At 41.3% G+C, this 288358-nt stretch overlaps 1 long non-coding RNA gene across 1 annotated transcript; it reads left to right on the top strand.

The window, feature by feature from the left end:
• Nucleotides 1–61784: 61784 nt before the first annotated feature.
• LOC134737414 (uncharacterized) lies at nucleotides 61785–64950 on the top strand. Its single transcript, XR_010122304.1, has 2 exons — nucleotides 61785–62230; nucleotides 64834–64950. It is a non-coding gene; the product is annotated as an uncharacterized lncRNA (long non-coding RNA).
• Nucleotides 64951–288358: the final 223408 nt, after the last annotated feature.

The raw sequence follows: 288358 nt of genomic DNA, 5'->3' as shown, positions 1-288358 counted from the left end.
AATTATATTAGATACGTAAATATATGTGCATATACACATTATATACTTATGCATATGTGTTAATATAACTAATATTGTTGTTTACAGTTTCACTGACTTTATTTTTGATCTATATTATCGTTTTTTCTTTTACATTTTATTTTAATTTTTAGGTTCAGGGGCACATGTACAAGTTTGTTATATAGGTAAACTTGTGTCATGGGGGCTTGTTGTACAGACTATTTTGTCACCCAGGTACTAAACCTGGTGCCCATTTATTATTTTTTCTGCTCCTCTCCCTCCTTCCACCCTTTGTCCTCAAGGACATGTCTTGTGGGAACATGGATGAAGCTGGAGGCCATTATCCTTAGCAAACTAACACAGGAACAGAAAACCAAATACTGCATGTTCTCACTTATAAATGGTACATATACACCTTAATCAATGTAAATGATCTATATTATCTATCAAAAACTGATATTTGTGTTAAAGTGTCTCACAATACCTTTGTGTTCACTTTTTCTTACATTTTTTCTCATATTGTATTTCTAATCATTTTAGCGATTTTGATCTTTTTTTTTTTTTTTTGAGACAGAGTTTCACTGTTGTTGCCCAGGCTGGAGTGCAATGGTGCGATCTCGGCTCACTGCAACCTCTGCCTCCCAGGTTCAGGCAATTCTCCTGCCTCAGCCTCCTGAGTAGCGGGATTATAGGCATGTGCCACCAAGCCCGACTAATTTTGTATTTTTAGTAGAGACAGGGTTTCTCCATGTTGGTCAGATTGGTCTCAAACTCCCGATTTTGATTTTTATAGTTTGTCGTGAAATTTTCAGTGTGTAAAGGTAATTTCCTCATGGATGATATCGTTGATCAATATGAAATTTTTCCAATCATGTTAATGTCATTTAATCCTACATCTTGTTTGAAATTCATATTGACACCGTTGCTTCTGTTCTTTTATATTTACCCAATACACACACACACACACACACACACAAACACACACACAGAGATGGTGTGTATGTATTTTTTATGCCATCTTTAAGGCATTTATTTTATAAGCAACATGTTATATTTTGTACTATTATACAATTTAGGTCTTTGACTTTAAATTGGGGAGTACACAATGGATAGATTTGGTATCTTGCCTCTCACCGTGTTGTGTGCAGGTGGGACAGTGCAGTAACCAAGAATAAGTTTGTGAGTCAGAGAGGTCAGGGTTTAGATCTTGAATCTTCCTTTTACATCTATGTGACGTCAGGAAAGTGCTTTATTCACTGTTGATTCATTTGTATAATTGAAACAATAATATAGTATTACTATGGTTGCCATAAAGAGTCAGTAAAAAAAGTAATGGGTGCAAAGCATCTAACAGTAGCTTGACCCATAGTAGCCATGCAGTTAAGGTTGGCCAGAACTTTATATATAATGATTAGTATAAATACATAATTCTATACATATATCCCAGTTTTTAGGCTTTCTGTTTGTCATTTCTTATACTGCGTTTTTAGTTTCTCTTTTGATATATGGATTAGGTTGTGTTTGATTTTCTCTGCACTAATGATTTGAAAGGCAAAACATTTGTTTTTAGTTTGTTGGTGGTAAGCTTTATGTTTTCCAAAGATGTTACTTTAATTATTTTTCTGTGATTATCAAAGTCAGAAACCACTTTTCCGATGCAATATATAATTTAGAATATCTTTACTTGCTACCCTCTTTTTCTCTTTCAATTTTGATTCATATAATCTGGGATTTTCAGTGACAATTCTTTATAATAAACTAGTATTTGTATAAAGTTTATTTTCTACATAAAAAGTAACATTTGCTTGTTTTGTAACCACATTTGTTACCTGGAGATAATTCTGTGTTTAACAGACTTCATACCAACCACCAGTACTAATATACCATTTTTTCCTAAGTTTTAAGTTTTCCTTTTCCATGCATATCTCAGTTTTCTAGAGTGTGCCATGAAGAAAATTTCTCAAGATGAAAATGTAAATGATGTATATTTTTAAATCCCTGATGTATCTGAAAAAAACAATGGATTGTGTATGACATCCTCACACTTCAACCGTTTCGTCCAAACTATGGACTTAGCCCTAGTGTGATTTAGCTTTATAGCATTAAAGATAATTTTGCTGTGGACATCAATAAAGCCTTGTGTTTTGTTTTGTTCATTAATACGGATAAGATGCCTCCCCTGCCTCCCCCACCCCATCACACCAACACAGGAGTGAGGGGTAAGAACCCACAAGAGGGACTGAAGTGGAGTTTTTCCTTCTATTATTTCAGCAGAAAGGGGCCTTGCTATAGAAATTCAGCTAAACCTTTACTTTTTATATCAATTGTATTTCACCTGAGTGGAATGTATGTAATGATATACACAGTGTCTACCATAAACCTAAAAGTATCTGAGACAGGCCTCAATCAATTTAGAGGTTTATTTTGCCAAGATTAAGGACCATGGCCCATGACACAGTCTCAGGAGGTCCTGAGAACATGTGCCCAAGGTGGTTGGGTTACAGCTTGGGTTTATACATTTTAGGGAGATGGAAGTTGCAGATAAAAACAGAAATCAATACATGGAAACTATTCATTTGTTTGGCTCAGAAAGGTGAGATATCTCAAAGATGGGGAGTGGGGAGGCCTCCCAGGTCATAGGGAGATTCAAAGATTTCCTAATTGGCAACTGGTTGAAAGAGTTAAGCTTTGCCTGAAGAGTTTGAAGTTAGAATAAAGAAATGAGATACCATCTCATGCCAGTCAGAACGGTGCTTATTAAAATGGCAAGAAACTATAGGTGCGGGCAAGGTTCCAGAGAAATAAGAATGCTTTTACACTGTTGGTGGGAATGTAAATTAGTTCAACAATTGTGGAAGATAATGTGGCAATTCCTCAAAGATCTAGAACCAGAAATACCATCTGACCCAGCAATCCCATTATTGGGTATATATCTAAAGGAATACAAATAATTCTACTATAAAGATACATGCACATGTATGTTCATTGCAGCACTATTCACAATAGCAAAGACATGGAATCAATCCAAATGCCCATCAATGATAGACTAGATAAAGAAAATGTGGTATTTATACATCATGGAATACTATGCAGCCATAAAAAGGAATGAAGCCATTATCTTTGGCAAACTAATGCAGGAAAAGAAAACCAAACAATGAATGTTCTCACTTACAAGTGGAAGCTGAACAATGAGAACACATGAACACAGGGAGGGGAACAACACACACTGGGGCCTGTCAGGGGGTGGGGTTGGGAGAGGGAGAGTATTAGGAAAAAGAGCTAATGCATGCTGGGCTTAATACCTAGGTGATGGGCTGATAGGTGCAGCAAACTACCATGGCACATGTTTACCTATATGACAAACCTGCACATCCTGCACATGTATCCCAGAACTTAAAATGAAAATGAAAATTAAAAAAAAGAAATGCATTAGTTAAGATAAAGATTGTGCAAGCCAAGTTTCTTTTTTTTTTCTTTTCTTTTTTCTTTTTTTTTTTTTTTTTGAGACAGAGTCTCACTTTGTCACTCAGTCTGGAGTGCAGTAGTGTGATCTCGGCTCATTGCAACCTCTGCCTCCCAGGTTTAAGCGATTCTCCTGTCTCAGCCTCCCGAGTAGCTGGAATTACAGGCATGTGCCACCACCCGTGACTAATTTTTGTATTTTTAGTAGAGATGGGGTTTCACCATGTTGGCCAAGCTGGTCTTGAACCCCTGACCTCAAGTGATCCGCCTCCCAAAGTGGTAGGATTACAGGAGTGAGTCACTGCGCCTGGCCACCAAGGTTTGTTGTTGTTGTTTGTTTGTTTTTGAGACACAGTCTCACTCTGTCCAGGCTGGAGTGCAGTGGCGTGATCTCGGCTCGCTGCAACCTCCGCCTCTCGGGTTCAAGCAATTCTCTGCCTCAGCCTCCTGAATAGCTGGGATTGCAGGCGCCCGCCACCACACCCAGCTAATTTTTTTGTATTTTTAGTAGAGACGGGGTTTCACCATCTTGCCCAGGTTGGTATTGAAGTCGTGATCTCATGATCCACCCGCCTCAGCCTCCCAAAGTGCTGGGATTACAGGTTTGAGCAACCATGCCCGGCCCACCAAGATTCTTATTATACACATGAAGCCTCCAGGTAGCAGGCTTCAGAGAGAATAGATGGTAAATGTCTCTTATCAGTACTTAAAAGTTGTCAGACTCTCCAGAAATGACCTAGTAAAGGGGATTCTCAACAGAATGCAAATTTCCTCCACAAAAGACAGCTTTGCAGGGCCTCTTCCAAATATGCCAAATAAATATATTTTGGGGTAATACAAATACTTCATGTCCCGCTATCTGTCATGTGATGCTATACCACAGTTAGATTGGAATTTGTCATATTATTGTTACAAAGAGTCTGTTTTGTCAGTCTTATGAGTTCTATTTTAATGTTAATGCTGGTTAGTTGTGCCTGAGGGAGAAGAGTATAACTAGGCATGTCCAAGCCCCTCTTTCTACCATGGCCTGAACTAGTTTTTCAGGTTTGTTTGGTATCCCCTGAGCCAACACAGGGTCCATTCAGTCAGTTGTGGCGCTTAGAATTTTATTTTTGGCTTACACTGCATAGATCCTTAGATATAACCAAAGGGGAGAATGGAGAATCTCTTCCTCGACTGGAAGGATCTCAGGAAAAATGTGGGAATCAGCACGTCCAGAGGAAACTGTGCAGTCCAGGAAGAAGTTCAGGTTTTAATCCTTTCCCATGGCTGACTCCATGTATTCAAATATGAGGGCCTAGGATATGCTGGTTTTTCTTTTCTTGAATAATTAAGTAATTCATTCTGTCACTCAGTCAACAAAAACAAACAAAACACATCCCCTGCCCTCAGGTTGCTTAAACTATACAGAAGAGGAAGAGAACAAATGCATAAAAAATTTGTAACATATAAGCATAAAATATAAAGAGTATTTGAAAGAGTCCGGTGTGCCCGTTGATAGGGAGTAGGGAGAGCAGTGGCTGTTCATGAGCGAGTTCTGAGCAAAGTCTCTGGCCCTGGAGGCAATCACAGGAAGTCTGGAGAGCCATTAGGGTGAATGCATCTCTAAAGGTCTGGACCACTGGTCTCTAAGGACCTTTCTGTTCTGAGCTTCTGTGAGAAAGAAGGAATTTAAATAACAGCATCTTGGTAACCTGCCTTGCACCTCTTCTCAAAACTTTCATATCTTATTCAGTCTTTCTCAGTTCTCCCCAGATCTCCAGCTTTTTCACAGCCTCACTCCACAGAGGCCCTGCCATCTCAGTCACTTATAAAGCCCTTATAAGTATAAAACGTTTATGCTGTAATTCTTTACATGCATGTTCTTGCCTCTAAGATGAGTCGACTCCTAAAAAATAGGGTTAAGTCTTAACATTCTAGATAACAGAAAGATACTGAAGGGTGCCTGTCCTTCGGTTAACTTCAGTTTCCTCAGAAGGATAGAATGGTGGGGGTGGGGGTATCATTTTTTCTTTATATACCTGCATATAATCTGACTTGTTTCAGGTACATAATGTTCTACTTTTATTATTAGGAAAGTCAGTAAAGGAAAAGAAAGGACAGGAAAAATAAGGAGAAGAAAAGAATACAAAGGAAAAGAAAGTTCTATGTATCTTGCCATAGTAACCTGCCCAGAGAGACACCATAACTATTTGTTAAACAAATTGGTTCTCTAATCGGCCATCTTGGCTTCCACCCTCCGGGCTCACCTCTCTCCTCTCCTTTCTGGTCATTTTGCTCAAACAAAGTGGAACCATTAGCATCACTGCAACTTAATTTTATTCTGCTTACTCTGGCCCCACAAGACCATGTATACGTCCAAACCCACAGATTTTTGGTAATTTTTTTTCCCCTTCACTTCCAAAGGGGGGAAGAACTAAAACCCACAGATAACAGGAAATGTTCCTTTCTGGCTGAGAATCCCCGAATACAAGGCATAGGAGGGCCTCAACCCCTTCACAACAGCTCCTGGACTGCTGCAGAACAGACTTCCCTGGTGGTTTGAGGCTGGGGGCTGAGCTTTTCCTTCAACATGGGATCTTGAAGAACTTCCCAGCTACCCAAAGCCGCAATTTCCTCCACCGCACACAGAAGCAGCTGAGTCAGTACTAGCCCAGGCACAATGATGAAGGGGTTGTTTGTCTTTGCTTCCAGGCCTGTGTCTCCCTCTCAAGCCCTGTGGCCCTTCCTGGACTATCCTGAGCACTTCATCTGCCTAAGCCTGTTTCTTCTTCTCTGCCCAGCAACCCGGGGATAGCTCTTTTTCCGTTCCACTGAAGCTTGCAGAGAAAAGCGGGCTATGAGAAGCAAGGCCCCGGAGGCAGACAGACCCCTGAGCCGTGAAAATTTGTGCAAATGCCTGGATTTGCCCCGAAGGCAGACAGGGTGGGGAGCTTCAGAGACCAACAGGGTAAGTTGCCAGAGCATGCTGGACACACCATGGCCTCTTGCCCATATGCAAAATGAGCACGAGGATGACGGCTCACAGGGAAGCGTGGAGAGCCGATGAACTGGCGCGTGGTGCACTGGCTGCCCGACATCAGCCCTTCACAGTATTTCATTTCCACCAGGCCTTGCTCCCTAATCATTCCTCCACCTCCCTTTGCTTATGCCTCAAGCTAAACCTGAGGTCTGGCTTAACAGGAGAGTCGGGTAACAGCTGTGCTTTCTTGCCATGATCCCCTTCTGCGACATGACTCTTGCCTTTGTTATTATCTAACCTTTTAAAGGCTGCGATAGAGAGAGAGAAGCAAATACTTGTGGATTTGTGGAGACTGCCAGGCACAAGATACCTGATACACAGGAGTCTCCAGCTCTGCTTATAGAGGAATCTCTCATCACCTCCCCACAATCTGATCTTTGTCTCCTCTACGAAAAATGAATGATATCTTACCCAGTCTTTTCACCAAGTCCATTAACAGGCAGCTGCATCTTAAAATCTATCCCCCTGAGCATGGGCCTTCTCCAGTCACACGTCACTTAAGCCGTGTCTGGCAAGTTAGATTCTTCTTGTAAAAAAAGGAACTAAGATGAGAGAAAAAGAAACGGAGAACAGAATGTCTGTCCCCTGGGAAACTCAAATCTAGCAAAATACAAGATAGGGAGTATGTCAGGGTGCTCCCCAGGTGCTTAATAGACAAAGTGATTCGTTACTCTTTCTGTCGGGTTTGAGGTTCCCAGGCTGAAAGCTCAAGTTCATTCTTCCTCCTTAGGGGAGTCTCTGCTGTCTCAGCCACCTATGAATGGGGCACGTGGGAGGATGAGAATAGAGGGGAAGAAGAGTAGGGCAAGGTCAGCATCATGCTTTCCACGGCTTCCTTCTGAGTTGGGGCTTCCTTCAAGCTGAATCTACTGAGCATGTATTATTTGCCAGGTGCTCGGCTCTTTAAAGGTATTAACTCATCTAATCTTCATAGCAAGCGAATGAGAAAGGCATTGTGGCTATCTCCATTGTAGAGGTGAGGAATGTAGGGCTCGGCCAGGTTATGAGACTAATCCACAGTCACACAGCCAGGCAGTGACAGGCTGGAACCTGGAGTCAGGCTCCCACTCTCACCACTCACACGATGCCTCTTCTGCTGTCAGCCACTGTGTGACCCTGGAGGACTCACTTCCTGGCTCTGGGTCTCACTTTCCTTCTCCACAGCATGAAAGGGTGAATGAAATATTCTCTACATTTCCTTCTTCCTTCGCTTCTTTATAGTTCCTTCAGCTCTTTTCTTTTCTACTGCAAAGGGAGAAGATTAAATAAAGCCCTATTTTCAATTCCCAGGAGAGTTAGTGAAATTCCACTCTCAAAATTAAATATATAAACATTCATTGGCATTCTCAGACTACCACAAAATCAGAACTTTTCCTACAAGTTGTCAACCCACTCCACCCATCCATTTCCCCCTGTCCCTGGTGTTTGGTGTAGACCAAGGCTGTATAATGTTACAGACAGAAAAAGCCTCTTCCTTTCTTTTGTAACTCCCAGCAGGCTATAGACAAATCCGTGATCTCTGAAATACTTTCCCTGGACACTCCTTTTCCATATTTTTTTACCCCCAACATCCCACTTTCCTGATGGCCACAGGCAGACTTGGGCAGAACACCGAGTCATATTTATAAAAATAATATTCATTTCCCCTCTTACATCCCAAATGAAAGAGGAAGGAACTAACTTCATTTAAGCATGGAAAATAAAATTGAACATAACATATACCGGTTCCAAAGCCCCAAACCAGTACCTCACATTCTGTTGTGGTTGCATGGAGTTGGAGGGAAAGGAGGGGGAATGCTATTTTAAGATTCTGTCAAGCATTGAAGAAAAGTGCAGAAATACATCCAGACCCTCAAGTTTATATAAAAGACACCCAATTCCTTTATTCAGTGGGATAGTAGGTTAATATTAGAATCTCTGCCTTAATAAGCAGCTATTTTTTTTAAAGCTACTTTATTATAGAGAGGGACTCTCATCTCATTGGTGGATAACTCCCAGGAAGAATATGGGGAGGAATCTGCAGCCAATATACACAGCCTCAAATGTTACTTTAAATTCAATTTTAAAAGAGGGATTTAGCAGCCATGATTAAAGTCTCTTGTCTCTGAATCTGCAAACACAAAAATATGCTGAAGAGAAATTTAGACATTTATTACAGGCTTTAGATCTTTTAAAGATGTACGTGTCTGGTTTTCCACTCCCAAAATATATAGCACTGGATTTAACAAGCAGAGGATGAAGATATTCTGATAGCAGAAATTTCCTCCTCTATTGGGAGGGTGGGAAATGAGTCAAAAAATAAAATTCTTAGGGCTTCTTGTTTTTTCTTTCTTTGACACAATTATAAGTATAACCCTAATTCTAAATTGCTTAAATAAGAAGAACAGTTTATCAAGTTCCCTTCTTATTGAACAAGAAGCTCAAAGTTAACATAGCTTCAAAATTGGTTCCTTCAGTGACTCAGATATATCATCAAGGATCCAAGTTTTTTTTTCCCTCTTTCTGCTTTACTATCCTCAATCTATCAACATTATCCTTAGGCTCATTCCTCTCATGGTCACAAGATGGCTGCTGAAGTTCCAGGCATCACATGCAGATGTCACAAGTTCCAGAAAAAGAAAAGGCTTTCTCTTTCTATGTATCTTTTTTAAAAGCAAGAAAACTGGCTGGGCACAGTGGCTCACGCCTGTAAATCCTAGCACTTTGGGAGGCCAAGGTGGGTGGATCACCTGAGGTCAGGAGTTCAAGACCAGCCTGGCCAACATGGCAAAACCCTGTCTCTACTAAAAATACAAAAATTAGCTGGACAAGGTGGTGGGCGCCTGTAATCCCAGCTACTCAGGAGGCTGAGGCAGGAGAATCACTTGAACCCAGGAGGCAGAGGTTGCAGTGAGCCGAGATCGTGCCATTGCACTCTAGCCTGGGCCATAGAGTGAGACTTCCTCTCAAAAATAAAAATAAAATAAAAAAAAAGAAGAAGAAGCAAGAAAACCTTGTTTTCCAGCAGTCTTTAACATACTTTCTTTCTGACTCATAGGCCAGAGTTTGATCACATTTCTATTACATGAAACCATCATGACCAACTTAGACCAATTAAGAGCCTCCTCTTAAAGCACATGATCTTGTAGTGGGGCTGGATACCCCAAATCACTCATTTATCTAGGCATTTGGGGGTTAGAAAGGAAATAATGCATATTATCAAGAAAATTATAGAGTCTGCCACACTCCATAATGGAAGACTTTCCTCTACATTATTCCACACATTCAGAGACTTCCAGGGGGAAAGTTTAATCTCTAGGTCCAATGTGTGTTCAAGAATATGTGCTGAACAAAAGAAGGAATCAAAAAATTACTCCTTTTCAATTTTTTCCTGCACTGTATTTTTTGGCCAAAGATACATTAAAATCTCTATACTGATTAGTTTTTTAAAGCCACAATTCAAAGAAAAATTAAGCAACTAGATGGACTCCGAGTTTCTACTAGACAGAAGTCTCCATGTAGGCGGGAGCCATATTCATCTCCAGCTACTAGGCACATATCTGGCACAGGCAAGTGCTCAATATATGTTTTGTTTTGTTTTTTTTTAATGAATGAGTGAACATAAAAGCTCCTATTTCCCTCTTAAGACAACAGCAATAGGTATGAACCACAGCACAGGCCAAAGAGAAAATTAGGAAAGTGGAAACATTTTATTCTGGAGAATCTCAATTTTCTTTACTAAAAAGTGCTTTCATTAGTCCTAATGTTTCCAGCAACCGTCTCCATCCTCCATCTTTCCTCAATCCACCTAACTCCCCCAATGAACGTGATGAGCAGATTTACAGAAAAGTGACACAGACAAAAGAAAGAAACCTGAATGTCATCTGCTTCTAGCTATAATGGAGTATATCCCACTAGAACTACCCTCTGTTATAAGTTGAATTGTGTCCCCTAAAAAGATGCTGAAGTCCTCACCCCCAGGCCCTGTGACTGTGACCTTATTGGAAATGGAGTCTTTACAGATGGTCAAGTTAAGATAAGGTGATCAGGGCAGGTCCTAATCTAATATGGTTTTATTTTCTTACAAAAAGGGGAAATTTGTACATAGAGACATGCAGAGAGAGGAGATGATGTGAAGGCATGGAGAGATTTTCATCTATAAGCCAAGGAATGCCTGAGATACCAGAAGCCGAGAGGGAGGCAAGGAACAGAGTCTGCCTCACAGCCCTTAAAAGCAAAAAACCCTGCTGACATCTTACGTTTGAACTTCCAGCCTCCAGAACTGTGAGACAATAAACTTCTGTTGTTTAAGCAACTCAGTTTGTGGTACCTTGTTATGGCAGGCCTAGCAAATTAATACACCTTCCTACTGAAAACAATCATAAAACTGCCAAAATATATGAGGAAACTGTCTTTAGGTATTTGGACAACATGCGGTACGGGGCTGTGATTCTTGAGAGGAAAGGAAACGTATGAGCTAAATGAAAGTTAAAAGAATCCATCTGTAATACAAGAATATGAAAAGAGGTTCTTCTTGTGAAATATATGTCAAAGGTGGCAAAAATAGGAACAAAATACATGTAATTTTGCAATTGTGAGACTTTAATATTTTATGGGTGGTGGTACAATGTCAACTCTAGTCACTGTGAGAAGTTAAAATGTCATATTTTAATCTTTATGGGAACCATTTAAAAAATACAATTAAGCATAGCTAAAAAGCCAACAGAGGACAGAAGAGGAATACTAAAAATTATTTAGTGAACTCAAAAGAAGGAATGAAAGGAAGAATGGAGGGACAAAAAGATGACAGGAGAAATAGTAAATAAATACCAGGATGGTAACATTAAATCCCAGTATATCAATAATTACATTAAATGTTAAATTCAATTTATAAGGATAAATAATTGAATTATGTTTAATTACATTATAATTTACTTCAATTAAAAGGAAAGATTGCCAGACTGGTTAGAAAAGCAAAACACGCACTTTATTACTTTTTTAATTTTTAATTTTAAGTTTTAATTTTTGTGTGTACACAGTAGGCATATATATTTATGGGCTACATGAGATATTTTGGTACAGGCATGTAATGCGTAATAATCACAGTATGGAAAATTGGGTGTCCATCTTCTCAAGCATTTTTCCTTTCTGTTACAAAATCCAGTTACAGTCTTTTAGTTATTTTTAATTGTACAATTAAATTATTACTGACTATAGTCTACCTGTTGCGCTATCAAATACTAGGTCTTATTCATTCTTTATTTTTTCTTGTACCCTAACCATGCCCCTACTTTCCCCTCCCCACTCACTACCCTTCCCAGCCTCTGGTAACCATCCCTCTATTCTCTAAAGAGATGCATTTTAAATATAAGGACAAAGAAAGGTTGAAAGTAAAATGATGGAGGAAATATTTATCATGCAAAGAATAAGCACACAGAAATAATATGGCTATATTAATATGACAGAACATACACTTTAACACGGGAGAGTTGCCAAAGATAAAGAGGCAATTTATCAATTTAAAAATGATAAAAGAGTCAGTTCTCTAGAAAGGTAAAACAATCCTAAATGTATGTGCACCCAATAACGGAGCTTTAAAATACAAGGACCAAAAGTGACAGAATTAAAGGGAGAAACAGAGAAATTAATTGTTCAAATTCAAGATTTTTAACAGTTCTCTCATTAATTGATTGATCAATGTATAAAATCAGCATGGATATAGGAGAAATAAACCATACTATCAACCAACATGACCTTAATTGAAGCGTATAAACATGCCACCAAAGAACAATAGAACACATTATTTTCTAGTGCAAATGAAACATTAACCAAGGTAGACTAAATACTGGACAGTAAGTATCAATTAATTTTAAAGGATTTAAATTTTATAGCATATATTCTCTGGGCACAGTATAATTAAATTAGAAATCATATTATATCTGTAAATTCCCAAGTATCATGGAAATTAAGCAACATATTTCTGAATAATCCAGGAATAAAAGAGAAATAATAAGGATAATTAAAATACTTCAAGTTGTTCAATATTAAAAATATAATATACAAAAATTTATTAAATGCTAAAGCAGTGCTTAGCAGAAAGTTTTTAACATTAAATGCTTACATTAGAAAAGAAAAGAGGTTTAAAATCAATGATTTAACTTTTTACCTTTAAGAAGCTGGAAAAAGTCAACCTCAGTTAAATAAAGGAAATGAAATTTCTTTGAAAAGATCAATTAAACTGGTTTACCTTTAGCAAAACTGATCAAGAGAGAGAAATAACAAGTTACTAATATCAGGAATGCAAGAAAAGAGATCACTAAAAATCCTATAGACATTAAAAGGATAATAAGGGAATATTATGAAAAATATTAGGCCAATATATTCAAAAATCTAGAAAAAAATGAATTCATCAAAAAACACAATTTACCAAAAAATAAAATGAATTAGAAAAATCTAAATGACCCTAGATCTATATAAAAATTTAATTCATTGTCACAATCTTTTCCAAAAAAGACAACTAAGAGCTGGATTATCGTGCTGGTGAATTCTATCAAATGCTCCACACAAAATTCTATCAGACACAACTGGAAAGAAGATATAGGAATAACTAAAAAGCCCTTGAAAAGATAGTTAACATAATTAGTCTTCAGGGAAATGCAAATCAAAATCCCACAATGTGTAGTACATCATAAATATGTGCAAGGTTAAAATTCAAAAGACCCAGTGACAACACCAAATGCTGTAAACACTGGAACGTTCATATGTTGCTTGTGTCCTACCTTTTTGGAAAACTTTCTGGTGTTTTCTTATGAAGTTAAACATAAACTTACTCTATGACCCGTCAATATCACTCTTAGGTATTTATCCAAGTGAAAAGAAAACATATGATCATGAAAATACTGGTACAAAAAGGTACATAGAAGTTTTATAAAATATTAATAGGCCCAAACTGGGGAAAAATACAAATGTCTTTTAGTAGGAAATTAGATAAAATATGGTATTGTATATTAATACAATGGAATATTACTCAGCAATAAAAAGGAACAAACTACTGATAAATGAATTGATCTCACAGACATCATGTTGATGAAAAGAAGCAAAATACAATATGCAATTCCATTTTCATGAAGTTCAAGGACAGGTAAAACTAAATCTGTGATGATTTCCCTCTGTAGGGGTGGGGGACTGGCTAAAAAGAGGTATGAGCAGGTGTGTGCTGGTCAACTGGCTCGCTGAAAAAAAAAATGTCCCTGATTTGTTGTAGTGTTTGCTGATTTCCTAGCATGACAGTTTTTAAGCACCAATATGACATCAATGAATGCAAATTTGGGAAGAGATTAGCAGAATTGCCTTGGTAGAAATTGGTTCTAGCACATCATTGGCCCCAAGGGACTTTTCTGGGGTGATGGGAATATTCTGTACCTTGGCTGGGGTGGTAGTCTCATTGATACACATATTTGTCAAAATTCATTGCACTGAATAATTATGGGTTGCGTATTTCACTGTATATAAATTTTGTCTCAGTAAGAAAGAAAAGACAAGGCACTATCCCCAGAATACGGGTATTTAAGAGAGTAAAATATCCTCAAACCAATGAAATAGCCCTCTCTGTAAAATGACATGCATAAGAGTGGTGATAGAGGGAGGTGATGAAATTAGAATGTATGAGTTGGGTTGGCATCAGAGGTGGCAGCTTCCACTTGGTGGCTGTCCTGTTTATAACTCCCTGCTGCTCTCCCTATAGTTGGCCTGATTATGTACATAAAACAACCCATCCTAAAAATGAAGTCTGCCCCATCTTCCTGCTGGATAAAGAGTCTGAGTTGAAGCCTGAGCTTTTCCAGGCAGGCCCATAATTAGGGGCCATTATCCTGGGACCAATTTCTCCAATTCTTCCTTCTGGTATTATTACATCTTCTTTCTGTTCTCTGGGGTTTTTAAAATTACTTTTTCTATCTAGGTATTTTTGTCTTAGTCTCTGACTTTCAGGAGCATCAAGTTATGTGTAGCCAAATTAATTTATTAATTCTTAAAACTTTTGCTAAATGTCAGCTTTGTTTTTGAACTGCTGTATGAGGCCATGTGCAGTTAGTTAATGCAAACCCTTTGATGATGGCGTTAGTGACTCCAAGAAACTAAGAGCTTACAGCAAACAATGAAATGCTCATCCTTCACCAGATGATTCAGGAACAGACCCTAAATCCTGCTTCCATATTGTGAGAGTCTGACTCCTCCCAAACAAATCTCCCCTGTAGACTCCACTAGCTGTGAGACAGAGATCAGCTTCCCCCTCCTTATTAAGGGATTTGTTGCTGAGCATTATTTGGTATTTTATTTTATTTTGGGTCAGAGACTTCAAAGCCTTGCCTCTTTTTTTTTTTTTTTTTTTGGGTCTGTAAAACCCCCATTATCTTTCCATATAGATCTGTCATTGATATGGGTCTATAAATACACATGGCTTTGTTTATATAGACATACAATATGTGCACCCGATTGCTATCTGTGTGTGTGAACGTCAAGTTTATATTTGCTACAGTGCAGAGGCAGCTGGTGGTGAGGAGAAAGAGTAATGAGTTACCATTATACCAAAGCCTGGGTGAGCCATGGATACTTTGAATGGCAAGTGTTCCCTCTGGGCAAAAAGCTGAAGATGCAGGAAAGAAAAGGGGGAGGGGTGTGTGTGTGTGTGTGTGTGAGAGAGAGAGAGAGAGAGAGAGACAAGTGAGGGCCTGGGGGTGGAGAGAGGGGCAGGGGGCACACACCCATTCAGTCCCTCTTTTGTTTAGCTTTTTCTACCAGTAGGGACATGTTCAAAATCAGAAGTCTCAGTGGAGGGACCTCACAGCATAGCTCTGCCAGACAGTTGTCTGCTGGCGCCTTCAAACTTAGCTGCCTGAGTGAGCCACTTGCACCTAAATGAAGCCTGAGGACTAAGGGGGAAAAAAGAGAATAATTAAAATAAATTAGAAGGTGAATGTGGGGGGTGGGAGATCATGTCTAGTCCTGCTGCTCAGCCTGAGGCTCCGAGGCTTGATAGGAACGGGATAGACAGAATTATTCCAAGCAGGCTGCCATCTCCAAACCATGTCCCCCACCAACAGCGACGCTGTCACATCCCCCCAGAGCCACATTAGTGCCCATATGGCCTGTGGCCCTTGAACCTGATACCTTAGTGGGTTAGTAGCAACAACTGCCAACCTGCATATATTTTAAACAATTCTACATATTTTTCTCAGTCTTTTCTATTTTCCAAGGGTTTCTATTTATTTTTTTTTTAGGTAGATACATGGTTCTCAACTGGGGGTAATTTTGCCTCCCACGGAACATTTGGCAAAGTCTGAAGATGTTTTGGTTTGTTGCAATCAGGGGTGAGGGTAGGTGTGTGCTACTGGCATATTGGCATCTGGTGTAAGATTGACACACAAAACACAGGACACTCAGTTTTATTTAAATTCAGGTAAACAAAGAATACTTTTTTTTAGCATTAGAAGGTCCCAAATATTATAGAGATCATACTTATGCTAAAAAAGTATCCATTGTTTTACTGAAATTCAATTACGACTGGGTTTCCTATGTTTGTTTCTTTCCCTTGTTGAGACAGACTCTCGCTCTGTTGCCCAGGCTGGCGTGCAGTGGCACAATCTTGGCTCACTGCAACCTCCACCTTCTGGGTTCAAGCGATTCTCCTGCCTCAGCCCTTCGAGTAGCTCAGACTACAGGCATGTGCCACCACACCTGGCTACATTTTGTACTTTTAGTAGAGGTGGGGATTCACCATGTTGGCCAGGCTGGTCTTGAACTCCTGACCTCAAATGATTCACCCACCTTAGCCTCCCAAAGTGCTGGGATTACAGGTGTGAGCCATGTGCCTGGTCTGGGCTTCCTAGGTTTCTACTTGCTGGATGACACTAAACATCCTACAATGCACAGAATAGCTCCCCACTCAACCCCAACAAAGAAATATTCAGCCAAAAATATCAAGAATACAGGGGCCGATGATCTACTTCAGTAGATGATAGTAATAGCATAGTTCAGATGCTAGAGAGTAGATGATTTTAAATTCTGAACATATAAACTGAATATGACATGTGCCAAATGAATATACATCTCTTATTAATACATAGAGTCATTAATATATATTTGTGTGTATAAATGTTTTCAACCCTAACTTGAGATCTTTCGGGAGGAGTGTAGTGAGCCTATTCTCACTCATCTCTCTACAGAATGAGCTGGGAGGCTTTTGTAGTAGGCTGAAAAATGGTTCTCAGAAATATTACGTCCTTATTCCTGGATCCTGTAAATGTCATCTTATGTGGTGAAGAAGCTTTTGCCGAAGTGATTAAGGACCTTGAACTGGAGAGATTAGTTTGGATTATCTGGTGGGTCCTAAATGCTATCACTAGTGTCCTTACAAGATGAGGCACAGAGATTTGACACACACAGAGGAGAAGAAGATGTGATGGTAGCAGAAAGAGATACAGGGATGCTGGCCTTAGTGTTGGAGTGATGCAGCCACAAGCCAAGGAATGCCAGCAGCCACCAAACACCACAATTGGCAAGGAATGCAGCCTCCCATAGAGCCCCTGGAGGGAGTGCCACACTGATGACACCTTGATTTTAGCTCAGTGAAGCTGACTGTGGACTTCTGGCTTCCAGAATTGTGACAGAATTAATTACTGTTGTTTTAAGCCACCAAGTTCATGGTAATTTATTACAGCACCCACAGGAAACCAAAGCAGTGTTCTTCGGAGAAGCAAATTCAGGCAACAGACTTTGCAGGAGAGTGTGTACCAGAGATGGAACAAACGCAACCTCCTGAGGCTCCAAGAGTGGGAATCTCAGAAGCAGCATGGCTTTTGTTGGCAATTCACCTTCATGTCTTGATGCTGGATATTTCTAGTGATGGGTTTTGAGCTTGCTCATGGCCTGTAGTTGAAAAATAAGCAACCCCCTTGAGCTATGATTTTAATAGGAAACACGTGTGTGTTTCCAACACTGTGAAGCCCACGTCTAGAACTTTGGAAGAAAGTTGCCTAAATGGAGGGTTAGGTGTGCCTGCCTCTCAGTAGCTGAGAGTCAACTCAGCTGGAGCTGGTTCTTGGGGGACAGAAGAGTACCATGTGGTCCCATCAGGGCTTAGGCCACGGGATTGGGAAAAATGAATTTTGGGTTCAGAGTGGAAAATATCTTATTACTTGTGTTGTTTGTGTTTTCTGGAAGGCCAGTCATTTTGAGTCCTTTGAAAATATCTTGTGAAGATATTGAGTCCCAGGGGATTGTTGCACATTTCTTTGAAAGCCCCTGGACATGTGGCTGTGCTCTCAGGATGGGTGGCCAACAGCAGGAAAAGTACAAACTTCCAAATAAAAAAGAGGAAAGCATGTGAAAACGCCAAGAGTGATAAGGAGTTCTTATCTGTTGAGTAACTAGAAAACATCCCGTGATTATTACAGGAGAACAAATAAACAGAGACTTCATGATTTGTTCTAGGTCTGCACCTCTGGACATCATCCCAACTCTTCTCTTGCCTGTCTCAGTCAAATCTGAGACTTGGATGTTTTTCAAAACAACCCATGGAAATGTGATTGATGGGCACTACCAACTTGGTACTGGGAGATCTGCAGTCATCTCTGTTACTCTGTAATTTCCAGAGAGAGATGCCAAGCTGCTCACTTTACTAGAATGCCATAGAGAGGACAGTAGTTGTGGTGCTGTGGGGCGGTAGTGTGTGCAGATATGAGGTGGCCAAGGCTCAGACAGCTGGACCCTGCTGGGCCGGAATATTCCTCGAACAACATAAGAACAGCCAGAGTTCAGTGGGTGCTTAGCTTTACCTCCAAGGGGCAGGACGCTCAGAGAGAAAGTGTACTCCAGGTGGCCTCTTGAAATTACTCATTGCTGTTGACCAGAAAAGCCACGCTCTTGGGGTCAAGTTCAAGAGTCTTGGGAGAGGCTTTCATTCCTAGGTTGAAATCTAGATTCTGCCTTCTACAAGCTTTGCAATGTTGGGACTCCCTCACTAACTTCCTAAATCTCAGTTTTCTTAAATGTAAAATTGGAAGAAAAATACTTTACAGCATTGTGAAGATTGTGTGAGAAAAACATATTTAACGTGCTTAGCACAGGGCCTGGTGTATGGCAACTGCTCAAGAAATAGTAGCTATTGTTGGATGCTTCATTCAGGGCACTGGGAAGTGATCATGGAGGAGGTGGGTGGGGATCACCATGTTTTCCTGTGCACTAAAGTCCGATATAAAGAGACTTTCCATATATATAATACTATTCTTAATAATAGATACTACTAGTTTTTCCAAATTGGTCTGACAATATGGAACACATTATCATGCTAAGCAGCTGTCCCTTGCTTCATTTATAGGGCCCCACCTGTCACAAAAAATGCAAAACATGCTCCACAAATACATGGGATCATGTCCCCTGTGTGTGTGTAGGGGGTGGGGGGGTATGTGTTTAAAATATCCAGACCCTACCATCTTATGCTAAAGTTAAGTAACACTTTAATCTCGAATCTTTTACTTAATATGCCTTCAGCTTGAGTATAACAGAACAGTGAGCCAGACACAAGGTGCAGATGAAAACAGTGATTGTATTTCATTTTCTTTTCAGCTTTCCATCGCTCACTGTGGTGGTGGCCTTTTTATTCTGACTTCCTAAATCAGGATGTGTTTCTGTGGCAGGGCCACTGGCTGAGGAGGTTTTTGGGGTTTATATCTCATCTCTTACCTGTATGGCTGCAATCAATTATTTCACTTAGCTTGGGCTCCTTCTAATTCACTCGGCCCCACCTCTTTGTGTCCAGAGGGAGAGTTATAAATAAATCCGATCTTGCCAGCTCTCCTTTGGTGATTCCCACTGTGCTAGAGCAGGGTTTCTCGACCTCTGAATTATTTACATTCTGGGCCAAAGGAGTCTGTGTTGTGGGGATGCTGTCTCGTGCATTGCAGGATGTTAAGGAGTGTCCCTGGCCTCCACCCATTTGATGCCTGTAGCAACTCTAATTTATGACAACCAAAAATGTCCCTAGACACTGCTGAATGTCCCCTGGAGGGCAAAATCACCCGTGGTTAAGATTTCATCTTCTTAACTGGTTTATAGGGCTCCACCTGCTTCAATCCACACTCACAGATTTCTCTCTTAACACCACCTCTCTGCTGTGTGAGGCAGGAAAGTAAAAATTATTTCAGGTTGCTACACATGGCTCTTTTACTCTCTGTTCTATCTGGCTGGAGTATCATATCCCTTCTTCCAACACTGCTGTCCTCTTAGCCTCCTCCTCAATTCTGAGTTAGGGCCTCCATATGCTTCCTGCCGTAGCACACACTTACTTTACTATAATTACGTGTTTATTTTTGTGTAGCATTCTCCCTTTTCAATGCACCCTCACCAGTCCATAAGCACTAGGAGGGCAGGGACCCGATCTCTCATGCTCATTTCTATATCCGAGTAGCTAGCATAATGCCTGACATAGCACAGATGGTCAATAAATATTTAATGCACTACATGAAAAATGACCCTTTAAAGGAAAGGAATTTTTCCTTTGGAGGCTTTTAATTTGTGGAGACCAGAAGTAGTCCTCACCAATCTGTTTTGTCCATACATTAGAGGGGCTTAATTATAGGATGGATAGACTGGATTTTGAGGTTTATTTCAGCAATCCCCCTGACTCATACAAGTTGATGCTTGAGCATTCTGGGCGGACAATTGTCATTCGTTCTTAACACATGATCATCAAAATGTTTTTAAAGAGGGCCTGGAGCCAGCAAGTCCCAGGTTTGGCCTCTAAGCTCCTAGAAGGAGCAAAACCACACTATGGAGTAGGTTGACAATGCACCTCAGTGCAAAAATAGTTAATAAAAGAGCCCAGAGTATGAAAAGCTGCTGACAAAAATCAGGACTATTTAGTCTGGAGGAGAAGATTGAGAAGCAATCTGATAGTGGCGCTTTAAACTACCTGTAGCCTGGGGCCTTGCAAACAATTCAGATGGATGGCCTGTTTGAGGAGAGTGGACAGGCCCAAACTCGTGTCTACTGAGAGGAGATTGCTTGTTAAAGGAATTTAAGTAGGCACTTTCCAGGGTGAAATTTTAACTGAGCTTTTGGAACAAGTCTGAGAGTAAAAAGTAAAACAAACTTTGCTTAGGGACTATCCCTAAATTTTCTGACAATAGGCTATTTACCATGGATTTAAGTTTAGGACATAAATGAGACATTTCGGGCACTCTGGTTTCTCCTCTTGGACCCAGAGAAGACAGTATTCAAACTAATGCAGATGTTTACTGCTTTTTAAAACACACACACATACACACACACACACACACACACACACACCCCTGCCTTTGCACACAGCTTTCCACACTAGTTCATGCTATTCTCCAACATACACAACGCTAGATGCCCCTTTTCTTTTTAGGTTCATTTCACAATTGGATCTTTTACTGTTATTTGTATATCTGATTGCCTTTATCTTTGTTTAGATGAATTACAGAATGTTGGAAGAGAATTCAGAAATCCTAGCTAAATCTCATTCTTGTGTAGAAGATGAAGCTGAGGCACAGAGAGAATAAAGAACTTTTCTGATTCCCAGAGAGATTTAGAATACCTGGGTCCTAGAATCAGTTCTTCAGTCAACTTCCAACAACATTCCCTACATAAGTTTAACCAAGAGCCAGCATAGAGAATCAGAGGTTTGTAGAAACTTAGAAAACAATTGGTGGAACATTTAGGATTTCTCAGGTACAAGCATTCTTTCTCAAGCAATGTTTCATGCAAAAATTTACAGAAAATGATTTAATGATGCTCTCAATTCTCCCAAGGGTAGTATATATCTGGTGCCATTCCAGATGCATAGAAGAGAAGTTAATTGATTACTTACAATGAATGTCTTAGGGATTGGGGGTTCACTCTCTAGTGCAGGGGTTGGGAAACTTTCTCTGTAAATCTTTTCAGCTTTGCAGACCATATGGACTCTGTTGCAACTACTCAACTTTGTCTTTGTAGCACAAAAGCAGCAGTAGACATTATGTAAATGAATAAGCATGGCTTTGCTTCAGTAAAACTTTACATACTAAAATAGGTGGTGACTAAATTTGGACTGCAGGCAGTAGTCCTCTTCCAGTGGAATCCTGATTGAAGAGGGCTGGGTGCAAGCAACAGAAATATACTTATATTGACTGAAGAAGAGAAGTGATTCAAGGGCTCATAGAACGACTCAGAAAGGAAAGGCCCTTGGATCCACTTACAGTTTTCCCATGGCACCCCAACTAGGAAAAATCAGTAAGTGCTATTAATAAGAGGGAGGCCCATTTGCCTAACTGGGCCACATGCCCACCCTTTGACAGACAGTCCCATCATGAGAACACAGCATATAGGAGAGATGACACCCCGTGTGAAAATTGAGGAACTCTGGCAAGAAGGGAAAATGGATGTGGAGTTACTGGAAAGCATACATGTTCATTACAGAATTTTTCTGCACATAAAGAGATATGTTCTTTCTGAAGCCTGCCAACAGAGCATTGTAGAAAGTGTTGGAAAACAAACACAATTGTAATTTCAGCTACCCCAAATCCTGAAATCTCCAGCACAAGATGAATGAAAGGGGGTCAGGGAAGAGTTGTGGAGAACCTGTCCAACTTGCAAATAGCCACACCCTGACTTTTCAATCTCCATGAACCAGCAGTAGAGTAGAAGCTCCACAAAAGTAGGAACTGGGTCTCCTTTGCTCACCCTTATAATGCCAGGACCCAGACTGTGTCAGACATGTATCAGTCCATTAATTCAGTCATTGGTTCATGCATTCATTCACTTAACAAGTATGTGAGAGCCTTCTCTCTACCAGGCATTTTGCTGAACTCTGGGAAGTCCACTGGTGAGCAAAAACAGATAAAATCCTTGCCTTTGTATAACTTAATAAATGAGGGGGTAAGATGAACTTTAATTTAAGCAATTAAATTAATGTGAAACTGTAATATCATAAATGCTGTACAGTAGCAGGAGTGGGATTCATTATATGTGCAAGTAACAGAAGTTGTAGATCTGGTAAGAGAAGCTCAGGGAAGGATTTCCTAAGGAAATGATGCCTTTGCTGAGTCCAGAAGGAAGAGTAAGAGTTAAGGAGAAAAGGGAGGGGAATCATGGGAAAGCGCATCCTCAGCAGAGGGGGCAGCATGTGCAAAGGCTGTGTCACAGGAGGGAATATAGAAGAAAGCAAAGATGACATGAAACCAAGGGCTAGGTGAGGCTGGAAAATGAGAAGGGCCAAAATGTCTAAGACCACGTAGGGCTGGGCTAAAATTCTGCTTTTTATCCTAAGAGTCTTGGGAACCAGAGTGGGGAGATGTAATTCAGATTTACAAGTCAAAGTTAGATCTACAATTGTAAAGAAGAAAATGGATTAGAGGGTTGCAGGCACGGATACTGCATGAAGAGAATGGTGAGCAAGCTATCACCAAAGTCTTGATGAGAAGAGGTGGTAATGGGACTGAAGAGAAGTAGATGAATTTGAAAGACATGCAAAGGGTAAAAGAGGTTTGATTGGCTGATGGATTGAATATAGAGAGCAAGAAAGAGAGAGGCATAAATAATAAGCCATAGGATTATTGGTGCCCAAAACTATGTGTTGAATCAATCAATGAATCTCTGCTCCTAAGTCTGAATACACAAACATCTCTTAAAATGTCTCCCTTTTTTGAATATGAACCTAGTGCTCACTGATCATCTTACCAACTTCCTGTCAAGACTTTGCTTGAGTAACTTATCTTCTGAACAACTCTCCTAATTTCACCCACTCCCTCCTCTGTATTCATGTAACCCTTTGTTCACAAAACCAAACCAGTATCTATAAAATGGGTGACTGGTTGTAGAAAGGGAGAGAGATTATGAGTACTTTGAGGGTAATGGCTCAATCTTATTCCTCCATGTGTTGCTAGCACTGTAGTTAGCCTTCCATACCTGCAGGTCATGCATCTGCAGATTCAAGCAACCACGGATCAAAAATATTTGGAAAAATAAAACAATAAAAAATAGCAATATAAATTCAATACAAACTTTAAAATACAGTATAACAACTATTGACATAGTATTTACATTGTGTTAGGTATTATAAGTAATTGAGATGATTGAACGTATACAACAGGACGTATGTAAATTATATGCAAATACTACATCATTTTATATAAGGGATTTTAGCATCCATGGATTTCGGTATTCAGTGGGGTCATGGAATCAAAGACCCATGGATACCAAGAGACGACTGTACTTGGTACATAAAAGGGGCCAGAAAAATTTGTTAAATTGTGTTGTTGGCCTATGCCTTTCCTCTCAGAGCTTCCAGCCGGGTTAGGTAAATAAAAGGCACAAAAAAAGAATAAAAGAAAAAATTAAACTAAGAAAATAAGCCTGATCATGGACTGAGGGGGCTGGCAGAGGATGCATGTGAACCAGTTTTCCCTAGGGTTCAGAGTTAGCTGAGAATACTGTGTGAGCACCTGGTCGAGCATCACTTGAATAGGACCACTTTGGAAGTGCCTTATGGAACATTTTGAATGGCTTTATAAATACCTTGGATTTGTTCTGAAGATTTCTCAGGGTTTGTATTGTGGAGCAGAGCAGGGTAGCCTGAGGGACAGCTTCAGCAAAGGCAGACAGCAATGCGTAAGCACGTGCAAGGTTGAGAACCCTGGCCTCCTGAGAGCTGCAAGGTGCTGTATGGTGTAGTGGGAAGAACATCAAGAGGCCTCTAGTGTCTTTAATCTTGACTTTGTCTCTCTTTTATCTGGGTGCCCTACAGCAAGCTGATAAACTTTCATCAGCCCCCCAGTTTTCTCATTTGTTAAATGGCAATAATAATGATAATAACTACTTCTTGATAGTGTGTGTGTGACTATGTGTGTATGTGAATCAAATGAGAAAATGCACCTGAAAGTGTGTATTTTAGAAACGAAAGCAGTGGTGTATATTTCATTTTTCTGGAGCCCTTCCACAGACAACTACTGAATCACAATTTCTGGGAGTAGAGTCACAGAGCTACATTTTTTGAAAGTCCTGGGATTGTTCTGATATGCTTCCAGTTTTGAAAACTGTACCTCCAAGTCTTTAGCAAAAAAAAAGGAATTTGGCCGGGCGCGGTGGCTCACGCTTGTAATCCCAGCACTTTGGGAGGCCGAGGTGGGCGGATCACGAGGTCAGGAGATCGAGACCACGGTGAAACCCCGTCTCTACTAAAAATACAAAAAAAAAATTAGCCGGGCGTGGTGGCGGGCGCCTGTGGTCCCAGCTACTCGGAGAGGCTGAGGCAGGAGAATGGCGTGAACCCAGGAGGCGGAGCTTGCAGTGAGCCGAGATTGCGCCACTGCACTCCAGCCTGGGCGACAGAGCGAGACTCCGTCTCAAAAAAAAAAAAAAAAAGGAATTTGTAACATTGTTGTCAAGAAGTTAAAAAAAAAAGTGGTAGAAGTTCATTTCTAGAAGGTTTAGAGATGAAAGTGATGAGATGAAGATTCCCATTACCCCTTTCCTTTCCTTCTCTTTAGATACTCAGTAGAAGCTCCAGGGTAAAGGCCTCATCGTTTCATGCTTATCGGTTGGAATCCTGGCTCATGGTCTCTCTCTGCCCACCCGTTTATCACTCTGTTGCAGATTTGGATTCCCAGGAAACAGACGAAGGCGGTGAGGAAGGAGTTTATTGTGGAGCATGCTTACGATCGACACGCATGGGGAGTGAAGGATTCAGCATGCAGCAGAGGAGGAATTTCAGCCATGATGCAGTCGCAGCATAGGACCCCACGTGGAGCTCTGACCTAGATGTGCCCCACATTGAGGCAAGGGTATCAGGCCCTGGGAAGGGTATCTGGCCTCAGGCAATGAATTATCAGAGGTCAGCTTGTTGCTCTCAGGGACCAACAACTCCTTTTTGTCAGAAACCTCTGTAGCTCCTCCATTGTCCACCAAATACGTTGACATTTAACATTCAGGACGATGTCCATCTGGACTATTCTACTAGGCTGATTTTCCACTGCTTCCTTATATATTCCTTTTGTTCCAGCCAAACTGAGCTGCTGCCCTTTTCCTATGACTGACCTACACTTTCCCCTGCAACTTAGATCAGTTAAGCCCTCTCTCTCTTTCTCATTAATTTCTCACCATCCTATAAGGTACATGCAGTGGGTAATTTAAACATTTTTGACTGTTTACATCTTGATCTTCTCTTCTGATAAAAAAAGTGTATATTTATGGCCGGGCGCGGTGGCTCACGCTTGTAATCCCAGCACTTTGGGAGGCCGAGGCGGGCGGATCATGAGGTCAGGAGATCGAGACCATGGTGAAACCCCGTCTCTACTAAAAATACAAAAAAATTAGCTGGGCGTGGTGGCGGGCGCCTGTAGTCCCAGCTACTCAGAGAGGCTGAGGCAGGAGAATGGCGTGAACCCGGGAGGCGGAGCTTGCAGTGAGCCGAGATCGCGCCACTGCACTCCAGCCTGGGCGACAGAGCGAGACTCCGTCTCAAAAAAAAAAAAAAAAAAAAGTGTATATTTATATATGTGTGTGCATATACGTGTGTATATACACACGTGTGTGTGCATATACGTGTGTATATACACGTGTGTGTGCATATACGTGTGTATATACACGTGTGTGCATATACGTGTGTATGTGTGTGTATATATACGTGTGTGTGTATATATGTGTATATATACGTGTGTGTGCATATGTGTATATATACGTGTGTGTGCATATGTGTATATATACGTGTGTGTGCATATGTGTATATATACGTGTGTGTGTATATATGTGTATATATACGTGTGTGTGTATATATGTGTATATATACGTGTGTGTGTATATATGTGTATATATACGTGTGTGTGTATATATATATATATATGCTTAATTCTCAACTTCTCTCTCTCTCACACACACACACATTTTCCTCTATTTTGTGAATGAAGTATCTTGGCCAGAGGTGCTAGCATATGACAAAGCTCTAACAAATTGCTAAAACAGCAAAAGATGCATTTACTTAAAGGATAAACACTTCCAAATTACTTGCTAAGTCAAAATCCTGTGAAAACAATCAAAAGGTTGCAGATACAAAACTTTAGGTCTTTCAGCTTGATTTACAGTAAGCTCACACCCCACCATTTTAAACAGATCTCTAGTCTAAGAATGCTAAGTCACACTTTCTATGGCTTCGATGATTCTTTTTTTTTTTTTTAAGGGAAAATTACAAATGACCAGATCACGACAAGAAAATCAGACTTGGAGCAGGTAATTGAATCCGTGTTTATGTAGCATCCCAATTTGAAAATGTACGACTTTGAACAAGTCAACTTCACCCTCTGGTCTTGGTCATGGATTTCCTAATTTCTTTTCTTCTTCTTCTTCCTTTTTTTTTTTTTAATTGTGATGGAGTCTCACTCTATTGCCCAGGCTGGAGTGAAATGGTGCAATCTCAGCTCACTGCAACCTCTGCCTTTCGGGTTCAAGCAATTCTCATGCCTCAGCCTCCCGAATAGCTGGGACTACAGGCATGCACCACCATGCCAGACTAATTTTTGTATTTTTAGTAGAGACAGGGTTTCACTATGTTGGCCAGGCTGGTCTTGAACTCCTGACCTCAAGTGATCTTCCTGCCTCAACTTCCCAAAGTGCTGGGATTACAGATGTGAGCCACTGCGCCCAGCCTGATTTCTCAGTTTCTAAGAGGAGGGGTTGATGACCACAAATCCCTTTCAGTCCTAACAGTCTATGATTATAAGAAAAGGAAAGAGGAAATAAAGCTTATCCATCTCTGTCTTTTCCTATTCTCCTGCCCTCTTGTCTTACAGTGTTACTGACCATCTTATAGTTCCCCGGATGACCGGATGAGCCATGTCCTCTTGCACCCAGACCTTGAGCACTTTTTCTAAGTTCATTTTCTCTCAGACTGACTGATTTCTATGAGATTCTATGGGTGTCAGTTTGTGTGTCACTTTCTCTGAGAAACTTCTTCCCTTGACCCCTTGGCTTAGGTTGGAAGTCCACGTTAGGTACTCTCATACGATTTTGTACTTCTATCAAAGCCTATGGATCATTGTATGCATTTGTCCATTTAATTGTCTGTGTCTTCCACTCACCGCCCCCCACCCCAGCACCAGGCTATAAACTTGGAAAAAGCAGGAACACATAACAGAGAATAAAAAATTGACACTTGAACTAATGAATTAATGGATGAACAAATGTAATATAAACCAATGAAGAAACAGTAAATGACTGATGATCGTTGCTTCTGGTCCTAATTTAATTCAGATATTTATTCATTTTTTTCCCACTGTGGGACAGATGTTCACATCTAACCCATGAATCGTCAGTGAAAAAGGTCATTAACTACACGAGGGAGAAAATGATGCTGACTACAGTTTTAACCTCCTTTGACTTTCCAAGAACTGCTTTTGGTACATTCTGTTTTCAAAGATCAGCCCCTCTGCTGCTTCCAAAAACCTGTCCCAGTCTGTCCAGCTCATCCCTGGCCCTGATTGCAGGGGGGATATTGAGTCCTGCAGCTTCTGAGCCAGTTCTAGTGGAAAAGCAGAGACTGGGGAAGCTGGAGGAAGCAAGATTTGATATTCTTGGCCTCTGGATGCTCCCTGATTATTATTTTTTAATATCCTGAGAACAGATTAGGATGAAGCAGATTAGGGAAAAGTCATGAGACATAAGCCATAACTGAGCTTCTCTCTGCTGGAAGCATTCCCTGGGGAAAGGAAGCTGGATGCATCCTTTAGTAAAACAGGGTAGGTCTTGGGCCTGCTGTGTGGGAGGCACCCAACCAAATGCAGTCCACAGATCAAATTTTCCTGTTTCTCACTCTGTCGCCACTTACTAATAAAAACTGGGCCAAGTGACACATGTAAGAAAAACCCAAACTCAGATGGTAATGTGACCTTGCCGTCTCCCCTTCCAACGCATACATTAGTTCTCTTTACATACGTACTTCATATTCTGTTCCAGAATCAGGAAGGAGTCTGCCTCTACCCCTAGTTGGTCTACTAATAACTGTTGAAATCTCAAAACCAAACTTTGAGCTTTTGGTAGTAGAGCTTGAAGTCCCAACTGTGTCAATTTCTTATATTGGAACATGAGGGATGTCCCTGTCTTGGACTCACATGTCCTGGGTGAGTTCCGAACGTGAACACAGCTGGACACTGCCACTGACACAGAATGGGTTCTCGGGTAAAGTTCATCCACTCGGTCACTGATATGGGTGACCAGGGATGGGGTGAGCAGGCACAGTCTCAGTTTATGCCTATTGCCTAGCATAACTACTAGTAGTGTCCACTTTCCTTTAAAAGTGTCCTATTTGGATTATCCATTTTATGGTCACCCTAGTTTCAGTAGAATGTAACTTGGAATTGTTCCTCGGAAGGTTCCTCTGAGGCAATGGCATCTATGGCAGACATACATCCCCAAGGGCATGCAGTTATCCCTTACGTTTCTGTCTTCCTTCCCTCCTCCTTTTCTTAAGCCCAGGGAGTCTTAAATTTCTTCTCTTCATTTGTTCTGGGAGGAACACTTTTGAGATCAGAAAGAAGTGATAGAGAAACTGCCCTGCCCTGCCGCTATTAGTGGAGGCCGATTAACTTTTATTGTTCCCCACATTTCTTTCTAGAGGAGTCATTTAGATCCCTTAATTTAGAGCCCAGAACATTCCAGAGGTCTTTGAGATAACAAATGAATGCATGGCCCAATAAGGAAAAGCAAGACAAATGGCAGGTTCTTGGAGAATCCAACGTGGCATTTTACACATCGTAATTCAGGCACGAATCGTTCATCAGAAACTGCTAAAGGCAGAAATCCCAAAGTTAGAGAAATCTATCCCAGTCCAAAATGGCCAGCAAAACATAGAAAATGCCCCGAAAAAAGCAAAGAGAAGACTCGGTTCACAACACATAATAATGTTTCAGTCCATGATGGACTGCATATATGATGGTGGTCTCATAAGATTATAATGGAGCTGAAAAGTTCCTATTGCCTAGTGACATCGTAGCCATGGTAATATTGTACCCATCATGATGTCACCATCATAGTGTCATAGTGCAATACATTACATGTTTGTGGTGATGCTGGTATAAACAAATCCACTATGCTGTCAATTGTATAAAAGTCTGGCACACACAATTACATACAGTACATAATAATTGATAATAATAATAAACAATGATGTCACTGGTTTTGTATTTACTATATGTTACTTTTTATCATTATTTTAGAGTACGATCTTTCTACTTATTAAAAAGAATGTTGGCCAGGCGTGGTGGCTCACACCTGGCCCACGAGGCCAAGGTGGGCGGATCACCTGAGGTCAGGAGTTCAAGACCAGCCTGGCCAACATGGTGAAACCCCGTCTCTACTAAAAATGCTAGTCAGGCATGGAGGCAGGCACCTGTAATCCCATCTACTCAGGAGGCTGAGACAGGAGAATTGCTTGAACCCAAAAGGCAGAGGTTGCAGTGAGCTGAGATTGCACCACTGTGCTCCAGCCTGGGCAATAAAGAGCAAAACTCCAACACACACACACACACAAAAAAAAAAAAAAAAAAAAAAAAAAAGTTAATTGTAAAACAAGTTCAGATGGGTCCTTCAGGAAGACATGAAGAAGGCATTGTTATCATAGGAAATGACAGCTCCATGCATGTTATTGCCCTTGAAGACCTTCCTGTGGGAGAAGATGTGGAGGTGGAAGACAGTGATTTTGACAATCCTGATCTTAGATAGGCCTCAGCTAATGTGTGTATTTGTGTCTCCATTTTTAACAAAGAAGCTTAAAAAGTAAAAAATAAAAAAAATAAAAAAATAAAAAATTAACATGGTAAAAAAGCTTATAGAATAAGGATATAAAGAAAATATTTTTATTCTGTCGTACAATGTGCTTGTGTTTTAATCTAAATGTTATTACAAGAGTTAAAAAGTTTAAAAAAGTTATAAAGTAAAAAATTTAGAACAAGCTAATTTATTATTGAAGAAAAAAATAGTTTTTATAAGTGTAGTGTAGCCTAAGTGTCCAGTGTTTATAAAATCTACGGTAGTGTATAGTCATGTCCCAGGCCTTCACATTCACTCGCTACTCACTCACTGCCTCACCCAGAGCAACTTCCAGTCCTGGAAGCTCCATTCATGGTGTGTAGGTGTACCAGTTTTTATCTCTTATGCTGTATTTTTACTGTATCTTTTCTATATTTAGATCTGCTTAGAGACACAAATACCATTGTGTTACAATTCCCCAGTTTTCAGTACAGTAACATGCTGTACAGGTTTGTAGTCTAGGAGCAATAGGCTATACCATATAGTCTAGCTGTGTCGTAGGCTACACCACCTAGGTTTGTGTTTGTGTGCTCTGTGAAGTTTGCACAATCACAAAACCTCTAACAACACATTTCTCAAACCAGGTCCCTGTCTTTAAGCAATGCTCGACTGTGTATCTATCTGCTAGATGACTCCAGCCTGCTCCAGAAGAACTTGGGTATGCTTTTATTATTTGGTTAAAGCTAAGGAACAGTTTGGTTGAACACGAGAGCCAAATAATATGTTTTGGTGAGCAAGATGGAGGTTATAATCACTATTGTGTCATTTAAAAATATATAGCTAAATACATGAAACAGTGATATTTTAATATTCAATGTTAGTTCTTTACATGGTGCCTTATATACAAACTCTGATGCCCCTATACCACATGCATACATGCTTCCATCAGAACTTGGCATCTTATCTTCTTGTCATTTTTTATTTGAGCTCAGTTCCATGTGCTCTTGATCTGGCACATTGACTGCAGCCTTTAGTCTCTTTTTCAATGAGCTGCTCTGCACAAAATCAGGTCAGCATGTCTTGAGCACTTGGCCCTGGGCCATCTCCAGATCAGAGCACAGCAGGTGAAATTCAGAGTGTCCTGTGCCCCCTGAGTCCTTCTTCCCCTGACACCTCCATGAGGTGGGGCCAATCTGCCTGCCTCTCTATACACTTCTCCAAATGCACAAAAGGCACCAGAGCCAACTGCTTCCAGAGATTTAAAATATTAATATTATTATTAATAATAATAACCCCAAAGGAAAGTCTGCAAAGAGCAGGCACTGCTCATATGTCTTCTAAGCAAACGTAGATGGGAAGAGAGGGGAGGGGAAATAGATCAGAAACCAAGAATAACCTCGGCTTTGGTGCTGCCAGCACATTCCATGTCTTGAAAAACAGAAGGCTGTATTCAGGCTGGTTTCTGGGGAAGAAAATGGATCCGTGTATTTGCTTGTAGGTGCAGTAGGAAGCTCATGTCTGCTGTGCAGCAGTAAGCCATGTGTTGATGTTGGATCAACTGGACTTAATGTGCAGCTGTGCTCTCCCCAAGTGGGGAGCTAATTACTGCAGAAAGACACTCATTGCAAATCAGGTGACTTCATGTGGAAACTATAACTTAGAGTGAATGAATAAGGACTCTTGGAGATGAGGGCACAAGCTGCTAAAACAGCAAAGGAGAATCAACGCCCCTTTCCAAAGATCTGCAGGTTGAACTTCTGCAGTGTGAAAGTGGCTCCAGAATTGCACACATAGCCAGGAAATGATTAGATGGAAGGAAGAAAGAAAGGAAACGCCCACCTTAGTGTGCACAAGTCAAAGATCCAACACATATAGTCTCATAGGAAGTGAGACTGCAGACTTTAACCTATAATATGCATTCATCTCATTCAAAGACTCAACATGCAAAACTTAGATTCAAACGGGACCCTTAAAATTATCCTTTCCCTCTAAACAAGAGTGAAATGACTCTCTATTTTTCAAGTGATTATTTTCTTTATTTTATTTTTGAGACAGAGTTTCACTCTTTTTGCCCAGGCTGGAGTGCAATGGCAACCTCAGCTCACTGCAACCTCCGCCTCTTGGGTTCCAGTGATTCTCCTGTCTCAGCCTCCCGAGTAGCTAGGATTATAGGCATGTGCAACCGTGCCCGGCTAATTTTTGTATTTTTAGTAGACACAGGGTTTCACCATGTTGGCCAGGCTGCTCTCGAACTCCAAACCTCAGGTGATCTACCCGCCTTGGCCTCCCAAAGTGCTGGGATTACAGGTGTGAGGAACCGCACCTGGCCTCAAGTGACTATTTTCAATACTCAAACCTACCAATAGGAAAGGTAGTTACTATAACTTTGATAATCCTCTGTGGAATTTCCTAATTCCCACAAGTTGGAGGTTCTTTTTGATATTTGATCTGTTCACTCAAATGATTGGAAAAAAAAAAAAAAAGGAGAACACATTATCATATGACTACTTGTGATTAGGGAAATGTAGTTTAAGAATTATAATAGCTCACCACCAGGCCATGCTTTGCCACTACCAAGTCAGTTAACATCTCTGAAACTCACTTTTCCCATTTACAATGATAACAAGACTGGTTCCACCTACCTTATATGGCTATTTTGAGAACCAAATATCAAATAATATAAAAGCGATTTAAAAAGTGTACAATGTGTTTGCAAATGCAAGCTAGTGCTGTGATTTAAAGATGGTAAAGATTGGCTTATTGATTTAATCGTTAAAAGAAAAGAGATACTTTTTTAGAAATTTAAAAATAGTAAAGGAATCTCCTGCATTTCTTTCTTTGCCAAAAAAAAAAAAAAAAAAAAATGCTTCAAGGGCATTTCCTTAAACTTACATTCCATTTTGCAGACTCTGAAAATTACGAAAAGAAGTTAAATTTCAGTTGTGGGCTAAACATTTTGACTCTATCTGGAAGGGTAAATGTCTGTTTCCATTAAGTGATCCCAATTTCAAGGGCTTCATCTGAGCCATAAGCCATCACTCTCTACTTGGAAGCCAGAGGAATAAATTCCGACACAGGATGGAAACTCAAGAGGTTGGCAACTGACAAAGATTTTTTCATTTTCAAAAACTATGGCAAGAATGAGATTGGCAAACAACAATTGTGTATGTCTGTGTGTACTTGTGTGTTTTTCCACTTTAGGATACAAGTAATTAATATTGATATGATACCAGTAAGTTTTAACTTCTCAACATAGTTTAACAAAAGCATGGCTGACTCAGAGAAGGGGACAGCAAGAAAAATAGAAATTATAAAAAAAAGGAATATATATAGTTTGGGTTCAGTTACTGGCATTAGTGACTGTAGATTTTGTTGGTTGCCTTTTCAGCATTTCACCCCCCTATTTCTAACAGAACCCGTGGTGGATTGGGAATTATACCCTTCTCCACGAAACCATATGTTTCACATCACAAGCATGGTGATTCCTTTGCCTGGCCAGCGATTGGTTTTGAGTGGGGATGTGCCCCCACTTTTGGTTAGCACTAATAGACGGAAGGAAGTCTTCTGGGAGGTTTGTGGAAAAGATCCCTCCATTTACTTCATGATGCAGCCTCTTGTTCTGCCAAAAGGTGCCGTGGCTGAAATGAAGCAGCCTTCTTGGGACCTTGAGAGGAGTTAGCTGGAGCACAGCAGGTCAGAAAATACAAAGACTCTTATGATAGAAGTAAAGAGGTCTTTATGATATTATTTAGTGATTGAAGAGCCAACCCTAAAATTGGCCTCCTTCTGGATTTCGTTTTGTATTATCTGCAAACATCCTTTGACTTCGGTCAATTTGAGTTGGGGGTTTCTATAGTTGACAGATGATGTTATCCTAACTGGTTCATTATCTATCTATGCTTAAAGCTTGGTGCTGACATTGCCAATGGCATTGAAATGATGCTGAATGAATGTGAGACAAATGGCCGAGTTGGTCCTTTAACAAATCACAGTTAAACAAATTGCCAAATGGATTAAATGTGTTCTCCGTCTTAGGTATCATGCTAGGTGCTTGAGTTAAAGCCCAATTTAGACAGCCCAAGATATAGTAGCCTTATAATTTCAGGCATATGACATTGTATTCTCACAAGCAATGAAGTACACACATACTGCTCTAAGTCTTAATTTTTCCCAAAAAGAACCTCTGCTTGTGCATCAAATTCCTTATTTGCAATGATGTACTTGCTTGCATATGTATTTTTCTCAACCCATTTAAAGTAAACATGAATGCTTTAGAGTACTACATCTTGGCTCAATTAGGACTTGCTAAATGGATTATTGTTTTCCATAAAGCACCTGTTATGTACTAGGCACGATGCCAGTGGCTTTAGGGGATATAAAAATTGAAAAAGACAAACCTTGTCTTCAAAAGGCCTACAACTGAAGAGAAAAGATATGTAAACATAGTTATCATATAAGTCAATTTTTACCATACCAACGGTGCAAATGAGAAACTCATATGGAGTAGAAGTGAGGACAAAGCACTTCTCGTTGGTGTTATCAGGCAAGGTTCTATGAAAGACATGGAATTTGAGCCGCACTTTGAAAATACACAAGCTTTCCATAAGAAGAGGGAGTTCAAAACATGAGCACCAGAGTGGAGGGAACAGCGTCACCCCAGGATGTCAGAAGGAACCTGCAGGTCATGTTCAGTGATGGGGCAGGTCAGATGTTGAAATGACCCAGAACTGGGAGGGGATGGCGGAAATATTTGGATGACAGAAACCAGATTCCAAAATATCTTGACAGGCTAGAATGATAGACTGAATCTAACATGATGAAAATGAACTGAGCTAAATGTACCATTTTGCATTTGATTATTAAAGGGTAAAATATTCCCAATCACAGCTGCTTATGTGAAAAAGACTTTGTATTTTTGTTGAATGTAAGCTCCGCATGAATCAACAATGTTGTTGCCAGCAAAGCAGAGGTACGCCTAGGTCAGATTCCTCTCCAAAATACAGGATGCCTTAATTATCTTCCTGCTCAAAAGAGATCATGGAGTACGGTATTAGTTTTCTGTTGCTGCCTTAACAAAAGACCACAAATTTAGTGGTTTAAAACAACACAAAATTAATATTTTTTTTATAGTTCTGAAGGTCAGAAGTCCAGTACAGGTCTCACTGAACTAAAATCCAGGTGTTGGCAGACTGCATTATTTTCCAGAGGCTCTATGGGAGAATTCATTTCCTGCTAGTTCTGGTTGTTGGTGGAATTCCATTCCTTGGGTTTAAAGCACCAAAGTCCCCATTTTCTTGCTGGCTATATGATAAGGACCATCCATTTCAGGCTTCTAAAGGAAGCCTCATTCCTTGGCTCAAGGCCATCTTCTTCCATCTTCAAAGCCACCAATGGAAGGTTGAGTCTTTCTCACACCGTATCTCTCTGACCCTTCTTCCATGACCACATCTCTCTTTTTGTCACTAGGAAAGATTTTCTGCTTTTAAGAACTCATGTGATTAGATTGTGTCTGCCTAGATTATCCAAGATAACCTGCCTCCTCTCGTGGTCTATAACCTTAATGGCATATGCAAAGTTCTGTTGCTGTATAAGGCCAAATAGTTATAGGTTCCAGAGATTAGGACTTGGACATCTTGGGTGGGGGGCATTATTCTGTCTAGTACATACTGTCCTTTCATCTTAAACAGTTCTGCTCAGTGCCCAGCGCCACTCTTTTATTTGGACATTGATAAACTGGGGCAGACTCCATATGAGAATGACCATAGTGATTAGAAAATTTAAAACTGTGTCATGTAAGGTGTGTTGGATAAAACTGGGAACATTTAACATAGATATTTGGTGGTAAGGGAAACATCAGAGCTATTTCAAATCATCTGAAAGCCTGTCACATAAAATGGATCTATTCCACATTACACAGAATGTAGAGAGAATCAAGAGAAAACAAAGACAAATTTTAGCTCAATATAGAGAAGTGATTTTTAGTTTCCAAAAATGGCCCCAGTGAACCATGCCTTTTGGTATTCATGCTCTTATGTGTTCCACTTCCACATTGAACCTGGGCTGGTCTACGACTTGCTTTCGCCAGTGAAATATAGCAAAAATGACAATGTAGGACTTCTGAATCTAGCCATTAAGAAGCCCTGGCAGCTTCTATTCTCACACTTTTGCAAACCATGAGCCATCATGTCAGAAGTCCAACTACCCTGTTGGGGAGACCATGTGGAAAGACCATGTGGAGAGGCCAGATGGAGAGGAGAGGACTTAAGAATATATGGAAAGGAGAAAATTCTCAATGTCCCAGTTGGGCCTCCATTTGACTGCAACATTGTGAGAGATCCCAAGCAAGACCAGCAGTACTATTCAACTAAGCCCAACACAAATTACCAATCCACAGAATAAAGAGCTAAATAATGGTTGTTGTTTTAAGCCATTAGGTTTTGGGGTGATTTGTTATGTACCAATAGCTAACTGATACACCTGACCAGCTAATTGTATGGGTGTGTTTGTAACATGTCTAAACACATTTTGAGTTTCTCATTGTGCAAACCAGCATTTGTTTTTCTTTACACTTGACTGAAAAACAAATAAAAACAAAAATACCACCGGCTTTCATGAATCCTTTTAGCTTCCTGCCAGGATTGTACTTGATTTAACGTGTTGCTTATAGATGTATGCATATGTATATATTTTTTCTTAGCCTAGCAATTTCCTTGATAACTCAAATGTGTGGAAAACTGTTAGTTATGTTACTGTCATGATTTATCTACCTTTAAAAATGAAAAAAAATTAAAGTAGATTTGAACTGGAATATAGATCAGTAATTAAAAACAGATGGCTTAAAGGATATGCTTGAAACAAGCGAAAATACACAAGACAGTGAAAGAGAAGCATGGGAATAAGAAACCTCTTGCCTTAGTCAGTTTTATGCTGCTATAACAGACTACCTGAGACTGGGTAATTTATAAAGAACAGAAATCTATTTCTCACAGTTCTGAAGGCTGAGAAGTCCAAGATTGAGGAGCACCAGCATCTGGTAAGGGCCTTCTTGCTGCATCATGCCATGGCCGAAGGTGGAAAGGAGAGAAAGAGATAGAGATAGAGATGGTTGCAGGGGTGGGCCAAATGCACAGCCTTGGATCCTTTTATAATCCACATTAATTTATTAATGAAGGCAGAACCCTCATGACCCAAACTACCTCCTATTAGGCCTCATTTCTCAACACTGTTTCACTGGGGACTAAGGTGTCAACACACGCTTTTGGGAGGACATATTCAAACCATAGCACCCCCCAAAGGTTTTGATAGACACAGTATTGTTGCTGAGAACATAATGTTGAACTTGATAGCAAAGTTGACAGCACTTCCCCTATGAGAACAGTAAACTGGGAATAACCATTGATCATCAGTCTAAGCAAACACAGACATAATTGTGTTTTGGGTTTTACTGTTGTGGCAATTCAAATAAGCCTAAACCTGGCACTTCTTTCTCAAAAATAACAAAAGGCCATTAGGTCATTGTTATGGTGCTTCACTTTATTACACTTGACAGATCTTGAATATTTTACAAATTGAAGGTTTGTGGCAACCCCACAACCAGCAAATCTATAAACCCTGTTTTTTTCCAGGACTATGAACTTGCTTCATATCTTTGTGTCACATTTTGGTAATTGTCATAATATCTCAAACTTTTTCATTATTACTATATCTATTATGGGTGATCTATGGTCAGTGATCTTTGGCACTACCACTGGAATTGTTTTGGGGTACCATGAACCATACCCATATAGGACAGTGAATTTAATAAATGTTATGTGTGTTCCAACTGCTTCACCTAAATGCCATTCCCTCATCTCTCTCCCTCTCCTTGGACTTCCTATTCCCTGAGACCCAGCAATATTGAAATTAGACCAACTAATAACCCTACAATGACCTCTAAGGGTTCCAGTTAAAGGAAGAGTTGCACATCTCTCAGTTCAAATCAAAAGTTAGAAATGATTAAGCTTAATGAGAAGTCATGTCAAAAGCTGACATAAGGTGAAAATTAGGCCTCTTGTACCAAACAATTAGCCAAGTTGTGAATGCAAAGACAAAATTCTTGAAGAAAACTGAAAGTGCTACTCCAGTGAACACAAAATCATAACAGTGAAACACCCTTATTGCTGATATGGAGAAAGTTTCAGTGGTCTGAATAGAAGATCAAACCAGCCACAACACCCCCTTAAGCCAAAGCCTAATCCAGAGCAAGGCCTAACTCTCTTCAATCTATGAAGGCTAAGAGAGTTGAGGAAGCTGTAGATGGAAATTGGAAGTAATCAGAGGTTGGTTCATAAAGTTTATGAGGACAGAAGCCATCTCCATGATATAAAAGAGCAAGGTGAAGCTACAGCAAGTTATCCAGACATGATTGTATATCTAGAAAACCCCATCATCTCAGCCCAAAATCTCCTTAAGCTGATTAGCAACTTCAGCAAAGTCTCAGAATACAAAATCAATGTACAAAAATTACAAGCATTCTTGTACACCAATCACAGACAAACAGAGAGCCAAATCATGAGTGAACTCCCATTCACAATTGCTTCAAAGAGAATAAGATACCTAGGAATCCAACTTACAAGGGATGTGAAGGACCTCTTCAAGGAGAACTACCAACCACTGCCCAGTGAAATAAAAGAGGATACAAACAAATGGAAGAACATTCCATGCTCATGGGTTGGAAGAATCAATGTCGTGAACATGGCCATACTGCCCAAGGTAATTTATAGATTCAATGCCATCCCCATCAAGCTACCAATGACTTTCTTCACAGAATTGGAAAAAACTACTTTAAAGTTCATATGCAACCAAAAAAGAGCCCGCATCACCAAGTCAATCCTAAGCCAAAAGAACAAAGCTGGAGCCATCATGCTACCTGACTTCAAACTATACTACAAGGCTACAGTAACCAAAACAGCATGGTACTGGTACCACAACAGAGACATAGATCAATGGAACAGAACAGAGCCCTCAGAAATGATGCCACATATCTACAACTATCTGATCTTTGACAAACCTGACAAAAACAAGAAATGGGGAAAGGATTCCCTATTTAATAAATGATGCTGGGAAAACTGGCTAGCCATATGTAGAAAGCTGAAACTGGATCCCTTCCTTACACCTTATACAAAAATTAATTCAAGATGGATTAAAGACTTAAATGTTAGACCTAAAACCATTAAAATCCTACAAGAAAACCTAGGCAATACCATTCAGGACATAGGCGTGGGCAAGGACTTCATGTCTCAAACACCAAAAGCAATGGCAACGAAAGCCAAAATTGACAAATGGGATCTAATTAAACTAAAGAGCTTCTGCACAGCAAAAGAAACTACCATCAGAGTGAACAGGCAACCTACAGAATGGGAGTAAATTTTCACAACCTACTCATCTGACAAAGGGCTAATATCCAGAATCCACAATGAACTCAAACAAATTTACAAGAAAAAAACAAACAACCCCATCAACAAATGGGCAAAGGACATGAACAGATACTTCTCAAACGAAGACATTTATGCAGCCAAAAAACACATGAAAAAATGCTCATCATCACTGGCCATCAGAGAAATGCAAATCAAAACCACAATGAGATACCATCTCACACCAGTTAGAATGGCCATCATTAAAAGTCAGGAAACAACAGGTGCTGGAGAGGATGTGGAGAAATAGGAACACTTTTACACTGTTGGTGGGACTGTAAACTAGTTCAACCATTGTGGAAGTCAGTGTGGCGATTCCTCAGGGATCTAGAACTAGAAATACCATTTGATCCAGCCATCCCATTACTGGGTATATATCCAAAGGACTATAAATCATGCTGCTATAAAGACACATGCACACATATGTTTATTGCGGCACTATTCACGATAGCAAAGACTTGGAACCAACCCAAATGTCCAACAACGATAGACTGGATTAAGAAAATGTGGCACATATACACCATGGAATACTATGCAGCCATAAAAAATGATGAGTTCACGTCCTTTGTAGGGATATGGATGAAACTGGAAACCATCATTCTCAGTAAACTATCGCAAGGACAAAAAACCAAACACCCCATGTTCTCACTCATAGGTGGGAATTGAACAATGAGAACTCATGGACACAGGAAGGGGAACATCACACTCCGGGGACTGTTGTGGGGTGGGGGGAGGGGGGAGGGACAGCATTAGGAGATATACCTAATGCTAAATGAGGAGTTAATGGGTGCAGCAAAACAACATGGCACATGGATACATATGTAACAAACCTGCACATTGTGCACATGTACCCTAAAACCTAAAGTATAATAATAATAATAAAAAGATAATTGAAGGTAGCAAAACTAAACAAGACATTTTCAATACAGACAAAACAGCCTTATATTGGAAGAAGATCCCATCTAAGACTTCCTTAACTACAGAAGAGTAGTCAATGCCTGGCTTCAAAACTTCAAAGGACTCTAGCCTATTAGGGACTAATGCAGCTGGTGACTTAAAGTTGAAGCCAGTCCTCATTGACCTTTCTGAAAAGCCTAGAGTCCTTAAAATCTACTGTGTCTATGCTCTATAAATGAAACAACAAAGCCTGGATGATAGCATGGTTTACTGCATATTTTAAGCCCACTGTTGAGACCTACTGCTCAGAAAAAAACAAACAACCTTTCAAATTATTCATGCTCATTGCCACGCACCTGGTCATTCGAGAGCTCTGACAGAGACTGCTAACACAAGATTCATTCTGCAGCCATGGTCTAAGGAGTCATTTTGATTTTAAAGTCTTATTATTTAAGAAATACATTTTATAAGGCTATAGCTGCCATAGATAGTGATTCCTGTGATGAATCTGGGAAAAGGAAATTGAAAACTCCCTGGCAAAAATTCACCATTCTAGATGGTGAATTGTTAATAAATGTGAACTTAATAAATTCGTGATTCATGGGAAAATGTCAAAATAGAAACCTTAACAGGAGTTCAAAAGAAGCTGATTCCAACCTTCATAGACAACCTTGAGTGGTTCAAGACTTCAGTGGAGGAAGTAACTGAAGGTGTGGTGGAAATAGCAAGAGAATTAGAATTAGAGATAGAACCTGAAGATGTGGCAGATTTGTTGCAATCTCACAATCAAATTTGAATGAATGAGGAGTTGCTTTTTATGGATGACCAAAGAAAGTTGTTTCTTGAGATGGAATCTACTCCTGGTGGAAACACTATGAATGTTGCTGAAATGACATCAAAGGATTTAGAATATTACATAACATTAGTTTGTAAAGCAGTAGCAGGGTTTAAGAGAATTGACTCTTTGAAACTTTCTTTTCTTTTTTTTTTTTTTCAACACTCAACCAGTGGATTTGAAACTTTGAAAGAAGTCCTACAGAAGACAAAATGCTATCAAACAGCATTACATATCACAGAGAAATCTTTCATAAAAGCATGAGTCAATTAATGTGGCAAACATCATTGTTGCCTCTTTTTAGGAAATTACCATAGCCACCTCAACCTTTAGCAACCACCACCCTTAGCAGCCAGCAGCCTCAACATTGAAGCAAGACCCTTCACCAGCAAAAAGTTTAAGATTATGACTTGCTGAAGGTCATAATAGATAATCAGATGATCATAAGCATTTTTAGCCATAAAATATGTTATAATAAAATTATGCAGCATATAATAGCAATAAAGTATGTTTAATGAAGTTATGTACATTGTCTCTTAGACATAATGCTATTCACACCTAATAGACTATAGTACGTTGTCAACATAACTTTTATATGCACTAGGAAACCAAAAAATTATGTGACTCACTTTATTGTGATATTCACTTTATTGTGGTAGTCTGGAACTCAGCCCACAATATCTCTGAGGTATGCCTGACAGTACATGAACCTATAAGCTTTATAGTGACACTTTTTAAAAAAGCATGCAATAGCGAATTAAAATCTCTAAAGTTTTTGATATCTGAAAGAGGAGAAGACATAGGGACAAAACAGTATTAATAATGAGTATTTTTGATAGTACTTTTTACGCATTAAGCCCTGTGTGGAGTACTTTACACATATTACATCTTTTAAAGCTAAAAAACAATCTTAGAAGTTACATACTATTATTTTCTTTATTTTACAGAAAAAGAAATCACCTTGATATTCTATCCAGGGGCTGCAAAAAAAAAAAAAGAAAAGAAAAGAAAAGAAAATCACTTGAAGTGATTATTATTACTTTTATTATTTTTGGGGTTTTTAAACTGACAAATAAAAGCTGTATATATTTATGGTGTACAACATGATGTTTTAAAATATGCATATATTGTGGGAAGGTAAAACAAGCAAATTAACCTCTCTATTATTTTATACACTTACCATTTTTTTTTTTTTTGGTGAGATTGTTTAATTGCACTGTTGGAAAGCTGTTTAAAGATCTGTTGCAGAATCACCTTGCTTAGAAAACCCCAAATAATAAGAAAAATGTAGTGACATTCTATACTGTGGTAGGTCAGAATCTATATGGAATGGAGAAAGAAGTATCTAAGTTGAAAAGACTGTTGTTATCCAATAACACTATTAAATATTGTAAAAAGAGATGTTGAATAACCTCTTGAGAGAACAAGTCAGTCTGTGTCCTACAATGTTTAATGAAACATGGATTTTAGTGATTTTGCTGTTTCATTCAGCTACTCTGTGTTGGTTTGTTTATAATGAAGATGTGTGTGAACAAATGAGAAGAAATCTGCAGCGTAAGAAAGTGGAAGAAAGGGATAAGGGTCCGCTCTTTAAGCGCACTGCCCTTTAATCTTCAAAAACATCCTCTAAGATCTAAGACAGATGCTATGTTAGGTGCACTTTATGCAGTTGGGAACCATTCCAGATGCAGCCAAATTCTCTTTCATTTATTCTTCACAAGTATCCTGCAAGATGAGTAAGATAATTTTTTAATGAATAAATAAAATGAGCTCTGAGAGTTTATGTTTCATGTTCAAGTTCTTTCAGGTAGAATGAGGTGGAGCTGGCATGATAGTTAACATGTTCCTGAATTTTACATTTCACCGCATCCTTTTACCTGCATGCTAGCTAATAAGAGGCACTAGAGGTGATGAAAAGGAAAAAAAGGTGAGCATTGTATTACTGTTAGGATTCCAGAACCTGGAGGACCTTCAACCAAGGATAGCTAATGATCTGTATCTTCCAAGAACAGGGGCATAGGCTCACGCAGGCTCAAATTGCAGCTCTGCCACCATTTTCATGAGGAGTACAGTAAGGCATTGAACAAGACAACCTCTTAGAACTTTAGTAAACACTAGGCTCATTTTCTTAAACTCCATCAGTTCCCTCTGCGGAACTTCCAAAGTGTCTTACACAAAGATGTTCATTAGAATGTCAATTTAAAGAGCAAAAAATTGGAGACAAATAATCGTTTAATACATTTCCCTTTGCCAGACATCTTGGCTATATTCATTCAATAAAATAGTATGCACCATTTAGAACTATGCTTACAGGAATTCCCAAATTACATTTCTAAGTGGGAAAAAAGTATAATCATTATATATGAGGAATGATGACAACTAAATAAAAGCTCATGTCAAAAAATAAAGACATGCAAAGTGCATCCACTCAAAGACAATCATAATTAGCCTTTTGATGTGTTTCACCAATCTTTTTTCTTTCTACTTTTCAGTATGCCACCTGAAATACATTGGATTCTATTAGCCCATGAGCCACAGCTCCCACTTCTTGACTCAAGTCTTAAGATAAGCGTTGCAAAATTTCAGGTGTGCTCACAGTCCTGTGAACAAAGCCCTTTGTTGATGTCTGATTTCATGAAGCCAATGAGCCATGTCTAATCACGGTTGCTGCTGTTTCTCACCATTGAAAAACAGATGATCAAGCCAAGTGTATTTTCACTTACTTTTCCCAAATCCTTTTTTCCCATCACCTTTAGAAATGCCTGATCAAAGCTGAGTTTCCTGAAGTAGAATATGCCCCTTTTTCAGCTTCGATTGACTGATCCTTTCTATATACCAGGCACAGGGCCTTGGAGCTTAGGCAAAGAAAGCAGTAGCTGAGAGAGACAATATGGCACCCTCTCCATGGGCCTATGTAGTCACAACCAGCTGAATGTGTTGAGGTTGTTGCCAACAATCTAGGAAGGATTTGCTCTCCAGTGACTATGTGCTGTCTCTTTTATGGTCTCTTAGCTGTATCTTAAGACCTTGCTACCCAAAGTGTACAGTGTAGACTAGTAGATTCATCATAACTTGGAAGCTTGTTGGAAAGGCAAAAGTTTAGGCCTCACCTTAGACCTACTAAATTAGAATCTACAGGTGATTCCTATGCACCTTAATGTTTGATAAATACAATCTTAGACCAGGTTTCTTCAAATCCATGAATTTTTGCAGAGTAAAGAATGTTTCAAAATTAAATTTTAGACCAACTCTCTTTCCATTCTACTTCACCTCTAAATGACATATCATCTTGATTCAATTAGTGTCTCTATTTTTACACTGATTGCCAACTCATCTTCTTTCTAAGTAGCAGGGACAGAGAGCCCTGGATGCATATTGCAGCTCTGAACTAAGTGTGTGGCCTTGGTACAAGTTACTTACTTAACCTTCTCAAGCTACATTTTTAGAAGTGAGAGAAGCAGAGGGAACTTGAAAAAATGAGGTGCTATAATTTTATCATTCTTTTGCTCCCAAGACAAAATTCCAATAAGAAGCTGTCATTATTTCACATATTAAAGCATCACTTGAGTGAGGGTTCAATTATCAGCACAGCTACATCCTTCTAATAAGGCTGCCATAGATGGACACCAGCTCCTTGGTACACTAGCTGTTTACCTTCATCTTCCAATTGTATCAATAGGTGAGTGAGTTCATACAACATCAACTATACCTCAGCAATTAATGAGCTCCCGAGGAAGACACCAAATAAAGGCAAAAAAACTAGAAGTGCCACCTCAGAGGATGGACTTAATTCCTCTCTTACCTACTCTCTACTTTGACTCTGTCTTCCCTATCATGGGGACAGGTAGCATAAAGTGCTGTCTCCTTCAGGATAGATCGATTTTATGTAACTAGAGATTCTATACCCTCAAAGCTTGATCCAGGAACCCATTTTTCTCTCCCAGTGACCACACACATCTGGTGGAAGGAGGAGTGGGGAGGAGCCCAGGTGGTGGGATTCTATGAGATCACAAGCCTAAGCAACTCTGAATAAGGTACAGAGGTGATGACATCCACTCCTGCATCTCAAGGGTTCAACTTTGGTTTTGTGTTCTGTTCTGTATCCTTTGCCTTTATAGGCTTTTAATTGGCTGAGCATCTAAGACTTCAAATTTATGTTTAATCATCTAACCCAACCTACTCTCTTGAGGAGCTGAATGTGGCCACTAAACCTGATTTAGTGAAAGCCAGACTAACAAAGAAGAAAACAGAGAAGAATCAAATAGATGTAATAAAAAATGATAAAGGGGTATCACCACCGATCCCACAGAAAACAGGAAGTCAAATTGTCTCTGTTTGCAGATGACATGATTGTATATTTAGAAAATCCCATCATCGCAGCCCCAAATCTCCTTAAACTGATAAGCAACTTCAGCAAAGTCTCAGGATACAAAATCAATGTGCAAAAATCACAACCATTCCTATACACCAATAACAGACAAATAGAGCCAAATCATGAGTGAACTCTCATTCACAATTGCTACAAAGAGAATAAAATACCTAGGAATACAACTTACAAGGGATGTGAAGGACCTCTTCAAGGAGAACTACAAACCACTGCTCAAGGAAAAAGAGAGGACACAAACAAATTGAAAAGAGTTCCATGCTCATAGATAGGAAGAATCAATATTGTGAAACTGGCCATACTGCCCAAGGTAATTTACAGATTCAATGCTATTCCCATCAAGCTACCATTGACTTTCTCACAGAATTGGAGAAAACTACTTTAAATTTCATATGGAACCAAAAAAGAACCTGTATAGCCAAGACAATCCTAAGCAAAAAGAACAAAGCTGGAGGCATCATGCTACCTGACTTCAAACTATACTACAAGGGTACAGTAACCAAAACAGCATGGTACTGGTACCAAAACAGATATATAGACCAATGGAACAGAATAGAGGCCTCAAAAATAACACCACACATCTACAACCATCTGATCTTTGACAAACCTGACAAAAACAAACAATGGGTAAAGGATTCCCTATTTAATAAATGGTGTTGGGAAAACTGGCTAGCCACATGCAGAAAGCTGAAACTGGATCCTTTCCTTACACCTTATACAGAAATTAACTCAAGATGGATTAAAGACTTAAACATAAGACCTAAAACCATAAAAACCCTAGAAGAAAACCTAGGCAATACCAATCAGGACATAGGCATTGGCAAAGACTTCATGACTAAAACATCAAAAGCAATGGCAACAAAAGCCAAAATTGACAAATGGGATCTAATTAAACTAAGGAGCTTCTGCACAGCAAAAGAAACTATCATCAGAGTGAACAGGTAACCTACAGAATGGGAAAAAAATTTTGCAATTTATCCATCCGACAAAGGGATAATATCCAGAATCTATAAAGAACTCAAACAAATTTACAAGAAAAAAACAACCCATCAAAAAGTGGTCGAAGGTATGAACAGACACTTCTCAAAAGAAGACATTTATGTAGCCAACAAACATATGAAAAAAAGCTCATCATCACTGGTCATTAGAGAAATGTGAATCACAACCACAATGAGATACCATCTCACACCAGTTAGAATGGCAATCATCAAAATGTCAGGAAACAACAGATGCTGGAGAAGATGTGGAGAAATAGGAACACTTTTACACTGTTGGTGGGAGTGTAAACTAGTTCAATAATTGTGGAAGACAGTGTGGTGATTCCTCAAGGATCTAGAACCAGAAATACCATTTGACCCAGCAATCCCATTACTGGGTATATACCCAAAGGATTATAAATCATTCTACTATAAAGACACATGCACATGTATGTTTATTGCAGCACTATTCACAATAGCAAAGACTTGGAACCAACCCAAATGCCCATCAATGATAGACTGGATAAAGAAAATGTGGCACATATACACCATGGAATACTATGCAGCCATAAAAAAGGATGAGTTCATGTCTTTTGCAGGGACATGGATGAAGCTGGAAACCATCATTCTCAGCAAACTAACACAAGAACAGAAAGCCAAATCTGCGTGTTCTCACTTATAAGTGGGAGATGAACAATGAGAACACATGGACACAGGGAGGAGAACATCACACACCAGGGCCTGTTGGGGGCTGGGGAGCTGGGGGAGGGATAGCATTAGGAGAAATACCTAATATAGGTGACAGGTTGATGGGTGCAGCAAACCACCATAGCACATGTATACCTATGTAACAAACCTGCACATTCTGCACATGTACCTCAGAAGTATATATATGTAATGAAAACCCTTAAAAAAAAGAAAGGAAAGAAAAGAGGGTTAAGAGTGAAAAGACCTGGGTAAGAGTCCTGTAGGCCACAACACTGACGAGTGCTCTTGAACAAGTCACTTTCCTCATGAGGCCTCAGTTTTTACATGGTAAATGAGGTGGAGAGGGAGAGGGGGGCAATTCATGATCTCCAAGGTCCTTTTCTGCTCTAAAATTTTGTGTTCCAGAGCTGTGCAGCAAGAAGCAGTTAAACGCTGGACTCTTTCCCCAGAAGAGCCTTTGGGTATTTTGCTCATTAAAGAGATTAGCTGTCCATTTGCAGGGATGTCTCTCCAATGGGGTAGGGACATAATAGCCCAACACAGTTTTAGTTTAGATTCACTTTATGAAGTACATATCTAATTCCCTGGCAAGCTAAGTCAAGCACGTCTTCTCATGTGTTTTAAGAACCAAGGCATTTGGCTGAGACTGAGAGCAAATGCCTCTTATTAATGTGTGACAAATCCATATGGGGAAAAACACTGTTTCTTCTTTCCCATATGGCACAGCTGAGTAAGTCTGGCTTTTCTGGCCTTGAAATGGTTCCATGGACCAGGTGGGTGGTTTATTTCACAGGCTGGTGACAATCCAGTGTGTCTCTCCCACAGAGATGGGAAGGAGCAAGAATTCTTCTGTTGTAGCCCAGGGCTGTCAGCAAGGCTATGACATTGGCCATTGGCCCTTCTGCCAAGATGAGGGGTAGTGGAACTACTGTGATGAAGAACAGCAGGAAATCTCAAACCACTTTGGATCCTGGACCTGAACTTTTCTTGAAACCCAAGACCTTTAAAGTTTTAGCCTCATAAGGACAAATCAGCTTTCTCTCTGGAAAACTCTCAAACCACTCCTCGCCCCAGTCTCAATGTAATACGAGTGATGAAGCCACTGGAAGAAAGGGAGAACATGGGGGAAGCAGTTCTCTAACCCACCTTCCACCTTCAGGTCCAAAGGCTGAAGACCCAATGGCTTCTGGTTTTAACTTGGTTTTGGACCTCTGCAAGACATAGTGGATTCGCCTTTTCCCCTCTAAGGTTTATGGTACAGATTTTTCAAAAAGCATAGAGAAGACTGTATTGACTAAATATGAAAAATAACCAAAACGATAGCAGCAATTGAAATCCAATCAATCCATACCTGTAACATCATTCTACCTCTTTAAAAGAGCAAGAAATTATCCTGGAAAGAAGCATAAGTCATCTCCTCTGTCCTGCAGCTTAGGCTAATGTGAACTAAGAGACAGTGGCTTTCATTGTCCCTGCAACTTGGGGTGAGAAAACTAAGTTCTTATGTTTCATTAACAACCTCCTGAAATTAAGTCTTTGACTCTTTTTTTCTGTGCTATGAATGAATAGCTGCTTTAATAAATATGTATGAACATACTCATGTCATATAACCAGAATCAAGCAAATATGCATATTTTTTCCAGTGTGTAATTGGCCATTATACACAATTAGACATCAATGTAAAAGGCTTGCTGAAAATGAAAAGCAGTTAAGTGACAAAATGTCAGGTTTTGAAGAAAATGTCAAAAGTCCTATTATAATCTAGAAAATCAAAACCAGATAGGTTATAAAAATGGGTTTGGGTAAACATACACCTGTACACACACACACACACACACACACACACACACACACACACACACTCTTCGATTTCCTAGAAATGGAGATGGTAGTTATGAACTTGCAATGTTCATATGGGAAAGTTTCATATTAAACATTAGAGAAGACTTTTTAAACTTTTAGGTTTGGGGGTACATGTGCAGGTTTGTTATATAGGTAAACTCATGTCATGGGGATTTGTTGTACAGATTATTTTGTTACCTAGGTACTATGCCTAGTACCCAATAGTTATTTTTTTCTGCTCCTTAGGACTGCTTAGCTGTGGGACTTAATTGACTAGTCAAAGGAAGCTGTGTTTTTTCTTAAATACATTTGTAGACTAAAAATCTAAATCATCTTTATTAAAATCTTAGATTTTTAATAAAAACCAAAATCTTAGATTCTAAAAATCTAAGATTTTTATCAAAGATCAATTAGTCCATGGGGGAAACTTCTCTTTAAAATGTCTACTTCAAAAATTAATCCATCCCTGCTAAACTGTTTCAGTGCAATGAGAAGCTTATTCCCAGACATGTTTCAGGGTTCTACAATTGCAGTCATTAAAAAGTTCTTCCTTATATCTAACCAACATCTACAACCTTAATGTGTGTCTCTCTGGAGCCATGTAGGATATTTGATTTGGTTACATTACAGATCTTCAAACTTTTGAGATCACTTGTTATATTCCTCATAATTCTCTTGCCTTCAGATTAAACATATCATTATTTGAAATCATGCCACTGGAGAAATGGTTGAATGAGTAAGTTTAAGAGTGAATGGAAAAACTGGGAGGCATCGCCAATTTGGCAAAGGAATTTCAATTAACATTTATTTGTCATATGCTATGTATCCACAGTATAGAAAGTTCTAAAGCTCTCTATTAAACTCCAGTACCCTGATCTCCACATTCCAAAGTATTTTTCTTAGCTCAGAGTAGAACATGTCTCCCATCACTGACTGTGCTTTGCAGTAATGTTACTAAGGGAGAGAAGGCAGGACGTAACTTCACAGTGGTCTTCTCAAACTTGTGATTCTACGAATAGCTCTAATTCTACAAAGTAGCTCAAGACTTAGTTTGAAAGCCACAAGAGGGCACTAGACTACTACATGGACCTAGCTCTACTTAGGGCCCAAAGCACAGAGCAAGGGTCAGTATTCGCATTAGTGATGGCCACATCAGTTGTATGTCCTACATCTGTGTCTGAAACACAGTATGCAATCACGGAGGATATGCAAATCTATTGGCTATGAAACACATGTTCAAATGCTAAGCTTGAATTATGCTAAATACAGTAGAATCCACATGCAATTTGAAAAAAAAAAAAGTAAAAAGGAGTAAGGTCCACCCCCAAAGTTCTAAGAAAAGCAAGCTGGTTCTTTAAGCTTTGAGTTCTGAAAACAATATGAACAACATAGTGATAGTCAGGGGAACAGCAGGAGTTAGACAAACAGGAGCCTTCTACTTCTACTTTTGGAAAGCCTGACATCTGACGAGGCTCATATTGGCCACAAGATTCCCTCCAGACTGTGAGATTTACACTGGGCATCGCCCAAGGTATTCGTTCTCTCTGCTCCTGAAGTGCTCCATACTTTACAGGGTTTCAGGAAAACTAGTCTCAGGCTAATGAAAGCACACTCAAAAACTTCTCACAAACACAGACTGAGTCTATGTAATCACCACACCATTTGAGAAAGGCAAAAATATAGTCAATTAAGTTATATGTTAGTCTGAATAAAATCAACAAACAGATTATTAGGGTCAATGAAGAAGTGTCTTATGCGATTCCAAAACAGCCAATCAAATTAATTCAGACAAATATGAATCAACACAAGGAAAAACAATCAGTCGAGAATGCTGCTTTGGATCATGAAAATCAAACCCTAGACTGAAGGCTTGAGTTTTTAACTTTTCAATAGTTATGTTTAATATTGTATAGAAGATGACTCCTTTGTTATCATAACTGTGCATGGGATATACTTTTTCCCTAAAGATGATAGATAGATAGATAGATAAATTGATAGACAGACAGAATAATTCAGATTGAGTGTCATATAAATGACTTACCTAATTGGTTAAACCAGAGGTTCTTGCTGCAGCAGGAAAGATAGGAGAAGGTCATTTTTCTGAGGCAAGGTTTAGCTCTTTGGAGACAATGAACACCTGGGTGGTTTCCTACGGAGCCAGTTGAAATCATTAAGAAAGATGCTCTTTTCTTTCTAGTTTCTTATTAATTTACCTACATTCTGAGTTCTGGATCCATGACCTGCATTTTTTTAAATTTTCTTTTTAAAAATAAAATATATATTATATATTCATGAGGTATAAAGTGATTCTCTCTCCCTCTCTCGATGGGATCTCACTATGTTGCCCAGGCTGAACTTTCATTTCTGGGCTCAAGCAATCCTCCTGCTTCAGCTTCCTGAGTAATTGGGAATACAGGAGTGCACCCCTACACCCAGCTTGAAATGTGGCGTTTTGATATATGTTTACATTGCATGGCCTCTGTTATTGTACTATGTCAGAACCTTTCTAACTTTGATCATTTTACTTCCATTATCCTTGTCACGTTTGACCCAGCCATTGCTCTGAGACTCTGTCCTTCCCTCGTGGAACAATGACAGCTCTCACCTTTTGGTTCTGGTTCCATCCCAACCCTTCTCCCCAGGAGTCTTGTTTTTTCTGGAATTGATCTATTTATTACATTGCCTCAGTTTTTAGGTTCTTCTCAGTGTCAGCTATGTTGAGTCTGTTAAAGATATCTTGGCTATTTGACTTGACTTTCATCAAGTTCCTTGGCTTCTACTTTTAAATGACAACTTTTTTTCTCATAATTGTTATTTTTCTGGGCTCTGGCCACCAATTTCTCCATATTCTCTACTTCTTGACTCTTTCATTAGCTTAACAGCATACTTTAACTTCCATCTTGACTCCCCCAATTCTGCTTTCAGAGCTCTACTTTTAATGGCTAAACTCAGCCCAAATTGACAGTGTCCATCCTCTTTGCAAGCCTTGGGCCCTCCCTCACTACCCCCAGCACAGACTTCATCTTCTAGGACAGTCCCCAGTGCTGCAGGGGAGGTGAGTTCAAGATAAAGTGCCCCAGGATCTTCTTAGCATTATTTTCCCCACAGTGGGACTTTGAAGCTGCCTTTCTACCCTGCCTTCCAGCTGTTACCAAACATACACTTTTTAAAATTAGGAAATGAACATGATAGTTCTACTCCCAGCCAAGAGCTCATCTAGTATGCTCCAGGAAAAGGATGATTAATGGAGCTAAGGCTTTATGTCTAAGCCAGGGGATGGCAGCTCGTGGGGAATAACTGAGCCACACCAGCCCGCCATAGCCTCAGATCAGGTGAACTGCACATGGCGTTAGGCCCACTGGAGGCCCTTAAAGTTAACCAGTGGCCTGGCAGAAAGTGCACACCCAATAAGTGCCTGGTAGACACACATGGCCCAAAGGAACAGGGCAGTTTTTCAATTCTTTGGTTTATATAGAGAACCAACCTATACAACCTTGGCCTTCAGAATCTTTTTTTTTTTTTTGAGACGGAGTCTCGCTCCGCCACCCAGGTTGGAGTGCAGTGGCGCGATCTCGGCTCACTGCAAGCTCCGCCTCCCGGGTTCACGCCATTCTCCTGCCTCAGCCTCTCTGAGTAGCTGGGACTACAGGCGCCCGCCACCACGCCCGGCTAATTTTTTGTATTTTTTTTAGTAGAGACAGGGTTTCACTGTGGTCTCGATCTACTGACCTCGTGATCCGCCTGCCTCGGCCTCCCAAAGTGCTGGGATTACAAGCGTGAGCCACCGTGCCCGGCCGGCCTTCAGAATCTTGCCAGCAGTTAGAGTATCCAGACTGGCTGTCCAGACCACCTAAATTATATGGATAAAAGCAAAAGTTTTCCTTCACTGAATACCACGTGGACTTGTTCCCAAGTCCTTTTTGGGTTTGAGGCCTTACTTGTAATCGTCCCTCACAAGAGGGGGGAAAATTAAAAGAAAGAAAAATGTAGGGAATTTGAGTTCTACTTCGCCAAGGGCTCAGGATGGAGAATAGGAAAGTTCTGTAGGATCTTGGCTGAACAGTGGTTTTCTGCTTCGTTCAACGTCAAAATTAACCTGATTGAGTGAACTATTCAAAAAGCACATCCATCAATTTTTGTTTCATCTGAGGTTTGGAGTGCCAAGGACTTACAACATAAGGGCCTCAGACCACTCTGGTTTAATGCCAGGGGACACTTAGGAGTTCCTGGGGATGGTCATTATGATCATAACTCTCTGCCTGCCAAACTCCTATGCACTACACCCAACCCAGATGCTACTCTTCCTGTGAGATGTTACCCGGATCCTCTCCGGTTCCTCTGTGGTCCTCGAACACTTGGTGTGGCTTCTTTGGCTCAACTGGACAAGTCAGCACTTTAATTCATTTATTTTCCTTCATTAAAAAAATTGTACACCCATGACCTCTCCAAAAATAAATAAATAAAATAGAAAGAAATGCGTAAAAACAAAACCTACCCTTTACTCTCTCCTCTCAGGAGAACCACCGTTCCTAATCAGCACAAGGAAAGTGGGAACACTAAAGAAATCACTGTCAGATAGCAGCTGCCCTCAAAACTAAAACCAGTCACTTTAAAATACATGCTCTCATGTGATCCCTGGATGAGGTTCTTTTCTCTTTAGTAAAACAGAGATTTTCAGGATTCAACCTGGAGAGGTAAAATCACTGAGCTGATAAATGGGGAGACTGGAATCAAAGACCTGAATTTTTGTCTTTTCCTTTTTCCCCACCATGTTGCGTCCCAGTGTGCCCCAGCATCCTTAGAGACAAAGGCCTGGAGGAAGCACAAAGAGACTTCTATTTTCATCTTTTGGTTCTAGCAAGATGAGGATCAGCAGGCAGGCAGACACACTTGGGAATAATGGCTCTGCTCTCTCAACCGAGCCCCCGCCCCAGTGCCTTCATCCCCACTTGGGGTGACCTCGGCAGAACAAGCTCTCTCTGTAATGATCACTTCGTCAGCAGGGGCTGTGTATTTAGTAGCAGGAAATATAAGCTTTTGTGGTCAGTGTGACGTCACCCCACCCACTAAACAGGCCTTTATAATTTGACCACAAAAAGGCTTGAAAGGGATAGACACATACACGCAGGGAAGGAGGCGATAGGACTGTCAACAGTTGTCTGTGTAGTGAAAGAAGCATTGTGTCTTCCAAATGTTTCCCGAAAGCCTGATGTTTGGTCTGCTGTAGACAAAACATCTGGATGATATATGGCGATTTCTCTTTGTACTTGAGTGCCCCAACTCATCTCGTTCCTTTCTCCTCTCTCTTCTCTACCTCTCGTTTTCTTTTCCTCATTCCCTTCATCCTCCTGCTTCCCTTTTTTCTTCTTCTCTTTTTACTCTGACTTAATCTAAAATAGACAAGTACATATTTTTAAATCATTGAGTTGTTTTCAAATATTTTCACATGATGTGCATGTGAGCACACACATACAAACACATACATACACACACCAATTTTACTATTCTTTTCCTGGATACTTTACTGTTAGAGGGAGAGAAAAAGGAGAAGGGGTGACAGAGAGAGAGAGAGAGAGAGAGAGAGTAATTTTAAAAGACTTAGCTAACATATCAATGTATCATTAAAAATTGCTTTCCATAAATGTCTTGGTTTTATAACTAATTCTGTAGAGGAGCAGAGCTAAATGACCCAGTACCTTTTAGTGTCACATTGTGCAAGTTCAAGATAATATACTGCTGGATATTTCACTTTATCTTTTGTTTTCCTTTTTATTTTAAATGAAGAAAGGCATATGCTAGGCATTAATACCAACACTCCCATTAAGTACAAAGAGAAAAATAAAATACAGATTGATTGACATGGACAAGTAAACAAAACAGATAACCTAAAAAAGGAGGGTAGAGAGAAACTGAAAGAAACTGTCTATATGCTACCTCTGTATAAACTTTTTACTAGTTTTTCAGATCTCTGAGCCTAGGAGGAGACAGAGAGATAGAGAGAGAGAAAAAGAGAGAAGAGAAAGAGAGAGAAAAGAGAGAGAGAGAAAGAGAGAGAGAGCAAGGGAAAGAGAGATGAACATGAGAGGTGATGGCTGACGTGTCTGACCTCTGAATTAGGCTGCTGGAAAAATATGGCTTCCCCTGATTTGTGCCGCTGTGGAAAACCCCCTCCCAGGGCTTCAAGCTTTCCTCTGAGGCACAGGCAGCAGGAAACACCTGCTTCACTTCTCCCCTGATGTTTTTTCCCCTTTTAGGGAGTCTGGGTCTCCTCCCCCTCCCTTTCTGCAGTGCACAAATGGACAAGCAGTTTTCCACATGCCCCAATCTTTCCTAAGAAAGGAAGTACAGAATCATCTATTAGCGACTGATGCATTTTGATGGCTTCCTTACCCCCACTTCCTTATTTTCCCTTCCACTTGACCTTTATTATAGCTTCCTCAACCCAGTTCCGCTTCCCAGCTCTTGTACTAATAATATTTTTCTCCAGAATAAATGAAGCATAAGAAGTCTATCCAAAAAAACTGAGAGGCAAGTATAAATACTGTTTGTCATGATTCCTTATTTTGGGTTTTGCCATTCACCTCCCTGCAACAAAGGGGGAAGCAAATGCAATTCCAGTTTGGAAAGGCATGACGGACAGTTGCAGTATGCATCAGATCAAGATAGCAGCCTTCAAATATCCTCCCAGTGGAGAGGCACTGAGCTATTAGCAACTTTCTTTTTTTTTTTTTTTTTTTTTTTTTTTTTTGAGACAAAGACTCTCTGTTGCCAAGGCTGGAGTGCAGTGGCATGATCTTGGCTCACTGCAACCTCTGCCTCCCGGGTTCAAGAGATTCTCCTGCCTCAGCCTCATGAGTAGCTGAGACTACAGGCGTGCACCACCACGCCCGACTAATTTTTTGTATTTTTAGTAGAGACAGGGTTTCACCGTGTTAGCCAAGATGGTCTCGATCTCCTGACCTGCCTCGACCTCCCAAAGTGTTGGGATTACAGGCGTGAGCCACCTCGCCTGGCCTACTAGCAACTTTCTAGAGTAGATCTCAATCAATACAAAAAAGAGCACCCAAGAAACCCTCCACACAACCATACGAAAAATGTTATAACAAATTTTAGTTAATTAAAATAATTTAGTTAATTAAAATAATTGTGAAGCCCAAGAAGTTTTCATCAGGCTTGCAAAGACCACTGAGGGTTGCTACATGTCTAGTTCCCTTTCTCTAAATAGAAGAACATCTATAGCACTGTTTGTAAAGCTATCTCCTCCCCAAAGCTTCCTTCCTCTGCTGTCTAGTAAAAAGAATCCTTGGGTGGAAAAAGCTGTAAGACAGAGAAGACAAAAATACGTAAAGTGTTATTTTTCATTCTTCACAGGATGGTCTCTATAATAGCAATTCCTGGTCAATTCAAAGTATATTTTGCTTTATGAGAAGAAGGAAGGTAGTATATTAGAAATAGAAGTGGTCAATAAATCTTAATGAGTCACTGAAGAAATTGGGGATATAACCAAGACACCTTGGTGAGTCACCTCCTTTCTCTAGACAGTTTAATAACTCATAAAATGGGAGGATTAAACTAGACAATCTCTGAGGTTACTTGTATCCATGTTTTGCAACATATATGAGAGGACGGAACCAACTATATTAAGTAGCTCCTAGAAACAAAGAAGAAAATGGGAGACACCCAAATAAGAAAAAATTACGGAAATTAAGAGGTAATTCATGAAAGAAATACTATATTACGTCAGTGAACTTACAAACAAATGTTCATCCTTGCTAGTGATCAAAGAAATACAAATTAAAACATAGGCTTTCATGGTTACCTCACAGCCTGGCCAAAATGGAAAACATGAACTTTCATAATTTTCCATCATAGCATTGTTTATAACAACACATGGGAAACAACATATATGTCTCATTATGGTATATCCACTTATTGGAATCCTACCACCTATTAAAAATTATATGAGTCTAGGGCTGGGTGCGGTGGCTCATGCCTGTAATCCTAACACTTTGAGAGGCTAAGGTGGGTGGATCACAATGTCAGGAGATCAAGACCATCCTGGCTAACACAGTGAAACCCCATCTCTATTAAAAATACAAAAAATTAGCCAGGCATGGTGGCATGCACCTGTAGTCCCAGCTACTCAGGAGGCTGAGGGAAGAGAATCACTTGAACCCAGGAGGTGGAGGTTGCAGTGAGCTGAGATCGTGCCACTGCACTCCAGCCTGGGTGACAAGAGTGAGACTCTGTCAAAAAAAAAAAAAAAAAAAAAAAAAAAAAGATATGAATCTAAATGTCTTAACAATGGAAATATGACTACCATATATTAAGGAAATAAAGAGAAAGTTACAAGACATGTATGCTATATCTCCACTTGAGGAAAATGTATGTATATATGTATGTATATGCACAGAAAAACTTCTGAATGGACACCTACCACAATATTAACAATGGATATCTCAAGGTGCTGAAATCATTGTACAGGAGTCTACTTTATTCTTTTCCATATTGTTGGAATATTTTACAGTGAACATGTGCTACTTTTATAATACATAAATTTCATTTCCATTTGGGAATAATACATAATTAAACAAAATGCTATAAGCATGCTGCACATAGAAGAACATTACATTGAAAACGGAAATCAGCCTTACTTAGGCAGCAGATGGTAAAGGGAGCTGTTAACCTGATCTACTCGCTCAGAGCCCTGGAGCCTTAGATAAAACTATGAGTTGACTCTTTGTGGTCCAGATATTTCTCTTTTATAAGTTGCTTGTATTTTCTGAGCCTCAGTCTCTTTATCTGTAAAATAACAATAATTTTCACCTTGCAAAATAGTTGCAAGAATTCAATAATATAACACCTACAAATTGCTCAAAATGAGCCCAATAAATATTAGCTCTTGTTATTATACAAAATTAACATATTTATAGTATGACAAACAGGCATTACTAAGTATCTTAATTGACACAAACCATACTGGAATAATATCCCTATATGTCATTTGTAGTTTTTGTGTGTTAACTTCTAAGGCTGGTGGTTAATAGGATATTCTTCATGGGATAGTGGTGAGTCTTTGGTATGAGTGACTTTACTTCCTTCAATGGATAGTCTCCTGAATTCTCTAATGTGCAGTCTCCCTGCTATCCCATGCCAGCTGCTCAGGTAGCATCATATATGGAGGTCCTAACAGGAGCACAACCTTGATCTAGACACAGTCAAGGGATATAACAGAGGAATAGATGAGATGCAAACTCTGCCTTCAAGGTGCTTACAATCTAGTGAGAAAACAAGGCAAGGCTCCCCAGACTGCAGTATGGTAAAATGTTGTATCTGTAACAACAACAAAAAATATACTTAAAAATGAGAGAAGTTTATCTAATTCACTCTGTAGATGGAGGCTTCAGAGAAGCTGTAACTCAAGACCAATTTTTAAACAGAAATTTTATATGAGAAAGATACGGGAAGGGTATTCCAGGCAGAGCAGGAAACCTGCAAACGCACTGGAATATTATGCCCAGGACACACTGGGTGTCTTCAGGAAGAGGGTGGCATGGTTAGCGCAAAAGCATGGTGACTGGCAAATGGAATGAGATGAACCTCATTCCATGTGGGGTTAGATGTGGGGTTCTCAACTAGATCTACCATTAACTGGCCATTAGAGCTTGGGCAGGAATCCCTCTATATCCTTGAGCTGTAAAATGGAGGTAGGTGTGGGATGTAGACCTAACCTACAGAGCTCATGTGATTATGGAACTGGGATCTCAAGGTATGGTGAATTTTGGTAAGATTCCATATCTAAGCATTGCGGTAGAGAGAGGGGTTAGTTAGTAAAGGGGCTGGATGGACTGAGCTGAGTCTCTTTCCCAGGGGAGGAAAAGCTTTCCTCTCTAGAGAGATACACAGGCAAGGCGATTTTAGAGTCCTCAGTGAACTCACTTTTGGTGACCTGAGAAAGGGTCAGTGAGTACGGGGAGGGTCAGTAAGATGAGTTTAAGAACAAGCTGAGAAAATATGATACCACAGGAGAATCCGGGAAAGAGCAGCCACCAGCAGAAAACTCTGGCACCCAGTTACCACCAGTAAACAGCCAACTTGGAAGCAGGCAGGGCCTTCCGTGCTGAGCTCAAAGCAAGCAAGCGCAATGGGACAAAGAGGTCCTGGGGTGAGGGCATGGAAGAGGAGGAGGAGGGGTCCTGCCCAGCCAGCAGCTCTGAAACTGCAGCTCCATCCCACTCACCTTCCCTGATCTGTCCTCCACCCTGCAGCCTGACCTCTTTCTCCCAGGAAAGTGGGGGCTTCTCCTCCCCCTCCCCTGTGTGACAGCCTGGGCTGGAGATCAGGGCAGAGGTTTTGCCATGGTTAGGTGAATGTATGACTGTTTAGGCCCTTGGATATTTATCGGTAAAATGGAGATAATCTATGCCTTACCTGGCTCACAGGGTTTTGGAAAGGAGCAACAACAAAGTCATGTAAAAATGGCTTATACTCTGTGTTTGAAGCATGATTATCATCATATCAGACCCTAATTTGTCTTTACTTTCAAGTTCTCTCTCCTGCCAAGATACACTGGAATTTAAAACTGAAAAGAGCAGGGTATCTTGTTTTACTAGGCTTCCTTATCAGTATTCCTTCGACATCTTAACTGGTACTATTTCACAAAATGTAAACATATTAGGAAAAATTATAAAAGTCTATAAAATGAAAAATCGGCTAGCCCAGAGCAAGAAACCAGCCCACAGCTAAAACTAGCTGCACCCTTGTACCCCTTGGCTTTTGTTGTCTGGAAAACTCTGTACAGACCAATCTGATTGCACACAGAGTCCTGTGCTATGAAATAGCAGCCAAGGGCTCTGATGCCAGCCTCACAGCCCTGTGCCTGTCTGAGCTTTGCTTTCCATGGAAAAAAGGTTGGTCTAAAAGATCTACCATAACACCATATTTGGAGCATCTATACTGTCAATATCCCTTGAGCATTTTCTGTATTCCTCAAGCTGCCTGGGACTTGGGGTGAGGATCGGGGAGTAGTTACGAAAACCTGGGACTTGGGGTAAGGAAGGGGGAGTAGTTACGAAAAGTGTGTGCATTCTACATCAAGAATCCTAGGGTAGTTGAGGGAGCAAGATGCAAACATGTACATACACAAACAGAAAGTTAGCAACCATCTTCTGCTCTCTTGTTTTCATCAGGTGCTTGGTGCATTCGCATATTATGATGTACAAGTTCCAGAAGTAACCTATGAAGCAGGAAGGGACTGGAGGTGCAGGGGAGTGGGTTTGCATAGGCATTTTATAGAGGGAAACACTGAGGACTCCCAGGATGAAGAGAGTCCTGAGCTAGAATGAAGAACCTGGCTCTCGTGGCTTCTGCTATAAGCAGATGGTCTGGCTTCATGGAAAGCCCATGGACTGTGGAGACAGCCCCACATGAGAATTTTCCCTAATGTCTAGTGACTTTGGGTGGGACACTACATAATATTGGCATTTTGAAGATGAGCTCCTGGGCTCAGGTGGGGCTGTGAGGATTTTGAAAAGAGATGGTGTGTGTGAAGTCTCTTGCATACAGTAGACAGAGGAAAAGGAGCAACATGTGCCCAGCCTCAGGACATGGGGTTAAAGCCTACCAGGGAGGGGAAGCTCTGGCACGGTCTGTCCTGCTCTCCTTTTGGTGAGCCAGGGCTACCTAAGGTGGCAGTGATGCAGCTTGGCTGCTGGGGATGGTGAGAGCAGGGTAGGTGCAGAGCCTAGCTGTTTGAAAGGACACCGTTGAGCCTGGAGAACATGCTGCCTTCTTTAAGGCCTTGAGCTCATTGTTCAGTTCTCATTATCTCCACTGAAGAGAGGAAAAGGGGAGAAGAGGGCAGGGCAAGCATTTTATTCCCTTACTCATCATTCCTGCAAGATAAGGCTTCATCAAGGCACATTTGAATTAAGGTGTATCCTCCTTGTTGCCCAAACAGCCAGCCAGTATTTATTGAGTACCTGCTGAATGCACATACTATGCTAAATGTCCAGGGAGTTTACCATGTATATGAGAGAGAAAAAAGAGTGCACGGCATAGTCTGGCACATTGGAACTGAATCTTGGCTCTATTATTTACTATGTTTTGGGACAAGCTACTTAACCTATATGAGTTTTAGTTTTTTTAAACTACAAAATGGGGATGATGATTCTTACCTTGCAAGATTAATATGGATACTGAAATAGAAACATATATGTTTGGAACACAATAAGAGCTGAATAAATGGCAGTTGTTGTTCAGTTATTACTGTTACTGTATGATAGAATTAGAGACTAGCTACAGGCTGAACTATGTAGGTAACTTTGAGTAAAGAAGTTGTTAACAGCAAGAACATATCAATACAGCAAGAAGTAATTGCTGGGCAGACTCTCTCTGGATGATGTGTGATTTGAGTTCAGCCTTGAGATCTAGAGTGGATTTGGATTGGCAGAAGGAAAAGAGAAGATATTCTGGAAGAACAGAAGGAACAAAGTCATGGAGGCAAGGATGCACTGAGCATATGTCGAAGGCAGGAAGGGGCCTGAACCAGGACTGAGGCTGTAGCACGCGGGAGCAGACTCTGCACAGGAAAGAGAAACAAGATAGAGGAGTTCATGAACACAGTTCGAAGTCCTGGACTGAAGCTGCAAGCACCCGGGAGGAGCTGTCTCAGATGGAGGAATAAGATGATGAAAACAATCAGAAAGCCACACCCAGTGTAGACTGCAGCAAGGACACATGGCTTAGTAGGGCAATGAAGAGCCTGGTGTAGTGAACTAGGCAAATAATGACAGTCACAGGTGACGGAGATGGAGGAGCGTAAGGCTAGGTGACAGCTATAAGACCATTTTCCTCTCCCTATCATGGCTGCCAGATCAGGTATACATGCTCCCACCCTTTTTCTTGGGCTTCTAGTATTTTGAGTGACTGCAAGTGCTGGGCAGCAGTGCTGATGGCGGTGAGGTGGAAGCTTTCAAGTCAGAGTTAGTCAGACGTGAGCCTATATAAGATTTGAGGCAAGGACGAACCACACTTCTATTAAAAAAAATCATTCATTACTTCTTTCAAAAAATAGATACGGAGTGCCTAGAACACTGGAATATTGTTCAAGGTGCTGGAATGCTGCAGTGAATAAATGAAGGGCCTGCCTACCCTTATGGAGTAATTTTCAAGTTGAGGAGATACTAAAAACAAAGTAGTTAAGATATGTTCGATGGTGATAAGTGATTTGGAGAAAGACACAGCAGGGTGCAAGGGATAAAGGTGCTAGGATAGGTAGGTCTTATTATTAATACTTTATATGGGCTGGTTGATATCCTTGCTGATAATGAAACTTCTAAATTGATTCCTGAAAAGATCAAGGAGACCTTGGCCTTGGGGATACCTGGGGAAAGTGTTGCAGGCAGTAGGAGAAGGACTTGAGGCAACAAGGTCAGGGTGGCTGGAATGCAGGGACCCCAGGGGAAGGGTAGTGGGAGATGTAGTGTGGAGATCTGGCTTCTGTGCCACGCTCAACCAGAGGAGGTGGTGTGGGATGGGGTAAAAGGAGTGAGATGGGGTGAAGAACCTGTGTAAAGAGTCTGGCTCCTCTGGGTGACATGGAGAATCACTGTAGAGATCTGAGCCAAGGACCGATATGATCCAATTCATACTTTAGATGATTCATATTCATATTTTAGATGATCCAATTCATATTTTAGATGATTGCTATATTGAGAATCAACAGCTGGGGGCATGTGAAATGATATACCTCATCTGTTTGAAAATCAATAAAGTATCAGGAAAATATTGGGCATTTTTTTGAACATTTCCAATATGCCAGGCTTTATCCAAGCACTTTTTAGAGAAGGTCTCAGTAAAAACATACCCTAAAGCTTTGAAGAGAAAATGCAGTTACTCCAAGTTACATTTGAGGAACGTGCTTAGTAGGTATAAAAAACTTACCCATAGTTGCACTGCTAGTAAGTGATAAAAGGCAGGTCTGATTTCAAAGTCTATTCCCTAACCAGAAGCCTCTCCCACCACTGGTTTTGCTTTGCCTTTCAAAGTTGAAATCATCCAGATTCTTCGAAAACAAAAGTTGAATGGACCTTGATAAAAGAGGACTCTGATAGAGGGTGTCCAATCATCAGCTAGGACTTTTTTCAAAATGCTTTGAAATTTTTGTTAGATACTGAGAAGTGCGTACTTGGGTAAAGGGTTTATCTGAATAACGCAGAAGGTTGATGATTGATTCTGGCCCAGAAGCCGGATCTCTGGACTCTTCAGCCATGGCGCCATGGACAGAACGCTAGGATGTATGCAGGTAACACAGCTGTCTGTACTGCAGCCGACCCCCAAGAATGGGTTGATGTCCTCATCAGGCAGAGGGATTATTCTTGTCTAATACAAATAAGAAAACCAGTCTGCAATGACTAATTTTGTCACATAGCCCTTTGAATATGCTTGGCAAAGAAGATTCCTTAAGTGCAAAATAACTGTCCTGTTTTAATTTCATATTGAACAGATTGGTGTTGGCTATTTGGCAATCAGTCCAGTTGGAGAAGTTAGCTATTAGAGTAGAGTTACATCTTGCACAGGGTTTCAGAAATTTACTTACAAAACTTTTGCTTTCCTAAAGTTAAAAAAAAAATCCCCCAATTGTGGAAAGTAAAACTAGCATAGAAAATCCTTCGGAAAGTTTCTTCATTGGAGAACGGTGTACCATTGCTCAATAAATCCAGCACAGTTACTTTAACCCCCAGCTTTAGAGTTAAATGTGCATATGATGCAAATGAACTGTTTAAATATCTACAAGTCTATGAATTGAAGGAGTTTCTAAAGGAACACAGATGCTTGGGCGTGTTTTGACCAGGGAGAGGACACCTATGAATTTTAAGGGGCATATAACTCAATTGCTTCCTCACCCCTTCTCTGTCCCACTTGTATCTTTGCTTGGAAAACTATGTTCCAGATTTTTGCACATCACTGCCAGCCATTGGAACAATTTCTCCTTTTTATTGCTTTAAAGGCAGGATTTTAACCCTCCTCCTAGGGGGTTGAAGAGTTCTCTACTCCTCTCCATGTTTTATTTATTTTTAACGCCTTCTCATCTGCCTTGGGTCATTCTGGTAACCCTGAGTTTATCCTACTTCTCTGTGACTCAGTTTCCTTATCCACCACGATTGTCAAGATGCTTTCAAGTCATTCTAGTTTATGATTCTGATTTAAATCTCTTTAGACTTATTTTATTAGATTATAATTAAAGTGTGTCGAGAGAAAAATAAAAAGTCCCCATGCTACACACATTTGGTGAGAGGAAAGGGCCATGACTTGTTTCTTTCCAATGTAAATGTTTATGTCTTTAGGTCCACAGTGTGTGTGTGTGTGTGTGTGTGTGTGTGTGTGTGTCTGTGACTAGCTGCGGTAGGAGCCACATGAACTTGTGTGTAAAGAAATCATACTTTCTTCCCTGAGAAGTTCTTTTACTTTTCTCTTTTCAGGAGAATTAAGAGAAAAGAGAAAGACATCTTCAAAACCTTGGTGGAACAGCTTCTAGACCTCCTTCTCAGGATAGGAATGACATTTAAAATAAACATCTCCAGGCTGGAATGCAGGAACCCAGCATCCATTTGTCCATTCTTCTCCCTCTGGGTAGCACCACATTTATATCCTGCCAGACAGATGTGTCTGATGGCCTCCAGAGAAGGGCATGTCACCCCACTCTCAGAGCACTCGGTCAATGGTCCCAGTGTCCGAGGAACTTGTCAGTTGTGAAATTCATTGTGTACCCTGACTCTCCTTTGCCACATTATTAACCAATGTTGCCTTGCTCATTCCCCAGTGGACTTGCAGAACAGATGGCTATTATCTTCTGCAGGGCAGAGCATGGGGAAGCAGACGAATCTTTAGACGAAGCCAGTCAGTTACTTCCTTCCGTCCATCATCACTCCTCTTAATAACCTCCTCCATCCCCATCCCATATCCACACCACATAAATTCCCATTAAAATACTAGATAGAATACATGATGAAATAAAACACAGAGCCTGTTAAATCTCTTTAAGTCCTCCTGCAGCCAGCCTTTTGCCGGGGGCAAATGGGCCTTGGTTACCATTTTTTCTAATCTAAGTCTGATTACCTCTGAGACAACAGGTGACTGTATAGTTAAGACCAGCAAAGTGCCAGGTAGATGGCAGCAGCAATTACGTGCATGAATTCATAAGCAGGGTTCACATGAGAACAAAAAAATTCTCTCACTGTGGCAGCCCCCAAAGCTGTCCAGGGTAGATTCATCTAGATTGTTCTGATGAATAATTTTCTCTTGAGGTCACATGATCCCAAAAGCCTCTAGGGTCCTAAAATATCAGCATGTAAAGGACAGACATTGGTATAACTCAAGTGAAATATATATGCAAATAGGCAAAGTGAATTTTTTACATTTTGTTCAAGTCAATGGTGTAGGTTTTGATGGGATGAAGCAGTAAGGGAGGAGTATTATGATACATTTAGACAGGGAAGAACAGGGAGAAATTATTACCTTTTATTGTTCTTATTGGCTTAGGAAAAAGACTTTATGGAAAAGGGCTCTTCTTAAAAGCTTCTGAAAAAAATGAGAGGCCAGACCCTTGAAGAAAAAGGTAGAATAGCTATTTCTCAGGGATGGTATTCTGCCTGGGAAAAGTTTAGGGAGGGGCAGGGAGTGGTAATTTAGTTGGAGAACCGAGCAGAGGAGCCTGAAAAGAACAAGAGAAGAAGAGACTAGGAGAATGACAAGGAGTGAGTTTATTCAAGGCTGTGTAGGAGTGAAACTTGGTTAGTTCTACTTGAGGTTTTCAAAGCAAAGGCTGAGCATGGGAACCAGATCGCCTGCAGGCCAGTTTCCCATTCAACTCCCACCTCTTATCTTTCGAAGCCAAAAGCAGAACGCAAGAACCTTGAGGTAAAGGAGTACTAGAAGCTTATTTTCTAGCCTCCTGATAAATGTTTCCATCACCTGTACAGTGGCCCTACCACAAGGCTGTCCTGGCTCAACTCAAACATCATCATTTCAGGAGCCATCATTAGCTTCCAGCCCACCACTCCACAGAAAGATGGCCCTAGCCATTTGAAGACTTTCTTTCCTTCTTCCAAACCTGGGCCACTCTGGATTTGGACTTCAGAGCTGCCCTCAGTTTCAGAGATAATAACCTGGTGAGAAAGTACCTCCTGGTTTCCTTAGTGCCAGGAAGCAATGCCACAGCTGTCCCTTTCTAGCTCCATTCCAAGTCAATGTGCTGGCAATGTAGGGAAGGCTCTCTAGGTGTCTGTCTCATTGACGGAGGCTTACTGACTGCAGTTGTTATTACTCCCTCACTTTTGAAAGATATTTTTACTTAATATTGAATTCCAGGCTGATGGTTATTTTCTTTTGGCATTTAAAAATACTATTCCATCTGCTGTTAAGTATTTCCCAATGCCCATGACGTAAGAAGATGAAAAAGATATGTTTGGATTCTCAGCGTATTTCGAAATGCATTTATTTTTAAAGTGAAGATAAGTTAAAGATTTTAATATTTTCCAAAGGAAATGGTTTTCTTGAAGTAATAGGACAACTTTTTTATGCTCTTTTTTTTTTTTTTTTTTTGAGACGGAGTCTCGCTCTGTCGCCCAGGCTGGAGTGCAGTGGCGCAATCTCGGTTCACTGTAAGCTCCGCCTCCCGGGTTCACGCCATTCTCCTGCCTCAGCCTCCTGAGTAGCTGGGACTACAGGCGCCCGCCACTGCACCTGGCTAATTTTTTGTATTTTTAGTAGAGACGAGGTTTCACCATGGTCTCGATCTCCTGACCTCGTGATCCGCCCGCCTTGGCCTCCCAAAGTGATGGGATTACAGGCTTGAACCACCGCGTCCAGCCTTTTTTATGCTCTTAATGTTAAAGGAAGAGGAGAAAAAATCAGCCGGGCGCAGTGGCTCACGCCTGTAATCCCAGCACTTTGGGAGGCCGAGACGAGTGGATCACAAGGTCAGGAGATCGAGACCATCCTGGCTAACGCGGTGTAAACCTCCTCTCTACTAAAAATACAAAAAAATTAGCCAGGTGTGGTGGCGGGAGCCTGTAGTCCCAGCTACTCCGGAGGCTGAGGCAGGAGAATGGTGTGAACCCAGGACCTGTAGTCCCAGCTACTCCGGAGGCTGAGGCAGGAGAATGGTGTGAACCCAGGAGGCGGAGCTTGCAGTGAGCCAAGATCGCAGCACTGCACTCCAGCCTGGGCTACAGAGCAAGACTCCGTCTCAAAAAAAAAAAAAAAAACAAAAAAAACCTTGCAGTCCTATCTCGCTTTGGTACCTGGGCTCTCAAAACACTTCCTCCCCTTTAGCTGGGGTTCACAGCTTTTTCATAGGACTGAAATATCTTGTGACCTTGCTCCACAGGCAAGCTGATGGGTGTGAGGCTCTCAGCTGCTGTCCGGTTGGTGTGAGGGCTGGACATGTACTCTGGAGCCTCTGTGTGCTCTGGAAGAAGGAGAGAGAGTCACTCAAGCATTGTCTGAGTCTAGGAAAGGTCAGAAGCAGTGGTTGGTGAGCAGAACAGCTACTGGAGGTGGAAGCTGCTAGGGATGGAAAAAGGTCATTCTCAGCATACATAATTCAGAAGGTCTGAGCAGAACTTCCCCTTTGTCTAACCACCCCTTGTAGCAAGCTCAACCTAGACAGAGGGCTAGGTCTCTAGATCCTCAAACTATTCAAAAAGAGAACTCCACTATTCTAATATGATACATTTTAGCAGTAAGTGCTGTTTAGTTTTCACTGCAAGATAATTTTTACCATTTAATCTAATTCCTTCTTGTTTTATCCATTCTTGATGACAAGGTTATATCTTTTAGACAGCAGTAGGTTGGATAAATGGCTAAGAGGGTGGATTGTAGCCAGTATCTCACTCTTAGACATTTAGCACAGTGTCCTATATTCAAGTTACTGTTCCCCAGTCCTCCTCTGCTACATACACATATACCTCAAGCTCCTAGTGAGAGCTGATTCTTTCTATCATCCACATACAAAACCTGGAGGCCCAAGAGCGGGAGTCCTATGCTGCCTGGGAGAGTCTGTGAGTAAGGAGGCCCAGTTCTGCTGCTCAAAAGTGAGAGTCTCTTCAATGAGTACATCTTCTGAGTTGCATCCTGGCATAAAGTTAAAGGAGAAAAGAAACAGGGCTAACCCCAAGCCAGGACGCATATACCCACAAGGGAATACTAAAAACTGGCCACTGCACTATCCCCCTTCCTGGGCCTGCAGACAAATCCAGGCTGACTGGAGTCTCAGGAAGACACACTGACATAAAGGATTAAAAGAAATTATCGCTAGGAATGAATTACACCATCAAGGGTAAGAATTAGATTGTGGATCATTCAACAATGTGACAAACAACCTAGCTACTGGAGAGGCTGTGGTGGGAGGATCACTTAAGCCTAGGTGTTTGAGGTTACAGTGAACTATGACTGTGCCGCTTCACTCCAGCCTGGGAAACTGAGCAAGACCCTGTCTCATAATAATAATAATGTGACAAACAATTATATGAATATTTTAAAATGTCTACAGTGTTGCACAACTGGAATGGTAAATTAATTGGATTGATTTTCCAGTTTTTACTACAACCATTTTTGGTAAGATGTTCTGACTGGCGCTTTCTCTCTGTGCTCAGCTGTGTGACTTGCTTTGACCAATGGGGCTTAGCAAACAAGGCGCAAGCAGAATCTTAAGAAACACTTGCACTTGTGAATTGCTGTTTGCTTGCTTGCCATTCTTGTTTCTTTGCCATAAACATGAGATATCCCTAAGCTAACTTGCTGTAGGAATGTGAGAGACACACAGAGGAAGGCCAAGTTTCCACAGCTAAGACCATCCTAGACTAGTCAGTCCACTTCTGTTCTGCAGCTGATAGCAAATTCATGAGTGAGCCCAAACAAGCTTAGCTGAGACTGGATCAGATAAATAGAACTGCCTATCCAACACGTAGACTCATGATACATAGCAAATGTTTTTTGTTTCAAGTGATTGGGTTTTGTGGTGGTTTGTGACATAGCAATAGCTAACTGATACAACTGCTTCTGATGAGATAATATTGAAGACAAATACTGGGAGAGCAAGCACATAAGCTAACAAGAGAGCTATCACAGTGTCTCTGTGAGATGCTGGAGTACTAGAGAACATATCTTCTCTCTTTACTTCCCTCCTGCCAGTCCTCCCATCCTATACAGCATGTTTACTGAAGTCAATCTGTGTATATTTTTGTTTATGACTGTTTAAAGGTGATCATGGGCAGAGGTGTGGTGTGTATTCAAGTATGTGCACTTGCATATATGCTGTGAGATCAACTGGGAAGAATCTAAAATTGGATTTTAGAATTTAGCCTGGACTGTCAGCTCTCTTTTATCTTATTTTTGAGTTTATGAGCCTTACGCCCCATTTCAGATAAATCAGCAGGTATTTGGCACATTTCCTCATCATTCACAGGGATGAAAGCTAGGAAAGTCAGTGGCAGGCTTTTGTAAAAGACATCAAATGGGTTAGGAAGTAGGATGATTGGGGGAAAGAGGAAGAAGAACAGGGTAAAGATAACAGAGAAAAGTTTATATTTCGGCTATCTGGAGAATCAAATATTTTTCTAGCAATCTCTAAGCAGAATGTATTTGTTGATTTGCCAAGAAAGCTCTTCACAGATTAAAGCGCTAGCTGGATGGCGACACAGGAGTTGTCCCAACCGTCCTTCGGATGCAAGGCATGCCTTTGTTAACATCCTGGAGATACTGACGAGAAACACATCCCTCTTGGCCTCATATTTCTCCCACTACATCCAGAGCCCAGAGCCAGTGTGGCAGATGACCAAAATGACCATAATTCTTTGCTGCTGACTCCCATCAAATGGTGGGGCCTATTCTCCACCCCTTTTAAATCAGGATTGTCCCAGTGACTCACTTTCACCAGTGGGACAAGCAGAGGCTTGGAAATAACTTCCATATTGGAGCTTGCTCTCTTGCTACTATTGGAACCTGGAGCCACCACATGAATGAGCCTGAGTTATCCTGTTAGAAGGTGAGAGACAAGTAACACAGTTTCCCTCATTTTTCTAATCAATAGCCATCCAAACTCAGAAGCAGATCTACTTAGTTGATCAACTGCTGGTTGAAAACCAAGAGTGAACCAACTTAGATCAACAGAACACCTAGCTGAGCTTAACCTAAAGTGCTGAACCACAACTGAGTTAAACTAGTGTTATTGTTTCATGTCATGCAATCTGGGGATGAAATGTTAACTGACTTGGCTTACAGCAGAGTTTTCCTGAGACAATAGATTTTCACAAAAATTAAACTAAAAGAATTTAATTTTGAACTATAGACTGATATTTATTTGAACTCAATCTGATTTCCTTTAATGTCCTTCAGATAACATTTAGTAAAGGGTAAGCACTAGCGACTATTTATAAATACCTTTGGGAAATGTTCCCTCTTTGGAATTATTCCCATCACAGATGATACATACCTGAAATATTTATTATCAGGTTATGCATTAAATAATAGCTACTGGTCAATGAGCTACAGACAGTGAGGAGCTGCTATGACTCCTAAGGTTAACCATCAGAGAATGATTACTATGTTCCAAACACTTCACACAAGTTATGTGCAATTATTATTATCACTATTTTACGTACAAGAAAATTGAGGATAAAGAAGTTGAGTGATAGTTTTGAAATGCTGAATCCAAGATCAGAGGATTATCTACTATACCACAGTGCTTCCTTATGTCCTAAACCAGAGGAAAAAAAAAAAAGGCCAGGCATGGTGGCTCATGCCTGTAATCCCAGCACTTTGGGAGGCCAAGGGAGTGGATCACGAGGTCAAGCGATCGAGAGCATCCTGGCCAACATGGTGAAACCCTGTCTCTACTAAAAATACAAAAATTACCTGGGCGTGGTGGTGAGCACCTGTAGTCCCAACTACTTGGGAGGCTGAGGCAGGAGAATCGCTTGAACCCAGAAGGTAGAGGTTGCAGTGAGCCGAGATCATGCCACTGCACTCCAGCCTGGGTGACAGAGAGAGACTCCGTTTCAAAAAAGAAAAAAAAAAAAAAAAAAAAGAATTTAGTATACCAACCTGAGGTGTGATTGCACCAGACAGAAAAAACAGTGATTTAGTAAACTCATTCAGTGTGGTATGCATAATAAATTAAGACAAAGGAATCCTCCATTCAGTAGGAGAGCAAAATTAAATGAAATAAGTAATGAACAAACAATAGAGAAAGCTAATAAAGCAAAAAGTTTATTCTTTGAAGATATTGATAAAATAATAAATGTCTGGCAAAACAGATGAAGAAAGAAAGAGAAACACAAATTACTAATATCAAGAATGGAAGAAAAGATATCATACAGATGTTTCAGATTTTAAAAGGACAATAAGAATACTATGAAAAAATTTATTCCACTAATTCCCCAATTTAAAACAAATTGGGGAATATTTGTTTATTCCTTTATATTTCTTTAAATATATTTCTTTAAAAATATAGCTTGCTAAAATTCACAAAAAATAGAAAATTTTAATAGTTCTTTGCCTATTAAAAAAATTAAATTCACAATACAAAATCTTTCCACAAAGAACATCCTAGCCCTAGATGGTTTTAGTGGCGAATTCTATCGAACATTTAAATAAGAAACAACATCAATCACATGGAAACTATTTTAGAAAATAGAAAAGAAGGAAACACTCCTCAATTTATGTTATGAAGGCAGTGTAACTCTAATAACAAGCTATCAAAAGTTCCAAAGACTTTGTAAGAAAAGTTACTACTTTCCTCAAACCATAGACAGAAAAATTCTTAAAAATAAATTAATGGCTGGGTGTGGTGGCTCACGCCTGTAATCCCAGCACTTTGGGAAGCCTAGGCGGGTGGATCACGAGACCAAGAGATCAAGACCATCCTGGCCAACATAGTGAAACTCTGTCTCTATTAAAAATATAAAAATTAGCTATGCATGGTGGCACGTGCCTGTAGTCTCAGCTACTCAGGAGGCTGAGGCAGGAGAATCGCTTGAACCCGGGAGGCAGAGGTTGCAGTGAGCTGAGATTGTGCCACTGCACTCCAGCCTGGGCAACAGAGTAATATTCCATCTCAAAATAAATAAATAAAAATAAATAAATAAATAAATAATTAGCAAATCAAATTAAGCTGTATATCAAAAGACCAAGTAAGGTTTATCCTAGGAATGCAACCTAGGATATCTACGAATGCAAGATTGCATTCCTACAATAACCTAACTAATAAAAAAGAACCCAACTATATAATCACCTCAATAGATAGAAAAAAAAGATATTTGAAAAAATTATCACTCATTTATGATTATTTTAAAAACTCTGAGAAAACTCAGAGAGGGAATTTCCTCAAACTGAAAAAAGCAGCCCCTTCTGCCAAATCCAAATAAGCAAAACCAAAACTCTACCGTTAATACCATATCAATTATTAAATATTATACACCTTCTCCCTAAGATTGAGAACTAATCAAAAATATTTGCTATAGCCATATTTATGCAACATCATATTAGAGGTCCTAGCCAGTGCGATAAGGCAAGACAAAATGTTAAAAATATACAGATGGAAAAGTAAAAAGTAAAACTGTCTTTATTTGTAGATGACAGAATTGTTTACATAAAAAACCCTAAGTAATCTATAAAACAACTACTGGAACTAACAAGTAAATTTAGCAAGTTTTCAGGAGATGTGACAAATACAAAAAAATCAATTATGAAAATAAATTTTAAAATGTAATTTTAAAATACTGTTTCAGCAGCATATAAAAGCATAAAGAATTTGGAGATAAGCTTGACAAAAGGCATGTAAGAACACTACAGTAGAAACTGTAATAATAAGGCTGAGAAAAATTAATGGAGACCTAAATAGAAAGATACGCTGTCTTCATGGATTGAAAGATTTAACATTGTTTGATGTCAATTCTTCCCAAATTGACCTATAGATTAAAAATTCCCTTTGTCTTTTTCAAAAAAGTGGTGGTAAATTCTAAAATATATATAAACATACAAATAAACTAGACCAAAAAATCTTGAAATAAACAACAAAGTTAGGTAGCTCAAATAACCTTATCCCAAGGTTGACTACATAGCCTCGGTAATTTATCTAACGTAATATTGGTATCAAGGATAGAAAATTAGATTAACAAAACTGATTACTGAGATTCCAGAAATAGAGACCAACAAACATATGTTAATTGATATTAACATAAAATATCAGGAAAATTTAGTGAAGAATGCATAATATTTTTTAGAACAGAGTAATGAAACATATAAATATATAATATATATATATATAAAATATATATGGAAAACAATAAACTTTTACCCCTACTTCACAACATATATAAAACTATTTGAGCTAGATCATAGACCTAAATGTAAAACCATAAACTATAAAGCTTCTAGCAGGAAGCATAGTAGACTATCTTTGGTATTTTAAGGTAGGAAATTATTTTTTAGATGGAATACAAAAATATCTAAATATAAAACAAATTAATCAATTGGAATTCATAAAACACCACCAAAAAAAGATAAAAAACAAAAAGCCTTCACACTTCATCATTAAGAAAATAAATGTGAAAGAAAATATTTGTACTACATATATCTGTCAAGAATATTACAACAAATAGAAGTGCACACTGCCCAATTAAAAAAATGGGCAAAAAAATCAAACAGACCAAATAAAATTGATTAACAACATTGAATATTGGTGGAGCAATTGCAACATTCATGCACTGCTTGTGAGAGTGTAAAATAGTACAATCACTTGAAAAAATAGTTGCACATTCCTTTTTAAATAAACTATATAGAGAGTGATGTCAGTGACATGGCAATGTAAGGACCTCTGAAAATTTTCCCTTTCATAAAAGCAATTTTTAAAACCTACAAAAAAAGTCAGAATCAACTTTTTTTGAACTCTGGAAATTAACTAAAAGTTGGCATCAATCAGGGAAGATTTAGTCAAGAAAAACAGCTAAATCTTGGTAAGAACAGTGAATTTTTGGTGTTTTAAATTTACCCTATTTTAATTCTTATCTCTCCCACTCCATGAAAGCCTTGAAAATCAATACCTTGCTTTCTGAGTAAAAATCAAAAGCCTGGAGGCACCAGAGGGTGCAGAAGAGGGTAGGCATTCTTTCAAAACCTAATTCCCAGAGATTATCATAATTTGACCTGTCTGGTGATTCTCTGGAAGATTCCACTTGCCAAGCTGAGAGTAATTGAACTGACTTGGCACTGGCCCAGTATAAAAAGCTTTTCCTTTTAGGGGTGTTTGTTGAAAACAATTATGGACAATTATTTATGTCTGAGGCTGCCTAAGACAGTGGATGACAGTTGGGGCAAACAATGCCTAAGAACAACAACAACAATAAAACTTTAAAATTAAAAGGAAAAGGTGGGAATAAGTTTACATGGGGGCTCTGAAAAGCTCTGACCAATTTGGGGGAATCTAGAAAGTCACATGCATGTATAAAACTATGGACATGCTCAAAGCTGTGTGCATGTTCACGAACGACCAAAGAAGACCCTAAACTCTCACCTCCAGCTAGTCTTAAGATTCTGGAAAGAAGAAAATGAAGGTAATGCAGAATTGTAAGCTGCCTGGCTGAGTGTTTAAGAGATATCCAAACATGCACATAGCTGGAAAACACTGAAAGGCTTATTGCTACCCAGCATTTAAAGAAATGTCTGTCAAATCATTAGCTGACCCCTAAGATAACTGAGCAGAGATTTTAGTGGCCACACACAGAAAGAATACAGGTCTTACAGAGTTAGTTTACAAAAGTCACTGAAGAAACAAAAAACAGTGACATGAGCAAAAATAACAAATCCTGAAGAGAAGTATCTGATTTTCAGAATTTCCAAATTATATTACTTAAAATATTTAATTTTCAACAAAAAATTATGAAGCATGCAAAGAAATGAGAAAGTATTGTTCATACACAGAAAGAAAGTGATTAATAAAAACTGTTCCAAAAGAAACCCAAATATTACTAGAAAAAAACTTTTATTCAACTATTTGAAATGTGTTGTTTTAAAAAACTAAAAAAAAGTCTAAAAACCCAGAGGATGTTTTGCTAGGGAATATCAATAAAAAGACAGAAATATTTAAAAGAACCAAATAAAAATTCTGAGGTCGAAAAATATAATAACTGAAATAAGAATTTCACTATAGGGCCTAAACATAACATTTGAGCAGGCAGAGGATGGACTCAGCAAATTTAAAGATAGGTCAACTGCGATTATCCAGTCTGTGAAACAGAAACAAAAAAAGAAACAAAAATAAAGAAAACGCAGCAGAACCTTAAAGATCTGTGGGGCACCAGTAACAACTATACATAATGGAAACCCCAGGAGGAGAGGAGGAAGAAAAGCGAAAAAAAATTGAAAAAATAATGGCCAAAATATCTAAATTTAATAAAAACCATTGCTGTAAACATTCAGAAAGCTTAGCAAACTCCAAGCTAGATAAAACAAGGAAGAGCTATACCTAGACATGTAATTAAATGATTAAAAGCCAAAGTCAACAGAAAGGGAGAAGTGGCTCATCTTGTAAAAGTGACCTTCAATGTAATTATCAACTGGTTTCTCATCAGAAATTATAGAGGCCAGAATACAATAGGATGACATGTTGACATGTTCAAAGCACTAAAAGTTAAAAAAAATGTCAACCAAAAATTATATATTCAGCAAAACATTGCTTCAAAAATAAAGGCAAAATTAGGAGACTCAAAATAAACAAAAACTGAGAGAATTCATTGCTAGGAGAACTGACCTACAAGATATATTCAAGTGGGTCCTTCAGGCTAAAATAAAAGAGCAGTAGAAAGTAACTTGAATCCACATAAATAAATTAAGAGCACAGAAAAAGACAACTAATAGGTAAATACAAAAGACAGTGTAAATGTATTTTTTGTGTATAATGCTTTTGTTTTTCTATCTGATTTAAAAGACAACTGCACAAATCAATACACACCTGTGTTGATTGGCACACAATGTGTAAGATTTAATTTGTATAAATATAACAGTACAAGGAAAGGTGGGCAGAACAAGGCCATATAGGAACAAAGTTTTTATATACCACTGAAATTAAGATGACATTGATCTGAACTATATTGTTACTAATTAATAACATTAATAAATAATAATTATTATTATTATTTTTGAGACAGAGTCTCGCTCTGTCACCCAGGATGGAGTGCAATGGCATGATCTCTGCTCACTGCAACCTCTGCCTCCCAGGTTCAGACCATTCTCCTGCCTCAGCCTCCTGAGTAACTGGGACTGCAGATGCCTGCCACCATGCTTGCTAATTTCTGTATTTTTAGTAGAGACAGGGTTTCACCATGTTGGCCAGGCTGGTCTTGAACTCCTGACCTCAGTGATCCATCTGCCTCAGCCTCCCAAAGTGCTGGGATTACAGGCATGAGCTACTGCACCTGGCCATTAATAATAATTATTTATTGTAATCCCCAAAGCAAACACAAACAAAATAACTCAAAAATATATAATAAAAGGAATGAAAAGGAAAAAATTAAATTAGTACACTAGAAAATATATCTATAACACACAGAGACACAAAACAATAATGGAGGAATAGAAGGAGGATAAAGACATAGATATAGAAAATATGTAAAACATGCAGCAAAATGACAGTCATAAATTCTACCTTATCAGTAATTAAATTAATTGTAAATAGATTAAACACTCCAGAAAAAAGGTAAAGACCAGCAGACAAATTTTTAAAAAACGACTAAACTGTATGCTGTCTTTAAGAGAAGACTTTAGATTCAAATACACAAACTGGTTAATAGTAAGGGAAAGGAAAAAGATATAACATGCAAATAGTGCCAGAAAGAAAACTTAAGTGGTGAGGCTAATATCACACAAAATAGACTTAAAGGTAAAAATTGTTACTGATGACACAAAGGATATTTTATAGTAAGAAAAGCATCAGAAGTCCTAATCAGAGCAATCAGGCAAGATGAAATAAAAGACATTCCAAATAGGAAAAGAAGAAGTCAAACTGTCTGTCTTCGCTGACAGTATAATTCCATACCTAGAAAACCCTAAAGACTCTACCAAAAGGCTCCTGGAATTGATAAACAACTTCATTAAAGTTTCAGAATACAAAATTAATGTACAAAACTCAGTAATATTTCTATACATCAATAACATTCAGGCTGAGAGCCAAATCAAGAACTCAATTCCATTTACAATAGCCACAAAAAAATGAAATAAAATACCTAAGAACACATATAACCAAGGAGGTAAAAGATCTCTACAAGGAGAACTACAAAACATTGCTAAAAGAAATCACAGACGACACAAACAAATGGAAAAACATTCCATGCTCATGGATTAGAAGAATCAATATTGTTAAAATGGCCATACTGCCCAAAGCAATCTATAGATTCAATGTTATTCTTGTCAAACAGCCAATGTTATTTTTCACAGAATTAGAACAAACTATTCTAAAATGTATATGGAGCCAAAAAAGAGCCAGAATAGTCAAAGCATTCCTATGCAGAAAGAGCAAAGCTAGAGGCATCATATTACCTGACTTCAAACTATACTATAATGCTACAGTATCCAAAACAGCATGATATTGGTCCAGAAACAGACACATAGACCAATGGAGCATGATAGAAAACCCAGAAATAAAGCCACACACCTACAGCCATCAGATCTTCAACAACGTAGACAAAAATAAGCAATGAGGAAAGGAGTCCCTATTTAATAAATCGTGCTGGGATAGCTAGTTAGCCATATACAGAAGAATGAAACTGAACATTTACCTGTCACTATATACAAAAATTAATTTAAGATAGATTAAAAATTTTAATGTAAGACCTCAAACAATAAGAATCCTAAAAGAAAACACAAGAAACACCATTCTGGACGTTGACCTTGGGAAAGAATTTATGATGAAGTCCTGAAAAGCAATTGCAACCAAAACAAAAATTGGGCCAGGTGTGGTGGCTCATGCCTGTAATGCCAGCATTTTGGGAGGCCGAGGTGGGTGGATCATGAGATCAAGAGTTTGAGACCAGCCTGGCCAATACGGTGAAACCCTGTCTCTACTAAAAATACAAAAATCAGCCGGGTGTGGTGGCGTGCACCTGTAGTCCCTGCTACTCAGGAGACTGAGGCAGAAGAATCACTTGAACCCAGGAGGCAGAGGTTGCAGTGAGCCGAGATCATGCCACTGCAGTCCAGCCTGGGTGACAGAGACTCCACCACAAAAAAAAAAAAAAAAAAAAAAAAAAAAAAAAAAAAATGACAAGTAAGACCTAATTACACTAAAGAACTTGTGCACAGGAAACGAAACTATCAACAAAGTAAGCAGACAACCTACAGAATTGAGAAAATATTCACAAACTATGCATCTAATAAAGGTCTAATATACAGAATATATAAGGAACTTCAGCATTTCCACAAACAAAAAAACAGATAACCCTATTTAAAAGTGGGCAAAATACATGAACAGACACTTTTCAAAAGAAGACATATAAGCAGTCAACAAAAATATAAAAAATGCTCATCATCACTAATTATGAGAGAAATAAAAATCAAAACCACAGTGAGATACCATCTCACACCAGTCAGAATGGCAATTACTAAAAAGTCAAAAAAAAAAAAAAAACACAAAACAACAACAACAGATGCTAGTGAGGCTGCAGAGAAAAGGGAATGCTTATACATCATTGGTGGGAATGAAAATTAGTTTAGTCACTGTAAAAAGCAGTTTGTAGATTTCTCAAAGAACTTAAAACAACTACCATTTAACCCAGCAATCTGATTACTGAGTATATATCCAAAAGAAAACAAATTGTTCTACCAAAAAGACATATACTGGGTATATATCCAAAAAAAAAACAAATTGTTCTACCAAAAAGACATATGCAGCCATGTGTTCACTGCAGCACTATTCACAATGGCAAAGACATGGACTCAATCTGGATGTCTATCAGTGGTGGATTAGATAAAAAAAATATGGTGCATACACACCATGGAATACTATACAGCCATAAAAAAGAACAAAATCATATCCTTTGCAGCAATATGAATGCAGCTGTAGGCCATTATCCTAAGTAAATTAACACAGGAACAGAAAACGAAATACCACATGTTCTCACCTATAAGTGGGAGCAAAACATTAGATAAACATGGACATAAAGATGACAATAATAAACTGGAGACTATGAGAAGTGGGAGGGAGGGAGTGGGGCAAGTGTTGAAAAATTAACTATTGGGTACTCTGCTCACTACCTGGGTGATGGGATCAATTGTATCCCAAACCTCAGCATCACACAATACATCCAGGTAATGAATCTGTATATGTACCCGCTGAGTCTAAAATAAAAATTGAAATTATAAAAATAAATAAATAAATGAAACAGAAATGGCAAAGAAAAAAGGAAAGGATCAATTCAACAAGAAGATATAGCAATTATAATTACGTTTGAACCTAACAACAAAGTCCCAAAATACATAAAACAAAAACTTTCAGAATTGAAGGGAGAAATAGACAATTCAACAATACTAATCAGAGATTTTAATACCTCACTTTCATTAATGGATAGAAAAATGTATAGATAGGAGATCAAAAGTAAATCAAAGACTTAAAACAAAATTATAAACTAATAGGAACTAAAAGATATCTACAAAACACTCCAACCAACAACAGCAGAATGCACATTCTTCTCAAGTACACATGGAATATTCTCTAGATATACCATATGTTAGGCCATTTAAAATTTTTTTAATTTAAGTATTGTTAAGAGGATCAAAATTATTCAAAATATGTTCTTCAACCACAATACAATGAAATTAGAAATCAATAACAAATAAATTTAAAAAATCAAAAATACACAGAAATTAAACAATGCAATCTATATAATCGTGGGTCAAGCAATAAAACACAAAAACATTAGATAACAGTTTAAGGTGAATGAGACTGCCACACAATATGCCAAAATTTATGGGATCCAGGAAAAGTGTTCAAAAGGAAATTTGTAACTATACATGTCTACATTAAATGGAAGACCTTAAATTTATACATTTAATCTTCCACTTCATAAAACTAACAAAAGGAGTGCAAACTAAACTTAAATCAAACAGAAGAAAGGAAATAATGAACATTTGCATAGAAATAAAATAGAGAATGGAAAACAATGTAGAAAATCAACAAAAGAAAAATTTAAGTTTTTAAAAAAGGTCAACAGAATTGAGAAAGCCATAGACTAACAAAGGAAAAAAAGAGAGAAGACTCAAATTACTAAAATCAGGAATGAAAGAAGTTACATTACAGAAATAAAAACAATTATAAGGGAATACTATGAATACTTTCATGCCAACAAGTTAGATAACTTAGATAAAATGAATATGCTAAAAGCATTTAATTTACCAAAACTGACTCAAGAAGAAATATAAAACCCAAGTAGACTTACAGCAAGTAAAGATAATTACTAATCAAAAAACTTTCCAGAAAGAAAAGCCCAGGACCAGATTGCTTCCCTGGTGAATTCTCCCGAACATTTAAGTATTAACATTAATATTTCACAAATTCATCCAAAAACTAGAAGTGGATAAAATATTTTCCAACATAGCCTATGAGGTCAGTGTAAACTTGATATTCATCATAAGGAAAGAGACATACACACCACTACTTCTTATGAATACAAAGTACTATAAAACTGAATCCAGAAACATCAAAAAGGATTGCACACTATGACCAAATAGGATTTATCCCAAGCATTCAAGCTTGATTTTGATTCATACAAAATCAATCAATATAAAACACAATAGTAACAGAAAAAAGGACAAAAACCACATATTAGGGTGGTGTAAAAGTAATTGCGGTTTTGCCATTATGGTAATGGCAAACAAATTTACCATAATGGCAAAACCGCAATTACTTTTGTACCAACCTATATTAACAGTTGCAGAAAATCATTTAACAAAATCCAACACTTAAACTAACTGAAGAAAAGTTACCCTGACCAAGGATATCTATGAGAACTCAGTGCTAACATCATATTTAGTGAAACACTGAAAGCTTTCCTTCTCAGATGAGGAACAAGACAAGGATGTCCCCTTTTGCTTTTTAGCATTGCATTGTAGGTTCCAGATGAAGAAATTAGGCAGAAAAAAGAAGACATCCATATTGGAAAGGAACAAATAAAGCAATGTGTATTTGGAGATCATATAATCATGTATCTAGAAAATCCTAAGGAATTCACACATGAATGCACACACATACACACTAAAACAATTAGATATAATTAATGAATTCAAACAGGATATAAGATCTATATACAAAAATCAATTGCATTCCCTTACGGTAACACTAAATAACCTGAAAATTAAATTAAATTAAAAATGCAATTTATGATAGCATCAAAAAAATTCTTAAGAATGGTAAATAACGAAATTAAGGCAGAAATCAAGATGTTCTTTGAAATCGACGAGAACAAAGAGACAACATACCAGAGTCTCTGGGACATGGCTAAAGCCATGTTAAGAGGGAAATTTATAGCACTAAATGCCCACATCAGAAAGGTAGAAAGATTCCAAACTGACACCCTAACAGCACAATTAAAAGAACTAGAGAAGCAAGAGCAAACAAATCCAAAAGCTAGCAGAAGGCAAGAAATAACTAACATCAGAGCAGAACTGAAGGAGACAGAGACACGAAAAACCCTTCAAAACAACCAATGAATCCAGGAGGTGTTTTTTTGAAAAAATTAACAAAATAGACCACTAGCTAGAATAACAAAGAAGAAAAGAGAGAAGAATCAAATAGACAATAGACACAATAAAAAATGATAAAGGAGACATCACCACGAACCCCATAGAAATACAAACTACCATCAGAGAATACTATAAACACCTCTACACAAATAAGCTAGAAAATCTAGAAGAAATGGATAAATTCCTGGACACATACACCCTCCCAAGACTAAACCAGGAAGAACTCAAATCCCTGAATGACAAGTTCTGAAATTGAGGCAGCAATTAATAGCCTACCAACCAAAAAAAGCCCAGGACCAGAGGGATTCACAGCCAAATTCTACCAGAGGTACAAAGAGGGGGTGGTACTATTCCTTCTGAAACTATTCCAAACAACTGAAAAGAAGGGACTCCTTCCTAACTCATTTTATGAGGCCAGCATCGTCCTGATACCAAAACCTGGCAGAGACAGAAGAAAAAAAAAAGAAAACTTCGGGCCAATATCCCTGATGAACACTGATGGAAAATTCCTCAATAAAATACTGGCAAACTGAATCCAGCAGCACATCAAAAAGCTTATTCACCACAATCAAGCCAGCTTCATCCCTGGGATACAAGGCTAGTTCAACATACGCAAATCAATAAACATAATCCATCACATAAACAGAAACAATGACTAAAACCACCTGATTATCTCAATAGATGCAGGAAAGACCTTCAATGAAATTCAACACCACTTCATGCTAAAAACTCTCAATGAACTACGTATTGATGGAACATATCTCAAAATAATGAAAGCTATTTACAACAAACCCATAGCCAATATCAGACTGAAAGGCCAAAAGCTGACATCATTCCCTTTGAAAACTGACACAAGACAAGGATGTCCTCTCTCACCACTCCTATTCAACATAGTATTGGAAGTTCTGGCCAGGAAAATCAGGCAAGAGAAAGAAATAAATTCAAATAGGAAGAGAGGAAGTAAAATTGTCTCTGTTTGCAGATGACATGATTCTATATTTAGAAAACCCCATCATCTCAGCCCCAAAACTCCTTAAGCTGATACGTACCTTCAGCAAAGTCTCAGGATACGAAATCAATATGCAAAAATCATAAGCATTCCTATACATCAACAATAGGCAGAGAGCCAAATCATGAATGAATTCCCTTTTACAATTGCTACAAAGGGAATAAAATACCTAGGAATACAGCTAACAAGGGAGTTGAAGGACCTCTTCAAGGAGAACTACAAACCACTGCTCAAGGAAATAAGAGAAGACATAAATAAACGGAAACACATTCCATCCTCATGGATAGGAAGAATCAATATCGTGAAAATGGCCATACTGCCCAAAGTAATTTATAGTTTCTATGCTATTCTCATCAAACTACCATTGACATTCTTCAAAGAATTAGGAAAAACTACTTTAAATTTCATATGGAACCAAAAAAGAGCCTGTATAGCTAAGACAATACTAAGCAAAAAGAACAAAGCTGGAGGCATCACGCTACCTGACTTAAAACTATACTACAAGGCTATGGTAACCAAAACAGCATTGTACTGGTACCAAAACAGACATACAGACCAATGGAACAAAACAGCGACCTCAGAAATTACACCACACATCTACAACTATCTGATCTTCAACAAAACTGACAAAAACAAGCAATGGGGAAAGGATTCCCTATTTAATGAATGGCGCTGTGAAAACTGGCTAGCCATATGCAGGAAACTGAAAGTGGATCTCTTTCTTACACCTTATACAAAAATTAACTTAGGATGGATTAAAGACTTAAATGTAAAACCCCAAACCATAAAAACCCTAGAAGAAAATCTAGGCAATACTATTCAGGACATAGGCATGGGCAAAGATTTCATGACAAAAACACCACAAGCAATTGTAACAAAAGCTAAAATTGACAAATGAGATCGAATTAAACTAAAGAGCTTCAGCACAGCAAAACAAACCAACAAACAAACAAACAAACAAAAAAACTATAATCAGAGAGAAGAGGTAACCTACAGAATAGGAGAAAAGTTTTGCAATCTACCCATCTGACAACAGTCTAATATCCAGAATCTACAAGAACTTAAACAAATTTACAAGAAAAAAGCAAACAACCTCACCAAAAAGTGAGCAAAGGATATGAACAGACATTTCTCAAAAGAAGACATTTACGTGGCCAACAAACATATGAAAAAAAGCTCAACATCACTGATCATTAAAGAAATGCAAATCAAAACCACAATGAGATACCATCTCACACCAGTCAGAATGGCAATTATTAAAAAGTCCAAAAACAATAGATGCTGGTGAGGCTGTGCAGAAATAGGAACACTTTTATTCTGTTGGTGGGAATGTAAATTCATTCGACCATTGTGGAAGACAGTGTGGTGATTCAAGGATCTAGAACCAGAAATACCATTTGACCCAGCAATCCCATTACTGGATATATACCCAAAGGATTATAAATCACTCTACTATAAAGACATATGCACAAGTATGTTTATTGCAGCACTATTTACAAGCAAAGACATGGAACCAACCCAAATGCCCATCAATGATAGACTGGATAAAGAAAATGTGGTACATATACACCAGAGAATACTATGGAGGCATAAAAAGGAATGAGATCATGTCGTTTGCAGGGACATGGATGAAGCTGAAAGCCATCATCCCCAGCAAACTAACACAGGAACAGAAAATAAAACACCACATGTTCTCACTCATAAGTGGGAGATGAACAATGAGAACACATGGACACAGGGAGGGGAACAACACACACTGGGGCCTGTTGGGGGCTGGGGGGAGGGGAGGGAAAGCATCAAGACAAATAACTAATGCATGTGGAGCTTAAAACCTAGATGACAGGTTGATAGGTGCAGCAAACCACCATGCCACACATATACCTATGTGATAAACCTGCACATTCAGCACATGTATTCCAGAACTTAACATAAAATTTGAGAAAAAACAAAATTCTTAAGAATAAATTTAACAAAAATGTGCAAAGCTTTTACACTGAAAAAAAAAACCCCTATAAAACTAGTTAAATTAAAGAATAACTAAATAAATGCAAAGACATCTATGCTCGTGAAATGGAAGATGTAATATTGTTAGGATGGCAGTATTCCCCAAATTGATCTAAAGATTTGATGTAATTCCTATCAAAATCCCAAATGTCTTTTTGCTGAAATTGATAAGTTGATACTAAATTCATATGGAAATACAAGGACCCAGAATAGCCAAAACAATCTTGAAAAAGAATAAAGTTGAGGGACTGATTAATTTCAAAAATTAGTACAAAGCTACACTAATCAAGACTGTGTGGTATTGGCATAAGATAGACATATTATATTGATTATGAAATAAAATTGAGAGTCCAGAAATAAAGTTATTCATTATCGTCAATTGATTTTTGATAATGGTACCAAGGCAATTTAATGCAGGAAATAATAATGTTTTCAACAAAGAATGCTGGAGTAATTAGATATCCAGATGTGAAAGAATAAAGTTGAACCACTTCCTCACAACATACACAAAAATTTACTCAACATGAACTAAAACTTAAGTGTAAGACTAAAAATGAAAAAAATTATTAAATGAAAACACAGGAGTAAATATTCATGACCTTAAACTACGCAATGATTTCATATATATGACACCAAAAGCACATGCAACAAAATTTAAAATATATACATTGGACTTAATCAAATTTAAAACTTTTGTGCTTCAAATAATATTATTTAAAAACTGTAAATGCAATCTAGATATTGGGAGAAAATTGTTGCAAATCATATATTTGATAAGGGTCCATCATCCAGAATATATAAAGAACACTTAGAGTAACTCAAACATTATGTAGTTAAATAACTCAATTGAAAATGGGCAAAGTATTTGAATAGATATTTATCCAAATGGCCAATAAGCACATGAAAGGATGTTTACCATTAATCATTAGAGAAATACAAATCAAAACCACAATGAGATATCACTTCACACCTATAATGTTGGTGTTCTACAAAAACTAGAACAATAGCAAGTATTGGGAGAAATTGGAGCCCTTATACATTGCTGATGGGGATCTAAAATGGTACAGCTGCTTTGGAAAACAGTTTGGTATTTTCTCAAAAAGTTAAATGTGAAATCATATTACCCAGCAATTCTAATTCTACTTCTAGTTGCATACCCAAGAGAACTGAAAATATGTTCACACAAAAACTTGTATGTGAAAGTTCACAGCAGCATTCTTTGTAATAGCCAGAAATTGGAAACAACCCAATGTCAATCAACTGAAGAATAGATAAAATGTGATGTATCCATAAAATAGAATATTATTTGGCAATAAAAAGGAATGAAGTACTGATAATATGCTTCAACATGGATGACTCGTGAAAATATTATGGTAAGTAAAAGAGTACAGATACAAAAGACCACATACTGAACGATTCAATTTATATAAAATGCCCAGGAAAGAAAATACATAGAGGTAGATTAGTAGTTGCCAGGGACTGAAGTTAAAGGGAACTGGGGAGTGACTGACTGATAATGGGTATGTAGCTTCCTTGCGGGATGATGAAAATAGTCTGGAATTGGGGATGATCATTAGGCAACTTTGTGAATATAGTAAAAACTACAATTGTCCACTTGAAAAGGGTGACATATATGAAATAATAAGAAATATATGTATATTGGTCTCTGTCCTCATTTCCTCAGAAAGAAATCTCCTAAATGATAGAGTCACTGGAGCATCTTTTGTTCTAATATTTGGCCTTTGATGTTTATGTGTGGCACAGAGCTCCTAAATCCCTTGGAATTCCCTGGGATTCCAAGGAGCATCTTTTGTTCTGATGAGGCGACTCTTGCTGAGCTCCTGGATGGCTCCAGGATGGGAGCTGATCACCAGAAAGACCAAGCCACGATGAAAATCTTGGAACTTTCGGCCCCACCCTCCGTCCTCCAGGAAGAGAAGAGGACCCCCCGTCCTCTGGAAATAGAGTTAATAACCGATCTTGTCTATGCAATGAAATCTCCATAAAAATCTCTAAAGTACAAGGTTTTAGGAGCCTCCACTTGGTTGAACACATCCATGTGCCAGAGGGGGGATATTCTAACCCCAAGAGACAGAAATATCTGTACTTGGGACCCCTCCAGACCTCACCCTATGCACGTCTGCATCTGGCTGTTCATCTGTATCCTTCATCATGTCCTTTATAATAAACTGATGAACATGAATAAATGTTTCCTTAAGTTCTACGAGCTGTCATAGCAAATTACGAAACTAAGAAGAGGGTCATAGGAAGCCCCAATTTTTAACACAGTAGCACAGACGTGTGAGTAACCTGGAGATCCACCACTTGAGATCGGTATCTGAACTGGAGGGTAGTCTTTGGGACTGAACCCTTAACCTGTGAGGTTTACGCTAATTTCCGATAGTGTCATCATTAAATTGCAGGATACCCAGCTGGTGCTGAAGAATTAGTTGGTATGGAAAAAATCCACACATCTAGTGTCAGAAGTATAAGAAAAGGAGGGTTATTTTTCTTTAGTATGTGAATTATATCTCAAAAGTTAGACATTCATTTTTTTTCTATGACTCTGCACTTCCACTCTCATGTATTTACTCAAGAGAAAATACAATATACATCACAAAAAGATGTGTACAAGAATTTTCAGGTAAGCTATGTTCCTGTCATCTAAAAACTAGAAGCAGTCCAAATGTTCATAAAGAGAGGAATGAATAAATAAATCATAGATTATTTATACACAGTATACCATGCAGCAATAAAGAGAATTAATCACAGCAGCACAAATCTCAAAACCAGTAAGCTGAATGAGAGAGGACAGGCTCACAAGTACTTAATGTATACTTCTATTTTTATGAAGTTTAAGAAACAGGCAAAATTAATACATATGGTGATATAAATCAGAGGTGTTTTCTTATAGGATGTGGAGTTTCATTGGAAGAAGCATGAAGAAAACGTTTACTGTAGTTGAAATGTTCTGTATGAACTGGGATAGTAGCTACGTGGACGCATACATTCATCTCAATGAATCTCAATGGATGTAAATTTTATATTATTTTTGTAAGTCTCTTGGAAGACTGTGACCCACAGAAGAACAGCCTAAATAGTCAGAGGTGGTTTAAAAACTTTATTGAGATTAATTGACATGCAATAAAGTCAACATATTTAAAGTGTACAGTTTGATAAGTTTTCTGGTGGAGGAGAACTCATGAGCAAGGACATTGAGGGGGAGTTCAGAGAAAGGAAAAGACCTGAAGGAAATGAGGAGTTTACATGGGGTCATCGCTGGAGACTTGTGACTATTAAATTGCATAAACATAGAAACCCAAAGGCTACTCTGCAAGACTGTTCTAGAAGGAAAGAGAAATAAACGTTAATGACATGAATATTTTGTTTTAATTCTCCCAAACTCTTAAGCTGCAGGACAGCTCAGGCCTCATGGTCTCAATTGATTTTCTTATCTTTAACACAGATGTTTAGAACAACTTAATTTCCTTGTCTTCCATGTTCAGACTTTCTGTTGATGGCAATGGTGGCAGAGTTAAGGGTGAGTTGGGAGAGGGATAACTTTTTTCCCAAATGATGAGATTTTTCAACCAATCCTAGACAATCAAAGCTGTTTGATACACAGAGAGTCAATGAGGTCTTCAATCTACATTTCTTTCTGGACTTTCTCCCCCCATCTCCTTCACTGTCCAACTCTGAATCCAATATGTTTATTATACACTACATGAAATCATGTATAATAACCACTTATGGCCTGAAAACAGTCCAACAGCCTGGTTGCCCAGATCTCAAGGCTTACCCACAGGCCTGATTTTTAGCTTAGACACTATCGTCCTGGGAAGAGGAACACAGATCCCAAGGTCACCCTTACCCTAAGTCCATTGATGAGTCCACAGTACCTTCACCCAACATGGAATATTCTTCTAATAACAACTTTGGCTTCTGGAACTTTAACCTGTCAATGACCAAACAGATCACCTAATTCTATTTTTCTTACCTCCTCACCTCTAGTCACCAACACCAGACTAAAACCCTTGCTTTGTAGCTAGCAAAAGGCACTGTAAAATGCAAAGCAACAAGAAGCATAAAACGAAGAGGGATGTGTTACTGCTCTTGGGCTTAGAATTCCACTCTCCCAGCAGCTCCACCCATCACCCCAGCCCCAAACCAACACGTTTATTCCAATTCTACCCAAATAGAAGCAAAGAGGACCCTCCCTCTGGAAACTGCCTGGTTTTTGTTGAGGGACTACTCCTACCCCTGGAGAATATCCCTCTGCTCCAGCAGAAGCCATTATGAAATTAACTGGCGATAAAATCAACCACAGGGGGATTGTGGGGCATTTATCTTTTTCAAACGCCTTGTTGTTTTTGTCCATCTGGTTGCATTTAGTCCAGAGGTATAATTTTCAGTGCTGCTCTTTTCTGGTAGACCATACAATTAAGGTATTTGAAAAACAAACAGCTCTTAACCACTGCATGGTGAGGAGCTAGTTTAGCAATCTGTGACCCATTTTCCCTGAGCAAACACAGTTCTATATCCAATATAGAATGCAAGAACTAAAAGTCAGGAATTAATATTAAATGTAATAATAATCTAACCTATTTTGGCATTCATTGATAAAAAGAAAATGGTATGTAAAAAAGGCAAGGAGAAGAAGCTATTAAATCGTACTCGTTCCTCCCCTCATGATTAAGATTTTCTTTAGGGCTTTCACAGTTTGTGTGTACATATATGTGTGTGTGTGTGTGTGTGTGTATGTGTATGTATGTCTGTGTATATATACATATATATAAACATATATACGTAAACATATATATATAAACATATATATGTATATATATAAACATATATGTATATATATAAACATATATATATGTATATATATTTGAAACTCACAGAAAAGGAAGGTTCAATGAGGTAGGCTTACACAGCAAACTTGGTGGTGTCAGAGAAAGAGTGTCTTGGTCCCATTCAAAAGAAGGACAGCACTGGGTGCAGTGGCTCATGCCTGTAATCCTAGTACTTTTGGAGGGTAAGGCGGGCAAATCACTTGAGGCCAGGAGTTCCCATACCAGCCTGGCCAACATGGCGAAACCCCGTCTCTACTAAAAATACAAAAATTAGCAGGGTGCAGTGGCACGCGCCTGTAATCCCAGCTACTTGGGAGGCTGAAGCACGAGAACTGCTTGAGCCTGGGAGGCAGAGGTTTCAGTGAGCCAAGATCAAACCACTACACTCTAGCCTGGGCGACAGAGTGAGACTCAGTTTCAAAAAAAAAAAAAAAAAATTCATGGCTGTCAATTTCCATGCATGAACATGTAATGTAAGTGGATATGTCTCCATTAAGTGTGCGGAATCATTGATCCTGTGGTCACCCCTGTGGCCTGGTGCTTCTACCTGGGTCAGGAGACAAATTTTTCTTTAAATCATGCATTCACCCAAATAAATGCCAAATGTCAATCTCATATGGAAAGCTCTCTCTCTCTATATATATATACATTATATACATATATATTTCCTTGGATGCTATGGCTCAAACTATTTTTCAAAATCTTCCACTAGAGTTAAAAAAATGAGTATGTGTGTGCACACAGGCACACACACACACACACACACACACACACACTTTGTTTTTCTCAAAAGTGCCACTCACAGCTTGGTCATTAATGTTACTCATCAACTTTGGTTCTTCATGACTTTTTCTCCTCCAAAATCAAATCTCACCCAAAAGAGAGGAAGATATTTCACCAGTAAAGAAATTCAAAGGAATTAGCTTCAGATTTTGAAGGCCCTTTGCAAAATAAGAGTCTCTAGAGATGTTTTAAGCTTTGTTTATGTTCTCTGGGGAAAGAGCTCCAAGAATTCCAAATCAGAATTTAGACATGGAAGAAGTCGCAAGGATCTTGTAGAGTCCATCTTTATGCAGTGGTCACTTCCTCAAGGAAATTCCCTACATTCTCTCAGTCCTGTCCTGACTTGCCCTGGAAAGAACCCATCATTCTTTTTTTTTTTTTTTTTTTTTTTTGAGACGGAGTACTGCTCTGTCACCCAGGCTGGAGTGCAGTGACGCAATTTTGGCTCACTGCAACCTGCACCTCCCAAAGAACCCATCATTCTGATTCCACCTTCGAGTCAACGAGGACAAATGGGTCTCCTGACTCCTCTTCATAAAGAGGTAAGCAGCGTTGGCTCTTGACAGCAATATATCCTCCATACTAGGAAGGCATATGGGCAGACTGGGCATTCCACTTCTGAAGGCCAAAAATTGTGATATGTGCAGATTCCTAGTCCTGGCTCGGGTGTTCAGAGGAGGGACTGTGCCATGTTGGGCTTGTTTTCCTCCATTGCATGGATTGCATTTGGAGAATTCAGACAATAGCGATAAATGAGATAATCCTTTTAGAGAGTGGGAACTTGTAGGAAAAAAGGCATTGCAAGCTTAAATATGTAGTATCTTTGTTCTCTAACCTCTGATTAACTTCTCTCTTTCTTCCTGTCTCTCTCTTCTTCTCTGTCTTTCTCTGCATTCATTCATTTTCCATATAGAATAAAGGCATTAAGCAAAAATGCACTGGGTACTGGGCTCTATGCAAGGAATACCAAGATGAGAATGGACCCTCCCTACCCTCAAGGGGCCCAGGTTCTAGTCTCTCTTTTTGGCTTCGGCTTGCATCCCCGATTTCTATTTGTACTACAGATGCCATGAGGAATCAGATATAAACATTTACCTAGAAAAGGGATCTGGGAGAACCTAATAATTTAGCTTCTGTTTTCCAAAGGATATTATCTCGAAGAAGAAATAAAACTAGAATAATTACTGCAGAGAGAATCAGATCTGGTTGAAAATAACAATAACAACACTGAATTTGTTAAACATCAAAACTTCTTATGGAAGCAGAATCACCTTTCTCCCCAAGAACCAGAGCGCTTTTCCCTCCCCTTCCATCTCAGTGAGTTATGGTTAAAGAGATGCACCACAGAATAGCATAAGGAGCCCCTGGAGTTTTCCATTTGACAGTTTTCCACACTTTGCTCATCTTTCTCACTCACCAGCAATAGCTGCCCTTCCTCCCTCTGAGTAAAGAGACAGTTCCAGAGTCCCCTCCTCACTCTTCTAGCCACCTGTGTAGCTGAGCTCCTCACAACCCTCTGCCAGCTGCTAAGTGAAGTCACAAAGTATTTTGGTCCCAATGACAGAGGCGCAAATGGCAGCTCTCACCTAACTCAGATGAGATCACGCATGGGAATGCTCTTTGCAAATTACTGAACCAAGATTAGACAAATGCAAGAGGTGGCTGCTTTACAACTCTGAATCTTGGTGCCCCATGTGCACAGCATGCATGCCATTGGAAAGGATCACTTCTCCTGCCCACAGTGCGGTCTGTTTGACAAGATTCCCATTTCCTACATCTGTCTCCAGTGGAGTGAATTGAATATAGGAGTTGAGGATACAAAGACAGACATGACTATTTCCTGATCACTGCCTATTGTAAAATGTAAAGATTTGCCCCCTGCTCCTGTAGAGGCATTAGGTGTCACTAAGGATGAGAACAGCAAGCCTTCACATGAGTCCTTTCTGATGAGTGAGTTCATTTACTTTTGGAATTTCTACAGGCCATCCCACAAGCTATGTCTACAATGACTATGTAAAGGGAGCATTTAAGCATAACATGGTATAATTCCTGAAAAACTGAAAAATGAGAAAACTTTGTTATTTGGTTCTGCTAATTCACCAGAATTCTGCTTGCTTTGGCCTGCATAGATACAGGCTTAGACTGCCCATCACCAAACAGTCCTCCTATCTCTAGTCTTTTCCTGAGCTAATCAGTCCTCTACTTCATTAAGCAAATAAAGGAACATATGATCATCCACTCCCCTGCTTAAAACTTTTCTTAGTTTCCCATTGTCTAAGCTCAAATCCCAACCACTTACTCAGAGCACAGACCCTCCATCCTGTGATCCCACCATTCCTGCTCCGCAGCCCCAGTGCTTCCCAGCACTCTCCTCTCACTCCCTCTTACGTGCTCACTCATTTATATATATATCTCCTGTGGTTCCTCCAACACTCAGTCTCTGAGCATTTTCTGACTTCCCATTTCCAGTGTAAGCTATACACCTCTTCATTGTTTCCTCCTGTAAAACTCCTATTCATCCTCCAAAACCCAGTCAAGACACCACCCATTCTGTAGCTTCTTCCCTTATCACACCTGATCTTTCCCATCTCTCTATTTTCTATTTTCCTTAAATGACTCTATCACTTGATTTGGCCTATTTAATTAAAACATGATAACTTTGTAACTAAATCATGAGCTCTGATGCCAGACTGAAGCCAAATTTGAATCCTGCCTCAGCTGTTTTATTCAGAGTTACTTAATTAACATTGTAGATATGTGAAGATATTTTCTTCTAAGAAATGAAGATCCTGCAGATGAAGCTACAGTTCTCTGTGGTCCATCCCTCTCTACACTTGGCTCTAGACACAACTGCTGTGAACATGTGCTTTGAATTTTTCTGGAAATTTCTGTGCCTTACATTTATGAAAATGTAACAGAGAACATGTGTTTCACGGAGGTGGTTAGTTTTGTGTTTTAAATAAGTTATACAATACTGTATGTATTGCTCTATACATTTTTTAAAGAATTTATCTTCTCCATCTCTTTGTAAATCTCTGCCTCATTAAAAAGAAAAAGCTACATTATACTCTATCATATGGATGTTCCATTATTTATTTGGCATTGGCCCTATTGATGGCTTTTATGTTGTTTCAAATTTTGACTCGTGTAAATGTGCTGACACATGCCTCCTGTGTGCTCATATGAGTTTATCTTGAGAAAGACACTGAGACATGAAATGGGGTGGGAAGACATCCATATTTTAAATTTTCATTGATATTGTGGAACGTCTTCCCAAATTTCTGCACCAATTTCGAATGCTTCCTCTCCTGTTAGGAAGGTGCTCAATCCCCACAACCTGTCAGTTGTTTCTCACTGGTCCAGGTTTCCCAAATTCTGAACTGGCAGGAGCCACTGGCTATGACTCTCCTCTCATGTGGTGTCTGTTATTTGGTTCCACTAATTCACCAGGCATTTACTGACTGACATGCTATCAGGACAGCCCAGGAGGGGGTGGGGTTCATGCATGACCCCACCAACTCAGTCTATTTCAGAAAGCCATCCTGAGACAAAGGCAGTCAATGGCCTCCCACCTGTGTTTAACTAGTTGGTCCAAATTAACATTAACTTCCATGAGCCTGTTGAGCCATTCCCCGGACAAGCAAATAGGCAATTTATTTGAGGTGGATTTATTGCTCCTCTGTCAAGGGCTTGGGGTGATGCTAGCTGCTATGTTTTAGATGTGAATTAAACCTTTATTCTTTGCCTCCAGGAAGTTTGTGACTAGGTTAGGAAGGAAAGGGCTAATTACAAGCATAAGCCATGTAATAAGGCAAGGCTGTGGTTGATTACGTGCTGATTGGGTATTAGCAACTCCAATGGTATAGCAAGGAGAAAAGAGAGCTCTTTGAGGACAGACCGATCCGGAAAGTTTCAAGGAGCAGATAATTGATTTGGGCCCAAACTGATGTGAGAGCTTTTGGTGGGGAAATAAAAAGGGCATTGAAGATCAGGAGAGTTACTTAAGGTCTGATTTGCAGTAGGGCATGGGGGACGAGGGAGAGGCTGGCTGCAATGTGGAGTCTGAGCAGAAGAGCTGGGAGAAGTAAGGTTGGATAGGTGGAGTGAGATTAGGCGAGGCAGGAGCATCTTGATAGTAAGTGATTGTCTGGGTCATGTTTTCATTACTTCAGCAAGAATTGAAGACAACAGTTTCCATCACCAGTAGCTCCCGATTTCTGGTGCCATGATAGAATGTTGTCCAAAGAGTAGAGGTGACAAGAAGGGGGCAATAGGAAGGCACGTTCACCTGGCCTTCGAAAATATATTGTGAACATGATTAGGAGCAGCCACGGGAAGTGTTAATGACAGAAGCAAAGGCACTTCTGGGAATGAGACAACGAGAAAACTAGATGGCTTTTAAGTAGGGCCACTAAGAGATGCCCTAAAATGACATCAGCTTATAGCCCAGACCTGCTCTGGGAGCCTGCGCTGGGTTGATTCCTGTTGTTAAATGCTTTTCTAGGCCTGTTCATTCTTTCTCTCTCTCTCTTTTCTCTTCTCCCTTTCTCTCTCACTCACTCACCCTCTCTTACTTGCAGGCTGAGAAAGGATGGGATGGGTTTCCCTCATTTCATGGGATATAAAACACACACATAAATCTCCATCAACAGGACATGATAGGTACCTACAGTGAGACAACAGGTAGTGGGGAATGCACATCTTTCTAAAATTTGGGTGTGTTACATTTTTCTTCCATTCCTTAGGTAGGAATAATCAGATATTTCCAGAAGACACTAAGTAGAGTATGGCCTCACTAATCAATTCTCTCCTGCTGCAAAAAAAAAAAAAAAAAAAAAAAAAAAAAAAACAGCATGAATGGTGATGGGATAGTTTTCAACAAAAGAATAGCACCTGTAGCATTTATGTTCTCATGGCTTTACACTGGAGTCCTGTCGTGCACATGAAGGGCTTGCTAGAGAACAGCTTTGATTTGCTTTCTGGTACATGCTTAAAACTTCTGTGTTAAGCAAATCTTAGCCAGAACAGCCCACTTACATTTCAATGTGGAATTTATACATACATATTGCTCGTCTGTCACGGGCTTGGGGGTGATGTTATATGTGTATGTGTATATATATTATATATATTATATCTAAAATATATATATAATAATATATAATATATATACTCCATGTTGCTGATATATATTATATATTATTGGAGTGAGGTTATGGCAGAAATGGACTTCAGCTCATAAAATCACTTACCCATTGATTTGAGCCTGGCCTGTCTTCATCGTGGCTGCCATGGTCCTGATTCTTGAATCTCTAACTTTCCTTGAGGAACCTCAGTCTCCCTAAATGGGCTACAGGAAGTGTTTCCCCAAGGAACTAGTGGCACAAGTAAAGCAAATATGATATGTCATTCTGTACAAATGTCAATTTCCTTCAAAGGAAACTCCATGGCTCTCCCACAACCGTGCCTCCTCCGCTCCCTAAGCTCAGATCTGAGCATGATAACAATGGTCCACAGTACATTTGTCAAACTCTGGCTTATTCAGTCTTAAATAATACCAGCCCTGGGCCAGGTTGAAGGCCTCTCTTACCACCTTCCTATCATGGTATTTTCTCCAGCATGAGATGAAGATGTTCATCTCATCTTCATCTCCCTACTAGTAGTTCATATCACTACTGCAGTAGTTAAGCCTCCTGTGAGAAACTGCTTAGAAAGAAGGATCTATATTTCCCCCAAAATGAACAGCAACTTTCTGGATATTGAAGATAGGACAAATGAATTTCCTGATGTCTAATATCCAGAAAGCTACTATTTAACAATATATCCAACTTAAATTACTGAACGAAAATTTTTAACATTGGTTGGAAGCATCAGCATTGTGACATTTTGCTGGCTTAGGAGGTAGCTATTCTGGAATAGGAGGTAGGTACTCTCCTAATGTCTGACAAATTAAGTCTTACAAAATGTGTTTCTGCTAAAACAAATGAGGAAAGGCATTATGGACCCACAACCAAATTCCATTTTCCATTCTAGAATCCAAATTCTGCTTACAACCCCCCAAATTGCAGCTTTCTAATTTTAAAATTTTTCATATACAGACTTCACCAAGCCCCCTTACTCCATAATTTTCTCTGGCAGACCTCAAAATTGAGTATAATATAAGACAATCAAGAGAGTAGACACAATGCTTTGGGTAATTAGAGGAAGCCAAGCAACCTGCAGCTGGAGGGCTAGGATGACTGGGAATTGCTCATAGAGTTGGGTGAGGATTTTGAAATCCCTTCTGCCTGACTCCCCTGTCCACAAGCAAGGGAATCCAATCAGCATAGGTATCAGTTGGTTTCCAGGCAATGAAGTAGAAATAGAGACATGGAATTATATAAGAACTCTATTGATTCAAAAGTGAGGGTGAGACCCAGCTGAGATCACCAATGGGCAATTATGCTTGTTTCTGTGCCTCTGCCCCTGGATGTATGCAGGCATATGTCTCTGGACTCTAGTGAGCATAGGCTTTCTACTGAAGAACAAGTTGAGGCAGTATATTCACCCCAACTGGAAAGCACAGAAGCCAGGCTGGCTGTGGTGAGGGGTGTGGAGTTGTGGCAGAAGTACCTGGTCTCCCAATTTCCACATGCACAAATGGTACTAAAAGAAAACCAGGAAGTACCACCGGTAGAATTGTCACACAACTTTCCGAAGAGTCAATCAGCACTTGACTGTGAATCTCATCCCAGCTGAGATGAATCCAAAGTGTCAGAAACTACATGAGGGGCCATCAACCTACATGAGTTAGAATGATCTTCCTTAAAGATTTGAGGAATTAAAGAGCTGTGAGAGTGATTACAGACAACGTAGAGGTTTTACACGTCTTACAAGTTTTGTAATTCAACCAGTTTCTCCTCTCTGGACCTCTGTGCCTGCCACGGTTCTGTCTTCCGCCTGCATCCTGGGTAATATCATGCACACTCTTTTAGGGGGCACTGTATCATAACTCCTAATCTGCCAGGGGGAAGGACAGAGAAATCTTTCTGATGGTTCCCCGGAGTGCAATTGGTCATAAAATACATTCAGTCCTATCTTCTCTAGCCAGTAATGTACTGCATTTTCAACCCAGATATAGCAGAACTTGTCATGGATGAAGGAAGAATAAAAATGAGCCTTAATTAAGCCTAAATAGTTCATTGGCAAAGAGTAGAGGAAGCAGCAGTGTGATAAAAGGGTAGTAAAAAGAGGAAAAGGTTGTCACATTGTAGCTTACTCATCACTTTGAACCAGCTCAATGAGAAGATGCTGGCAGGCTGACATGGAGCATCCTTACGTGCTGTGGTGGCAGCAGGGCCCAGGCTGCTGGCAATGACAGCAGCACCAGCAGCTGTGACCCTCTGGACAAGCTATGCCAAGAGAGCTGGTTGACATGGAGGTGAAGAGACTCACTCTGTCCTAGCCCAGACTTCATAGCACAGATGCTTCCTGGGCCATGTAGCCCACAGGTCCCCTTCAGTCCTACTGAGTAAATGGTGGAGAGGGAGGAACTTTTTTCTTGTAATTGAAGGATTAATGCCAAGGGCTTTCCCTTCAAAGCAGAGGGTTGACCATGGGGATGAGGGATTATAACTCCGTACCTAATATGATTGGTTAGACCGAAAATATTCAGAAAGATCAGACAAGGACAATCTTCAGCTGATACCACCAGGTTAAAGCTAAGGACAAGCCACCCAGATCGACGAGACTGTCAAAAGGAAAGCATCCCAAACTGGCAGGCAGAGTGTTAATGAGAAAAGAGAAAAGAGAAAAAAGAGTTAGTTTAAGGGAAACAGTCACACATAAACACCACTCATATGTGTGGATGAAGCCTGATAATTCTTACTGTTGAAAAAAAAATACACATTCTAAAAAGGAGTACAGGGTTAAGAGAAAACATCATAGAAAAAAGAAGCAGAAGAATCCAGTGGACTGGAACTCCAAATGTCCTGCTGAATATCCAGCAGGATAAAAGGAGAGGAAACTGAAGCTTAGGCTAGGAAGACACAGTGACTTTGCCAGAATCAATGCGGTGTTTCTCCTGTCACTCTCCACTTCTGTGACTGACGGCCATTTGTCTATCAGCCTTCCTGCATCCTATTGGTGGTGAGCTCTCTGTCAGAATCCCTGAATGGAAAGCCTTGGGGGCATTGAAAGCCATTCTCACTTGGCCAGTTGGACAGTGGTAGTTAGTTTATACCTTTTCTCTCAGATTTTGAACACCTGGCCACTGTTGCATCCAGTGAACACCACACTCCTGGTAGATTAAAGAGAAGCTGCCATGGCCTTCAACTTGCAGTGACTACAATGCGGCATTAGGATAAGATGAATACCTAACTGGGAGAGGCAAGAGGAAAAAACATGAAGATACAAAGACAGGAAGTCATGTGGCAAATCTCAGTGGTCAGGTGACACCACGCAGTGAGCAAAGGAACAGATTACACTGCAAAGTAATTTGGGAGAATCCACCACACTTGGTAATAAGGCAGCCATCCCCAAAGCAAGAGGTCAGTTTTGCAGTTCCCTAGAACATAAATCCTACAATTCTTTTAGCCCCCTTTCTGTTGAGCAACTGCGCAATTGGTATTGGGATAACACAGAGCATTATTGCAACCTAAACAAACTTGGAAGAGTTTAATTTTCATTGTTGTCCACAAAGCTGTGAGAATCAAAGAAAAAATAGTAACTAACACTATTCAGCCAAGGAATGCCAAGGATTTCCCACAACCCTAGGAAGAGGCAAGGCAGGATCCTCCCCTAGAGCATTCAGAGAGAGCATGGCCCTGATAACACCCTGATTTTGAATTCCCAGACTTCAGAACTGTGAGTGAATACATTTCTGTTTTATTTAGACCTCCCAGTCTAAATCTGGGGCAGCCCTCAGAAACCAATACAAACGCTTTTTCCCCTGCTGCCTGTGGAAATCTCTCAGAAAATGGGGCTGATGCTGGCACCCTCCCAGGAGAAGCACCACAGAAGCCTGCAGGTGAATGTGATGAAGAGGGAACAGAGCTTAGGCTGGGAGGAAAAAACCTTCTGGAATGTTCATCCTCAGCAAGGCATTCAGGCCATTCTGTGTTTTATGAACCTTGAAATTCCCCCATAAAACCTGTACTGCTGATGGGCTAGCCCCTGCTCAGCAAATTAGGAAGGGAGAGACAAGGGTAGATAGGAATAACATTCACTGAGAGCTGATTGTATGCCAGAACACTGAGAGCTGTTCTGAGTACTTCACGAATAATATCCCATCGAATCCCCCCAGTAACTCCTATGGTGGGAATGATTAATAGCCGTACTTTACAGATGAAGAAGTTGTCTCAAAGAAGCTATGTAACTTGCATGGGGTCACTCAGCCAGTAAGTCATAGAACCAGGATTTGACCCCAAGCAGTCTCTGAATGATTATTACAAGTTCAGAGACTAAGGGATTTAGAAGCCTCCCAATCCAGTTTTGTGTCCAATTAGGAATAAGAATAGCCTCTATTGGGTCCTGGGAAGATGGCGGTCTAATCCCAATCACAGGGAGCTCACTGCCTTACCTGGTAGTCCTTCTGCCAATGGAAGGATCTGAGTTAGAGATCTTAACTCAAATGCCTTAAGGAGTCCAGCAAAGAATGTTAGGGAGGGAGATAAGCAGGATGGCTTGTGGCCTGGAGAGAACAGGCCATCTGGATGTGTTGATGATGGAATAAACAAAGAAACAAACACTGGGGGAGACAAAGATTTCAGTCTCTGAATTGGCCTGGGGGTCAGACTGTCTGACTGAAGCAAGAGCCCTGCACAGGATCCAGAGCTGTGCAAAAAACCCCTAATAGGCTGTGCTATTGGGACCAAGACAGTATCAGATGGGGGTAGTCAGGAAGTCCAGAGGGGCCTCAGGAAAACAGAAAAAAAAGGAAGGATGGATGGGAGGGAGGGAAGGAGGAGAATGAAGAGATTATGCTGAGTCCCAATCTCTGATCATTCTGGTTTAGGGCAGTTCTTGGTTTTTGATTTGTTTGTTTTTTTTCTTCCCCATGCTTGCTTGTTTATCCTCCAAACATTGAGGTATATAATGTGTGGCTATTTTAGGAGAATTTCTTGGCAGAATGTCCATGCTCTTGTTTCTGGAACTTAAACCAACTGAAGTGGTTTGAGGACAGAGTAGGTAAGGTCATATGGAGAAACATGGAGAGAGGCGAAGGGATTGTGTTGCCTGAAGTGGGATTCTCTAGGGCAGGAAGGTAGGGGAAGAGTAGGATCTACGGGTCCTAAAAGCATAGAGGAGAGGCTGAAGGGACCACTTCTGCCTTGAGAGGATGGGCAGCCCACCAAGGCCCACGGGCACCTCTTTAAGCAGTTGGTTGTCTGTGAGACTCTGAAAATTTAGCTCAGTCCTAGAGTGCAGGTTGGTGGTAAACAGTAAGATTAGATATCCTGGCATCTCAGGATCAGAATTGAAGCTGGTTTAATTTGTGGGAACTAGAGATGCAATATTTCTTTCATACACGAGCCTGTACATGGAGGTTGAAACCCATAAAAGAGAGGAATGAGTCCAGATTTGCAGCCAGTGGAATCTTCCATTTGGAACCATGCTTGATCACGAGGAGCATAGTTTACTTGGATATTGCAGAAAGACCATCCTGTGTCATGGAGAGAGGGTGCAAGGCACCACAGAGACTATTCAACACCATCTTTGTGCCCTTTGAAACCTGCCTACCTGAGCCAGGCCAGCTGCAGTCCCTTGATTCCCTGTGAGCCCTTAAGACTGTCGACACCTTCTCCACTAGGGTCAGGCTGAGGACCCTCTTCATCAAACCCATGTTTTACTATACGGAGCCAGCAACAGAAACTTCATCTTATTTGGAAACTGCTGATCAGGGTGATGAGAGCTCTCACAAGGAGGCTAGGAAAGTCTGCTCTGAAGGAGTAGAATATCGGAATGAGCACTGTGCCTCTGGGTGGTATGTATTGGACATATTTCACGGACATCAACTTTACTGAATACCCAGGTGTGAAATAAGCTTTAAGGAGTCATAGATTCATAATCTAACCTTTGTTTTATCCTTTGCTTTGTAGCTAAATGAAGAGAAACGCAGTCTCTGCTATCCTCAAGGAAGGGAAGAGGGAATTTTGAGCGACTGGGAACATCTAACTTTATTGGTCTGTAAATTCATCTACTCCCCTGGAATCATGTAATCACTTCATTCAGTATATAAGGAAATTAGATATGGGACTGATTTTTAGAAAAAGAAGGGTGACAGCAATAAAAATTTCTGTACAGAAAAAACAAATTTGTCAAGGAATGCAGTGAGGACAGCCTTTGTAGGGGATTGAGTATTTGACTTACTCTATTTTCTCCAGAAACATTTTTTTTCTGGTAATTCCAGTGGATCCCACCCTGGCCCCTGAAGAAAGTTAAGGAGAATAAAGCATACTCATCCCCCACTCCCTTCATGGAGGGTGGCTTGGAATATGATGGGTGATTTCACAGGTAGGGTAGCCCACAGTCTTCGTCAGAAACTAAGCATCAGCATGCAATCCTTTGTCACTAGAGAAGCTATTAAATTATCATTGCAACAGTCAATTCCTTCTTCATTTTCAAAATCCCAAATTCCCTTTCACTGAAGTTGTGTTACTATTCTTTTCCTTTAATCCGTTGAAGGCCAGCACTGATCTGGGTCCAAAGGAGAACAAAATAAAGATGACCCCATGGTCTTTGGTTGAGTGGAAGAAGTGATAGGAAAAATGCCTGGATTCTGGAGTCTGCTCTGCCACTACGCTAATCCCTGCATTGGTGAAGTAAGAGGTCAGAAGTCCACCTCTGATATTCAGTGATTCCACAGTTGCACACAGCACCACTCTTGTGACCAAGCCTGGCCTCTTGTGTTAAGGCATCCCGCACCCTTCCCCAACTCCTGCCTACACCAAGAGATACAGAAGAACCCAAAAAAAAGGGACCCATAGCCAGGCAGCAGTCCACTTAGACAGATTAAGAACAATACTTCTTAGGGAGGCACGGTCAATCACCCTTGTGGAATAGATTTTCCAGACCCACGCTTCCTGTGAGAAGGGTTTAATTTTCCTAGTGGGGGGAAGGAACAATCCCTAATTCCCAGAGCAAACCCTTCATGAAACACGATCTAGGCCCAGAAGCAAGCCCTCATAAGGCCCAAACCAAAAGATGCCCAGCCATCAAAATGAGAGGAAATTATACAGGCAAAAATATATTTTTTAACTACTATTGATGCCTGTCATAAAGATTCAGTTGATTGTCTTGACTTATCCTATGTGCTCCAGAGACCAAATACCACAAGAGCGAAAATCCATGATTTCTGTCAACCACCAAGCGCCAGCTGCAAACCAAGGAACCCAGTTCAGCATGACTGCTCCGCAGAGTGGGCCACTGCTCCCAGGGGTGTATTTGGGTCTGTACCAGGAGTCTGAGTGTGGTAAGTGGGCAGCTGGTTGGTTTGTTTGGCTCCCATTCAGATTCAACGCCATGAGCTCCTCCCAAAAGTATGCACGTCGTTGTGATTGGACTCAGCAAGTCTAATTTTCAATTTTCTGCTATAATGAGGAAGGTTCTGATTTAGATCAGAGGTCTAAATCTGATCTAAAAAACTGATTTAGATCAGTTTTTTTAATCTCTGGGAAGTAGCCTGGTAGCTGCTATGGAATAGCACCCTGCTGATCAGGGTCACAATGACTTGTGACATGAATACATAAGTATCATTGGTTACATATGTCTCCCGACACACACACACACACACACACACACACACTGCCCTCTATCTTACTTAGGCCTGGCTCTGATTTGTATTAAAAGCAGAGCACAAAATGGCAGCACCACACAAGAACACACAATAAAACAACTGTAGTACAACTCCCTGCCCACCCACCTTTCCCAGGAATGGGAGCTAATCCTTTGGTGAAGGGAGAAAAGGCTTTGTAAAACTAATCTCATTTCCTGCTTTGTCTTTCTTCTAGGTAAAACTTGGACTCCGGGAATATTCTCATTAGGAGGTATCCTTAGCCCCAAGAGGTTAAGTGAGGTCCAGGAGAAAGAGACACAGGTGTGGCAGATTAAGAGCTAGAGCACAACCTATCCTGAAGTAAAAGGATCAAAGAGAAGTGAGAAACCTTCAAGACCTCAGTGCTGTCCTGCCCAGTGTACATGGTTTGGGACGTAATTCTCCTCATCGAGGGGTGGCATTTTGCTGGGAAGTCCCCTAGGTGTCTCATCTCAGGAGCCCAGCATTGCAGGAGGTAAGAGGACACAGTACCAGGTGCAAGACAGTTGAGAGAGAAACTCTATCAGAGTGTAAGGGAGTGTATGAAACTTACACAGGTATTCCCAGCATTCTGAAGGAAAGAAGTGCTGTGAGTCTTACCAAAACCTTGGCATTCACAGATGCTTATACACAGTGGGAAGACGACTTTTTAAATAAGATGATCATTGTCCCAGTCTTCTTGGGACCATTTCAGTTTCTACTTATTGTCCTGGTGCATTATCCTGTTTAGCATTGCTTGGGATTTCCCATTTTTTAACAAAGTACCAACCTTCATAGTTATAAAAAATTAAGCCAGAAGGGTTGAATTCCATTGTGTACTCCAGCTTACTTCATGGTCATCGAATAGTGTGTGAGACACTTTTAATATGTGATTATGTTTGAAAGTGACCGGCAATAGCTCATTTCTACTTTCCCAACTTTCCACATGCAACATAGCAAGTATCTCCCTTTCAACGGGAATACGCAGAGTGCCCTCTGATAAAATGAAAGGCTTGGATGTGAGCAGGAGAGGGCAGGTAACTTCCTCAGGTGTCAGGTAGTGGTGGGAGAAGGATTCATTGGTGGTATCCATGACCATTGCTTGGAGTGCCATCAATTTTCTGTGGTCTGGGTCATATACTACAGGAGGCTGCCAGGCAACCAGCTGCTGGGGGCCAATAAGAAATATGAGAAATTTTAGACTATGTATACATGAGGCATTTGGAGGAAAGAGCCTAGTTCTGCTCCTTTAAGTGTGGGCTGCACTTAGTGTCTGTCCCCTAAAGAATAGAGTATGGAAAGGGGGTCGGGGAGAAGGATAACTTTATAGCAGACGATCGTGGCAAACACTAAATTAATCAAGTGACCAAGGTGAACATCACCAGTGATGTCATGTTGATAGCATATATCTCAGATATGACATGCTGAAAAGGCACTTCACCTCTATGGAATTCTTCCCCCAAATATACAACCCCAGTCTCACCATCAGAAATATATCAGACAAACTCAAATTGAGGGACATTCTACACAATATTTGACCAGTATTCCCAAAACTTTCAGGGTCATGAAAAATAAGGAAAGATTGAGAAACTGTCATAGTCTAGGGGAAACTAAGAAAACATGACAACTGAATGTAACTGGTATCCTATAATGGAAGGTAGACATTAGTAGAAAATATAGTAAAATCTAAATAAAAGAATATGACTTCCTCTTTTCCTAATTGAATACCCTTTATTTCCTTCTCCTGCCTGATTGCTCTGGCCAGAACTTCCAGCACTATGTTGAATAGGAGTGGTGAGAGAGGGCATCCCTGTCTTGTGCCAGTTTTCAGAGGGAATGCTTCCAGTTTTTGCCCATTCAGTATGATATTGGCTGTGGGTTTGTTGTAGATAGCTCTTATTATTTTGAGATACGTCCCATCAATACCTAATTTACTGAGAGTTTTTAGCATGAAGGGTTGTTGAATTTTGTCAAAGGCCTTTTCTGCATCTATTGAGATAATCATGTGGTTTTTGTCTTTGGTTCTGTTTATATGCTGGATTACATTTATTGATTTGCGTATGTTGAACCAGCCTTGCATCCCAGGGATGAAGCCCACTTGATTATGGTGGATAAGCTTTTTGATGTGCTGCTGGATTCGGTTTGCCAGTATTTTATTGAGGATTTTTGCATCAATGTTCATCAAGGATATTGATCTGAAATTCTCTTTTTTGGTTATGTCTCTGCCAGGCTTTGGTATCAGGACGATGCTGGCCTCATAAAATGTGTTAGGGAGGATTCCCTCTTTTTCTGGACATAGGCGTGGGCAAGGACTTCATGTCTAAAACACCAAAAGCAATGGCAACAAAAGCCAAAATTGACAAATGGGATCTCATTAAACTAAAGAGCTTCTGCACAGCAAAAGAAACTACCATCAGAGTGAACAGGCAACCTACAGAATGGGAGAAAATTTTCGCAACCTACTCATCTGACAAAGGGCTAATATCCAGAATCTACAATGAACTCAAACAAATTTACAAGAAAAAAACAAACAACCCCATCAACAAGTGGGCAAAGGACATGAACACACACTTCTCAAAAGAAGACATTTATGCAGCCAAAAAACACATTAAAAATGCTCATCATCACTGGCCATCAGAGAAATGCAAATCAAAACCACAGTGAGATACCATCTCACACCAGTTAGAATGGCCATCATTAAAAAATCAGGAAACAACAGGTGCTGGAGAGGATGTGGAGAAATAGGAACACTTTTACACTGTTGGTGGGACTGTAAACTAGTTCAACCATTGTGGAAGTCAGTGTGGCGATTCCTCAGGGATCTAGAACTAGAAATACCATTTGACCCAGCCATCCCATTACTGGGTATATACTCAAAGGACTATAAATCATGCTGCTATAAAGACACATGCACACATATGTTTATTGTGGCACTATTCACAATAGCAAAGTGTTGGAACCAACCCAAATGTCCAACAACAATAGACTGGATTAAGAAAATGTGGCACATATACACCATGGAATACTATGCAGCCATAAAAAATGATGAGTTCATGTCCTTGGTAGGGACATGGATGAAACTGGAAAACATCATTCTCAGTAAACTATCACAAGGACAAAAAAACAAACACCGCATGTTCTCACTCATAGGTGGGAATTGAACAATGAGAACTCATGGACACAAGAAGGGGAACATCACACTCCGGGGACTGTTGTGGGGTTGGGGGAGGGGGGAGGGACAGCATTAGGAGATATACCTAATGCTAAATGACGAATTGATGGGTGCAGGAAATCAACATGGCACATGGATACATATGTAACAAACCCGCACATTGTGCACATGTACCCTAAAACCTAATAATAAAACAAAACTAAAAAAAAAAAACTAATAAAATAAAATAAAATAAAAGAATATGGACTCTTAATGAAGCATAGAGTTCAGTTAATAGTAATGTTGGTTTCTGAGTTATGGACATGTATACCATAGTAATGTTAAGATATTAACTAATGGGTAAACTGAGTGAGGGATATATGGGAATACCTCATGTACTATCTTTGTAACCTTTTTTCAAATCTAAAATTAGTATAAAATAAGGTCATTAAACATTTTTTGTATCTGTAGTTATTAAATATCTGTAGTATCTGTAGCAGAAAATTTTCAGAAATATTTTAATACATATTTTAATGAACAGAAAAAATTCAAGTGCACATTTTGGTAATAAAGTTATATTTACTACAGAACAATAATTCACCATGGCAGGATACACACTTGCTCTTTTCTGCTCCTCATGGATCAGATTTGTTGAAGAATTACTTTTTAAGTAAACTTAAGGGCCGTTAAATTAAAAGTATTTAACATTTTTTAAACAAGTTCTCTAAATTTTGTTTGTTGTTGACTCAAAATAGATTGGAAATTTTTTCTTAAAGAATTCAATGAATAGAAAGCCCAATATATCAGTGTTTGGAAATTTTTTAAATTTGCATTTATTTTATTTTAGATTCAGGGGATACATGTGCAGGTTTGTTACATGGGTACACTGCATGGTGCTTAGTATTATGCTTCTAATGATCCTGTCATCCAAGTAGTTATCATAGTACCCAAGGTAGTTTTCCAACGCTTAACCCCTCCCCTTTTTTGGAATCCCCAGTGTTTATTGTTCCCATCTTTGTGCCCATGTGTACCCAATGTTTAGCTCTCACTTCTAAGTGAGAACACGTGGTATTCGGTTTTCTATTTCTGTGCTAATTCACTTAGGATAGTACCCTCCAGTCCCATCCATGTTGCTGCAAAGGACATGATTTCATTCTTTTTTATGGCTGTGTAGTATTCCACAATGTATATGCACCACATTTTCTTTACGTAGTGCACATTTTCTTTATGTGCCACCATTGAGGGGCACCTCAGTTGATTTCATGTTTTTGCTATTGAGAATAGTGCTGTGAACATATGCATGCAGGTGTCTTTTTGTAGAATGATTTATTTTCTTTTGGGTATATGCCCAGTAATGAGATTGCTAGGTCAAATGGTAATTCTACTTTTAGTTATTTGAGAAATCTCCAGTGTTTGAAATTTTTACTATCAGTTATTGATAACAAAAATTGCAAACAGGAAGATGTTGAAATGTATCCCTTTAAAATAAGAGAACTGGACAAATAATGAGAGCGAGAGAGGAGATATTTATTGTTTATCTAAAATTCAAATTTAATTGGGCTTCCTGTGTCTTTATCTGCTAAATCTGGCAACCCTCATTACAGAAAGAAGCCTGTGTTCCAGCCCAGCTCATTTACTCAATAAGCTTTTGTTAGCCTTGCTCTATTAGGTCCTGGGGATAAAAACATTAAAAGACATAAACTTATCACTGAGGAACTCCTTACTGTCTTATTGCCTTACTGTGTGGTCTTGCAGAATTTACTTAACTTCTCTGAAATCTATGCCTTCATCTATAACATGGGGATCATTTCAGTCCTAAGCCAATTCAATGCACAAATGGAGCTCTGAGTGTGAAGGAATTTTTGTAAACTCTAAGTTGTTAGACAAAACCTATGTTTTAATCACTGTATTAAGCACCTTTGGAAACACTGAAACCAGAAGATTTGTGGGTTACGTCTCTTACTTGTGTCCTAATAAATTCAATATTTTTGCCAAATTACCCTACTCTAGGCAGCCAGCCTCCTCCTCATTCTCCTTCCCATCTTGTTGAAGTTGCTTTCCCTATCTGAACCCCATCCCTAGAAAGAGGCATGAGAGATTCAAAGCCATTGGTGGCAGCAGCTTGCACAGTCAGACCCACAGAGACAAGCAAACTCCTCCTTTGTGGAAACACGAGTTCTCTGATGGGGAGAATTATGGGAACAGGTGGAATGGCATGATTACGTCTGTGATCCTCTCTAAGGTCTCCCTTAGGGAACCCTGAACTGCTCACTCCACATAGCTCAGGTGGTGCTGACATCTTGAGTTAGTATCCCAAGGCCGAAATGACCCCTCAAAGTCATTGCATGTAAGCTCCAGATGGGACTGTGACAAAACATTGCAGCAATCATGGTGGAAATGTGTCCTACTGTCTCTAGGGAGAGACAGACTCATTCATCCCCCATCACCACCTCCGTTCCCCTCCTTCTACCATGATGCTGATGAAGTCCTAGCTCTGCTAGTCAGAAGTTAGATGCTGGCAACATTCTACTCTCAAAGATTTCAAAGTCTAGCTGGGGAGGTGGAAGCCATGCTATGCTACCTAGTAGTGTTTTTTGCTTTAATTATTTTTATGTATGCATAGCAACTGGCAAGTCGATCACTGCCTGACTTAGAAATCTAGGATGATGATTGATAGAAAAAAAAAAAACACCTGAAATTTTCTTAAGACAAGATGCTTTGCAGAGTAAAGGATGTCGCTTCCCTTGATATTTCTTGTTCTGGTTAGAAAATCTTGATACAATTGGATTCTTTATTAAAGCCGACAAAAGTATTGCTAAAGCATCCATCATAAACATGGAATGAAAATGATTGACAATTATGTCACCACAAAATATCCAATGATGTGACTTCCAATCACTGGAGATCTGGGAGCCATTCTCCAGCCCCTCCTTACCCAGGATCTGGTGAAAACTCTTGACCAGGGTAGCCATGGGAGGTCACTGCCACAACCACGAGGGACTTCTCTACTTCCAGACCCTGCTGCAGTGGGACCTCTGTGTCACACTCTCACTCCTGTCCCCTGCTGTGTGCTGTAGGATGTGACTTTCTTCCTTGTGGGCCCTTATCTGCTCAGGCCTTGCTCATGCAATTGCTCACAGCTCACTAGAGACCAAGATATGTTTCAGTTGACTTCACTATAAGGTTTTCTTCACTTGAGATACTTACTAAAATGCTTACTCTGTTAACAGGAATGGCTTCTGTTGGATGCCTGGGTCTCACAGACCCCCATCCTCAGATCTCCGTGCTACATCTGTGCTCTGTGCATGAGAAGCAGGACAAGGCAAGTGGGTTATCCCCTGCCTGCTTTCTGCCTTTTCACTTTCCATGTAGCCAGACAAAATTAACTCTCTCTCTCTCATCATCATTTCAAAAGAAAATAACTCGACTGATTTACATCAAATTTAAGTGGATATTTGGTATAGTCTGCTAAAATACAAGCTATGTTAATAACATGAAGTTTGCTTTGGGAGGCCCTGGGGAACTGGGAGATATTGTGCAGTCATCTTCAGAGTAGGTTCCAAGGGCTATGAATTCATAGAGAAATTAAGAGGATATAAACAGAGAAAACAATGCTTTAAAATGTGAGTCACCAAAGAAAAGTCACAGCCCAGCTGCTGATTGACCCATTAGAGCAACTACCCACAGTCCTGGGAGGGGTGCATGTGTCTGTGTGTGTAACATTTATTATGCACCATATTTTAGGCACTGTATAAAGCATGTTATATGAGTTGTATCTAAGGAAGTTATATTATTATCAGGCCTATTTTACAGATGGGGCAAAAAGGTTCAGAGAAGGTAATAGCTGTGTGAGCTTAGAGCAAGTTACTTAGGTAGAAAGCTAAAATTGAAAGCCCTTGCAGTCTGACTACTTCAGAGTCACTTTTTGAAGTTAGTACTAAAAAATATTACATTATGCAGCTCCTCTGCAACCAATCAAATGCTGCCTCAGTGGCAGTGCTAACCAGTCCAGGCTTATCCTGCTGGAGTCTGTGTTAAATTAACATCACACAGACATTCATTCTCTCCCATCTATACTGTCTACTAAGCCAGTAGGCAGACGTGGGCAGACACGGGTGATGGCTCAATATCAGAAGCCTTCCTATCATCTGTAATCTGACCCGTAGGGAGAAATATTCCAAATACAAGGTAGGAGCAATTTTAGTAGAAGGAAAAGAGGAACTTTCCTCCCTAGAGGTCCGAGTGACATCAGAATGAATAAGCAAGGGGGATCATATCATCTACTTTCCAGGGGAACTTTAAAAATAGCAGCAGCCTCTTTCTGTGGACATGGTGGTAATACTATATCTGGGTCACTTTTGTATGCAACCCATCAATTCAGGAAGTAAATGCAGTTTACATTGATACTGCACAAAGTCAAATCAATTTGATAATTTTCAGCTTAAGCGGTAAATTTCGATGGCAGATAATACACATCCTAATCTGGATGGTAGAGCTCCAATTATTTAGTTTAGTTGTCTAGAGTGATCAACTCCAATGTAATGCCACAGTTGCTTTTCCACATTGTCCCAGGCAGTGGAAAGAACCGGGTGCCAGCTTACTCATGCATTCATTCATTAGACACCTTCTACTTTCTAGACGTGATGGTAGGCACTGGAGTTGTAGGATTAATAAGATGTTTTTCTCATCCTTGAAAAGCTTGCAGCTTAATGGGCTGGGTTCTAGTCCCAGCTGTAATCTGAATAGCTACATGTTCTGTAGAGGTGACTTCAAATGACTTGACCTCTTTTCTGGCTCTCACCCCCAATGTGATACCTGAGATTATATTATGACCTTTTGTTAGGAATGGGCCCCGGTTTACACTGCCATACACTACTGATGTTATCTGTCAACAAATCTTTGCTAGTATCTTCCATATACCACATACTGTGCTTTGCAGAGATAATTTGTCAAGGACATGACCCCTTTCTTTATGAAGATTATGGTCCTGTGGGAGAGAAGAACATTAAGGTGGAGAGTAAAATACTATGAGGCCTGCTGTTGCATTCTAGGGTAGACAGGAGGCACTGTGGTAGGGCCAGGGAATAGGCTCCTTGGAGCAAAACTAGGTTGGGTTTTAGAGATTAAGTGGCAGTTAGTCGTCTGATTGCGGGAACAGGGGAAAAGATTCCAAGGAAAGGGAAAATCTGAGCAAACATCAGGAGGCAAGAGGGAAGATTTTTGTTTTAGAGAATTATAAGCAGGGTAATATAATTGAAGGTAGAGGTGGGGAAGAAAAGAAGGTGGGAAGAGGAAGGCAGGGAGGGAAAGGGCGCGCAGGGTAGATGGGCAGAACGAGAGAGGAAAGGGAGGGGAGAGGAGAGGAAGGGAGAGGAGAGGAAGGGAGGGAAGAGGAGGGAAGGGAGAAAATGGGAATATGGAAAGGATAGAGAGGCAAAATAGAAAGGAAAAATGGGGACCAGATTATAAAGAACTTTGTGACCCATGCTTAGGAGTTTGGACTTGAACTTGGGGAAATCAGAGGTTGCAAAAGGCCTTAAACAACAGAAGAATGCTGAGGTTGGAAGTGAGTTTTACAGTACAACACGTGGAACACCTATTGCAGAGGAATCAGGAAGAGCAGGCCAGAGGTTGGTTGATCTGGGGCTTAATGAAAAGCCTTTCTTCCCTCCCTCCCTTCCTTCCTCCCATCCTTGCCTCTCTTCTCCCTTCCCCTTTTTTTTCTGTCCCCTCTCTCTCTTCTTCTGTCTTCCCTTTCTTCCATTTTCCTCTACTATCCTCTTCCTTTAGGTGTTGGGGAAGCCACGGAAACTTCCGAAGCTTGACAGGCAGGAAGGAATGCTGTGCGGATGCTCCATGGCTCTGAACCCAACAGAAGTGGTTTTGTGACTGTATAAGGAGCTGGTGACATCCATTCCTGCTGAAATTCCTCATGATTAAGACCAAGCTCCAGCCCATAAGAAGGCAGGGACTGCCTGGAAGTGACTCAGCAAGGGTGGCATGGATGATACCAGATTCTAAGAATCTAAACTATGTGGTTTGATGGCGCACCCTTGACTACTAAGCTGTTCTCTTCTTTCCTTCTGTGGCTTTGGCCTAGAAGAGGGTGTCAGTTTGGTTATATCCATCCTCAAACTCTGTAGAATAGTTGTACAGGGCCCTATGAGCTCCCTGTAACTCTGTGACTCTAAGCCTAAAGGCCTGAGCTAAAGGCATAGTCAAGGTATTTACAATACAAAGCAAAGAGAACCAAGGGGGAGCTAAACACCACAGGTTTTACTTGAATAAATGAGAAGATCTCATTATACAATCTCCCTATATGAGTAAGAAAACTGAGTACCTGAATAATTAAAAGACAAGACCAGGAGGTAAATATCAGTAAGGGTGAGCTTCATCTTGAAGTGATGGTCAAGAATGAAGGATCCCAGGCCAGACTGCCTTGGTTAGAATCCTGATTCCACCACTAATGAGGTGTGCAACTGGGACAAGTCATATCATCTCTCCATGCCTTGATTTCCCCATCTGTACAATGGGAATAATAATAGTCCCTATCTCACTGGGTTGCTGAAAGAATTAAATGAGTTAATACTTGTAAAGTACTTCAAAATAGCTCTTGGCACATAACAAATGTTTATAAAGTGTTTTGTTAAATGAACTGAAGAAAATCATCTTTCTCTTTTCAAATAAGTTGTGTAGGCCCTACACTGTAGGGTAAACTGGAGGTGAGATCAATGACATCTTTTCAGTTCTGAGTGAAGGAGGCCTGAAAATAGAGAGCTACATGTGCCCATGGGGAAATATTAATCGTGATCCAGCAGATAGATGTCTCTCTACTATTATGTCTTTGTAATAAAGAATCTGAACAAAGAAACTGAAGACAAAGAAGAGAGATTTTTCCTTTAAACCCTTAGACCTCAGGCTGAAATTAATATATTTAGATTAGCAGATAGTAATGCAATTTCTAAAAGTAAACTTGAGGGGAAAAATATCAAGAGACCAAGCATTGTGTGGTTAAGAAAAGAAAAAGTGAAATAAAAATAATTCCATACCCTCATGCAACCCCACACAGGCAGACAACGTTATCCAGATAGGGGTATAAGTCTGTCCCTGTGTCTACCCTTTAGAAGTTAAGGCTCTCTCCTAAGCTTGAGCCAACCCAGCCAGGTATCTCTCTGGCTTAGACTTCCATGATAGCTACAGGGAGCAGGATAAGTTGACACTTTCCTTCATGTTCTGCTCTGCTGTTCCTTCTAGGCAAGACCAAATTCACCAGCCAAGCTCCCTAAGATCTAGTCCAAAGCCTGAGCCAGCAGGAAACAATTCTTATTTCAGATTTCCGGCTACTGAAATAGTGTGTTTTCCCTAGGCTCTGTCTATAGTAACTTCCTTTCCTCTTTCTCCCAGTATCTTCTCCTTGCTTCAGGATCCTTGGATTTTTTTTTTTTTTTTTGAACTGTTGCTATTTGGGACCCAGTCTTTTGGTTTCCAGATTAATCAACTAGACAGTTGCAAGTATGCAGCCTCATCAGTCCTTCTTATAACAACGTTATTGATGTCCTTGACACCACTGCCCCAAAGCCATTTGCATGACTTATAGAGATAGACGGCCATCAGGTGAGTGGATGAAAGAGAGAAAAAAACCAGAGGCCCCAAATCCAGCCCCTAGTGCCATATACACACTTAGATCTCTGTCTCTCTCTCACACACACACACACACACACACATACACACACACACACACATGCTTCCCTCATTTTCTGGGTGTGTAAGCTTAGACAAGTGGGGAAAAGTTTCTCAACTACGTAGCTTTGATGAATGAGAAATTAATTACTAATCAATACTTCTACAGCACTTTATGTTTTATGATTGCTATTCATGCCCAGGAGCTATTAAGTAAGCAGCCCATTATAAAGGTGAGGATGTGAAGACAGATGACTTAGTGAAGAGCTGTGTGAAGGCAGGACGCTTTAGGGCTTGACATACCAAGCTGCTGATTCCATCTACAGGAAAAGAACCCTTGGTATTCTTTACCCCAACTACTTAGGTCATAGTCTGGCAATTGTAAATAATTAAGCAAGATTCAAACCCCAGCCCTGAATAACAATACTGGCTTATAAAAGACAATAGGCAGGTATATTATTTTGCTTTTGTTTCGATGTCTGTCTGAACCACACATACATGAATATATGCACACATACTACTTCCCATTTCAAATGATAATCTGAAGGGTTCAAGAGAGGTATGGGTACCACAAAAGGAGGGTCTAAGGGTAAATAAATAACCTATTTTAAAACCCCAGTTGGAAAAAATTAGGTGTCAGATGAAATTCCAGTAAAATTTCAAGGGAAGTCTTATGATCTGTGGGCTGTACACTGAATAAAAGAATTCCTGATTGTGATGATTTTTATACACCAAAATGACTCACTGAAAGAGGGTGAGGATCTTTTATTAGAGAGTATTTTTAAATGAATTTTAAACAGAAGTTCTTTTCCCCCTTTACAGTTCTGTAATGAGGATTTCATTCTGCCTGGAAGCTGAGGGATGGATGATGTCAACTTGCAAGGTCTCTTAAACTTGAATTGAGTTTCCCTGTGTTACTGTAAGCATCAAAACAAGGTGTTATGGGCTGAATAATTGTGTCCCTCTATAATTCCTTTGTTGAAATCCTAACCCCCAAGGTGATGGTATTAAAAGGAAGGGAATTTAAGAGGTGATTAGGTCAGATCCTGAGGATAGAGCCCTTATAAATGGGATGAGTTTCCCTATAAGACACCCTGGAGAGGTCTCTCACCCTTTTTCCCTGTCATATGAGGACACAGTAAGAAGGTGGCTGTCTGCACTCTAGGAAGAGAGCCCTCACCAGAACCTGACCTTACTGGCATCATGACCTCGGAATTCCAGCCTCCAGAACAGCGAGAAATAAATTTCTGTTGTTTATGAGCCACCCAGTGTGTAGTATTTTGCTATAGCAACCCAAAGGTACTTAGACAAGAGGTAGAGCTGTTCTTATTATAAATGGAGCTGATAATGGAGTACGAAGTCTCATTTGGTGAGGAACCAATGAGTATAATGTATGTAAAATTCTTGACATAATATCTACCACATAGATGTATTCTGTTTATATTAGCCTTTAATAATCATAATGGTGAAGATAAAACTGTCCAGTATACCCCTTGAACAGGGAATATTTTGGCAGAAGAGGTGAGGGCAGGGGATAGGAGGCAGAAATGTGTTTACAATAAGTACCTGAGGACCTTTCTCACAGCCAACTCCACTTTCTGGAACCTTGAATAAAAACTTTGAGAAAAATCAAGAACCCAAATATTCCCCATGGCAGAGTTAGTTATCACCAGTCTATGAAAATTAAACTGATTGTGTTGACTTTAAAGTACTGGTAGCTTGGATGTTGTCAGATATTGACAGTCTATGAATTAATTCATTAGATTTGTTCCCCCCTCCTAGGGACATGATTTTGGCCATTCAATACGAAAAAACAAAACCTCAAAGAAAAGCAAAGGGGTAGTAGAAAAGGAGGAGGAAAGCCTATGTATTAGTCCGTTTTCACACTGCTATAAAGAATTACCCAACACTGGGTAATTTATGAAGAAAAGAAGCTTACTTGACTCACAGTTCTGCAGGCTGTACATGAAGCACGGCTGGGGAGGCCTCAGGAGACTTACAACCATGGCGGAAGGGGAAGGGGAAGCAGGCACATCTTACCATCGTGGAGCAGGAGAGGGAGAAAGAAAGGGGAAGTGCTACACATTTTTAAACAACCAGATCTCATGAGAACTCATTCACTTTCACGAGAACAGCAAGAGGGAAATCTGCCTCCTTGATTCAATTACCTCGCACCAGGTCCCTTCCCCAACATTGGGGATTACAATTCAACAGGAGATTTCGATGGGGACATGCAGCCAAACCATATCAACCTAACTTGAAATTTTCATCTGCTAAGACATAAAAAACCAAGTTATAATTGTTCTTAAAAATCAGGGTGACTGACTGGCATGGGTAGAGAGATGTAAGAAAAGAGACTGGGTGCAGTGGCTCAAGCTTATAATCCCAGCACTTTGGGAGGCTGAGGCAGGCAGATCAACTGAGATCGGGAGTTTGAGACCAGCCTGACCAACATGGAGAAACCCCGTCTCTACTGAAAATTCAAAAATTAGCTAGGCGTGGTGGTGCATGCCTGTAATCTCAACTACTCGGGAGGCTGAGGCAGGAGAATCGCTTGAACCCAGGAGGTAGAGGTTGCAGTGAGCCGAGATGGCATCATTGCACTCTGGCCTGGGCAAGAAGAACGAAACTCCACCTCAAAAAAAAAAGAAAAGAAAAGAGAAAGCAGCTGAAGCTTGAGATGCAAAAACTACTTGTAAAAAGGATTAGGTTTGGAGACACTGGAGAGGAAAAAACCTACTGGTCCAGGGCTTGCTAATGGATAGGTTGGAAGGACATGGAGTTGTAATGGAGATGGCAAACTGGTGGCTCATAGACTGAGCTGAATCTGCTGCTATGGTTAACCCCTCTTTTGTAAAACAAACAAACAAAAACAACTATAGTTTGTTTTTAACAATTAATAATAGGAAGAATTCACAGCACAGCAAACTGTGGAGTTCTGGCTTCTTTTTGACAAATCAGAAGATAAGGCAGAGCAGAATCTTCCCTCTCCCAGAGCAAACACCACTATGGTCTTTCTCTCCATGTGTGCTTCCAGCTTACCATGGTCCCTGTTACACTCCTTTCTGAATTAAGGCAGGTGGCTCCGTTACTTTACATGGTTTACCTGTTCCCTGTAGCCACTGGAGTTTGCAGCTCTCAATTAAAAGGCACTGACAGCCTGAGGACAAGGCAGCAAGGGCTGTCCGTTGCAACATGGTAAAGAAAGGTGACTTCCAAGTAATGAGTTAGTCAACAGTGCTTCAAAACACCTAGTACCAAACACAAATTACAAATTGTACCCCATAAAAATGCATGATTACAGTGTGTCAACTAAAAATATATATATAGTTTTAAACAGCACCTAGACTTAGGGGCTTGGAAGGCAGGCAACACACATTTTTATCTTTGTATTCCAGTCCCATCAGGTCTTGTGGACATTTGTAAAATAAATAAATAAATAAATAAATAAATAAATGTTGTGAATATTTAAAAATTAGATCAGACAGTTTCTTCTCCATCAGTAATTATAAATTAAGTGTAAATATGGCATATAGGTACGGCTAGGACCTTCAACTTCAAGATAGTTCTTATAAAAATGTATCTTCCTAGAATGGAACTGTCCAATAGTACTTTCTGTGATGCTGAAAATATTCTTTATCTGCACTGTAGACACTAGCCACATGTCTAGTGTCTAGTTTTAAGTCTAAAATTTAGTCTGAAGAATTAAATTTTAAAATTTTATTTAAATTTTAATTAATTTAAATTTAGATAGCCACATATGGCTATTGGCTACTATATTGAACAGTGCAGAATGCAGCACAAGCATGTCTAAGTTTAGAACTATAGAAGTTTAATATTTACTCATTCTATATTGTTAAGGGCAGAAATAATTAAGAAGAGATTTTCAAAAAAGATTCTATTGTTATATACCTTTAAAATGTGTACATGAATAGAATACTACTGAAAAGATAGGTTCAAAATATTAGTAAGATGTATTTCTGGAATGGAATTATAGTCTTGTTTTGTTTTTGCTAGGATTTTTATGACTTTTTATTCTTCTGTATTTTCAATTATCTCTAAAATAGACAATTTATTATAAAATTTTTAAGTGATTATTTTCATATTTGCCCACAAACTTCACTCCATCACCAAGCACAGTGTTTGTAAAAGTTAATTGATATACTATCATGTAATTGAGTTTCCTCCCCTTGCCTAGAAATATATACAAATTTGCACAGCAGTAGGAAGATAGAGAGACACAAAGGGATTTGGATGTGTGACATGCAGACATAAAGAAGGGTGGAGGCAGAGAGCCCACACCCCTTGTGGCTCTGGGTGGGCAACCTGGAGAATCACTGGGGCCCCAAGGGCCTGGGTACCCAACCACAACCCATGATTTCAAGAAGCCCTCTAACACAGAGGTGAGTCATGGTCCTGGTGGAATGGGTCCTGATCCTGGGACTAAGCCAGTGGGAAGGCCAGACCTAGCACCACCCTCTAATAACAGACACAGACTCGAGCGGAGGCCAAAACAAACGCATTGCATCATCTTGGGTTGTTATCCTCTATCAAAGCCTCTATCCCTTGGGAATAGAAATTGGGTGGAGACAGAGAGGGAGGAAAAAGAAAGCAGGCTGTAAATATGTTCTGCTGTAGACAGATTAGTCCTCTAGGATCTGAATACCCATGGTGAAAGGGATCTAGAGGGGACATTGCATCCACTCTCCTGCCTTTACTCCTGGACCCCATATCATCTCAGCTACAAAGGTACTCTGTGCTTCCAGACCACAGAGACAGTGATAGGGATAGAAAGTGATTTCCTGTATTTAGTCTAAGTATCTCCAGGTGATAGTTCATGATAGTTGCCTACTGCTTTGCTAGAGATCTATTGTTCTGTGTATGTACAAGTCTAGTCTCACTGACTTACCCATACATGGCAAATGCCTATTCATTTTAGGTATGTGTAATTAAGGTGTCACTCTAGAGATTATTTCTTTCATTCTTTTTCAAGTGGACCAACTGAGATAAGGTGGTAGGGAAAGAAAGAAATTCATACTCAGTGGTATAAGTTATATTGGAATAGTCATTTGATAAATATGCCTTGATGATGGAATTAAAAAAAAAGAACCCAACTTTCTTTTTTCCTAGATTGTTTACAAATGTGTGACCAAAGATATACATGACAAAGAAAGAAGACTGGAATATCTCTTCCCGTGCTTCAACATTTCCCTTCCACATAGATAACCCCAAATTGTAGACCCTACTGAAATACTTCCTCACTTAGAGTTGGGAACATTTCTCATGGATTTATAGTCCTCTCCCATGTTTTTTTTTTTTCCCTCTACTCAAAAAAATCTTCATAGGAAGAAAAACATCAAAAAATTTTCCATTTCACATCTCCCATTTCAGATCCGGTGGATTTCTTTTTTTTTTTTTTTTCATACTAAACACACTGAAACTCAAGATCTGGAATTTTACTAATGCAGATAATAAGAGAGATGAAAGTGAGATCAAATCAGGATGAACTAATCAGTCTCCAAGAATAAAGTATACAGTCTCCCTCTTAGACACCACCTGCTCCATCTGTAAAATCCCATTACTCTGGTCAGGGCAGCATGCTGTTTTATCTGTACTGTAATACCCCCACTGACCATCAGAAAGTGAAAAAGGTAGAGTAGAGGCTCTAGGACTGCAGCTGGGATGGGTCAAATGGATTGGGGATGGAGAAAAGAAAGAGGCAGCATTATCTCAGTAGTAAGAAAGGCTGGGCCTGGCGCAGTGGCTCACGCCACTTTGGGAGGCTGAGGCTGGTGGATCACCCGAGGTCAGGAGTTTGAGGCCAGCCTGGCCAACATGGTGAAACCCCGTCTCTGGCAAAAATACAAAAATTAGCTGGACGTGGTGGTGTGCGTCTGTAGTCCCAGCTACTCGGGAGGCTGAGGCAGGAGAATTGCTTGAACCCGGGAGGCGGAGGTTGCAGTGAGCTGAGATCACGCCAATGTACTCCAGCCTGGGCGACAGAGAGAGACTCCATCTCAAAAAAATAAAAAGAAAAAAGACAAAGGCTTGATACAGGATGGACAAGGCAGCATAAGCTCCCTCAGCTTTGCTGAGGCCAGAGACATACCAACAACGCTGGAGTTGAAGTTCTATGTTGGGTTGTAGTATTAGAAAAGGAGAGTCTGGGATACTAGTCTGAGGAACATTGACTCAGTATAACTGGCAATTTGGAATCATTGGAAGCTCAAGCAAAGGGATACTATGGCAAAAATTGTATTTGAGGAATATTAATATGTCAGGGGTATGCAGGCTTCATTTACAGGACAGAAGAGCGACTGCAGGCAGAAACACCAGTAGGAGAATATTGCAAGAATCCTGGCTTGAGGTGATGAGGGCTTGGAGAGAAGGCTGGCAAAGGGGATAATAATAAAAATAATGATATAGTTCATTTTAACCGAGCTCTTACTATGTGCTAACCATTGCACTAAGGGTTTTACTTTCATCAGCACATTTAATCATTATAACAATCCTATGAAGTAGGTCTATTATTATTCTTATTTTCAAGTTTGGAAACTGAGACTTATAGCTGCTAAGTAAAAGCATGAGTTGGAGAGGCATTTCCAAGGTACATTCAAAGGATTTGGAGCAGGCAGGGTTAAGGGAGGAAACAGACAACGTTTTATGAGCCTGGATAACTGGGGGCATGTGGATGTGAGTGATAGAAAGAGAGTTTTGCAGGAGGAGTCCATTTGTGGGGGCAGGGAGAGAAGCAAAGGGTCTTTTTGTATGAACTTTCCATTTCTTTCAAATATTCAAATTCTGAGTTTCTAGCACACTTTCTCAATAGAATCTCCTTCCCCCAACATTTCTATGGCTTGGGAAATAGACCTACCTCATGGAGAAAACTGGGGTCTGGCAACACTGACCCAACAGTGAACCAGACAGTGAATGAGAATCCTGTGATGAGGGTCTTTGTCCTTCCCCATGTGGGCAGGGGCTGCCCTGGTACCTTCTCATTGGCCATGGGACTGGCTGAAGGCCCTGCTCCTCCCTAGCTCTTTGCCACACCCAAACTCCCTCAATCACTGCAGGCTTCTGGGAGCCTGCGGGGACAAAACTGTCTTCATTTTTCCACAAAGGCACCATGTCATTCCTAGCCACTTTGATTTCCTTGGGTCTGGGAGAGGGGTAATTTGTGGGAAGATAAGAGCAGTAAAAACGTCTCTGTGAAGGATGGGACTTCCAAGGGGGTCTGGGAGCAGCATCCACCAAAGGCCAAAGGGAGGTGGGGTGAGCAGTTCTGACGTCAAAGAGCCTCCCGGGTCTTGACACAGAATGAAATAATCGCTTTTTTCCTGAGGGAGCAAAGTCCCCTTGTCCCTAGGGTCTTGTGTAACTTGGGGCACTAGGAGGTCAACCACAGATGAAAGTCCTGTGCTCACATTGAGAATCTTCTAATCTTCTCCCTGTTAGGTTTGCCTTAGAATATGTGCTTACGTGACACGCATATGCTCATAAATGCATGCTCTCTCTGGATAGAATTTGAATGTGACTGGTTTTTACTTCCTTATCTCTTTCTTTTGTACTTCTTCTCTTCAACAACCCCCCTCTTGACCTGCCTCTTCCCCTTCTTTTCTTCACCCCAGCAAGTTAGGGATACCCCAGATTGCATGACTTCTATGAGAAGAGTGAGGGCAGATAATTTCTATTCTCCACTAAATCCATCAAGTTGAAGTTAACTGACCCACAATCTAGTTGAATAGTTATCTGGGGAGGCACAGGACTCTTCCTAATGGTTTGAAGTATGGGATTCAGGTTCACTGAATGAAAGCCCAAAACAGCCCAATCCTGAATTATGTCATCCTTACCAGACCTTACAGGTGCTCAGAAAGACCTGCCATCCCATCTCCAGGTATCCAGGTAGGACCTCTGAAAATCTATCTTCTGTTAGGGGATCATAAAGGAAATAATCAAATCCATAGCTTTCCAGACTGGATATTTTCAGAGCCGACAGAGCTTCCCTTTTCTTTCTGTATCAGAAGGTAGGAGTGCTCCTTGCCTCAAAATCTCCACATAATGGCCCTGGTGTGTAATTTCACTTTGCTCACAACATCTATGTCTTTGTAGACAAAAAGTATTCCTTTTCCATTAGCATAAGAGTAGAGCTGTCTGATAATTTTGACCCTAACTTTTTATATAATATGGCAAGAAATCAATCAGTTAACAAATTAGTATTCTGACTAGAATGATGTGCATAGGTGGTAAGGTATTTCATATATTGTGTCCTCCCACAATCTTTCAGGAAATGTGGGCACATTGCTAATGGTTTAGTCATTTAACTGTCCCCACCTCTCTCATGCCCCATAGAACCTTTTGGCATATCAGTGTTGAAATATAACACCAAACCCGAAAGGAGATGTATGGAATAAAATCAACTTTTCTCATTTTGCCTGGCTAGGAAGGCAGGTTTTTGTTCGCTTACTCGTCCCCCTAAGATTCAATGACGCTCTGACATGCACTTTGATGGGCAAAGCAGTTTCTTTTTAAGTCCTGCCTTCATGAGCTGATAGCTGGAGGGCACAGCAGCGACTTCCATGGGTCCAAGTGCACTTAATTTCCTGTGGCTGCTGCAACACAGTGCCACCAACTAGGTGACTTAAAACAACAAAAGTTTATTCTCCCAGTTTTGGAGGCATGAAGTCTGAAATCAAGGTGTCAGCAGAGCCATGTTCCCTCTAAGACTCCTTCCCTACTTCTTCCTAGCCCTGGAGGTGGCTGTGGAGCCCTGGTGTTCCTTGGCTTGCAGCTGCATGGAGTTCCTTGGTTTGCAGATGACACTCGCTGTCATTATCACATGACATTCTTCCTGTGTGTCCCTGTTTCCTTTTTCTTTTTTAAATCAAAATTGTATATACTTAAGACGTACAGCTGAATACTACAATCAGGCTAAGTAACATATCCTTGTCTTCCCATAGGTACCGTGTGTGTGTGTGTGTGTGTGTGTGTGTGTGTGTTAAAAACACAAGATCTACTCTCTTAGCAAATGTCAAGTATATGATACAGCAGGGATCCCCAATCCCTGGACCATGGACCAGTACGGGTCTGTGCCCTGTTAGGACCTGGGCCACATTGCAAAGACTCCTTCCTTACTTCTTCCTAGCTCTGGTGGTAACGAAGTGGGTGGCGGGTGGGCAAGAGCAAAGCTTCGTCTGTATTTACAGCGGCTCCCCATCACTCACATTACCGCCTGATCTCCACCTCCTGTAAGATCAGTGGTGGCATCAGATTCTCACAGGAGCTCAAACCCTATTGTGAACTACACATTTGAGGGATCTAGGTTGCACACTCCTTATGAGAATCTAATGCCTGATGATCTGTCACTGTCTTTCATCACCTCCAGATGGGACCATCTAGTTGCAGGAAAACAAGCTCAGGGCTCCCACTGATTCTACATTATGATGAGTTGTATAATTATTTCATTGTATATTACAATGAAATAAGAATAGAAATAAAGTATACAATAAATGTAATGTGCTTGAATTATCCTGAAGCCATCCCCCCTATCCTTGTCCATGGAAAAACTGTCTTCCACAGAACCGGTCCCTGGTGTCAAAAACATTGAGGACCACTGCAATACATTATTATTCACTCTAGTCCCTACACTGTACATTAGCTCTCCAGAATTTACACATCCTGCATAACTGAAACTTTGTATTCTTTCACCAACCTCTACCCAATTCCCCTATGCCTCCACTCCTGGTAACTACCATTCTACTTTCTGTTCTATAAATTCAACTCTTTTAGATTCCACATATAAGTCAGATTATGCAGTGTATTTCTTTCTGTCCCTGGCTTATTTTACTTGGCATAATGTCCTCCAGGTTGTCACTAATGGTAGGATTTCCTTCCTTTTTAAGGCTGAATAATTTTCCTATGTATATGAATAAAGACATTGTGGCATATATATATCATAATTTATTTTGTCTACCAACAGACACAGGCTGTGTTCATAATTTGGCTATAAATAATGATACAATGAACTTGGGAGGGCACATATCTCCTTAAAAACTGATTTAATTTCCTTCAGATATATACCCAGAAATGAAATTGTTGGATCATATGGTAACTCTACTTTTATGGAACCTCCATACTCTTTTCTATAGTGGCTATATCAAGCTCCATTCCCACCAACCGTGTATAAGTATCCCTGTTTCTCCACATCCTCACCAACACTTGTTGTCTTTTGTCTTTCTGATGACAGCTATTCTAACAGGTGTGAGGTGATAGCTCATTGTGGTTTTGATTTGCATTTCCATGATGATTAGGGATGTTGAACATCTGTTCCTATACCTATTGGCCATCTGTATGTCTTTTTTGGAAAAATATCTATGTCTTTGTAAGTACTTTTTTGCCTGTTTTTAAAGCAGGTTATTTATTTATTTCCTATTGAATTGTATGAGTTTCTTATCTATTTTGGATATGAATTCTGTCAACCCTCCATATCCTCAGGTTCCAGATCTATGGTTTCAACCAACCTTGAAAAAAATATTCAGAAAAACAACACTATTGCATCTGTACTGAACATGTACAGACTTTTTTCTTGTCATTATTCTCTAAATAATACAGGATAACAACAACTTATATGGCATTTACATTGTATTAGGTATTAAAAGTAATCTAGAGATGATTTAAAGCATACAGGAGGATATGTGTAAGTTAATGTAAATACTATTCCATTTTATATAAGGGACTTGAACATCTGCAAATTTTGGTATCCACAGGGGTCCTGGAATCAATTTTTGTGGATACTAAGGGATGACTACATATGGTTCTGTCTTCTTAGGAGGACATCAGTAATGTTGGATTAGGGCCCACCCTAATGATTTCATCTTTACTTGATTTTATTTGCAAAGACCCTATTTTCAAATAATGTCACATTCACAGGTACCAGGGATTAGGACTTGAACATATTTTTAGGAGACAACACAATTCAGCCCCTAACAGCTACCCACTTCCCCTTCATCACTTGCAAACTCACATGCAAGCAAGCACACAGCCACACAGCCACACAGCCGCACAGCCGCACAGCGGCACAGCCACACAACCACACAGCCACACAGCCGCACAGTTGCACAGCGGCACAGCCACACAACCACACAGCCACACAGCTGCACAGTTGCACAGTGGCACAGCCACACAACCACACAGCCACACAGCCACACGCCACACATGGCCAAGCCTTGCCTGCTGCAGAGGCAGTGCTGAGAGGTGGACTTGGCCATTAGCCTGTAAGCAGCTTCTGGCTCTGGGCTGATTAGCCATCTGACTGTGAGCAGGCCACATACTAATCCCATTTTTGAACAAACAAGGACACTGAGGCTTTTGAGAGTTTATCTAGCTGACCAAACACACAAGGAAGTTATGAGGATGGAATAAAGTACACTTGTGAAAATAAGCTGTAAAACCTGAGAAGCTGTACAAATGTGATGGAAGTCCTCATTTTCCAGGTCACTGTGACCTTTATGATGAGATAAAATCTTATATTTAAGAAGGTGGAACCAGAAATGTTGATTTTTTTTCCCCAGTGACAGATCACTTCCTTCTTTTCCAGTTTCTTCCAGAATCCAGAACTCTTCCATAAAATCCCAGGCATGTTTTTCCTGGAGCCCTTTTTTCCTTAATCATTATTCCCGCCTGGGATTCTGAGAATATCCCACCTTCATGCCTGATATGTATGTACAAGGAACTTAGAAGAGCTTTTGCCCCTATTTCTGAGGGATCCATCTAAGTCAGAAAGTGGTTGGACGTTAGCCGCAAAAAAGACCTGTCTATGGAGCTCAGTTCTGGCCATTTGGGAAGTCTGGCCACTGGGGAAGGACCAGAGGCACTGCAATCCTAGAACTTGAGGACAGTTCAGTGTTCAATGCTATGGAATGCCCTCCTGCCATCCTCTGCTGCACTTGCTGCCCTGAAACCAGAGTGATTGTTCTCAAACCCAAACCTGATCATGTTTCTCCCCTGCTCAAAAGTCATCAGTGAGTCCCTATGACTTACAGGGTAGAACACACCACTCTTGTCATGACTCGTCAGCCCTTCACGGCTTCACCTCTCTCCACAACCAAGCCACATCTCTCCCCGTGGACTTCGGTGTACCTGTGAAGATCTATTGTCTGTTTTCTGGATATGCCAACCTCTCACCATTCATTTCCGTTTTATATTCTAGTCTTTCAATTAGAAGGAAAACAAAACATAATCATGTCTGATATTTTACCCCCAGATGTGGATCATGGCCCCATGCAGCCCAGGAGATTTGTGAATCTAAAGGTATATTTTTTTCTTTTTGGTCACTTTCAATCCACTTCCCCATGTTCTGCCTCCATTAGAGCAGGGGTTCAACTCCATCAGCTTCTGGGGTTCCTTCTACATTCTTGCAACTGATTGTTGTTGTTGTCAGATCATCCCTCAGATTAGAGTCCAGATCACATGGACATGGGAGAATGGAAAGTGTGTACACCCTGTGTGAACACCCACACAATGACAATAAATCATAGTAAGTGACGTCAGCATCCCTGGTCTAAATTTTTCCTATCTGTGGAGGAGGCTCGAACCCTTGTATTTTCTCCCTTCCATTCTACATTCCTTCTATCTCCTCCTGTCCCAGGCCCTCACCCTGTCAGAGCAGGGCTGTCCCAGGAGAACCTGGCAGGCCTTTCTGGATGCTCCAACTTGGCCTCTCCTCTCTGGGCAGTGCTTTTCCTTTCTCTCTTCTCTCACTTCTCTAAGTTCTCAGATTCTTTGGAAACTCCTGTTTCTTTTGTAACTTTCCCATCAATCTCCTCTTCCCAACCACTTAAACAAAAACAAAAAACAAAAAACAAAACTCACTGTAGACACTGCAGAGAGGGTCAAGTAGGCAACAGTCTATCCCATACCCTTAGCCACAGGCAGCACTTTACATTCTCAGCTAACTACCATGACACCCAGACATACCTTCCCAAGGATCACCTGTTTGGGGGTCTCAGCTCCAGGTCTTGCTTTCTGTCAAATAGGAGCCTAAGCATTCAAATCTCTCCATCAAAGCCTATGCCTGACTATACCAAGACTCAGTTGTTTACTCTCTTAAGTAGATAGAAACAAACATCTTTGACTTACCTGAAGCACAAACATAGGTGAAGACATTTCTACATCTCTCCCTTAGATAAATCAAAATTAATAAGGTGTGAGCAAGCAGGATAACCTCACCCAGAACCTCAGTGTAGACCAAACAAGAGATGAACTATTATGATTCCGAATCCTAAAGATTCCATTGGTGTATTGCCCTGTGGATTCATGTTTTTGTGCGTTTTAATGTGAAGCCTTCAGCTGAGACTTGGCCTGAGAGAGGGTGGGGGTGCCCAGAAAGAAAGAGAGATACCAAGCTAACATGCCACAAACTCAGCTTCCCAGTGACTTGCACCCTGAGAAATTCAATTATCACTTCTGAGATGCACAGCGCAGAGGGACTCACAGGTCTTGGATAAGGTGCTAAAAATAAGGAAAATAAAAAAAAAATAAAGAAATTTAAAAACTCCTGATCCTGCAAAGCATTTGCTTGATAATGCAAACTGAAAACTTGACGAGCTTCCATGAACTGGGAAGAGCACACAAGCTTACCTTTCTTACCCTCCAAAAAAGAAAAAAAAAAAAAGAAAGAAAGAAAAGCTCAAAACAGAAAAACAAACAAGCGAGCAACAACAACCGAAACAAATGTATACACTTTAGTTTTGTAGGGTGAAGTGGAAGGATAAGGCATGGCACAGGGCTCTAAGCAGTAGTTAGGTTCTACTATTAATAGATCATTCTCTTAACCTCTCTGACCATGTGTTTCATTGTCTATGTGTAACCCTAATAAACTCAGAGACCCATGTGCTTCAGTCTCAGAGCAGTTTCAGATTTAAGCAGCAATGTCCCCAAACTGAAAGTAACAAAGATGGAATTCTATTTATTATTCATGCCTCTCTGAAGACACTAAAGGGGATGGAAATACATGGTTCTCAGAAACACTTACGCAAATTCTCTTGCGTCTCCAACCTACTTTCTTATCGTAGCTACTCTGGTTCTGATCTCCAGGGGGAAAATAAAAGGTTTCCTCTTTCACTCCTTACTCATACAGTTTTCTGCCACTTCTGTCCTCCCTCCCTACCCTCCAGTACTGTCATATGTAGATTTATCTCTTCTATCATCAAAAAGAATCTTTCCTCTTGGAAGAGCATAGGAGGTGAAAATTGGACTAGCATTTACAGGATTCTTTTTGGTGAGGTTGGAAAAGGAATAAGTCTATAAACATTTCTAAATTATTTATTCCTATATTATTAATTTTCTCCCATAACAGGAAATGTGATCCTCTAATCTCTCCTTGCTTACATCACCAGTTTGTTGCAGAGATCAAATAAAATGTTGCACATTCCTTTAGGAAATCATACATCACTATAATCACGTACAGTATTTTCATATAAATCTATGGTAAAATGATGGGCATAATTTCCCTTTCTTAGATGCCAAGTCAAAAATATGGGGAGAGGAAGGGAAGAGTTTCTAAAATAACTCTGTAAATAATTATACCTCTGAAACTGGTAAGCATATCCCTGTATTTTTTTAATACGCCTTTTTGTTACTTTTCCAGATTTGTCACTCCTAAGAATCAGGTTTTGTTTTTGTAATATTGTGCATCTGTAAATTGAGTGCTGCATTAATTAATTAGCTAATCCATCCAACTAATAAAAATTTGCCAACAAATTAGCAATTCTTTCTCACATTAAAAAAAAAATGTCTTCCATGAGTCAGGCACTGGTGTTAAATAAATCATAGTCCTTTCCTAAATGAACTCACAATCTAGTGGGTGAGGTGACAATGTAAGCAGATATTTTAAGTCATTAATTCCTGATGGAGCAAATTCCAAGGAGAAGGGTGGGAATTAAGAGCCCAGACTACGATGAAGCTACTGCTATTGTTGATACCTAACCCAGGTCCTAATTCTCCTGTGGACTAACACATCCAGAGGGAGCTCAGCAGCTGTGGCAGATACTGTCGTTTGGCCATGCTTTAGCTATTTACATCACCTCATCCTCTGCCCATGTCATACAATAGAGACTGAAATGTACAACTCACAGTTTCTAGCTTCCCTTGAAGTTGAGGTATCTATGGAACTCAGTTCTGGCCATTAGGGAAGTCTATTGAAGAGCTTTGTAAAAAAATTATTCCCGGCCAGGCATGGTGTCTCATGCTTGTAATCCCAGCAGTTTGGGAGGCCGAGGCAGGCGGATCACGAGGTCAGGAGATCGAGACCATCCTGGCTAACACTGTGAAACCCCGTCTCTACTAAAAATACAAAAAATTAGCTGGGCGTGGTGGCAGGTGCCTGTAGTCTCATCTACTCGGGAGGCTGAGGCAGGAGAATGGTGTGAACCCGGGAGGCGGAGCTTGCAGTGAGCCAAGATTGCGCCACTGCACTCCAGCCTAGGAAACAGAGCGAGACTCCACCTCAAAAAAAACATGGATGAAACTGGAAAACATCATTCTCAGTAAACTATCGCAAGGACAAAAAACCAAACACCGCATGTTCTCACTCATAGGTGGGAATTGAACAATGAGAACTCATGGACACAGGAAGGGGAACATCACACTCCGGGGACTGTTGTGGGGTGGGGGGAGGGACAGCATTAGGAGACACACCTAATGCTAAATGATGAGTTAATGGGTGCAGGAAATCAGCACGGCACATGGATACATATGTAACAAACCTTCACATTGTGCACATGTACCCTAAAACCCTAAAGTATAATAAAAAAAAAAAAAAAAAAAAAAAAAAAAAAAAATTACTCCCTTGCAAAAGAAAAGAGAAGCAGAAGAAGGAAAATTTCCTGCTTGGTACTACTTTTTATTTCCAACCTTTGAAGACATGATGTGCAATTATGCAACATGCATTCTGCAAATATATGTGGCAAGTTGGGGAACCTAAATCAATGAGCCTGTGCTCTTGGTGACATCATTGAGCCAACAAATTAACTAGGAGGCCATCTATCTCAGAAGTAAACAATAAATATTCATCCTTTGGGCTACTGCATTGAATGCATTTGGGACTAATTTCAGGCTGAGGGCCTGAGGAACCTCAGCCTGAAATTAGTGCTGTGGTGGAGAGAAAACCAGGAGGAACACTGATTCAAGAGAACGTGGATCTGACACTGCCAGCTGCTGATAAGTTGTGTGATCTCAAACTCATCTCTTAGCTCAATTTCCTCACCTGCACATGAGGAGTTGAAAGCAGATGGACTACTCTAGTGACCAACTTGGACATTCATTCTAAGGCCCTCTGTGACTGACCTGATCAACGCAATGGCCACAGTGTTGCCTGATCATGGAGAACACATACCCAGCTGGTCCCAGAGCTTTTCAGCACCTCATTTCCCAATGTGGTCCAGGGATCCTTGGAACCTCGGCAAAGTGGATCTCAGTCTGCATTTTCTCAGGGGCCTGGTGAGGAATGGCATGGCTCTAGGGCCAAGATAATCACAAGTGGTAGTTGTCTTACCTGTTTTGTGTGTCTAGGGAGGATCCCAGCACTGATGGGGAGAAATCACTCTAAGCACCACTTACAGAATACTGGCCAAACTCCAAACATGATAAAGTCTGCACCTGTAATTATCTGAACACTAATGGTGGAAAATACCCACTCCCTCTATTAGTGAATGCAGGTGTTTGGCACCTGCATGATCTTTTATTCTAGAAGAGGTTAGTGGCATGGACTGTCCACTGAGACAGCCCCTCCCAAACAACAGCCTGCAGGTTCACATGCTGGAGGCCCCAAAATAAGATAGCAGATTGACAACAGTCTGAGCAGGACCAAATCACAGAAAACATTCTGTGGTTATGGAAAGTAAGGCCCAGAGAGGTCACATAACTTGCCAAGCTCTTGAAGCAGGGTAGAGACAAAGTCGTGGTCAACTTGTAGCCACTCTAGAAGCCAGACTTGTCATCAAAGGATAAACAGCAGAAAATAGTTAGAAGAACAGCTTTTAAGGAAAATAAAAAGAAGAAATATATAGCAGTAGTGACAAAAATATCATCGAAATATAAACATGTGCTTCCAGAGTGGGTCTTTGTTAGATAAAACACTCATTTATATGTGTCAATCATGTATGTTTATTAACAGTTAATTTGCAAAATTATAGTCACAATGTGTACATGACAATTTTTAAGCTCTGTTTGAATATGTTTCTGGCTCATAAAAATTGGATTATATCAAAAATTTAACTCACAGCACCTTGCATTTCCCCTATAATTATGTTCATCACACTTGAAACATCAATTTTCAATGTTTGACTGCCTCCCTGGACTAACGGCTTCTCAAAGACAAGAAACTATGTTTATCTTATTTACTGCTCTACTCTCAGTGCTAAGCTAAGCATGATATGTGCTTTATATTATGTGACAGACAGATGAATGAATGAATGAAAAGTTCTCCTAACTCCCATCCAGAGCGCCATACTGCTAGTTAAGCTTACTCTATTAAGGAGGTAAATATTTAAGGATTAGAAGAGCCTGGTTCTTTTCCCTTATGCCTAACCTTGTAGCATTTGAATTGTCTTTGAAAGCTGTGGTTTCACACTTGCCTGTAATATCCTGACTTGCTGTCCAATTCTAAGATTGGGAGGGTTTCAGGGTCCCCCTTCCTCCATGCAGACTTTACTGCAGCTGAATCACCATTAAATTCTATTAGTTCAACAATTACTGAATATCTGTTCAGTATAAGCAAGACAATCTTCTCTTCAATACCCAAATTAGAGTTAAGGGCAGGTTCCGTGATTTTTTTTAGCCCTCAAGTGCCTATCATATACGTGAGTGTTTAATGAATACTTATTACTCCTTCCCCAGTTTAGTTCTTGGCAGCTGGCCTGTACAGAAAGTCCAAGCTGCACCTCACTGCTTCTGCTTGGCAGTTTTAGTTCTTTTGTTGATCCAAATTGGTGGAGATGGAGATACGTGAGTAACTATTTGCACAGAACCTGGCTCTGTTAAAGAGCTCAAATCTTCTTCCCCTCCAAACCACTAACCCTTGTGAGATAGAGATGCCAGGGTTTCCCCTTTACATTTCTCTGTCTTTTCTCTGAGGTGATGACTGCGCAACTACAAAGTAGCCAGAACTCTTGGTTCCTAAGTCTTCCCTTTGAGCCTGTTCTCTAAGGCCCTGAGGGTTCCGGTGTGCATAGGACCCTGGGGATAAGTGATAAGGAGGGGCTTAGTCACTGCAGCAGCACTGGATGAGTTCATGTAATGGGGGATCCACTGGCCAGAAAGACTGGGAATTTCTTGACCAAGTCCTCTCTATCAGTCAGTTCCCTTCACAGGCGACACCTGCCCTGGGCCACCCACAGTGCTGCCTTGCAACACATTCAAGCCATCCTATTTATAACACAAGCAGATTACTCATTTTAGTGGTTAAGTGGAGCATGTGTCAGAGAGTCTTCAAAGCAGAACCACACATCTTCCCAAATTTTCAATTTTTATTCAGCTTGACGGCTCCCTCTGCCTAGAGTCAGAAACCTTCAAAAATAGGATGCTGGATCCATCTCAGCCTCCAGTCAGGGATCCACAGGACAGCTTCGATGCTGTCCTAGCATACTTGCTGGTGTCAGCTGTCAACCTTGTCCCCATCTTCAGCAAAAGTGACAGAGCAAGGAAAATTAGAAGAGGAAAGGGCCAGCCCAGATGGTGAGTTCTTATGTCTAGACAGGCTAATGAGTAAAAAGTGTTCTCACAGGTCCATGAACCAGGAAAATAACATCAAAGAGTGATTCAATTTTTCCTCTCATCAGCCTATGCCTTCTGTCCTGAGCTCCTCGTCCCAGGCTAAGTGGGGGAAGACTGCTTCCTCTTGGCACTGGGGACTCTGCTCTGACAAGGTGAAGCCTGGCCTCCACCACCCACTCCCCTCCTGCCATGAGGTCCATTCAAGGCCAATGAAAGCAGGCTCACCTTCTTGGGAGTCTGTTCATCAAAACTGTCCTTTCAAAGGTACATGGTATGTGGTCCCCAGTAGGACAAAATCTGAGTAGGACTGGGATGCTCCATTTCTGAAGATTTCTCATTACATTCCTTAGTGGTCCCTCAGTTCTCTAAAATGCACAGAATCCCTTAATCCCTAAGTTGGCAGGTACCCTGAAACCTAGCCATCCTCTCTTTCTGCAGGATTCTACCCACAGAAAATCATTCAGTCTCTACTCAAAACCTTCTAGATATGGGGAATTCACAATTTCTCATTCCATCTTTGGTCAACTCTATTAGAATGGCTCTTCTTTTCAATTCACACCAAATGCTTGTATTTTTGTAATAAGTTGACTGGAGTTTTAGAATCATGGCACACATGGAAGATCTGGAATGGAATGTAGAGGAAATCTAATTTAGCCCCCTCATTTTCTAAGGAGTCCTATGCAATCAGTTCTTCACTGACATCATAGTGGTAAGTCAGTGATATGGGCAAGACTCAAGTCCAAGCTTCTGATCAGTTCCAGGTGACCAGAACACCACACCAGCAGTTCCTCCTTCTCCTGGGACCAAATTCCACCATAGTAATTGTAGTCCTTTGAGTCTTAAAGCCCCAGTGTGTGGCAGACATGACTTTAAGTTGGTTCCTAACTATTGTTCTGGTTAAATGTCAGATATTTTCCAAAGAAAAGCAAAAAGCTTCAATAAAAAACCCAAGATGGGCACCAGGAGGTGGAATGGATAAGCAGGTGATGGAAGTTTTGAAGGATAAATCTGTGTGCTCCTGTCCAGCCCCTCTCGGGGAGAACAGCACTCCAGGTGGTTCTCCTCTGGTCTGTCATCTCTAGATGCAGCTGGAAGCAGAGGGATGATGTGGGGAAGACATTTGATCTTCACATTCACATGACAAAGTAGACTAAATTTATTCCTATTTTATAGAAAAAGAAATGGAGGCTTGCAGAAGTTAAATATGATTTAATCAAGTTCAGAGAACTTGTCATTGGCAGAAAAAAAAGACTAGAACCGAGATTTCCAGACTCCCGGTCCAGTGGTGTTTTGCTATGAACTATGACCTAGGCAATGAGGAATGAGCTATCCATAAACAGTAAAATAATAGAATAGCGACTATGTATTAAGTATTTATTGTGCCTCATGAATGCTTCTGAGCATTTTTATGTTTCAATGCATTTCATCTATCACAACTCTGTGATGTGGGTATCAGTTTTATTTCCAACTTACAAGTGAGAAAACTTAGGCACAGAGATATTAAGGATGCCTAATATCTCTATTAAACTACAAAAATACTAAGTCAGGTTTCAAACCCAGGGATCCACCTCAATTCACTGCCTCTCTGTAGGTGCCCCCAAAATGGCAGCTATGAACTGCAAAATTCTCTGCTGGAATTTGAAGTGGGGCCCTGCCTTCAGTGAAATACCAGAGAGAGAGAGAGTTTAAGGCTCACATGTTTGTGCCAAAGCTCATCTTCTCCGTCCTCTACATCCTATCAGTCTGTTAAGGCTGATAGTGTTTGGGCCAACATTGTCCTTCTAGCTGTCAAGCCTTGAAAACTTGACTCTTGGTTGTGAGTCAGTTGATGAGATAGAGGAGAGGTCCAAGGACCCCCCACCAGTGCTCTTAATGTCTATCTTCCCCTCCACTTCTCACCTCCTTCGGAATTGCTTGCCTCTTCTTGCTTGGTTTTCTGTCTTCACTTGTTTGACTGCCAAGAGTCTTTCTTTTCTCCACCCTAACCACCACTGTCAGAGCAGACATGACACACTGATGCTCTGAAATCTTCAGTGGCTCCCATTGTCTACAGTCTTAATTGTAATACATCATTATGCAGATTTCAAGGATCTCTATCATCTGACCACAGCTTACCTTTCCAGACAGTGAATCAATCTGATTGTTGCTTTCTCCAGAGTAGATCAGTGACCACTGAGGGATTCTCAGGCTCTGCAAATCAGTGAGAGCAGAGAGTGGCTCCGGCCCCTGCCCTACCATACCTAACATCCTGATCTTCCTTCCCTACACTTTTGCATCTACACAATGAAGATTTAGGCTCATCCATGGGACTCTGAGTTCCCTTTGGCCCTGAAATTCTGAAGGAGTGGAAAGAGCATAAACCTAGACCTGAACTCTATGTGGGATGGAAAGACGAAGCAGGGGGAAGATTACTTAGAGAGAAGCTTAGAAAATGGGGGCTTAGCTGCAGGGGAACTAGGACAAAAAGGGAAGATCCTGAAAAACTTCAAAGTTGGAGGTCCCAAGTCAGTGCCTGATACATTGGGGACACATTGAAATCACCTGGGGAACTTTATAAAATGCTGAAGCCTGGGCCCCACCTTCCAGAGATTCTGATTTAAATAGTCTATAGCATGCTGTACTCATTGGGATCTTCAAAAGCTCCTTAGATGATTCTAATGTTCTGCAGTTTGAAAGCACAACCCTAAATGAAAGACAGGCATGCAGGGAAGATGACATGACTTTTATAAAAAGGAGATGTTGTCTGCATCAGAGTTCAGGGGAACTGGCCAGAGGAGACAAACAATGCAGCAAAACACCATAGGACCTACAACTCTCCCAGCAAATGCTGAATATTTTCCTAGGATGCCCACCTCTTAGGGCCAACTCAATTAGATTTACTCAGAGAAGCCTGCATGTGAGAGGACAGACCTCATTATTATTACTAATTCGTTAAGATCTGGTGCCTCCAGCTCCACTGTGTCCAGGCCTGAGTGGCACTGTAGGTTCTACCTGAGGTGCCAATGTTGGTATCATCAACCCTGATGTGGACTCAGGTCTCAGCAAGCTGTGTCTTCCCAGCTCACCTTGAAAGCCTACTTATTTTTAGCCTTGCTGACATCCCATGTGGGTGAAAAGGCCAGGTATCTATCAGGTCAGGTAACTTTTCCTTCCTACGCTGTCCCCAGTGAACTGTTGAGCAGTACTAGAGAAGCCAGGAGACTGGTCTTAGAAACATTCTAGGGAGAGCTTTTGACCAAGGCCTCACCTTCCATATACAATGAGCTGTGCCCTTTCTCAGTCAAGAGTCAGAACAGCTAACTCTGCTCTGGGACTGGAAGTGTGTGTGGTGCCAAGCAGCTGTCACTGGTCAGAGGATGGGAACTAACCCAGATAGTGGGGTCATCCCAGAGTGGGGGTTGACTTAAAAAGTAGAGTCAGCCTAGAGAGGGAGGGTCAACCCACAGCGTAGAGGGTTAACCCAGAGAGTGGGACCAAATCAATGTATTTTTTACCTCACTGCAAAAGTTTCATATTAAAGTCTTTGGACAGAAGTTATCAAGCAATTCAGGTTAAACACCTGAGAAAGTAAAGTGGAGATAACAGCAACCTAGGACAAATTCCTGTTCTTTGCTTCTTTTTGTGCCTTCTGTTCATGCTCTGTAAAACTTTACATGTTTATTTGGGGTATGTGAGATATATCTGCCATTTGCCCTCCACATACACATCCCATTCTTTTGTACCCTGTACAACAGACTGCATGCACTCTCAACGAACTTTATCAGTCATCTCATACTGGCTGACCTCCAGTTGGATTTGACCAACGGGAGCAACAGGAGATGGGAGGGAGGAAAAAGAGTGATACTGGAATGTTTAGTGTTGTAGACTACTGTGTTTCTCCATTAGAGACAAAAACTCCCATCAAACATTTTCCTCTGTTTTCCAGTAATCAATCCCCTCTCTTGCTCCTTCTTGATTCATGGGTGTGACTAGCCTGGAGGATCCTGCACCATCCCTTTTTGTGCTTTTCTTAAACTGTGCCCAAGTCTCCGTAAATAGCTTCTTTCTTAAATTCTGCCTTTATTATACTCTCCTACTTGGACCATGAACGATTCAAGAGGTATATGTGTACGTGTGTGTATGTGTGTGTGTGTGTGTGTGTGTGTGTGTGTGTGTAGTGGTTGGTTGAGGCACACAGGTTTGCTTAGGTTTGATCTTCAAGCCACATTCTTATGACCACCACAGCTGCATTCTGTCATCATGAGGTGGGACTACTGTCACACTGTTGCAGGTCTGCAACTTTGTCATTCTGAATGTTTCAGTACACACCGTCAAAGTCAGTTTTCCTAACATCCTGATTTCCCTGGAGCTATACCAGCAACAAAAGCTAGAGTTAATGACAATCTTGGTCCTATGTTAGCTCTGAATAATAGATAGTATCACCTTCATTAACAAAACTGAAGTTCTGAGAATTGAAGTTCTCATTCACTTCTTGTTTCCTTCCTTCGTTAAAAAGCATGAATTATCTATTATTTCCTCAATACTGTACCAGTTACTGGGACTACCAAAATAAGTAAAAAATTGTTTCCTCCTCTAAGAGTCTTGATATCTAGGATAAAGATGGAAATCACAAAAAAATTGATTTATATACGTGCAGCAAAGTGTCATAAGATTGAATGTCATATAGGTAACTTTTTACACAACAATAGAAAGCCAATAGATCAACAATGATCCTAATCAAAAGTATTTCCAATGTGATGTCTTTAGTTTTTTAGGTGGATTTTATGAGCAGAAAATATCAGAGGTCATTTTATGATTAATTTTGAATAAGTATTCTATTAATAAAGGTTTCACATCCAAAAATATAGTTCTCCTTTAATCTTTTACTTATCACCTATAAGTCTTATATTTCTGATATGGACCTAGTGAGTTTAACTATCACTTTTTAAAGAACTTTGATTAATGTCTGGCCTCCATTAAAAACTTATTTTAAGGCCGGGCGCAGTGACTCACGCCTGTAATCCCAGCACTTTGGGAGGCTGAGGTGGGCAGGTCATGAAATCAGGAGTTTGAGACCAGCCTGGTCACCACAGTGAAACCCCATCTCTACTAAAAATACAAAAAATTAGCTGGGCATGGTGGCAGGTGCCTGTAATCCCAGCTACTAGGGAGGCTGAGGCAAGAAAATAGCTTGAACCCAGGAAGTGGAGGTTGCAGTGAGCCAAGATCTCGCTATTGCACTCCAGCCCAGGTGATAGTGCAAGACCCCATCTCAAAAAAAAAAAAATTATTAAAAACAAATCCTGAACTGCTTTAATAAATTTAATATATTTGATTTCACAGAAAAAATTTTGATCTAATAAATTTTCTCAAGTACTTAAATGATTCCTATAAATCTAATAAATTAACCTCTTACAATAGCAATTCTTAAGCTTTTGTAATTATTTGAACACAATACAAAAAAGATTTCAACCTAAATTTATGTCTAAATTAATCAATCAACTACTCACTATAAATTGGAGTTACAAGATTGATCTGCAGTTATAACAGACTGAATTCTCTTAAACATGGTAAGAACATAAACACCAAAAATTAAACAGATTTCTAAATATAAAATAATAATATAAATTTGTTATATAAATTTTCTATTCTTAATTGTAAGAAAGAAATACATCATCTCAAACAATTCTAAAGGAGGAATATTCCTTTTCAGTTGAGCCTGCATTGTAGCTAGTGATATTGGTCAGGATGGGAGGTCTGGAGCTGCTAGTGTCTAGAGAGATTTCTCACAACCCCTACTACCAAAGGGAGCACCTTTTATCACCCCAATTCCTTGGGCTTCATAAATTGGAAAAGAGAGTTTTCTCTCTGCACACAACCTGGTTTTGAGTCATGTCTTTACCTAATTCTTCCACCAATGCACCAATGGAAGTCTGCAACCCCAGCCCTGGAATCACCTCCATGGCAGAGAATAAAGCTTGGACCAAGGTTGTGACCCTCCACCCACTCTACTGCTACTCATCCTTGGCAAGAAGTTTCCTTCCCAACCTGTGCCAGCAACCAGTCCTACATCCCGGGTGGAGGAGAGGGTCCAGAGAGCTGCAGAAAAGGAGCGTTCACCTGGAAGAAACTTAGTCTGGAAAAGCACATCTAGCTGTGCTGCCCTTTTTCCTTCAGGAGGAGCCACAAATGCAGGGGGCAGCTGTATGGATTATTTGCAGACTTAATAGTAGGCCAGGCCCATGGTGACATTCCCAGCCAACCACTCAGCCTCACTCTGAGAAATATTTCCCACTCTGCCCCACTCCTTTCTTTTCTCCATGTGATCTTGTCCAAGTTGGTACAGACACCCTGGGTGGCAAAATCCATTTGCTGTCTGACACACACCACTCAGCCTCTCCCACTGGCAAGGACTTCAGGTTTGCCAGGAGCCAAGTGAGCTTTGGGTAACCCCAGAGATGTGATGGCTCCTTGGAAAATGATCTCTGGTCTTAAAGTACATGTGCTCTCAGCCTTGCCATCTGTTTTTTTTTTTTTTTTTTTGACTCTGTCTCTTTCCCTTTCCCTCCTTCTTCTCCTTTTTGTATCTTTTCATCTTCTCTCCTGTATTTCAGTCTCTTCTATCTCTTTCTCTCACCTCTCTTCTTTACTTTTTCTTCCTTTTTGGAGGGAGTCCGTGATTATGAATATAAATATTCATGAATTTCATTTTTAAGGGGAGTGGTAGAGAGGTGAAATGAGTATGTGTTAATGCCAATAAAAATAGTTAAACTTGTGAGCCTTTGCCACATGCCAAGCACTTAGCATGTATTACCATTTGATCTTCAAAACAATCTTATTGACTGATTGACTGATAAAGTATTGCTCACATTTTCCTTATGATGAAGCTTAGGGAGGGTAAGTAATTTCCTCAAAATTAGCAAATGTGGTTTAATCACATGTCCCAGGAGTACCAACTCTAGGATCACTCTGAACCATGTTGCCATGATATGACCCAAGGCCAATTTCCCACTTCATTTGGCTAGGGGGCTTCAATATCATTTCCCTGAGATCCTTGGATCCAGGGCCTAGCCAGGTGCCCAGACCTCTGCCTCACACTGAGCTTATGGACAGATCACAGCCACCAATGGTAAACCTAGAAACTACTTTATTTCGAGAAACAAGGTGTGTATTAAATCCACCCTAAAGGGCGAAAGCTCCTCTGTATTCATGATTGCTAATATGTGGTAAGAACTAAGTAACCTGCTCTAGTTCAGAGTAGAGAAAAGTCACCTGAAATGTGAACAGATGAAGAAAAAAGGGGGTATTAATGGAAAGGATGAAATTAAAGGAGTCTTGCTAGCTGGGGGAGAAGGTATATGATCTACAAAGCTCCAACCTCTGCCAAAAGAAGTATTTGTTAATCATCTGTGTATGCTAAGTCTGCTACCAGGCCCCCCAATGAATCATGCCTCCTGGTACTCACGCCCTCATGCAGTTCCTCTCACACTGACTCTGGGCTTGGCCATATGTCACTTGCTTTGGTCAAGAGACCTCATCAAATGTGACCCAAGCAGAGGCATAGTAAGCACTTGCACATTGAAGCTTTTCCTTCTAAATTCAACCATCAGATAAAGAAGCTCAGCCTGTGCTGCTAGGAAAAGAGGCCACACGGAGAACTGAGATACCTAGGCCCATAGCCAACACCAAAGCCCCAAACATGTAATTGACCCATTTTATCTTCTAGCCCCAGATGGGCCACCCCAAGGAGCACCATGTGGGACAGAGATAAGCCATCCCACTGAACCTTGCCCAAATTCCTGACCCATGAAACAATGAGTAATAAAGTCATTGTTTCAAGTCACTACGTTTTGGAGTGGTTTACTAGGCAGTAAAAATAGATCATTGATATGACTTTGCTAAGATATGTGCTGAATGATTGCTCATTAGGTATTTTCCTACTCATTTCTCTACCTCCCTAGGGACAGCTGTGCTCCTACTCTCTTCATCCCTCCGTGCCACTCTCTCCTGGAGAATGAGGGCTCAAGAAATGAAAAGCAGAACAAAGAGGGGCTTCCCCAGTAACTCATGGTACCCCTTGGTCCTTCCAAGCAATTCATGATAACAGGGTAGACATTATAAAACAAAGAGGCCAAATCTTTTCTGGAAGAAAAGGCCCCTTTTCACTGCCAGAGGTTCTGAGCTAATCAAACATGTTGAGAACTGCCCTTGACCATCCGAAGTGGAGAAAGAGCCATCAGACCTTGAAGTGAGCAGAGAAGAGGGTGTCTTTTCCAGCTATACTGTCCCAGCCAGGGATATTCACAAACCTTAAAGGGAAGTGGGGAACAAGGGAATAGAGCAGTCTGGAGGTGGGAAGGACATGAATTGGCTGGGAGCTAGACCTCCAAGGAGGTGGTGGATTGCTTTTGGAAAGAAGGAAAATTTAATTAAAAGGAAAACATGGGAGGGGTCTAATCAATGAGCAGATAGATGATTGTCCAGTAAAGACAATCAATACATGCTTCTTTATCTTCTGACTTGAACAGCTTAGGACAGGAGCAATATCTTAATCATCTTTGATAGCCAGTACCCAGCACAGGACTGGCACAGTAGGATGCTCAAAGTCACAGTGACCTCAGGCAGGTCATTTTACCTCTTGTCTTTGCTTCCTCGACTGGAAAATGAGGGCACTGAATAGGTGCTCCCCAAAGCTCTCCTGATCCTCCACAGAGAAAGGAGCAGGCTGGTGTTTTATTTTATGTGTTCTGCTGGCAATGGCCTAGTTTCTCTCCCAGCACACTGACAGGTGGAACTAGAAAGAAGATGGAGGGAAAGCCACAGATTAACCCTTTCCTTCCTGGTGGTGTCCCCAGGATTGAGGCCCAGGGAGGAAGAGGCTGAGACTGCCTAGCCTTGGCTGGGACCTGTCACCAACAGCATAAAATGTGGGCTCTTCTCAGCGTGGGAGAGGAAAGGAGGCAGGTGGAGGCAGGTGGAGCCAGAGCTGGGACAGGGATGTAACACAAATATCCCAAGCAGCTGAGATAACAAGAACCTATTGAGGAAAGAGGCATGTTAGAGGAAATGAAACCAACCAGCCCATAAATGAAAAAGTTCATAGGAAAAGCCTTTCTGAAAGTGGGGGAAGGCAAGGAATGAGAGGACAAAATAGTGAGACTCAAAGCCCCTAAAATCAAATGCAAAAAACTTGCAAATGCATGGCAAAGAATGTGGGGAGAAATAAATGATTTCACCCAGTGGCGGCAGGTCACAAACCTCTATCAGCAATGGTAGGGAGAGATCAGAAGGAAGCTATGCAGGTGGGCAGGTCCAAGGACTGAAGAGAAACAGGGCAATAGAACCAATGTCTCTGATTTCCTCTGCAGAGTGGTCCTGCAAGGTGAAGGCAGGGCATTCTAGACATAGCAATTTGAAGTCAGAGTTGTGATTTATATTCTGCCTAGTGTTTTATGCTTTATTTCATTTTATTTTTATAGTTGTTTTGAGAAATCAGAAGAGCAGGCGTTAGCACCTCATTTACTGATGAAGGAATGAGATCCTAAAGCGATTAAGGGACTCACTAAGGGCACTGAGCAGCCGGGAACACTGGGGAGTAGAATGTGGAATGACCATCAGGGGACCTCCAGCGTCTGCTCTGAGGTCTGCCCACAAATTCACCACTTAAAAAATGCATCATATTTTTGATATACTGAAATAAACATACTCATACAACCTGCCTTTCCCTAAGAATATAATTTCTCACATAATTAAAATGTATGTGCAATATTTCTATGAGTGGGAAACAAACTAGATGTTGCGAACCGTGGTGAGAGAGGCCATGATAGAAACATAATATTAAGGAGAAGAGTTTGAAAACTGTCTTGCGCAACTGAGAAATAGCAGTTAAAATGAAAACTCTGTTCTTTGCTCCCTAAACGACTCCCTCAGAAACAGTCAGCACATAATTGTGTGCCGGGGAAACTATTTTAATTCCAACCCTATCTTAAATGGTTTCTCTTAGAAGGGCTTATGATAACTGCGCTGTCTCAGAATTGCAGCGATTCCCAGCTCTTCCTTAATTGGGGTTGAGTCTTTTTTATTCAGGCACTCAATCCAGCTGCTTGGCTGGGTTTTCATCAGGAAACAAGCTGCCGTATTTGGGGCTGTAATCCCTATCTGAACACACCCAAGGCAGTGAGCTGTGGTGGCTTTCAGTGTAAGAAAGGGAGCAGAGAAGTAGACTCCACCACCACTCAACTCGATTTGCAGGAGAGGGAGGGGAGAATTAGGACAGAATTAGAATCAGGACTGCTGAGTCCTTGGGAGTCCAGGACGGGGGCTGCCAGCAAGAGAAGGTGCAAGTCAACATGTACTAAGGCCCAAATGAGCCTTAGCACTTGGCTGGGCCCCAAAAAGGTCCTGACAGCAGGGACTATGTGGTACTTACCATGCAAAGATGACTCACACTACAAGGTCAAATAGGAGGATTTCCACAGCACAGACACTAAGGAACAAAGGGATTCAGAGAGGGCTGTGCATCAGAGGGGGCTAGGAAGTGCCCATGGAGAAGTCTGGGCAGTGTCCACGGAGGAAGGCTGGTTGGACGTGTTCCCTGAACAGGGTAGAGAAAAGCAGGAAGGAAATCACAAGGTAGAGATGGGGAGGAAGAATGCTGGGTGTGTGTGGGAAACACTGGGGAGGTCAGTCCTGCTGACAGTGGTGAGTGCTGATGTAGAAGACATACGCTTAGAAGGGGCCTTTGGAATATATTGTGGGAAGCTCAGGGAGAGAGCACTGCCCTCAAGGCCAGCACTGAATCAGGAAGCTGAAGTGTTTCCAACTTTGTCACCACTGGCCATGTGCTCAGTCAAGCTATTTTTTTTCTCTCTTTCTGGGCCTCAGTTCTATTATTTCTGGAAGAAGGCAGTTAAGAAGACCATCACAATAGCTAATATGACTTATGTTCTCACAGTGAGCCAGGCCTTGCTCTTACATATGTGCACTCACTCCATCCTTAAACCACTGAGAAGGAGGACCTAGGATTATCCCCATTTTGCAGTTGAGAAAACTGAGGTACAGAGAATGAAGTAACTTCTCCCAGGATGCACAGCTCATCAAGTGGAAGAGCTGGGACACAAAATCCTACATTCTGGCTCTAGAGCTTGTGTTTTTCTTAACCACTACTCAATGCTGCCTCTTCAAAGTCCTCCCAAACCAGCATGCAAGTGTCAAGTTAAAATGAGCTGTCATCAGCAAAAGTAGGACACGTGACCCTTTTTCCCAAAATGAGAAAGTAATGCCTTCCTCCTGTAGCCTGGGCTCACCCCAGACTCCTAATGACCCAGGAGAAAAAGTCACCTGGCTGAGCCCCAAGGCCGGGCCTGCCAGGGGCAGGAATATATGTGTGTGTGTGTGTGTGTGTGTGTGTGTATGTGGTGGGGGTGGGGAGACATTTAGCAATTGTCACTCCAGCCGCTGTAGCATATCTGTTCCAACAATGGCTGCTTATGATATGCTTGGCTTCTGTCCTTGTCATTATTGTGTGCTCCAGTTGTGATATGTGTGCTCCAAGAATGATCTGAGGAATAATAATTGAAAGCTATTATTAATATGAACAAAGGCAATAGTAATGGGGGTCATGATTGAAGAGCCCTCCAAGGAAGACATGGGTCACAGGACACAGAATTATAAAATACTGTGGTTGGAAGTTTGTTTAGAGATCATCCATCTCAGCCCCCCAATATTACTGATGAGATTGGACTTGAAGAGGCTAAGTCTGCTGCCTGAAGGCACAGAGCTTATGGCACCAGCTCTGACCAGGACCCACATTTCCTGAATCTATTTACTAAAGATCGTGCTAGAAAAGGCAGGCATCTTCTTTTCAAGTTCTAGCAGAGTGATTTTTGCATTCTGGGAAACCTGCTACAATTCCCAGGACACACAGGGTTGCTGGGTTGGAAATTGGGAGGTTTGGAGCTATGGCTCCATAAACTGAGAGGGGCCTCATGCCTTCCTCTTATTCATATTTCAGCCTACAGAAAGTTAAAAGAAGTCAAAGCACCAAGATTTGAACACTCAATTCTCATGCATTTCTGTCCAGAGTCTAGAGCAGCTTTCAAGTTTTGACCGTCACCTAGAAGAGGGTCTACAGCACTCAGAGTCTAAGGACCTTTCCAGCTCTTGGCCTACCGGGGACCCCAAACTTCACAAGGATGGTTTTCAATGCATTTCTTAAGACCGAAGATCCACTGCTTTGTGCTGGGCCCAGAAAAGACCTCCATCAACAAAAAGACTGCATTTACCCTGGCCCAATCAGTAGTCATGTGGCCTAGGCCTATCAGTCCAAATTTCTGTGTCCCACTTTCAACAACTGCACAATAAATGGACTTTAAAAACGAATGCCATCTTCCCCGGGCTCCAGGAAGTGCTCGGGGCCTCACTGCTCTGGGTGCAATCTGTCTCTCTGGGGAGTCCCGATCACCAGCCCCTGCCAGCCAAGGAGGTGCCAGCCCCAGATGAATACCTATAGAGGGACTAATCCCTGAAAACTATATAGCATGTGCTGAAATTTAAGTCACTTCTTCCTAGTTTCCCCAAGCTCCCCCCACCCTTTTTTTTTTTTTTTTTTTTTTTAAGACAGAGTCTCACTCTGTCGCCAGGCTGGAGTGTAGTGGCACAATCTCGGCTCACTGCAACCTGCAGCTCCTGGGTTCCAGTGAGTCTCCTGCCTCAACCTCCCGAGTAGCTGGGACTACAGGTGCACGTCACCACACCCAGCTAATTTTTCTATTTTTACTAGAGACAGGGTTTCACCACGTTGGCCAAGATGGTCTCCATCTCTTGACCTTGTGATCCGCCCGCATTGGGCTCCCAACCAAGCCTCTTTTTGTGTGTATTTGGTGCCCCCGGCAGTCTTCGCAAGTGCTTACTCTGCTAATAGTTTATCCACTTCCCTCTGTGTGCATTTGTTTAAGCTAAGAAGGGGGAAAAAAAGAATCACAAGGAAAGCATATATAGACCAAGTATCCAGTTGTAGCTACTCAAGCTTGTTATAAACATCTCTGTGAGACAAGAGCATGGAGGCAGTTGGCCTATGACAAATGTACTCTATTCCAGTCTTTTTTTGAGATGGAGTCTGACTCTGTCGCCCAGGTTAGAGTGCAGTGGTGCAATCTCGGCTCGCTGCAACCTCGACCTCCCTGGGTCAAGCAATTCCCCTGCTTCAGCCTCCTGAGTAGCTGGGATTACAGGTGCACGCCACCACACCTGGCTAATTTTTTTTTGTATTTTTAGTAGAGATGGGGTTTCACCATGTTGGCCAGACTGGTCACGAACTCCTGACCTCAGGCAATCTACCCGCCTTGGCCTCCCAAAGTGCTGGGATTACAGGCGTGAGTCACCGCGCCTGGCCTCTGCTTACTTCTTTTATACTTGTGGATTTTTTTTTCATATATATTCCAACTCCAGTGTTATCCCAAGAGATTGAGGGCCTTCCACTGACATTGGCTGTCCATCCAGAATAGCCATTATTTCATTCTGCTGGTCATGAAGCTCACCCCACTGTGGATTCCTCAACCTCCTCACCCCCCTCAATATCTCTCTGGTCTCCCTGGCTCTCCCTCTTCCATCCAGACATTGGCCAGCTCTCACATGAAATGTTTTACTGTCCTATCTTGAAGAACTTGGCTGTCTGGTCAGCCCATATTGCTTCCCTAAATTAATTAAATCTTATTTTTTTTCAATGAATATGCAGAGTCCACTGGCATGAAGACATAACTTGCTTTGTCCTAGAGAGAGAGAGAGGGCTTACTCCATGCAGATCCCTGCCTCTCCCTGCTCAGTGTCTATCCATGAGGGCATGCTGGTCACCACCTCATCCCCTGTTCCATCTTCATCCTCCACTACTTCTTTCCCCCTCTCACAGAACAATATTGACTACATTTTATAGAAAAAAAAATACCTTCAAGTCATTTTCTTATCTGGGTGCAAAAAAAAAAAAAAAAAAAAAGAACATGCATGGAGCCAGGGGGCAAGATTATGTAGCAATACAGTTTTAAAAGAAATCCACGCAAACACTCATCCACATAGCTCAGCATTGATCACAGAATAAGAATCCTCCGGTGGAAAGGACCTCGGAAGAATAGAATGCTTCTTGTCTCAGGGCAAGACATCGCTGTGATCACGTCAGATGGCTGGCCTCCCCTTCCTGAAGGTTCTTCAGGGAAGCAGGCTTCAGTAATTTTCCTTTGGTACTACGTTGTATGCTTTCACAATTCTGGCTGCAGGAAATGGTTTCTCAACTTTAATTCCTTTTACATCAACAAGGCTTGATCTCTGATCTTCCTCTGATGGTCACAACTTTCCATCGTTTTCTCATTTGGGAGAATGTCCCCAGCAGCTTCATCTAGTAGGTAGGAGACCTCGGGCTCCCATAAGGGCAAGTCACAAACAGGAGAGGAGCTGGTTAGGTGTGAGACAGTCAGGAGAGTGAGAACAGAGGCAGGACAAAGGGTCCATGCCTGGGCTGATGGGGGAGGCTTACTCAGGGCTGTGAGTGGAACGGTGGCCCTAATGGGGCTAGATCTTTAGGGTTTTTAGAAGAAGCCAGAAATTCTGATTTTTATGTGAAACCTCCACACAGAAGTTCTGGGCCGAGGGCAGCCTGTGAGACTCTCACTTCCACCTCCCCTCCAGACCACGAACTCTGTATCTATGTGTCCATGTCCGGCATGCCACCTGATGCTTAATTTGCTCACAAACCACTTTTACATGAATTAATGAGCAAATAAGCAAAAGACTATCATGAGGGTCTTAATTGACAGCAGGAGGTCCTTGGCATTTATGTATTGAACATTTTTGTGGCTTCAAGTTTTCCCAAGACTCCCATGAAGTCCAAGAATTGTGTAAATTGATCATTTTTGTTTAGGTGAATATTCAAAACAAACACACTTAATCACCATCAAACAATGGCCTTTTGAATGAACCTGGCCAACAACACAAGATCCAAGCGGGAAAGGGCTTTATCATTTGTCTTTACAGTTCTGTGTGCATTGCATGAGGAAAAGTGCAGAGCTAATGAATGAATGCCAAGTGTTTTTGAAAACACAAAAGCAATACCACAAAATCATAGAGCCCAGGGGTAGGAAAATGATAAAAATGAGGCCTAGTTTGGAGAAAGCCTGGAAAGAAACCTGAGGTTGTCTGGCATCCCTGGTCCTGGTGGCCTAGTGATCCATAACCCCAAGTAAAAGCCCGAGCAAATTGCTCTCATCTTTACCTCTGCTGATGTCCTAAAATGTGTTTCCTACTCGGGGTAGCCTCCAGCGAAATGACCTGTATTGGGATTGGATAACTCTCAGGAGTTAATTGTTATTAGATGAACTGCACACTTTCTAACTCTCCTTTTGAAGAGACTAAGCTATTCTGGCTCCCAGGGAAGAGGAGATCAAAGTGAAATTCTGACGCTGCCCAGGGGCTGAGAGCCTTCAGGAAGGAGGGAGGACAAAGCCGACTGGGCTGCCTCAGACAGTGAATGGCCCGGGAAAGTGAATCTGGGTTTGGGGCTAAAAGCAGAAAGCTGAGGACTCCTGGAGGGGGCTGAGGAGGATCCCGAGGACAGACCGCAGCCCCGGTGGTGGCTGAAGCTGTGTCTCCCGTGGACTCTGCCTTCAGAGTGGCTGCCCAGTGGGTGGGCACTCGCACCTCCCCTGGATGGCCTGCACTCCTGGTTGGCTTCATGACCTCAGGCTGAAGTTGGGGGTAGTTTTTTGCATTCTCAAGGCTGGGGTCACAGGGATAAAATTATCAGGAAAAGGCACTGAATCAGAGGTCAGGAGAAGTAGATTCTGCCTGCAAATTTGCCTCTAATTGACTTTAGGCCTGTGGGCCTGTCCTCGCATCTGCTGAAGGAGGGTGCCCAGTGGGGTCATCTCAGCTCTCAGTGAAGTCATCTTCCCTGAGGGCTTCTGCAGCACCTGCTCATGATAAGCACCCTCACTCCCAAGACACACACCACACACATCCATATATGCCACATACCACACACACCACTCCCCACCACAGCACCCCTACCAGTTCACAGACCACATATACCCATACATACCACAGCACACAGACCAATTCACACACCACATACTCCCATACATACCACACACCACAGACACCACACACCACATCACACATACCTCACGCACCCCATACACCCCACACAAACCACATATACCCCATACACCACACACACACTACATGCCACACACACACTACATACCACACACACATGCACCACATACACCACACACCACAAACACACCACATACTGCACACACCACATGCACCACATCCAAACCACACCACACATACAAGTTCACATACCACACACACCCATATATACCACACACCACACACCAGTTCACACCAGTTCAAAAATCACATACCTCCATGCACACCACATACCAGTTCACACCACATGCACCAGTTTACGAACCACACACACCAATTCACACACCACATATCCCCATACATACCACACACCACAGACACCACACACCCCACCACATATATCCCACACACCCCACACAAACCACATACACCCCATACAGCACACACACCACATGCTGCACACACACCATATACCGCACACACCATGCGCACCACAGTCTACAAACACCACACCACACACAAACCACATATGCCCCATACACCACACACACCACACGCCACACACACACCACATGCCACACTCTCACCACATACACATACCACATGCACCACATCCAAACCACACCACACATACAAGTTCACATACCACACATCCATGTATACCACACACCAGTTCACAAACCACGCATCTCCATGCATACCACACACCAGTTCACACCACACGCACCAGTTTACAAACCACACGCACCAGTTTACAAACCACACACACCCATACATACCACACATCACACACCACACACCAGTTCACAAACCACACATCAGTTCACACACTACACACACCCATGCATACCATACCACACACACACCAGTCCACACATCACATGCACTGATACATACCACACACCACACACCAGTTCACACACCACCCACAACACACACCATACACACTCATACATATCACATACCAGTTCACATACCACACATACCCATACATACCACACCCCAGTTACACCAGTTACCCACATACACACCATATACCACACATACCAGTTCACAAACCACACACATCCATACATACCGCACACCACACATACCAATTCACAAACCACACACACCAGGCAGTACAAATGCAGGTTTGTTACCGGGGTATATTGTGTGGGTATATCATGCATATATTGGGTATGTTGTTACTTGAGTATGTTACCAGTGTCTATTGTTGCTATTTTTTTTTTGGAGACAGAGTCTCACTCTATTGCCCAGGTTGGAGTGCAGCGACACATTCTTGGCTTACTGCAATCTCTGCCTCCCAGGTTCAAGCAATTCTCCCACCTCAGCCTCCTGAGTAGCTGGGATTTCAGGTGTGTGCCACCACACCCAGCTAATTTTTGTATTTTTAGTAGAGATGGGGTTTCACCATGTTGGCTAGGCTGGTCTCAAACTCCTGACCTCATATGATCCACCTGCCTCAGCCTCCCAAAGTGCTGGGATTACAGGCATGAGCACCGTGCCTGACCTATTGTTTCCCATCTTTATGTCCACGAGTACGTGATGTTTAGTTCCCACTTATAAGTGAGAACATGTGGTATGTGGTTTTCTGTTCCTGTGTTAATTTGCTTTGGATGATGGCCTCCATCTGCATCCATGTTGCTGTACAGGACGTGATTTTGTTCTTTTTCATGGCTGCATAGTATTCCATGGTATGTATGTACCGCATTTTCTTTATCCAATCTATTGTTGGTGAGCACCTATGTTGATTCCATGAACCTTGCGATTGTGAATAGTGCTATGATGAACACATGAGTGCATATGTCTTTTTGGCTGAACAATTTGTTTTCTTTTAGCTATATACCCAGTCTTGGGATTGCTGGGTCAAATGGTAGTTCTGTTTAATTTCTTTGAGAAATCTCAAAACTTCTTTCCACAGTGGCTGAACTAATTTAAATTCTCAATAATATGTAAGTGTTCTCTTTTCTCTGCAGCCTCACCAACATCTGTTGGTTTTGACTTTTTAATAATGGCCATTCTACCTGGTGTGAGATGATATCTCACTGTGATTTTGGTTTGCATTTTTCTGATGATTAGTGATGATGAACATTTTTCCATATGTTTGTTGGCAGCTTGCATGTCTTCTTTTGAGAAATGTCTATTCATATCTTTGTCATAGGTACTTTTTAAAAACAGGAATGAGTAGAACAAAGTGTGTCAATTTAAAGTTGTTTTAAAGGAAATATTAGGTTAAAAATTAGGTAAATAAAAAAGATTAGGTAAATAAAAAAGATTAGGTAAATAACAGCACGGGTGGTATAGGAATATGACAAAAATCAAGAGATTGGTATGAAAATGACTGATGCTGGAAAACCCTCCCTGACCTACCAAGACACTCCTAACAACTAGAAGACCTTCCTCATAGGGAGATGAATCTGCCCCAGATAGCTTCCACCATCTAAGCTCTGTGTGTTTCTTGGGAGGCAGGGCACAGGTCTGGTCTTCCATAGCCAGTTTCTTCAAATACTCAAAGCCAGAAGAGGCCATGAAATCCCTCCCCTTTCCCATACTCAGCCTTTCCAGCTCCTCTGGCAGTCTGCAGCATGCCAGATGACCAAACCCTCTCTCCATTGTCCCTGCCCCACGTTAATGTTTGACCAGAACACACTCTCATCCCACTTTCGGGTTGTACCAGTCAAATTGTGGGGATAGAGGCAGCTCCCGCCACCTTAGCATCCAGGTCACAGCAAAGTTCAAGGAACTTATGGTGAAGATCAATCACACTTATGGCACTGCCAACAGAAGCACATGCTTGTGGAAAATAGCGTAAAAGAATTTTAAGGAGGAGAGCTGGGCTCTGAATTACACCGGAGGCAGAGCGTCTGGACAGTTTTCATCAGAAGCCACGTCCTGGAGGTAGCGAGCTGTAAACAGTCGTTAAAAGCAACGAAGGTTTTCTTGTAGGATTTTAATGGTTTTAGGTCTAACATATAAGTCTTTAATCCATCTTGAATTAATTTTTGTATAAGGTGTAAGGAAGGGATCCAGTTGCAGCTTTCTACATATGGCTAGCCAGTTTTCCCAGCACCATTTATTAAATAGGGAATCCTTTCCCCATTTCTTGTTTTTGTCAGGTTTGTCAAAGATCAGATAGTTGTAGCTATGCGGCATCATTTCTGAGGGCTCTGTTCTGTTCCATTGATCTATGTCTCTGTTGTGGTACCAGTACCATGCTGTTTTGGTTACTGTAGCCTTGTAGTAGAGTTTAAAGTCAGGTAGCGTGATGCCTCCAGCTTTGTTCTTTTGGCTTAGGATTGACTTGGCGATGCGGGCTCTTTTTTGGTTCCATATGAACTTTAAAGTAGTTTTTTCCAATTCTGTGAAGAAAGTCATTGGTAGCTTGATGGGGATGGCATTGAATCTATAAATTACCTTGGGCAGTATGGCCATTTTCACGATATTGATTCTTCCAACCCATGAGCAGAGGACATGAACAGACACTTCTCAAAAGAAGACATTTATGCAGCCAAAAAACACATGAAGAAATGCTCCTCATCACTGGCCATCAGAGAAATGCAAATCAAAACCACAGTGAGATACCATCTCACACCAGTTAGAATGGCCATCATTAAAAAAATCAGGAAACAACAGGTGCTGGAGAGGATGTGGAGAAATAGGAACACTTTTACACTGTTGGTGGGACTGTAAACTAGTTCAACTATTGTGGAAGTCAGTGTGGCGATTCCTCAGGGATCTAGAACTAGAAATACCATTTGACCCAGCCATCCCATTACTGGGTATATACCCAAAGGACTATAAATCATGCTGCTATAAAGACACATGCACACGTATGTTTATTGCGGCACTATTCACAATAGCAAAGAGTTGGAACCAACCCAAATGTCCAACAACGATAGACTGGATTAAGAAAATGTGGCACATATACACCATGGAATACTATGCAGCCATAAAAAATGATGAGTTCGTGTCCTTTGTAGGGACATGGATGAAACTGGAAACCATCATTCTCAGTAAACTATCGCAAGGACAAAAAACCAAACACCGCATGTTCTCACTCATAGGTGGGAATTGAACAATGAGAACTCATGGACACAGGAAGGGGAACATCACACTCTGGGGACTGTTGTGGGGTGGGGGGAGGGGGGAGGGACAGCATTAGGAGATACACCTAATGCTAAATGACGAGTTAATGGGTACAGGAAATCAACATGGCACATGGATACATATGTAACAAACCTGCACATTGTGCACATGTACCCTAAAACCCTAAAGTATAATAAAAAAGAAAAAAAAAAAAATAGTCAGCGAACCATGCTATAAACAAACAAAAAAAAAAAACTTTATTCTTTGTGCATTTATATTCTGCTTTTCTTCCTTTAGAAATATGCATTAAAGATAATAATTTTCTTCTAAGCCCTGTTCTACCAGTATCCGGTAAATTTCATATGTAATAGTTTTGTATTGTTCATGTCTTTTCAATGTTATGTTTTTTGTTGAAGACTTCTATATTTTTCTGTATTTTACAAATATGTTTCTTCTTGATTTATTGACACTGTATGTTTCAAATATCCCAATGTAATGGTGTACTTGTCAAAAAAAAAAAAAAAAAAAAAAGCAACGAAGGAATGTGTTAGGGTGGGCCCAGGAAGGTGTCAGGCCACGGCGGGCGTATGAGGGAACGGGCACAGCCATCAGTGTAGGTGCAGAAGCTGGAGCCAGCGAGAAAAGGCAAGTGGGCAACCGAACAGAATGGTGAGTTGTCCTGCCGAGGATCACCAGATCCTGGATCAAGAATCCCTGGCAGGATTTTCATGACTACGGATCCCCAGGTGCCACAAGGACCCGTTGATTCAAAAGATCTTGTGGAGCATTAGTAAACATTTTGCTTGTTTATTGTTTGTTTGTTTGTTTTCTGTTAACTCCCTTGATGACTTAATGTGTGGTCAGAGTTGAGACTAAGCAGTTATAGAGTGTAGAATGCTGGATATATAATGAAATCTGGGTGAACTAAACAGATGTGATCCCTGCCCTCATAGAGCCTTAGAGCCTGGGCGAAGAGATAAACATTAAACACAAAATAAACACACAATTACACATTGTGGTTTGGGTTACAAAGGAAAAGAACGGGGTGGCGGTCATGTGTGTTACAGCAAATGGGGCATCTTTCCAATTTCTGGGAGAAGACACTCAATGGCTATAAACACCATAGAATTCAGCTCCATGAAATCAGCTATATAAATTGTGACTAATGCTTCCATGTGTTGTGCAATGATATAAACATTGCAAAATATAATCAAGATTAAAAATTTTACAAATAAAATACCAAGCACTATCTCTGTTTGCCCTCTCTGTGTTGTAGACACACAGTGCTAGAGAAGGTCTCACCCCTAAAGCAAAAAAGGGCATTTTGACTCTAAACTTCAGAGAAGCACGGAGGACTGGGGCAGAAACCATAATGAAGATGTCAGAGAGTCTTTGAGAAAGATGCAGCAGGATCTGGTTCAGCCTGGAGAAGAGGCGGCTGGAGGGGATATCCAAGTATGTCCTGAGTTTTCTTATACCAAGGAAGAAAGATGAGTTTCAGCTTCTATCAAGAATTGTACATGGCCACGTGCAGTGGCTCAAAACCTGTAATCCAAGCACTTTGGGAGGCTGAGGAGAAAGGATCATTTGAGTCCATGGGTTCGAGACCAGCCTGGGCAACATAGTGAGATCCTGTCTTCACCAAAACTTTTAAAAATTAGCTGGTTGTGGTTGTGTATGCCTGTAGTCCCAGCTACTTGGGAGGCTGTGAAGTGGGAAGATCACTTAAGCCTGGGAGGTTGAGGCTGCAGTGAGCTGCGATTGTACCACTGCACTCCAGCCTGGGTGACAGAGCATGGCCCTGTCCCAAAAGGAAAAAAAAAAAATTATACAGTATCTGGGTGAATAGTTTATCATCTAAACCATAGAGTGTTGGGGATTTGGAAATTGGTGTTCAGGGGAGAAATCGGAGGGACAGAATGGGAATTAATATATAGTAATCGCAATAGCTATAGACTTTTTAAAAGTGACGTGTCCTACCAGGGTACTTTTAACTTTCTTGAACCACAATTTTGTCATCCATAAAATTCAGGCAGTGCTCCTGGCTCCCTGTGGGAATTTTGTGAAGCTGTGTCGCATGCTTGCAGGGTGCCAAGCACTGTGCCGACTTCCCTGGGCCTCACTGGGAAAGGAAGCTGTCACCAGTCAAGCATCTGCCGTGGACCAGGCACTGTGTATGGAATTTTAGAAATGTTATCTGTTTGATTCCTCACAACAAGCTCAATACTTGGAGCTAGGTATTATTTTTTTTCATTTTCAGATGAGAAAAACCGAAGCTCAGGGAACATTTCCAAGACCAAGAGCTGAGAACGCTGTGGAGCTGAAATTTAAATCCAGTTTGTCAGACCCCCCCAATCCGGCTTGTCAGCCGCCCCCCATCCCCAAATGAGAATGTGAGAGGGAACAGAGTGGGTGGGGGGAGTGGAGTGAAGCCAGGAGAGGTGAAGAAGAGGGAGAAAGAGTAAAGAAGAAAGAGAAACAGGATGTGAGAAAGCGAGATTGAGAGAGAGAAAAACTGCGGGAGAGAAAAAGAGAGCGTGAGAGAATGAGGCAGAGAAAGACAAGGGTGAGGAGAGGGTGGGGAGGGGACAGAGGGAGGGAGAGCCTGCCAGTAGGTGATGGGCAAAGTCTGGAATTTCTCTGCCTCACTGAGGCTTCAGTGAAATGACCCCCTTTGTCTGCTGACGCATCTGCTTTTACAGTTCAGGGTGTTCCCCACGTTTCCTGAAGCCACGGCCCTCCCCTATGGTGTCCTACTTGCTCCTCTTTTCCCAGCCTTTCCCAGGTCCCTAGGTTTGAGCGAAGCTTGCACTCCGGATGCCTCTGGTTTGCTCAGACAATAGCTTAATTGCTGTTTAAGAGAACTGATGCAACTGACCTTTAACACACATTGGTTACATGACATCCGAAAAGAGACAATAGAGACTTCCTTTTGTGAATGACAAATTCTTATAGCAATTACTTCAAGAAGGAATCATGGGCAGACGGGCCTTAGCCACAGGCCGAAGGGATGGGGCCAGCTCTGTGGATTGTCTTCCTCTAGGGGCTGGCTGGAGTTTTTGGGTGATTCCCTGGGGTCCTTAGGGTCCCCTGACCCTGAGTGTATCTTCTCTTACAGAAAAGTGGCCAGAGACTCCTACATGATTTGCCCTTTTAAAGGTTTCAGAGCAACCCCCAAGTTACCAGCTCCTGCTTCCTGGAGCTGCCTCTAGAGGAAGACAGCACTCTCTCCATTCCTTATGAGCTGGGGCATGGCAATGGCCCACTGCATATGGAGAAGTATTTTATCATTGATGTCGTTAGAATTGATGACTCCTTTAAATCCTTTACAGACATTGTCCCCTCACCCTGCCATGGCCCATATCCCAGAAGGACCTGTCACCATCCTCCACCTTGGTGAGACATTGCCCAAGTTAATGGGCCCAACAATAGGGTCAGACTACATTGTTGCTCCATTACCGAGAAATTCTCCACGTGCAACATCACATGTCCTGTAACTCCAGTGACTAAGGTCTCGACTCAAAATCACCTCTTCAGAGAGGTCCCTCCTAATGAACTTCCTAAGGTGACCCCATTCATTCCTTTTCCCAGACTCTCTGAGGCCTGTCGCTCTCTTGTATTGTCTTTACAGCACTCACCCTGACTTGCTCTTCTCTTATTCCCACAGCCCAGGCTATCCTATGGATGCACTCCTCCCACCATCTGCTCTCCCAAGCTCTGCCGAAACCCCCCTGCCTAGAACAATTTGCTTCGTAGTAGACTTTCCATAAACATTCATACAATGGATACAGAAATGACACAGAGGTCAGCATCAGAACCCAGGATCTCCCAAAGCCCTGTTTCTCTCTTTCACAGCCTCTCTCTACCTTATTCCTATCATCAGGGGATTCTTCTCTCTTTCCCTCTTTCTACGATTTGTTAGAATGGAAAGCACTGGGCCAGTAAAGCTGTCACTCAGGATATAATTTTTTCTCTGCCACTTTCTGGCTATGTGCTTTTCTTAAATCATGGAACTGCAACTGAAAACGCATGGATGAGAACGCAAGGATTATTTTAAAGATTAAATGAAATAACTAGGATGACTGGGCCTGGCATATATTAAGCATCAATTAACATTAATTGCTTTGCATTCTTCTCTTTGTTTCTCTCCTCTCTCATTTTTCCTTCCTTATAAATTAATTCCCTGCCTCTACTCCCTACTCATAAAGCTTCTGCCAGGGTTGTCAGCAGGATTTATGTACTTGAATTGGATTGAGTTAGGTAGGCATGAATGCAAGGCAAGTTATCTCTTTCTAGGGGGAGAAAAATTTAAGGCAGAATGATGTAAGAAGTGTCGACAAGACCCAGGAAAGCCCAGGGAGAGGGGCTGGGGCTAAGGCGTCTGCCCGCTTGGCAGCAGCTGTGATGCTTGCAGTGCGTGTTCAGACCAGCAGTCCCTGAGATGCTATTCCACTTATTCTGGAGACCACTCTGCTCTTAGCCCCACTGGGCAGGTAGATTTGGAAATGTTTATTGCATCAGATGTGGGATGGAAGAAAGAAGCCTGAATTGGGAATGAAGAGACTTGTTCCACCTTCCCTCAATCCTGCCAGTAGCCAGCCACAGGGCTTAGGAAAAGTCTATTTACCTCCCTGGACCTCAGCCTACCCTCTGACAATTAAAGGGAGATCACAGTTTTGAAGGCATCTATCAGCTCTGACGTGCTCTGGCTAAACCAGACCAAAAAGTTTTTTGCAGCCATTTTTGAAAAGGGAGTGAGAGAAGAGAACTGCAGAAGCTTAAAGAAGCACCATTTGCAAAGTTTTTTTTTTGTTCTGTTTCCAACAATCTTACTTATTCGCAGCACAGATTCTGCTGGGCTTAGACTTGTGTTTCGGTGGCACTGGAATGATAGACTCATACTAATTGGCGTGGCTGTCTCAATTTTCTCTGTCCAACTTTGCTGGGGTCTCGCCTTCTCTCTAGTGGAAGCTCTTCTCAGGCTCACAAGAGCTGAGATTTCTCAGAGGCGCCTGTAGATGGATTTGCCTTTTTTCTGCTATATCCATCTGAAGCCACGGCAACTCTCTCTGAGCCAAAACCACTCACTAATTAATACATTTCACAGGGAGAATGAAGCACTGGCACGACCAGCAGCTTGGGGCAGCTCCCAAAGCCATGGCCTTGCCCAGTGCCCAGAAAGTCCTGCCTGGAGACGGCCAGTGCCAGTTTCCTCCATGCCAGCATCTCACCCTTCTCATTTGAACCCAGAAACGTGTTGACTGCCAGTGCCCCCTACCACCCTAGCTGTGTCATTTCCTCCTTCACCTGTTTGCATTTCCAGGAAAGCACAAGTCACAGTCATAGGGGCTCCTGATCTATTTTTTGTTCTCCCCTTTTCTGGGCAGAATAATGGATCAACTCTGGAAAACCTATTAGGAAAGGGCTGGGCCATCTTGAGTTTCCGCCAGGCCTGTCCAGGTGACTTTGAGTCAACCCACTGAGAACTACTTGGCCATAGGCCATCTCTGTGGGGCACCATGTTTATTTGAGCCACTGACCCCGGCCCTAGAAGAAAAGATGAAGACTTAGTGATACCCCTTCTCCCCATCTATCCCCACCAGGGGCTTTTTGGAGTGTCTTTAATCTACAGTCTGTTGGGAAGCACTCAAAACAACTCTACCCCTACACTCAAGGCAGGAGCCTTCATCATCCATCTGCGCCAGGCCAGCCTGCAGGCATAGATCCCTGAATTTCCCAGTGAGGTTCTGAAAGAACTGGGAAACTGAGGAAGAGATTGGAAATAGAGGAGGCCCCAGTGATGGCTGTTTGTATCAATCACATTGATTTGCCTAGGGAAGTCTTGTTCTGACATTACACTGGTTGGTGATCAGGCCTCCAGGCCCACTGGACTCCTAAGATAAGGCTCCAGCTCCACAGAGTTGGAAGACAAAATTGTCCGCTCCCTCCTTGCATTCACCCAGCCCGGGGTCTTATCTGGCAGATGATTGCTTGTTGTTCCACCTTTCTCTGTCCTAACCTCTACAACCATAGTCATCAATGTTTTACTTATTCTTAAAGACCCAGCTGTAACCTCACATTTTCCATGAATCAGCTAGCCCCCTATGGTTTCCTGCAATGTTTCCTTTATTTTCTATTTCTTTAAGACATTCTTTAAATGAATCTCCTCCTATAATTACCATTTGACCCCTGGGCTTTTACTCTCCACATTGCTACAAAAATAAAAAATATCCAGTTCTTTTTGCAAGAAGCCATTCCTTGTATATCTTTCCATCTTCCATAATGCCTACAACAAGGGTGACCACATCATAAATTATTGGTAAAGATTTCCTGGTTATGCCAAGACAGAAATCTAGCCTGCTTGGTAGTTACATTTCTTTAGGCAAAATAACAAATTGACTTTCTGCTTTGAATTAGGCATATTTATGTCAACAGGAGGCCAAATCACTGCTGGGTGAGTGACCCACTGCTAGGAAGATGCCCAGACGCCAACTGGGAAAAGCTTGGTCAAGCCAATCAGATGCTGCCAGAGCCTTGTGATAGCAATGCCAGCCCATGAACTAATACCCTCCTTTGGGAGAGATGCTGACACGCCAAGGAAACTAATGTTTCTATCTCAGCTGACTCATTTGCTGAGAACAACAGGTTTATAAGGCAACTCTTAGCTTGGCCCACACTACTCCTCCATCAAAATAAAGAAACAAAGTTTTCAAACTAAAGAGCATTAAGAATGATAACTTTTCTTTTTCTTGGTACTATCTATTGACCTATATCTGGTTTTCACTGTAACACATTTCCGGTATGAAAAATGACAATATGATGTCAGAGAAAATGAGAGAGACATTTTAGAATTTATCAGAATGTGACTATGGTCACTTAAAATCCAACTTTCTCATGTGGGTAGTACCTCTTCATCTCAGCCTGTGCTGGAAACAAATAGCCTCTCTTACCTCTAAAGTACTTGGTTCTGTGCTCAAAGTGGCATATTAAGTTCTGCTGATTACATCAGAATTTGGATGGTGTCTCAGGATCTCAGTTTCCTATCAGTGGAATATGGAGTTGGGTTAGGCATTATTTAAGATTCCCTCCAGTTCTACCCTGTTTGTTTGAAGGTTTCCTCTTACATTTCGTAACCTCTCTTCTACTGCTTTTTGGCAAGGTCTGGAAAAGAAAGGCTGTGAAGATAGGCTTGAAGATAGGGCCCACATTACAAGGGAGAAAAAAAAAGATGAGGTCTCATCAAATCAACTCCATACACACTAGCAAAATTAGGGAAGGGATGGAAGGGAAAGTGAAATTAGGGTGAAAATTCTGTTCAATGCTTAGCAGAATTGTGAAAGAACCAAAGTTGGCCTAGAACCCTGCCCATACAATTCCAATGCCCCTACCACCAAGAATTGTTTTTCTCCATACTGGACTAGGCCTATCCCTTGGGAAGGATGACCAGAGAAGAGGAAAGGAGGACAATAGACAGAGCTGCAAAAATGCCCCCCCAAACTTGGTCTCGGCATTGTAGACCTGCAGGCATCTGTGCAGTGCATGTTGGGGGTAAAGCCAGGTTGAACGTTAATTGTTGTCATATAAGAGTCAATAGCTTGAGAGAGTCTTTCTGGAGCTGCTTTGCATCTCTGAGCCTCCTCTCCCTTGGGAGAAAGCATTGTGAGGCAGAGGGCAGCATAGTCTCATAGAACTTCACACCCAAGTTGGACATGAACTGTAAGCTAGGCTCTGCCACATTCACATTCTGGAAAGGTCACCTCCCCTCTCTGGCTCTCAGAGCCATAAAAGTACAAGGAGAAGGTGGACTTGATCTTTAACATTCTCCCAAGTCATATACTTTGTTGTGCCAGAGACAAATTATCTATTCAGCTCAGAACTGCAGGGTGGAGCAGAAGCAGAGACAATGCTGACTGTTCTCTGTCATCTCACCCCCAATCCCTGCCCCTATGCTTAGTCAGACAACCCATCTGACTTATTTCCTGGAAGCCTATTCCCTTACTGTAGCACTTATGGTAGAAAAATCAGGACAGTGTGAGCCCTTCCATGGGCCATGCCATTCATAGATACCCCTGTGATTTGTGACTGCTTTTACCCAGAAAGCTCCTGGAGGCATACATTTACCAAGCAAAAGACCCTTGAAGGAAGTAGCTGTTGTCCACACAAACCATTATGGGCCAGGTGGATATTAACAAGAAGGAATGTGTGCCATCAAAAGCACTCAGCATCTGCAGCAAACCAAATCCTCCCTCTGTAGGTATGGGTTGTCTAGAAGAGAAATTTTCATGCATGACTCAGTTGCTTGCCATGAAGTGCCAAAGAAACTTAAGGAACAGTGTTAGAAAAGGCTGAGATCATTGGCAATTAAATTGACCCTTCTACCTGGATGTATATGGCTTAGAAACCAGGGCATACTGTAGTTCCAGCCTTGAGAATTTTTGTGAGCACAGTAAATGGTCCCTTCACCTTAAGAAAGATCAGAAAAAGAAGATATGACCTAAATCACAGGCAAAACAAGGCTATAATAGCATTATATGACTTAGATGCTAGACTCAAGTGACCAAGAGAAATATTTTTCCCAGGAGGAGGGAAAATGCCTCTTTTATAAATTGAGAGGTGCGCTGTTCTCATACGGGTCAGACAGTAGAACGTAAGGATTTCTATGCCACTGTTACCTAAAGGAGAGAATTTTTAATGAGAAATGTTTGTTGAGTCCTGTGATTCCATGAAGACTTCCTTCAGCAAGAGCAGAATGGGGCAAGGGCCCATTCCAAATGGAAACAATTTGAGGGGTATTTTAACTATAATCCTAAATGATGGTAACAGTTGCTTCCACTTAATTAGAATCAGTGCAAGAAAAAAGTGGAATGGAGATCACTTTACACAAGTAAAAAAGAGCTTTGTTAAATTACAGTCCCCAAAGCCACTGCATGGGAAGAACTGACTTGCCTTTCTAGGTGTCAGGTTTTCCTATCAATGCTGTAGCTCCAACTTCTTCCAAGAGGCCTGGCTTCTAGGATCTTCCTTTCAGTAACGGCCAAAATGGGATAAATGGTGTGAAAAGAGTAGATAAAGTACACTTCTTCAGAGTGAGTATAGAAGCTGGGGACACCTGGATTTCAGCTGGAATATCCTAAAATCTTCCTTCATTATGGATAACAGGATGATCTACACTTTGTTTATGCCTCTAAGGAAAAAGAAAAGAGAAAAGAGTGAATGATGGAGAAGTGAATGAGGAGGTGCCAGTGGTTTCTTATCAGGAGCTCTCCTAGGGAAGGATAATGTCTCTGGCATTGCTCCAGGTGTCTGACAACCTCTCTTCACCGAAAGAGGCCATCATAATGACAACACGACCCTGCCGCCACTGTGTGGGGATGAATTTGGTTCTAGGTGAGTCCTGGAGGTCTTAGAGCTAGAAGGAGTTGTAGAGATATGGTGATCAATACTCTTTATTCTTCATGTGAAAGATTTGAAGATTGGAGATATTACTTGATTTCCTTGGGACCAGAGAGGGTACAAGTGACAAATGCTGAATTTGAACTCAGATCTCTTCATTTCTAGTTAAGACCATATCCAAGGAGGGGGGATCACTTGAGGCCAGGAGTTCGAGACCAGCCTGGTCTATATGGTGAAACCCCGTCTCTACTAAAAATACAAAAATTAGCAGGGTGTGGTGGCAGACATCTGTAATACCAGCTACTAGGGAGGCCGAGGCATGAGAATCGCTTGAACCCGGGAGGCAGAGGCTGCCGTGAGCCAAGATTATGCCAGTGCATTCTAGCCTGGGTGACAGAGTAAGACTCCATCTCAAAAGAAAAGAAAAAAAGAAAGAAAAAAAAGACCATATCCTGCCACAAATATTAATACTTTACTAGAATATTTCATTTTATCTCCCTGCTCTGTCTTCTAGGAACTCTCTACCTTGATTCCCTTTTCTTCAAGTGCCTGCAATTTATGCCTTCTGACCCTGCCCCCAAAATGTATCTGATTGAACAAGAGTGGACCCCTGAGCCAAGGACAGTCCATCCATCAGTTAGCTGGAGGGAAACTTGTGACCTGACCCAAAGGAATAGGTGGACCAGCCAGAACTTCTGTATCAGGGATTATTGCTAAGAGCCACTGAGGGAAGGTGGTGCTGGGCTTCAGAACTAAGCCAAGCAGACCAGTAAGACATGGGGCAGGGGGCCTCAGGCAAGATGAGTTAGCAGAGACACCTGGCAGGAGACAACAGAAAAGCAGAATGAAAAAGAGCTAGAACAGTGTGAAAATTGCAGACTCAGTTTCCATTTACTAACATCTAATGAGAGCAATAAGCTCAACACTCCAAGATAATCTACATAATTGCTTAAGTATAAGATTTTAAAATGTTTTTAAAAAACAACTCATTTAATACTGTGTGACATATAAGAGGAAAGAAAAGTTACTTTTGATTAGGGTAACCAGGGAAGGCTTCACAAAGAGGCAATGCATTATCTTAGTAAACTAAGAACCATTTACAATATTGAACCTTACAATATCTTGGAATTCATTATCTCATGAAAACATCCAGACTGAGAAATGACCTTTGGAACATGATCAGTCCCATAAGTTGGGGGACCTCCTGCACTGCCCTTACTCAGACATCAAGGTAATGTTCTTTAGGAAAGGTGTACTCTAACAGGTTAATTTAAAACAATATTGTCATCTTGAAATGTGCAGCACAACCAAAAATCACAGCCAAGGCCACCCATTTCTCCCAGTTCAGGGATCACTGATTGGTTCTAGTGTCAACTTAGCCCCTGAAAGATGATAGCAAAAAGAGTTTCGGTGAGAACTGCTTCCATTCAGTGTCTTCAATAGCATTCAGAAAAAACCACTGGCCCTCCCTAATCCAGTTGCCTGTGTGGCTGTACATTCTGAAACCAGTATTCCAAAGGAACTCTCACAGAGTGTACAGGGACCAACCATCCTCCCTTAAACTTACAGAAGATCATTTGAGATCTGAAAATCTCCCTCAGGAGCCACAGTTAAATTGGGGTTTAGAAGGACCTGGATTTCACTTCCTAGATTTCACAGCCAAAATAAAGTCAGAGGAATCAAGAAAAAATTATAGTCCAACTGTCAGCCACCATATCTCCTGCTCCTTGTTCATTTGCTCTTTTATGTATCCTACAGGTATGGAGCACTTACTATCTGATCAGTCCTATTTGAGAAAAGGAGAACAAGCCTGGGGAAACAAATAGACTATATTAGTGACCTGCACTTAATATAAACACATGTCACTCTTTAGTTATAAGAGACAAAACTCAACTCTAACATTTAAATGAATAAGGAAATTCACTGGGTCAAGTAATTGAAAAGTTCAGGCATGGCTGGACCCAGGTACACAAATGATATCATCAAGAGTTTACCCTCTACACCTCCCATCACCAAAATTCCAGGGCTAAATGTTCAATAAACAAATCTGAGTACTTTACTATCCCTAAACCAATTAGTGTAGCCAGTAGCATGAGATGGGCTGATTGGCCAGATCTGGATTATGTGACCTCACTTGATCCTCACAAGCCCTGAGGATGGGAAAGGAATAGTTTCTCAAAGGAAAGTAAAAGTGCTGTTCCATTGCTTGCTGGGAGGCAAGAACAATAGATATCAACTACGAAATATAACAGAGTGCTTTAGTCATGGCGAGTCCAGGAGCTCTGAACAAGGCCACTTGCCCAGCTGATGTTGGGGTTTCCATCATTTTTATAGGTGAAGAACCCACTGAATCACCCCCTTAGCCTCTCTGCATCATCCTGCTTCATGCCATTATGACTGGGGACTCCAAGATCTTTCCTGGTCCTGGCCTCAGAGCCTTACGTTTTGAACGAACACACTGGGCCACTCTCTCATATCCCTGGCATCGGATGCTAAAGTAACCCGCCTGCTTTCACGCCCTTATTCCAACTTCTTTCTGCAAACATGAGCAGTTTTTTCCTTATCCCTCTTGGTACAATTGCATGTTTCCACCCAGAGGAGTGAAGTGGTTTGTTATTGTTGCCCTTGCTTTTCCCTCTGCCGTTACTTCAACTGCAATTTGATGTCTTCAAGCATTGGGGATGGGAAAGACATATATAATTAGCAAAGTAAATAATGATACAAAGGCCTTATTACTGAGGTTTTCTGGATGACTGTTCAAGTCAGAAAAACAATAGTGCTCAGAGGACGGAAATGAGCCCACACACTGGAGAGACAAGGAACTGAAATCACGCAGCAGGGCAAAGCCAACTCAAACAGCAGGACCTCATGTCTTGCTTACATGAAAGAGTAAGGCATTCAGATGGGCCAGAAGCCAGGGATGGCATTGCCGGGGACTCTCAGCTCTGTCTCAGCAGCCTCCCTTTCCCCAACACAATCTGTTCAAAAACAAAGCTGGCCTGTGAGCTGTAAGCTGGAGACATGTGCATTCAGAAGACAGGAAAACCTCCTAGGCTGTGCCCCAGTATCAGATCAGTAGCATTAACCCCTAGTGGATCTTGGGAAAGATTTTGAGGACTTGTGTGATGGTGTTCTTGCCGTCGTGAGATTTCTCTGGTTGCTTTGGTGTTTCTCGTCATGTCAATTTATTATAGGATCAATTTGCAAGAGGTAAAGTTGAAAAGGGCTGGTCTCATAACTCAACTTTGTAGATAACTAGAGTCAAACTGTCCCCCCCAAATCCTCCCCCACCCAGGAAGGACATGAACAAAGCGTACCATGAAAACAGTCATCTGCCCACAGACTAGTGCCCAAACCTGACTTCAGGAATGGATATTTTAAAGGTCATTATGTTCTTAAAGGTTGTATCTACATGACCCCAACATAGCCAGTTAAATAGTGGGAAATTCAGCCAAATCTCCTGATTGTTTTATCAGGAAAGTCTAGTTCTAAAGATAGACACAAAGCATTCACTTCAGGAAAATTCCATTTGGGTCAGCAAGGACTTCTTTTGCACTTAGTGGGTGCCTGAACTGTGCTAGTTTCTACAGGCAATACAGAAAATGTCTGTGTTCTGAGCCCTACCCTCAAGCTGCTCCTAATTTAGTTGTTTCCATAAAGCACAAATGTTGGGAAGGGTAGGAGTAGTAAGTGCTGCAAATCGGCAGAAATTCCTGAGCCCCCAAATTTAACACAAATCAAGCTCCTTGAAGAGACCCTGAAAGGCACGTTGGGGTTTTTCCTTCTTTTCAACCAGCGAGTCCCTTACACTCTGTTATTAGAGAAGTCACTGTGGACTGAGTCCAGCTTTAGGCACTGGGGAAGGAAAAACCCTGACCCTGTACACGAGGAGTATTCCATTTTTTGGTAGTGGAGGACAAAGGATGAGTTGGAAAATATAGGCAGGTTGGGAAAAGAGGAAAGAAAATAAATTAGTGTGCATAATTAGAAACAAGCGTTGAGTAAAAGCCGGATGTTGTATGTGGGGGTGGAGGAGGGGGCTGTGGGTGGTGAGGTGGGGGTGAGGGGGGATGAGGAAAGGAGATTTGGGAAGATTCCTGGAAAAGTCTAAAGTAAAGCTAAATGTTTGAGTCCTGTGGACAATGTGGCTTGGCAGAAATGGGAGGCTGGGAGAGTAGCTGTTGAAGAGGCACGGAAGGCCGTGCGGGTCACCCGCGTCCTCACTTCTCTTCTAGGGCCTGTATGGAAGCAGAGGGTTGCTCTGGCCTGTGGTGTCCTTTGTCTCACCCTGCCCTTCACAAAGAGGAAGAACATGGGCTTGGAAGCCAAGCCCCCAATTTCATGCTGATGTCCGGACGGGGGAGGAAATCATGAAACCTAATTGCCTTTCAGAACAGCACTTGTCTGATTTTCCCCTGAGGTATCAGAGGGTATGGAGTGCAATTGGTCACAGCGTAGCCAGGGTTCAATGTCTGTCCTGGCTCCACTTCCAGCATGACTCTACCCCTGGCAAGTGAGACAGCCTGATCTCAACAAGTAGTCTCAGCCCCATGCCAGACTCAGAGACCAATCTTGGTTTCTGGCAGTGGTCAACTTTTTGTCTACTCTTGCTGTCTTGCTACTTGTCCAGCCTGACTGTGGATCTCTTGTTCCCCAATAATCAGGTCCTTGCCTATTTCTTGACCAAGCCTGTCTTAAGCCCTAGTTTTCTGCTATGTTGTGTTTCAGTCCTCAGTGATTAAGGCCCAGGATTGTTTTTCAGTCTCTCCAGGGAGACTTCCTTGGAGCCCAGTCTCATCAGCAGCTGGGATGCCCTGCCCTTGACCTTGAATGCAGTCTCTGCCAAATTATCCCTGATGCCTTCTTTCTGCCTATTTGGACTTACTGTGTGCCTATCCCTTGAACCTCTGGTAATTAACGTTTCCTTTCTGCCTGAAATTACTCTCTGGAGCTTGGTATTGGTGTCCGTCTCAGCCAATGGTGCTCCTGTTCTCTTGCTTTTTGGAATAACCTCAGATTCATAAATTAATATATCTGGATGCTGAGTCCTGGCCTTATTCCTTATTCATGTCTATTGGGTTTAGCCAATGGAGAATCTGTCTGGGATTCAAACCTTCACTTAGCTTTTCCCATTCCACTGGCTGATGCCTGAGTTGTTAATACAACAGAGAAACCACTGTAAGAACATTGTGTTTTCCCCTTCTTGGATGCTTGGTCACTACACGACCAAGATTGGGACACCAGGAGAAAAACTTTCATGCCCAATTGACTCAGAACTATGGTTCCTACCCATGAACATGGCCCTTCTAGTGTCTCCCCAAAAGCCTACCAGAATGTCAGTTCTCAAACTGACTCACTTCTCTCATTTTTTTGTGTGTGTTGAAATGAGTTGAATTTTTAAAAATTCCTTCATTCCTGTCATTTCTTGGGATTGGACGGGATGACAAGTCCCAAATCCTTGTGGCTCCTCTAGGTCAGAAAGGAAGTCTAAGAAATATGAAGAAGGAAGGCTCAAGGCATCATCCTAATGGCTGTGTTGCCATGGCAGCACTATGGCTTGTGTAGTCTCTCCCCTTGAGTGTGAGATGGTCTCCTTTAATGACTAGAATATAGCATAGAAGCAGTGACAGGAGGGTCACTCCTGGGATTAGGTTACCAAAACACTGCAACTTCTGTCTTGCACTGCTTTCCTTTGCTTGTTTGCTCTAATGGAAACCGGATCCCATGTTCGGAGCTGCCCTGTGGAGAGGTCCTATGGCAAAGAATGGAAGGAGAGCTCCAGTCAAACAATCAGTGAAGAACTGAGGCTCTCAGTCCAATATAGGGGGAGGAACTGAATCCTGCCAATAACCACGTGAGTGAATTTGGAGTGGATCCTTCAGATGAGACTGCAGCACCAACTGATATTTTCTTTACAGCCTCATGAGAGTACCAGCTAAGAGGCACTTGAATTCCTGACCCACAGATGTGTGCTATAATAAATGTTCGTTACTTTACACAGATATGTTTTGGGAGTAATTTGTTATATAGCAATAGGTATCTAACACACACCTCACAGAACTGGAGACAAAGAACACAGCAAAATTTGGCAGCAAACAATTTAGGTAACTTCCACCCACCCTAATATTTCAGTTCTCCGTTCAGCTAGACTTAGAGGAAGTCACATTTATTTCATCATCATGTACCAAGTGTGGGCCCTGTCTGTGCCCAACTATGTGACAGATGTTATGGAAGATCCAAAAGAAATGAGTTCCCTCAGGGAATTGGGGAAAAGCCAAGAAATAAACAGGAATCTCAGCACCACCATTGTCACTAATTTCCCCGTTCCAAAAATTCCAGAAAAATCCCTCTATATTCCATGAAAAACAATATAAAAGAAAGGCAGAAAAGAAGTTTTGCTTAGGGTGGGCTGTTATGGGGCAGCCCAAATTCTATTAAAGACAAAGGCCAAACATCAGCAGGAAGGATCCTGTCTGCAAGCATTAAAACATGTTTGTTAACTGTATTTGTTAGTTTTTTAATTGATTACCAACCTATAAAATCAGAATATTTCACATAAATATCAACTTTTTGCCTTTTCTTGACATATCAGAAGGCATGACCACACTAGGCCCCTACTCCTACTTTGGAACCATTGCCTATCACACAGTAGACCCTTTCCTTCCCTCTCACTCAGACATGGGCTATTCATTCTGCCACAGTTCCAGCTTTGCTAATTTAAGCTGGCTGGCGTATTTCAGTTTGCAAAGGTTGCTTTAATCCTCTCTCTGATCCTTTTAGAACTACAAGATCCTTCACCTCTTCAGTGGTCATTTTGCCCCCATCCCCACCGCCCCCAAAAAAGATGGCCCTGATTATCCACCTCTAAAAGCCCTGCAGGTGAAATCCAAAGAGTCAGAGCTTAGTAGGTACTTAAGATATATTCCCTTACTTTTCCACCAGAGACAACACATATTTTTTTCAGGCTTTGTGAACCTTTTGCAAATAACAAATGCTTTGTTCTATTTTGGGAATCCTGGTGAAGTCCCAGACCTTCCCTCTATGTCCCAGGCATTGTGCTCAGCTAGGCATATAATAGTGAACCAAAGAACTGGAACCCAGCTTTTACAGTCACCTGGCAAGCTCAAGAAGATGAATACTGTTTGAGCAAATGCAGTGAACCAGTCAGTATGACTTTCCTAGTCTCTTCCAGGCACAGGAGTCTATCATGTACTCCCCTCAAGACACCCCTTTTCCTTTTATTTCTTCTCTCTTTCTGCCCTTGCCTTTTATTGTATGGGTCCCACATTAGGGGTATTGGCCCTTTCATGAAGCACAACACCCTGGCTTCTGGATGAATCTAGGGCCCACCTGAGCATTGGGAGGGCAGCAGGGGTAGAGAGTGAACGGATAAACAGTTTGTCTCATCTCTGCTTCTTTGAAGAGGTTCCTCACAACCTGTCCCAGAGAAATTTACTGCCCAAGCTCCCAGAGATCATGGAAGAAGAAAGAGGGAAAAAGAGGCATTTAGCTTATTTAAAAAGAAAGACAATGTCTGGATGAACAGGGCCCCCTGGTCTCCAAGGATAATTCATGCTGTCCTCATGTACGTTTGGCTCACTCATGGTCTGGCTCTGGTCTCGAAGGATGGCTCTAGACCAATGGACAACAGAGGAAGCAGAGGCTGCAGCCTGGGAGGACCTTGGCCAGGGCTGCAGCCATGACCTCAGACCCTTCAGCTGCACCTGAGTACACATTTCTAGGGGAAATGTGCTCTCCATGGAGGAACGGCAGCTCTGGCCCGTGGGGTCCCTGTGAGATCACCCCAGCTGGTCTAAATTAGTGTGTGTGACTCTCTCTCTTAAAGCCTAGAACACAGAATTTCCTTTTTTTTTTTAATTCTCAATCCCATACTCTGACCTTCTATTAAAACAACTTTTAAAATATAATTTTCTCTTCTGCTTACCTAAAATGTTTCTGTACTAAATTTTCTGAGCAGCCAACACATTTGTAAAAGCACAGAGGCAAGCTAAACTCACTTCCTAAGCCAACTTCACACCTGAGCATAAACAAGGCATCTGGGTCTCAAAACGGAACTGCTTTCCTAACAAAGAAATCGCTTCCCTCTGTGAGGGAGAATGTGCCCAGTCTGATCTCCCACTCCCCTCTCCTTTGTCCCACTCCTTCCCCCTTTCTTCTTTCTCTTACATTTCAGCTCCCAATGAAGTCAGATCCCAAAGCCCAAATAAGGGGAGGAGATTTCGTGTCTTCTCAGCTGAATAATCCCAGTTCCTCCAAGCACACAATGTTCACACATCATGTTTGCACATAGGGTTTGCTGCCTGCTGGGCTGAACTCTCTCTCCCCGCCCCAGCCTCAAACTCTACAAGCCAAAGGCTGGAGGTAAAAGAAAAGTCTGCAGCATAGTCAGCTCACAGAGCGAGACAGACTGATTGCAAAAGAAGGAGAGCAAACAAGAGACCTAGCCATCTTTACTTCTTTTTGTTTTTTTTTTCTTAAATTTTTTTACTCGTAAAACCTCTTTACTTTTAAAAGACTTTTGGGTATTTTGCTTCATCAAACTCCGGTGTGAAAAAAGCACACACATGTATACAACTATGTAGCCTTCTGCTGATGAGCTCGCGTTTACTGTGCCATGTCTTCTAATGATTAACGGAAAATGAGAACTTACCCAGAGAAAATGCTCACACAGCTTTACTTCTAAGACAAATCCCTCAATATCAGTCAGTGTCCAACCAAGAAGAATGAAAATCACATATGAGTTTCTAAAACAGAAGGATTTCAGTATAGCGAGTTGGTAACCCAGGGGATGGAGGAGCTGAGAGGCCTGACAGGGGACAGCAAGGCAGAGCAGAGGGAGGCAGCAGCAGGACCCAGCTGCATGGAGAAGGAGGAGTTGGAATCAGGTGAACCAGGGGCCAGCATCACCAGACAGAAGCTGGAGCCACAGCACACCTGTCTAGTGGGGTCTGGAATCCAAGAAGAGAGGCAGCTGCTACTGGAGAAACCTCCCAGGCTGGGAAGGCAAAGGAGAAATAACATGACTTCTCTTGTCCTCTCTCCCTCCCTCCCATCTCCATCCAGTGCCTCCCACAGGCTGAACCCTACTGGAAGCCAGAGCATCCAGGAAGTTAATAAACGCAACCTGAAAATGGGCAGCCCCTGAGGCACACAGCAGAGCCGCAGAGCACGAGATGCTGCTGAAGACAGAAAAGTTTAGGACCCATCCATGCTCCTCTCACCCTGTCTCCACTGCCAGCGTCCTCATCCCACCAAACAGAATGCAAATTCTAAAGGCGCTGGAGGCTAGGACTGCAAGAAAAGACACCGTGGGGTACAGCTCAAGTTCATATCCAAATTCAGCTCTACCTAGCTCTGATACTGGACACCTTTTCCCTTAATTACTAGGGGAAAAGGCGGTCCTTTTCCGCAAATTACTAGGGGAAAAGGCAGTCACCCTGTCCAGTTTGTATGTCGAATATCAGGACATGAGAAAGGCAGTGAATCCCAGGCAAAGTGTGGGATGTTACTTGAGACTCTCATAGTGAACATTAAACTGAAACTGGGCTGGAAGTGTGTTCCTACCTTGAGGCACAGGGTACTAAGTCCCACACTGTAGCAAGAGCAATGGCTAACCACAAAAGAGGACACAAAATCAGAGAACAGATCACAGAAGATCTTCCTAGATAGTCCCTGAAGTTTCCTTTTAAGCTTTTTCAGCAACCAGGCCTTGCTAAACATGTATCCTTCATATGCAATCCTGACCCCACAAAGCTGACACAAAGACTACAGAGACAGCAGGCTCAGAGGACTGCACTGTTCAGGAAGTCTCATGCAAGAGCTTGAATTTGCTCTTAAACAATGCACTCAGGATGGCATTCAACAAATCACAACTAAATCCTCCTCTTGGCAATATGTTCCCATCTTAATTATAACTGTATTATTGCTTGTATGACTGAACATGTCTTCCTTTGCCCTTAAGAAGTGGGAGGGGGAGCACACGAAGGAGAAGCAAAAATATAAACAGAGGGATGGAAAATTACCCCTGCAAAGTATAATGGCTAAACAATGACTAAGGGGGCTGTGATATGCATCAACACAGACCCACAAGTTAAACAGTGTGGTGGAAAGGGAGATGACTTGGGTGAACTAGACAGAGGGGGAATTTAGGTGGAAAAAGAGTTTCCTCTCCCTAGATGGGGGTTGCGGTGGGTGGGAGGGGAAGGGCACCAGTGGGAGGATGGCAGAGGAGGCCAGATGTTTTTACCTGGTTCTGGGAGGCCCTGACTGGGCAGGGTATGGATAAGGGCACTGCTCAAACAGCCCAAGTGCCTTATGATTCACTGAATGAGGAAGAGAGCAAAGGGTCAGGCAGGATCTGGGACTGCCTTAGCTCATGACTCTGTTCCACCTCTTGCCTGTTGTGTCCCCTGAAGTCAATGATTTACTCCCTTAGAACCTCAGATTCCTTATCTATAAAATGAGATAATTTACACAGCAAATATTTGTTGAACAGCTACTACGTGCCAGGCACTCTTCTTGGTACCGAGAAAACAGCAGGGGAAAATATCATCCTTGCTCTCAAGGAGTTTATATTCCGATGGGAGGGGGAAGATAAAGCACACGTTAAGAAATCCATGTACACTATAATTGTGAGTAGGGCCATAAAGACAGATAGAGCAGGTAAGAGTGAGTGTGATAACATAGAGGTGTGTGAGCTACTTTATACTGAGTGGTCAGGAAAGAATAACTAACAATGTGACACCTGAACAGAGATGGGGAAAGTAAAGGGAAGAGGGTCATGAAGATAGGCATAGGGAGGTGTTCCAGACAGAGGGAACGGCAAGTGCAAACCCCCCAATGCTTCAGAAGCAGGTTTTATGGGCATAATATAAAGAATTAGCACAGTTCCTGGCACAAAGTACACAATGTGAGCTATTATTTTAAATCATAAGTGAAGTATCCATAAAGCAGTTTTGCTTCAGGCAGAGCAGCAAGAAGCATGAGATAAGCAACTCCCCTCAACTCTGTCTTCACGTTCTTCTCCTACCCTGTGTCACATACTTCTGCTTATGAAGACAGACAATGGGCCGGGTGCGGTGGCTCATGTGTGGGATTGCAAAGTGCTGTAATCCCAGCACTTTGGGAGGCCGAAGCAAGTGGATCACCTGAGGTCAGGAGTTCGAGACCAGCCTGGCCAACATGGTGAAACCCTGTCTCTACTAAAAATAGAAAAATTAGCTGGGTTTGGTGGCAGGTGCCTGTAATTCCAGCTACCTGGGAGGCTGAGACAGGAGAATCCTTGAACCCGGGAAGTGGAGGTTGCAGTGAGCTGAGATTGTGCCATCACACTCCAGCCTGGGTAAGAGAGCGAGACTCTGCCTAAATAAATAAATAAATAAATAAGACAATGCTCTTAGCTTTCAGTTATCTACCAAATAAGAAGAGGCATAACCCAAACCAACAAATAACCTAAAATGCCATCCACATTTTTAGCAGATGACTTTGTACAAAATATTTACTTGCCTAGTTATGTTTTATTTACTCTAGTATCACCAGGAGGTCATGCAGTATAGAAGCTGGCATCAGATGCCGTGCAGTCAACTCCTGGGTATGTGATATCAGACAAGTTCCTTAGTCTCTCTAAGCTCCCAGGGCTGTTATGAGGATCAAATGAAATCATGACAGTGGAGCCCTCTGTGAACCATAAAACTGCATTTGATTATTGTCGCATGATGAAAGTTGAGTGAATCCTCTGCGTTCACAACCACAGTTACGGTGGGACATGGCCCACCCACATTTTGGATGACTGGGAGACACAAGCCTGAGACCAACACCAGCCCCAAGGAAGTCACAAAGCCAATCAGAGTCACAAAGTAGTCTTCTGTTTTTCATACTCCCTGGGATAAGAGTTGATGGCATTTGTTTAGATTGGCATTGAAAAGGAATCATTCTGTTGTGAATCCAAGTTGCTTAGAAGAGAGTTGGTAACCCTGCCAAGTATCTGACGACAACAGACACATACTTGGGGAAAAGAAGGGCGAAAGATGTTTCTCTCACTTTTCTTCAGAGGTATGGACTACAGCATGAAAGCCCTAGGCATGGCGTGGCTTCATGGGATTCAGCCCAGAGCTAAGACTAGCGAGGTTTCCAGTGCTGCAAATCAGATTCTTAACGCAGAGATTCACAGAGACCAATATGTGCATTTCAGGCACTAAATTGTAAAGTTGAAAGAAATGAAGAGGTCTCCACAAGTGAATCCTTCTAAGTGCTGAGCTTAAAAAGACCAAATAGAAGTTACAGAAAGTATCATTGTGGCTTCACTCTTTAAGGACAGTAACAACTCAACAACATTCCAGGCTATTACTGGACTTACAGTATTAGGCCAGATACGGCACTGACCCTGAAATTCAATTTAGTAGTAATTACTGGCAGATCAATTCCGTAATAATTAGTGTAAGAAAAGGAAGATACAGAAAGATATAGAAGACTCATTTAAAATTCCTGAGACCCTGCCTGTTTATTTCAAAATAGAAAACATGTGATTGGGTTCAGTTGGGTCAGGTTGGATGGGGTTGGCCACACACATATTTGTTCATTGTCAGAAATTCAAAGAGTGGCTCATGGGTATCTGACAAAGTTGCAAGTGAGCTCTCCACCCAAGCTTGATATCATGCCAGTAGGGTTGGGAGAGGACATGGTGGAGTGGAGGAGGTACATTCAAGCCTTGCAAGAATAGTGCTTTCAGGAATTCTGAAGTCTCCCCAGTGCTTCTGAAGATGCATATTCTCACATTAAATGCCAGGTCCCATAACTCTCGGGCAAGTACCTATCCCTCATTCCATTGATCAGACAGAAGGGGACTTGCGTTACAAAGCTCAAACTCTAATCTAACTTGAAGCAAGCACTGGTCAGCCATTCAGGAGATGAGAGGGAGTATGTGATGCCAGCGAACATGCCACCACATTCTCAAAGACCAGGTACAATCAAGGCTAGTTGTACTTGCCATGCTGTGAGCCATCGGCCAGACTGTGCCTGCCATGAATATTCCATTTGCAGGAAATTAATATCATCTGAATCTTTCTCACTACCTAACATTCCCAGTATCCTGGAACCACACCTGGGAGCTAATAGATGTGCGAATGGCAACTTTAATTTACCTGTGAGGTTGTGGATTATTTACTTATTGAGAAGATATAAGAAAGAGAAGCAAGAAGATTAAGGAGAAATAAAGAAGAGGAAGGGGGAGAAAAAGGGACAGGATGAAAGAGGCCAGGGAATGATGAAGAGGCTGTATGGTGTTGCCTAAAAAATGTTAGCTTAGAGATCTGAACTGGGTTCAAGTTCTATTTTAGTCACTAAATACTTTTTATTGATTCCCACAGTCAAGTAAGCCGGCAGCCTTGGAAGGGTTGGTACTTTCTCTACCTCTGTCGTTGTCTATTCATCTCTTTCCAGTTCTATCTCAAGTCTAAGAGGGACCTGAACATCCATACTCAGCCAGACACCAAAGAATTCAGACACTTCCTGGACCTTTGTGCTAAGAACTTTGGAATCCTGAAGACAAGGAGCTTTTGACTGTTATGTAAATGGTTAGATACGTGATATCAGAAGGTTCAATGAGAGCCTTGTAGAATACTTCATCATACTGAAAAAAGGATCAGGAGAAAACGTGTTTGTCAACCTGAGACATGTGCCCCCTGGAGGTCAGTCCCTCCACCTGCCCACATTTGGTGGTCAGCTGGGGAGTCTTAGGGTGTTAAAACTAAATAGAGGAATGCGACCAGGCGGGGCGGCTCACGCCTATAATCCCAGCACTTTGGGAGGCCAAGATGAGTGGATCACTTGAGGTCAGGAGCTCTAAACCAGCCTGGCCTACATAGTGAAACCCCGTCTCTGCTAAAAATACAAAAATTAGCAGAGCATGGTGGCATGCACCTGTAATCCCAGCTACTCAGGAGGCTGAGGTGGGAGAATCTCTTGAACCCGGGAGGCGGAGGTTGCAGTGAGCCGAGATGGCTCCACTGCAGTCCAGCCTGGGCAAGAGTGAGGATCCATCTCAAAAAACAAAAATAGAAAAATGGAGGAATGCTCCCAGAAGCTTGGGACAGAGACTCAGAATTCTGAGTTCTATGGAAAGCCCTTTATTGGCAATCAGTATTTTAAAATGTGCTTAACAAGTAGATAGAAAAAAATTGTGTAAAAATGCCTCTACTATAAACAGACCTGTTTGCTCTAAGAACTGTGTCTGGAGTTATTGTTTTAAGGGGAAAATGTATAACCTTGGAAAAAGATGACTGACTTATTCAAAGTACCCTGGTCTGTGGGCCCTATCTTTGGAATTTCAAGGGCTTCCTTCTGTGATTATGTCCTCATATTAGCATTATGCAGTGGGCATCACTGAGAGCCCCATGGCATCTGGCCCAGAGCAAAGGTACCATCCTGAGAGACATATGGGAAAGGGCTGGATCCTTGTGTATCTAAGGCAGACATGCAGATAGTATAGAATATTTGGGAGGAATAGATTATAGAAAGAAAAGTGTGGGTCAAATTAATATTGGAGCATCTCATAGCTTAAATGTATACAAGAGTCAGTCAGTGCTCGTTGTTTATAAGTAAATTGAATTAAACTTGTTTTACATTCAAAATTGTTTGGTTTTTAAATAATCCATCACCTTGGAAACTAAAAAATAAGCATGGACAAATGTCATATAATTTGAGATTCTACTCCAGTCTATGGATTTCAGAAACAAAACAAAACAAACTTGGGTTGGAATTCCTGTTTCACCACTTCTTTATCACATGACTTTGGATGGAGAATCAAACTCCTCATCTGAAAATCCAGGCTAAGAAGCCGTTTTTTACAGGTTTGTTATAAAAATGAAAACCTTCTGTCCAGGTGCATGCTACCAAGTAGGCATGCAGTAAGTGGGAGGTATAACTATTATTGCTGTGATTCGGATAAACAAATAGATAATTGTCTCACAAACAAACCAGGGAGCTCACAGATCTGTTAATATGAGCACATTCCACTGGCTGAGTGAGCCCCCATGAAGTCAGCTCCACCTTATAGCACATAGTGGAGTGGTTAAGGGCACAGCTTCAGGGCAAATGCCCGGCTGACAATGCTAGCTGCCCTACTTGCAGTAGAAACTGGATAAATTCCTTAATCTCACTGTGCCTCAGTTTTCTCATCTTTAAAATGGGGTAATAATAGTATTATACTTTAGTGTGAAGATTAAATGGATTAATCCATGTAAAATGTGTTTGGAACAAATGCCTGACACATAGTAAAGCACTGAATGGAAGTTAGCTATTTATCAGCACGTGGTCTTTTAGAGTAGAGCTACAAGAATGGAGCTGTCTTTTTACAGAAAGCCACTATAGTCTATTTCATCTAATTTTTTTCCCTGGAGGCAAGTGAATTATGCGTATAATAAATTAAGTTGGAGAAACTACTTGTGTCTTATGATTTGTTAGGAAACAAACCTGTTGATACAGTGAGAAAAGCTTGATACTGATCACACTGGAGATTTGAGGCCAGATCATCCAGTGCTATAAACTAATTCCTTGATGTAATATTAAGTTTCTTAATCTGTAAAAGGAGGGTAATAATATTTACTTTTAAGAGTGTGTTAGTCTGTTTTCACACTGCTATAAAGAACTAGCTGAGACTGGGTAATTTATAAGGAAGGGGTTTAATTGATACAGTTCTGCATGGCTGGGGAGGCCTCAGGAAACTTACAATCACAGCAGAAGGTGAAGGGGAAGCAAGGCACGTCTTACATGGTGGCAGGAGAGAAAGAGGGAGACAGAGCAAAGGGAGAAGTGCCACAGACTTTCAAACAACCAGATCTCGTGAGTACTCACTCACTATCACAAGAACAGTCCACCCCCATGATTCAATCACCTCCCACCAGGCCCTTCCCCTGACACATGGGGATTACAATTAGAGATAACATTTGAGTGAGGACACAGAGTTAAACCACATCAAAGAGCAACCCTCTTTGAAAACCCCATAAAATGATAGAAGAACTACATAAAGGTTTTGTCACCAAGTTGGTACACAATTGAATTGGTTTTATTGGAAATACATGGGCAATTGGGAGCAGTGGAATTCTAGGAAGAAGATAGCCAGGTTGAAATGGTAATGAATGGTAAGAACACCTACCCTCTTCATTCTACGCACAGGAGGTATTCTCTAGGGGAGAGAGGTTGTGGGCTAGGCATATTTTTGTACTCACTGGCAAAGTTCTGTAAAATAACCAGGTGTTTCTAGCACAACTTCTTTATAGTCCCTACTAAATATGGTACATATTGCTATTGATTAAAAACACACAGAGCAGGCCGGTGTGGTGGCTCACACCTGTAATCCTAGCACTTTGGGAGGCAGAGGTGTGCAGATCACAAGGTCAAGAAATCGAGACCATCCTGGCCAACATGGTGAAACCCCGTGTCTACTAAAAATATAAAAATTAGCTGGGCATGATGGCATATGCCTGTAGTCCCAGCTACTCGGGAAGCTGAGGCAGGAGAATCACTTAACCTGGGAGGCAGAGGTTGCAGTGAGCTGAGATCGCGCCACTGCATTTCAGTCTGCGTGACAGAGTGAGACTCCATCACAAAAAAAAAAAAAAAAAAAAAAAAAAAAAAAAAAAAAAAAATACACAGAACACTCTCAACATCTCTCCCACAGGGAGATCCACTAGTGTGGTGAAGGAAGATTGAAGGAAGATTCAATTCAACAAGGAAATCCTTGGTTTCTGTAGCCTCCATTTGCCTTCTTTCTGTTCTGGTTTAGCTATTCTTTACGTAGCTATTCATCACAACAAAACAGGGAGCTAGACATGCTCCTCATTCCCATTTTGAAGAGGAGGGCACCAAAGCTCAGAGCGCTTGAGAAATGAACCTGAAACCTCAAAGCTAGCGAGCATGAGAGCTGGGATTTGAGCCTATACCTTCTGATGCCAGGTTCCTTTCTGTAACCATCGCAGCCTTAGGGGCTCCAGCCCAGCCTGAGAATACAGATGGCAGACCTGGTCCAAAAAACCTGCACGGGCGGGTGTGGGTGTGGGCTGGAGTTTTCTCTTCTGTGAGATTTTGTTCATTCCCAAATGTATTCCAAGAGGAGCTGGGATAACAAAATTGGGGGCTGCCTGGTTTTGTCTTAACTCTGTAAGGTGGGGTTTTATTTAAAGCATCATTCTTTTTACAAAAGAAAAATTTAAAAGGCAGTACTAGAGGGACTTAGCACCCTTTGTTGATGTTTTCTCAAATGCTTATAATGAGCTCATAAATGCTAATGAAGAAGGCTCTGTGGCTCCCCAGCAGTGCTGAGTCAAACCAGCCACGTTAGAGGACAGAATTACACAAGGGTTTGGAATAGTCGAACCCACCCAGCACTGCGGGGCTGGTCATCTGCTCAGGAGGAGCGCTGCCTGCTTTGTCAGCCCTCATGCTTGCCAGCTCACACCCTTGCCATAGCCATCTCTTTGACCTAGATTATTTCCTCTGGAACGATGGTTTCAAAGGCCTCTTTTCAAAGTCAGCCTATGAGTTTTCAGCTCTCCATAGGCTTGGTCAGTAGGTATGTGCTGAGTACCCATTCATGTGCCCAGAACTTAGCTAGGAGCTGTGAGAAGTGACTCACCATATGCTGCCTCCTGTCTCATCACCTTGTAGCCTCCATAACGTGGCCCTAAAGCATCTGCATCAATGCAATCCCAACACATAAGCAGAGACTCAGCAGAGAGTTTAAGAAAGGGGTTACAAGGCAGAATAGAATTAAGGGAAAATGATGTCCCCTGCTCTGACCATATCCAACATATAGCACCATCACCACTCTAAAGGGACAGGAAGGAGGGAGCAGCGACAAACACCCTGGCTGTAAGACAGGGTTGCTGTCAGGAGTCTTCAGCAGAGAAGCAGCAACTGTACCTGCAGCCCAGCATAGGGACACTATTCCATGGCTTCATCCTCCTCCTCCAACCCTGAACAGGAGCCAGCAGTCAAGGGAGCCCATCAGTGCAGCCCAGAGGCAGCCTATGGGGCACAGAGCCAGGTAGAGAGGAGGTGGAGTTCTAGTCTTGCAGGGGGCCAAAGGAGATGATCCAGGAAAGCAGCTCTCCAGCCTCCTCTCCTAAGGCTTGCTGAAGGAACCTGAAGATTCGGGTGGGCAGGACAAACTGCTCCTGCAACCAGCTGTTTCCACTGCCTGGTGCTTCCTCAGACATATCTATTCACATATCTACATGTTACTCATTTCCCAAACTCTACAATAAAGGCCCAGTTCTCCTTGAAATGTTCTCCAATTTGGCCTTGGATTGCAGGCATCTTTTGCATTTCTCTAGGGCCGCTGTTCATTTCTGTAGATAGTTGAAGAAAAGAACCATGTCCTGAACTTGATGTGTTTTACACAGAGCAGACCTTTCTCCAATGTATATGAGAAGGGTGGATCAGGGCTGGATGGGTGGAGGGGTAGAAGTCATCTCTTGCCCTTGAGGCCCTCAGACTATCTATCCATGTAGTTAATGGATTAGGAAGTAGATAATTCTAATCAGGACCACGATGGACCCGTGACAAATTTATGGCCAAATTTTATCTCCCATCCTCTGCCTGGTAGCTTAAGGGATGGAGGGAATATAGACGTTGGAAGTATGGAAGTTGATCTCAGTTTTTGCAGATCTGGAAAAACACACTTTCACACTGACTAGCATAATTTTTTTCACTTTGTGGAGTACGTAAAAATACCCAGGTATTTGCCCTAGAACATTGTTTAAAAATCACTAAAAGTCTTGGTCTGCTGCATTTATCTCTCTACAGCCATTACAGCGGTTATTCAAAGAGGCAGAAGGCTAGGGAACGGAAAGAAATAAATTGTAGATAAAAGCACCTTGCATGGTGCTGGCCCCACAGTATGTTCTATAGAAAAAAAAATGTTGTTTACATTTAATCCTCACAGTCTTGTCCTGTCATGTAATGTTCCCAACTTGAAGAAATTGAGACTCAAGAGAGGTGACTTCTCAAGGTCACTGGTTACCCAGCTAAGGCAAAATGAATGAAGCGTTTGATATCTGATGTGCATGGCACATGCTGAGGATCAGCTTTGGCTCTTCCAGAGATGAGGGCTCTGTTTTCCAAATCTGCAGTTGGATCTTCTATGCTTCCTTATGGTCACTATGCTAGGCCCTGGGCTCAAGAGAGGAGAGCCTCCTCTGCTCCTACAGGAGGGGGAAATCAGCCCTGCTGAGGCCAAGAGGAACACACAGAGGCAATCTAGGGTTTCCAGGGTCTGTGCTGTCACCGGCATTAGGGTCTCTTTACCACTGAGGTGTCCTGAGCTTCTAGAATCCAGGGCTCCTGGAAATGCCCTGATCCGCTTGGGGAACAGAGCACCTGGCTTTTGAAGTTGTGTGTGCTGGAAAGACCCAGAAACTGCACGTGGCCTTCTGAGAAATCCTCACATTTTCATTACTTTCCTCTACAGCATCCTTGCTTCTGGCAAAGCCTCTCTTGCATAATGGAGTCTGGCAAAGTGAGACTGGATAGGCAAAGAAGGTACCAAAATAAAAGGTGGAAGAACAAAATAGTCCACATATATTTAACATACTGATAGGCAAATCTAGGCAAAGCATTATACAAGTTTTTGCTTGTAAGGACCTGCTCCCTCTGCCCACTCTCCCACTTCCTGCCATGGAACTTTGACTTGGAAATGGCCTATCCACATAAAACAAGTTTGGCTTGGTCTATTCAGAATGAAGGTTGAGGCCAAAAATTTTCACAGGAGTGAAGGAGTTAAAGTAATGTACACCATCTGGCCAGAATAAGTTAATTAGATTCATTGTCTAAAAAGAAAAAAAAAAAAAAAAACAGTCAAGAAAATAAAGGAGAAAGTGGGTGGACACATTTCCAGAAAGAGAGAAATGTGTGTGAGATGGTGTCTGAAATGTGTGCCTCTTGTTGGGATGATTGTGCGTCGTGTGTGTACATGCATTCACATGTACATGTGTGCACACATGCATTCTTGCACACTGGCAGAGGAGTTGCTAGGGGAGAGCAGTAGGAAGAGCTGACAAACTGAAGCACAAAACTGCTAACACCAAGGACAGGGGCATCTTCTAAACCCCCTCCTGGCCCACTTCCACTTAACTTTCTCCTAAGTCGTCTTCATTTCTGTCTTAGGTTTCCATAAACACTGCAGTTATTTATTTTATTTTTGTTTGAAATGTTAAACAAGCCCCAAAAGGAAAAGCTGTCGGGGCAACTTGTGGCGTCTCCAGAGAGGAGTTGCACTGCAAGCATTTTCTGCAAGGGCTTGGCAAGGCTGCCTCTCGCCTGCATGCTTGGCCCTGAGTTTTGTAGAAGCCCCATGCACCCCTGCCCTGGCTTCAGGGCACTGAAGCTCCCTGATCTGATCCATTTCTGTTTCCAGGGTTCAGCTCATCTCCCATCCCCCTCCATGGAGAACTTCTCTTCTGGAAGGATCTCTTGGCTGAGAGAATGATGGCTGACACTAATAACAACAGCAGTGCCAAGAATAATGGCTAACATTAATGAGCACTTACTGGCACTAGGTCCTGTTGAAAATGAAGGTGAGGCACGTGTAGTAACACATTTCACTGTCAGCACAAGCCTGTAGGGGAGATGCTATTATTATTCCCATTTTACAAGTGAGAAGCCTGAGGAATGAAAAATTTAAAAATTTGAATTTAAGAGACAAGGCCAGCCATGCTGGGCCTAGGGTAACATGAGTGAGATGTCTTGGGCACAAAATGTAAGGGGTTAACCAAAAACTCAGTAGTCAAGATAAATACCATTTTAATGCCATATTTAAAAAAAAAAATTGGCCAGGCGTGGTGGCTCACGCCTGTAATCCCAGCACTTTGGGAGGCTGAGGCAGGTGGATCATCTGAGGTCAGGAGTTTGAGGACAGGCTGACCAACATAGAGAAACGCTGTCTCTACTAAAAATACAAAATTAGCCAGGCGTGGTGGCACATGTCTGTAATCCCAGCTACTCAGGAGGCTGAGGCAGGAGAATCGCTTGAACCTGAGAGGCAGAGGTTGCTGGGAGCCGAGATCACGCCATTGCACTCCAGCCTGGGCAACAAGAGTGAAACTCTGTCTCTCAATAAATAAATATCAATGCAAAAAACCCACGATGAACAAAATATCAAAATTTCAAACGAAGACAGGACCAGTCAGTCAGTCTGGCTGTAACCCTTCACCACCACACCATGCTGCCTTGTTCAGCATTCGTCTAGGATCTAAGATGTGCCAAGTGGAGGCCCTGCCTTTGTACAAGTTCTCTCTTTTATTCCTGTAGCCTTGTGTGATAGGTGTTGTACTCCTTATCGAAGGGATGGGAAAACTAAGAGATTAGTTTATGTCTGTGTCTGCCTTCAATGAATTACAAACCCAAATAGGATTCCAAGCAGGACTTGACGTCAAGTTCTCTCTGAGTCCAATGCTCTTCCCCACTGTCCCTGTCCACTGTGTCCCCAGCTAGGAAAGGAATCTACCAGCTAAGAGGCATATGGCTGTACTCTGAGTGTGGTGCAGAGACAGCAGGGGAGGTTACAATTCCAGGCAGGCCAGTTCCCGACAAGCATTATTCCACTGCCTCAGCCAAACCCTCCCCTGAGACATCTCATGTCTCAGCCAAGCCAGTCCTCCTTGGCCTGCCCCCACCCTTCCCGCACAGAGTCAGTGCAAATGCATGATAGACCCTCTCTCATTTCAAGTTCATCACCAGATTGCCCAGGGCTGCCTTGCTGTCCAAGCCTCTCCTTCCTGCCCATTCCTGACTCAGCAACACATAAGAGACAGGCATGCATGTGCACAAGTGCACACACAACCTCCACCCCTACTCCCTTCCCCAGCTCTTCTAAGGAAGGAGCTTGCAGTGGGAGTGGAAGAAAACGAGGAGGGAGGTGGAAGACCTTGGAGCAAGAATCCAGGTCCTGAAGAAAAGAAATGGAACTGCTGCTGTTGCCATCCCAGACTTGACGTCATTGGAACAATCATAGTGTGGCACAAATACTTGCTTGAATGTGCTCTCTCTGTTTCCAATGAGCATCATTTTGGGAGATTTTGCAGGGGATCCTAAAGAGCTCAAGGAGGCAGAGTCAGCCAGAAGTCATTTCACCCCATCCTCTGTCTTTAGGAAGCTTGGCTGTCCAGGCTCAGACACAATGGCCTCTCTCTGGCTCCTTAGACCCAATGGTCATGTGTCTCATCTTTCCCCTGGAGATACCCCTCAACTTTTAACTGCCCCATCCCACCCTCATCCATCCTCCAGGGTGAGAGAAAGAACAGGGCTTCGGAGTCAGGCAGCAGTAGGTTCGAATCCAGACTTTCATCCCTACTCCCTGGGTAGCCTAGGGCAAGTTGCTTGCTCTCTTACCTTCGTTTTCAATGTGTAGAATATGATAATGAAGGACCTGGTATGGTCCTCAGCATACAGAGAGATGTTTCACCTCTTCCCTGGCTTCTTTAAGACCTTTTCAACATGGTCTCATCTTGCTTGCCTGTGGAGTAATAGAGGCCCCTTCTGGAAACTTTTAGTGACTGTCTTTAGGATTTAGCCTTCACAGCAACTTCCTGGGTCTTCCTACCTCCCATCCTCACCTTTCAGGATCCAACATCATTTGTCATCAATGCAAGGACAAAGCTAAGTGTAGAGCTGTTTTTAGACTCTTCCCTCCACCTCACTCCGCCTTTGCTTCCCAACTAACTTCTCCTGATGGCAGGTAAGGGGTAGAACGGTGGCATCCACTTTTATACTCCCAAAGAAAAGGAAGTCCAAAGTCATAAAGTAAGAAATAGGTTTCAAAGACTCAAGGGAGAGGGTCATATGGCACATGCACTCCACCCACACCACACCCAAATTATTGAATGTAATGAGGGATGAAGAACTTACGGAGGGCCACATGAGAGTGGGAAGGCATCCCACCAACAGCACCCCTTTTCCCATCAGAACTCTGAACCAATGGGGAAATAAGAAGAAAAGCGTAAGGCAGATGGAGAACTCAATATTACCTCTGTCATTTTTAAAGCTGGTGAATGTGGCCTAATTATGGGGCAAGTGGGCTTTCTAAATTTGAAACCCAGAACTGTACAGAATTATCTTCCCAGTGACAGGCCTCATTGGAGAAGGACAAACTCTTTTACAGGGCAAACCCTTCCCCTGAGAACTTGAGACCTACAGGAGCAGGGCAGAGTGTATGTGCCCCAGAGACGGGCTCACTCCAAGAGAAAGAGGACTGAGAAGCGACTGGGTAACATTTTCCCTTCCGAATCTATCAGATGAAGTCACTCCTCCTCCCCTGATGAAGAGAGCCCAAGGGCGTTATCCTAGTGGAAGGAAATATTAAGAATGAGGAAGACTCACTCAACATCCCCTACTACCACACAACAATTTTATTTCCTTCAATCAGCTAGCAACAATCAAAACAAAAAAGATTTACATTATGTTATCTAATAAATTAGAGAATAGTAGAAACTAACTTAATATTTTTGTGAATAATAAATGGAATGGCACTTTGCACATAGTAAGCCCTTAATAAATGCTAATTATAATAATTAGTGTAGCAACTAAATGCTATACTAGGTGCCACGGGATAGGAGAGACTTAATTTCATCACATGTATTCAGAACCTTTACTGGGCACTGGGGTTAAAACCAGTACACATAAATTTAACTTGAGGCTGAGTAAGAGGAGTACCAAAACAGAAGATTCTAGTGGAGGGAGAAACAGCATTGATGGAGGTGATAAGGAAATTTCTTATGGCCAAGGTGGCATGAGCTAGGCCTTGAAAGATGTTTTCAGGTAAAGACAAGTGATCAAGGAGAGCAGTCCAGTTTGAAGGAGATGCTACATTCTCCAAGGGATTAATGAGAGGCAAAGTTTTCGATTTTTATCCACATCACAAAAGTGTCTTTGGGTTTGGTGCCCACCCTTACCTATAGGACAAGTAGCAAATCAGATGAGTTTGCCAAACCCTTTGTTGTAGGGAATGAGATGTCAACACCCTTCCAAGCCACTTGGCCTCACATCAGTCAGTGTTCTTCCTCCTATGTGGGACGCTGTTCAGAGCTGAGAGTTACTCTCTGTCTATTTCTAGCACCCCCTGCTTCCACCCATCCCTTAGGGCACAACCCTGTCTCCTAATTGGTCTATTAGGCAGTTTCCCCCCAGCTTATGTTTTCTTTTGCTCCTCACTAGCCCAGCCCCTCTGGGCTGCAACAACATTCTAGCCCCTTCCCCAGAGCCCACAGCATACCACCAGCTGGCACTCTCCTATCAGGCCACCTCTGGGAACCAGCCATGCAGAGCAAGCTCATGTCAGCGCTTCCACCTCTCCCCTCAAGCGGTCCCTCCGGCCCCATAACCACATGCCATGCCTTCTTTTGACTTTCTTCCCAGCTGTCAGCACATTCCTGGTCTTAAGCTAACCCAGGCCACACTCTCCTGGAGACACATGAGAGCACTATGCTAGCCTAGATGCATGAATTTTCTCCTGGTGCCACAGAAATTGTGGCAACAGAATTGCAGAAGATTAGAAGCCTGTCAGAGACACCAAAACAAAGCCCTGAGTTACCTGCAGGAGCAAAGAGTATGCCGTCCCTTCTGGGCTCCAGGGCCCCATGGGAGGCTACTAAATTGAGCATCCTGATGTTCAAATTAGTTGAAGATTGGCTTCTTAAACTGAATTCCTTTTTTAATTTAGTTGTAGTCTGGCAGAAATTTCAGCAGTCACCTCTGACTCCTCCTTAAACCCAGTTACCAACACTCTCATCTGAGTTCCTTTTGTCAGGTGTAAAATGGAACCAGGCTCAGTTCATCAGCATTTTTCCAGTATTGGGGGAGAGCTAGAAACAACCCTGACTTTGCATTTGTTCCATGACAGGCAGGTGAATACCAAACGCCATTTGAATGAGAAGACGCTACATGGTTGCTAGTTGTGTGAAGACCGCTTCTGCTCAAGGACAATGGCTCTTTGTTCAGAGAGAACTTGACCAAAAACATTCGGAATTCAGTCCTTAGAAATAAGCAATTCTCTATATTATTTTAGTGGAAACATCTTTTGCTGGGTACACCCATAAGACATGACAATATTTCCCCGCAGAAGTAAATGTCCGTGTTCAGCTGGACACAGGCTCAGCTTGGCTGCGGTATCCTTTCTTCCCAGGCACCACCAAGCTCAGACCTTCTCCCTTTGGAATAGCCTCTTCCATTTGCCTCTTCATTTCTTCCGTGTCAACACTCTGAAGCCAGATTTGTTCTCCTGGCTTTAAGTCACTGCTAAATAATTCTAATTGCTCTGTACATCCTACCCAAGAGCAGACTGTTTAGCTGTGCCCAAGGGTCCCCACCTCCCCCTCAAACCGTAGGTGCCTCAGCTCCCTTCCATAGGCTCCAAGACACAATCAATTCTGTGACTCACCATTGCCCAAATTCCACCTTCTGGCACCCTGCCTTTCATTTTGTAGAACCATCTCATTCTTCACCCCCTCTTCCCCCTACTATCTACCTATTGACTAATACCATCCCATCAGATCTGGCTCACGGCAAGGGATATTTGTGATATGCTGACCCAGCATCCCTTTGTTTAAGGATTTCACTTCTTCCTCCCTCCATTCACATAGGCAGGCCACTGTTCCAGAATGGCCAGTTCAAGTATTCCATGTCCAACAAGGAGGAGGTGGTTCCCATTTGGTGCTGAAAGCCTTGCAGTAGCAACTAGGGTCTTCTCAGAGGTTTGATGAATGGGTGCTGGAGAGGAGGAGGTCTGCTGGGTGAGGATGTGGCATCTGAAGAGAGTTGGTCTGTCCCTCCACTCCAGGCTCTGTGCTGTGTGTTGATTTCATTACCAGACAGCGTCCTGACAGCATCACAACTCTGGATATATCTGTATCTGAACCCAGCTCTGTCTTTTAGCTCATGAGTTGTAAGAAGCAATAATCAATTTCCTGTTTGCTTTCAATAAATAATTTCTTTTTGTTTTAAATAAATAATTCCCCTTCTGCTTAAGTTCACTTTGGGTTTCTGCCACTAAGAAGGTTAAAAGAACCCTGACCTTGACTTTTACCACACTTTGTTATGAGTACAAAGACATATATATATTCTGCCTTATGTTGTTTACTGCAGTGTAAGCATTATTTCTAGGTAGTACACTGTAAGCTGCTAGAGGGCAGTATACATTATGAACATCTGTATCCTCTATGGTACCTGGCACTTAATATGGCTTCAAACATATCGTTTGCTTGGCAAAATGAATGAATCCCATTGACCACCCTCATTCATCCATAAACCTTGGAAATATAGGCAAATACATATTATGTTGCCAAGGAAACTTCTCAATGTGTAAAAATAAAATAAAGTGGCAATATCTTTGTTTCCAGAATTTATGAATATCCTGTAGAAATCTAAGCGTGAATACATGACTTGGGGCTGGTTAGATAATACTTGCTGCATGGATTCAGCCTTTCCAGCATCTTTTCAGACAGTCTGAGCTAAGTTTCCTGAAGGATGTTGCCATGTGCTCTAGCAATGACCAGGCTTCCCTGGACCCGGGAACCCCAGTACCTGCTGAAAGAGGCTTTAGAAATGAGACTGCAGAGTTCAGACCTCTTGAGGACCAGCTGCAGGAGGATCCCTAAAAAATAGGCTGGAGTCAAAATACCCATGCCAGACAAAGGCTGGCCAGACCCTCCAGGCACAGACAGCCTGCCTGCCATGTTTCTCCACATGGAGGGCAAAGTCAGACTAATATTCTTTCTCATTCTAGGAGAAGATGATCTAATTATCAAAGGGGTGGTTAAGGAGTGCTTTCATTTAATTAGTAGTTGTATCTTTTGAAATTTCCTGTTTCTTCTTCCCATGTTTAGGATGGGTTGTCCCACTCTTCCAGATAGCGGCTTCTTTGGTACTGGAACTATTGGACCAGCTACGCCTGCATTTGCTTCTGACATTGTTGTCCCACCAGCCCCTGCCCCCACCTACCGCAAACCACTGTTCTTCACTGTTCTTTGGAAAGAACCCAGTGGCCCAGTGAGTAGCTGTTTCCAGTCCGCTGGCCAAACGGAAACTGGGTCAGAGCCCCACTCCACTGCGCCTCTTTTGTGCCCACTGAGGACGATGCATAGACAACACTCCAGTTGCATTTATTTTCTTTGCACATGCTTTGCAGGGCAGCCCCTGATTCCCTCCAGCTAACAGAGCCCCCCACCTTCATTCATTGTGTGCTCATAGGAGATTAGGACATCGATGCCACACCTAACCAAATCTGTCCTGTTGCTTCACGCAGAGGAAAGACGTCCCCTGTCGGGAGTAGACATCATTGGTTTGTAGGTGGGGGCCACATCTTTCTCCCTGAGGTCAGCCTTTTTCCTATGAGAATGTCCCATCTGCCCCTCAGTAAGGCTTATAATCTGGAAATGGGAAAAAATGTGACTTGAGCTACTAGAGGCTCTACAAGGTGTGTGCACCTGTGCATCCCTCAATGCTTGCACACACACGTGTGTGCACCGGCAAAGATGCACACGCGCCAGCCCTTATTTGACAGTACCTTGTGTAGAAATATGGGAGAAGACACGAAGTGGAGGAAAAGGATAGGAGAATCAATCCAGGACAGACAAAGACAGATAAAAGCAATGAGCAAAAGAGGCATCCCTCTCCCCACCTTATCCTGGCCCTTCTTCCTCCTTGGAATCTCACACTAGGACATTTTTCCTCCCTTTCCTGTGTCTTAAACTTCTAGCTCCACTTTTTCCCTCTACATATAAACATTCTTAGGTTTCATTCTCAAAAGAAGGCAGAAAAAGAAAAGAGAGAAGAAAGGAAGTACCAAACAAAGAAAGAGGGAGGAAGGAAAGAAGGACCAGGTGATGGAAGGAGGGACATGTAAACCTCCCACCCAGATCACTCTCCTCCTGTGGACACAAACATCTCCTGAGCATCACCACTTGGTGACAGGAGGTGGAGCTTAACATGGCCAGCACCAAACTTCTCGTGCCTCCCTCCCACCACCACTTTTCTTCCCCTCCTTTTGCTGTAGCCAGTAGCTTTGTGATTGCCCAAAATGAGAATCCCAGGGTTATCCTAAATTTCCCTCCTAACACTCCATATTCAATCAGTAACCAAATCTTACCTCACTACTTCTCAAATGTCTCTCAAATTGTTTTCTCACCCCCATCAGTATTTCCTTGTCCACTCTACTTATTTATTTATTATGAGACAGACTTTCACTCTTTTTGCCCAGGCTGGGGTGCAGTGGTGCCATCTCAGCTCACTGCAACCTCCGCCTCCCGGGTTCAAGTGATTCTCCTGCTTCAGCCTCCTGAGCAGCTGGGATTACAGGTGTCTGCCACCACGCCCAGCTAATTTTGTATTTTTAGCAGAGATGGGGTTTCACCATGTTGGCCAGGCTGGCCTTGAACTCCCGACTACAGGTGATCCGCCCACCTCATTCTCCCAAAGTGCTGGGATTACAGGCGTAAGCCGCCGTGTCCAGCCGCTTATCCACTTTAGGCTTCTCATCTCTTTTTCATCAGGCTTCACTAGTCTGTAAACTGGTCCCGTGCCTTCACTCTTGCTTCTTTTATTCCCTCCCCACCCTTGGGCCAAAAGACTAAACGTTCTAAAACTTAGAGCGAATCCTAACATTAGGATGCTTCAAAACCTTCAGTGGCTCTGCAAATTCTCCAGAACAGCAGTTAGCCTTCAGCATGACAGGTAAAGCCCTTTGCAAGCCGACCCCTGCCTACCTCTCCAGCCATGCCCCATGCTCTCACAGGCGCTCTGTATTTCTCCCCATATCCACCTCCTCCAAGTGCCTGAACCCTCTATGCTCTACCACATGCTGTCTCACACCTCAAGGCTTCATTCCTCTCTCAGAAGTGTCCTGCCTCCATTGTCTGTCTAGAAAGCCCCTAGTCCTCCATTAGATCTTAGCCCTAATACCAGCTTCTCTGTGAAGACTTATCTAGCATCCTTGGGAAAGACTGAAAGGCTCCCCTTTGATTACCCTTGATAGTTGGCACATTTCTTAATTAACCCTATTTTAATTGTATTGTAACTGTTTGTTTGTCCAGCTTCCAAACAAGACTAATCTTGGAGAAAGGAATGATGTCTTTCTTCATATACCCCTTTGCCAGAGCAGTGTTTGCTATCCACTAGACTTGCACTTCACAGCAAATATTTGTTAAATGAACAAAGATGCGACCAGATAAACAGTGACTGAAACCAAAGATAAAATGATCACAAACACAAAGGGATTTGATGCACTATGGCTTTGGGGTAAATGAGTCAGAAAACATAAAAATTAATATGTTGCTGCATGCAGCATCAATACTCAGCATAGTATCTCTGGGGGCAGAGGATGAAATTAAGGAGAAAGAAAGCAAGGAATTAGAGACAAAATTCAGTGTGGGCCAATGATTGGGACAAAAATGGTAGCAGCCTAACTATGAATACAACAGGGAATTGCTGACTGTTAAACTAACTTGATGTAATTTAACTCATTAATTGGTTTTTCAAGTAATGAGAGGCTTGGTTTTTCTGGCTCGGGAGAGTGGAATTAGTTCCAAATGGAAAATAAGGAGAGGCAGATTTCAATGCAACATCAAGATATTTCTAGCAATAAATCTGCTTACATATGGACTAGGTCAGAATGTAGGAGCCTTTGTTCTACCACCTACTGGCTCTGTCACCTTGAGCAAGTTCTTTAACCTCTCTGAGCCTCAATTTCCTTGTTGTAAAATACATACAATCATAGTATACACCTGAACATAAATATTATAATGACATAATATATTTAGCATGCAGTAAGCATACAATGTATATTGACTTTTATTAGTAGTGGAACTTAGTTCCCTATAATTGAAACTTTTGGAACAATGGTGGAATAATTATTCAGTGCAAACATTTCTTTTTCCTTTTTACTGTCTCTGTAGTATTATACTGATTTCCATATTATCTCTCCTAGTAGATCATAAATTGTCAAGGTCATGGTCCAAATCTATTTCAATTTAATAACTTCCAGATCTCTTGCACCTAGGAACCATTTGAGCAATATACGTTGAACTGAGAGATAAAGAAGATCTAAGCATCAGAGGGAAGAGAAGACTAAGTCACCCCCAAAGTTTATTTAGACAATAGAATCCTCTGATTCGTTCATGCATTCATTAATTTACTCAAGTCACCTCCAAAGTTTGTTTAGACAATAGAATCCTCTGATTCATTCATGCATTCATTCATTTACTCAACAAAATGGTATGGGTGGTAACAATGTGTTATGCAATAGCCTGCTGTTGGGGATGAATTATAAAAGCAGGCAGTCTCTGACTACATGGGGCTTAGAGTCTAGTGATTCCAAGAATGTTGAGCTACAAAGTTCTATGTTACCTAAACTACCCTAGAAATATTTTAATGCTAATGGTGTAGTTCTTTGTTTTGTTCCTCTAAATAGATTGCTTATTTTGTACTATCCTGGAAAGTCATTTAGGAAAGACACCAGAAAGGAGCAAAAAGGGAGTGGCTATTGTCAAAAACACACAGCTATTTTTTAGAAGTGCAAATCCAAACCTCATGGATGATACAGGACAGAATCTTTATCAGTAGCAAAAGGCCTATCAAGTTCTCTAATTAGTGCTGTCCTTTCCTGCCTCTTCCATTATACTCTGATAGTCCACCCTCAAATCCCCAGTGCAAGACAGTTTGAGAAGCGACATGTGACCCTAGAAAAGGTACCTTTTTGCTACATAGAATCCAAGAGAGCAGAGTGAAAACGGAAAGGAAGCAGCATCAAACCACACGCTCAGACTTGAGGGGTGGGGGTTGTTCCATGCAAAGCTAATGTAATAAATGACATGAATTACCAAAGGATGCCAGACTTTCTCTGGAGATGTCAGAGGCTGTGAATATTTTCTTTACTTAAAACAAGTCTTTAACCCCGGTGGATCACGAATGGCCTTTGGGGATATGCGAAGTCCTAAAATTACAGACAGAATTAAATATGTAGGTTTTTTAAGGGAGAAGTTTCACAGCTTACGTAAGATTCCCAAAGAGATCTGTGGTCCAAAAAAATCTGTCATGTTAATTGGAGACATGTTGCTGACTAAGCAGTTATTCTGAATTGGAGGCAAATGCAAGGTTCAGAAAAGCATTCCCATTGTGCTCACAACCAGGTCAATTAAATTCTCACCAGCCTCTGAGCACATCTCCCATTATTCTTCTTCCAGGAAGTTGTCCTCAAAGAACCCTAAAAATTCCACAGCACTCAATGTACACGTATATAGAGAGTATGTGGGTATGGGTGTGCATGAGTGTATGCGTTTGTGTTTGTGTGTGCATGCACGTACGTGAGTGAAAGTCCAAGCAGAAAACAGACAGTGCACTGAAATTGGGTTATTTGGGAAAAGCTTAATAAAGGTTCTATTTACTGGGTGTAGTGAAATCATAAGGGATCGTGCAGTCCTCCGTGCTAATAACAGCTGGAGCTATAATCACCCCTAGGCGTTAAGGGTCAAGAAGAGGGAGTGGCATTGGAACCCAGAGACAGAGAGAGCTGTGTGAAAACTGATGCCTGACAAGAGGGTGACCTTCTGTCAAGGGACGCAGACAGCCCAAGGTGACACACCAGGAAAGAATATCACAGGAATAAATACTACAACTTCTGTCCTCCCTTCAGCGATCTGCCAGGGTTCCCCATTTGCCAAATCTAATAGAAGCCAGAGGACAAGGGAGACCATTGATGTAAGTCATAAGATCAGCTTCCATGAAGTATAGAGTAGATCCGGAGGAACAAACTGAAGAAATTCCAGTCTGGTGTGTGTGTGCACGTGTGTGTGTTCCCCACACATGGGAGGGTAAATAATCTAAATTCAGATCCACTGGTCTTTACCTTCAACAAGTTAAGCTAGAGGGGCTGGAAATAAATAAGAGACTCACATTTCTTGCTCACCTCTCTGTGTCAGTCACTGTAAAAAGAATTGCCTCCTGTGTTCACCTAAGACTGCCAACAACTCCAAGTGGTAATAGAAGATACAACCAGAAATGGAACATGAATCTGTTTGACTCCAAACTCATGCATTTTTTACTACACCCTGCAACACCAGACTGGAAAAGAGAACTTGAGATATTTGAAGAGCTTGTGCGGAAGGTGTTCTTGAAGTGGATTCTTTTGGTTGAGATGAGGTAAAGAGGTGAGTAAAGGGGGTCACAGACTTCAGGGCCAGTTTTCACAGAATTGAGCCAAGATTAATATGGAGTCTAAGTGTGGGTACTGTTTGAACAGAAACTGTTTTAATATCTATGAGGTATACTGACACCAAACCATGTTTGCACAAACACACATACACACAGAACCTCATACACACATAGCCTACCACAAGAAACTAACTGAGGACGGGTAAAAATAGGGCCAAAAAGAAGAGTGTGATGGACTAGTAGAAAAACTGCAGAGGAAATCCTAGCAGTAAACGACTTCAACAATATTCACCAAAGACAAATGCAAGCATAATAGAATATTTAGTTATCACATAAACATATAGTAATTCAGCCTCTGCAGTTGTGAAGATCAACATGGACAACATCTAGCACAGTGCTGAGCTCTTAAGAAAAGCTCAGTAATTGCATTTTGATGTGGAGAGGGGCACAATGATGGCCTATTTTTTTCTAGGTTGGATTCTTTCAGCCCATGCCAAGTTAGCAGCCCGGTGGTAGAATATATATATATTTTTTTATTATTATACTTTAAGTTCTAGGGTACATGTACACAACCTGCAGGTTTGTTACATATGTATACATGTGCCATGTTGGTATGCTGCATCCATTAACTCATCATTTACATTAGGTATATCTCCTAACGCTATCCCGCCCCCCTTCCCCCACCCCACGACAGACCCCAGTGTGTGATGTGTCCCACCCTGTGTCCAGGTGTTCTCAATGTTCAATTCCCACCTATGAGTGGGAACATGCAGTGTTTGGTTTTCTGTTCTTGCAATAGTTTGCTCAGAATGATGGTTTCCAGCTTCATCCGTGTCCCTACAAAGGACATGAACTCATCCTTTTTTATGGCTGCGTGGTATTCTATGGTGTATATGTGCCCCATTTTCTTAACCCAGTCTATCATTGATGGACATTTGGATTGGTTCCAAGTCTTTGCTATTATGAATAGTGCCACAATAAACATACGTGTGCATGTGTCTTTATAGCAGCATGATTTATAATACTTTGGGTATATACCCAGTAATGGGATTGCTGGGTCAAATGGTATTTCTAGTTCTAGATCCTTGAGGAATCATCACACTGTCTTCCACAATGGTTGAACTAGTTTACAGTCCCAGCCCGATGTCAGAATGTATCTCTCAACGCTTTGCCGGAGGGAGGGTCTATAGCAGCAGCAATGCTCAAATTCTTTCTATCTCTTGTCTCTTTGTACTGCAATTCCTCCTCAATCCTTGGTGGTAAAAATGGGGTCAGGGCACCTAAAAGGCAACCGTCACTACCCAAACAGGTGTTTCTCTTTGCTTTGCCATAAACTGGTTGTGTAATGTTGGGCCAGGCCAGTCTCACTGTGGGCATCGGTTTCCTCATTTGTAAATGAAAGGGTTGAGCCAACTCTCTCTGGTTCCATATTTAGCCACCTTACTTCTCATAGTCCTCTCAACATTCTGAATCCCGAATGCCTAGTGCAGTGGCCACACGTTGTAGGCACTCTATAAACAATGGGGAGCTATAGGGTTCAGTTCAATTCAACAAGTATCTCCAAAGTCTAATTCTGACTGTGTTTAGGTCTCACATAGCTCTTGTACAGTTTATTCCTAGTAACAATCTTGAATTTTATTATTGCCATGAAAGAGTTAAAGCTTTCTAGTTCTTTCTAGTACTCGTAGCCTCCTGATCACTGTATGCATTTTATATCTCATTCCCACCTTCCAGCCTAAAACAGAGTCTAGGTAACTCCTTGCACAATGACTGAATTATTTCCAAGTTATTTCATGTTCTGGCTCTGTGACGGTTTCATTATGTATCGACTTGACTGAGGTAAGGGATGACCAGTTAGCTGTTAAAACATTATTTCTGGGTGTGACTATGAGGGTGTTTCTGGAAGAGATTAACATTTGAATCAGCAGACTGAGTAATGAAGATTACCTTCCCCAATGAAGGCTGGGTATCATTTAATCCCTCCAGGGCCTGAATAGAACAAAAAGGTGAAGGAAGGGCAAATTGACTCTCTACTTGAGCCAGGCCCTCTCCCTTCTCCTGCTCTTGGATGTCTGCACTCCTGGTTCTCAGGCCTTTGGATTTAGGCTGAGACTTACAGTATTAGAAGAATATTACCCTAGTCTTTCCTTTGACTTCCATAACCTTAGCATTTTGAAGAGTTCAAGCCAATTACTGAATGTGACTCTCCTTCAGTTGGGTTTGTCTTTTCTTTCCTTTTGATTAGATTTATGTCGTAAAATTGTGATGCTATGCTCTTTTGCATCTGTATATTGGGAAACACATCACGTCAGATTGTCCCATTGTTATTGATGACAACTTGAATCATTTGGTTAAGGTGGTGTCCACCATGTTTCTTACTGTAAAGTTATTATTTTTCCTCTAGAATTAGTAAATAGCCTATGAGAAACACTGTGAGGCTATATAATATCCAGTTCCTCATCAAACATTCTCCATAAATGTATCACCCATTCATGATTCTTACCTAATTATTATTGTAATGGCTGCAAAATGGTAGTGTTCTAACTCTTTTCTAACTCCATTGTTCCTTTTGTATTTATTGATTGGCATCCTTTTGTGAAGAAAAATTTTCCTTTCTTCTCAATCACCTATTCATTTATTCACTTATTAATTTATATCAGTCTGGACTCATGGATTCTTATTTTGTTAAACATGTTAAAATGTGTAACAGTTACTGATTTTGTTGTTCAAATTTCCAAGACTTGCCCAACAGGAGCTGCTTACACTGGATCCTGAGTCTTTTTGATGTATCTCCATCATTTTTTCGTAGTTTTTTTTTTTTTCTGGTACAATAAGGTAATTCAGGCTCATGTTAGGCCTTCTTTGCTCCAACCAGCCTATAGCATCAGACATTTCTTCAAGAAACATTGATTCTTTTTTTTCAGGAATGGTATTTAGAAACAAGGTCTTGGGACTAGATTTGCTCATTTTTATTGAAGTGCCATTGCTTCCTTCAGTGAACAGAGCTATTCATAGGGCAGGAGAGGTATACACACACACACACACACACACACACACACACACACAGACACACACACACACAGATGTTATATATAAAAAAGAAATACATATAAGATACATATAGATGTACATATATATGAAATTATATATTAATACATATTATTTAATGTTAACATATTTAATAAAACCATGAGTTTTTGCTAATACCAACAATTTTGACCCAAGACTATTACTATTGGTACACTGGAGATTTTCCTCTGTACGTTATTATTTATTTTTTGAGACTAAGTCTCACTCTGTCGCCCAGGCTGAAGTGCAATGGCACAATCTCGGCTCACTGCAACCTCCGCTTCCTGGGTTCAAGTGATTCTCCTGCCTCAGCCTCCCGAATAGCTGGGATTACAGGCACATGCCACCACGGCCGGCTAAATTTTTGTATTTTTAGTAGAGACGGAATTTCACCATGTTGGCAAGGCTGGTCTCGAACTCCTGATCTCAAGAGATCCACCCGCCTCGGCCTCCCAAAGTGTAGGGATTACAGGCATGAGTCACTGTGCCCCGCCCTCTGTACATATTTTTAATTGTCTTCTTCAACAGTCAGAAACCTGCTTTCCTTTATCCTTAATATAGTTATGCATTTGCTCACTCACTCATTTCTACATTTCACATAAAGTGGTTTCTGAATTGCTAACACTATGTGTTAGAAGACAAAAACTGTTAACTAGATTTTAATATATGTTTATGGTTCCTTTTGTATTTAGTCTGGTGGTCTATAGTCAAAGAATTGAGTTCAAATGTTACTTGTATTAGTTTTTAAATTTTTTCCCTAGTCCAGTGTGGTAATGTTCTTCATTTATGATATAGTTAGTGATTTTTCTTGGTAGGTAAAATGTCAACATGGTTCCAAAACTAAAAATGACACAAAAGGTGTATTCAAAGAAGTGCCGTCCCCTATGCCCACCACTTGTCCTTTCCATCCCATTTCCCCACATCCTCTATAGATCACAAATTGTATCCATTTCTGGTTTATTCTTCCTGTGTTTCTGCCAGCAAAATTAGACAGATATTATAAATATGTCTATTTTCATCTGTCTTCCTCTTCTACAAAACGTAGTATAGCATACATTGTATATATTTTTTACACAAAATGTAGTATAGTATACATTGCAGAAATACTCTTTTGCTCTTTGCTTTTTCCACTCAATAAAATATCCTGAAAATCACTCTGTGTCAAGCATAAAGATCTTCCTCATTTGTTTTGCAACTCCATACTACTCCATTGAGTGGATGTATCATCACACACTTAGTCTAGTGTATATGGAAATTTTAGGTTGTTTCTAATAGTTTGCAATTATAAACATTGCTGCAGTGAATAACTTTGTGTACATGTATTTTCATGTTCATATTGTTAGAAGTATAGCTTCAGAGTAAATTTCTAGACTAGGGATTGCCACCTCAAGAGAGAAACACATATGTATTTGTGTTAGAGATTGCAACTTCCTCTCCAAAGAGTTGCATTATTTTTCATTCCTCCTAACACTCAGAGTATTTCTTCTCACAGCTTTGTCAACAGTGTGTTAAGAGTTAAAAAAAATTTTTTTTTTACCATTGTGATAGGTGAAAAATGGTATCTCATTAGATTTAATTTTCATTTTTCTTATTACGAGAAACATATTTGAATGTATGTTTATATGTTTAAGGATATTTGGAAGTTGAAAATATTTTTATATATTTAGGGACCACTTACATTATATGAACATATCTTTTGCCCATTTTTATTGGTTTTCGGTTTTCCACTTATTCTCAATTTTAAAAATTCTTTATACTTTGGGGACATTAACTTTTTATCTCTGATATATATGGAAACATTTTCTACCAGTTCGTCACTTGGCTTTTGACTTTACTGCTGATAATGTTTTTGACCATTCAAATTTGTTGTTTCTAAGATTTACATAGTCAAATTTTATTCTTTATCATCATTTAGATTACTATTATCATTATTATTATTATTACAGGATTCCAAATTATAGTTAGACCCAGGTCAGATCCAAGTCAGAAATTAGTATTTTCTTCTAACTAGAATTGTGGACTTATAAGGTTTTATTTTCTATATATACTATCTTTCGTACATTTGAGGCTTATTCTTTTATATGGTTTCAGGTATGGATTTCACTGTATCTCTTTAAAAGAATGACTATCAAGTGATTAGAACTTGCATTTTTATTATATACTAAATTTTCATATGTGTATGGGTCTCTTTCAGATCATATTTTATTACGCTGATTGGTCTTTCTACTTATGCATAAGGTTCATACTAGTTCAATCCAGAAACTTTAGAATGCATTTTAAATTTAGGCAGAGTTAATCTTTCATGGTAGCTCTTTTTTAATTTCCTAATGTTTCCCTATTCTTCCTTATTTATTTTTTCCATATAACTTCAGTATCAATTTCACTATAAAAATTTTTAATGTGGTATTTTTATTAGGATTGTAGTCAACTTATAAATTAGCTAAGAGAACAAAATCAACTTTATGATATTAAAACATCCTAAGCAATAAAAAAAAAAAAGTTGTCTTTCTGTTTGTTCAAGTCTACTTTTGTTTCACTAAGGAAGCTTTAAAGTTCTCCCCATTGGATTTTAAATGAGGTTTTCCCTATCATATCCTCTGACTGGTGTTTGGTTTTGTATATAAAAACTATTGATTTCTGAGTATTAATTTTAAATTATCTTATCTTTTCTAAATTTAGCAAAATATTTTATTGAGTTCATTTTATAATTGATTGAATTTTCCATGTATACTATCATATCATCTGCAAATACTGACAGTTTAACTTATTTATTTCTAATTTTTATACCTTTAATTAATTTACCTTGTTTAATTGCATTGGCTAATATCTCCAGTACAATGTCAAATAAAGGGGAGAGAGGATATTCTTTATTTCTGATCTTAATAAATATGCCCCTAATATTTTCTCATTAGCATAGATACTGGTGTTAAGACCAAATTATATATTTATCTTTTCAAAGAAACGGCCATTAATTTGTACATCTTGAGTGCTTTTGTTAGGAGTAGGTGTTCAGTTTGCTCAAAGGCTTTTTCATCATCTCTGGAGATAATCACAATATTTTTCCTGAGTTATACTAATGTAGTATATTATTCTAATGTATTTTCTAAAACTGAACAAAATTGGCATTCTTGTAATAGGTCCCACCTTGTCATAGTGTATTATTTTCTTAGTGTGGTGTTGGATTTTGTTGCCTACAATTTGTGACAAATCATATTTACTATCTTCTCATTTTCGTCTAAGTCCACTTCTCAATTATTTTATTCAGACTCATCTTTATCTTAGGTAGAGAAAGAGTCCATGACACACCTGATTTGGAAGTTTCTCATGGTGTTTAACAACTTCCTCTTTACGTTGATTCAAACCTGCTTCTATTTTCAACAAGGGATATGGAAAACAACCATATTCATAAGACCAAGTTGATTCACCTGACCTTGCCGTCAGAACCAGAAGTAGTCATAAAATACTTCCGGAGGTGTGTGAATTCAAGTGTATTAAGTTTCCATCCCCACTTCTAGCTAATTGCGAGGGCTCATCTGAACTCCAAAGACTTTGATTGAATCAACCCTTAGCCTCTCCTGTGGACCAAAACCTCCTCTGTTTCAGAGGGAAACGTGGAAAATTCTGAGATCCTCAGGTTCAGATTCAAAATATCAGCATTATGTAGTTTAAATGTTACCTTCATGGAAAAGACTTCCCTGATCATCCTGTAAGTCCTTGCTACTTTGTCTCTGGATCTTGTTTCTTTAACTACACTTATCTCAAGTAAATGTAATTAATTAATTGTGCTCTCCTACCTCCACTAAAGTGCAAATTCCAGGAGGACAATGACTATGTGTGTTTTGTTCACCCTGATCACATCTCAACACCTAGCACCGTGCCCAGTAGGTAGTATGTTCTCACTAAATATTTATTGAATGAATGAATAGTCTTGGATGGAAAAGAAAGCATTAAACCATCAGACTCCTCCAGATGTATAATGCTTTGTCCCGAGTTGAGAGTAGAGTTGGCAAAATTGTTCTTCCAACCCTGAAACTCCTCAGAAAGCTATGAGTTGTTCTAAGGGTTGAACACCCTTCCAGGCACTTCAGTGCCAGCTTAATAGAAGTTTATTTTCTCATGTCTGGGGAGCTTGCAACAAGTTTCTGAGTCCAGCTCTGAGCAGATTCTTCCTGGGAAATTTTAAGTTCAATTCAAGTCAGTAGCTGATGTTACATTTTTTCTCTCTTTTATGCTCTTTGGAAAAGTAGCAGTTTGTTTTTTGTTTTGTTTTGTTTTTTTGTTTTTAACCTAAAGGGTAAAACTCCAGACCTTGGATTTAATTTTGGGGGGAGGGACGGAGGGAGGAAAGCATTTGACAAGACCAACACCAAGCTCTTTGTGTACATGTATGTGTGTGTGTGTATGCGTGTGTGTGTGTTAATATACATATGTGCAAGCCTCCCCACCCCTCACATCTCCCTGACAACCACTTTTAATGAATTCATGTGGACCCAATCAAAGATTCTGTAGACCATTCTCTTTCTCGCTTATTCTGTAACTTGGGCTCAATAATTTGGGAGATTCCTTTTGAAGAAACATCTGGAGCCCTGGATGCTGGCCCATTAAAATCAATCCCTGCCTCACCGCCACCCCCTCTCTCAACCTCATCTTCCTTTGAAGAAGTGTTCTGGTTTGAAAATTTCTAACCCAGAATTTCTTGCTCTAAGATATTTTACTCAGATCTTTGGAGTCATTTACAAATAAAACTGCCAAACAAAATCTCATTACTAGGAACCCACAGTGGCTCAAGTCTGTTTATGGGGATCTGGTAGCCTAAAGAACATAATTGGCTCTAAGGAAAGCTTTTGTGGGGGTGAATGTGACTTGAGAATGGAGAGGGGGTCAGACAAGAGTCCCATAGTTATATGTTGTATGTATTTCTCTTCTAGCTCCCTCAGGAACACATAGGAATGTAAAGGAATCCTGCAAAGGGGAGGGGAGAGAATATAAGGAATATTTTTCCACTGTTGTGAAAGTAGTAACCCTTGGGGGAAAATACAGGAAAACAAAACAAAACAAACAAACAAAAACAGCAATGAGAAGGACTAAAAGCAGAGACTGAATTTCATGATAGCCATTTCATCTTCTTCACTAACACTTTACCAAAGTAAAGAGTTTTATCATTGGGCCTTAGAGCCAATCAGTCATGATAGAGGTGATGAATTCTATCTCTCTACCTGAGCCCAGCATCCTTCTTTGGAAGCATTGAACCTCTACTGGCCTTCAGAGAACCCTGTCCTGGCAGATCAAGAAACACAGTGTGGAGGATTTGCATTAATGTTCGTAATGGTCACCCCTCCCTGTATCTGTGCCCTCATCATACTTAGAAAACTCCTCCCACAGTAGATGATGCATAAGCCCATCCCTGATGTCAGCCATGTGACTTGCTTGGCCAGTAAAAGCAATGGCATACCAATTCCAAGCCTAGGCTTCAAGAAGCCATGTATGTTTTTGCTTGCTCTCTTATGTATTCAGCATCATTTTGAAGAAAGACATGCTTGGGCTGCCCACTAATCCTGGGAGGAGGATGAGAAACATGTGGAGCCACACTAACCCAGCCAGGCCCAACACAGTCAGCCAAACTACGCCACCCCCAGATGGAGAAGCAAGCCCAGCCTGCATCAGCTCAGCTCCACAGATGTGTGAGAAATAAATGTTTATTGTTGCATGACGCTGAGAATTCGTGGTTGCCTGCTCCACATCAAAAGTTAACTGATCACAGAGCTAAAAAGTAAAGCTCTTAAGAAGCTCTCTATTTGAATAACAATGCCTTATATTCATGAAGCATTCCAAGGTTTTTAAATATTTTAAACAATATATCTTACCGAGTTTTTATGATAGCCCTGTAAAGTGAGTGGCGGAGGACTTATTATTTCCATTTTCTAGCTGAGAATACTAAGGTGCAAAAAGGTGAAGTCTGACCAGGATGGAAGGCAGCTTAAAAAAAAAATTTTTTTTTTTTTTTTTTAAGTAAAACCAGCCCTTAGCAAAAAGCTACAGGGGGAATAAAGGGGATGTGGAAGTCCCACCCTTGTCACTACTGGCTCAGCCTTCTTCTCTCTGCTGGAGGTTGTAGGTGGGGGAGACAGACGAACATCATACAATCATTAAGAGTATGCAGAAAGAAAATTTTAGTGAGAAAACATTCTTATTTAATGTACTGGTTTCTTCTGGGAAAAAATTCTGGAAGTGACATTTTGAAAAGAAAAGAATTGTGGGAGATAAAAGAGACAAAAATCTCTGAGTCTGAGAAAGTTACATAGACAGTATATGCTCAGTGTATTGCTGGTTGCAATATGCCAAGAAACCGGCTAGAAATCTGACACACATTATCTCATCAATCTTAATAATATAATAACACCATGAAGAAGATAGTAATATAACACAATATCATGTAACAAAACATAACATGTAACATAACATAATACAATCCCCAAAAATTAGGCAATAGAATAACTTGCCAAAGCTCACACAGCAAGGAAGCTGCATTGGGTTCAAGCCCAAATCTGTCTGCCTCCTGCATTGGAGCCTCTCTGTCTTTGGTTGAGGGTGAGAGTCATGGGCACAGAAGCCAACTAAAATAAGCCAAGATGAAAAAAGAAGAAAGAAAACTGGAGTGAAGGAGTGACTGGAAGCTGGAAAAGCTTTCTGGAGATAATGAACTTCAAAAGAGAACCTATTCTCTGCCCAGGCATTGACCCATGATTGTATTGTTTGAGAATCTGTAGCTCACAGGCCCTGCTCTCCAGACAGTGGACTCTGTGGCATGGCCCCACAAGAGCAAAAAGCCCATTTAGCTGCACCCCCTTTCTCTTCTTTGTCTCTCTCTCTGCATGTGACAGCAATGCTCAGGTGGTTTTTCTTTTGCAGTGATGCCACAATTGAGACTTCGCAGTATGATGGAAAGAGCTCAGGCCTCAAATTTAACATCCCTGGGATCAAATGCAGGCCTGATTTAATAGTTGTGTTTCCTGGTAAGTGACTTAACTTCTCTGAGCCTTGGGGGATATTAATAGTGTCTACCTCATAGGATGCTAAGGGAACTCAAAGAGATTCTCATGTTAAACCCCTGCTTGGGGCCTAAGACATTCATGCATTCAATAAATGTTATTTGCCTCCCAAGCTACTTTTCGGAAGGTCCAGCTTTCTTTCTAGGAGGTCATAAGAAGGAAAGCACAGGTGGCCAGAAGGTGGGACAAGCTGTGTGGCACGGGCCACCACAGGTAAATCCTGCCTGACAGTTCCACAAGGGCCACACCTGCTGCTTTGTTTCCTGACCACAGCCCTTCCCATTGCCGGAGTACAGTGCTGCATCAAAACCCCTCGGCAGTGAGTCTCAACTTCTCGCATGTTCCTCAGAACCCAAAGTATCTTTTCTGTGTTTTGCCAGGTCACTCTCTTTAAAAGTGAAAAGTTTGTTTCCCCTCTTCCTTCACCAGACCCCCTAGTCTTCATTCACCCTTCTCCTACCCAGTGTGGGGGATTGAGCTTCATAGCCTTTTGCTGACAGCAGAACCAAAGGCTCAATTTCTGAGAAGTGACTTTGAGCTCCTACTGCCTCCCATGTCTGGAGAGTGTGGGAGGAAAGGAGGCTGCTCTGGTCCTCAAAGGACATCTGTAGAACTTGCAGGCCTTGTGCAGTTAACCAGAAAACCACCAGCCTCCTTTAGCTTCTCATGCCCAAAACAGACTCTTCCTGCAGCTTCTTTCTGCTGCTGGTGCAAGCAGATGAGGACTCTTACACTTACCAACTGGTGCCCTAAGGAACCTGCTTGCTCTTGATGGAATTCATGGTCTTAACATTCCTGCCACCTGTTTGGGAAGGAAGAGGAGAGAGAGGTGGAGAGCACAGGGAAGGGGGGAAAAGAACAGACAGGAACTCCCCTTCCTTGCCCCCACCTCCCTCATGGCCCCCGTCTATCTTCTGAGGCTTTGGGAAGGAGACAAAACACCTGGCTTTCAAGGGCTCCCTAACAGCAGAGACAATCGTGAGAAGTGGGGTGAGGCCCCTGCAGGTGGATGCTGCAATTGAGCATCATCCAATCTTTGAGTGTCCCTGTCCGTGAAGTCCTGGACATAGACATGATTCTCATTCTCTGCAGAATCCCTACCTCTCCTGTCCTGTGTGAGGGACTAAAAGCCAGCAGGGCTCCCCTCCTCCCTACATCTGGGGATTGCTACTTTTCTCAAGAGGTGTGGAGAATAAGTTTTTTCTGCCTGGGTAGCATTTTCCTCAACCCATACACAAGCCAAAGTGGGCTTGAAAACATTTGTTATATAATAACAACAATACAGTAACGGTAATAATGACAATGATACTATTTCTTGAGCACTTCCTCGGCACGACCCCCTATTAAGCATTTTCTTCACATCCATTATCTCATGTAATGCTCAACTCTTTAACACAGCCCTACACAATCTGACTCCAACTTTGCTCTCTAGCCAAATGTTAACGTTGGAATGTTGATTGGGATTGAATTGAGTCTACACATAAATTTGATAAGAACTGACATCTTAAAAATACTAAGTGTTCCGTTCAATGAATACAATGTCTTTTTATGAATTTTTTTTTTATTTTTCCCAGCAACGTGCTTTAATTTTCATCGTATGTTTTTATAAAGTCTGTTGCTAGTTATTTTATATTTTGGATGTTGTTGTAAATGGATTATTTAAACCCCATTATCCAAACATTCATCACTTGTAAGTTGAAATACAATAATTTTTAAATATTGACCCTGTATCCTGAGACATCATTAAATTTTCTTATTAGTTCTAGTAGCTAATTTTTAAATTCCTTAGGATTTTCTACATACATGATTTTGTCTGCAAATAAAGACATTTTTGCTTTTTCAAATCTGGGTCTCTTTTTTTCTTGCCTTATTATTTTATTAAAATAAATTATTTTTTAAGATAGGCATAAGTGTATGAGCAAATTTTGTTGTAATTGGTGGCTCAGAAAAACACAAAATGTGGACCCATTTAATCGCATACCTAGAATCTAGACATCAGTAAAATTTCAGGGACAATGCCCAGGAGTTAGAGCTTTACAGATGCATTTATGTGCCAGCTTCATCCACAGAAACTTACAATGCAGTGGTGAGCACCCCAAGATCTCAGGACCCTGGATCAGGGAACATAGAGAGCCCAGATCACAGCATGTACAGGTTTCCTTCTGTCCATTCCCAGTCTCAACTCCTTTGCTTTCTTCCTCACTCTTCTTCTGCCTACCTACCTGCCTCCCTTTCTCTCACTCTCCATCTCTCTCTTCTCCCACTCTTCCTTTCTTCCTTTTTTTCTTTTTTCCTTTCTTCTTTTTTCTGTGCTACTCTCTCATTCGGTTTCCCCATACAGCCACTTTCTCATTCCTCCCTTCCTCGTTCTTGTTTATATCCCAACTTTCATAATATCATCAACACCATTTCTCTCTCCACAGCTGATTGCTTTCCTTTTTGTTGTCACGCCTGGGGACTGCTCAGTCTTTGCCGTCATCATCAATCCTCCGTTGCTCCCTTCCAAGTCCTTCTGATCATTTTTCAACTGTTGGGTAGGCTGGGAGAAAAATCTTCCTATTCTGCTGCAAAGTCTTCCATAAGTTTAAGTCCTACTCATGTGAACCCAATGAACCTAAAATTCCTTCATCCCATACTTTTAAATCAGAACATTCAAACCAATACAAAAAAGTGATTCTCACATTTAGAGAACATAAGAAATCCATTATGTCTTGGTATGGGGCACAACAATCTACTTGTTTAACAAGCGTTTTCCACCACAAGTGATTTTGAGGCAGACTGGGTGTGGATCAAGTGTTCAGAAATACTGATGGGGGGAAAGCTGGGGGAGGGAGGGAGCTACAGCATCAGTGTCACCTGGGAGTCTATTAGAAATGCAAAATCTTAGGTTCCAGCCCACATCACTGAGCCAAATTTGCCTTTTGCAAGACCCTCAGGTGGTTTGCATGTACACTAGTTTTAGGAGGATTGATACAGCCTGTATGCCATGGTAAGAGGCATGCTATGCCATGTTGACTTTCTTCGGAATTGATAGCTGCCACAACAGCTTTAAAATGAGTTCTGAGCCCTAGTATCTGGTCTCAAAATCATTCCACCTAGCAGAGGACTGATTTTACTTAATCATGCCTCAGATCCTCATGTGAAAAATGTGGCTCATATTATCTACCTTATGTATTTCATGGAGTTATGATGAGATTCCAATGAGTTATAAAAGCTTTTTGAAAGATATAAACTATTCAATAAATACAATACTAAATTTCAAAGCGCACAATCACTTCAGAATTTCTTCAATTACTCAAAAAGGCTTTTGTGGCTACTATACTTTTTTTTTTTTTTTTTTTTTTTTGAGACAGGGATGCACTCTGTCACCCAGGCTGGAGTGCAGTAGTGTGATCTTGGCTCACTGCAACCTCCGCCTCCCAGGTTCAAGCTATTCTCCCACCTCAGCCTCCTGTGTAGCTGGGACTATGGGGGCATACCACCACATCTGCCTAATTTTTGTATTTCTTGGTAGAGGCGGGGTTTTGCCATGTTGGCCAGGCTGATCTCCAACTACTGACTTCAAGTGATGCACTAGCCTCAGCCTCCTAGAATGCTGGGATTACAGGCATGAGCCACCGGTCCTAGCTGCTACTATAAATTCTAAAGAAAGAAACTCAACATGACATTGCATGCCTCTTACCATGGCATACAGGCTACATCTATCCTCCTAAAATTAATGTACATGCATATCACCTGGGGATCGTGCAAAAGGCAGATTTGGCTCAGGGATGTGGGCTGGAGCCTAAGATTTTGCATTTCTGACAGACTCCCAGGTGATGCTGATGCTGCAGGTCGATGAACTACACTCAGAATAGGGAACGGATTTATGCTCTTAACTAGAGAAATTAAAGAAGGATGGTGTGGGTAGACTGAGATGGTTTGACTCAATTTGCCTCTTAAGAGAGGGTGGAGGAAGAAAAAGAATAGAGTTCAGTCTCTTGCTAGAATCACATTCTTGAAGGAGCCACAGCATTGGTGTCCCCCCCACACCACCCAAAAAAAAGGGCCTTTTTTAAGGCAAGGCTCTCCAGGAAACATGGAGCAGTTTAAGAGGTTCTGCTTTTCCACCTTTCTGAGGAGCCGCCAATGGATGAGTTCATGTCCTTTGTAGGGACATGGATGAAGCTGGAAACCATCATTCTGAGCAAACTATCGCAAAGACAGAAAACCAAACACCACATGTTCTCACTCATAGGTGGGAATTGAACAATGAGAACACTTGGACACAGGGTGGGGAACATCACACACCGGCGCCGGTCGTGGGGTAGGGGGATAGGGGAGGGATAGCATTAGGAGATATACCTAATATAAATGACGAGTTAATGGGTGCAGCACACCAACATGGCACATGTATACATATGTAATTAACCTGCACGTTGTGCACATGTACACTAGAACTTAAAGTACAATTAAACAAACAAACAAAAAAACAATGTTGACAGGGCTGTGAAGTCCCCAGACAACACAGCATTGAATACCCAGGGCAATTAATTCTTAGAAGGGGACAGCTTTGCAGGGGGCCAAGCTGTGAGGAAGCTCAAATGTGGCATATGTTTCCTAGTTCATCTTTTACTGAACCTAGAGAAAGAGCCTATAGACCTTTTTACACATTAAAGTAAGATGTACAGAAAAGTGGTATGAGGTCTCTACATCAGAAAGAAATGTAAACATCGGTGCCGTTGTTTAATTTTTTTTGCCTCTCTAGATCCGCTCTCCACGCTTTTCTATAGTACCTGTTTCCCAGGAGGCTGAGCTATATGGATAATGCCTCATTAGTCTCCCTTACATCTGGCTTTGGTTGGGTTGGGTTCTCTCAATGGGAGGCAACAATAAGAGAGCACAGGAAAGGAAGAGAAAGAGTTTGGGGAATTTATTCTCTGGTTACCTTCCAGCTGAGCCATGGGTTAGCAGTGACCACCTTCTCAACTGAAAGCTATGGCTCCTGCCAGGAACTCCTCTATCACAACCGCTGCTGCTATGTCTGGGTTCCAGAAACCCAAGCTCCTTCAAACCTTGGTGTGGTAAGAGCGCCCCCCAACTGTTCCTAGCTCTGGCTTGCTTCACCATCCCATAATGAGTTCCCCTAAACCTTCCACAACTTTGTAAACAGACGCTTTGCTTGGACTCTCCTCTGTTGACTTTGTTGGTGTGTTTCATTTCCAGACCTATTCTGATGCAATATCCATGAGCAGAACATTCCCACAATATTCCTTATAGTGACTAGCAAGTGCCCTGTCTTTAAATGGCTATCATGGGAATGGGAATACTGGAGGTATAGAAAAAAACAAGGCTATCAATGAGAGTGTAGAGAAGGTGAAAGGAGAGAAGCAGATGAAGATTGTGGAGACCTTCAGGATCAGTGTTGGGGGTGTTGAGGGGGCAGAGGACCATGGCACAATGACCTATGGGTGCAGCATTAGGAATTCAAGCCCTCCCATTTCCTGCTGTTTTCATAGGTCCCACTCTCCTCCTTCTGGTCAGCTTTAGAGAGCTGAGGATGAGCTCTCTTGAAGGCTGAGGAAATCAACCTCTTGGTTTCTCTGTCATTCGCATCAAAAGTCCAAGCTCTGGGCTAGAGTTCTGGCAGTTTCAAACCCCTCATTCACGCTCTATGGGAGGAGGGTCACTATGGGACCTTTGAGTATATACCATGTGGGGAGATGCTCTCCAGAAATGAGGGACGCAAAAGTTGGCTGTGGTGAGGGACGAATCAGTCAGAGGGCTCCAGAAATAGTAATTAGAAGCTTGAACTTTGGTGTTCAATTGCCTGAGTTTGAATTCTGCTTCTACTATTCCTTACTGCATAAGCTTCAGCACTTTATCTTTCTGAATATTGGCTTCCTTATTTGTCGAAAGCTGACGATCATATAACCTATCTCAAAAGGTCACTAGAGAACTCAATTCTGTAATCCTTGCTCAGCACTTAACAGTGGTGTCTGGCACCCAGGAAACACTCAATAGACATCAGCTAATATTCATGTTCTTTCTGTACTATCATCCTCATCATTTTCCATATCAACATCATGGTCATTGAAACGATATTGATAATTATATGAAGACAGATCAGCTCACTACAAATCCCACAATCCCGTTTACCCATTCTGTCAAAATTGGATGTTTCTTCATTAAATACTGCCCCTAGGCCTCCAGGACAATATGATCATGATTGAATGGTGAAAAGAGGACAGACCTCTTGCCACTTTCCTGCTATGTGACCTTGGTCATATTATTTGTTTAAAGTAAATGAGAGGCATTTACTTTCTTCTTTCTAGGGTTTAAAACATATATTTTCTCTTGCTAAGATCTCCCATGTGCACCTCTAACAGCTCCCTGGCTTGGACTCATGCCTTGGAGTTTTTGAATTACACTCCGCACCCCAATGTGAAGACAGCAGGCTAAATAAGTGCAGAGAAATTTCTTCCAGAGACCTTTGCTTTGGGATGAGCATGCTTCCCATGGGCTGAGCCAGCTGACCTGTTTAGCCCTGAATTCATTTTGGCTCATCCACCCAGGCTATACATCTGCGCATCTGGAAAGATTAGGGGAGAACTGAAGTGGGACAAGTTGCCAGTGAACTCCAGAAGAATCTATACTGCCAGTGACCTTTTCTTGCCTCTCCCAGTCTGACGAAAATGCTTTCCTCCCTTGGGATCCACAATTTTATGTGGGCACAAGGCAGGAAAGCCCTATCTCCTTGAGGATTCTCCTCTGAAAACCCTGGGTTCCAATGTAATAATGAGAGTTAACTTTGTACGATGCTTCACACTTGACAGAACTGCCAAGAACATTAAACAAGATGAAGTATTTGAAAAGCGCTTTTAAAAGTACGCATTAGGCTGGGCGCAGTGGCTCACATCTGTAATCCCAGCACTTTGGGAGGCTGAGGCAGGCGGATCATGAGGTCAAGAGATCCAGACCATCCTGGCCAACATGGTGAAACCCCGTCTCTACTAAAAATACAAAAATTGGCTGGACATTGTGGTACGCACCTGTAGTTCCAGCTACTCAGGAGGCTGAGGCAGGAGAACTGCTTGAACCCAGGAGGCGGAGGTTGCAGTGAGCCAAGATCAGGCCACTGTACTCCAGCCTGGTGACAGAGTGAGACTCCGTCTCAAAAAAAAAAAATTAAAATTAAAAATAAGTACGCATTAGTGGTATTATTTTACACATCTGAAAACTCAGACTTCATGGGGGTAAAATAACATGGCCAAGGTCATATAGTAGGAAAGTGGCAGGACCATGCTTTGAATCTGTGTGTCCCAACCCCAAATCCTATGCTCTCTCCTCTGCATAGCTTGCATGAAAGGTCCCACCATGAGCTTCTGCTCATCTGCAGGGCTGCACTGTCATTTTTACAATCACCTCTTGGGCACTCACTGCATAGAACCTGAAGGTTCTATTTGTCTTTTCCCATAGGCTTTCTCTCTTCATCTAGTTAATGAGCTCCACCAAGAAAAAGATGTCATTTATATTCCTTCCTATTTTCAGCAGAGGCAAATGCATATCTGTGGGTTAATCATTACTTTGACCCATTCAGCCAGGGATACAGGCATATAGGGACACAGGGATACAGGGGTGATATAGTCTGGCTATGTCCCCACCCAAATCTCACCTTGATTTTGTAATAATCCCCATGTGTCAAGGGTAGGGCCAAGTGGAGATAACTGAATCATGGGGAGCAGTTTCCCCCATACTGTTCTCCTGGTAATGAATAAGTCTCATGAGATCTGATGGTTTTATAAAGGGGAATTCCCCTGTACATGATCTTTCTTGCCTGCCACCATGTAAAACATCCCTTTGCTCTTCCTTCTTCTTCCGCCATGATTGTAAGGCCTCACCAGCCATGTGGAACTGTGAGTCCATCCAACCTCTTTCCTTTATAAATTACCCAGTCTCTGTTATGTCTTCATTAGCAATGTGAGAACTGACTAATACGAGGGGCACAGGAATACAGGGACACAGTGATACAGAGTCACATGGTCAAAAGCCAAGACATGTCTTTCCATGAGATCAGGAAAAACATTCCAGCAGGTCAGGCAGAAGCTCATCCTACCTCGGCCCATGTATTCAGTGAAAGCCAGAGCAAACTCAAGCCACGAGCCAAAAGGAATGGGGAAAAAAATAGAATCCTCTGCCTCATCATTAGATTTCTTTTTACCAGCGTAGTCCAAGGACTAGCGTAGTCCTTGGAATATAAAATTATGACCACTTATTTTTTCTTCTCCCCTACCTATTCATCTTATTCTCAACATTTGTTTTCTCTTTTCCTTTGTCTTTCTTCTCTCCCTGTATTTGTCATATTGTTTTATCATGTTCCTTCAGCATCATTCCCTCCAACAAGCCATCACCCTCCAAAACCAGGTACTTAAGAATATATAATAAAAGTCATCACCTACTGCCTCTGAATCCACAACACACTGAAAACTTTACAGTGAGCTTAAAGTACACTTGATTCCTGCCATTGTAATGAATTTATTAGAATTAATCTTGGTTTTCACTGTTGCTATTCTTCTGTCTGCCATTTATGGTTTCAATCAATTATACAATCTTAGGACTGAAATTAATAAACCATTTTGAGAACATCGGCTATTTATTTTAGGGATGATAAAAAAATAAAAACCAAAGAATGTATGTCTATGTGAATATTTCTAATTCCACATACAAAAATAATGATCAATTTCTGGTTTCCTTGGATGCATACCAGATGATTAGAAACACACCTCTTCTCTAGGCTAGAGATAAGGGTCTGTGCCTGGGTCGTGGCTGGGCAGTGGTCCCTGGCTCTTGGCTGATGTGCACTCAGGCAGAGGTAGCAGTGCAAGAGGTGATGTTGGGTGGGGACACGGAGGCAATTCAAGATATTTTTGTGGTCAAGATTTAGAGGAATGGGACCAATGACATTCCCTCTTTGTTTCCTCTCTTATCACAATGATTAAATGCAGTGGGGCAGGAGGGAAAGCAAGGCAGTGCTGGGAAACACACCTCCATCTCCACACAGGTAGCAGGTGATGTAAGCCCCCAAATGACCTGAGAAGGGGCTGGGGCCAGGGCCTTGAGAAGGGAGGCAGTGTGTGTGCTGGAACATCTACAGGACTCAGTAAGGGAGTGGTCTAGGAGCAGGGGGCTCCTGCTGAGGCTGGGCAGGGAGGGACACAAAGCACACTGTGGACCCTGCAAACCCAGGAGTGTTCAGTGTCCCAGGAGCAGGCATAGACCTAGCGCAGAGGAGTTATCCAGGGCTGTGGAATGCCAGCCTTACCTGCAAGGAAGGGGGATGAGAGCTGAAATAAACACTTTCAGACTCATGGCTAAGGATCTTTGAATAACTGTGGAGAATAAGAAAAATGCCCAAAGAAACAAAAGAAAGAAATCATATTCTCAATTTTTAAAATAAAAAAGTTGATTCCAGAAAGCAAAATGTGTAAGTTTGACATTAATAATGTATGCTTTAAATTTGTTTTCCAGAAACCAACAAGTGATTGGTGAACTTTTATAAAAGTAATTGATGATCACTGGGAGCCAGAATGCACTCCCTGAGAAAACCGGAGCCAGACACTGCATGTGTTTTCATGAATTTCAGGTAGATTACAAGAATGCCATCAACATGTGGTAATGTGATATCATCACAATTTAATATAGATGATTGAGGTACAGTATATACGTGTGTGTGTATATATGTAGGTATATATACATATGTCTAGATGTATAGATGCTTTGTATACCTATATATGTGTATATATACATCTTCCAGTATGTTATACTGGATATAATAAAGAAACATGGGCTGAATAATAAAATTCCTTAGTTATGGTTTTTTCACATATACAGAAAGAATGTTAAGTATTTTATGTTATACTTCAGTTCCCTTAGAATGGAGGAATATCTGAATTCAGAGACAGCTTCCTTTTTATTGGATGACTGAAACTCAGTTTTGACAGTATAGTTGGCCACAAAGATACAGTAACCTGGTACAATTCTACCTTACACCAAAATGATGTCTCAGATAATATGCAAAGATTCATTCTTGGAAAAGCAATGCCTCCAAATGAGGCATTAAAATAAACTGCTGATTTATCGCAAGCATATTTTTGGGATTGAGAGGAAGGTCACAGAGATTGTTCACTGTTAAGTTTCCTTTTCCACAAAAGTAACAACAAAGAAGAAAAACACCAAGAAATCTTGTGAACAGGCATAAGCAAAGTTTTTGAAAACTCCTGAGTTGAAGTAATTGCCTCCCTAGCTGCACCTGATGAGCCCATACTTGGCATTGGTTAGCAACTCCTTAATCCTGAAGAACAGGACAGAATCTCAGATCACAACATGAGAACTCTGCCCAGCTTGATGCTCAGCATCTCACTTCTCCTTCTCACTTCCTTTAAAAAATACAAGTAAATAAAATGTGATACATTTAACAGACATCAAATGCCCAGAGTTAGGATGTCCTTGTTCTGTACTTGAAGGATTTTCAGTATTTATCTCAGAAGGTAACATTGATTAAGTAAGACCCAGGACTTCAGAGTTGTAACTTGAATTCTAAAAACAGTTTTGGACGGTTTATAGGAAAACAACTCAAGGCTTTCTTAGCTACAAGCTGCATATGAGCCCAAAACATGACTTGGCTGCTAGAAAGGAAATCTAGTCCCAAGCAGCACTAATAAAAGTATAATGATACATTCGAGGGAAGTGATAAGTTTAGCACTGCTTAGTTCGCATCCAGTGTTAAGTTATGGTTGGCTGATGTCAACGGGGCATCAACAAACTTGGACATATCCACAGAGAGTGGCTGGCCATACAAAGAAGCTAAAGCACATGAACGCAAGTGTTTAAGAGAGGGCCTGATAATATCTTCAAATAATTCAAGGGCAATAATAATTAGATATTAATTATATCTACCACAAATGAGACCAACTGCCTCAGGAGACATGAGTTCCTGTCACTGGCAAATAGGTAACAGATAACTGAGCTCTTAAAATATAACACATTTCCTTTATTCATCGTATTATACAACAACAGTAATGGCAATAGCTGATGCCTACTTTGACTCTGGTCAGAGCAAAGCTGACATTCCACTTTGTAAGGAGGGTGACCGGCCCAGAGAGCCCACAGAGGGGCTTTCCTCTCCTTGTGAGACTTTATGTCCCCACTGACCCCAGTTGTCCTCCACACTGCCACCCAGAAAGAAAGCAACTGCATCTGCATTAAGAAGAAATAACCCAAGCCACATCCATACTCCTTGGGCCATTTGCCCATGCAGTGATAAACATCTGGTCAACACCGAAAAGCCCCCTTGATTCCAGAAATGATGTCTTACTCGACTACTAGGTGTACCCTGCTTTAGATTCTACAGATTTTAAGGCAAATGTTTATCAATGAAGTCCAATTAACAAGTCAGCTGATCTCAACCAAATTTCCAATTGAATATATCAGATATTTCATTATTTAAATTCTGAAACCTTTAAATTACTAACATTCTTCAGTTATACCCAAATTTTTGACATTGTGTATATTGATGATAATTCATTTTACTTTCACCCCATTTTATTGTACCTTCTACCCATCCTAACAATCATGTGTAATTTAAGCTGGATTGATACAGTATAATTGTGCTGTTCAGACTTTCTGATGAAAAGTTTTCTCTGATGATGTCAACAATGGGCTAGATTAAATGGGTGTGGAAAGCAGAAGGAAAGGACTAGTTTATTTAACAGTGTAAGAGATAATTGATGATACAGAGAAAAGAAAAAGAATTTAGCTTCTTACTTCACACCATACACCAAAATAAATCCCTATTAATTCAGGAGGAAAGTAGATAACTATTATATGTGAAAGTATCTGACTAGGAGTGGAAAAGGTACTTTAAAAGTATAAAAATAAAGACTTTTTAACAATACAAAGACTGATGAATGTAACCTTTCAAAAATATTACTATCTCTAAGTTAAAAGTAATTTATGAGCAAAATTAAAAGGTAAGTCACAAACTGGAAAAAGTGTTTCTAAGAAAGAGTTTAAAATATGTGACAAGAAGGAGTTAACATATTTAAATATAAAGAGTGCTTACAAATCATTGAGCAAAAACTATTCAGAGAAATGGGGCAAAAGATGCAAACAGTCAGTGTGTAAGAGATAAAATAGAAGTTGCTAATAAACATATGGAGGGAAATTTCAGCCTCATTTAATGTTACAAGACAGTGAATTGAAATAAAAATGAGATGCTTTGTACGCCATAAAATAGGCCCTCACAGACATGGTGGTGAAAGTAAAAATCAGTATATGCTTTCTGCATGTTAATTAGACAAACGCTTCAAACGGTTTTAAGATGTGAAGGCACTTGACCCAGCAAAGCTAGGTAGGATGGCACATACTGCTACTAAGACAGAGGTCAGGCCGGGCGCGGTGGCTCACGCTTGTAATCCCAGCACTTTGGGAGGCCGAGGCGGGCGGATCACGAGGTCAAGAGATCGAGACCGCGGTGAAACCTCGTCTCTACTAAAAAATACAAAAAAATTAGCCGGGCGTGGTGGCGGGCACCTGTAGTCCCAGCTACTCAGAGAGGCTGAGGCAGGAGAATGGCTGAACCCGGGAGGTGGAGCTTGCAGTGAGCCGAGATTGCGCCACTGCACTCCAGCCTGGGCGACAGAGCGAGACTCCGTCTCAAGAAAAAAAAAAAAAAAAAAAAAGACAGAGGTCAGTGACCAGGGATGAGGTTAGGCAGTCACAGAGCCTGCTGGTTGTGCAGGACTATACTTCATGCCCTGCAGGACAAGAATGCTGGCAAGCATTAGCATTCTCAAAACCAGGGGGCTGTGCCTTGCTGTTCCTGTAGCTAGAGGTCAGGAAGAGGGTAGGATAAGACAGATAGAGATCTGGCTTGTAGGAGCCTGCAGGAGCTCTGGAGACCTTCTGCCTTGACATTCTCAGCTGATAGATGAGCAAGGCAGTAGGGAGTGAGGAACAACTTGCCCAGTCACTTGCAATGGATTCATAGCAGAAGTAGGATTCCTGTCCCAGTTTTCTAACTCCAAACCCAGGCTCCTACCATTATTCAACCCTGTATGTTCCATCCCAGCCATTCGACCTCCTGAATGACATGTTTCTGGCTTTCATTAATAACAGCTAATTTGATGCTTTGTAATGATCTTTTATAATGACCGTGGCTGTATTATGGTGCCCAGTCATTGCTGTCGCGAGGTAATAGGAAGAGTCCTGACCAGCATTGGTCTGGAGGTGCCACTGCAAGCAATGTGTACTTGGGCATGCCTTCTCCCCACTGCAGGAATTGTACAGAATATGAAGTTCAAAGCAACATTTTGGATATTCTTTCCAAATCTATCTTTTTAATTTAAATGTTTTCTGAAAATTTTACTCTTAAAAATGCATAGCAAGCAGGCTCTGTGGTGCAATGGACAGCACATTGGACTTCTAGCCTAAATTGGAAAATGCATAAACTATGCATGCGGGCTTCATAGAACAGAAAGGCATGAAAGAAAATTCAAAGATCCCAAAATAATTATTGTCAAAATGTAGATTCAAAAGGTAACTCAAGAATAAAACTGGAGATTAATGGATTTTCTTTAGCTGAAGAGGGTTCAACTTAAAACCCCTAAACCCTCCTCTAGGGATAATGCTGACATATTTGGTTACACTTGAAAGTGGTGATGAAGCAGGGCAATCGCATACCTTAGACCAGCCTTGTTCAGTGCAAGCATAATTCGAGCTATGTTTCTAATTTTAGTATCCTTGTAGCCACATAAAGTTAAAAAAAAAAAAGGAAAGTTAATTTAAAGAATATATTTAATTTTACCCAATATATTCAAAACATTATCATTTCAGCATGTAATCAATATAAAAATTTATTAATGAAATAGTTTACATTCTTTTTTTCTTACTAATCTTCAAAATCTGCTGTGTGTTTTATACTTAGAGCACATCTCTATTCAAATGCTAAGATACTTTTTAGAAATACTTGATTTACATTTAGATCTCAAAAAACTTACACTTGAAACATGATCAAGCTATTTCAAACATACTTAGAAGTTCTCCAAAAACAGAAACACGTCTCCATTTTTAAATTAAATTAAAAATTCAGTTCTCAATGGCATTCATCACATTTCAAGTACTCAGTAGCCACATGTGGCTAATGCCACCTTATGTGACAGCCTAGACAGGGCCCTATCATGATCTCTGCGTCATTTGACCACCACCTACCTCCATCGTTAGGAGAATACTTCTTCAGCCCAAAGTACCAGATTATTTTAGCACAGAGAGCTTAGGGAAAGGTCGCCAGAATTGATCAATTAAATGGTAAGTTAAAAGAGGTTCCTTTGGGTGGGACAGATGAAGGGGGCATGTGGAGGTTATTGAAAAGAAGGAATGAGGATTGCATGGTTTTGGAAGGTTGAAAGAGAAGCGAAAGACTAGTTATCTCTCTACCCGCCTAAAAAGCTATTGTCACATCTTCAGAGTAAATATAGATATAAAATATTTGATACATATAGCATTTCTGAAGCCCTAGCTCTCTGTGACTACGCCATACATTCTTACATTCTTTACCTGTGGGCAATACACAGGAACATGATATGCCCCCACTTTCAAGAAGTTTTAGTCTAAGAAAACCTAATTTTTGGAAACAAACAAACAATTTTTACCACTCTAAAAGGACTTTGCAATGAGATCAGCTACAGGATTTCTTCAAATATCCAGCCCCCTGTTATATTTAGAATGTGATTAGATTAATGGGAAAAGGAAATATTGACAACCAACTTTTCAAGAACACACCTACTGCTGAAAGCAAAGGGCACCTGTTGTTGATCTTATCTTTTGAATGTCAATTTCAAAAGTTGTTTTCATAGCTGAGGCTTTGCTTATAGAATGGTTCCACACAATGCTTTTGGGCTTAAGACTATGGAAATGCCAGTTGAGGACATGATTACCTAGAAGTATTGTGCCTTGGGCCTCAGTGCCTGGACAATTGCCTCCATTCTCTACTCTCTAGACCCATTTTGACATTTGTGAGTATATATTCTTCCAGATAAATAATTTCTTATACCAAATGTTGACATTATATCATTTTGAATTAAGCCTTCTATGTATACTGAAATTTCCCACCCTGTATAATTCTGTGTCTGAATTTTAAAAGTATCTTATTTGCACATTTCCTTTACATTCATCCACATCTAGACCATCTATTGGGATAAACATGAGACGTTCAAGGACCAAGCTGATGTGCCTCACTTTGGACGCCTGGCAGTGAGGGGCTTCAAGAAAGATTTCTTTATAGAACAGGAGAGTGACAGGGAAAGTGCTTAAAAGGAGGCTTGGCATAGCTGAAGTCGTTTGTTAAATAAAAGAAGTTGAAGAAGGAAATCAGAAGAAAGGCTAATGAATCCAGAAGACAATTATTGGCAAAGCAAGAAGAACACATACTTTCCAATCTACCTACACCCCTAGTTGTCCTTAAGTTAAGGTGTTCAATTTCAGGTCAGCCGAAGATCGGCAGCAAAGCCAGGCGTGGTGGGCAAGGTAGAGGGGCCAGGCAGCAAGTAAGATGAGAGGTGAAATTAACCCACTCACTGCCATTCCTTAGGAGAATATTCAGTCCTTTAGCCCAAAGCACCAGATTTTTCAGACAGATGTTGCTTGAGGTAAGTTGTAAGACACAAATGATTCAGGCAGTGAGTTGTCCATTGATTTCCAGACATGGATACTGTGCATTTTCTCAATCCCCACAGTGTAACTTCGAAAAGCCATGTGTGTTTCTTACAGGGAACTGGGGACTCTTTCTGCTAAACTCATACAAGCAGATGAATTATGGTACAGCAGGTGGGGAGAAAATCCAGCAGGTACCAAAAGTATGGGGCCCATAGTTCCAAATCCTGCTGACATGCTAGACCCCACCCCATCCCTTAAGCCTTTGCCAGGCTTCCCTGCATAGATACTGGAAAAAGAATAAAATGATAAGACTGGGGTTGGGAGTCACAATAATTAGAGATGGATGCTAATCAGGGTAGAGATGGAGAAAGAGGAAAAAGTGGCTTCATGGTGCCTCCCAATCTAGGTACGGTTTCCATAAGGAGAATATTGCATTGTTATCTATTAATGTAGGCAACTATACACAAGCAATGGCATTCATTATAACCAGAAGAAAGGGGGGTTAGACAGGCAGTTTGGGAAAAAATAAAAAAGACAATTTATCTGGGAGCGAAAAGAGCTGCTTTGGTCTTGGCCAAGACCAGCTCTGTTGCCTTCAGCAAGTCATTTCCCCTCTTGCCTTCAATAGCCTCACCCTATAATATAATGATATAATAGGCTACATGACATATTTTCTACTTTTTGCAATCATGGGATTTTAGAGACATTTATTAGAGATATTAACTTGGTTCATTCTCGTAACAACCCTATGGGGCAAGTAGTATTATTATCCCCATTTTACAGATGAAGAAACAAAAGCACAGAGGTTTAGAAAGTTGCCTAGGGTCACTCAGCTAGTAAGTGGCAGAGACATAATTCAAACCCAGTGTGGCTCCAGAGTCCATGCTCTTACCAGTGCACCACTACGCCTGGTTCTCAAGGAAAAGGACAGTCAGTCAGGGGACACACATTCTGCTCATGGTCCGAAGAAGACCCAGCTCAGGGACTACTGTGGAGGGCCAAATGGTCAAAGCCTGGAAGAGCCATCTCAGGCTGTTCTGCAGGCAGAGTTCGAGGGACAGGACATAGAGTTTCTCAAAGCATCCTGCAAGGGCCACCTCCATCACAGTCACCTGCAGAGCTCCTTTAACATGCAGATTCTTGGGACGTACTGAATCACTCTCTGTGAGGTGGGGCTTAGCATACTTCATTTAGACGGGTCCTCCAGGGACTTTGGTGCTTCCTTGAGTGTGAGAACCACTGGGGTAGTGTCTAAGAGGAAAACTGACTTCACTTGAAGTCAGAGAGTGAACTCAAAGCCTTGCTTCTCCCAAAAAAGGACCCCGAGGAAATAGTTGAGTGTCAAACTTGACTTGCAGCAACTAGGAAGTCTTGGGAATAGAAAGGACAATGCATAACGATGTTGGTGCTCAGAGAAGCAGTCTGCATAGGCTCTGAAATAGGAAGAAACCAGTAAGTCAGGACTTTGGTGTGGATTAAACCACTCTCAGAGGACCAGGTGTGTAACTCATATCTGCTGCAGCACCAAGGGAACTCAGGTGATAAAGTTATTGTGAACTTCACAGCAGCAGGCTGGGTGTGCTGGATTTAAAATCCTATCCAAGAAGTGAAAGCAGACAGAGGAGTTCCAAATCAGAGGAGTCCCATCTCCAGGAGAGAACAATTTTCCTCCCCCAGATAATTTTACTTTCCCCAGGAGTTATTGGTTGGCACTCACTAAAAAAAAAAAAAATAAAATAAAATAAAATAAAAATTGCAGCAGGAAGAGTCTGTTTGAAGTCTTATCTCCTTGGAGTCATTGACTCTCCATCTCCTGGAGACAAGGCTTCACGCCTTGGGGCAGTGAATAGAGGCTTTTGTTTTAACTGGATATGAAGCTCATGTCACAATGTAAGTTGTGACAATGACTGTAGCATCCCAGCAAATCACTCCACCATTTGAGGCCTTTGGTTCTCCATGTATAAAACAAAAGTGTGAGAGGTGGTTCTCTCTAGGTTTCTTCCATCTATAGGACTGTGTGGGTCTAAGCAAGGAGAGCCTCCAGCAGGGATAAAGCAACTGTCCAACTTCAGAAGAATCCAGTTCCACAGATGTTCCCTGAGTTGCTACTATGGTAAAGCAATGCCTCTACTAGGCTTACCTTGAGATCCAGAGGGATGTGAGGACAAGAAGGCAGCACTGGGCTTTCAGATGTGCCTCTTTCTTCCATGTTTCAGAGAAATCTCCTCTAGGAGTTTGGGAGGAGAGGGCTGCACTACTGGCAAAGGCTTTCATTCTTATTGGGACAGAAGTGAAGTCAGACCCTACAGAGTTAAGGGCACCAGAACTCTCGAAGAGAGGTTCCCTAACCTCCACACACAAACCCCCACTGGGATCAGGTCAAGGACCCCATGAGTGCTTCAAAGCACCTATGAAGGGCTACGGAACCCGTGGACTGTTGGATCAGGCCTGAGAAACAGAAACCAAAACTGTGGGATCACAAACTGTTTAGTCTATTGCTGAGCTTCCTAGCCATGCACAGCACAGTGTAAGGGAAACAAGTTGTGCAAACGGGAAGAAAACAAAACACCTTTCACACGGGAAAATGACAGCCCAAGAAATACACTCTTTACTCCAGGCCCCTGTGTCCAAAACATCAGGGTGAGGCAGCGAACGTGTTCATCTCACAAACATCATTCCACAAATAGCCTGAGGCCCACCAGGGGCAGGAGTCTCTTCTTCCAGTTCTGCTCACCTATCCATGGGCCTTGCCTGCCCCAATAGTCTCCAATGTTTTGGGGTTTGGGGCTGAAAGGGAAAAGGTAGAGGTGTACTTTTTTTTGGATCACCGTGCCATAGGATGCTGTCTTTGAGTAATGGCTTCAATTCTTGACTTTTTGAGTCAAGAACTTCTCCATTGGCAGGTTGAGATAGCACCAGAGAAACAACTTCATTTGCCCAATATTTATGTTATTAAATTTTGACAGAGCCCTTCCATTATACACTAGACTTTCTTTTCTTGGAGTGTAATGTCTGAAAAGAAAAGCAGACTATTTCAAATCTTCAGAGCTTCTGGATATCTCCTAATGCCCCCCTCCAACCACTTTAAATACCCCACCACTTCACTCCCTTTTCTTGTGCACAAGGTCAGGATTTCTCTCTCTGAGGTGTTTTGTTTGGTTTTTTTGCCACATCTTTCTTTCATCATGTGTGGCGACTCCAACCTCCCAGCTCCTCTTCCTAAAACAACAACAAATATGTGGACACCCAGAATGTACCATTCCCTCCCCATCCTAAACTTGGACTAACTCCCAAGGAGTCTGCAGCATTGTCTACTGTGTCAGTCTTTCAGCAGTTGACAAAACAGAGAAGACACAATGGTGGGAGCTGTGTTCTTTCAGAACTCTGTTGGAGCCCTGGAGAGAGACCTTGCCCTTCAGAGGATGGGGTTGGAAAGTCCTTTCTCAAAAGTGGGCTAAGAACAGGCAGGGAGGCAGGTCTAGAGCCTTGAAGGAAGAGGAAAAGGTGGATGAACAATGTGTAAAATGTAAATGAAAGGAAAGAAGAGACATTTTCAAAAATATACCCAATCAAGGAAAACAAGGGAGTTGACTCTGTTTGCTTAAGTCCTTGGAAAAAGGAGCATGTAGAATTATACATATCCGGGCTCTGGGAAATCTGTCCTCAGCAGAGCAGCGTGTCAAGAAACTGCCTAATGCACACAGCTAATCTGTACTCTTTAAGCTAAAATGAAGAACTAGTCAATTAATCAATATAAATCATTTTGTTCCACAATAGTTGGATATAGAACTGAACGCTCAGGGTGATGGTTACAAGCATCTAAATCATTTTTTACCTGGGGAGACATCATCATAGGCTTGTATCATCTCTCGTGCCGCCTCCACTCTTGGCATCCAATTATAGCCAAAGATTCCTCCAGGTCAGCTAACTGCACAGCTGGGCCACCACAGACAGCCTCCAGTTTTTACCTATGACACCCCATAATCAAATATGACTCCCAGAAATCCTGGCTGAGCCAGGAAAAGGGTTCGTTGACATACATCTGCCTGAAGAGCATGCAACATGTTTCACCAAGTCACAACAGCATCTTTCAGCAGATATGCATGATGTGCACCAGGCGGTCTCAAGAAACCTCTGAATGAAAAAAAGGATACTTTTTAAAAATGAAAGTAACAAATAAGAAAACAAAAAGCAAAACCCAGAGATGCTTCAATGAGAAGATGCAGAAACCGATGAAAGTTTAAAGATGGAAGAGAGGGTTCTTTACCCCGGCGACTGTGGCTGCTGCCTGGAGGAAAAGGTCTGGTTAATGCCTTCCCAAGGTCCCTTCCTGTCCCGGGATTTTCGCTCTCTGATTACTTTTCCAGAGGAGAGGCAATACAGACAGCATAACCGGGAAGGGCTCACAAAGAAGGGTGGTAGAGAAAGTGAAAAGGAAAAAAAGCAATAAAACATTTCCTGATCCGACAAGAAGCACGTGTGCTAGGGTGTGGTGGGGAAGGAGAGAACCTGTCATCTAAGAGCTGAGTAAAGATTCAAGGTCATTTCTGGATTTGTCCAAACAACCTCTCTGGGCACTTCTTGGCCCATGGCAGATTGGGGCCTTTGGGTTTTGGCAAAGACAAAAATATCAGGAATTCAGTAAAAATCTTTCCAGTTTCTGAGAGAGAAAGGAGATGAAGAAGGCTGAATTTCTTGGGGTGGCTGCCAAGGGTGAGGCTGATGAAGAAAAAAGAGAGGAGATCCAGGAGAAGCTGCCTGTGAAAAGCAGGAGGTGGCTCAAGCTCAGGAGCGTGCAGACTGGAGTGCCCGGAGCATTTGGTGAACACTGTGGAGGGAGTAGCCTCACCTGCGAGCAATCAGTCAACCTGGGGCTGAGATCCACCTGTCAGAGTAGACATGGACACTAGAGCAGCAGTGGCTTTCACTTTCACTGGTGACCCCATGAGCCCACCAGACAGCAGGCCCCTCAGGCTGAAGGTGGTTCAGAATCCAGATAGAAAAGCAGCTCCACTGTACTGCCCTGGACCCTGGTCAGCCTTAACACAGGCTGTGATCATCTCAAACCTTTCGAGACCTTTATCCATAAGAAAATAAGAGGAAATTTTATCTCAAAGTAGCATGAAGTGATACGCCAACTTACTTGAACAGCATGACTATTTTCTGGTTCTGTTTTGTAGTTACGTTTAACATGGAGGCCCCATATGCAAAATAGGACAAAGAGAAACTCACTGAGACCAAGTCTGGGATTCCGAACCCCAGACCACTTTCTTGCTCCTTCCCCCAAACACACTCACTCTCTCTCACTCTCTTCTCTTTCTCTCTTTCTTTCTATCTCTCTCTCTCTCGGGTCCTGGGGCACTCTGGACACAGTCTGAAAACCACTGAAGTACAGCAAGTACCACAGAATGGAATTAGACAAGCCTGGGTTTAAGTGACAATGCTACCATTTAATTACCTGTGTGACCTCAGCTTAATTACTACATCTCTTTGTACTTTAGTTTCCCCATTTGTAAAGTACAGCAGGTAATGCGTACCTCATCAGCTTCTTGTGAAAATTAAGTATTTTTCAAATATGGCTTACATTTTATAAATATGGCTCACAGTAGGTACTTTGACAATCGCTCCCCTTTGGGTAAACAATCTTATTATCAATGAAGTCCCAATAATGCTGGCTCCAGGTGGCTTATATTTGATGTAAATATTCTTATTAGCTTTAAATCAGCATAAAAGTTAATTGTTCTGAATATCTTCATGTTTGTGCTATGGATTCTGAAGCTCCATCCCAGAATCCTCTAATCTGTGGTATACAAACCAGTCAAAAATGTAGAGAAAAAAATTAATCCCCAATAGTTGATCTATGGATTCAATGCAGTCCCAACCAAAACATAAGCAGACTTTTTTGGTAGAAATTGAACAAATTGATTCTAAATTTTGTATGTAAACACAAAACAACTTAGAAGCAAAAATAAAGTTGGAGGACTTAAAATACCTGATGTCAAGATTTACTATAAAGCTAGAGTAATCAAGAGAGTAAAGTATTGGCACAAAGAGAGGCACATAGATTAGCAGAACAGAATGTCAAGTCCCAAAACTGACCCCACGTTTATGGTCTGTTGATTTTCAACAAAGATGGAAAGGCAATTAGGCATAGAAAAGATGTCTTTCTATGAATTTGTTTTGGAATAGATGGAGTTCTGCTAATCAAAAGGACCTCATAATTACTGTACAGCTTAGCCTTTTAATCTGCATGGACCTCAGCTTCCACTGTCTTTGTAATGAAGAGAACTAACCACATTTCGGGTCTATCGAGGACTTCAGGGCATTTCTCTAGAACCATGCCCCAGCACTCAAATGTCCTGCAAGTCAGTGATGCCACTGTGCTTGATCCTGCACATGGCTCCACTGCCCTGTGGATGTGTGCTCTGAGCTGCTCCTCTGGTCAAGGATTTAGAGCTGAACAGATTTGTCCACACCTTATTCCCCCATCCCCACAGAGACTATAACTGTGTGCCATGTGCATTATAAGATATCTGGTCAGGACTTAAGAGTATGGACCGTGGCCACAAAACAGGGCAAAGCTGAATGGCCACACACAGGGTATGAGGCTCTGACCATGTCCCCTTAGCTTACAGAGGGGGCAGCCAAATTAACCACAGCCTGATGTATGCTAATGGTAACCTCGTGCTTCACAGCAGAAGGCAGAGCCATGGGGGTGACACAAACTCCATCAAGCACCAGGGCCAAGTAGAAGCTAACTGACCCAGGAGAGAAAATAATTCTGTCAAGTTAAGTAATTTGCTGGTGTTCTCTGCTAACTCACATCTGCGTCCTGGGTCTCCTTAGCTCTTCCTTGAAAAAGCAATGAATGTTTTCTAACTTCAGCTGCCCCTAGTTCTTTACCATGTCTGTGGCTGGCTGCTTGCCACCCAGGCATGAGAGGATGCTGTCCTCTGGGAGTCCCAGCCTTGTGGTAAAGAATGCAGGCTGAGAGAGACTGTGAGATTCATATACAGGTTCTTCCACTTGGTGGGCGACCCTAAGAAACTCATTTAATCTTTATTAGCCTCCGTTTCCCCTTCTGTAATAGTACCTGCCTCACAGGGTTATTGTGAGGGATAAGTGAGATAGTAAAGGAAAGCCCATAGCACAGTGTTTGATACATAGTTAACACTCAGATATTTTTTTTTTTTTTTTTTTTTTTTTTTGAGACGGAGTCTCGCTCTGTCGCCCAGGCTGGAGTGCAGTGGCGCAATCACAGCTCACTGCAAGCTCCGCCTCCCGGGTTCACGCCATTCTCCTGCCTCAGCCTCTCCGAGTAGCTGGGACTACAGGCGCCCGCCACCACGCCTGGCTAATTTTTTGTATTTTTTAGTAGAGATGGGGTTTCACCATGGTCTCGATCTCCTGACCTCGTGATCCGCCCGCCTCGGCCTCCCAAAGTGCTGGGATTACAAGCGTGAGCCACCACGCCCGGCCAACACTCAGATATTATTAACAGTTATCACTATTAATGTTGTTGTTGTTGTTACTATGTGCTTTTATGGTGACAAAATAGCTCATTCTTCAAAACATAATTGTCAGTATAGAAGAGGCTCCTGATCAGGGGCCAGCCTGGCTTGCATCCAAGGCAAAATCAGAGGCACTAAAAACTCTCAAATATGATGAAGTCTAAGGAGCTGATCTGAAAAAGCAGCTGCATGTCACATGATCACAAAGGAGATACAGCAAGGAAATGTGACAATTTCCAGATGCTTAAATACAGGAGATAGACACTTACAGCTGGGCAAAGGAGGAGACAGAGATATAGTATCTGTGGGATCATGGCAGAGCAAGAAATAGGGGAATAGTGGAACAGAGAGAAACTCTCAAAATGGAAACAGATGGGCAGCTCAAGGTGAGCAGAGCCCAGACTCTGAGTTTCCAAAGTGATTGGTTCAGAATGTGAGGGCTGGGAAGAAATGTGATGGAGGAGCCAAAGGCAGGCAAAATGTGGAGGCACAGCCAGCCAGTGCCATCCCTGCTTAACACATCTTTGCTGTTGAGGACCCTCACAGTCTGTTTTGTGTTGCTACAAAGGAATGTCTGAGGCAGGGTCATTTATAAAGAAAAGAGGTTTATTTGGCTCACAGTTCTGCAGACTGTACAAGAAACATGGCAGCAGCATCTGCTTCTGATGAGGGCTTAGGAAAGCATCCAATCATGGCAGAAGGGGAAGGGGAGCCCAAGTGTCACATGGAGAGGAAAGGAGCAAAGGGGGAAGGTGCTACACTCTTTTAAACAACCATCTCTTACATAAACTAATAAAGCAAGAACTCAGTCATTACGAGGAAGACAGCACCCACCAAGCCATTCATGAGAAATCCACCCCCATGACCCAAACACCTCCCACCAGGCTCCACTTCCAACACTGGAGATCATTTCAGTATGAGGTTTGGAGAGGACAAACATCCAAACTATATCAAGGACCAAAGAAAAAGACATAATAAATCCAAGATTTTGTAGGGCTGAAACCCAAAGTGTACCAGATGCATAGTGGGTGACTCTCCAAAATAGTGCCAGCTCAATCAAAAACCAAAAAAAAAAGTGGATTCTGAGGCAAATTGGGAAAACAAAACATTTGAAGACAGATCAATTTAGGGCTGACAGATGAAGAAGAGTGGAGAAAACGCAGGGAAGTCAGGCAGTTTAGGGAGTGTTTTATACATCTAATTCTTAATAGGGTAGAGAGGGGTTTTGCTTTCACCAGAGAGTCAATAAGAAAACAAGAACATGGATGCTATTTCACTACTGTACCTATTCTATCCCCTGAATTTTCTAAATCTCAATAATCAACAATCAGTTTGAGCTGGACACAAATAACGTGTGTGTTTGTGTTTGTGTGTGTGTGTGTGTGTGTGTGCATGTGTGTGTGATTGCATCAGACAAGATGGGGGATACAGATGCTACCAGACAGACAAGAAGATGCCTGAGAGAAAGACCATTTCCCTGGTTTTGCCCATGCTTATGCCTGGAAGATTTCCCTCAAACGTGGGATTAAATAGAGAACATCTCTTGCTGGGTTGGGTGCTTTAATGCCTCTGTTTTGTTACAGATTATATTATTCTTGCCCTGATAATTTTTCAAAGAAACCAAGAGTCGATTTGAAAACAAACCATTATCTTCTCTAGAGATCAGAGCAATGGGTGTTCCAGCCTCATATTTGCACAGTACTTCCTGAAAATAGGAAAATGGGGAAATTAACCTTGGTAGGGCCTTCTTAGCATTCTCTGATGGTCATGAAAAATCCTATCTGCCTGGGAGATTCCTCAACCTTCAGGCTAATAAAGTTTTAGTTAAACTGCAATCAAACATGAGTAAAGTATATTTGTGGGAGACATAAAAGGAGATTTTATTACAAATCCAAAAGAAAAAGCTTTTTGAATTGTCCATGCATCGGGTTGTACCCTGCTCCCCAGCCCAAATCTCACTTTGATTGACAGGGTGGACGAGAACTTGTGATTCTAGTGACCATCTCTGGAATGCACGGAGCTTTTCTCTTTTTGCATTCCTTGGCTCCAGACCCACTCTCTCCTTTCCTCCCACGGTCTCTCTGACATTGTACAACAGGATCTTACATCCCACTTTCCTCTCTTCCCCTCAATTATCTCGTCCACCTTCAAGTTCTCAAACAGGTATGGTTTGGCAGATGGAGACTTAGCTACGAGTAAAAAGCTGTGCAATATTACTCTGTAACCATTTCTGTTCTTCCTCTAAAGTTCCCATGGCCTTGAGTGGATGAGTCCATTTCTTTTCTCTTTCTATGGCTCTATTTATTCTCCACACACTCTCTCTACCCTCCATCATATGAGCATTGCACACAAGAACTAACAAAAGGGTCATGGAATTACACCAAGAGTCTGAGCAGCTGCAAGAAGCCTATCCTGTGTGGATCAGAGCAGCCTCTCCTGGCCTCTGTGTAATGATGTTTTTCATACAGATGTAAGCTCCTCTATGGCCCTCTGTGGGCAATACCTAAAGATACTCACCAATAGAGGAGGTGTTAAAAATGGACCAGGAGGTCCCTTAATACAGGAAGGATGATCCTGGGGATTAAAAAATGTAGGAACAGGGAAAAAAGAAATGGCAAGGAGGGGGAAAGGAGGTAGAAGAATAGAAAGAAAAGAAAATGAGAAAAAATAAAATGGATAGAAAGAAAAAAAGGGAAATAAGAAGTGAATAATGCAATCATCAATAGAAAGCCTACTATTCGTTCATTCATTCCATCATTCATCAACAAGCGTGCTGAGTGTTGCTATGGACAATGTATTCTGTTAGGAGACTTTGAGACACCTTATCCCATTTAATTCTCATAATAATCCCATGAGCTAGACATGATTCCCCTTTCACAGGTGATTAAACTGAGATCCAGACAGTTTAAGAAGCGAGCCTAGTTAATACAGTTACAGGTAATGGAGCAGGTATTGAGACCCAGATCTGCCCAGCTTCACTACTTTGGCTTTTGTGTCACAGAACTCCCATGCCAATCATTCTATTTACCAAATATTTTTAAAATCTCAAGATAATGAACAGTGACAAATCCAGATTTGTTCATCTCTTCCTGATATAAACAAGTGACTCTTGATCCCCCCACCCCCATGATTAAGGTAGCTTTAGATTCTAATTACTAAGACACTTGCCCTCAAGGCCTGAACATATTGCATCTGAGATATTTTGTTATTAGGACTATGCAGGGCTACCTGGTCTGTGATTCCAACCTCAAGGATTATTATCAGGAACAGGTGTCTGTCCTGGCCCTCCAAGATCACCCAGTCACTTGAATTCTCTGTCCTCTTTAAATGCCAGAAACTGAAAGAATTCCCTGTTTCCTTCCTCTCTCCTCCCACTTTTCCATCCTCCTCAACCCAGAATCCATTCCCATCTCTCTCAAACCACACCCTGAGCCCAACTTTGTCCCTGTAATCATGTGGAAAGAAAGACTCTACCCCCTAGAGCCTGCCCTTTCACCAAAGCATTCAGAGGATGTCAGAGTCAATAAGAGGAAATGACCACTGAGTGTGTGCCATGTACCACGCACCATCTACAGCACTTGACATGGCCCATATCCTTGAACCCTAATGCTGCAAGGTATCAGTAATCCCATTTTGCATATGAGAAAATTGATACTATTTTCATAAGAAATTGATAGGAAAACAAATACTATTTCCTAAGGTCACATAGATAGTAACTAGTGGAGTTGAGACAGGAACCTAAGTGGTCTGATTTTAAGTTGTTTCCTTTACTGCCAAACCAGATGATATCCCAAAAGTAAGCATGAAGATGATGGGAGTGTGAGGGCTGGGAAAACCTAGGCTCAAGAAAGGCTGGCTGTTATTGTTAGGAGAGGCAGTACACAGCAAGTTTGAGAAGGCTCCCAGTAGCTTCTAAGAGGCCTCATGACGACAAAGTGTAGTGACCTCGCACCCTGCAGTCTGTCCCATCTTCTTCCACGATTTGACGAGTCCCAGAGTAGATACCACCCAGCCATTTTGCACATCTCAGGCCAATTTCCATCAAAGGCTAGAAGAAAACCTGTGTGAAAAGAACAACTGTGATGACCTTTTAGCGAGTGGAAACTAGGGAGAGAGCAAATGAGAACAAAAGAAAGAAAGAAAGAGAAAGGGTGTGTGTGTTTTCCTTAAGGCTGGGAAGGGACCCAAGGAGCCTTGAGATGTAATGGGATACGGCACAGATTACAAAAGTTTTGTTACAGCTGTAATAGCCTTTCACAAAGGCATGGCCCTCCAGAGAGCCATATTTCATCTCTGCTTTCCCCACCACATAAGACAGAGGGTGAGGAGCTGGAAGGCAAGATTGGAAACTCATGCCGCAGCAGAACAAGCTCTGACATCCCCGTGACACTCCCATCAAACCCAAGTGAACTGGACCCAAATGCTCTTGTCGTAACAGGCTTTGGATCTCATCCCTGTCATCTGTTTATTTATTATTTTTTTTCTTCACACTCTCCTTTTTGGAAACACATTGCCTAGCAACCTGCTGTCTTATTCTAAACAGCCATGCACACAACTGTACACACGCAGTTAGAGATACCGGGATAATATTTGAGTGTCTCCGATGGCCTCGCTAGGACCAACAGATCATTTACTCCGAAGAGTTGGTTCCTAGGATTTGGGTTAGTCAGAGCTGCATCTTAGACAGTCCCCGTGACTGTCATTAGCCCTGTGGGAGATGGGCACCTCTCTGTCTAATGGTGGGCTGGTAGTGACAGCCCCAGAGGGTTCCATGAGAGGAGGGCACCAGCATTGCTCGGGTGGAGAATCTCACAAGATCCCTCAGGCAGATAAGTCTTTTGGATCAGTGGCCTGTCAGCTACTCGAGAATGTTCTGAAGGCTCTGATTTGCCTCAGACAGAGCTGGAAAAAAGCTCACTAGGGTCATTTTCCTGTTCAAAGAGATAAAGGGCAAGCCTCGCTTCCCTTGGATTCCCTTAATGTTCTATTTGGTTGGTGCAAAAGCAATTACTTTTGTACCAACCTAATACCATGCCTCTTGCAGCTGCTCCTTGAAGAGCTACTCTCTGAATTTAGGGTGGAGAAACTGGTGCCCCCAGCGGAGGCTGCTACTCTGACATGTCTCTGTCAACCGGGAGGGCCCCATGACATGGATCTATATCCTAAAAGATTCAGATGTCTGGCCTCTGGACAACTGACCAATAATTTTAACCCATATATATATATATATGGGTTTCTACTATATATATATATATATATAGTAGAAAAGGAGTCTTGCTTTGTTGTCCAGGCTGATCTCAAACTCCTGGCCTCAAGCAATCCTCCTGCCTCAGCCTCCCAAAGTATTTAACCCTTTTATTGCGAAATAAAACACACTTACAGAAAGCCACACAAAATAAACATATAACTTAATGGGTTATTATAAGATGCACTGTATTGTAGTCAACTCTGGGGCAACGAAATAGATACCTCTGGTGTCCCATCTCAATCTCAATGCTTCCTCGCTCCCTGAAAGTGGACGCTCTCCTGACTTACAGAATCGTCCCTTCTTTGCATCTCCTTATAGCTTTGGCACCAGGTGGGCATTTCTGGATGCACAGTGTAGCCTTGACCCTTTTAAAACATGGGATTATTTTATCTCTTTTTATCTGCCTTTTTTGTTTCCTTTACAACTTTTTGTTTCCTTACAACTTCTCTGTTGAGGAATCTGGGACATTTGGGCTGAGGATTTGAAATTAGGCAATTGAACAAACAGACAGACAAATAAACGAACAGGCTGGGTTTCCACTTCGACTTCCCTCAGAGTTTATTTTCCAGGAGATATTGGGGCAGGGGAGGGGAAAATTTTGTGAATGGAGTGGAGTAGGTATTAGGAGAGTCAACGGGGCATTTGATAAGCATGTGACCGTGGTTTCCAGGCTCACAGGTGTGGCTGAGGGTCACCAGCCCAGCTTCCCATCCCGGACAGTCCCTGAGCTTGGGCTTCAGCTTGGAGTGGTGGATGGGAAAGCTGCTATAGTCTCCCGGAGTGAAAAGCCCAAAGGCTTTATCTCTGTCAAGAGCAGATCTGACAAGACAAAGGCAGCCTGGTAACCAGAGAGCCAGTGGGGAGTTGGAACACCTGCTTGCCCTTCCGGCTTCTGAAAGCCTCCCTTCCCCACTCTGGGCCTCAGTTTCTCCCCTTGGCAACATGCAGATGTGAGCATCCATCTTATGGAAGCATGCGGTCACGCATGTTTGCAGATCCCTGGTGCCCCTGGGGAGGGAAGGCACCTGTGTAAACAGAGCAGCAAGGCATGATGTGCCTGTCGAATACATTCTACAGAAGGCGTCAGTCCCAGGCCCCAGCCCTGAAGCTGCAGGGGGATGATGCGGGTCTGTTTCTCCAGCTGCAGCTCCCACCTTCCCCTCTGCCACACCATTCTCTGGCCCACCCAGTTTTTTCTGCTGGGGGGCCAGGCCAAGGACTAGGGTCATAGTAGAAAGCAGCAGTGACTCACTTTGGAAACTCTAATTTGAGTAAAATCCAGGTGAATGGTAAAAAAATAAAAAAATTTAAAAATTTAAAAAATAAATTCCTCTAAAACATGAGTTTTTTTTGTTTTGTTTTGTTTTTTGTTTTTTTTAATCTCCAAGACCACTCTCTTCATCTTAAGCTTGTGTGTTTCTCTGGAACAGGAGAGGGCCTGGGGTAAATATTGGTCTTCTCAATTCTGGGCTGGCTCTGACTTTTTCAGTGGTGCTTAGGAAAGAGTGATTCTAACCTTCTCTTCCAACTTCATACCAACCAAGGAGCTCACGTCAACAGAGAAGAGTTTCTCAAGCTCATTTTTTTTTCTTTTTTTTTTTTTTTTTTTTTTTTGAGACTGGATCTCACTCCATCTCCCTGGCTGGAGTGCAGTGGTGCAATCATAGTTCACTGCATGGTGCAATCATAGTTCACTGCAGCCTTGAACTCCTGGGCGCGAGCAATCCTCTGCCGATGCCTCCTGACTAGCTAGGACTACGTGCCACCATGCCAGGCTAACTGTTTTATTTTTATTTTTGTAGAGACAGAGTCTCACTGTGTTGCCCAGGCTGGTCTCCAACTCCCAGCCTCAAGTGATTCTCCTGCCTCAGCCTCTCAAAGTGCTAGGATTATAGATGTTAGACACCACGTCTAGCCTCGAGTTCACTTTTAACTTATATATATGTTGGTATATATTTTCAGCAAGGAGAAGTAACTACCCATTGTTTGAGGCAGTAACGTGCAGCTTGCAGATACGTGAGGTGGGAATCTGCATTTCCTTCAGTCAGCTCAAAACTGCTTGCCTTTCAAACTGTGAGTATTTTTGGCCAAGATATTGTTTTGCTCCATGTGATCCCAAACTCAGACTGACATAACATATTTCAGTAAGTTCAGATGACTAGCTTTTCTCTAAAATTGAAGCAGCTCACTGTTCCTTTAGTTGAAACTCTCGAAGTAATGTTCTCCAAAAATGTTGTCTTTGTAAAGAATTTTCAAGAACAATTTTGATGACATACTATCAAACCTAAGTGTCTTCACCTAAATGTGTCTCCCTGTGCAGCTGACCCTTGGCTAGATTTGCTCTCCACTACAAATTCATTTACCAGATCCATTTATCTAGAGGATCTGGACCCTGGATCCTCTTGGTATCCAGGAGTTCCTAGGTGAATTATTATTATCTGTAGACCACATAGGGGTGGAGACAACTGTTGTGAAGCCTTTGGAGAGTTTATATTAGCTGGAAAATGGTTTCCACTTGGTGTTAATGGAAATTTACTTAATCAGAGTGAAGACGGAGAGTGAGGTCCCAAGTTTTTGGAGTAACGAAGAAGAGTAGGCCTGTTGATAACTGAACAGGAGAAGATGAAGTGCTGAAAAGGATGGAGGGAATTTCAGCAGAAAAACACTGCCTTTAGAATTCTGCTCTCATCATTTCTCATTCCAGATCAGCTATGCCTCCAATCAGCTCTTATCTAGGACACATGAGGAAGTCTACCATTTTCTGGGGACTTTAGGGAAACAGTAAGGCCCCTGAACTAAGCATTCTTCTTTGGGAAACTTAAAAGATGCAATGAATCAAAATCCTCCATTCTAGAAACATGGAGCTGAAAGCCAAGGGCTTGGTGGACTTGATTATGAGAATTTTTCGGGACTTGCTCAGTAGGACACATCCAGAAACCCAACACTATAAGCTTCAGAAAAGTTCAGGGAGCCAATATCACAGATAAAGAACTTAACCAAATACCACAATGTCCACCTAGTTCTCCCCCACATTTCAATTCCCTGTCCCTGTTTGTCAGGGCTTTTTGTGTGTCCTGGGTTTTTTTTCCCCAATTTTTCTGGGTTGTCATCTCTGTGCTTTTACTCTATGCAGCCCAAGGCTACCTGCTTGGATTTTCACGTTCTTCTCCTTCTCATTCCCACCCTTTCTGCTGTTTGTCTTGGCCAGGGCCAGTCGTTGAGTTTCAGAAACTTCATGGCATTTTCCAGTGTTTCCTTCAAGGTGTCATTTTCCCTGCATGCCCTCTCCCCTTTTCAAATCTGTTTCTCAACTCTAGCTCCATCAATTTGAACTGCATGAGCAAGTTAGGCTACAAAGGAGTGACCAGGATGAGAGTATGCATCAGCACCCATGAGAGAAGCTGAGTTCCTCTAAGCTGGCAATTTAGCAGATTGGCCAAGAGGAGAAATAGAAAAAATTTTTTTTAATTCTTAGAAACTAAACATTAAAGAAAAAACAAAAGACAGATAAGGTAAGAGTAACAGGAGAATGAAGAGAAGAGGCTAGTAACGGGAGAAATCAAAAGGACTTATGAACCTATAGATCCAGCAGTCAAAAGCTCTCTTAAAAATAATAATAATAATAATAATAATAATAATAATAGATGGGATTCCTTGGCAAGATGGCCAAATAGGAACAGCTCCAGTCTGAAGCTTCCAGAGAGACCAATGCAGAAGGTGGGTGATTTCTGCATTTCCAACTGAGGTACTCACTTCATCTCATTGGGACTGGTTAGACAGTGGGTGGAGCCCACAGAGGGTGGGCAGAAGCAAGATCGGGCATCGCCTCACTTGGGAAGTGCAAGGGGTCAGGGAACTCCCACCCTTAGCCAAGGGAAGCCATGAGGGACCCTGCCATGAGGGATGGTACTATCCGGCCCAGATACTACACTTTTCCCGTGGTCTTCACAACCCACAGACCAGGAGATTCTCTCGGGTGCCTATGCCACCAGGGCCCTGGATTTCAAGCACAAAACTGGGTGGCTGTTTGGGCAGATACCAAGCTAGCTGCAGGAGATTTTTTTCATACCCCAGTGGTGCCTGGAATGCCAGTGACACAGAACTGTTCACTCCCCTGGAAAGAGAGCTGAAGCTAGGAAACCAAAGGGTCTGGCTCAGTGGATCCCACTCCCACGGAAAGCAGCAAGCTAAGATCCACTGGCTTGAAATGCCAGCACAGCAGTCTGAAGTGGACCTGGAATGCTCCAGCTTGCTAGGGAGAGGGGCGTCCACCATTACTGAAGCTTGAGTAGGCAGTTTTCCCCTCACAGCGTAAACAAAGCCACTGGGAAGTTCAGACTGGGTGGAGCCCACCACAGCACTGCAAAGCCACTGTATTCAGACTGCCTCTCTAGATTCCTCCTCTCTGGGCAGGGCATCTCTGAAAGAGAGGCAGCAGCCCCAGTCAGGAGCTTATAGATAAAACTCCCATATCCCTGTGACAGAGCACCTTGGGAAGGGACAGCTGTGGGCACAGCTTCAGCAGACTTAAACGTTCCTGCCTGCCAGCTCTGAAGAGAGCAGCAGATCTCTCAACACAGCACACAAGCTCTGCTAAGGGACAGACTGCTTCCTCAAGTGGGTCCCTGATCCCTGTGCCTCCTGATGGGGAGACACCTCCCAGCAGGGGTCAACAGACACCTCATACAGGAGAGCTCCGGCTGGCATTTGGCAGGTGCCCTCCTGGGACAAAGCTTCCAGAGGAAGGCGCAGGCAGCAGTCTTTGCTGTTCTGCAGCATCCATTGGTGATATCTAGGCCAACAGGGTCTAGAGTGGACCCCCAGCAAACTCCAGCAGATCTGCAGAAGAGGGGCCTGACTGTTAGAAGGAAAACTAACAAACAGAAAGCAATAGCGTCAATATCAACAATAAGGATGAAAAACTCCATCCGAAGGTCACCAACAGCAAAGACCAAAGGTAGATAAATCCAGGAAGATGAGGAAAAACCATTGCAAAAAGGCTGAAAATTCAAAAAACCAGAATGTCTCTTCTACTCCAAAGGATCACAACTCCTCTCCAACAAGGGAACAAAACTGGATGGAGAATGAGTATGATAAATTGACGTAAGTAGGCTTCAGAAGGTGGGTAATAACAAACTCCTTCAAGCTAAAGGAGCATGTTCTAACCCAATCCAAGGAAGCTAAGAACCTTGATAAAAGGTTAGAGGAATTGCTAACTAGAATAACCACTTTACAGAAGAATATAAATGACCTGATGGAGCTGGAAAACACAGCACAAGAACTTTGTGAAACATACACACACATCAATAGCCAAATCAAGTAGAAGAAAGGATATCAGAGATTGAAGATCAACTTAATGAAATAAAGCATAAAGACAAGATTAGAGAAAAAGGAATGAAAATGAACGAACAAAGCCTCCAAGAAATATGGGACTATGTTAAAAGACCAAACCTATGTTTGATTGGTGTACCTGAAAGTGACAGGGAAAATGGAACCAAGTTGGAAAACGCACATCAGGATATTATCCAGAACTTCCACAACCTAGCAAGACAGGCCAACATTCAAATTCAGGAAATACAAAGAACACCACAAAGATACTCGTTGGGAAGAGCAACCCCAAGACACATAATCATCAGATTCACCCAGGTTGAAATAAAGGAAAAAATGTTAAGGGCAGCCAGAGAAAGGTCGGGTTACCCACAAAGGGAACCCCATCAGAATAACATTGGATCTCTCTGCAGAAACCATACAAGCCAGAAGGGAGTGGAGGCCAGTATTCAACATTGTTAAAGAAAATAATTTTCGAGGGGGAAGAGCCAAGATGGCCGAATAGGAACAGCTCCAGTCTACAGCTCCCAGCGTGAGCAACGCAGAAGACGGGTGATTTCTGCATTTCCAACTGAGGTACCGGGTTCATCTCATTGGGGAGTGCCAAAGAGTAGGTACAGGACAGTGGGTGCAGCGCACCGTGCGCGAGCCAAAGCAGGGTGAGGCATCATCTCACCTGGGAAGCGCAAGGGGTCAGGGAATTCCCTTTCCTAGTCAGAGAAAGGGGTGACAGACGGCACCTGGAAAATCGGGTCTCTCCCACCCTAATACTGCGCTTTTCCAATGGGCTTAAAAAACGGCACACTAGGAGATTATATCCCGCACCTGGCTCGAAGGGTCCTATGCCCATGGAGTCTCACTCATTGCTAGCAGAGCAGTCCGAGATCAAACTGCAAGGCAGCAGCAAGGCTGGGGGAGGGGTGCCCACCATTCCTGAGTTAGCTGTTTGATTAGGTAAACAAAGTGGCTGGGAAGCTCAAACTGGGTGGAGCCCACCACAGCTCAAGGAGGCCTGCCTGCCTCTGTAGGCTCCACCTCTGAGGGCAGGGCACAGACAAACAAAAAGCAGTAACCTCTGCAGACTTAAATGTCCCTCTCTGACAGCTTTGAAGAGAGTAGTAGTTCTCCCAGCACGCAGCTGGAGATCTGAGAACCGGCAGACTGCCTCCTCAAGTGGGTCCCTGACCCCCAAGTAGCCTAACTGTGAGGCACCCCCCAGTAGAGGTGGACTGAAACCTCACATGGCCGGGTATTCCTCTGAGACAAAACTTCCAGAGGAGCGATCAGGCAGCAGCATTTGCAGTTCACCAAAATCCACTGTTCTGCAGCCAGTGCTGCTGATACCCAGGCAAACAGGGTCTGGAGTGGACCTCTAGCAAACTCCAACAGACCTGCAGCTGAGGGTCCTGTCTTTTAGAAGGAAAACTAACAAACAGAAAGGACATCCACACCAAAAACCCATCTGTACATCACCATCATCAAAGACTGAAGGTAGATAAAACCACAAAGATGGGAAAAAAACAGAGCAGAAAAACTGGAAACTCTAAAAATCAGAGCGCCTCTCCTCCTCAAAAGGAATGCAGCTCCTCACCAGCAATGGAACAAAGCTGGATGGAGAATGACTTTGACGAATTGAGAGAAGAAGGCTTCAGACAATCAAACTACTCTGAGATACAGGAGGAAATTAGAACCAATGGCAAAGAAGTTAAAAGCTTTGAAAAAAATTAGACAAATAGATAACTAGAATAACCAATGCAGAGAAGTCCTTAAAGGACCTGATGGAGCTGAAAACCAAGGGACGAGAGCTACATGACGAATGCAGAAGCCACAGTAGCCTATGCAATCAACTGGAAGAAAGGGTATCAGCCATTGAAGACGAAATGAATGAAATGAAGCGAGAAGGGAAGTTTAGAGAAAGAAGAATAAAAAGAAATGACCAAAGCCTCCAAGAAATATGGGACTATGTGAAAAGACCAAATCTACGTCTGATTGGTGTACCTGAAAGTGACAGGGAGAATGGAACCAAGCTAGAAAACACTCTGCAGGATATTATCCAGGAGAACTTCCCCAATCTAGCAAGGCAGGCCAACATTCACATTCAGGAAATACAGAGAACGCCACAAAGATACTCCTCGAGAAGAGGAACTCCAAGACACATAATTGTCAGATTCACCAAAGTTGAAATGAAGGAAAAAATGTTAAGGACAGCCAGAGAGAAAGGTTGGGTTACCCACAAAGGGAAGCCCATCAGACTAACAGCTGATCTCTCGGCAGAAACTCTACAAGCCAGAAGAGAGTGGGGACCAATATTCAACATTCTTAAAGAAAAGAATTTTCAACCCAGAATTTCATATCCAGCCAAACTAAGCTTCATAAGTGAAGGAGAAATAAAATACTTCACAGACAAGCAAATACTGAGAGATTTCGTCACCACCAGGCCTGCCCTAAAAGAGCTCGTGAAGGAAGCACTGAACATGGAAAGGAACAACTGGTACCAGCCACTGCAAAAACATGCCAAATTGTAAAGACCATCAAGGCTAGGAAGAAACTGCATCAACTAACGAGCAAAATAACCAGCTAACATCATAATGACAGGATCAAATTCACACATAACAATATTAACTTTAAATGTAAATGGGCTAAATGCTCCAATTAAAAGACACAGACTGGCAAATTGGATAAAGAGTCAAGACCCATCAGTGTGCTGTATTCAGGAAACCCATCTCACGTGCAGGGACACACATAGGCTCAAAATAAAGGGATGGAGGAAGATCTACCAAGCAAATGGGAAACAAAAAAAGGCAGGGGTTTCAATCCTCGTCTCTGACAAAACAGACTTTAAACCAACAAAGATCAAAAGAGACAAAGAAGGCCATTACGTAATGGTAAAGGGATCAATTCAACAAGAAGAGCTAACTATCCTAAATATATATGCACCTAATACAGGAGCACCCAGATTCATAAAGTAAGTCCTTAGTGACCTACAAAGAGACTTAGACTCCCACACAATAATAATGGGAGATTTTAACACCCCACTGTCAACACTAGACAGATCAATGAGACAGAAAGTTAACAAGGATACCCAGGAATTGAACTCAGCTCTGCACCAAGTGGATCTTGGTGCAAATAGACATCTACAGAACTCTCCACCCCAAATCAACAGAATATACATTTTTTTCAGCACCACAACACACCTATTCCAAAATTGACCACATAGTTGGAAGTAAAGCACTCCTCAGCAAATGTAAAAGAATAGAAATTATAACAAACTGTCTCTCAGACCACAGTGCAATCAAACTAGAACTCAGGATTAAGAAACTCACTCAAAACCACTCAACTACGTGGAAACTGAACAACCTGCTCCTGAATGACTACTGGGTAAATAATGAAATGAAGGCAGAAATAAAGATGTTCTTTGAAACCAACAAGAACAAAGACACAACATACCAGAATCTCTGGGACACATTCAAAGCAGTGTGTAGAGGGAAATTTATAGCACTAAATGCCCACAAGAGAAAGCAGGAAAGATCTAAAATTGACACCCTAATATCACAATTAAAAGATCTAGAGAAGCAAGAGCAAACACATTCAAAAGCCGGCAGAAGGCAAGAAATAACTAAGATCAGAGCAGAACTGAAGGAAATAGAGACACGAAAAACCCTTCAAAAAATCAACAAATCCAGGAGCTGGTTTTTTCAAAAGATCAACAAAATTGATAGACTGCTAGCAAGACTAATAAAGAAGAAAAGAGAGAAGAATCAAATAGACGCAAAAAAAATTATAAAGGGGATATCACCTCCAATCCCACAGAAATACAAACTGCCATCAGAGAATACTATAAACACCTCTATGCAAATAAACTAGAAAATCTAGAAGAAATGGATAAATTCCTTGACACATACACCCTCCCAAGACTAAACCAGGAAGAGGTTGAATCTCTGAATAGACCAATAACAGGCTCTGAAATTGAGGCAATAATCAATAGCTTACCAACTAAAAAAAGTCCAGGACCAGATGGATTCACAGCCGAATTCTACCAGAGGTACAAAGAGGAGCTAGTACCATTCCTTCTGAAACTATTCCAATCAATAGAAAAACAGGGAATCCTCCCTAACTCATTTTATAAGGCTAGCATCGTCCTGATACCAAAGCCTGGCAGAGACACAACCAAAAAAGAGAATTTCAGACCAATATCCTTGATGAACATTGATGCAAAAATCCTCAATAAAATCCTGGCAAACCGAATCCAGCAGCACATCAAAAAGCTTATACACCATGATCAAGTGGGCTTCATCCCTGGGATGCAAGGCTGGTTCAACATATGCAAATCAATAAATGTAATCCAGCATATAAACAGAACCAAAGACAAAACCACATGATTATCTCAATAGATGCAGAAAAGGCCTTTGACAAAATTCAACAACCCTTCATGCTAAAAACTCTCAAGAAATTAGGTATTGATGGGACGTATCTCAAAATAATAAGAGCTATTTATGACAAACCCACAGCCAATATCATACTGAATGGGCAAAAACTGGAAGCATTCCCTTTGAAAACTGGCACAAGACAGGGATGCCCTCTCTCACCACTCCTATTCAACATACTGTTGGAAGTTCTGGCCAGGGCAATCAGGCAGGAGAAGGAAATAAAGGGTATTCAATTAGGAAAAGAGGAAATCAAATTGTCCCTATTTGCAGATGACATGATTGTATATCTAGAAAACCCCATCATCTCAACCCAAAATTTCCTCAAGCTGATAAGCAACTTCAGCAAAGTCTCAGGATACAAAATCAATGTACAAAAATCACAAGCATTCTTATACACCAATAACAGAGAGCCAAATTATGAGTGAACTCCCATCCACAATTGCTTCAAAGAAAATAAAATACCTAGGAATCCAACTTACAAGGGATGTGAAGGACCTCTTCAAGGAGAACTAAAAACCACTGCTCAATGAAATAAAAGAGGATACAAACAAATGGAAGAACATTCCATGCTCATGGGTTGGAAGAATCAATATCGTGAAAATGGCCATACTGCCCAAGGTAATTTATAGATTCAATGCCATCCCCATCAAGCTACCAATGACTTTCTTCACAAAATTGGAAAAAACTACTTTAAAGTTCATATGGAACCAAAAAAGAGCCCGCATCGCCAAGTCAATCCTAAGCCAAAAGAACAAAGCTGGAGGCATCACGCTACCTGACTTCAAACTATACTACAAGGCTACAGTAACCAAAACAGCATGGCACTGGTACCAAAACAGAGATATAGACCAATGGAACAGAACAGAGCCCTCAGAAATAATGCCACATATCTACAACTATCTGATCTTTGACAAACCTGACAAAAACAAGAAATAGAGAAAGGATTCCCTATTTAATAAATGGCGCTGAGAAAACTGGCTAGCCATATGTAGAAAGCTGAAACTGGATCCCTTCCTTACACCTTATACAAAAATTAATTCAAGATGGATTAAAGACTTACATATTAGACCTAAAACCATAAAAACCCTAGAAGAAAACCTAGGCAATACCATTCAGGACATAGGCGTGGGCAAGGACTTCATGTCTAAAACACCAAAAGCAATGGCAACAAAGGCAAAAATTGACAAATGGGATCTCATTAAACTAAAGAGCCTCTGCACAGCAAAAGAAACTACCATCAGAGTGAACAGGCAACCTACAAAATGGGAGAAAATTTTTGCAACCTACTCATCTGACAAAGGGCTAATATCCAGAATCTACAATGAACTCAAACAAATTTACAAGAAAAAAACAACCCCATCAAAAAGTGGGCGAAGGACATGAACACACACTTCTCTAAAGAAGACATTTATGCAGCCAAAAAACTCATGAAAAAATGCTCATTATCACTGGCCATCAGAGAAATGCAAATCAAAACCACAATGAGATACCATCTCACACCAGTTAGAATGGCCATCATTAAAAAGTTGGGAAACAACAGGTGCTGGAGAGGATGTGGAGAAATAGGAACACTTTTACACTGTTGGTGGGACTGTAAACTAGTTCAACCATTGTGAAAGTCAGTGTGGCGATTCTTCAGGGATCTAGAACTAGAAATACCATTTGACCTAGCCATCCCATTACTGGGTATATACCCAAAGGATTATAAATCATGCTGTTATAAAGACACATGCACACGTATGTTTATTGCAGTACTATTCACAATAGCAAAGACCTGGAACCAACCCAAATGTCCAACAACGATAGACTGGATTAAGAAAATGTGGCACATATACACCATGGAATACTATGCAGCCATAAAAAAGGATGAGTTCGTGTCCTTTGTAGGGACATAGATGAAACTGGAAACCAGCGTTCTCAGCAAACTATCACAAGGACAAAAAACCAAACACTGCATGTTCTCACTCATAGGTGGGAATTGAACAATGAGAACACATGGACACAGGAAGGGAAACATCACACACTGGGGACTGTTGTGGGGTGGTGGGGTGAGGGATAGCATTAGGAGATATACCTAATGTTAAATGATGAGTTAATGGATGCAGCACACCAACATGGCACATGTATACATATGTAACAAACCTGCACATTGTGCACATGTACCCTAAAACTTAAAGTATAATAATAAAATTTTTTAAAAAGTTAAAAAAAAAAGAAAATAATTTTCAACCCAGAATTTCATACATATCCAGCCAAACTAAGCTTCATAAGTGAAGGAGAAATAAAATCCTTTAGAGACAAGAAAATGCTGAGGGATTTTGTCACCAGCAGGCCTACCTTACAAGAGTTCCTGAAGGAAGCACTAACTATGGAAAGGAAAAACCAGTACCAGCCACTGCAAAAACAAACTCAAATGTAAAGACCATCAATACTATGAAGAAACTGCATCAACTAATGGGCAAAATAACTAGCTAGCATCATAATGACAGGATCAAATTCACACATAACAATATTAAATGTAAATGGGCTAAATGCCCCAATTAAAAGGCACAGACTGGAATATTGGATGAAGAGTCAAGACCCATCAGTGTGCTGTATTTAGAAGATCCATCTCATGTGCAAAGACACACATATGCTCAAAATAAAGGGATGGAGGAAGATTTACCAAGCAAATGGAAAGCAAAAAAAAAGCAGGGGTTGCAATCCTAGTCTCTGATAAAACAGACTTTAAAGCAACAAAGATAAAAAAAGACAAAGAAGGGCATTACATAATGGTAAAGGGATCAATGCAACAAAAAGAGCTAACTATGCTAAATATATATGCACCCAATACAGGAGCACACAGATTCATAAAGCAAGTTCTTGGACAACTACAAAGAGACTTAGACTCCCACAAAATAATAGTGGGAGACTTGAACACCCCACTGTCAATATAAGACCGATCAATGAGACAGAAAATTAACAAGGATATTCAGGACTTGAACCCAGCTCTGGATCAAGCAGACCTAATAGACATCTACAGAACCCTCCATCCCAAATCAACAGAATGTACATTTTTCTCAGCACCACATAGCACTTATTCTAAAATCAACCACATAATTGGAAGTAAAACACTCTTCAGCAAATGCAAAAGAAAGGAAATCATAACAGTCTCTCAGACCACAGTGCAATCAAATTAGAACTCAGGATTAAGAAACTCACTCAAAACCGCACAACCACCTGAAAACTAAACAACCTGCTCCTGACTGACTACTGGGTAAATAATGAAATTAAGGCAGAAATAAATAAGTTCTTTGAAACCAATGAGAACAAAGACACAACGTACCAGAGTCTCTGGGACACAGCTAAAACAGTGTTTAGAGGGAAATTTATAGCACTAAATGCCCACAGGAGAAAGTGGGAAAGATCTAAAATCAACACCCTAACAACACAATTAAAAGAACTAGAGAAGCAAGAGCAAACAAATTCAAAAGCTAGCAGAAGAAATAACTAAAATCAGTGCAGATCTGATGGAGATAGAGACATGAAAAACCCTTTAAAAATTCAATGAATCCAGGAGCTGGTTTTTTGAAAAGACTAACAAAGTAGACCACCAGCCAGAATAACAAAGAAGAAAAGAGAGAAGAATCAAATAGACCAAAAAAAAAAAAAAAAAGATAAAGGGGAGATCACCACTGATCCCACAGAAATACAAACTACCATCAGAGAATAATATAAACACCTCTACACAAATAAACTAGAAAATCTAGAAGAAATGGATAAATTCCTAGACAAGCATACTCTCCCAAGACCAAACCAGGAGGAAGTTGAATCCCTAAATAGACCAATAACAAGTTCTGAAATTGAGGCAGTAATTAATAGCCTGCCAACCAAAAAAGCCCAGGACCAGACAGATTCACAGCCTAATTCTACCACAGGTACAAAAAGGAGCTGGTACCATTCCTTCTGAAAATATTCCAAACAATAGAAAATGAGGGACTCCTTCCTAGCTCATTGTATGAAGCCAGCATCATCCTTATACCAAAACCTGGCAGAGACATAACAACAACAAAAAATTTCAGGCCAATATCCCTGATGAACATCGATGGGGAAATACTCAATAAAATACTGGCAAACTGAATCCAGCAGCACATCAAAAAGCTTATCCACCACAATCAAGTCGGCTTCATCCCTGGGATGCAAGGCTGGTTCAACATATGCAAATCAATGCATGTAATCTATCACATAAATAGAACCAATGACAAAAACCACGTGATTATCTCAATAGGTGCAGAAAAGGCCTTTGATAAAATTCAACAGCCCTTCATGTTAAAAACACTCAATAAACTAGGCATTGGGGGAACATATCTCAAAATAATAAGAGCTATTTATGACAGACCCACAGCCAGTATCACACTGAATGGGCAAAAGCTGGAAGCATTCCCTTTGAAAACTGGCACAAGACAAGGATGACCTCTCTCACCACTCCTATTCAACATAGTATTGGAAGTTCTGGCCAGGGCAATCAGGCAAGAGAAAGAAATAAAGGGTATTCAAATAGGAAGAGAGGAAGTCAAATTGTCTCTGTTTGTAGATGACATGATTGTATATTTAGAAAACCCCATCATCTCAGCCCAAAAACTCCTTAAGCTGATAAGCAACTTCAGCAAAGTCTCAGGATACAAAAACAATGTGCAAAAATCACAAGCATTCCTATATACCAATAACAGACAAACAGAGAGCCAAATCATGAATGAATTCCCTTTCATAATTGCTACAAAGAGAATAAAATACCTAGGAATACAACTTACAAAGGATGTGAAGGACCTCTTCAAGGAGAACTACAAACCACTGCTCAAGGAAATAAGAGAGGACACAAACAAATGGAAAATTATTCCATGCTCATGGATAGGAAGAATCAATATCATTGAAAATGGCCATACTGCCCAAAGTAATTTATAGATTCAATGCTATTCCCATCAAGCTACCACTGACTTTCTTCACAGAATTAGAAAAAACTACTTTAAATTTCATATGGAACAAAAAAAGAGCTCATATAGCCAAGACAATTTTAAGCAAAAAGAACAAAGTTGGAGGCATCACGCTACCTGACTTCAAACTATATTACAAGGCTACAGTAACCAAAACAGCATGGTGCTGGTACCAAAACAGATGTACAGACCAATGGAACAGAACAGAGGCCTCAGAAATACCACTACACATCTACAACCATCTGATCTTTGATAAAGCTGACAAAAACAAGCAATGGAGAAAGGATTCCCTACTTAATAAATGATGTTGAGAAAACTGGCTAGCCATATGCAGAAAACTGAAACTGGACCCCTTCCTTACACCTTATACAAAAATCAACTCAAGATGGATTAAAGATTTAAACTGAAGACCTAAAACCATAAAAACCCTAGAAGAAAACCTAGGCAATACCATTCAGGATATAGGCATGGGCAAAGACTTCATGACTAAAATACCAAAAGCAAGGCTGGGCACAGTGTCTCACACCTGTAATCCTAGCACTTTGGGAAGCCGAGGTGGGCAGATCACGAGGTCAGGAGTTCAAGACCAGCCTGACCAACATTTTGAAATCTCATCTCTACTAAAAATACAAAAAATTAGCCAGGCATGACGGTGCATGCCAGCAATCCCAGCTACTCAGGAGGCTGAGGCAGGAAAATCACTTGAACCTGGGAGGTGGAGGTTGCGGTGAGCCAAGATCACACCTTTGCACTCAAGCCTAGGCAACGAGAGCGAAACTCTCTCAAAAAAAAAAAAAAAAAAGCAATTGCAACAAAAGCTAAAATTGACAAATGGGATGTAATTAAACTAAAGAGCTTCTCTGCACAGCAAAAGAAACTACCATCAGAGTGAACAGGCAACCTACAGAATGGGAGAAATATTTTGCAATCTATTCATCTGACAAAGGGCTAATATCAAGAATCTACAAGGAACTTAAATAAATTTATAAGAAAAAAACAAACAACCCCATCAAATAGTGGGTGATGGATATGAACAGACACTTTTCAAAAGAAGACATTTATGCGACCAACAAACTTATGAAAAAAAGCTCATCATCACTTGTCATTAGAGAAATGCAAATCAAACCCACAGTGAGATACCATCTCACGCCAGTTAGAATGGCAACCATTAAAAAGTCAGGAAACAGCAGACGCTGGAGAAGATGTGGAGAAATAGGAATGCTTTTACACTGTTAGTTCAACCATTGTGGGAGACAGTGTGGTGATTCCTCAAGAACCTAGAACTAGAAATACCATTTGACCCAGCCATCCCATTACTGGGTATATACCCAAAGGATTATAAATCATTCTACTATAAAGTAACATACACACGTATGTTTACTACAGCACTATTTACAATAGCAAAGACATGGAGCCAACCCAAATGCCCATCAATGTTAGACTGGATAAAAAAATGTGGCACATATACACCATCGAATTCTATGCAGCCATAAAAAAGAATGAGTTCATGTCCTTTGCAGGGACATGGATGAAGCTGGAAACCATCTTTCTCAGCAAACTAACACAGGAACAGAAAAGCAAACACCGCATGTTCTCACTCATAAGTGGGAGTTGAACAATGAGAACACATGGGCACAGGGAGGGGGACATCACACTCCAGGGCCTGTTGGGGGTTGGGGGCAAGGGAGGGGATAGCATTAGGAGAAATACCTAAGGCAGATTATGGGTTGATGGGTCCAGCAAACCACCATGGCACATGTATACCTATGTAACAAAACTGCACGTTCTGCACATGTGTACCAGAACTTAAAGTGTAATTAAAAAAAAAGGGGGGGTGGGGGGGTGGGGGGGGCTGGGTGTGGTGGCTCACACCTGTAATCCCAGCACTTTGGGAGGCTGAGGCGGGTGGATCACCTGAGGTCAGGAGTTTGAGACCAGCCTAACCAACATGGAGAAACTCTGTCTCTACTGAAAATACAAAATTAACCGGGCGAGGTGGCACATGCCTGTAATCCCAGCTACTCGGGACGCTGAATCACTTGAACCTGGGAGGTGGAAGTTGCTGTGAGCCGAGATTGCGCCACCGCACTCCAGCCTGGGCAACAAGAGGGAAAATCCATCTATTTAAAACAAAAAACAAAAACAAACAAACAAACAAAAAAACAGTGAAAAAGAGGCGTCATCCATCCAAGCTTCAAAGTTATCTTCAAAATTTGGGATAGATGTTTCTATGCCCTACTCAGCTGACACAGCTCAGACGGGTTTAATTTGATCAATCCTATTTGATATTTGGACCTTCTCCTGTCCACCAAGAATGTAAGTTGTGTATCACCTTTCCTGGAAGTCTTTAAAAAGTAGTGAGACCTCTAGTTTCCTGGGTTATGCCGAGAGGGGGGATTAAGCATCTGGACTTCTGAGAGACCTGCCTGTGTGAGGAGCCTGAAGGGAGACTGCAAGACCATCACCCTTCCCATCTGCCTAGAGCCTTTGCTAAACTGGAGAAGGGGTGTAATATTCTGAGTTTAAGAAAGCAAACTTTCTTTTTTAAAGAAAGCCCCCACTTTTCCATGGCACAGGGTGCATTTGGGGCCTAGACCAGATTGAATATTATCCCCCAAAGTTTATATCCACCCAGAACCTGTAACTGTGACCTTAAGGGGAAACAGGGGTTTTATAGATATAATCAAGTCAGGATGAGGCCATACTGTATTAAGGTGGGCATTAAATCCAATATGACTGGTATCCTTATAAGAAGAGGGAACTTCAGACAGAGAGATGCAGACACACAGGAGAGACATCCATGTGAAGACAGGGGCAGAGACTGGAGTGATGCAGCTACAAGCCAGGCAACACTGAGGATGCCAGCAGCCATGAGAAGCTGGAAGAGATAAGGAAGGATCCTCCCCTGGAGCCTTCAGACAGAGGATGGCTCTGGCAACACCTTTTGATTTTACAGTTCTGACCTCCAGAATTGGGAGAGCATAAATTCTGTTTTAAGCCACTCAGTTTGTGGTACTTTGTTATGGCAGCCCCAGAAAACTAATACAGCTTCTGATGTCTCTGTGTGGGCTGTACTAAGACAGGGGGCATTGAGACTTGCCTGGCCGTTGTCTGTGGACAGCTTTCTGGCAGCACCTAAGTCAAGATCCCTGAGGCCCACCGAGCCATCATTCTGCTCTGGGTCACCCCTCACGGCCTCACCCCCTACTGTCTTGCCTTTCATTAAACATGCACTTGTGAGCAATTGCCTGATTGTATGTCTGTTGCCTTTTAGCACTGTGTTTTATTTTGGTTTCACATAAATATAGAAGCCCATTTGGAGAGAAGCCTGCCTTGGCAAGGAGTCTTTTGGCAGTTCTGACAGCTCTGCATATCTCTCAAATGAGTTATGAGTGGATGGGGACTGGGAACTGGGGTCTGGGCCTCAGCCACTGCTCCCCTGAGCCCCCATGGTCCTCCCAAAGAAAGCGACCCAGCAATTCCCCCAACTCCCTTTCTTTTCCAGGAACAGACAACCACTTGGCCAGAGCATGAGGAAGGAGAGGCTGTCACACACATCCCCCTAAGCTCCCTACTCATCACAAAGTATTTCTTAGATGGTGGTGCAGTGTTCAAGCTGCTGTTCTTTGTTCATCAGAAGAGTTCTGAGAAATCTCCTGGCACAGCCTGGTTTGGGGCTACTGGTTCATGGCTAGAAGAGAGGCACATGCCAGACACGTACTGAGAAATTTTCCCAGGAGACTGGAGAGACTACAGGTGAATGCAGGGAAGAGTCCCAGACAGATGCCTGAGCCAGTAGAGCAGGCCTGGCCAACTGAGACATTGACAGAGTCTTCAGTTCTTAGTGGAGTATTTTTAATCTCTCCACAATGGCTGTTATGCTCTCACTCTCCCAGGAACCCAGAAAATCGTTTCTTCTATAAGCGATAAATAAGGCTGGGAAATGCTGGCACTCCAGGCACAGACTCAAGCAGCAGGGCTGGAAAGAACCTGGGGATCCCTGGGGCCAGTGGTCTCCAAACCAGGGCATGTGCACTTTAGGAATTGAGCAAGACAAGCCACTGGGGTGTGGGAAGAAAACATTAAAACTTCTAGCTATATTAGTTCTTAAAGGTAAAAATAAGTTTTACTAATAGTTAACACAAGGATAGAGAGTAGTAAGTCTACACGATGTATCAAAATGCTTGTATTGGGTATGAGCCTCTTAATATTAATTTTGGTTAATTTTGCATCCTAATTGGTAAAACTTGTAGAGTCCACCCTTCTAGTCCAGAGGTTTTCAAAAGGTGTGCTGGGCAGCAGAAGGGAGAGGTCTTGAGTGAGTGAGGGGTCTATTATTCCCTTCTGGGCCTTATCAGTCAATTCAGCTCTGCCCCTATATGTCCTGTATCCTGAACTTCTGCATTATGATTTGTTTGATTAAAGGGTTCTACTGTTTAAAAAGTTGAACAAAATGACTGAACTATTTCAGCTCCCTTACTTTTCATATGGGAAAATGAAGGCCCAGAGGAAAAGGGATTGCCCCAAGTCACACAAGTCATTAGAGCCAAGACTAAGTCTACAACCACCTTTCCTGACTCCTCATTCATTGTTTTCTGACTGAATCATGTGTTCTTCACAGCGTGCACCCTGTTTGAGTGTCCATATATAACCTGAATAAATCAGAGGGAAAGGGGATGGGTGAGGTGGAGTCTCTCTTCCAGCAATGATCTGGAATCCCAAAATGGGGCCTTGGCCTCTATGACTGTTCAAATGTAATCTTGCTGCCTGCCGAAGATACCTCCTGAGAGATAAGGCAACCTGGTGGCCTCTGCTCAACACCCATGCTAACTGCCCGGACCACTCAGTCAACGCCTATGCCATTCTACATTGTTTCCCACAGGTGAGGCTGGGCCTCATGTTCCTGGATCCCTGGGATATGAGGGGACACAAATCAGTAACTCCTCAGAGGCTTTCCTCATTGATATGCTCATTTTAAACAGGGAAAATATCCCTCACCTTTCTGATTTTAGGCTCCAGTAGTCACACAAAGTAATTTGTTTCCTTTTACAGCCATCAAACCTCATATGTTGATCCCTTCTCCCATTCTCTGGCCCGTCATGCACTTGTTGCTACCAGCCCACTGCTCTCAAGCACTTCCAAACCCTTTATGTTTCTAGAGAGTTTTGTAACAGCAAGGCTTTAGGGGGAATAAAAAGAACGGGAAAACAGGTTATCTGCCTTTAAAAAAAAGTATTTTATGGATTAAAATAAAACAAACAAACAATAGCAGCAGAAAGAGCACATAAAAAATACAACTAGCAATGTAGAGCACGATATTGCTACTGAGTGAGTGCTATAGGAGTTGAGAATTCTCTTCTTCACAATCAAACTCTTCGAGGGTAGAAAATGTGTTTTAAATCTGTATACCTAGTGCTTGGCAAATAGCAGATGCTTAATAAGTATCCAATGAGTATTAATTCAGCAAATAAATAAATGAATAAATGGGCTGTTAAACAAATGAACATACCAGTAGGAAGAGAAGGGAGCTCATCTTGAGTGATCCAGGAAACTTCATTGTACAGAAAGGCTTTAAAGTATGTCTAAGAGCAGAAGAAAAGAAGAGAACATGTTTCAGGTGGTGAAAAAGAACGGAGGCAGAAGGTTATGGAACAAGAGAACCACTCTGCTATTGTTGGGTGCCAGTAGATTTGAAAGTTAAATAGTAGGGCCAGATTGGTAGTCTGAAATGAAAAACTTAAGAAGCATGTTTTTTTCCTGCAAACCTAAATTACCAGAAGTCAGTAAGCAAGAGAAACATACAACAGCAGTGTTTTAGGGAAGGTGAGGGCAGTGATGTGAAGAGTGCACTAGAGAAGGGAGGAAGAGATGATGCATCTTCTTCCTTTTAAATCCTCTCCCTCCGCTAGAGTGTTTTCTCCCTGGTCTTCAGGCTGACTCTAGTCCAAGGTCCAAGGCAAGCCAAGAAGTGCAGTGCTTAAAGCAATGTCCTCGTTCTCTACGACCTGTCCGGGGACCATCTTCTTTTTCCCTGTGTTTCCTGTATGGTTCAGTATGATACAGTGCTAGATGTTCCCACTAAAACTATCAATTCAATTTTTAAAACAGCCAAATTAGCTAAAAATGCTAGGTTTTTTTCAACTGACTTGCCTTGCCTTCCAATCAAATCAGCTCCAACAATTGGCCCTGGCTAATGCTAGTTTGTATAAGCTGTCCCCACTCCCTCTTCTTCATTCCTTCTGCCTCCAGTGCCATTGTCCAGCTCTGCTTCCATCTTTGTTTGCTTCACTCTGTTGCTGTACACCTCCCTATCTCCTCTCTTTTGCTCAGAATTATGCCTTGATTTTAGAATAGGGCTGTGAGATGCATGTTGTGCAACAGCAAGGCTATGTTCCTTAATCCAGCAATCTCACATTCCTCCTGGGAGTCCTTTTGGATATGTCAAAATATTCTGGTCCAGAAACATGAATTATAACCCCTGTTTTCTCAAGGCCTTTGAGCAATTTTATTGGAACCCAAGAATCTTGAACATACTCCATTACTTCCAAATAATGTTCTATGAAGGCACTTATACCCACCAGAAGGAATCTCCAGCAAGATCTATTTACTTTGGCCACTCTGCCCAATATCTTTCTTCTATTTTTGTTAAAAATGATTAATATTTCTTTCTTTTTTTATCTGATTCCATGTTAAAGCAGGAGATCTGTGCCAACAACATCATTGTATCTTTGCAGCATTATTTCTGTGTAGTCTTTGGACGTAAACTATAATACTCTGTGTTGAGCATAGTGTATATACAAATAACTATTTTGGGGGGAACTTGGGGGATCATTTATGCATGAACTACCTAAGTTTGAGCATCTAGAAGGCAGGGGCTGTGTCTTATTTATCTTAGTAGTATGAGTGCTTTATATTAATTATGGTCCCCAAAAATGTCTATTAAATAAATTAATGAATGAATTATTCCAAGATGTAGCTCGTTTAACTCAGTTGTTTTAATTATTCCAGGACTTTTCAACTTTATACCACCCTAGCCTAATTCTTATGTTCATAGATTTATTCAAATAAACCCTTGGTCTATTGTCATTTTGAGGCACTATGCATTCTTTTCCTATGGCTCTTTAGTACATCACTGACTCCCCTCCACTGCCTAGCAGATTAAAGAGGGTCACTAAATCTTTGTCACAATTTCCATTAAAAGGTGGGATCTGTTTTCTCTCCCTTTAAATCTGAGATGGGCAGTACTGCTTTGACCCACAGAGTATAGCAGAAGTGACACTATGCCAGTTTAGACCTAACTTTTGAAAGGACTGATAGCTTTTGACTTTGTCTCTTGGAGCTGTGAACTGACACTGTGACTACTGTTTTGGAGAGACCATGTGAGGAAGAGCCAAGACTGCATGGAGAGGAAAGGGAGCCCAGATGAGCCCTCTAACTGTTCCCATCAAGGTACCAGGCATGTGAGTGAAGCCAAGCTGGATCCTCCAGACAACATAGTCACCATGCTGTGATAAGCCCAAGCCATATGGGGAAGCTCTATGAGGATGGACCACTTTACAGCCCCCACTGAGCAGCAACTGTTGGCCTTGTGAGTGTGCCATCGCATATGACTAACTTGCTAGAGCCTTCAAAAAACTGCAGCCCAGCCAATATCTGACTGCAAGAGAGCCCAAGCAAGAACTGCCTCCTTGAGCCCAGTCAACACACAGAACTGGGAGCTACAATGATCATTTATTGTTTTAAGCCACTGAGTTTTGGAGTAGTGTATTACACAGCCACAGATAACCAGAACACACTGATAACGCAAATAAAAGTTGAATCAAAGGGCAAGAATTATGCTGGCCTTTTCTCTACAGTTTCCACAATGCCTCATAGAGTGCTTTTTCCACAGCTGAGGAAGCAGACAGCTTCTCACTTTACAGACAGAAGGACCAAAAATAAATAGGACCTCCTCTTTATAGGGGCTATGAATAACTTCACGTAAGCATGGATGGGATGCCTCTGCCACCTGCCTACGTGGTATCCTAGTACCAAGAGAGACTGAAGAGTCACCTAATCCATTTGCTTGCCTCTCGATACAACTTCTCCTTAAAATAAATTCTGCCAGAGAGCTCTCTACTGTGATTTGTTTTATTTTTAATTCCAAGAAAGGGAGATCTTGCAGCTACCTCTGACAGTGCATTTCAGCAGCCCATAAATCTCAATTAGAGCATCCTAACAGGTGTTTCACCTCAATCCCTCCAAATGCAGTCTCAGCCTTTTCTTCTTCTTCATCTTATTTCTTGCCTTAATTTTTCTAAATTTTGAGGAGTGCTGAAGGAAATGCTACTCACAAACTCTTCTTTACTTTTCTTTCACAGACGCGAAGGGCCCCATCACTCCATCCCTCTACTGAAGCTGAAATGTTGTCATTTAGAGATGCCCCAGTTTACCAACCTGAAAAATGCAAGATACAACCAACCATCTGCCCTGCTTACTTGAATGAGCTGATAAAAAGAACTAAAATGAACATAGGGAAGCAGTTTCTAGGCTCTATAGCATACCATGTATACATAGTATCCTGGGTTGAGTTGCCTGTTGGATTAAAAAAATCTCACAGAGAAAGCATATTGGTTGTTAACTAGGGCTGGGGCAAGGGGGCGATGGGAGTGTTGCAGCGAGGTTGGCTAAGGCATGTAGAGCTCCTTTCTGGGGCAGTGAGAATGTTCTAAACTTGCAATGATACACAACTCTGTGAATATGATTAAAAAAACACTGAATTGTACACTGTAAATGGGAGATTATATGCTATATGAATTATAGCTTAATAAGTCTGTGAAAGAAAGAAAGAGAAGAGAAAAGAAAATGAAAGAAAAGGGAAGGGAAGGGAAAGGAAGGGAAGGGAAGGGGAAGGTAGGACAGAAGGAAGGAAAGAGAGAAAGGAAGGAGGGAGGGAGGAGGAAGGGAAGAACTTCAAAGACTCCATCTCTTTACTGGTCTTTCTGGTCCTGACATTCGTCTTTCTTCTCAAGACCTTCTGTCACTTGTCATTCCCTGAGCCCCAGCAGCCCTATGCCTCTGGGGAGCCCAGGGGCTTTGTGTCCTGTCTCTAACATTAGGCCTCTTTTTGTACTGGGTCCTCTCCATAAAGAGAGCTTGTCCTCTACTAAGAGTAGAGAACAAGAGAAGAAATGGACTAACATCAAGTGAACAACAAACTTAGATAAGACAAAATGGGTGGTTAGAGTCTGCGATGTGACAGTATGGGGTGGGTTACAGTCTCTAGAATAGGTGTGTGAAATGGAACCTAAAAAAGATATTCAGTTAATGAAGGAGTACAGCTCTTACAACTGGCTTACAGGGATTGGAGATGAGAGGCAGTAAGTCCCTCTTCATCTTTACTTCAAAGGCACTCTCTCCTCCTTACTTGCCTCTTTTTCATCTCCTAGCAAGCTGGAGAAGAGGAGGAAAGAGCTTTGAGAACACAACTCATAGCTTGACCCAGTTTCCCCTGCCTGCTTCTCTAGATCTGCCTTGTTCTACAGAGAACCTTCTCTGACACCTTCCCGTCCAAGCAAGCACCATGAAAAATGGGCAAGGAGGAGCAAGTTCAGGAGACCAGAAAGACCTCCAGGCATCAAGAGAGCCCCCAGGTCTCTCACCCCATACTCTGGCTGCAGAGCCGCTGACCCTCTCCAGCCCCAGCCTAGAGCTTTCCAGAGCCATGACAAAGATGGAGCACTCCTTAAGGAGGCCCTGCCGAAGGACCCAAGCCAACATGCCTTTTTAAGGTGTCTCAGCCTTTCTCAGAACACAAGTTGGTCTAGAATCAGCACTCTGCAAACTATAAGAATAAAAAAGAATCCCACTTTTGGGGAGCACATGGTGGGAGGAGCAGTGCTGTGACTCATGCTGACCCAAGAGCCAACACCCTGACCCTCAGCAGCCCCCTACAGCACCTGCTTCCTCCACCACCTACTGCTCTCAACTCCCATCCAGACCTTCATCCTGCAGCACAAATCAGCAGAATGGATGTTGGACAGCTGGAATCATCATCAGCTCTCACTATGTCTCTGATTCCTGCAGGGCCTGCCCCATGCCCTCTTCTCCCACCCTCCCACGGCCTCTCACTCAATTCATTCTTCTCCTGGCACCAACAGCCATTTTCCACCACCCTGCTGGCCTCTGTCCAGCCAACTCCCCAAGGGGTTTTCACTCTCCACCTCATCTGTCTCCTTCATGCTCCTCCTGCTGGAACTGGGTCTTCCAACTCTATTTCTAGATTCTTTCCATTGCCCTCTCTTTGGCTAGGTAGCTTGCTTCTCCAAACCCCCTTGTATTTCTTTGGCCCCTAATAAGCATCTCCAGGATGGAAGATGGGGAGCTACGGTTTGTAACTATGTTCTTTGTTCCTAACGGATTCCTCATTCCCATCCTCCCCAATCCTGCCATAGAAACACAGAGCTTTGATGAAAGGAGGGCTTTGTCACTACCTCCTGTGTCTGGAAGAGGTCCTCAAGTCCTCTCTATGATATCCCTGCCACACAGGGAGAAAGAGGGATAATTCCTGTCTGTGCTGGACAGAACCCTGGTTCCATAGCCTCCTCATCCACTCTTTCACTGATTTTTCATTCCCCACTCTCTTCCTCTGTCCATACCCAGGTAGGAGGAGTATACTCTCAAATTCCACTACTGTAGTTAACATTCACACAGATTATTAGGTGCTAAAACTTCCCATAAGTACTAGTCACTAAGGGCTACTGACTTGTTTCTATCTTTGGGTGACTCTTTAACCTGGGACAGAGCCCTCTTTTTCTAAACCTGGGAATGTCATTTCTTTCATCTTGGGCCCTCTATTCGATTGGGCTCTCTCCTGCACTCCATGCTGCCTACACCTGGCCCCTTCAATCTCTCAAAGCTCCACCTCTAAGAATCCTGAAAATATCTTTCCTTACATTGGTGAATATCCAAAACAATTTTGCATTCCAAACATGATTTCTATTGGCTCTCTTTACTTTTAAAAAGACTTAGCCCAAATTTACAACTGCAAATATATGTATATATGTGTACATATATGTACATGTGTACACACATGCACACATATATAACATACATGTGTATGTATGTATACACACACATATATATATAATCTTGCCTCTATTCACTCCTCAATCTGCAGTATTCAGTCTTCCTGAGATTGAGATACAGGAATATTTCATATTCCATGTCTAGTTTGAGATAGAGGAATGTTTCATATTTCATATCTTGTTTTTATAATAATGCACCATTGTGCCTATCAAAACCCTCTGGTACATGGCTAATTACTGATGTGCTGTGAAGCATAGAGAGTCAGACTCTTCCTTAGTGATGAAAGGAAAATACCTGGACCTAGAGAAAAAGTACAGATTCTGGTCCCAGCCCCACTACATATTGCTATATACTGTTGAACAAATGGGATCATCTCTCTGAGCTTCATTTCCTACACTCATAAATTTAGCAGGTGGAGCTATTCTCAAAGGGCCTTACAAACTTCAATTTTCTGTTATAAGACTTCTTCAAGACAGGTTATCAAATTCTTAGTATTATTTATTAGTATGACTGAAAAGAACAATTGTGATAGATCTTGATTTTTCTTTTGATGTAATTCTTCCAACTTAAGTGGGGTCAATTTCTGGATTTTATAGTTCCTACCTGTGTGGACTTGGGCAAGTCCTTAAGCTCTTCAAACCTAAGTTGCCACACCTGTAAAATAAGAATATTAGTAGCACCCATATGATCAAGATGTAATGTATGTAAAAGCACCTAGTTTGGTGACTGCCACAAAGTAAGGCTCAATAAATATCAGTTATCATCAATACATTTATCATTTATTTCCATTACTTGAATGATCCCTATTAAGTTGAACTAAAAACACCGTCTGTAATAACCAATTTGGTCATGATTGTAAGAGCTGGTATGTCTGGCATCTAAAGTCTACTTCCATCTGTGAGTAAATCATCTACTTGGATAGTGTCCATTTTCAAATGGAGGCTCCAGGTGACATGATTGGGATTGGATGTGTTCTCAGATGCGTATGTGCCTCTGCCACATTCTGAAACTAAATATGAATGAGTTTGAGCTTATTGGTCAAATCTTTATACCTTACACTTACTAGGGACAACTGAAAGCTGACCACTTGTGTTTAATAAAAAACTTTCTTGGATTGGTACTTTACTTTGAATATGTTAGGGATATACAAGGAACTCCTGGAAATCGACAAAGAAAAATAATATCCAACAAAAAAAAATGGGCAAAGGATGTGAACAGGCAATCACAGGAGAAGAAATTCAATTGGCTAAACAGAGTATAGAAGAGAGAAACTCCTTTGTAACTGAGACATACACATAAGATAACATCATATCATTTTACACTCATCAGATTGGCAGATATCATCAGAAAATTGGATAACACAGGGTATTTGTGAGGATGCAGACACAGAGGTGACCTGGTGAGAGTGTAGGCTAATGTTTTCCTTATAGAGAAGAGTCTGGCAGTTCTCCATCATGTTTAGATACATCCTATGACCAGCAGTAAGACTCCTTGGGAATATCACAGAGAAATTCTCCACAGGTCTCCAGTGAAAACTTGTGGGAGAATTTTACTAGAGTATTGCTTGTTATAGTAGAGAACTGGAGGCAATGTAGGTGCCCATTCCTAATGTGATCGATGTATGCTAGAGAATACAGTACATCCCGTGAGAACCACACTCTTACACTGCAGAGAGGAAACATAGTACCCCCATCCCTACTCACAAGGGATTGTGAAAATAATTTCTTTCTTTCTTATTACAAATACAATTCATGCTTACTAAAGGTATTTTTTAAAATACACATAAAGGAATCAGGAAAAGACAAAAAGTCATTCATAATCCTGCTAGGCAGATACATCTATAAGTGATGTTTTCATGTATACATCTCCAGGATTTCTTTCTAAGCAATTTTATGTATGTAACTACTTAGCATACTTAGCTTGGATCATACTGTCACTCTACTTTGTAACATGCTTTTGTCATGTAACAATGTATTATGAAAATACTTTTATCCCACTGTATCTACCAGGAACCCAACAGGAAACAGATGGCACATTCAAAATAAGATGAGTCTAGAGGGTTTATTCACAAAGGACTGTTTACAAAAGTATGAGTATGGTGTAGATAAGGTGGCCATGCATCTAGGTTTGCTTGGGATAATCCTGGGCTATGTCTGTTGTCTTGGTATCATATCCAGTGTGACATATCCCAGATTCTACACTTTTTTAAAAAAAGTCTTATTATTAATTGTTGCACTAAAATCAGGTGGGATGGGTTTGGTAAACTCCCTTTTATACTTTCAGCCTCTTCCATGGTGTTAACTCATAGTCTGTGAGATAAGTGTACCTTGACTATATGGTTAAATCTAGAAGACTATCTATGATAATAATGGTTTCTCTTTCCCCTACCATTTCCAATCCAATGTATTTAATTTCCAATCTTTTCCAGAAAAGTATTCTAAGTATCCATTAACAATAAGTTTTTTAAATTACACCTGAATACAGCTAGGAACAGCATCTTCTAGCTCAGGCTATAGTGGCAGAAGCATTTGGTGCTGCTGTCCCTACTAGGTACTTGAGTCTACAGCCATTTGGTAGTTGAAATGTATTAAGTTAAGAAATGCTCACACAGCTATCAGGAGAGTAATGCTGAGAAGGGTGGGAAATCATAGGTTAGAGATATTTTAAAAGTGTACAGGAAATAAACACTGAACAATCCTGCAATAAAACATGCTATAAGTGGTCTACTGCCATTTATTTGTGTTGTAAAATAAGCTTCAACTATTTATTGCTTGGTAAAGATTTTGATTTTATAATAAACTCTTCCAGCAGTAATGAGCTCCAAAAATCATGTGTATTTTTAAAAATTAAGTATTGAATTTCCATTCTCAAGAAAGTTGATGATGAGCATGTAATTTGCACAAAATATTTGTCAACATTTATTATTTACCACAAGGGATAGTCAGATTACTAATCACATGGAAAACTAAAGACGCAAATATGTTGAAGTATCAGTGTCCATTTCTTTAAACAGTATTGTTAAAGACCATGGCCCCACACAATAATTTTACAAATACACCTACAGAAAGCATATTGATACATCTGTAAACTATGACCTTTCACTTAGATCAAATAAGCACTCTCAATGAAAAAAAAAGTGAAATGATATCTGTTAGTCTGTTGGCTCCATTAGCTGGAAATGAGCCTGGCAAACAGTTAAATAATGTCAGTTTTATATCAGTGTCTTTAGATTATTCAAATAGAAAATCAGTTGTCTGAATTATTTTTAATAGCTCAATTTTTAAATTCAATTCATGGAATCAAACTAAGGCTTTTGAAAGTTTAATCTGATATAATTGTATATACCTTAAATTCAATTAAAAATTTCAACATTGAAAATAAAATTTTTTTGTTTTGGTAGTGGTAAGATAAATGCAAATTTTGGTAAAAAAAATAACATCATGGTAAAAAATAAAAGAAAAGAAATGTTCTTACCAAATGAGGAAGCCCATGGAGCAGAAATATACCTAGAATCGGTTGGAGTACACACATAATTCCTAATTACGTCTAAAGATTCTACAATTCAAATAGAAGCTGTAGATGTCAAGACTTACAAGTATTTTTACTTACACATGTTAACAACTATAAATTTTTGCATCAGAGCTGATGTTAAATACAAAAAATAAACCACTTTAACACAACAATAAGCACTTTCTCGTGTTTTGACATCATCAGCTAGAATTTAGAAATATTTGAAGCTATGAAAAACTACATTGTAAGTTAACCTAAATATCCTAAAATTATAGTGAACATTTTTGTAAATAAGCCTTCTAAATTTTAATGTATTTTGATCAAAATAAGTGGAAATCCATAATAAAAAATATTCAGCAAATAAAGTCCCAAAAATATTCAACTTTTGAAGCTTTTTACAAACTTAAATTATGAAAAACACAGCCTGAAGACGGGGAAGTTATTGATTTTATAAAAGCAAGAGGAAAAGTGAGAAAATTAGATAAGTGTTAAAAGAGTGTAAAGATTTAATTTTGAAAATCTATAATTGAGCTTGGACTATCTTAACATGTGGAATATCTTAACTTTAGATGAAGTTCCCATTTTTATTTGGATAAACTTATAATCTACATAAGAATGGCAAAGCATTGATAAGAACTATAATTTTACAGCATCTAAATTTGGCTAAACAGTCAAAAAATGGTTACAAATAACTTATTTGACACATTTTCTCTTAAAAAAATATTTATTGAAAATAGGACACCTGAGTAGGGGGTTAAAGGACAATATTAGAAAAAAATTTGGTCTGGAATATTTACACTTTATAAAACAATTCAAGTTGGGAATGTCCTACATAGCACAATTTATTTATAACAGGTACTTCAGAAAGTATTTTTATGACTAAAAATATTATGGTGCACATAAAATAAGCATTTGTGTCAATGTCAAATATACTAATCATAAAACAAAACTTTGAAGTAAATTGTGAAAAACTTTAAAATTAAAAACAAGAGAACATTGTAAAAAAATTTTCAGAAAAAACTGCAGTGACAAAGCATTAGAGAAATTAAAATACATGATTATGCATCAAGAATAATTATTATTTTGTTTATGTAATTTCAATAAATAATAAATTTAAGGAAGCTTTTTATAATTTTGATTTAATGAGTATATACACATATATTATTTTAGCTTTTTAGAAAGAGTTTTACTTTTGCCTGGGCCGTGGTGGCTCACACCTGTAATCCCAGCACTTTGAAAGGCTGAGGTGGGTGGATCACCTTGGTCAGGGTGGATCACCTTGGTCAGGGGTTTGAGACCAGCCTGACCAACATGATGAAACCCCATCTCTACTAAAAATACAAAAAATTAGCTGGGTGTGGTGGTGCACGCCTGTAATCCCAGCTACTCTGGAGGCTGAGGCAGGAGAATTGCTTGAACCCGGGAGGCGGAGGCTGCAGGGAGCCGAGATCGCACCACTGCACTCCAGCCTGGGTGACAGAGTGAGACTCTGTCTTTAAAAAAAAAAAAAAAAAAACAAAACACAGAAAGAGCTTTACTTTTGAGAGCAGTTTTGAATACAACTATTTTATAAGCTCCACAATATAACAAAACTAACTAACTTTTGGTCAACAAACAAATTAAAAATAATTATTTTATAATCCTCTTTGACTCTTAAGGATGACAGTAAGTTCTATGACAACCCTAAGTGTAGAGGAACACAAGAAAAAGTATCAGCCAGGTGCAGTGGCTCATGCCTGTAATCCCAAAACTTTGGGAGGCTGAGTGGGTGGATCACCTGAGGTCCGGGGTGCGAGACCAGCCTGGCCAACATAGCGAAACCCCATCTCTACTAAAAATACAAAAATTAGTGGGGCATGGTGGCAGGTGCCTATAATCCCAGCTACTCGGGAGGCTGAAGCAGGAGAATTGCTTGGACCTGGGGGAGGGAGGTTGCAGTGAGCCGAGATCGTGTCACTTCACTTCAGCATTGGCAAAAGAGTGAAACTTCATCTCAAAAAAAAAAGAAAAAAGAAAAGAAAAAAGCATCGTAACTGGAGCTGCTGTTACCTCCAAGCCTAAAAGAGTGAGAGGAAAAAGTGGCATGGAAACCCGGGAAGAATCGTGTAGAAATGGCTTCTTGAAAGAACTTTTTGTTCAAAGGACATCAGCTCCTGATGATCTCACAGAGGAGGGACCCAGAAGAATCAATCCTCTTCTCTCTCTCTCTCCTTCCTCTCTGATTTTAGCTGGAGATTCCCACTGATTGAACCCAACTGCAAGAAGGGGACAAGGATCCACTGATGTGACCCATAAAGGTCAGCTGCCCAGGGCAGAGAGCAGAGTGGAGAAATGGGGAGAGCAGGTCTGGAAGGGTAAAAAGAAGACACCTGGTCATTCACTAAATGTTCTCCAGGTGTGGCTTTTAAATGATTTTTTAACTACGAATACTTGGCTTGAGTTAAATCTTACAAGGAAGCCAAGTATGTAAAACAAAAAACCACCCATTAGGAATGAGAGACCTAGAACCCAAAATTCCACCCAGGGAACTCCACTGAGAAAGGCTCAGAAATGCTTAAAAAGCACTGTTCTGCAATGTGAGTTTAAATGGCTACATAGAATTCTAATGATTAATGTACCACTATTTATTAAAACAATTGGAATAAATGCAAAGTTTTGCTCAACATAAGTCGTGTTGTGATAAAACATTAATTACGATCTGAGAAAGATTTCTGAAAGTAGAATAACTGGCTTGAAGAGTAGGGACACTCTTGTTTCTTGATTTGTGTTGCCTAATTACCCCTCCAAAATACTGTACATTTTAAAACAATTTATAGTGCTTGAAGAGTCCTTGTTTTTCTACATTATTGCCAATATGTGGTATTAATGGTTTTTAATATTTTTGTCATTTTTTAGACACACAAAAATAATATATCATTGTTATTTTCTTTTTGAGTCAGGGTCTTGCTCAGTCACTCAGGCTGGAGTACAGTGGTGCCATCACAGCTCAATGTAACTGCAAACTCCGGGGCTCAAGCGATCCTCCCACCTCAGCCCTCAGAGTAGCTGGGACTTCAGGTGTGTGCCATTATGACTGGCTAATTTTTTAAGTTTTTGTTGAGACAGGGTCTCACTATGTTGCCCAGACTGATCTCAAACTGCTGGCCTCAAGCAATCCTCCCACCTTAGCATCCCAAAGCACTGGGATTACAGGCATGAGCCACTGCACCTGCCCTGTTATTTTAATTTGAATTTCTTTTGTTATCATTCAGATTGACCTTTTTTCTATATGTATACATACATTGGCAATTTAAAATCCTTCATGAGTTATGTATGTTCCTCTTTGTTACTGATTTGTAAGAGCTTTTTATATAAAGTATATATATAACAAATATTTCCTGTATACTATTTTTAAGTAATATTTTTAGACACACGAAAGTCTTCAGTGTTTACGGAAACACATCTATCAATACAAGCACACTTCAGAGATATTGCACATTTGGTTCCAGACCACTACAATAAATATCGTAATAAAGTCACACAAATACTTTGCTTTCTCAGTGCAAATAAAAGTTGTGGTTACATTATACGGTAGTCTACTAAGTGTGGAATAGCATTATGTTTAAAAACACAATGTACATGCCTTAATTAAAATATACATTATCATTAATAAAAAGTTAAGGATCATTTAAGCCTTCAGCAAGTTGTAATATTTTTGCTGCTGGAGAGTCGTGCATTGGTGCTGATGGCTACTGACTGGTCAGGCTGGTGGTTGCTAAGGATTGGGGTAGCTGTGGCGATTTCTTAAAATGATACAACAATGAAGTTTGCCATGTGGAATGACTCTTTCAAGAAAGATTTTGGAGCATGTGATGTTGTTTGATATCATTTTATCCACAGTAGAACTTCTTTCAAAATTGAAATCAATCCTTTCAAATCCTGCTGCTGCTTTATCAACTATGTTCATTGAATGTTCCAAATCCTTTATTGTTATTTCAACAACATTGACAGCGTCTTCACCAGGAGTAGATTCCACCTCAAGAAACCACTTTTTCTGCTCATCCACAAGAAGCAACTTCTCATCCATTAAAGTTTGATTGTGAGATTGCAGCAATTCAGTCACATCTTCAGGCTCCACTTCTAATTCTAGTTCTCTTGCTACTACCATATCTGCAGTTACTTTCTTCACTGAAGTCTTGAACCCCTCAAAGTCATCCATGAGGGTTGGAATCAACATCTTCCAAACTCCTGCTAGTGTTGCTATTTTGATCTCCTTCCATAAATCACAGATGTTTTTAAAGGCATCTAGAATGGTGAAATTTTTTCCAGAAAGTTTTCAATTTAGTGTGCCTAGAACCATCAGAGGAATCACTACCTACGAAATATATAGCCTTACAAGATGTGCACGTTAAATCATGACATGAAAGTCAAAATGATTTTGTATTAGTCTGTTTTCATGCTGCTGATAAAGATATACCCAAGACTGGGCAATTTACAAAAGAAAGAGGTTTGTTGGACTTACAGTTCCATGTGGCTGGGGAGGCCTCAAAATCATGGCAGAAGGTGAAAGGCATGTCTCACATGGCGACAGACAAGAGAAGAGTTTGTGCAGGGAAACTCCCCTTTTTAAAACCACCAGATTTTGTAAGACTCATTCACTATCATGAGAACAGTGCAGGAAAGACCCACCCCCATAATTCAATCACCTCCCACCAGGTTCCTCCCAAGACATGTGGAAATCGTGGGAGTTAAAATTCAAGATGAGATTTGGGTGAGAACATAGCCAAACCATATCAGACTCCTTGATCCACCGGCTGCAGATGGATATTGTGTTAGCAGGCATGAAAACAACATTAATCTCTTCGCACATCCCCATCAGAGCTCTTGGTGACCAGGTTCATTATTAATAAACAGTAATATTTCAAAAGAAATTTTTTTTGAGCAGTAGGTCCCAACAGTGGGCTTAAAATATTCATTAAACCATGCTGTAAACAAGTATGCTGTCATCCAGGTTTTGGTTTTCCATTTATAGAACACAGGCAGAGTAGATTTAGCATAATTCTTAAGGGCCCTGGGATTTTCTGAATGGTCAATAAGCATTGGATTCAACTTCAAGTCACCAGCTGCATTAGCTTCAAACAAAAGAATTAGCCTTTGAAACTTTGAAGCCAGGCATTGACTTCTCCTCTCCAGATATGAAATCTCTAGATAATATCTTCTTTCAATAGAAGGCTGTTTTATCTACATTGAAAATCTGTTGTCTAGTGTAGCAACCTTCATCAATGATCTTAGCCAGTTCTTTTGGATAACTTGCTACAGATTCTCCATCAGCACTTGCTGCTTCAAATTGAACTTTCATGATGTTACGAAGACAGCTTCTTTTCCTCATGAAACCAACCTCATAAACCAATCTCTGCGAGCTTCAAACTTTTCTTTTGCAGCTTCCTCACCTCTCTAAGCCTTCACAGAACTGAAGAGAGAACCTTGCTCTGGACTAGGTTTTGACTTAAGGGAATGTTGTGGCTGCTTTGCTCTTCTCTAAGATGGCTAAAACTTTCTCCATATCAACAAGAAGTCCATTTCTCCTTCTTCTCATTCATCTGTTCACAGCAGTAGCACTTTTCATTTCCTTTAAGGACTTTTCTTTTGTATCGACAACTTAGCTAACTGTTTGGCACAAGAGGCCTAGCTTTGGCCTATCTCAGCTTTCAATACACCTTTCTTACTTAGCATTTCTAGCCTTGGATTTAGAGATGTGCAACTCTTCCTTTCATTTGTGTATGTAGAGGCCATTGTAGGGTTATTAATTGGTCTAATTTCAATATTGTGTCTCATGGAATAGGGAGGCCCAAGGAGGAAAGATACAGGGAACAGCCTATGGGTGGAAGAGTCAGAACACATACAATATTTGTTGACTGTCTGCCATCTTATGGGCATGCAGTTCATGACACCCCAAAACAATTACGATAGTAACATCAAAGATCACAGATTACCATAACAGATATAATAATAATGAGAAAGTTTGAAATATTATAAGAATTACCAAAATCTAACAGAGACATGAAGTGAGCACATGCTTTTGGGAAAAATGGCACCAAGTGACTTGCTGCAGGCAAGTTTGTCACAAACTTTCAATTTGTAAATAACACAATTTCTGCAAAGCACACTAAAGCAAAGCACAATAAAATTGGGAAAGGCTGTGATTTCTTCGTGGATTCCTTCCCTTGATGCCATGCTTAGAAAGTTCTTCAACACCTCAGGATAGAGTATTCTTCAATGAACCACTCAGACTTCTTTGTTCTTTACTAATAAGTAGACATGAGATGCAGGAAGGAAATAGAAAATACCTCAGAGAACAGGGACCAACAACAGGGATAAGGAGGAGACTCTCAGTGCGGCCAGATGTAGGTAAACTTTAGATATAACTGTGCTGTTAGCATTGAGAGCCAGGAGAAATTGTGATCTTGAGAAATAAAATGTTCTCTTTCTGCTGTCCTATCTGAACTGGTTTAGAGCAAGCCTGAGGTATAGACAGGAAACAGGATAAGATGGTTTCCAAGGGATGAGCTCCACAAAGCAGCAGGGTTCTGTCCCCCGACCCGCAAGCTTGCCTACCCCAGGAGGCCCTCAGAATCTCTCAGACACAGATCCTCAAGCAGAATGCAAGAGTCCTACCAGGTTAATATTCAGACGACAGGAGCTGACTACCTGATGCTTAGAAAGAGAGAGTTTGACGGAAAAAAGAAAGAGAAAGAAATTGGGTGGGGCGCAAGGCCATGAGAAGGGAGGGAGGAGAGCCTACCCCTCCCTCTGCAAGGACTACACCTGGCCTCCACCCTCAAGGGACTCCTCCTTCCCTTAACAGCTGGTGTTTTCCATCCCTACCCCAGCCCTGGCCCCTGGCCACAGACATGCTTCCAGTGATGCCTATTCTGGAAGGATCTTTGCAGATGCTATTTTGATATAACTCTAATCCCTTTTCTACCCCTTCCCCCGCTTAACCTCTCCACCTCTACACCAAAGCCTCTGTGTTTGTGTGCTGGGGAAGAGTAGGGGATGGAAGAGAGTGTAGCTTCATAACCAGCCAACACCGGCTCCAGTTTCATGGGGTGGATTAACACAGGGAAATGGCTGCCTACTCTCAGCTGCTGGAGACATATAGAGGCTGTGGAGAGAGGTTTCCTTATCTGGCCTCAATGCCCTCAAAACATAACATGAAACGTAACACGAGAAAGGAGGCTGGCTGGAATACCGCTGTGAATGCATCAACATTTTTCCTCTAGGTATAAGTAGAGATTTCATTTTCCTTTCTCTCTTCTCCTCCTCCTCCCCATAGAATCGCCAGACAAAACATAGTACCAGTTAAATTTGTATTGCAGATAAATAACCAATAATGCATGGGACATACTTACACTTTAATTTGTTGTTTATCTGAAATTCAAATTAACTCAGAGCCCTGTCGTGTTTTTTGGATTTTTGTTGTTGTTGTTTTGCTAAATCTGTCAATCCTATACCCCTCTTTCACTGTATACACTTCACTTCTCTGGCACAGAAGACATTTTCTTCAATTCCATTTTCTTCCGGAAAGGTCTTAACAAAAATATTTCTAACAATAGCTCACATTTACTGAGCACCTAACTGGGCATTGTTCTATGTGTTTGATATTAACTTATATGTACTTATATTTATTAATATCGATACATTTAATTAATGCACTTATACTCACAACAATATTTTAAAGTATGACCAATTTTTTTTTTTTTTTTTCTGAAACGAAGTCTCACTCTGTTGCCCAGGCTAGAGTACAGTGGCGTGATCTTGGCTCACTGCAACCTCTGCCTGCGGATTTCAAGCAATTCCCTTGCCTCAGCCTCCCAAGTAGGTGAGACTACAGGCGTGTGCCACCATGCCCAGCTAATTTTTGTATTTTTAGTAGAGACAGGGTTTCACCATGTTGGCCAGGATGGTCTCAATCTCTTGACCTCATGATCTGCCCACCTTGACCTCCCAAAGTGCTGGGATTACAGGTGTGAACCACTGCGCCCAGCCAGGCATGATCTTTTATAAACATTGTACTGATAAGGAAAATGGGGCCAAAAAAAATCCCTCAATAATAATGATGATGATGATAATGATGTTGTTGAAGAAAAGGTCAAGCAAACACAGCTACTCAGTGGTGGAGCCAGGATGGGCATCCAGGAAGCCCACACACTCTTGCTCTCTCCCAGTATCCTCAGCTCCCAAGACTCCCCGGTAAATCCAATCCTCCTTCCCTACCTGCCTGGCCCATCAAATCCTGCTGGCTCCAGCCTCAGTCCTCTCCACCCCATCTCTTATTCTGCTAATCGGGGTATGAGTCAAGAAGCCTCCCATCTGCAAAGAAGGAACGTTTTTAAAGCTGGCTGCAGCTGCCAGCAAAGAAAACTCTGGCTGCCTGCCCCTGCTCCCACTCCCCTTGCAAATTCCAGTCATTCACTCACTCGTGGAACTTTTAAAACCCCAGGTGTAGGGGCTTTGTAGGAGGAAAATCTAAGAGATAAATAAAGCAGAATCCCTTTGGTGTGGCTCTCAATTCTAGCTTTCCAGGAGAGCTGCTAGGACTCACTGCTCATGCTAAGGAGATGAGGCCCTTTCTTATTCCTGACCCCAAGAACAGGGAAAAGTTGAGGTGGGTGGTATAGGATGACCCCACTCCCTGCATCAACAGGGCCACCAGGCTGATGCCAGAAATAGTCACTGAAGCTAACAATACAGAGAGAGGTAGGCATAGTCATAAACTGGTCAACTCCATGAGGACCCAATATAGCCCTAGGTTAATAGCTCCAATAAGACAATTATAAAACTTCTTCAAGTTTCACTCTTTTCACCTACAACATGGGAATATTACTGTATCAAGCTCATAGGGTTTGTGATGAAGATTAAATGAAATAATATGAATCATCAGCATAGCGCCTAGCACATAGGAACTAAGGTGTAATATTCTTTAGCATTTACTAATAATACGTTTTCGGTTGGACTGTTCTTTCTAATTGCCATTAGGGACAAAAATAAATCCATCTAGAACTATTTGTTCTGAAGTGGAAGTAATATTAATTATTTACTTGAAAGAAAAGTGTCAAAATTTCAATTAACCATGTACTGATTTTTCTTATCATTTTTCAATAAATATTTGTTATGTGCTATGGTCCAGAATTATGTTGGAGAAGTAGAAAAATTGTGTACAAGCATTATTTACATCTCTTTTACTGCTTTTTATCAAGTGTCAGAAGCTCCACAGGAAGATGAGTTAGAATTCACCAAAACTTGTTCAATACTAAGTGATAATTATTGCAGAAAATCACTTGTAGTGAATAATTATTAACCAGTTATCACAATATGATTAAGTAATGGTCATGGTAGATGGAATACTAGCTCCTCAAACATGTCCACATCCTAATCCCTAGAACCTGTGAATATGTTACTTTATTTTTTTTTAGTTTATTTTTGAGACTAAGTCTCACTCTATCCCCCAGGCTGGAGTGCAGAGGCACAATCTCAGCTCACTGTAACCTCCACCTCCCGGGTTCAAGCAATTTTCCTGCCTCCACTTCCTGAGTAGCTAGAACTACAGGCACACACCACCACGCCCAGCTAATTTTCTGTATTTTTAGTAGAGACAGGGTTTCACCATGTTGGTCAGTCTGGTCTCGAACTCCTGACCTTAAGTGATCCACCTACCTCAGCCTCCAAATGTTCTGGGATTATAGGCATGAGCCAATTGAATGTTACTTTACATGGTAAAAGAGACTCTGTAAATTAAAGATCTTGAGATCAGGAGATCATCCTGGATTATCCACATGCACCCAATGTAATGACAAGGTCTTTATAAGAGAGAACAGGATGATCAGAGTCAGAAGGCGATGTGAGGATAGAGTAGAGGCACAGAGAGAGATTGGAAGACATTGCGGTTTCAAGATTGAAGACAGGGCCATGAGCCAAGGAATGAAGACAGCTTCTAAAGAAGTTAAAAAGGCAAGGAAACAGATTCTCTCCTAGAGCCTCCAAGAGGAACACAGCCCTACTGACACCTTGATTTTAGGACTTCCAACCTCTAGAACTATAACAAAACAAATTCGTGTTGTTATAAACTATATTTGTGTTCATTTTTTACAGCAACATAGGAAATAAAGACAATGGTAAAATGGGAAAATAGAAAATTGTAATGTTATCAAATTTTATAAAGAAGATGGTATCAAAACACAAGAATTAGAAGTAATGGAAAGAAAATTTTGTTATAACTTGCATAAACACTTCAGATTATTTTATAACATCTTACTAGCATAACAAGATATGTATGTGCCAATGGTGTTAAGTAAACACCAAGAAGAACTCATTACTCACAAGAAGTATAGGTTGAAATACAGTTTCTTAGAGTTTAAGTCTATGGGTGTTGAACTCAGAATAGCAGAGATGGCATAACTATGGGCTCACCCAATTTGGTGACTCTTGTATAGACTCAGATGGAAAGTTAATGCTCAAACACTCCACATTAGTCATCCTGAGTATCCCTGGGTTCTGTATTAACAGCAAGAAATGTGTGCCCTTAAGAAGTCATCCTGCTCCCCTCCTGCATGGAAAAGAGATGCAAAGTCATGTGAGTGAGTGTAATGGATTGCTGGTCAGTGCAGGGATACTGCAAGAGGACCCTTGGAACAGGTTGTAGATGAATCACAAGCCTCCTGCTGTCAGCGGTGAGGTCACTTGTGCTGCCTGAAAACTTGGGAGTATGCTGCCTGAGTGCTCAGCCCTGGTACTGCTCTTCATGGCTCCCAGTCAAGCCCCCCCAGTCACCACAAGTGCCACCAAATGACTTTTACTACAGACAGAGATCAACGGGGTACAAACTGTACCTAAACTAAAGCCACAGGCACACAGAATAGTCAGCATAAGATGTGAGTCTCCTTGGAAATCACTCTATATCCCAATTCTCACCATAAAATCTCCACCTTTTAAAGCTTTCTGGGTTTGTGCCTGGCCAATTAAGAAATCTGTTGACATGTCTCGGTTTCTTTCTGCTTTTCCCTGTAGTCCAAAGCAAATTATTCTCAAATCTCTTGACTACTTCAAGTCTGCAGATTCCTTTTGGTCACTTCCCTTCTTCCAACCCCCTTTCCTCCTACCCACTTCACTCGAAAAGAAAAGAAAAAAAAGAAAAGAAAAGAAAAAATTAAAAAGCCATAGAACTGCAGGCCTGGGTCTGTTTAACAGGAATACCCCAGATACCCCAGAAGCAATGTCGGCCTCCAGCTATCACAGAGACACTCTCCTCTTCGCTATCAACTTGTGTTTGGTCTAGGTAGTGTGTTATTACTGTCCTTTCTACTATCAATCTTTGTCCTCTCATTTCCCCAGTGCCCTTCCACAGGGTCACTCTGAATTTTGACCTAATGCCCCAACCTAAAGTCATGCTTAGAAGTCATGCTTACTGTCAGCCATAACCAAGAAAGTTGCCTAGCTGCAATGTACCCTGGGCTGAGATATAGACCCCTGAAAGGGTGACAAGTTGCTACAATAGTACTCCAAATACACCAACACAGCAATATATCCCCTCTGGTTATCTATGTCTATGTGATATGGTTAGGCTTTGTGTCCCCACCCAAATCTCATCTTGAATTGTAGCTCCCATAATTCCCACATTTTGTGGAAGGGATCCAGTGGCAGGTAATTGAATCATGGGGGTGGGTCTTTCCCATGCTGTTCTCGTGAGAGTGAATAAGTCCCATGAGTTCTGATGGTTTTATAAAGGAGAGTTCCTCTGCACATGCTCTCTTCCCTGCTGCCATGTAAGATGTGCCTTTGCTTCTCCATTGCCTTCCACCATGATTGTGCAGCCTCCCCAGCCATGTGGAACTGTGAGTCCATTAAACCTCTTTCCTTTATAAATTACCCAGTCTCAGGTATGTCCTTATTAGCAGTGTGAGAACAGACTATTACACTATGCAAGCTTCTCTTTTAACCAGCCACTCTTAACATGTGTCTCCTAGGCAATTAGCATATAGTAGCTGATGGAGACCATCTGCACATCTGGTCACCAAAGGAGATCTCATTTTTACATGGTTTGTGTTCCCCATCTAGATATTCTAGTAATTTTCATTTACTCACATTTCCATCTATTCAACAAAAAAAACCAAAGTGATCACATCTTATGCCTGCTTGTAATATCAAGGTAGTACAAGAAATCAGTCACCTGAAATAACTGTTAGCATGGAGCTTACAACTAAGGAGATTAGGATTAAAGACACAAGTGTTATTCTGTCCTTCTATACCTCCCAGCTTTGTTCATGGCCTTCCCTCTGCCTAGGCTATCTTTCTTTTCCCTCTCTGAAATAAGAAAGTCAGAAAAAAATAAAAAAGAATGAAAAGGAACAAGCAAAACCTTTGAGAAATATGAGATTATGTAAAAAGGCCAAACCTATGAATCACTTGCACACCTGAAAGGGATGGGGAGAAAGTAAACAACTTGAAAAACATATTTCAGGATATTGCCCATGAAAACATCCTGAACCTCACTAGAGAGGCCAACAATCAAATTCAGGAAATGCAGAGAACCCTTGCAAGATTCTACACAAGATCACCCCAAGACACTCATTGGATTTTCCAAGGTTGAAAGAATGTTAAAGGCTGCTACAGAGAAAGGGCACGTCACCTCCAAAGAGAATCCCATCAGGTTAACAGCAGACCTTTCAGCAGAAGCCTTACAAGCCAGAAGTGAGTGGGGGCCTATATTCAACATTCTTAAAGAAAAAAGTCTTAAACCAAGAATTTCAAGAATTTCATATCTAGCCAAACTAAGCTTCCTCAACAAAGGAGAAATATGATCCTTTTCAATAAGCAAATGCTGAGGAAGTTCATTACCACCAGACCTACCTTCGAAGAGATTTTGAGAAGAGCACTAAATATGGGAAGGAAAGTCCACTAAAAGCCAATACAAAAATATACTTAAGTACACAGACCAGTGACAATATAAAGCAACCACACAAACAAGCCGGTACAATACTGAGCTAACAATACAATAACAGGATCAAATCCACACATATCAATACTAACCTTAAATGTAAACAGGTTAAATGTCCAATTTAAAGGGTACGAAGTGTCAAGCTGGATGAAAAAGCAAGACTCTCTGTCTTCAAGAGATCCATCTCACAAGCAATGACACCCATAGGCTCAAAATAAAGGAATGGAGGAAAATCTACCAAGCAAATAGAAATCAGAAAAAAGTAGGGGTTGCAATTCTAATTTCAGACAAAACACACTTTAAACCAACAAAGATTAAAAAAGACAAAGAAGGGCATGACATAATGGTAAAGGGCTCAATTCAACAAGAAGACCTAACTATCCTAAATATATATGCACCCAACACAGGAGCACCCAGATTCGTAAAGCAAGTTCTTAGAGACCTACAAAGAGACTTAGACTCCCACACAATAATAGTGGGAGATTTCAACACTCCACTGACAGTATTAGACAGATCATTGAGGCAGAAAATCAACAAAGCTATTCAGGACTTGAACTCAACATCAGACCAACTGAATTGGATAGATCTCTATAGAACTCTCCATCCAAAAACAAAAGAATTTACATTCTTTTTATCGACATATGGCATGTACTTTAAAATTGAACACACAATCAGACATAAAACAATCCTCAGCAAATGCAAAAGAACCAAAATTATACCAAACACACTCTTGGACCACAGCACAATAAAAATAGAAATCAAGACTTAAAAAATTGCTCAAAACCATGCAATTACATGGAAATTAAACAACCAGCCTCTTAATGACTTTTGGGTAAATAATGAAATTAAGACAGAAATGAAGAAGTTCTTTGAAACTAATGAGAGCAAACATACAACACACCAGAATTACTGGGACACAGTTATGGCAGTGTTAAAAGGGAAACTTACAGCACTAAATGCGCATGTCAAAAGTTAGAAAGATCTCAAATTAACAACATAACATTACAACTAAATGAACTAGAGAAGCAAGAGCAAATCAACCTCAGAGCTAGCAGAAGATGAGATAACCAAAATCAGAGTTGAATTGAAGGAGATGGAGACACAGAAAACCATACAAAAGGTCAATGAATCCACTAGTTATGTTTTTGAAAAAATTAGATAGGCCACTAGCTACATCAATAAAGAAGAAAGAGAGGAGATTCAAATAAACACAATCAGAAATGATAACAGGGATGTGACCACTGACCCCACAGAAATAAAAATATCAGAGACTACTACAAACACCTCTATGGACACAAACCAGAAAACCTAGAAGAGATGGATAAATTCCTGGACACATACACCCTACCAAGACTGAACCAAAAAGAAATTGATTGCCTGAAAAGACGAATTATGAGTTCCAAAATTGAATCAGCTAGAAATAGCCTACCAGTCAAAAAAGGCCCAGGACCAGGGAGATTCACAGCCAAATATTTTTTTTTTTTTTTTTTTTTGAGACAGAGTCTCGCTCTGTCACCCAGGCTGGAGTGCAATGGCACAATCTCGGCTCACTGCAACCTCTGCCTCCCAGGTTCAAGTGATTCTCCTGCCTCAGCCTCCTGAGTAGTTGGGATTACAGACATGTACCACCACACCTGGCTAATTTTTGGTATTTTTAGTAGACATGGGATTTCACCATTTTGTCCAGGCTGGTCTTGAACTCCTGACCTCAAGTGATCCACCCATCTTGGCCTCCCAAAGTTCTGGGATCCTTGGCCTCTCGAAGTTCTGGGATTACAGGCATGACCGTGCCTAGCCTCACAGCCAAATTCTACCAGATGTACAAAGAAGAGCTGGTACCACTCCTACTGGAACTATTCCAAAAAACTGAGGAGGAGGAACTCCTCTCCAAGTCGTTCTATGAGGCCAACATCATCCTGACACCAAAACCTGGCAGAAACACAACAAAAAAAGAAAACTTCAGGCCAATATTCTTGATTAACATTGATGCAAAAAATCCTCAACATACTGGCAAACTGAATCCAGCAGCACATCAAAAAGCTAATCCACCACGATCAAGTAGACTTTATACTTGACATGCAAGGTTGGTTCAACATATGCAAATTAATAAATGGGATTCATCACATAAAAAGAACTAAAGATGAAAACCACACAATTAACTCAATGGGTGAAGAGGCTTTTGATAAAATTCAACATCCCTTCATATTAAAAACTCTCAATAAACTAGGTATTGAAGAACCATACCTCAAAATAATAAGAGACACCTATGACAAACCCATAGTCAACATCCTATTGAATGAGCAAAAGCTGGAATTTCTTTTGAAAACTGGCACAGGACAAAAATGCCCTCTTTCACTACTCCTATTCAAAATAGCATTGGAAGTTGTGCCAGAGCATTCAGGCAAGAGGAAGAAATACAAGGCATCCAAATAGGAAGAGAGTAAGTCAAACCACTCCTGTTTGCAGATGACATGATTCTATATCTAGAAAACCTCATAGTATTGACCCAAATTCTCCATCAGCTAATAAACAAATTCAGCAAAGTTTCAGGATACAAAATCAAGTTACAAAAATCACTAGCATTCGTATACATAAACAATAGCCAAGCCAGGAGCTGAGTCAGGAACACAATCCTATTCACAACTGCCACAAAAAGAACAAAATATCTAGGAATACAGCTAACCAGGGAGGCAAAAGATTTCTACAATGTGAAGTATAAAACACTGCCCAAAGAATTCAGAGATGACACAAATGGAAAAACATTCCATGCTCATAAATAGGAAGAATCAGTATTATTAAAATGGTCATACTGCCCAAAGCAATTTACAGATTCAGTGCTATTTCTATCAAACTACCAACAACATTCTTCAAGTAACTAGTAAAAAAACAAAACTACTTTAAAATTCGTGTGGAATCAAAAAGAGTGCAAATAGCCAAGGCAATCCTAAACAAAAAAACAAAGCTGGAGGTATCAAGTAATGACTTCAAACTATGTTACAGGGCTACAGTAACAAAATTTTATGCAGCAATTTTGCATGTGACAAAAATCTTATATCCAGCGTCTATAAGGAAATTAAACAAATTTACAGGAAAAAACAAACAACCCCACTGAAAAATGAGCAAAAGACATGAACAGACACTTCTCAAAAGAAGACACACATGCAGCCAACAAGCTTATGAAAAAAAAGCTCAACATCACTGATCATTGGAGCAATGCAAATCAAAACCACAATGATGTACTATCTCACAACAGTCAGAATAGCTATTATTAAAAAGAAAAAAATAACAGATGTTGGCAAGGTTGTGGAGAAAAGGGGACTCTCATACACTGTTGGTGGGAGTGTAAATTAGTTCAACTGTTGTGGAAAGCAGTGTGGCGATTCCTCAAAGAGCTACAGACAGAACCACTCTTCAACCTAACAGTTCCATTACTGGATATATACCCAAAGGAATATAAATCATTCTACCATAAAGACACAGGCATGGATATGTTCATTGCGGCAATATTCACAATAACAAAGGCAGGAAATTAACCTAAATGTCCATGAATAGTTGACTGGATAAAGAAAGTGTAGTACATAAACACAATGGAATACTATGCAGCCATAAAAAAGAATGAGATCATGTCCTTTGCAGGAACATGGATAGAGCCATCATTCTTAGCAAACTAACACAGGAATAGAAAACCAAATATTGCATGTTCTCACTTATAAGTGGAAGCTAAATGATGCGAACACATGGACACAAAGAGGGGAGCAACAGACACTGGGGTCCATTTGATGGTGGAGGGTGGGAGGAGGGAAAGAAACAGAAAAAAATAACTGTTGGGTATTAGGCTTAGTACCTGGGTGATGAAATAGTCTGTACAATAAACCACCATTACATGAGTTTACCAACCTGCACATTTACTCCTGAACCTAAGATAAAAGTTAAAAAAAAAAATAGCAATGCTGCTGCTTCATTTTATGCCAATACGCTGTTTCTTTTAACTCTAAGCTCTTTATTAAAAGTTAAAAATAACAAGTTTCTTGTCCTGCAGGAATGTGGAGTCTATTTCTGCTGATTGCTTGTGTTTCCTGTTAACTGACAGAGGTACACTAAAGACAAAATATAAGAAGATAACAGGTTCCAACTTTCATTGTTCCAGTGGGGCTGGCCAATGGAGGCTCTAAACCATGATGATGGAGACAGCACGAAGGGACACCTCTGACCACTGGAGGCTAAGAACAAGGCTGTGGCAACCCAGTCTGTGACCACAGGATTGCTGAGAACTGGGTGTAGAGTAAGTGGGTTTTATTTTAGGGGGAAAAGTAGGTTCAGCTCCTATTTGTAGTTTCCTGTAACAACTTCCCTTTGCCTGCCTTCTCTCCTGGCCCAAATTTTAGTAGATCTTGACTCTAAAACTCCAAGAGTGATCACATCCTATGCCTGCCTGTATGACTGATTACAGGAGTCTCTAGACCTATGAAGCTCTGGATGAAACTCTGCCTGGGAACACCCTGGGACTTGGGAGCTGACATGTAGAGCATCCAGCCAGAGCATCCAGGACATTCAGGTTGGGTCCATGCCCCTCTCCAGCCTGCCCCCCTCCAGCCTGTCCTCCAGCCTGCCATTGTCAGCACCTGACCCCATAGGCCCAGCCCACTGATCTCTCAGGGGACTGGCCTCCTCGTGACCCCACAAGGGATGCCTATAATAGATGCAGAGTCTTTTCAGTTCGCAGCTGATGGAGATAGTGGAGATGGGTCAGAGAGGGCAGAAAGAAAGGAGTATAAGTGAGGCGAGAGCAGTGGGGAAAGAGACATGGATGGAAGACAACAAAGGGTGCTTTTGAGAAAAATCTCCCCCATCAGCCCTCATTCTCTAGAGACTTTCCATTTAGTCGAAACAGAAATTTGGCTCCAAGGGAGTTCAGGAAACTTGCGGTTATCAAAGAAAAAAAAAATAAAGTAACTTTCCCATCTTTCTTTCTCTCGTCTCTCTCCCCCAACACTGCCAGATAAAGTTTCATTGCCAGTGCTTCACAGTATGCACTAGGCTGGTGGCCACAGTGAATAGCTGCCACTCCCAAAGGCAACACCATGCATCTATGAAGCCACGAGCAAGGGGAAGCAGGGTCACTCTGCCTGCACACAAGAGAGGCGCCGCTACTTTCACACACCTGGGTGGAAGCATGGCTTTGCAGGCTGCGTCACTACAGATCTCAGGGTCCTACTACCAGTTGTTCCTTATACCCAGCGAGAGCAGTTGTGGGAACTTGCAGCGGGTAGGTTCTGGATTAGACATCAAGATGCAGCTGGAGACAAAATGGTTACAAGGCCCTGGAGCCTTCTTGCTGGGAGGGAGGCAGTGTAGGAGGAAGAATCGCCTTGGAGACTTTCACACTTGCCATCATGTGTCCCCTTCATATTCTCAGTTGTTTTTAACTGCAAAATAGGGATCATCATCCTATGTCTAAATGCTTGCTGGGAGCAGTAGCTCTGGTTAAATTCAGCAGGTTGAATATGTGTGTTTGTCCTCAACACTCATTAAAATTACAGTCAAAGAGAAAAGAGAACGGAAGAAGCAGCCACGGATTGAGTGGAATTCTTCATACACCCTACCAGTCCCCTCCCCTTCTAGCACTTTTTCTCTAGAGTGTCAGATTACTGAAAGCCAGTATCCACCTCTCAGGCAAGAAGTTGGACAATTCTCTAGAATACTGAATAGACCCAGAGAAGAGACTTACAGGTATTGGAATTTGAAGGTCTCCCAATGAAAACTCCAGCTCACAGTCTCATCACCCTAAATTCCAGGGCCCAGTCAAGTAAAGCCTGGTCTTAAAGCTCCGCTACTGCCAGCCGTGAGCTCACCCCTGTAATGCCAGCACTTTGGGAGGCTGAGGGGCACAGATTGCTTGTGCCCAGGAGTTTGAGACTGGCCTGGACAACAGAGCAAGACCCTGTCTCTACAAAAAAAAAAACAAAAATTAGCTGAGCATGGTGGCATGTGCCTGTAGTCCCATCTACTCAGGGGGCTGAGGTGGGAGGATAGTTTGAGCCCAGGAAGTCAAGGCTGCAGCAAGCCATGGTCATGCCACTGAGCTCCAGCCTGGGCAACAGAGTGAGGCCCTTTCTCAAAGAAGAAAAAAAAAAAAACCCTGCTACTAAACACAAATTCCAATCCATTGTTCTTATACTGTAAAGTATAATATACATAAAAAGAGAATATATAATATACATACATAGCTAAAATAATATTAAAAACCCCTGTGTCTCCCGTTTGACTCAGGAAATGGAACCTCACCAATAACTTTAAACCCCATATGTGTTCCTACAATATTGCATTCTTCCCTAACTCAAAGGAACCACTATGTTGAATTTCATTTTAATCAATTTTTTTGGCTCTTCTTTGTAATTTTACCACACATGTATATATTTGTAAACAATACATTGTTTAGTTTTACTAGCTTGTGAACTTTACATAAATGGTGCCATACTATATTTATTCTGTGACTTGCTTTGTTCTTACTAATGTTAGGCTTTTAAGGCTTATCCACATTGAAATGTGTATGAAAATCGACTTTTTTCATTGATATATGGAATTGCATTATATGAAAATCCTGTAATTTATTTACCCATTCTCTTTTGGGTGGATTTCTGGTTGATTCTCAGCTTGTGTGTTGTGAACAATGACAGGTTGGCTGACTTCATATGTGTCTCCTGCTAAAGCTGTACCATGGATCCTGTAGCTTAGATACTTAAAGGCAGACTTGCTGGGCATATATTTTACTCATGCTCAACTTTACTAGATAATGTAAAATAATTCCCAGCATAGGCTTTGCGCCAGTTTACACTCCACCAGCTCTATGAGAATTCCCCAAGCTTTGTAGTTTCACCAATACCTGATATTATTCAGTAGTTTAATTTCTGCTGGTATAGAAGATGTAAAATAATATGTGATTGTTTGAAATAATGCACACAAAGGTTGCTCATTATTTCAAATATTTATAAGCCATTCTGTGTAGTAAAATGCTTTATTGTTTTATTTGTCCATTTTTTAAAGGGGATTGCTAGTCATTTTCACGTAATTCTTACATATTCGAAATACTAAGCTTTTCTTGAATATATGAGTTGAAAATATCTTCTCCCTTTTACTTATCTTTCTGGTGTATTTCACAAAATACAACTTCTGTGGTCAATTTTATTTTATTTTTTATGGATGGCATTTTTGTCTTTTACAGAAAAAAAAATGATACAGGAGAATATCTTTGTGACCTACTAGTAGATAATAATTTGTTAAAGTTTTAAAGCTTTGGATTTCACATTTAAGTTCTGCATCTATTAGAATTTATTTTGTGATATGTTTTGAAGTTGTTTTTAATCTTTTATTGCTACCACATTAAAAGATGATGTTTAGAACAACTCTTTGAGAAGTTTATCCTTCTCCAATGCCCTGTCCTGGCTCTACATTGCTAAAAATCATGCATGTAAGGCATTTAGAAGAGTTCTTGGTACATGTGGAGAACACCGTAAGACACATTTATCCATTCATTTAATCCTTGTACCATTTTTTTGAGGTAGGTGTTGTTATTGTTCTCATTTTACAGATGAAGAAACAGAGGCACAGCAAGGTTAAGTAATTTTGCCAAGGTTACACACCTAGAATGCAGTGATCCTGGCTGGAGAACAGACACTCTTAACCTTTATACCCTCTAAATGTGCACTACCCAGTACAGTGGCCGCTAGCCACATGTGGTCATTGAGCCCTTGAAATGCGACCAGCATGACAGAGGGGCTGGAATGAAATGTGCTATCAGTGTAAAATACGTACTGGATTTCAAAAAGTTTGTTCTAAAATAATGTAAAATATCTCATTAATAATTCTATATAAACAGCATAATAATATTCTTGTTATAGTAGGTTAAATAAAATCTATCATTAAAATTTAAGTTCATCTGCTTTTTAAAGTTTTGTTAATGTGATTAATAAAAAGTTTCAAATTACATATGTGGCTTATATCACATTTCTAGAAGGTCAGTTCTGCTTTATATACTGCTCTCAGGTTTTAATGTCAGTGGGGCTTACTTTGGGGCTTAATAAATTTATTTAAGTAATTAAGATAGTATGTTGTTGCCACTATCTTATCGACAACAATATGTTGCAATAAAAATTATTTCTAACCTAGAATTATGGACCTAACTGACATGTCCAGATAAACAAAGGTTTCAAATTTTACTCTCTATTTATTCTTTCTTAAGATGTTACTGGCCGGGCATGGTGGCTCACACCTGTAATCCCAGCACTTTGGGAGGCTGAGGCAGGTGGATCACCTGAGGTCAGGAGTTTGAGGCCAGCCTGGCCAACCTGGTGAAACCCCGTCTCTACTAAAAATACAAAAATTAGCTGGGCAGTGGTGGTGGGCACCTGTAATCCCAGCTATTCAGGAGGCTGAGGCAGGTGAATCACTTGGACCCAGGAGGCGGAGGTTGCAGTGAGCTGAGATTGCACCATTGCACTCCAGCCTGGGCGACAGAGCGAGACTGTGTCTCAGAAAAAAAAAAAAAAAAAAAAAAAGCTGTTACTGAATGCATGATCACAAAAATTAAGGAGTCAACTGAGAAATCTATATCTAAGAAATGTGGGACCCAATACGAGAGAGTGGTGAAGGGAAACAGAGGAAGACAGGAGAAGGAAGTCCCAGAGAGACAACTCTACAGCAGGCCCTGCTGAGCCTGGGGCAGGACCCAGGACTCTAGAATAAAAATGGAATTGGCAGATTATCAGATGCATTTGCTCACATGGAAGATAGTATTAAGAGATGTTTTAGAGAGGGGAAAAAATAATAAATATATAAAAACTCAAGACGCAGAAAAAAAGACATGAGAAATTGCTATATACTCTAGAACACAAAAAGGTATACAAGAAAGGAGTCTCGATGAACAATATTCATGTAGTTGTAATAATGTAACACTGCTCATAATTTAATAAAAAATAATTATAATTAAAGTGGTGGAATGGGGAGGGATGGTGCATATAAAAGAGCTAAGATCTCACCCAGCATAACAGGCATTTAAAAATGAATGCCTAAAATTGATACATTGATGGTATTTAGAGCAACAGAGAAACATTGCTAAGAATTAAACTTGCTTGCCTTTGGTAAGTGGGATGATACTGAGCTGGGGCAAGATAGGGTATGGTCATTTTATTATATATCATGTTGTGCTATTTGCCTTCATGAACTATATCTGTGTTGCTTTAATAGAAATAAAAATTAATATTAATTTTTATAAAGCAAGGATATAGACTGGAACATCAATAGTGCTCAAAAAATCTAAGCTGTCGTTTGTGACCAGCCTGACTAACATGGAGAAACCCCATCTCTACTAAAAATACAAAATTAGCCGGGTGTGGTGGCACATGCCTATAGTCCCAGCTACTTGGGAGGGTGAGGCAGGAGAATTGCTTGAACCCTTTAGGTGGAGGTTGCAGTGAGCTGAGATCGTGCCATTGCACTCCAGCCTGGGTGACAAGAGCGAGACTCCATCTCAAAAAAAAAAAAAAAAAATCTAAGCTGTCTACTCATACTCATCTTAAAATGTTGCCATACATCTGAAACATGTTAATTACCCTAACTTTGAATCCTCCAAAATGCAGAGCCCAAAACAAGAACTTGCATGCAAGCGGTTTATTTTGAGGAACTGACCCCAGAGTACAGAAGAGAAGAACCTGGGAGGATAAAACCGGGAAAGAAGAAAGCTAATCCAAGGATGGGTTTCTGTTTAGGTTTAGGTTTAGGTTTCTGTTTAGGTTTCTGCGGGCAACTACAGCTAAGCCCTCCTGAAGATCTCCTGGAGAACTATGTGCTTCAGGATTGCCCGAAACCACAAAAGATGAGTATTTATCCCCTAGCTCTGGTCCTTCATTGGTCAAGATTGTCTCATAAAATGTTACCTTCTGAGCACTTTAGACTGTCTTAGCAGGCTCACCCCAGGATTCCCATACCACAGGACGGAAGCTTGGGGCAGAAGGCAGGAGATAAGTGAGGTACCTGGGGGGAATCATGGTCAGGCCACATCCGCACACAGCTGTTCACTGAAGCAATGGCCAAAGTAGAAACATAGGCTAAGAGGATGTGAGCTGGAGAATAAAAGCTGACCAACACATGTCTATTCCAAGCCACCGCTTGTTTGCCCCCCTAGATTGGTACCATAGTCCCACTCTCTCCTATACTTCCCAAACCTAAAAAAGCCCTTCATGAATATAAATGCTTTTACATTCTACCATGGCCCATTAAACCCTGTCCTTAGATGCCCACCCATCTCCAACACCATCTGGATCTGGGCTGTACTGAAGATATTAGGACCCACGTCTGCCTTTGCTTTCTGGTCCAGCATCCACCACCAGAGGATGGGATGAGAATTACACAACAAAACGTTTATGCTGGGAACATGGAGGAGGTGATGGTGACCTAGATGGGAGCACACTAATCTGCAGGTTAATCTAATCTAATCTAATCCAATCTAATCTGATCTAATTTAATCTAATCATCTTTGGCACTGCTTCATCCATCCTGATGTGTATATAGAAACAGGCTTCTCTCTGCATCATCATTTTCACCAGTCATCCCCGAAAAAGTGTTTGGAGGGAGGAGACTTACTACCATCTGTTGCTCTGAATTTCCTAGACTGTCCCTGTCCCGGGAACCACATATAGTAGATTTCGCCACACAGGGTGACTGATAGGAATCAAAGCTCTTGCACAGCAAAAAGGTTCTCAGGGATGCATGGATGGGAAGACTGTGGTAGCCTTCCTCTCTCTGTTTTGCAGTCATGAGTGCACAGAAGGTGCCTGAGAGAATTACATCATCAATCTCTTTCCTCCCACAGGTAAAATGCTAATCAGATTATAAACTTTTCAAAGATAGGAATTACTAATATCACCTTAGGGATGAAGGATTTGAATGAATGTCTAATCTAGCGTTTCCCAAAGTGTAGTGTTTGGACCAGCAGCATGAGCATCATGTGGAAATGTTCAGAAATACAGAATCCTAGGCCCCACCCAGATTTACCGAACCAGAAATTCTGGGGGTAGAACCCAGTAATCTGAGTTTTAAAAAGCCTTCCAAGTGATTATATTACATATTAAAGTTTGAGAACCACTAATCTAAAGCTATTCTGCTCTCTTTCTTTCAGATGAGAAACCCAAAGGCAGAAAAGAGGAGCAACACAGTCAAGGCTACACAGCTGGGAAACAGTGACTTCCATAAGTACAGCACAATTTTGTGAGTCCCAGGTCAGTGTTTACTTCCACAACTGCCATGATGGTAGCTGTGCCTAGAACAAACAGCTTTTATGTAATTGGGTGGGCTAATTCCTTAGTGAAGGATATTAAGGAACCAAGGTCATGAATTTGATCCCCATTGGAAACCGTTTTCATTTTCCATCCCATCTCACAAAGGCATTCCCTCCTGCAAAGGCATTCCCTTGGTCAACAGGAAGAATAGGTGTGAAATTATGGAAGGCTCAGTAAAAATTCCATTGCTTCTACTGGGAAATAATACAAAGCATGCCCCAGGTGTTGGTTCCGTGACACCATCTTTGTATAGGAAGAGCCACGTGGTGCATATCCCGAAAGTAGAACAATGTAAGCCAGGGGTAACCCAGTATAACCCGGTAAGCCAAGAGAACGTCACACCAGTGACCCAGTTCTGGTGTCTTCAGCCAGAATTGTTCTATCTTTTGCCAGCCTACTTCTGATTCATGCTTTAAGCCAGAGATTTCTAAACTCTTGAGGTTTCATGGATCAGTAACATTTCTAACAATTTTAGAGGACTGATGTGTCATTTTCCCCTCTTGGATCTTATCAAATGAAGATATGGATACAAAGACAGCAACTTTTACCATTATTGTCCTTAACACCTCATATCACCATAATTTTAGATAAGACACCAGTGTTTGGGAATCACTTTTCCTCTATGCACAACTGCCTTCTGCACAGTCTGGCTTAGGCCACTCCTTGTGGGCTCCTACAGCATCTTGTGTATATTTCAATGATTGCAATTTTATATTCATTTATAGTTTCTGCTTTTAAGTATGTTTTTCACACTCTGATCTAAGTTCTAAGAGCAAGAATTGAGACCAATGGAATATTTTATTTTGTTTCTTCAGCATCTATCTGGCATACGACAGCTAGGCAATAAATAATTGTGGAAAGAGGGAAGGAAGGAAGGAAGGAAGGAAGGAAGGAAGGAAGGAAGGAAGGAAGGAAGGGAGGGAGGGAGGGAGGGAGGGAGGGAGGGAGGGAGGGAGGGAGGAAGGAAAGGAGGGAGGAAGGGGGGAGGAAAGAAACTGGATTTTGCCACAGACAAGATATGCCTAATATCCAGATATTTCCGGCTTTCTTAGAAGTGAAAGGGACCCTTAGAGTCAATAACCTGAGCCAAACAACCTCAACCAGCTAAGGAAGCTGCACCTGGAACCAAGTCAACTGTGCACTGTCAACCTCCATCAGATATCAAGCATGGCTTTTCTCTGGCTGCTCACTCTCTAAAGATGAACTTATG

This window comes from Symphalangus syndactylus, chromosome 8 (assembly GCF_028878055.3).
Source record: "Symphalangus syndactylus isolate Jambi chromosome 8, NHGRI_mSymSyn1-v2.1_pri, whole genome shotgun sequence".
NCBI classification, from domain to species: domain Eukaryota; kingdom Metazoa; phylum Chordata; class Mammalia; order Primates; family Hylobatidae; genus Symphalangus; species Symphalangus syndactylus.
The sequence above is the reverse complement of the archived record's forward strand: the minus strand, read 5'-3'. Positions and strand labels throughout refer to the sequence as shown.